The sequence below is a fragment of the Elephas maximus genome, chromosome 19, assembly GCF_024166365.1.
Source record: "Elephas maximus indicus isolate mEleMax1 chromosome 19, mEleMax1 primary haplotype, whole genome shotgun sequence".
Taxonomy (NCBI): domain Eukaryota; kingdom Metazoa; phylum Chordata; class Mammalia; order Proboscidea; family Elephantidae; genus Elephas; species Elephas maximus.
Genome location: NC_064837.1, coordinates 5,844,855 through 6,133,212, shown reverse-complemented (window position 1 = coordinate 6,133,212; position 288,358 = coordinate 5,844,855). Strand labels below are relative to the sequence as shown.

The 288,358-nt window shown below is 41.0% G+C and overlaps 1 pseudogene; it reads right to left on the bottom strand.

Moving 5' to 3' along the window:
• Positions 1-759: 759 nt before the first annotated feature.
• On the bottom strand, positions 760-14,825 carry LOC126062586 (zinc phosphodiesterase ELAC protein 2-like; annotated as a pseudogene).
• Positions 14,826-288,358: the final 273,533 nt, after the last annotated feature.

Below are 288,358 nucleotides of genomic sequence, written 5' to 3'. Positions count from 1 at the left end.
CACCCGCCTCTCTCCACCCACGGGACTGCTTGTCAGAAAGGCCCCCTGCAGGGCAGGGGTGCTGGGGCGACTGGCTGGTTAGCCGTGGGGGCTGCTGTCTTTCCTTCGACAGCTAATGGCTAGCCCTGCAGTATCAGCTTTATCTGACAGGGGGACTTCCGGACATCCTGGGGCACCTGGCTTTTCCTCCTGCTTGGCGGGGTGCGGGCACAGCCAGTGACAAAACCTTATGGCTGCCCTTGGTCAGATGGCTCAAAAGTAAATTGCTTAAAACCAAGTATGTGTCACTTCCTAACAGTCTTATTTATATGAGCGGAAGCTCCTTTCACCCCTATTGTTTTATATTTCTGGATTTAAATGATCCTGAGGCTGTCAGTAGGGCCCAGCCGCCCCTTCCCCACAAATGTTAGCTCTCTGGCAGGAGCTCTGGCCTCCAGAGCTTACTAGGTGTGTGGGCCCAGAGCCTGGCTCTTCTTTCTGGAGGTTACAAGTGAATAGCAATAATTCTGTTGCCCAGAGCATGTCGACGAGAGGCAGCCAGCCCAGGGAGCACCAGCATCTGCCACTCATCTCCTCATGAATCCCAGCCATTAGCAGGAGGGCCCAGAAGGGCACTGCGGAGCCTGTTCACACTTTGGGATTAAGGGAGTGAGAACCAGATTTGGGTCATGCATGCAAAACCAAGATTTACAATTTTGTCCTTTTAAAATAGATATAATATACCTATATATGATGTAATATTTGTACATATGAAATCTATATTTGTTTAATTTGAGCCATTCAATCTAAACCAGTGTACAGGTACACAATGAAAGTTTAAATGCTTCATTATTTTTCCCAACATGGTGTACAATCACCCTTCTTGGATGGGGGGTTTGCACAATTCTGATGTCACAGCTTTGCTCACTTCCTGGCAAGGGCGGTTCAGGACCCAATTTGTAATGGAGCCCAGGGGTCGAAAGTTACCTTTCAAAACATGTACAAATAGCTGTCAAAAGTAATGTTATTAAAATAGATTGATCATCCCTGAGCATGGCCTATCTTCTTGTTTCAGTAACACACGTGGGGGGCACAGAAATAGGTCTCAGGTGCTGCCCCATGAGGAACCCCAAGAGTCACCAGGGAAGGCAGAGTCCTTGGTCTCACGTCTCTCGCATCACCTGAGTTTTAAAGCTCTTTCTCCACAAACAAATACTAGGTAGATCTTTGAAAAATATCTCAGTTTTCAAGCACTTAGTGTTTTTAAACCCCAAAAGGAGCCAGCCAGCCTAATGCAGGATTTCTCAGTACTCTCAAGGGCAAACAGTGACTCTCACTGTGGGGTGGGGGAGAGCCAGTCCACCGCTCCATGTCTCACCCAAAACCAAAAGAAGACGAGTCTCAATGCACTGCTTCAGCCACCCAGCGCCCCCAAATGGTGTGGAGGACCTGCTTGGAGCGAGTCCTGTCAAAAACTAGGCTAGTGAGTGGGGAAGGCCTGTCTGCAGTCAGAGCTGGACATACAGGGCACACTGGGCCCTGACGGCAGTGGTGGCAGTGGCTGCAGTGAGGAGAGGACTCACCAGGACAACAAGCAGGACCAGGCGAGGGAACGCAGGGTTCCAAACTGAATCTTTATTGTGTTTGGGTGTCTTGGACATTCAGACTTCCTTTCTAGCTCCCCATGCAGGCGGCTGGTCTCGGTGCAGAGAGCACACCTTCACTGGAGCAGGGGAGGCGTGCCGCCCTGATTTCTGTAGGATGTTTCCAAGGCAGACTGGCATGGGGATTAGTTACACTTGCTGTGGACACTGAGCAGCCTCCGTGCCCGCAGCTCCCCAGGTCCCAGGGGGTCTCTGGCAGATGGGTCCTCGTCCCGGAGCCCAGCCAGGGCACAGCATCACTCGTCTACTCCTGAGTGCTGTCCTTGTCACGCTCTGCTCTTTGCCTTCGACTGGCAGGAGAACAGACACTGGTGCCCACACACGGGTCACTCTGATCCCTCACTGGGCTCTGACCTTCTTGCTCTGTGGGCTTAGAGGTTCATCCCTGGGCACCCTCTTCTTGCTCTGTGAGCTCAGAGGCTCATCCTTGGAGAGCAGGGCCACCCGCAGCTGCCGTAGCTCCCGCTTCTCCCTGTGTTCCTCCATCTCCTCAAGGTCACTGGCAAACAGGGCTTTGAGCGGAGGGATCAGCTTGGGCACCATGGAAAAGTCTCCAAAGCAGACCTAAGGCAAGGAGGAGGTGAGGAGGTGAGGAGCACCCCCGAGGGGATGGAGCTGTGAGTGACCTGTTCACACAGCAGCACCAACTCCCTCTCCTCACCAGTCAGCCCACCACAGAGTTGACAAAGCACCAGAAGAGGGGCTGGTGACGCACCCCGCCCTGGCAAAGGGGGCCATATTGGTCCCTGGGAAAGGCAATCCAGTCTTTCACAGTTGAGCTCCCCGAACAACAAACCCTGGCTTATTCTCTGACCCTTCATTCCAGAAGGCCTGGGGGAAGAACGCCTCCTGTCCACCAGGCTCGTAATGACTGAATGGACTGGGCCTAGCAGAGGCCTTTGTAATCCCCAGTGACCTGACTGAGGCTGGTTTCTGAATTGCCCCTGCAGCAGAAGGCCTCGCCCGTCAGTCTGGTGGTGAGTGTGACCCGGTGTGAATCACTGGGTGAGACACATCTTACACAGCTGGCCCTGGCACCTGAGGGGAGAATGTAGCACCCTGTGCCATGTCCGCCGTCCCAGCCCCCATCCCATAGCCCACAACATACAGACCTTCATGTGGTCAAAGGGGATTCCGACTCTCATTGAAGTCGAGGCTGAAGAGGGGGATCTTGGCGTAGTGCTGACTGTAGTGGTTAAGCATGATGAACTTGGCATTCATCTGTATCCCCACTCCAATAGCCTGGGAAGTCGTGCTGCGAAGAAAGAATGCAACTGAAGCTCACTCCAGAGTAGAGAGTTGGCACTGACCTGGCCCTCAAACTCGCTCAGCGCTCCTGGGAGGCTGCCAGGTCCCCTTACGTGTTCCTCGTTAGCTAGCACAAACTCCTGAGGGCCAGATGCCACACACTCCCCTAAGTCAGGCCCACACAGGGCTTCGTACTTGGCGTAGAGCATGCTTTCATTAAAATACCACACAAGATCCAGCTCCCCTCCCACCTTGGCCTTCTCCCCTACTTTGCCTGGCAATCCCTTGACCTGTCTTGCAGTTTATCCCGGCATATTTCCAATTCTTTCGAAAACTGCCCTTGACCCTAGAATCCAGAGAACGCTGCATAAATAAAGGCAGAGAATTTATAAGAGAACTGCCTCGGCCTCGGCAACCACATGCCCAAAGCGGCAATAGAAGGCTCCTCAAAGGTTCCACGTGGCAGAAGTTGGTGAGGGGTGGGGGGAAGAGTGGGTGATAAGGAACAAGAGGGCCTGTGTTACCTGTGTGTCTTTTCCACCGCTTCCTCTTCTAAACCATCTTCCAAAGTGGCTTCATGTACGAGGAGGGTGGCATCTTTCCCTATAGAACACACGGGCATCAGAACAGAGTCCCAGCATGAGAAGCACACAGCCCAGGGTTCAACAACAGTTTCCTACGTCCTGTGACTTGTCTGTGTGTGGCAGTGACACCCAGAAACTGCCAGGGTGGGGACCCAACTCTGCCGCCGCTGCTGACGTACAAACTAGCCCACACGCCCCAAAGTGACCTCTACTCACCCATCTGGACCAGGGCATCACAGGGCATGGTGTCCCCTGAATAGACCACATTCTAGCCATACGTGTGCACCAGCACACAGCCGAATGGATGCCTGCAGCGCTGAACCAGGCAGGTCTGGAACACAGGGGCAGGGTGAGGGCTCTGTGGCTCTGTCCAGGTTGCCCTCCCCAGTACCCACACGACACTCTTTACCTTTTCCAAATCACACGTTTCCAACAGAGAGCTAATCAGTGTTTCAACTATGGGACAGGTGTCCTCAACCCCTTTCTGAAGGCATTTGGCAGGAATCAAACTGTGAGAAGATTAAACATGAAAAAATAAAATATTTAACATCTGGAATCAAAAGCTCAATTCTCTTCAACACAACACTTTCGGCGAAGAACAGAATATCCAGAAAGAAGCTCAATAAAGACAAGATCTAAATGCCACAATCAACCAACTCGATCTTATACACATATACAGAATACTCCACCCAACAGCGGCCAAGTATAGTTCCTTTTCTAGTGCACATGGAACATTCTCTAGAATAGACCACATATTAGGTTATAAAGCAAGCCCTAGCAGAATCCAAAACATCGAAATATTACAAAGCATCTTCTCTGACCATAAGGCCATAAAAGTAGAAATCAATAACAGAAAAAGCAGGGAAAAGAAATCAAACACTTGGAAACTGAACAATACCCTGCTCAAAAAAGACTGGGTTATCGAAGACATTAACGATGGAATAAAGAAATTCATAGACTTCAAGGAGAATGAAAACATTTCCTATCAGAGCCTTTGGGACATGGCTAAAGCAGTAGTCAGAGGTCAATTTATATCAATAAATGCACACATCCAAAAAGAAGAAAGGGCCAAAATCAAAGAATTATCCCTACAATTTGAACAAATAGAAAGACAGCAACAAAAGAAACCCTCAGGCACCAGAAGAAAGCAAAAAATAAAAATTAGAGCAGAATTAAATGAAATAGAAAACAGAAAAACAACTGAAAGAGTTAAGAAGACCAAAAGGTGGTTCTGTGAAAAAATTAACCAAATTGATAAACCATCGGCCAGACTCACAAAAGAAAAATGGGAGAGGAAGCAAATAAACTGAATAAGAAATAAGATGGGTGATATCACAACAGATCCAACTGAAATTAAAAGAACCATTGCAGATTACTATGAAAAATTGTACTCTAACAAATTTGAAAACCTAAAAGAAATGGATGAATTTCGGGAAACACACTACCCACGTAAACTAACACAAACAGAGGTAGAACAACTAAATAAACACATAACAAAAGAAGAGACTGAAAAGGTAATCAAAAAACTCCCAATAATAAAAAAGCCCTGGCCTGGAGGGCTTCACTGCAGAGTTCTACCAAACCTTCAGAGAAGAGTTATCACCACTCCTACTAAAGGTATTTATTTCAGAGCATAGAAAAGGATGGAATACTCCCAAATTCATTCCATAACGCCAGCACATCCCTGATACCAAAACCAGGTAAAGACACCACAAAAAAGAAAATTACAGACCTATATCCCTCATGAACTTAGATGCAAAAATCCTCAACAAAATTCTAGCCAATAGAATTCAACAACATATCAAAAAAATAATTCGCCATGACCAAATGGGATTCATACCAGGTATACGGGGATGGTTCAACATTAAAAAAACAATTCATGTAATCCATCATATAAATGAAACAAAAGAAACACATGATCTTATCAATTGATGCATATAAGGCATTTGACAAAGTTCAACACCTATTCATGATAAAAACTCAGCAAAATAGGAATAGAAGGAAAATTCTTCAACATAATAAAGAGCATTTCTACAAAGCCAACAGCCAACATCACCCTAAATGGAGAGAGCCTGAAAGCATTCCCACTGAAATCGGGAACCAGATAAGGGTGCCCTTTATCACCACTCTTATTCAACATTGTACTGGAAGTCCTAGCCAGAGCAATTAGGCTAGATAAAGAAATAAAGGGCATCCAGATTGGCAAGGAAGAAGTAAAAGTATCTGTATTTCCAAATGACATGATCTTATACACAGAAAACCCTAAAGAATCCTCAGGAAAACTACTGAAACTGACAGAATTCAGCAGGGTATCAGGATACAAGACAAACATACAAAAATCAGTTGGATTCCTCCACACCAACAAAAAGAACATCGAAGAGGAAATCACCAAATCAATAGCACTTACAGTTGCCCCCAAGAAGATAAAATACTCAGGAATAAATCTTATCAGAGACCTAAAAGACTACAAGACACTACTACAAGAAACCAAAAGAAACCTATGTAAGTGGAAAACATACCTTGCTCACGGATAGGAAGACTTAACATTGTAAAACTGTCTTTTCTACCAGAAGCCATCTGTAGATACAATTCAATTCCGATCCAAATTCCAATGACATTTTGTAATGAGACGGAGAAACAAATCACCAACTTAATATGGAAGGGAAAGAGGCCCTGGATAAGTAAAGCATTACTGAAAAAGAAGAACAAACTTGCGAGGCCTCACTCTATCTGATTTTAGAACCTATTATACCACCACAGTAGTCAAAACAGCCTGGTACTGGTACAACAACAGGTACACAGACCAATGGAACAGAATTGAGAATCCAGAAATAAATCCACCCACATATGAGCAGCTGATATTTCACAAAGGACCCAAAGTCCATTAAATGGGGAAAAGACAGTCTGTTTAACAAATGGTGCTGGCTTAACTGGATATCTATCTGCAGAAAATGAAATAAGACCCATACCTCACACCATGCACAAAAATGAACTCAAAATGGATCAAAGACCTAAATATAAAATTTAAAACAATAAAGATTATGGAAGAAAAGATAGGGACAATGCTAGGAGCCCTAATACATGGCATAAACGGTATACAAAATATTAGTAACAATGCACAAACACAAGAGAAACAAGATAACTGGGAGCTCCTAAAAATCAAACACCTATGCTCAACCAAAGACTTCACCAAAAGTGGTAAAAACATTATGTACAGACTGGGAAAAAGTTTTTAGCTATAACATTTCCAATCAACGTCTGATCTCTAAAAGCTACATGATACTGCAAAAAGACAAATAACCCAGTTTAAAAATGTGCAAAGGACATGAACAGACACTTCACTGAAAAAGACATTCAGGTAGCTAAAAGATACATGAGGAAATGCTCACAATCATTAGCCATTAGAGAAAAACAAATCGAAACTACAATGAGACTCCATCTCACTCCAACAAGGGTAGCATGAATCCAAAAAACACAAAATAATGTTGGAGAAGTTGTGGAGAGACTGGAACACTTATACACTGCTGGTGGGAATGTCAAATGGTACAACCACTTTGGCAGTCGATTTTGCACTTCCTTAAAAAGCTAGAAATAGAACTACCATACGATCCAGCAATCCCACTCCTTCGACTATAGCCTAGAGAAGTAAGAGCCTTTACACGAACAGATATATGCACACCCATGTTCACTGCAGCACTGTTTACAATAGCAAAAAGATGGAAGCAACCAAGATGCCCATCAGTGGGTGAACGGATAAATAAATTATGGTATATTCACACAATGGAATACCACAAATTGATAAAGAACAATGGTGAATCTGTGAATCATTTCAGAACATGGATAAATCTGGAAGGCATTTTGCTGAGTGAAATTAGTCAGTTCGAAAAGGACAAATGTTGTCTGAGACCACTATTATAAGAACTCAAGAAATAGTTTAAACAGAGAAAAAAATATTCTTTGATGGTTATAAGACTGTGGAGGGAGGGAAGAAAGGAGGGAAGGGGTATTCACTAATTAAATAGTAGATAAGAGGTATTTTAGGTGAAGGAAAAGACGACATGCAATATAGGAGAGGCCAGCAAAACTGGACTAAGCCAAAATCAAGGAAGTTTCCTGAATAAACCAAATGCTTCAAAGGCCAGCACAGTAAGGGCAGGGTTTTGGGGACCATGGTTTCAGGGGACATCTAAGTCAACTGGGATAAAAAAATCTATTAAGGGAACATTCTGTGACGTCTGGGGTCTTAAAACGCTAGCACGTGGCTTTCTAAGATGCATCAATTGGTCTCAACCCACCTGAAGCAAACCAGAATGAAGAACACCAAAGACACAAGGTAATTATGAGCCCAAGTGAAAGAAAAGGCCACATAAACCAGAGACTACATTAGCCTGAGACGAGAAGAACTACAACCGATGACTGCCCTGACAGGGAACTCAACAGAGGAACCCTGAGGGAGCAGGAAAGGAGTGGGATGCGGACCCCAAATTCTTGTAAAAAGACCAGACTTAATGGTCTGAGACTAGAAGGACCTGGTGGTCATGGTCCCCAGACCTTCCATTAGCCCAGGATAGGAACCATTCCCAGAGCCAACTCTTCAGACAGGGATTGGAATGGACTATGGGATAGAAGACGATATTGGTGAAGAATGAGCTTCTTGGATAAAGTAGACACATGAGACTATGTGGGCAGCTCCTGTCTGGAGGGGAGATGAGAAGGTAGAGGGGGTCAGAAGCTGGCCGAACGGACATGAAAACAGAGCGGAAAGGAGGAGTGTGCTGTCTCATTAGGGGGAGAGCAACTAGGAGTATATAGCAAGGTGTATATAAATTTTTGTATGAAAGACTGACCTGATTTGTAAACTTTCACTTAAAGCACAATAAAAATGAAAAAAAAAAAAAAGTTCAAGTCTATCACCGGAGAGCTCCAGAATCATTCTTACGAAGAAATGCAATTTAAATGGCAGTCACTAATCAAGGAAAGAGTACTCGAATAACCAGATGCAAACCCTCGGGTCACTGCAAGCCACCTGACAGATGAGCGTGCTCTCAGCTGAGGCCACAGAGGGCCCTTTTCAAGCAGGCCATGGACAACTTCAGACAGGGGCTGCCTTTCTCTTGAACTTCCCCTTCATCCGCCTGGAACAGATGATCTCTGTGCTAGTCACTATCCACGTACCCAGCCCTGGAGTCATTTCATGGAGGAATGTTAGCAAAAAGTACAGAAACAAGCACAGGATGAAAATAAGGGTTGAAAAAAAATGCTTCGAAGAAAACAACCATTTAACTGAGAACCATCTAATGGCTTCTGGTTTTGAGTCAAAGCATTTACTCCATCTCTGCATTCTGGGATGAAGGCAAGCTTGCCCTAGTGACCGAAGACCAGAGGAGTTGTGGAATGACATCAAGGACATCATCCATGAAGAAAGCAAGAGGTCACTGAAAAGACAGGAAAGAAAGAAAAGACCAAGATGGATGTCAGAGGAGACTCTGAAACTTGCTCTTGAGCGTCGAGCAGCTAAAGCAAAAGGAAGAATTGATGAAGTAAAAGAACTGAACAGAAGATTTCAAAGGGCCTCTCGAGAAGACAAAGTAAAGTATTATAATAACATGTGCAAAGATCTAGGCCTAGACCCAGGACAAGATCCAGGACTAGACCCAGGACTGATCCAGGCCTAGAACCTGGATTAACTGGTCTGGGATGGGGGCAGGGGCTGGTATTTTTAAAGCTTCCCGCCTCCTTGCATCATTCTAACGTATAGTCAAAGCAGAGAAACACTGCATTAAAGAAATAAATCAGGGCAGAATGTGCTTTGGCAGGACTCTCCCATGTGGGAGGGCAGAGCCAGGGGAGAGGCCGTCAGTGGGCTCCTGCTCACCTGCTGGGGTGGGACCATCCTGCACACTCTTCCTGGACTCCTGCACGCTCTCCTGGAAGTTGGGGAGCTCCAGGGCCTCGGCTGTGAATTCATCAGGATTGCAAGTAAGAACAGCATCCCTGCGGGGAGAAAGCATCTCAGGTGACCAAGGTGGCACAGGGTCTCAAGCAAAAGCCAAACTGGATATCCTGAATAAATTAAATGGAAACAATCTGCAGAAAGCAATTCCGTTCTACTGCATTTTGGGGCCTTTCTAAGCTAAGCGGTGGCGTCAGAGCAAGTTCTGTACAGCTCAGCTCCTTAGAGCACCACTCAGCCTCAGAGCCTGACAGCTAGAGGACGCTCTGCACACTAGACAGGGCTTGTGAACTGCAGGCGAATGACGTCTGAGGGGGACACTTCTTTGTGGGGGCTGTCCTGTGCACTGTAGGATGTTCAGCAGCATCCCTGGCCTCTTCTCACTAAACGCCAGTAGCACCTGTGCCCCCACCAACTGTGGTAATGAAAAAGTCTTCAGAAATGCCCAGTGTCCCCGGGCGGAAATAGTCCAGGGCTGAGAAGCACAGCCTGAGAGCGGTGGCTCTTAATGCGCACTACTATTCAACTGGGAACCTTATTAAAGCGCAGAGCCTGATTCAGGGGCTGGGGCTGGGGGTGCTGAGATTCAGCGTTTCGAGCAGGACCCCAGATGATGATGCTGGTCCTGACCACACTGAGGAGCGAGGCCCTGGACCAGTGAATCTCAACCTGGCTGAGCATTAAAATCACCTGGGAGCTTGAACAAGTCCCTGGCCTAACCCTCAGGATTCTAATTCAGCCGGTGCTCCTTGGAAACCCTGTGGGGCAGTTCTACGCTGTCCTGTAGGGTCGCTATGAGTCAGAGTTGATTCAACTGCAATGGATTTGGATTTGATTTTGGGGGGGCCAAAAAAAAAGAAAAATGTTGCCACCAAGGATTCCAACTCATAGCAACCCTATAGGACCAGGTAAACCTGCCCCTTTCCAAGGAGCGCCTGGTGGATTCAAACCGCCGACCTTTCGGTTAGCAGCCATAGCTCTTAACCACTGCATCCCCAGGGTTTCTAGGCCTGGGGCAGGACCCAGGGATTGTATTTTTTAACAAGTACACAGTGAATCCACATGTTGCTAGGTTGTTAGTCAGTGCTCTGCAGACCAGTCTGTGCAGATGTTGACAAAGGGCCAAAAGGTTCTTCAACCCCAGGATGTCGTCGTGTGTTGTCCTGAATCACGCTACCACATAGTTCTTAAAGAGCCTGACAGCTCAGCCACAGGAGCACACACACATCCAGTAATACTGCAGAACACGGTCTATCCTAATGCAGACACTGTGGAGCAGACAGGGAACTTCAAATTATTCAAGATTCAGATTTTAAAAATTAAAATAAAGACCTGTGGCATTTTCTCACATTACTAGCTGGAATACAAACTGGTAGAGCTTTCCCGGACGACAATTTATATGGCTCAAACATCTTAAAAAACTTTCACTCTGATCCAGCAATCCCACGTCTAGGAATTACCCTAAGGGAACAGAGTTCCATTCATACCTTTATATTAAAGACATTTACTGTTTCAGAAAAACAGCTAAGACTCGGTAACATCCCAAATAAGTAAACCTCCCTTCCTGAAATACCAATAAAAAACCTCATTACTGGAGACTAATGATGCAGGAGAAGACGTTTTTCTACTACAGCCTCACAAAGACAAAGTCAAAAACATATCAACAATCGTTATCTCTGGGTGATGTGATTCTGGGTGCCTGATCTGCTTCCTCACCCGTCTCCTGTTTTCTGTGTAGTAAAACAAGAAGCGTGTATCGCTGTTACGAACCAGGGGAACAGCTGTAGAGAAGGACAGTCGCTGGCCCCAGTCCCCCCACCTCAACCTGGACTAGGGTCAGTCTGTTTTTGTAACTCAGTCTTGGAACACAGCCATATCCCTTTATTTATGTGCTTTCTGTGGCTCTTTGCAGCTACAATGGCAGATGAAGAGTTACGACAGAGACAGAATGGCCCACAAAGCCTAAAATATTTTCTATCCAGGCCTGTACAGGAAGTCTGCTGACCCAACCACGGCCATGACACTGGATCGCCCCGCACTGACCGCTGCCACTCCCTCCTGGGCCGGAGCTGATATTTGAGGAGACATTCACCCCGCACGGCGGGCACGCGGAAAGCAGTACCTTCTCCCTGAAGAGACAGAAACACAAACACACTCCATGGGGAGAAAGAAAGTGCAGGAGCCGAGCCAACCGGGCTACCCTGTGACGCCACCTGATGGTGGAGGTCGGCGAGCGGGGGGGAAGATGCTGGGGTGGATGAGGTTGAGCTGCGTCTGAATCTTGTGGCTGTGGAGGTTGTGAACTGACGTACAGTTCTCATTCAGGATCAGGTGCTGCGTGTCAGGCCCAAACCTAAGACAAAAGACCCGCCGTTGGCAGCATGCTTTAGGGGACATTTCATCTAGTGGGCAGCACTGGGGATTAGGAAGTGTTCACAGAGTGTCAGGGACAAAATGGCCAAATGTAATTCTGCTCCTTCTGTCTCTACACACCTGCTATCTTCAGGATGTGCTGAGAAGAGTGCTGGGAAAAACAAGAAAAACGAAGATGTTTGGGCCTATCGACAGTGATGCAAAAACAAAATGGAGAATGGGGTGGAAGCAGAAAAGGCACAGTGAGAGGAAGGCAGAGAGTGTATGTTAAGACTCAAGCCCTACAGGAACGGAGAGAGCTGAGCAGCAAGAGACTGCCGGGCTTATGGGGAGGGAGATGAAGGGAGATGTATGGGGAGAAACAGGAGGGGAGGCAGGAGTAGACCCACGCTTACTCTCTCCCCTAAGTTTAACTCAGAGAATCCTGCCCACCTGACGCCAGCCTTGGCCGACGAAGCCAAGAGGAAAAAAGTAAAACAAACACTCTTTCCTCTTACTAAATTTGGGTAGCATCTAAAGATTAAAGTAAACAAAATAGAACTATAAAGTATTTAACATGCTGCCTGACACACAGCAAGCACTCGATAAACAGAAGCTATCACTGTATGCTCTCCAGTCGATTCTTTAGGATTCACACGTAAAATCATCAACAAAAAGGCGGTATTCAGAGACTGAGTATAGAGTGTGTGTTGGTGTGAAACTGAACCCTTGCCATAGCCAAGCTGCACACAAACACATGCACACTCTGCCACCCTGGGGCAGGATTTCCTCACAGGAGGGGAACAGGGGGTGCTCCTGGACTTCCAAGAAGGCGGTCATCCCAGAGAGCTGGGGCCTGAGAACATGCAGCAGGAGCTGAAGGATGGGTAGGTAGCACGTGAGTAAACACAGCGAGAAGGAAGGAGCAATGGGAACTCCTGGACAACCAGCACAGCTGCCCTGTGAGCCGCTGGGCAGGGCTCCATACCTCTCCATCCACTGCTGGTATCTACTGTCCAAGAGCACAGATTCTGGGGCCAGGTGAACCACCAGGGCCACAGGGGCATCAGCCTTCCCTTGGTACCTGGAAGGAAAAGTGGGGCTTTTTGCTTTGTAAAGTGACACAAACTCAAGGAGAAGATGGAGAACTTGCACAGACAGACTGTGCCAGGCTGGGAGGCATGCCCCAGCTCTCCCTTCCCAAGAGACCCTGCCATGGGTGCAGCAGTAAGCTGATGGCCCTCCGGCCCACGCCACACTCTGCCCAGCTGCTCCGTGCAGAGCCCGAGCACAGCGGGGCACCAAGCTGGGCCACTGCTCCCTGGCGCAGCAGGACCCTTCTCAGGGCTGCTGCAGCTGGTGCTCTTCCTGCCCTCCCTCCTTTCACAGAGGCCAGACCTGCAAAGTGCACAAAGGCCCTCCCCTCTACTCCTGCTCTCTGCCCCTGTGACTTTCACAGGCATTTCCCCAGGGAATCTCTAGCACTTCTAATTCCACCTTGGTGTTGGCTTTCCAGAGGACCTGAGACACAGGTAGAAAAAAATCAAAACCCTCTCTAATTCCACCACCCATACAGACAACCATTTAACAAGCTGATTAAAACTTATTAACATGTTTCAGTTACTTTAAAAAAAAAAAGAAGTTAGCTATTTTCATACAGCCTTCCCCGGCTCCACTGAGAGCAATGCCCGGTACACAGGATGGTCACAGCTCACTTACAGGAGGGGCCTGACTGCACCGCTGCCCACGGCTCCGTTCAAACACAAAACCTGTACATCAGGGTGCCCGAATCCCCCCCATAGAAAAAGGGTCTGTTGTGCTAAGAAGAATCATATAAGTGAAAAAATACATATAAATAAAAACGAGGAGCAGGAAAAAAAAAATAGAATAAACCATTAAGAATGGGAGAAAAGCTAAGACACAGATGTGTGGGTCAGAGTCCACCTAGGGTTACTGCTGAACTGCAAAGCTGACCAGCCATTCTGGAGAACCAAACACGAGAGCGCTCAGGTCTGCTCCCACGCTGTGATTCCGTCCCTCCACAGACCCTTCACCAAGGCCGTCTCAAACACATCTGATCTACCTGACTTGTTCCATGTAGGTAAACGTAAGAAAATTCAGGTAGGTGAGAATAACACAAAGAACGGTATTTTGAGTATTAGTTAGAATCCAGTCCAGAGTTCTAGAATTTACTGTGGACTTTCCAGTGCACAGGGGTCTCCGGTTTTCCATTTTTTCTAATTTCACTTCAAGGCTGCATGCGCCCCGGCGCTCACTGACTCTCAGCAGGCAACGTAAACCCTGGCAGTATGACCGGCTCTCAGGCAGGAGCCTCCACCTCAGCACGATGGCTTCTTAAGGCAGCACCGCCCAGGCGAGAAGCCTGACTGCCACATCTTTCTCCCGCCGAGCCACTGGTGATTTCGAACCGCCGACTTCTCGGTTAGCTGTCAAGCGCTTTAACCACTGCGGCACCAGGGCTTCTTCACTGGCGCACACAGGTCAGGAATCTAGGACCGCCCCCCCCACCCCCGAAAAGGCCCAGAACCGCGCCAACAGTGGGATCCCACGCGGGTAAGGAAACAACACGGGCAGAGGAAACACAAGCCCAGAGAGGTGCTGCGATGGCCCCGGGCTGCACAGCACAGAGGGCCCGGCCGGCTGGGCTGGGGCGGAGCCGGGTCAGCGGGCGCCGCCAGGCCCGGCCGTGTGCCCAGCGCGGCGCACTGACCGGTTGTACTCGGAGAACACATAGAGCGCAGCGCCCGCGTCCCGGCTGCCGGCCGCCACCACCTGCAGGTACACGGTGTTCGGGCCCCCGGGCTCCCACGACAGACCACGCTTCTCCCGCGTGCGTAGGTGCCGCAGCGCGTCCTTGGCCGGCCGCTGGCGGCGGGCGGGCCCCTGCGACATGGTGCCCCCAGCCGCGGCCCGCAGCAGCGAGCGTAGAGCCCACATGCACCTGCGTCCCTCGGAGCTCGGAAAGGCCCGGCACCACCGTCGGCGGCCACGAGTACCGCCGCTCCGCTCGCATGGCGGGTCTGGCCAATCAGCAAGCCGCGAACGGCGAGGCCCGCCTATTCGAGGCAGCGCATCCAATAGCGAGGAGCCTTGCCGCTCGGGCCTTGTCACGGGCGGGGGCTATAGAGAGGAGGAAGGCTAGAGCGTCCTAAGCCGCCGCCCCTCTTCCCTTTCCTGCTTCCTCCGATTCGGCCTTTTCGCGACGTAAGCCCTCACCGGGGGCGGGACTTCCGGAAGCGCCTTGCCTGAAAAAGCTTGGAGTTTGGAGTGGCGCTGGGCGGTTCGAGTCCCGCCTCCACCAATTAGGAGCTGTACCTTTAGGCACGTCAGCCTCTTGGAGTTTTAATCTTCAATAACCACTTAATATCGCTGTTATGAGAAGTAAATGTAAGGAGATAAATTATTTAGCGCTAACGCTTAGGAGCTTTAGCTGATTTTTATTTCCGTTGTAAAACTTAAGGATACATGTTCCAAATGATAGTTCTTGCCCAGAAGCAGAGACTGAGGGACAACTCTGTCTCCGCGTGATTAAAACGCATTGCTGACGAGTCGACCCCGACTCACAGCGACCTTATAGGACAGAGAACTGCCCCCTTGGGTTTCTAAGGAACGGCTGTTGGACTCGAACTACCAGCCTTGTGGTTAGCGGCCGTACCTCTTAACCGCTGTGCCACCAGGGCCCCGTGCACGTGATTAGGATATCGTTTTTGAAGGAGAGCTAGACCCTTCCGCTTATCGGGTGGGCACGGAGTCGCTTTCTCTCACGTGACTGTAGGTTGGAGCAGTTAAGTCTCCTGGATTCCCTCATGCTCGATGAAATACTTTCTTGGTGGCTCCTAAAATCAGCCTCCTCTTGGGCCCTGCCCCCAGTTCTTCCAGGTCAGAGTAGGGAATGTGTTGCTGTTAGGCTGTTGGGTGCCTTCCAGTCAGCTCCCTGGGCATCACAGAAGGAAACACTTCCTGGTCCTGCGCCATCCTTACTATTGTTAGCTTGAGCTCCTTGTTCCAGCCGCTGTGTCAGTCCATCTGGTTGAGGGTCTTACTCTTTTCTGCTCACCCTGTATTTTACCGAGCCTGATATCCTTCTCCAGGGACTGATGCCTCCTGATAACATCTCCAAAGTACGTAAGATGCAGTCTCGCCATCCTTGCTTCTAAGGAGCATTCTGGTGGTTCTTCCAAGACAGGTTTTTATTCAGTATTTGCCAACACCACAATTCAAAGGTATCAATTCTTCGGTCTTACTTATTCATTGTCCAGGTTTCACATGCATATGATGCGATTGAAAATACCGTGGCTTGGGTCAGGCGCACCTTAGTTTTCAAGGTGACATCTTTGCTTTTCAACACTTTGAAGAGGTCCTTTGCTGCAGATTTGCCATAGGCAATGCGTCTTGATTTCTGGACTGCTGCTTCCGTGGCTGTTGATTGTGGACCCAAGTAAAATAAAATCCTTGACAACTTTAGTCTTTACTTTGTTTATGACGATGTTGCTTATTGGTCCAGTTGTGAGGATTTTTGTTTTCTTTATGTTGAGGTGCAGTCCATACTGAAGGCTGTGGTCTTTGATCTTCATTAGTAAGTACTTCAAGTCCTTTTCACTTCCAGCAAGCAAGGTTGTGTCATCTGCATAACGCAGGTTGTTAATGAGTTTTCCTCTGATCCTGATGCCTCGTACTTCTTCATATAGTCCAGCTTCTCGGGTTATTTATTCAGAATATAGATTGAATAGGTATGGTGAAAGGATACAACCCTGATACACACCTTTCCTGACTTTAAAACACTCAGTATCCCCTTGTTCTGTCCAAACTGCCTCTTAATCTATGTCCAGGTTCCTCATGAGCACAATTAAGTGTTCCGAAATTCCCATTCTTTGCAACATTATCCATAATTTATGATCCACACAGTTGAATGCCTTTGCATAGTCAATAAACACGGGTAAACATCCCTCTGGTGTTCTCTGCTTTCAGCCAGGATCCATCTGACATCAGCAATGATATCCCTGGTTCCACGGCCTCTTCTGAAACCAGCCTGAATTTCTGGCAGTTCCCTTTTGATATACTGTTGCAACCGCTTTTGAATGATCATCAGCAAAATTTTGCTTGCGTGTGACACTAATGATATTGTTCTATAATTTCTGCATTCTGTTGGATCACCTTTCTTGGGAATAGGCATAAATATGGATCTCTTCCAGTCAGTTGGCCACGCAGTTGTCTTCCAAATTTCTTGGCGTAGACGAGTGAGCATTTCCAGTGCTGCATCCATTTGTTGAAACATCTCAATTGATATTCCTTCAATTCCTGGAGCCTTGTTCTTTGCCAACGCCCTCAGTGCAGCTTGGACTTCCTCACTGAGCACCATTGGTTCCTGATCATATGCTACCTCTTGAAATGGTTGAACGTCGACTAATTATTTTTAGTATAATGACTGTGTATTCCTTCCGTCTTTTTTTGATGCTTCCTGCGTCGTTTAATATTTTCCCCATAGAATCCTTCAGTATTGCAACTCAAGGCTTGAATTTTTTCTTCAGGGAAGGTGTAGTCAGAGTTAAACAGGTCCTGGAAGAGTGCGTTACACACCACCTGCCACTAAAGAGGGCCACAATTATAGGAAATGCTGAGGCACTAAGACCCCCAGTGACCCTGCCAAGGCCCCAGGGGAGTCCAGGGCCTCTGAAACTCTTAAGTCTGAGTTTTCTGCCAACCCATTAGGATATTGGCTCAAAATGGAAATAAGTTATAAGAAATACACTCATAATTTTTACAGAACTGATTTTTTATATTTAGAATCATATCTAACACACAAGTAAACAACTGATTCAAGTATGGTAATAATGGTATAATCTGGAAACTAAAATGGTGTTAGGGAAGGCTTCACACAGAATGTATGGTGTGACTGGAATTTTGGGGAAAAAGACATTTCTAGGGTGGCAGATGAGGAAGATTATTCAAGCCCGAGGGAACAGCCTGCTTGGAGACATGACAAAGTATTGGGTGTTTCCAGGGAAGTACACAGAGTGAGACGTACCCAGTCTTCACCGAGTGCTAGCTCTGTGAGGGGCACTCTTCCAAGAATTTTTTATGTTTTAATAATCTCATCCTGAGCAGCATCCTGTGATGTATATCCTATTATTATCCCCATTTCACAGATGAGAAACTGAGGCATGCAGGGATTAATTTGCTCAAGATTACAAAACTAGTAAGTAATGGAGTAAGAATGCAAACCCCAACAGTCTAGTTCCAAATCTTACATTCTTCCCACCTCACTATTTTGTCCTTCAAGCAGCTTGCTATTATTGGAGAATAAAGTGAGGATAAAGCAGGATAAAGGAGGGCCAGCACTTGTAGCTGGGGAGTTAGCGAAAGTAAGATTATCACTTGGAATTTTAATTATATGTTGCAGGGCAGGATATTTCAGACTGAGATACTCAGATCTCTGGGGGGTTTGTTGATTTATTCTTGGGGATATGAGAATTCTATAGTAATTCTACAGTTTAGCACTTTCCATTTGAAGGTATTCTGACATAATGTAGTTACTAGAAGCCTCAGAGAGGGCACAAGGTTAAGAATGCCACCGACTTCAGTGCTGCGTTCGCATTGATAGTTCTGGTCCTGCTGGTGCCAAGTGATTTCCTAAGGGATCAGGATTTACTACTTAATTATTAACTCAAATGGAATTCACAGATATAATCTCTGAGATCTCAAATGTCTTGTTTTCATTTAGGCAGCTCCTTATGTTACTCACATTTGAGAAAGCCAAGCAGGACCCTAAGCAGGGAGAGGCTCCGGAGGCTGGATGCCATGATCCCTGGAGGTGAACCCCACTGTGTCCAGATGCCCTTGGGGCCCTGGTTACCCAGGGCCGTCTAGGGAGGAGGGATGCTCATGGGAACAGCTGGCAGTTGAGGGGAGCAGTGTCCTGTGGTGCAGTCAAGAGTTCACAGACTTTGGGGCCATTGTGCCCTGGGTTGGAATCTTGGGCCTGACCCAGACCAACCAGGTAACCTTGGGCAAGTTTCTTAGCCATTCCCAGCCTAGCATCCCAGGATTGTCGTAAGGTTTAAAGGAGATAGTAGAGGTAAAGTCCACCACCTGTCAGTTTGTCGTACTGTGGTGGCTTGTATGTTGCTGTGATGCTGCAAGCTATGTCACCGGTATTTCAAATACCATCAGGGTCACCCATGGTGGAGAGGTTTCAGCACAGCTCCCAGACTAAAACAGACTAGGAAGAAAGGCCCGGTGATCTGCTTCTGAGAATTAGCTAGTGAAAGCCCTACGGATCATACGAGCATATTGTTCAGTGTAGTGCTGGAAGATGAGCCGCTAGGTTGGAAGACAATCAAAATACACAGTGGCCAGAACAACGGACTCGAGCATGCCAACAGTCATGAAGATGGCCCAGGACCAGGCAGCGTTTCATTCAGTTACACATAAAGTCACCGTGAGTCAGAACTGATGGCAGCAACTAACAACAACAGAGGTAAAGGCCTTAAAACAGAGCAAGCACTAAATGAACGGTTCTCTCTGCCTTCCTCGACAGGCTGAGAATGTCATCCCCATTCTCTTTCTGGCAGCTTCCACGCTGAGTAATTGTCATCATTTACTTGTTTGTACATTCCTCTAGAAGGTGCCCTTCTAGAATGTACAGAGAGTCCTTGGGTGCTGTAGAAGGTTAGTGCTTGGCTGCTAAGCAAAAGGTTGGTGGTTCAAGTCCACCCAGAGGCACCTTGGAAGAAAGGCCTGGTGATCTACTTCAGAAAATTCAGCCTTTGAAACCCTATGAGGTACAGTTCTGTTTTGCGTATGAGGGGGTTGACGTGAGCTGGAGCCTATTGGACATCAACTGCTTCATTGTATGTGGGTAAATCAGGTAGTCAGAGATGTATATGTATGAGCTCGGCTGCTAACCAAAAGGTAGGCAGTTCGAATCTACCAGTCGCTCCTTAGAAACCCTATGGGACAGGTCCACTCTGTTCCTGTAGGGTCTTGATGAGTCAGAATCGACTTGGAGGCAACGGGTTTTAGGGTTGGAGATACAGAACTGGAATTCGTTGACATTCAGATGTTGTTTAAAGCCATAGGGCTAGATGGGATGTCCCAGGGTGAATAATCTCCTACAGTGAAGAAAACTCAGCCTAAGCCCAACCCTGGGGCACGGCAACATTTCCGTTACTGCATCTTGAGCAGAGGAGCCCGTGGCGCCGTGGTTAAGCACTCATCTGCTAAGTGAAAGGTCAGCAGTTTGAACCCATCAACTGCTGTGCAGGAGAAAGACGTAGCGGTCTGCTTCCGTGAAGATTACAGCCTTGGAAGCCCTATGGGGCAGTGCTGCTCTGTCCTGTAGGGTTGCTATGAATTGGAATCAACTTGACAGCAGAGAGTTAGGAAAGGAGGATGAGAAGGAGCAGCCAGTGAAGCAGAGGAACCCTAGTAAAGTACAGAATCTCAAAATTAAGAAAAGGAAATTTTTCAGCAAAGAAGGCAAATTTAATCTGGCGAATGCTGCTGAGAGGTCAGTTACAATAAAACACGAGTGGCCACAAGTGGCCCGATTGCCCCTACCCTGCGTGCGCTGCCGGCTGAGCAGAGCATTTGCTCCCCCTAACTGCAGACACTACCTCAGGATTCTTCTCAGCACAGTGTTTCTGAAGGCCACTATTCGTACACTGCCTGTTGCGTGGAATTTAAATACTTGCCGCTCTGGATAAGATGCAGTCTCCTGGTGTTATAGATGAAGAAATAGCCCTGGAGAGGTAGTTTCTCTCCCAGGATCTCCCCGGTAGATCCCAGCTCCCTGACTTCCCATCTGCCAGTGTGGCAGGGTGGTAAGGAAAGACCTATGTACCTGGATTCTGTAACGTTTATGTGGAATCATCAGCTGTGAGTTGTTACTTCGAAAACAGAGATAAAAGTGGTCTTCTCTAATGTCAGGAGGGCCGGCAGAAGGTGCAGGGCAGGGGGCTACCTGGCTTAGGGACCTTGCTGTGGACGTGTCCCTTCATCTACCACAGGGAACTTGGCCTTGGTGGTTATAAAGACACCGAAACTTGAGCACACTTATAAAAGCAGTTAACAGCTGCAGTTTATTGAGCACTTACGATGTACTCTGCTTAGTGCCTTTCACGGGTCGTCTTGTTTGGAATTACTCTGGCCCCTTCTGCCCCATCTGGGGTCAGTTGCGTTATGGCAGATTCCATATTTCACCCACTCATAGAGCACTCATAAAACACGTGTGGCGTTCTCTGGGTCACGTGTAGACACGTGCATGCACAGAGAGGCGAAAAAGCCCAAACCTGTTGCCTTTGAGTTGATTCCAACTCATAGTGACCCTACAGGACGGAGTAGAATTGTCCCCTAGGGTTTCCAACACTGTAAACCTTTACTGCAGCAGACTGCCACATCTTTGTCCTGCGGAGCAGCTGGTGGGTTAGAACTGTAGACCTTTCAGTTAGCAGTTGAGAGTTTTTAACCCACTGCACCACCAGGGCTCCTTCCCGAAAAGCCCACCTGTGGTTAAACAAGGCTGGCTAGGTATTTGCTAATTCAGTATTCACGGGGACTTTATAGGCCATAAACGCCGTGGGCAAGGATAATCTGCTATACCTACCCAGGACTCTGGCCCGGGAAGCCGGCACAGGGCTGTTTTTCCCAGAGCTGCTAATATTTCTGCCCCCTCTCCACAGACTGGGGACCTTTTCTGAAGTGGGATTGTGAGGAAACTCCTCTCCTTCTTGAGCTTTCTCCCCAAGGTGTGTCCTCTTCATTCCCCTGGGGACTTAGGCTTCTGGAAACCAAAGCCCTGAAGACATCTTTGTTCTCTGCCTTCTCTTCTGCTAATCCCTCCCTGATGGGTCCTAGCTGCCTGGAGGGGGAAGTGCAAAGTTGAGAACCACTGGGAGGGAAAGTCAGTTCATATTTTAAAGATATTATCCAACCTCGTTCATAACAGCCTATGTCAGCTCATCGCCTACTTTCGGCCACGTAGTTCACCTTCTCCCCTCCATTTCCACCTCCTGGCACCTTCGTGATGTCACAGAGGTGAGGAGAGTGAGTTCAGAGGACCACAAATACCTGACTTCAGTGATTTAAGACAGCACTAGAGGCTCCTGTTTTATGAGAAAAAAAGCTCATAAAAGACTTTCTGCATCTTTATGTTTATGCCTGTGCCCCACCCCGCCCTCCATTTCTTTCTCAGAACAAGACTGGAGGGAGCTGGTAGCAGCCGCTCAGCTTTGCAGCTCAGCTGGTAGAATGCCTGGAGAGCAGCCAGTGGCCTGGGCTCCATCTCCTGATAAGTCATCAATTTCTTTCTCACCCCAAACATCTGGTTTAGGGTCCTGAGTTATGAGCTAATATTAAATGTAAAAGTTTATGGCATCACATATATAATACTGTTGATTAGAAACATCAAGAAAAGTAATTGACTGGAGGGTACTTGGTGTGACCAGCTGGTTGGACATCTGGATGGGATCCAAGAGGCCTGAATGGAATTCCCAATTCATCCGTTCTTTCCTGGCCAGCAATACCTGATTTGGAATCTTTAAAGATTTTCCTTTACTACTTTCCCAAGTGTTTTATACACATTAACGTGGATGTGTGTTTTGATTAACCTGGAGAAGGCTAAAAGTAAAATAAATAAAGTTTGTATCCTTTTATTCATCCGTTCGTTAAACTTTTGTTGCTTTTCTCTATTTCCCTAGCCTCACTGTTTTACCAAGTGTGACCACTTGGTAGCAGTGTACGCTCATTTTCCCGCCATGGGCCAAGGTTTGTGAGGATTGCAGCTACCCACTCATCCAGATGGTTTGCAGCTGAGCGTCCCAGAAGGCAGACGCGTTCTTACCAGTCTGGCGCTTTGTTCTCAGGGGGCTTCATTTGATATACATTACTTAGCTCTCCACAAAATTCCTCAGTCAACTGCATCCCTGTGACCAGTAACCTGAAGTTAAACAAGCCTTTTGGTGACTCTCTGCTCCATTTGCTGAATAGCTCCCTTTTCTTTTCACTCTGGTTCCTCATGTTTGGTTCACATTAGACACCGTGGATTTTCCCATCTCCTCCGACACATCAACCAGTTAACCAGCTGTGACTGGGTCAGCCTCAACTCATGGTGACCCCATGTGTGTCAGAGCAGAACTGTGCCCCATAAGGTTTTCGGTGGCTGATTTTTAGAAGCAGATCACCAGGCTTTTCTTCCCAGGTGTCTCTGGGTGGATTTGAACTGCCAACCTTTTTGTTAGCAGCGAAGAGTGTTAGCCATCTATGCCACCCAGGGGCTCCCCCTGACACATTAGAGTCCAAGATTTAAGAAGGGCAGGGGTTTCTTAATTGCAAGGTCTTCTCAAGCAGCTTCCTTCCAGGATATCAGGCAGAAAGGACTTTGCACCCCCTGGACCACCTCACACTGGCTCAGAGTAGCTGCTTGGAGTGCTGTGTTGAGAAGGGTTCTCAGGACTCAGGGTCCCTGCTCAGAGACAAGAATGCTGCACTGGGTTAGTAGTGTCTGCTGGATCGGCCACTGTTTTACTTCACCGTTTGGTATGGGGAGGAGAGGAGGGAATGCCTGAGATACACTATCACCTGTTGTTAGGTGCCATCGAGTCAGTTCCAACTTGTAGCAACCGTACGTACAACAGAAAGAAACCCTGCCTGGTCCTGCGCCGTCCTCACAGTTGTTGCTACACTTGAGCCCCTTGTTGCAGCCACTGGGTCAGTCCAACTCATTGAGGGTCTTCCTCTTTTTCATTGACCCTTCACTTTAGCAGGCATGATGTCCTTCTCCAGGGACTGGTCCTTCCTGACATGTCCAAAGTATGTGAGAAAGCTCACCATCCTTGTCTCTAAGGAGCGTTCTGGCTGTACTTTTTCCAAGACAGATTTATTCACTCTTTCGGCAGTGCATGGTATATTCAATATTCTCCTCCAACAGCACAACTCAAAGGCCTGGTATGATCTATGTAATTGAAGAACCTTTTATATTCCATATTTCTTCTTCCCCCTCATTTTTTGTGCGTTTGGTGTCCAAAAACTGTTGCTCAGGAGAAAGTGTGGTTGGCCTTCCTGCGTTACGCACAGTGGGTCCTCCCCTCCAGCTGGGACTAAGCTTCATTGGGAAGCAAATCACCATGGCAGCCCCTTCCTCTGGAGAACAGAAGGCTGCTTGCAGAAGGGGTAGCAAAACCATTCATGAGGTGTCATTTGACCACTCTTTCCTGAGCGTCTTTTACATTCTAAAATAACTAGTTGAAAGAATGATTGAAACCCTGTAAATTATTACAGAAGCTAGAGCAGAGCATCTGTTGCCTGAGAATGTGTTAGAAAAGCAAACTTATAGGCCCCGCCCCAGACGTACAGAATCAGAAACTCTGGGCGTGAGGTCAGCTGTGTTGATTCTGATGTCTCCTCAGGCGGGAGAACCAGTGTGCTCAGTGAAGTCCCTCCTTCTCTCTCTCTCTCCCTCCCTCCCTTATTAACTTCCTTTCAAGAGCCAGGTTCTGGGCTAAGGGCTTTAGTAGTGAACTGGATCCTCTTAGTGCTTGCCCTCAGAATTTATGAGTTAACGGGGGAGAGAGTGAAGTATCTGGGCATTTATAATGAGCCCCGTGATGGGGAAATTATAGTGTGCTGTGCTGGCACAAGAAACAGGCACCTCGCCGCCTTTGGGGTGAAAGGGAAATAAGGATGCAGACAGTAAACTGGAGTCGAGGTCCTAGAAGAACAGGAAATAAGGATGCAGACAGTAACCTGGAGTTGAGGTCCTAGAAGAACAGGAAATGAGGATGCAGACAGTAACCTGGAGTCAAGGTCCTAGAAGAACAGGAAATGAGGATGCAGACAGTAAACTGGAGCCCAGGTCCTAGAAGAACAGGAAATGAGGATGCAGACAGTAAACTGGAGTTGAGGTCCTAGAACAGGAAAATGTACTTAGGCGGTTCTTGCCTTTCATCTTGCCCTTCTGAGTCAGTCATTGGCTAAAAGACACTTGTGTTCCTCACCTGTATTTCCCTTGGGTGGTGTGTTCGTTTCTTAGGTAACAAGCACCACAAACTGGGTGGCTTAAAACAACAACAATGTATTCTCTCAGAATTGTGGAGCATAGAAATTCAGAATGAAGGTGTTGGCAGGGCTATGTTCTCACTGAAGGCTCTAGGGGAGGGTCTGTTCCATGACTTCCTGCCAGTTTCTGGTGTGGCCAGCGGTCCTTGATGTTCCTTGGCATGTTGAAGCACCACCCCAGCCTCTGCCTCACCCTCGGTCTGTGTCTGTATCTCTCCTCTTGTAAGGACCCCAGCCTCTGCCTCACCCTCGGTCTGTGTCTGTCTCTCTCCTCTTGTAAGGACCCCAGTCTCTGCCTCACTCTCGGTCTCTGTCTATCTCTCTCCTCTTGTAAGGACCCTAGTCTCTGCGTCACCCTTCGTCTGTGTCTGTCTCTTTCCTCTTGTAAGGACACTAGTCTCTGCCTCATCCTCCGTCTGTGTCTGTCTCTCTCCTCTTGTAAGGACCCCAGCCTCTGCCTCACCCTCAGTCTGTGTCTGTGTCTCTCCTCATGTAAGGACGCCAGTCTCTGCCCTACCCTCAGTCTGTGTCTCTCCTCTTGTGAGGACCCCAGTCTCTGCCTCATCCTTGGCCTGTGTCTGTGTCTCTCCTCTTGTAAGGACCTCAGCCTCTGCCTCACCCTTGGTCTGTGTCTCTCCTCTTGTGAGGACCCCAGCCTCTGCCTCGCCCTCAGTCTGTGTCTGTGTCTCTCCTCATGTAAGGACCCCAGTCTCTGCCTCACCCTTGGTCTGTGTCTGTGCCTCTCCTCTTGTAGGAACGCTAGTCTCTGCCTCGCCCTTGGTCTGTGTCTGTGTCTCTACTCTTAGAAGGACCCCAGCGTCTGCCTCGCCCTTGGTCTGTGTTTGTGTCTCTCCTCTTGTGAGGACCCTAGCTTCTGCCTCGCCCTCGGTCTGTGTCTGTGTCTCTACTCTTATAAGGACCCCAGCGTCTGCCTCGCCCTTGGTCTGTGTTTGTGTCTCTCCTCTTGTGAGGACCCTAGCTTCTGCCTCACCCTCGGTCTGTGTCTATGTCTCTCCTCATGTAAGGACCCCAGCCTCTGCCTCGCCCTCGGTCTGTGTCTGTGTCTCTACTCTTAGAAGGACCCCAGTCTCTGCCTCACCCTTGGTCTGTGTCTGTGCCTCTCCTCTTGTAGGGACGCTAGTCTCTGCCTCGCCCTTGGTCTGTGTCTGTGTCTCTACTCTTAGAAGGACCCCAGCGTCTGCCTCGCCCTTGGTCTGTGTTTGTGTCTCTCCTCTTGTGAGGACCCTAGCTTCTGCCTCGCCCTTGGTCTGTGTCTGTGTCTCTACTCTTATAAGGACCCCAGCGTCTGCCTCGCCCTTGGTCTGTGTTTGTGTCTCTCCTCTTGTGAGGACCCTAGCTTCTGCCTCGCCCTCGGTCTGTGTCTATGTCTCTCCTCATGTAAGGACCACAGTCTCTGCCTCGCCCTCGGTCTGTGTCTGTGTCTCTCCCCTTGTAAGGACCCCAGCCTCTGCCTCACCCTTGGTCTGTGTCTGTGTCTCTCCCCTTGTAAGGACCCCAGCCTCTGCCTCACCCTTGGTCTGTGTCTGTGTCTCCTCATGTAAGGACCCCAGTTGTTGGATCAGGGCCCGCCCTATTCCAGGATGACCTCATCTTATGTTGATTATGTCTGCAAAGGCCCTATTTCCAAATAAGATCACATTTACAGGTAAGGGGGTTAGGACTTCAATGTATCTTTTTTAGGGACACGGTTTAACCCAAAACAGATGGTTTTTGGATGACTGGGATGGCAAAGCCTAGGGCCTACAGGGGCCAGGTAGGTAACATGGCTGAGTGAACAATGAGGCAAAGAGAGGATCAGGACAAACTAGAGCGCCCGTGCGCCACCTGACAGGTCAGTTCTACTCAGCACCAGGGATGTTGCCCTGAGATGCAGGCACAGGTAGTGCCAGATTGTTGTATTGTTTTTCTAGAGAGGCTGGAGGTCTAGATTTTTATGTGAAATTTCCCCAAAAATATTTATAAGCACTTTGTGGACCAAAAAGGACATGCTGTAGTTGCTAGTTGCCATCAGGTAGATTCCAACTCAGAGAAGCCAGATTTGACTCTGGGCCAGTTGAGACCTCTGGCTTAATTGAACGCTGGTGTCTCAGTGGTTAGATGCTCGGCTGCTAACCAAAAGGTCAGTAGTTCAAATCTGCCAGCCATTCCTTGGAAACCCTGTGGGGCAGTTCTGCTCTGTCCTACAGGGTTGCTATGAGTCAATCAACACTAAGGCAATGGGTTTGGTTTTTACCTTTTGTTTTGTATGACCACCATCTAGTGTTGAAAATGGGTTGGTGCACTCTCTGTGTTTTTTCTAGTTTTTAATTTGTTGTTTTGTTTTTATAGAGCAGAGGGAACTTTGTTCCTTGCTTCCTTCCTTCCTCCCTCCCTCCCTCCCTTCTTTCCTCCTTTGCTCCCTTGCTCCCTCCCTTCTTAAGTTTGGCTTTTGATTTTCAAAGCCAAGTTCACCCGTATTGTAGTGAAAGGCTTAGAGTGCCACTCTGGTGGCAGTTCTCAAAACTTTGTTAAATCTGAACCCTGGTACCTGTGAACATGACCTTGCTTGGAAATAGGGTCTTTGAAGATGCTATCAGTTAACATGAGGTCATAGCGGAGTAGGGTGGGTCCTAATCCAGCCTGAATGGTGTCCTTATAAAAGAGAAGAGACCAGAGAGACAGACAGAAGGAAGGTGATCATGGGAAGATGAATTGACAAGCCAAGGCACACTTGGGGTACCAGCAGCCAGAGAGACAAGGAAGGCTCTGCCCCAGAGCCTTTGGAGAGAGCGAGCCCGTGCATTTGGACTTCTGGTCTCCAGAGCTGCAGGACAATAAATTTTGTTGTTTAAAACCACCCACTCTATGGTATTCTGTTACAGCCATGCTAAATGCTAGCACACTAATAAACCCCCCTTTCCCTCCTGGGAATCAGTTAAGCTGAAAGGGCACAGTGTTGAGAGGGTACTTTCCAGGCCCTGCCTGGGGAGGGGTGAGGATACCACAGGCGAGTACTTGCCTTTCTGCTATGAACTCTGCAGTGTGATTTCAGCCTACCTAATGAAATGGAAACCCTGGTGGAGTAGTGGTTAAGTGCTACAGCTGCTAACCAAAGGGTCAGCAGTTTGAATCTGCCAGGTGCTCCTTGGAAACTCTATGGGGCAGTTCTACTCTGTCCTGTACGGTCGCTATGAGTCGGAATCGACCTGATGGCATTGGATTTGTTTTTTTTTTTTTTTTAATGAAATAGGATCCACACCTTGGCCTGCCTGGAACCCAGGGTCCAGGTCCAAAGATCCTGAATGTTCCCTGCAGCTTTCAGAATATACGATCCTATAGGCAGAGCAGGGCCTTCTCAGCCAGGTTCCCTGGATGCTCAGGGGTTTCCTTGACTGGACTTCCAGGTGGTCTTTGAGCCCCCCTGACATTGTACACATTTTTTTTTTTTTTGCATGTGCGTTTTTCTTGAGGAGAGCTGCTAGACTGAGTCAGACTCTCAAAGGGGCCTGTAACTCAGGCAGGGGGAGGACAGTGCTTAGTGGGCATCCAGGTCACCTAGAGGGCTTGTGAAGGGGCAGATTCGGGGCCCCTAAAGCCACAGCTGTGGTCTGGAGAGGCCCCAAGAAATTCCATTTCTAGTTTGGGGACCACACTTTGAGAACCACTGTTATAAAGTACAAGGCACTCAGGGAAGAGTTCTCAGACTTCAGCTGTGATGCTGGAACTCATGGCTGGGTGTCTTGCTTTCAAGTATAAATGGAAGAAAACAAAAAAGAACAATGTATTTCCTAATGACAACTTTTCCCGTCTCCATTCTTTGCTGTGTCAAAGACAGTGTAAAGATTCTGGGCAACAACTCATCATTTTGGATGCTTGACTTAATGATTTCCTGCTTAGAAGCCAAAAGATAATGACATGGCACCTGAAGGATGGGGGCTGGCCCCCGAGATAGTATCGTAACAAGGACAGGTGGTACCTGGGGGCACTCTTATGTGTTTACTACCTGCCCCCCCTCACTTCTGCCACTGTACCAGGATTTGCTTAGAAGAGTCTCCTAGGCGTGTCTGCGTGGACTAGTGCCAAGGGACATAGTCTGTTTACTATGCTCCTAAAGTCTGACTTCACCACACCTGTTCAGTCTGTGTGCTGAGCAAATAATACAAGAAGCTGGGCTACATAAAGAAGAACGGGGTGTCAGGATTGGTAGAAGACGCATTAACAACCTGCGTTATGCAGCTGACACAACCTTGCTTGCTGAAAGTGAAGAGGACTTGAAGCATTTACAGATGAAGATCAAAGACCACAGCCTTCAGTATGGATTACACCGTAACAAAAAGAACACAAAAAACCTCAAAACTGCACCAATAAGCAACACCATGATAAACGGAGAAAAGATTGACATCAAGGATTTCATTTTACTTGGATATACAAACAACACCATGGTAGCAGCAATCAAGAAATCAAAAAACACATTACGTTGGGCAAATCGGCTGCAAAAAATCTGTTTAAAGTGTTGAAAAGCAAAGATGTCACCTTGAAGGCTAAGGTGCACCTGACCCAAGCCATGGTGTTTTCAAATCACCTCATATGCATGTGAAAGCTGGGCAGTGAATAAGGAAGACAGAAGAATTGATGCCTTTGAATTATGGTGTTGTCGAAGAATATTGAATGTATCCCGGACTGCCAAAAGAGGGAATAAATCTGTCTTGGAAGAAGTACAACCAGAATGCTCCTTGGAAGTAAGGATGGCGAGACTGTGCCTTACATACTTCGGCCATGGTGTCAGGAAGGATCAGTCCCTGGAGAAGGACGTCATGCTTGCTAAAGTACGCGGTCAACAAAAATGAGGAAGACACTCAACTAGATGGATTGACACAGTGGCTGCAACAATGGGCTCAAGCATAACAACGACTGTGGCCACGGCGCAGGACCGGGCAGTGTTTTGTTCTGTTGTACGTAGGGTCGCTGTGAGCTGGAACTGACTCAACGGCACCTAACAACAACAACAACAACGAAGTTTGACTGGGGTGGAAGGCAGTAGTGGTTCAGTGGTAGAATTCTCACCTTCCATGTGGGAGACCTGGGTGTGATTCCTGGCCAGTGCACCTCCTGTGCAGCCACCACCGTTGGTCAGTGGAGGTTTGCCTGTTGCTATGATTTTATGATGTTGAACAGGTTTCAATGGAGCTTCCAGGCTAAGACAGCTGGGATGAAAGCCCTGGAGATCTCCTTCCAAAAATCAGCCAATGAAAACTCCGTGGATCTCAATGGTCTGATCCACAGCTGACCGTGGGGATGGCATAGGAGCATGCAACATTTTGTTCCATTGTGCATGAGGTCCCCAGAGTCAAGGGCCCGCTCCGCATTAGTAAACAATCACAGCAAAATTTGACTAAGGGATGGCTACGGCCCCTTCCAACTCTAGGAATTTTTGAAATCTGTGAAAAGGACACATTGGAGCCCCAAATTTTATGCCCAGCTAATCTTTGTCCACCTGCCATTTCTGTCCTTCTGGAGAAAGTCCACAGCTTTCTGCTGAGCTAGTGACCTGGACACAGAAAAACATCATCATCCGAAAACAATTAAACCCTCACTGCATGCTACTGGGAAACCCTGGTGGCAGAGTGGTTCAGAGCTACAGCTGCTAACCAAGAGGTCAGCAGTTCGAATCCACCAGGCGCTCCTTGGAAATCGTATGGGGTGGTTCTACTCTGTCCTATAGGGTCGCTGTGAGTCAGAATCGACTCAATGGCAGCAGATTTGGGTTTTTTGCATGCTAGCTGCTGGGAAACGTGAAGGGGTCCAGGCTGCCCTCCTCTCCGTGGAAGCCTGGAGGGCTCTAAGCTTCTAGCACCGCACTCTAGGGTTGCTGAGGATTTGAGTGCCCCTGAGTACCATAGTCACGTAGTTTTCAGAGGTTAAATAATAAAAAACCAAACCTGTTGCCGTTGAGTCTATTTTGATGCATAGCAACACTATAGGACAGAGTAGAACTGCCCCATAGGGTTTCCAAGGAGCAACTGGTGGATTTGAACTACCAACTTTTTGGTTGGCAGTCGTAGCTCTTAACCACTGCGCAACCTGGGAAAATCCTCAGGCTCCCTATCTCAGCCTTTTCTGTTTTGACCTTTCCCTGCCTACCTGCAAAATTAAAAGGTGTATCTTTACCACTCTCTGCCTCTTGAAGATGTGAGGAAGTGGAATAATAAACATAATAGGAGATGTTGGGCTGAATTTTCAAGGTGCCAGAGAATTGTCCCAAGGCTTGGGAAAGGCACTGCTTTTCTCTCCAAGAGACCAGGGCTTTCAGGCCAGGGCAGTGGCTAAATTCACATAAGAATGCTCACAGAGGGTGCAGCCGGATCCCATTGCACCTGGGCACCAGGTTGGGGAGATCCCCAGGGAGGGGGTCGGGTGGAGGGCAGGCGTCTTCCTGACTTGAGCAGAACAGAATTTCACAAGGGGAAATTAATTTGACCTTCCTGACTGCTCTGCCCTCAGCCGGGTGCTTTGTTCTCATGGGGCTCTGGAGTGGGGGAAGAAGGAAAAGGCTGCTTTGATGCACTTTCACCTTGGCAATTGGCAAGGGGATGTCTCAGCACTTTGGGAGAGAACACAGGAACGGTAAGGTTCTAGTCTGCAGTAAAGTGGGCATCACGTGTTGCTGGGACGCCACTGATCTGCCTGCCTGCCCTTCCTTCCTTGGGCATCCCAGCGGTGGACAGAGAGGCAGGGGGTGTGAGAAGGAGCCCTGGGAGTCACAGTCCTGCACCCTTGTCCCTGCTTGTAGCCTCAGATATGTGGCCTGAGGCAAGTCTCTTCACCTCTCCGAGCCTCCATTTCTACCTCTGCAAAGTGGGGATGTTGGACCTGATTCCCTAATACACACAGGAACCCAGAACTCTTGCCTTCTGCTGAATAGGGAGAGTTAGATGATTTGAGAAATTTCTGTCTTTCTTAAGTTTCTTGAGACGTAATTTCCACACATAATTGCATCCATTTGAAGTGTAGTTCAGTGAGTTTTGACAAACCTTTCCACTCACGTAAAACCAAGCCTATTGCTGTCGAGTCGATTCCCCACGTGTGAGAGTAGAACTGTGCTCCATAGAATTTTCAGTGGCAGAGTTTTTTGGACGTAGATGGCCAGGCCTTTCTTCTGAGGCTCCTCTGGGTGGAAGCACCAGCCTTTTCTTTAGCAGCAAAGTGCATTAGCTATTTGCACCACCCAGGGACTCCAGCCAGAATAGAGAACATTTCCGTCTTCCCTAAACTGTTCCTGTGCCCTCCCGAGCAGTCGCCTCATGTCTACTCGGGGCGCAGGCAGCCGCTAATACTTCTGTCTTAAACCTCTCTTCTCTGTTTGCTTACTGTGTGCATTTTCTTTTGCTGTGCTATTGAAGTGCCAAAAGCTTAGAGGCTAAAAACAACATAGATTTACTATCTTGCAGTTGTGGAGGTCAGAAATGTAAAATGGGTTGCAGGGCTGCATTCCTTCTGAGGCTCTAGGGGAAAATCCGTATCCTTGCCTTTTCCAGCTTCTGGATGCTGCCCACATTCCTGGACTCGTGCCCCACACCTCTCCCGCCTCTGCTTCCATCACCATGTCTCCTTCTCTGGCTCTCTCTTGCCTCCCTTTTATAAGGGCCCTTGTGATCACATTGGATAATTTCCCCATCCCAAGATCCTTAATGTGACTGTAATCACATCTGCAAAGTTCTTTTTTGCCATGGAAGAGAACATATTCACAGGTTCTGGGGATTAGGATGTGGAGATCTTTAGGGGGCTGTTAGTTAGCCTCCCACATTCATGCAGGATGGATTTCTAAGCCTAGAGCCAGGCTTTCCAGGTCACACCCTCCATCAGGGACCCACGCTAACCTTGTCAGCCATATTAGCTTCTCTGCTTCTACTTCGCTATGCAAGCCAAAGAGGTTTTCTCCCTGTTTGAAATAAAAATCATAACTGTTAATATTAATTCTGCCTTTAGTGAGTGCCAGGCACTTTTCTAAACACTTTACAAACTCTTAACTCACTTAACCCTCACAGGGATCATATGAGATACCCCCTAAAAAACCAAACCCATTGCCATGGCCTCGATTCTGATTCACAGTGACCCTACGGGACAGAGTAGAACTGCCCCATAGAGTTTCCAAGGAGCACCTGGTGGATTCAAACTGCTGACGTTTTAGTTAGCAACTGTAGCTCTTAGCTACTACACCCACCAGGATTTCCCATATGAGGTAAATGTCATTTTTATTCCTGTTTTATAGCTGAAAAACTGAAACACCAAAAAGTTGAAGGAACTGCCTGGGTCACACAGCTAATATGGAAAAGCCAAGATTAAATTCAAGGAGGCTGATGCTGTCATCCCTGCTGCTGACCACTGTGCGCACTGCCTCTCTGGAGCATGCCCCGTGTTTTCTCAGCCCTGCGTCCTGCTGCTGGGCGCACACTCCACTTCTATACCTCCTCTCTGCCTACCCTGGCGATTTTCAAAGGTCACATTCAAATCCCCACCCCTCCATCAGCTCTTCCCAAGTCACCGTTGGCTTCTCAAGGAAGCTTCATGCTCCTGCCTGACTCCGCCCCGGGAAGTAGGGAGATTGCTCATCTGAAAGGTGAAGAGCTTGGACAGATGAGGTGAGAGACGATGGAGGTTTGCTACCAATACCAGCTTCATGGAAATCAGTTATTAGGCTGTAAGTAACAAAAAGCAGCTTACGGGGCTTAAGCAAAACAGGAGTTACTAGCATAACGCAATGAAAAGTCCCAGAGTCTGTTGGGTAAAGGGTCTTCAGGTATGGCTATATCTTAGTGCTCAAGACGTAGCACCAGGAATGCATCCCACTGTCTGCCTCTTGACTCTGTGCTCTTTTAACCTCATTCTCAGACAGGCTGTATCCAGGAGGGAGCAGATGTGGCCATGCTCCAGGCAGATGGTCTGTCATTTTAGCAACCCCAGCAGAAAGAGGACAATCTTGTTCACAAAGGTTCCAATGGAAGTCCTAGGGATGACGCTCATCGGCTTTGACAGTCTCATCTGGGATCAGATGCCCAGCTCTGAATCAATCCCAGGAGTTAGGGACTGCTTCTCTCTCATTTGCCAGGACTGGTGTACTTGCCTGTCGATAGAGTATGGGCTGAAGGATCAGTCTATTCAACCCTCATGGAATGATGGTGGCAAAGGAGTGGTCCCCCAAAGGGAAATTGGGGTGATATTATCATAAGAAGAGAAAATGGTTCACTGAGCATCCCAAAATGGCAGATAGTCCCTCTTTGCATCTGGTCTTTTTGGAAGTCTGTTGTCCTCTTTCTGGATTGGCCTTTGGTGTATCTCTTTTGCCAGATGGCTAGATCTACCACTGCCTGGGTGGATATGTTTTTCCTCTTCGAACACTATAGAACTTCATGTAGTAGCAGCCAAGGAGTCACATGGGCTGAATTTAGTTTAGCCTAAAAAAAAATTTTTTTTTTTTTTTTGGCAAAAGGTGTCCTTGTAGCTCATAAGTGGTCCAGCCTAGTCCACCAGGAAACCACATTCAGGTTTGGGATCCAACCCCATTGGGAGCAGAGAGCTTGTGTTAACCTGAAGTAGTAGATTCTGGGGTCTTGCATCAAGATGCCTTTGTCAAGGCCTCTGCACCCATCTCCCAGCTCCTGGAAATAGTGGTTGCAGCTGTGAGGACACATGGCTATGTCCCTCATGAGAATCACCCACGGCCGCAGGGGACTGCTTCACCCAAGATTACACTCCCTCTTAAGGTTCAGCCCTCAGTCAATGACTTGGGTTGCCTAGCACAATATCCAGTACAGAGATGTCACTATTATAAAGTCATGGAATACATGAGTTGTCTGGATTTTGGTATGGTCCGTGCTGGCTCAGGATTCAATTTTATGAATCTATTCAGGGACGTTAAGGCTTAATTGGTATGAATTTGTTCCTCAAATTCAGGAAAACCTCATCTACTGGGATGTTGATTTATTAATTCTCCATGGGAACCATCTTGGACTGGGTGATTGGTATGTGTTAGCAGGAAAAATTTTGTTGGTGTTATGGATTGAATTGCGTCCTCCCTCCAAAATATGTGTTGGAATGCTAACACTGTGGATGTAATCCCATTTGACAGTAAGGTTTTCTTTATGTTAATGAGGCCTTATCAGTGTTGGGCGTGTCCTAAACCCAGGCACTTCCGAGTTAGAAAAAGAGCAGATTAGACACAAACAAGGACGTGAGGGAAGGTAGGCTCCATCAGATGATGATGGAGGCAGACGAATTTGCAGGACCAGAAACTCGAGGATGGCTGGCTTCTAGAAGCTGAAATAGACAAAGAAGAACCTCCCCTAGAGCTACACCTGAATTGGGTCTAGCTTCCTCAACTGTGAGAAAATAAGTTTTTGTTGTTATAAGTCACCCACTTGTGGTATTTCTGTTACAGCAGCACTAGGAGACTAAGACAGTTGGTGAGTATAGGATTCAATCAAAGGGTGTTGGTTGTTCCTAGGTGATATTGCCCTCCAGTTGGGGTGACTAGATTAATGAACCTTCTCACCTTAGGTATGTTTCCTTCAGGACACTGCCTGGAGGGGTCAGGGCTAGGGCAGCCTGCCCCTCACTCCCAAGAGCTTCACAGTAATAACTGCTTTACAGTCCTTAAAGCTTGATCTTCTTGACCTGCTATGGAGACATCATGGCTTCTAGGTGGAGATTTAGGGAACACCCCAATCTCACCTGCAACACATTACCAAAAGGCGCTTTACCCGTGCAGATGGCTAATTGCTCCAATTTCATGTGACTTCTTATTAGCTTCAGTTTTAGAAGGGGGCATTTTCTGACCTTATCCTAAAATTCTTGGGCTGAACCCTCTCTGAAGCCCATTGACCCCTCTGCACTGAATACACACAATAAATAGTGGCTGAGTGATCAAACTGATATTATCAACCAAAGTTTTGATTTGTGGCTGACCCAGTCTGACCCACAACTCCCTGATCCCGAAGGCTGTTAGAATGGTCAACAGGGTTAGCTTTCCCCAAGGCCGGGCGAAGACCTCTTTCTGCCCACGAGGTATGACCCTCCAGCCAATTCCAATTTCTTGTAATATCCAATACAGATTTCTCAAAATATGTGACTAATGTATGGAACACACCTCCTATTCATTTTCCATGTGGGGAATATAAAAATGCATTTTCTTCCCTCTTTCAAAGACTGTGTTGCCATCTGGTTTAAATTTGTGGGAATTGCTGCCTGCCGAGAAAAGGGTTAATGACAACCCGGGGGTGGGGGGAGGGTTCCCTTTGCGTGGCTGGCCTTTGCAGGAGTCCAGTTTCTCCCAGAAGGTGAGCCTGAAGCAATCCCAGGGCTGAGGAGCGGCGCTTCCTGTTAACCCCAGTAGGACCGTGCCTTAGCAGGACTGATGTGGCTCCGAGAGGGCAGCGGCAGCGGCAGCGGCAACTGTGCTGCTGGGAGGAACATCTGTGAGGAGTATGGCCCACGTAATGACAACTAGCACTTTAGTAGCATAATGAAAATCACATTTCTGTAATTGTAGAATATGCGGGCCCAGGATTGTAACATCACTTGTCTAAATGTGGTACAAATTGGATGCTCTTTGGCGAGCGGTTATGCAGGGATCATTATTTTCACATAGACATAATTTCTGACTGGACTGCATCTCTTTAGGCAGGGTTTCTTTTTCAGATGGCCAATTCCGAAAAGTAACCCCTTCAGCTTCTCCTTTCTGGCCTCCTTAAAGGTTCCCAGAATGTGACGTTCATCCCCAGACAAAGAGGGATACTTGGATGTGTTGTTGACTGGGACTCTTTTGGTAATTATTTCCTTAAGGGCTGACATTAGTGAAGAATTCACCCGGGACTAAAGTGGATCCTTTTTCAGGAGGGCCACTTTCTGGAGATGTTTCAGCTGGAGAGATGGGGAAGCTTGAAGACAGCAGACTGATAGAAATCTCACAGCTACGATATTCATATTCGGGAAACGAGCTGACCCATTTAATCATCTTAAGTGCTGAGTGACTGCTGGTACACTACAGGACTTCTTCCCTGGCTGTAAGAGTGAAAGGGTGATAACATGGGGTAGTACATTGAAATGAGCTGGGCAGCGGTGTTTCAGTGGTAGAATTTTCACCTGTGGTGCGGAAGCCCCCTTCAGTTCCTGGCAATGCATCTCACGCTCAGCCACCACTCAGTAAAGGCTTGCGTGTTGCTACAGTGCCAAACAGGTTTCAACAGAGCTCCTAGATGCAGATGTACTAGGAAGAAAGGCCTGGTAAGCTGCTTTTGAAATCAAGCAATGAAAACCCTGTGGATCTCCACAACCTGATACATGACTGATCATGGGGATGGCGCATGACTGGGTGGCATCTCGCTCATTTGTGCGTGGGGGTGGACTTGACAGCAGCTAACAACAGCATATTAAAATGCAACTTGGGACATTGGGTGCTATGTGGGACATCAAAATTGTTTGCAGCCTTTACTGGTCAAGAGCTATGACTGCTAACCAAAAGGTTAGCAGTTCAAATCCACCAGGTGCTCCTTGGAAACTCTGTGGGGCAGTTCTACTCTGTCCTGTAGGGCTGCTGTGAGTGGGAATTGACTCGACGGCAACAGTTTGTTTTCTTTTTGATTTTTTTGCTAATACTCCACAGAGGCCAGAGAAGGGTTATCAACACGTTATCATTTGACCTTGCATTGAAATTTCCCATATTTTACCTCCTTCTATTTTCACAGTAACCAGGTCAGGTTAAGTAGGTCAGTTATTATTTCTACCCATTTTTCAAATGGGGAGAACGGCAAGGTGGTAAGGGGCAGGTTCAAGCTCACACAGTTATTGCATCTCACACTCATGTTTTTTGATTCCAGCATCAATGTAAGTTTCTATCCCATCACACTGGATGTCACTGCTATCAGTATAGACAAGAAATGCCACAATGTGGCATCCATAACCGATAAGCTTAGCATGATAGTGGGCAACTGTTGCACAAATAAAACTCATTTGCATTATACCCATCACTAAGATGGGATCCACACATTTAACTTTTTTCTCCACGTCCCAGTAGATAAGCCAGAATAACAGGCGACTTCTGGTCTGGTTTTAATAAATTTCCTGTGATTCTCTACAACCATGCAATTCAAAATGTGGTCTGCAGACCAGCGGCAATCAGCTTTGCCTGGGAGCTTGCCCAAGATGCAGAAGCTCAGGCCCCACCCCACACCCACTGACCGAGAATCTGCATTTTCACAAGAGCCCCAAGTGATCCATGTGCACCTTAGAGTTTGAGCAATGCTGTATCTACAACCAGTTGCCAAGGAGTCAACTGACACACAGTGGCCCCATGTGTGTCAGAGTACAACTGTGCCCCATAGGGTTTTCGTTGGCTGGTCTTTTGGATGGAGATCAGGCAACTCTGGGTGGACTCTAACCTCCAACCTTCTGGTAAGCAGCTGAGCATATTAACTCTTGGCAACACCCAGGGTTCCTTGCTACACATATGTTGTTGTTAGATACCATCCAGTCACTTCATAGTGACCCTGTGTACAATGGAACCGAACACTGCCCGGTCCTGTGCCATCCTCATAATTCATGCTGTGTTTCAGCTAATTGTTGCAGCCAGTGTGTCAACCCATCTCGTTGGTGGTCTTCCTCTTTTTTGCTAAGCCTCTACTTTACCAAGCATGATGTCCCTTGCCAAGGACCAGCCCCTCCTGGTAAAGTGTCCAAAGTACATGAGATGAAGTCTTCCAATCCTTGCTTCTAGGGAGCAATCTAGCTATACTTCTTCCAAGATGGATTTGTTCATTTTTCTGGCAGCACATGGTATACTCGTTCTTTACCAACACCGTAATTCAAAGGCATCATCAGTTCTTCTTCAGTCTTCCTTATTTCTTGTCCGGCTTTTGTATGCATACGAAGTGATTGAAAATACCTTGGGTCAGGCGCACCTTAGTCCTCAAAGTGATATCTTTGCTTTTTAACACTTTAAGGAGGTCTTTTGTGACAGATTTGCCTAACGCAGTACGCCATTTGATTTCTTGACTGCTGCTGCCATGGGCATTGATTGTAAGCAGCAAAGGACCTACTGCATCAGGCTGCATATAGAGCATGCCTCTGCTCAGCCCTGCCACTTCCATGTAGTGGCTATTTGGTTTATTGCAAGAAGAGGAGAGGAGAGCAGGCAGAACATACCTAGGTGCTCACTTATACTGAAGACTGGAGAAGAAGGCAGATTGCAGACAGGTAACAGGTGTGGAAGGAAGAGTCTTGGGAAGAATTCGGAGCCGTAGAGGAACTTGCAAACAGCTGCTTGTAGATGTCTGGTTTGTGGTCCCAAGGAAACACATGGTGATACTGATTTTTGGAAATGAGAAGTGCTCCAAGTGGCTCTAACTCATGAGTAAAATATCGTTTGAGAAACCCTGGTATGCTCCTGAAGTGGGACAAAATGACACCAAGCATTCTTGTAGCAATAACCTACCAATGGGCTGTTGGGCTGGAAGAAAACTGAGATTGCTTTTTTCTTCCGTTTGTGTCTGGGTTCGTCCCCTGTGATCCTCTCTCCTCAGCTTCTGCAGTCCCAGCCCCCGTGTTAGACTTAGGACTTCCCTTGTCCAGTGTCCAGTGTCCAGTGTCTTGGCTGTGCTAACTTGGGCCCTACTTCAAGCTCACAATTTAGGCAACCAAAGGCCAGATTCCTTCTCTGGTGGACCTGAAGTCCCCACTCCTCTCCTACCCTGCGTCTTTGTCTTTGCTTCGCAGGCACTGCCAGATGTCAACCAGATGTCAAGCTATCTCACATTCTTTGGCTTTGGAAGCCAGGCAAATGTCCATGAAGGAAAAGGTGGAAACCACTGAAACGCGGCATTGATTCAGGGCTCTGGATTCTGTTGTGGGTAAATATGTTGAGCGATTTGAAATGACTCTCCTGGGAGCTGGTTGTCAAATTTTTGGTGAGTTCAGGAAATGTCTGCCGCATTTTACATCAGCATTTTCAGACTACAAATGAGCGAAGTGTTGAATTGTAACAATGAGTGAGTGAAATGTATGGATGGTAGTGCTAGTGGATAACTAGATTGGGTAATAGGAGGACCTAGTTTTTTTAATTAGGAGCCCTGGTGGTGCAGTGGTTAAGTGCTTGGCTGCTAACCAAAAGACTCGAACCCACCAGGAGCTCTGGGGTAGGTTGATATGTCAGTCTGCTTCTGAAAAGATTACAGCCTTGGAAACCCTATGGGACGGTTCTACTCTGTCCTATAGGGTCACTATGAGCTGCAATTGACTAAATGGCAATGAACAGCTTTTTAATTAGGAAAAAAAAGAACTCTTTGGTATGGTAAATTCCTGGTGCTTTTATGTATAGAATATAAATCTCGACCTGAGGTCTTGGAAAGCCATAGTATTTGGAAGTCATTATATGTGGATTATGGCTGGAAAGGATTGGGCACATTTTGGCTACCTGCCTTCACTCTTACTTCAAGGTACACAGGGTCAAAGTTAATCAAAATATGGTGAAATGTGCTTTTAATTCCTCCCTTGTTTAAGAGATTCAAAGCATTCATGTTACTATCAAGAGGGGCAGTGGTGGTTACGAGGCAGAATTCTCCCCTTCCACGCAGGAAGCTCAGGTTCAATTCCCGGCTAGGGCACTCTGTGCACAGCCACTGCCCATCTGTCAGTGGAGGTTTGCACGTTGCTATGATGCTGAACATATTTCAGTAGACCTTTCAGACTAACAGAGTAGGAAGAAAGGCCTGGTGATCTCCTTCCGAAAACCAGCCAGTGAAAACCCTGTGGATCACAACGATTGGATCCACAACCAATCATGGGGATGGCACAGGACTGGACATCATTTTCTTCTGTTGTTCATGGGGTGGCCAGGAGTCAGGGCTGACCTGACAACAGCTAACAACAACAACAAAAGCATGTTATGATCACTACGTCTCCCAGCTGCTTAGGACTCTATTCAAATTTAACTTCCTCCCAGGCCTTCCCTCCCAGCTGGGATTAATATGTCCTTCTGTGCGTCTGGCACATCTTGCCTGAGTACCAGCTAATGCGAGGATGGGCACGTGGTGAGGTCCCTCTTCCCTGTATGCTGACTGCTCAGTTGCATGTATTATCTCAGTTAACCCTTCGACCATCTACAAAGGAAGAAACAGGAGCTCAGCTAGATTAAACAACTTGCTCAAATCACACCATTAGGGAGGAGCGAAACCAGAATTCAAACTCAGGACTTTGTGCTCTCAAAGCACAAAGTATATTTGTATATTGGTATATTTTCTCTATACCAATGGTTCTTAAAGTGTGATTCCTAGACCAGCAGCAGCAGCATCGCCTGGGAACTTGTTAGAGGTAGAAAGGCGGGGCGGGGCGGGGCGGGGTGGGGGGGCGGGGGGCAGACAGCCATCTTTCTTTTCATGTGTGCTCCAGGGGGTGGTGGTGCACACTCAAGCCTGAGAACCACACTTCTATACCAAGCTTGTTGCCAGCCTAGTGTTCTGTGATATGTGTTATCTCAGCCACTAGACTGTAAGCTTCCTGAAGGCTCAGAGATTACCAAGACACTGGATTAGGTGCTATTGTGGAAATCCAACAGTAGTAACAGCTAATATTTATTGGGCTGTTACTATATGCCAGGCAGTATGCTAAACCTGCACAAGCTTTATCTCATTTAATCCTCAGGCTAACCGTGTGAGAGAAAAAACAAAACCAAACCTGTTACCATTGAGTCAGTTCTGACTCAAAGCAACCCTAGAGGATGGAGTAGAACTGCCGCATGCATAGGGTTTCCAAGGCTGTCATCTTTATGGAAGCAGACTTCCACATCTTTCTCCCATGGAGTGGCTAGTAGGTTCACACTACGGACCTTTTGGATAGCAGCTGAGTACTTAACCACCTCACCACTAAGGCTCCTTAACACTGTGGGATAGGTTCTGCTGAGGCTCAGAGAGGTGGAGTAGCTCGTTCAGAATCCCATGATCACTACATGGCCAAACCAGGATATGAGCCCAGGGAGTCTGACTCCAGAGGCCACGCTCTTACCAGCAGGTCACACCGCTCAGTACACACTTACGGAATTGAATATAGCCATCTGGGTCCTTCCACACATCACTGCAGGAGAAATATGAAGGAAAAAAAGAACGGGCAAGCGGAGCAGCTTAGGAGACTAGTGAGGGCTTGAGTTCCTTTCAGAAAAGAGAGGCATCATTTTGTTATTGATGCTGCTAGTTGCCGTCGAGTCATCTCTGACTTACGGTGATCTCATGTACAATAGAATGAAACCTTGCCTGGTCCTGCACCGTATCCACCATCATTGGTGGGCTTGAGTCCACTGTTTGAGTTCTTCTGACCTAGGAGGCTTATCATCCAGTACTGTATTGGGCAATATTCTGCTGTGATCCACAGGGTTTTCATTAGTTAATCTTCAGCAGTAGGTCACTGAAGCCTGTCCACCATGGGTGACCCTGCTGGTATTTGAAATACCAGGGGCAAATCTTCCAGCATTGGAGTATCATGCAAGCCACCACAGTATGAAAAACCAACAGATGGGCAGTGGGTCATTTTCTTAGGGAAGCAAAAAGATTTCTCCAGCACCCTTACCAAAACCAAACCAAACCCAGTGCTGTTGAGTCGATTCCGACTCATAGCGACTCTAGAGGACAGAGTAGAACTGCCCCACAGAGTTTCCAAGGAGTGCCTGGCAGATTTGAACTGCTGATCCTTTGGTTAGTAACTGTAGCACTTAACCACTACGCCACCAGGGGTTCCCCAGCACCTTAGTTAAGTTTATTCCATAGATCAGGTTGTCTTGACCTTTAGTAAAGGGATGGCATCAAATTTACTCACTACTCTTGGTTCCAAAGGGTGCCTGAATGTCTTGAATTCCCACATCAGAAACTGAAGCCTTCTGGAAGGCACAGGAAGGGACTAGTAGGGAAAGCAGAGAGGAGTGTCTGTAGGTTAGGATTCCAGGAGAGATGTTTGGGTTCAAAACACTTGGCCCAAGTCACTACTGTGCTGCGAGAATCAACGTAGTGTGGAAATAGACAAAGAACACCCATAAAGAACAAGGGCTATTTGTTCAGTGCTTGCTGTAGCAAGGGAGTTAGTTAGCCACATGTGCTTTTGTTTGGCAGAGACTCGGAGACAGGCAGGAGAGTGGTAAAGCTCTAGTGGAACAAAAATTAAGGTTTCATTGAATCCACCTGGTGCTTCTTGGAAACCCTATAGGGTAGTTCTACTCTGTCCTGTAGGGTGGTAATGAGTCGGAGTCTACTTGATGGAAACAGGTTTGGTTTGGTTTGGTCAGGCGTGCCTAGATTGGAGACTGTGGGCTTGGGGAAGCTGGAGGCAGACTAACTATAAACGGCCATCTTATGTGATTGGTTACCAAAAAATCCATTGTTATTGAGTCGATTCTGACTCATAGCGACCCTATAGGACAGGGTAGGACTTTCCCATAGGGTTTACAAGGCTATGATCTTCACAGAAGCAGACTGCCACATCTTTCTGCTGTGGCAGTAGACCTTTCGGTTAGCAGCCGAGCAGTTTAACCACTGTACCATCAGGGCTCTCATGTGATTTGTTAGAGGGGACATATTTGACTTTCTCTGGTTGGTTCTAAGCTGGGACAAAAATTAAGGAAGCTGTCAGTTATTAATCAATTCCTGGACATTTTGGGCCCATTGGTACCCAGATTGTTGTTTGGCTTCCTGGACTGGTAGCTGCATATACTGGTTTGACCTCCTGGGCAGGATGCTGTGGGTTGTGGGTCAGAGTTCTGTGTTTATAAGGTCTAGCTATTGTCCGTTTGTTCATTCAGTCTCTTATAAGACATAAGCCACTTAACTGTTTCTGGGCCTCAGTTGTTTCAAGTGTTAAACGGGTATAGTAATAGCCATTTTGTTTGCTTGAGGCTCAGATGAGATTATGATTATGAAAGCACTTTATACACAAAAAGTGACCTCTGAAAAGTTAAATGTTCTTTGCTGTGACCACTGATGAGTTGCACCATCGCAGGGGGGTGGGGGACTGAGGAGATGCCCCCTGGTCTTGATTTCCAACGCAGGATCCTTTCCTATCTGGACTTCCTTCCCTAGAACTTATGTACTTGATTCCTCAGTGGCAGGCAGGAGGGCCCCTCTGAGGCTGACAGAGAGTCCAGGTACTCTTGCAAAAGGAACTCTCTGAAGAGGAAGGGCTCTGAGGCCCTCTGGGACCAGTAGCAGAGACCCCTAAGGAAGCTACTCCTGATTGTGTCCCAATCCGCCAAACAATGGCACTTCTTAGCCTGGATTTATAGAATCACATTTGGATGTCTGTGTTTCCCTCACTAAAAAACCTTCCCCTCCTTCTGGCCAATCCCTCTTCAGCCACCAAAGCCCTTTCTGAAATGTCTTCACCTTTCACTTGACACCAGCACTCAAATCCCCTATTCCAAATAAATGAGCAAAAACTCCTTTCCGCCAGGTTTTGCTGGTGCCCCAAGCAACCCAAAGCTGGGATAAAATTTCCAGGCAAAGCGCATGTGTGTGTAATTGCTTCCTGAGAGGACGACCAGGAGAGATGGTTCCAAATGAGGTGTTAATGATGAGTGCCCCAGGATTTGTTACCGTGGCAAAGTCCCATCTGGGTCGACTATGTTAAGTTGCCTGTTACGTGGATGTGACACTTCATGGGGTCCCTTCCCTCTTTCTTTGGAAGCATCCCACAGTAGGAGAGAATCCCCAGCCCCTTGCTCTGCTGAACAACCGTCTTCCCACTGGCATCCCCTGTGTCCTCAGATCTCATGACCACTTCTCAGGAGGGACTTCCTTGTAGGGAAAGAACCTGGAGCCTTAGCTAGTTGATGCCTTTTTTTTTTTTACACATCAAATACTGAGCGCTTGATGAGGAATTAGAATATCTGGTGTTTAGTGTGAAGTCAGAGCCCTGGTGGTGCAGTGGGTAAGAGCTTGGCTGCTGACCAAAAGGTTGGCAGTTCACATCCACCAGTAGCTCCTTGGAAACCCTATGGGGCAGTTCAGTTCTGTCCTGTAGGGTCACTATGAGTTGAAATCGGCTTGATAGCAATGGGTTTGGTTTGCTTCTGGTTTAGTCTGAGCTCTGAAGTTTGGGGAAAACTAATAAGGAGCCCTGGAGGTACAACGGTTAAGTGCTTGGATGCTAACTGAATGGTAGGTGGTTCAAATCCACTCAACAACTCCACAGAGGAAAGACCTGGCCAACTGCTTCTGTAAAGATTACAGCTTAGAAATCCCTGTGGGGCAGTTCTGCTCTCTCACATGGGGTCACTATGAGCCAGAATTGACTCAACGGCATCTAACAACAAGAAGTAACTTCACCACCCCTATCTACCAGTCGTCTTACTGTGGTAGTTTGTGTGTTGCTGTGATGCTGGAAACTATGCCACCAGTACTTCAAGCACCAGCAAGTCACCCATGGTGGACAGATTTCAGTGGACCTTCCAGACTAGGACAGGCTAGGAAGAAAGGCCTAGAAATCTGCTTCCAAAAATCAGGCAGTGAAAACCCTATGAATCACAAGAGAATATCGTCCAAGTCACTAACTTTGGACACATCATGTTACGAGGGGTTGGTTGCTGAAGGAGGACATCGTGTTTGGTGGAGGAGAGGGCCAGGAATGGCAAAGGACACTCTAGGTGAGATGAATTTCCACAGTAGCTGCAACGAGGGGTTTGACCATGCCAGTGATAGTGACGATAGTGTAGGACCGGCAACGTTTTGTTCTGTTGTACATAAGGCTGTCATGAATCGGGGCCCCCTCAGCTGCAGCTACCTACCTGCTTATCTGTGTAAGTTTAACGAAGTAGTAGGTTCTTCATCAGTAAAATGGCTTAATAATGCCTGTCCTATTTCATTTTGTCCTTACAAAAACTCAGTGAGACAGAATCGTAGATACATAGCATTAAAAGGAACTGTAGTTAGAGTTTAGGTCTAACCACCTCATTTTATTAACAAGGAGACAGAAGCTCAAGGAGGCAAAGCATCCTGCCAAGGGTACAAAATTGCTTAGTGGTAGGATGAGGGTGAGAACCCAGGTCTTCCAACCTGAAGGAGAAATAGTTGTTGGTTCTAATTTTGGCTAAGATAGAACTTTGCTAATTTCCATTCCCTCCCCTTGGAAATGATTCCAGTCTCAATAAAGCACTCTGCCTGATGCAGAGAGTGCGACTGGGGCCTTGGCATCCTACTGGTTTAGAAATTTGTCCCACCTCTGTTCCAGTTGTCCCATATGCCAGCAAGCAAGTGATGTTCATCTCCTTCTGTAAGGAACTCCGAGCCCCTGGGTGGTACAAACAGTGAATGTGTCTGACTGCTACCCAAAAGGTTGGAGGTTCGAGTCCACCTAGGGGTACCTGGCCATCTACTTCTGGAAAACCAGCCATTGAAAACCCTGTGGAGCACAGCTCTACTCTGACACACAAGGGGTCGCCATGAGTCAGAGTCGACTCCATGGCAACTGATTTTTTTTTTTATTAACTTTTATTGAGCTTCAAGTGAACGTTTACAAATCAAGTCAGTCTGTCACATATAAGTTAATATACATCTTACTCCTTACTCCCACTTGCTCTCCCCCTAATGAGTCAGCCCTTCCAGTCTCTCCTTTCGTGAAAACTTTGGCAGCCTCCAACTCTCTCTATCCTCCCATCCCCCCTCCAGACAGGAGATGCCGACACAGTCTCAAGTGTCCACCTGATATAATTAGCTCACTCTTCATCAGCATCTCTCTCCCACCCACTGTCCAGTCCCTTTCATGTCTGATGAATTGTCTTCGGGGATGGTTCCCGTCCTGGGCCAACAGAAGGTTTGGGGACCATGACTGCCGGGATTCCTCTAGTCACATCCAGACCATTAAGTATGGTCTTTTTATGTTTTTTTTTTTTTTTATGAGAATTTGGGGTCTGCATCCCACTGATCTCCTGCTCCCTCAGGGGTTCTCTGTTGTGCTCCCTGTCAGGGCAGTCATCGATTGTGGCTGGGCACCAACTAGCTCTTCTGGTCTCAGGATGATGTAGGTCTCCGGTTCATGTGGCCCTTTCTGTCTCTTGGGCTCTTAGTTGTCGTGTGACCTTGGTGTTCTTCATTCTCCTTTGCTCCAGGTGGGTTGAGACCAATTGGTGCATCTTAGATGGCCGCTTGTTAGCTTTTAAGACCCAGATGCCACATTTCAAAGTGGGGTGCAGAATGTTTTCATAATAGAATTATTTTGCCAATTGACTTAGAAGTCCCCTTAAACCATGGTTCCCAAACCCCCGCCCTTGCTCCGCTGACCTTTGAAGTATTCAGTTTATCCCAGAAACTTCTTTGCTTTTGGTCCAGTCCAGTTGAGCTGACTTTCCATGTATTGAGTGTTGTCCTTCCCTTCACCTAAAGCAGTTCTCATCAGCTAATTAATCAGTAAAAAACCCTCTCCCTCTCTCCCTCCCTCCCCCCCTCGTAACCACAAAAGTATGTGTTCTTCTCAGTTTTTACTATTTCTCAAGATCTTATAATAGTGGTCTTATACAATATTTGTCCTTTTGCCTCTGACTGATTTCGCTCAGCATAATGCCTTCCAGGTTCCTCCATGTTATGAAATGTTTCACAGATTCGTCACTGTTCTTTATCGATGGGTAGTATTCCATTGTGTGAATATACCACAATTTATTTACCCATTCATCCGTTGATGGACACCTTGGTTGCTTCCAGCTTTTTGCTATTGTAAACAGAGCTGCAATAAACATGGGCGTGCATATATCTGTTTGTGTGAAGGCTCTTGTTTCTCTAGGGTATATTCCGAGGAGTGGGATTTCTGGGTTGTATGGTAGTTCTATTTCTAACTGTTTAAGATAACGCCAGATAGATTTCCAAAGTGGTTGTACCATTTTACATTCCCACCAGCAGTGTATAAGAGTTCCAATCTCTCCGCAGCCTCTCCAACATTTATTATTTTGTGTTTTTTGGAGTGAGATGGAATCTCATCGTAGTTTTAATCTGCATTTCTCTAATGGCTAATGATCGAGAGCATTTTCTCATGTATCTGTTAGCTGCCTGAATATCTTCTTTAGTGAAGTGTGTGTTCATATCCTTTGCCCACTTCTTGATTGGGTTGTTTGTCTTTTTGTGGTTGAGTTTTGACAGAATCATGCAGATTTTAGAGATCAGGCGCTGGTTGGAGATGTCATAGCTGAAAATTCTTTCCCAGTCTGTAGGTGGTCTTTTTACTCTTTTGGTGAAGTCTTTAGATGAGCATAGATGTTTGATTTTTAGGAGCTCCCAGTTATCTGGTTTCTCTTCGTCATTTTTGGTAATGCTTTGTATTCTGTTTATGCCTTGTATTAGGGCTCCTAGGGTTGTCCCTATTTTTTCTTCCATGATCTTTATAGTTTTAGTCTTTATGTTCAGGTCTTTGATCCACTTGGAGTTAGTTTTTGTGCATGGTGTGAGGTATGGGTCCTGTTTCATTCTTTTGCAGATGGATATCCAGTTATGCCAGCACCATTTGTTAAAAAGACTATCTTTTCCCCAATTAACTGACACTGGGCCTTTGTCAAAAATCAGCTGCTCATACGTGGAAGGATTTATATCTGGGTTCTCAATTCTATTCCATTGGTCTATGTGCCTGTTGTACCAGTACCAGGCTGTTTTGACTACTGTGGCTGTATAAAAGCTTCTGAAATCAGGTAGAGTGAGGCCTCCGACTTTCTTCTTCTTTTTCAGTAATGCTTTGCTTATCCGCGGCTTCTTTCCCTTGCATATGAAGTTGGTGATTTGTTTCTCTATCACCTTAAAAAATGACATTGGAATTTGGATCGGAAGTACATTGTATGTATAGATGGCTTTTGGTAGAATAGACATTTTTACTGTTAAGTCTTCCTATCCATGAGCAAGGTATGTTTTTCCACTTAAGTATGTCCTTTTGAATTTCTTGTAGTAGAGCTTTGTAGTTTTCTTTGTATAGGTCTTTTACATCCTTGGTAAGATTTATTCCTAAGTATTTTATCTTCTTGGGGGCTACTGTGAATGGTATTGCTTTGGTTATTTCCTCTTCGATGTTCTTTTTGTTGATGTAGAGGAATCCAAGTGATTTTTGTATGTTTATCTTATAACCTGAGACTCTGCCAAACTCTTCTATTAGTTTCAGTAGTTTTCTGGAGGATTCCTTAGGGTTTTCTGTGTATAAGATCATGTCATCTGCAAATAGAGATAATTTTACTTCCTCCTTGCCAATCCGGATGCCTTTTATTTCTTTGTCTAGGCTAATTGCCCTGGCTAGAACTTCTAGCACGATGTTGAATAAGAGCGCTGATAAAGGGCATCCTTGTCTGGTTCCCGTTCTCAAGGGAAATGCTTTCAGGCTCTCTCCATTTAGAGTGATGTTGGCTGTTGGCTTTGCATATTTATTATGTTGAGGAATTTTCCTTCAATTCCTATTTTGGTGAGAGTTTTTATCATAAATGGGTGTTGGACTTTGTCAAATGCCTTTTCTGCATCAATTGATAAGATCATGTGGTTTTTGTCTTTTGTTTTATTTATATGGTGGATTACATTAATGTTTTTTCTGATATTAAACCAGCCTTGCATAAATCCCACTTGATCGTGGTGAATTATTTTTTTTTGATATGTTGTTGAATTCTATTGGGTAGAATTTTGTTGAGGATTTTTGCATCTATGCTCATGAGGGATATAGGTCTGTAATTTTCTTTTTTTGTAATGTCTTTACCTGGTTTTGGTATCAGGGAGATGGTGGCTTCATAGAATGAGTTGGGTAGTATTCCGTCATTTTCTATGCTTTGAAATACCTTTAGTAGTAATGGTGTTAAGTCTTCTCTGAAGGTTTGGTAGAACTCTGCAGTGAAGCCGTATGGGCCAGGGCTTTTTTTTGTTGGGAGTTTTTTGATTACCGTTTCAATCTCTTTTTTTGTTATGGGTCTATTTAGTTGTTCTACTTCTGAATGTGTTAGTTTAGGTAGGTAGTGTTTTTCCAGGAATTCATCCATTTCTTGTAGGTTTGCAAATTTGTTAGAGTACAATTTTTCGTAATAATCTGATATGATTCTTTTAATTTCAGTTGGGTCTGTTGTGATGTGGCCCTTCTCGTTTCTTATTCGGGTTATTTGTTTCCTTTCCTGTATTTCTTTAGTCAGTCTAGCCAATGGTTTATCAATTTTGTTAATTATTTCAAAGAACCAGCTTTTGGCTTTGTTAATTCTTTCAATTGTTTTTCTGTTCTCTAATTCATTTTAATTCATTTAGTTCAGCTCTCATTTTTATTGTTTTCTTCTGGTGCCTGATGGATTCTTTTGTTGCTCGCTTTCTATTTGTTCAAGTTGTAGGGACAGTTCTCTGATTTTGGCTCTTTCTTCTTTTTGTATGTGTGCATTTATCGATATAAATTGGCCTCTGAGCACTGCTTTTGCTGTGTCCCAGAGGTTTTGATAGGAAGTATTTTCATTCTCGTTGCTTTCTATGAATTTCCTTATTCCCTCCTTGATGTCTTCTATAACCCAGTCTTTTTTCAGGAGGGTATTGTTCGGTTTCTAAGTATTTGATTTCTTTTCCCTAGTTTTTGTGTTATTGATTTCTAGTTTTATTGCCTTGTGGTCTGAGAAGATGCTTTGTAATATTTCGATGTTTTGGATTCTGCAAAGGTTTGTTTTATGACCTAATATGTGGTCTATTCTAGAGAATGTTCCATGTGCGCTAGAAAAAAAAGTGTACTTTGCAGCGGTTGGGTGGAGAGTTCTGTATAAGTCAATGAGGTCAAGTTGGTTGATTGTTGTAATTAGGTCTTCCGTGTCTCTGTTGAGCTTCTTACTGGATGTCCTGTCCTTCTCCGAAAGTGGTGTGTTGAAGTCTCCTACTATAATTGTGGAGGTGTCTATCTCACTTTTCAGTTCTGTTAAAATTTGATTCATGTATCTTGCAGCCCTGTCATTGGGTGCATAAATATTTAATATGGTTATGTCTTCCTGATCAATTGTCCCTTTTATCATTATGTAGTGTCCTTCTTTATCCTTGTGGTGGATTTAAGTCTAAAGTCTATTTTGTCAGAAATTAATATTGCTACTCCTCTTCTTTTTTGCTTATTGTTTGCTTGATATATTTTTTTCCATCCTTTGAATTTTAGTTTGTTTGTGTCTCTAAGTCTAAGGTGTGTCTCTTGTAGGCAGCATATAGACGGATCGTGTTTCTTTATCCAGTCCGTGACTCTCTGTCTCTTTATTGGTGCATTTAGTCCATTTACATTCAGCGTAATTATAGATAAATAAGTGTTTAGTGTTGTCATTTTGATTCCTTTTTATGTGTGTTGTTGACAATTTCATTTTTCCACATGCTTTTTTGTGCTGAGACGTTTTTCTTAGTAAATTGTGAGATCCTCATTTTCGTAGTGTTTGACTTTATGTTTGTTGAGTCGTTACGTTTTTCTTGGCTTTTATCTTGAGTTATGGAGTTGTTATACCTCTCTGTGGTTACCTTAATATTTACCCCTATTTTTCTAAGTAAAAACCTAACTGGTATTGTTCTATATCGCCTTGTATCACTCTCCATATGGCAGTTCTATGCCTCCTGTATTTAGTCCCTCTTTTTGATCATTGTGATCCTTTACATTTTGACTTCAGTGATTCCCTGTTATGAGCATTTTTTTTTAATTAATCTTAGTTTGTTTTTGTGATTTCCCTATTTGAGTTGATATCAGGATGTTCTGTTTTGTGACCTCGTGTTGTGCTGGTATCTGATATTATTGGTTTTCTCACCAAACAATATCCTTTAGTATTTCTTGTAGCTTTGGTTTGGTTTTTGCAAATTCTCTAAACTTGGGTTTATCTGTAAATATCTTAATTTCGCCTTCATATTTCAGAGAGAGTTTTGCTGGATATATGATCCTTGGCTGGCAGTTTTTCTCGTTCAGTGCTCTGTATATGTCGTCCCATTCCCTTCTTGCCTGCATGGTTTCTGCTGAGTAGTCTGAACTTATTGATTCTCCCTTGAAGGAAACCTTTCTTTTCTCCCTGGCTTCTTTCAAAATTTTCTCTGTATCTTTGGTTTTGGCGAGTTTGATGATAATATGTCTTGGTGTTTTTCTTTTTGGATCAATCTTAAATGGGGTTCGATGAGCATCTTGGATAGATATCCTTTCGTCTTTCATGATGTCAGGGAAGTTTTCTGTCAGGAGTTCTTCAACTATTTTCTCTGTGTTTTCTGTCCTCCCTCCCTGTTCTGGGACTCCAATCACACGCAAGTTATCCTTCTTTATAGAGTCCCACATGATTCTTAGGGTTTCTTCATTTTTTTAAATTCTTTTATCTGATTTTTTTTCAGCTATGTTGGTGTTAATTCCCTGGTCCTCCAGATGTCCCAGTCTGCATTCTAATTGCTCGAGTCTGCTCCTCTGACTTCCTATTGCGTTGTCTAATTCTGTAATTTTATTGTTAATCTTTTGGATTTCTACATTGCTGTCTCTCTATGGATTCTTGCAACTTGTTAATTTTTCCACTATGTTCTTGAATAATCTTTTTGAGTTCTTCAACAGTTTTATCACTGTGTTCTTTGGCTTTTTCTGCAGTTTGCCTTATTTCATTTCTGATGTCTTGAGAAAGCATTCTGTAAATTAGTTTTTTATATTCTGTATCTGATAATTCCAGGATTGTATCTTCATTTGGGAAAGATTTTGATTCTTTTGTTTGGGGGGTTGGAGAAGCTGTCATGGTCTGCTTCTTTATGTGGTTTGATATGGACTGCTGTCTCCGAGCCATCACTGGGAAACTAGTTTTTCCAGAAAATCCGCTAAAAAAAAATGCAGTCAGATCCCTATCAGAACTGCCTTTGGATTATAACTGCCACCTTGTTCCCTGTAAGGATGAAAGTCTGAGATTTGGATCATATATGCTTGGCTGTAGCTGGTTCTGTGTTTTTAGTCCAATTAGGGGTGGATTTTTGGTCCCTGGGTTTTTTGTGGTTCCTTCTCTCAGGCCAGAAGAGTGGGTTAGGAAAAGACCAAAAGAAAAAAAAAAGGAGGGGGAAAGCAAAGCCGCTGTGTAGCCAGAGCCGTTCTCCCTCTGGCTCAGGCAATTCCAATGTTAATGAAGGCACCTGGGGAGGGTGGGGGAGGGATCAGAGAGATAGGAGAGTAGCACCTCAGAATATAGCCAGAGTTGCTTGTCTTGCTTGGAATGACTATTTTATCTGAGATTCCCGAGGGGCGGCGTGTCGCCTATGTGTGCTGGCTGTGTGGAGATTGCCCCCGGAGATCTGGCCCACTGAAGCCGCGGTCAGATCCTCCACTGCCAGTCCCACACCCAGCGTCAAGGTTCCCCTGCTGAGACGGTGCACTTCCGACTCCAAAATCAGTCACTGCCTCCTGGGGACTTCTCGTCCCATCAGCTGCGTCGCTGCGCCTCCCTCGAGGACCGGCTGGGCCCCCTCCCGGGGTTAGTTCAGGGGAGTGGAGCTGCTCCCCATGCTTGTGCCGTGACAGCGCCCAGTCAAAAGCCCGGTGGCAAGATTCCCCAGCTGGGACGCTGCACTCCCAGCTCCAAGACCAGTCACTGCCTCCCGGGGACTTCTCCCACCGGCTGCGTCGCCACGCCGCCCGCGCGTACCGGCTGGGCCCCCTCCCGGGGTGAGTTCAGGGGGGTAGGGCTGTGCCCCTTGTTTGCGCCGTCAGCTCCCCTGGGCCCTGCCCTAAATCAGGCGCCAAGGTTACCTGACTGGGACGCTGGCTCCAGGCTCCGAAAACAATCGCTGCTTCCCCGTATTTGTTCGTTTTCCATCTCTAAATCTGTGTTTGTTGTTCAGGGTTCGTAGATTGTTATGTATGAGATCGATTCACTTGTTTTTCTGAGTCTTTGTTGCAAGAGGGATCCAAGGTAGCGTCCCCACCTCCGCAACTGATTTTTATAAGGAACCCAGTGCCTGGATTATGTAAGTTTAAGCAGTTGAATCAAAGTAAAGTTCTACATTTTCTCAAGCATGACATGTTGTTTAATCTTTCCTTTATGAAAATGGGGCAATTAGTGAAATAAAAATGAGACCAGTTAGTTTTCTTGGGGCCGGTGGAGCTGGGACCTTTTTGAGTGTCTAGGGTACTCTCAGAGAATGACTGTTGTGAGGATGTAATCGCCCAAAAAGTAATATTACTGGTCTACCTGTGGAATTTATTTCAGTCAACTGACTTTGCACAAGTTAATGAAAACGTTTGCTTTATCTCACTGAAAGGCAAAGAGAGGTTTCTAGAATGTTTGCTGGGTAGAGCAAATGGAAGATGTTAATATTTTCTGAGTCCTTCTAAGAAAGGCCTGCTGTTTGCTGGTGTTCATCTATGTTCTGAGTCGGGATTTGGCTGTGGAGAATTGAGGGGAACACAACTGGATATGTTTCATTAAGCCTGCACCTCAGTCTTTTAATTAACTTCTTGTTCCTGTCTTTGGCGAAATATTAATTATTTTTTAATCATCACTAGGATGCACTTTAAGGAGAAGCAGCTGGAATCATCCAGCCTCAGTTTCGTTTTACAGATAGGTGTTATAATAATTAACTTAATTAGCTTGTCACTGCTTGCATAAAATATAACCATATTTGGAGAACAGACATTGCTTTGCGGATCCAAGGTTAATTAAAAAAATAGAGTGCACAAGAGGTCAGGTTAAATGGAGTTGGTAGCATCCTGATACCTGGCCTGGGTGGCAGAGAACGTTTCTGCAGTAGGCTGGGACAGAAACAGGCCATGGCCAAGTTCTGAGGCCATCCTCATCGGATGGCTGTGTCTGAGGGAGATGGAGAGTCACTGGAGAGGCTGCAGCACGTCTGTCTCCATCAGAGGTTCTTATTCTTGGGTCCAGGGAACCTCCACAGGATAGGGGAGAAACCAACAAGACACCTGCTTTAAAAAGAAATCTCCTTTGAGATCACTGTGGCCTGGATATCCAAAGTGCAGGAAAGAATGCTCTTGGAAGTCTGCCCCTGTGCCAGGTACCTTGCCAGGTGATTTACATGTAATACCTTAATCCTTACAACAACCCTATGAGGCAATTAGTATTATTTTATCCTATTTTAGAGTACTGTATCTTTTTTAGAGTTGAGGAAACTGAGACACAGACAGATTAAATACCTTATTCGAGGCCACACATACAGTTAGTGGTAGAACCAGAATTTGAACTCGAGAAGTTTGACTCCAGGGAGACGTTGGTTATTCAGTGGTAGAATTCTTGCCTTCCGCGTGGGAGGCCTGGGTTTAATTTCTGGCCAGTGCACCTCATGCCAGCACACTTTAAGCTACCACTCCTCATCTATCAGCGGAGTCTTGTGTGTTGCTATGACACTGAACAGGTTTCAGCAGTGCTTCCAGACTAAAACTAGGAAGAAAGGCCTGGCAATCTACTGCCAAAAATTAGCCAATGAAAACCTTATGGATCACAGAGGTCTGATCTGCAGTTAATCGTGGGAATGGTGCAGGACCAGGCAGTGTTTGTTCCGTTGGGGGCCGCCGTGAGTCAGAGGCTGACTCAACGGCAGTTAACAACAAGATTTGACTCCAGAGGTCAGCTTTTAACTCATATGCCCTAGTAATTGCTTTTGACTGAAATACTACTATACTTTGATGCCTAGTTATGATAATAATGAGAATAAACACTGTTACTCCTGGGGAAAGGAGTCTCTTTATAAAACGCAGACTCACTCTTCCAGAAGAAGGATGCCTGGCAATAAGAAAGTGGATATTCAGCCAGGATGTTTAACCCTAGTAAAAATGCCGAGGTCTGACGTGGCTGGAAGAGTAGCTGAGACCATTCCCTGTCAGCACGTAGATGCGCTGAATGTTTATAACTGGTTTTGTTGTGTAATTATGCATTGGGCCGTTAACGGTTGGTTTGGCTCCACAGTCAGTCAAGCCTTCTAAGGTCTCATTTGGAGGAATAACTGTGCTGCAGGGAGAGATGTACGGCTTTGGAGACATGGAGATAAGAGCACACCACAGCCCTTAAGAATGACTCATCTGATAAGGGTTGGGGCTTTTGGGAAAATAATTGAAACATACAACTGAGGTGGTTACGAAATTGTGTGAGCTGTTGTTAGCATCAGCACTGAGAGTGAACTCTGGCTGCTGACTGCGCACTGGTGATCAGAAAAGAAATTGATATTCAGCAGAAGCTACCTGCATCCTAGACTGGGATGGACCGCGATTAACCGGGAAGATTTGTCCACGTTTCTGAGAAAACGCCCACAAAGTCGTTTTCTCTGATTCCTCATGGACTCCCGGGTTTGATTTTACAGGATGGTTTACTGACTCTCTCCACTGGAATGACTTAAATTTATTTTAAACTTAGCTATTTGCTCAATGCTGCTATTATTTTACTGTAGGCTATTATTAATTTGCCTGCAAGTGATGTGTGGTTTGGATTGGGTCATGCCGATGTGGTTTGTTAGATATGATGCTAAATGCAGGACAGAAGCTTGGAAAGGAGGAAAATGAGAACGTGAGAAAAAAAAAGTCAGTGGATATTACTGTGGTTGTGAACCATGTTTCATATTCTGCTACTATTTAGATCAATATTATCTGTCTTTTTGAATTACGTGATCAAAAAAGTGGGAAGTGACACAGAAATCTACCACCTGTCTGTCCGTTTGTAGTAGTGAGGTGGTTTGCAAATACTAGCAGGGTCACCCATGGTGGACAGGGTTCAGCAGAGCTTGCAGATTAAGACAGACTAGGAAGAAAGGCCTGGTGACCTACTTCTAAGAATCAGCCACGTGAAAACCCTATGGATCACAACATAATACTGTCCAACATGGTACTGGGAGATGAGTCCCCTGGGGGCCACAATGGAGCACACCTATGATCTATCTGATCGTGAAGATGACACAGGACTGAGCAATGTTTCCTTCTATTGTGCATGAGGTCACCACGAGTTGGACCCAACTTAACTAACGGCAACCACAACATAGAAATAGGGGAAGCCATTATTTTAAAGGAGCCCTGGTAGCACAGTGGTTAAGAGATAGGCTGCTATCCAAAAGGTCAGTGTTTCGAATCTACCAGCCTCTCCTTGGAAACCCTATGGGGCAGTTCTACTCTGTTCTGTAGGGTTGCTATGAGTTGGAATTGACTCGATGGCAATGGGTTTGTTTTGTTTTTTATTATTTTAAAACAGAGGTTTTACTTGAGAGAGCTTTGTAGACATGGGAACAAATATAAAATTAAAAAAGGGGATAAAGTGCAATAGCAGTATATTTTGTTGTGGTCCATAGGGTTTTCATTGGCCAGGCCTTTCTTCCTCATCTGTCTTAGGCTGTAAGCTCCACTGAACTGTCCACCACAGGTAACCCTGCTGGTATTTGAAATACCAGGGGCACAGCTTGAATTCCTGGTGACACAGATTCCAGCATCATAGCAACATGTAAGCCACCTGTCTGACAAACTGACAGGTATTTTATGAGGCAGGTACTTTCTTATATGCATTTTATAGTGGGGGTAACTGATACTTAGAGAGGCCAGACAGCTAATTAGTGGGGAATCCAAATTTTGTACCTAGTGCTCGAGGCTGACTCAGGAACCCAAGCTCTTTACCACTCCCCATAAAAAAAAAAAAAAAAAACAGCTTGTTGTTATCAAGTCAATCCCAACTCATAACAACTCCTCATATATATATACATATGTATTTTTTTTAAACTAGACTGCCTTAGGTATCCTATGGCTTTTCTGTATATATATATATGTATATATATATATATATATTTTTTAACTGGACTACCTTAGGTGTCTTGGGGGTTTTCTGCTGCCAGCTAAGTGGAGCACTTATTACTTGTGTGACCTTGGAAACCCTGGTGGCGCAGTGGTTAAGAGCTACGACTGCTAACCAAAAGGTCGGCAGTTTGAATCCCCCAGCCTCTCCTTGGAAGCTTTATGGGGCAGTTCTACTCTGTCCTATAGGGTCACTATGAGTCATAATCGACTTGATGACAGTGGGTTTTTTTGATTTATTACCTAGTGAACAAGTCCTGGACCCAGAATGCAGGTCAGGAAGGTAACAGCAGCTCTTTCTGCTTCGCAGAGTTATTGAGATATTCAAATGTACCCAAACATGCTTTGCAAAGTATAAAACAGTCCACAGGTATAAGGGATTATTATTATTTGCTCTCGACAGTCCAAAAAACAGACTCCGATCTCTGACCAATCAGACAAGCAGCTCTTATGTCTGGGGCCGAATGACTCTCTTCTGGTGTGCCATTTCAGGTTGATTAATGATGACTGTCTTGTGTTGAGAAGGATTCTGAGGCCCCATTGGACTCAGCAGATAAGAGCTCTGTGACCAATGAATGCTACGATTAGGCAAGCAGGAGGGGTGAAATAAATGTCTGATTTATTCAGTGCTGGTCTTAGCGTGATGCAAAGACAAATGAAGGCAGAAAGAACATGGCATAATGGCCCTAAAGGACTGTGGTGGAGCCCCAAACACGGTGCCTGACAGGGCTTCTCTTTGGTGACTCCTTCAGTATCAGAGAAGTTCTTAAGAGCCTTGGACAGCCTGGAGGTGGGAGGATTAGTTCTCCCACTGTTGCAGCAGCTTGGATAATTTTTCATCATTGAGGCATGCCTGGCCTTGGCTCCCAGGTTGGCAACTGGGTTGGGAGCCATTCTGGGGAGCCAGCCTCCCTGTTCGGGGCACACAGTGTGATGAAGAGCCCCAACAGTGGGTGAGATAAGCAGGGCTGAAGGGAACTGTGCCCACTGATGCCCCAGTTTACAGCATGGCTTCTATTAAGGCCAGACCTCCTGCCATGTCAATTACATGAGTTTTACTTATTCTCTGCCCATCAGTTAAGGGAACTATTAGGAAAGTAACATTGACCAAAGCCCAGGGCCCTGGCTCTGGGGATGTGGTCCTTGGTGTGCCGAGATGTGGGGCAGTGACACCTGGGATGGTCCTTGGGAAACAGCTTTGGAGTCCAGTTAAATACGACCCTGGGTGTTCAGGCAAACCCCTCAGGGACCTATGTGAGAGGCCTGGTGTTTTTACCACTCTCCACGCAGAAAAGTATTTCCCAAGCAGTTCATAGCACTCTGTACTCTTGTTTTTAAAATAATTCCTCTCCCTATATTTAAACAAATTTTTTTTTAAGTAAAATAAAACACCCATAGACCCTCTGGTAAAGGATAATCAGTTTATATTTTGGCATACGTATTTCCAAAGATATTACTGCACATACATATGGAGACAAAAATAGGATTGTACTATACATCAACATGGTCCAATATGGTAGCCACTAGCAACATGTGGCCACTTAAATCAGAATTAGTTAAAATAAGTGAAAATAAAAAATCAGATCCTCAGGCACGCTGGCCATATTCCAAGTGCTTAAAAGCTGCGTGTGGCAAGTGGCTACCAGTATGGGTGGTGTAGATACAGAACATTTCCGTCAGCACAGAAAGTTCTATTGAAAGCACCACCCTATATACAGTCCTCCAACCTTTTTTCCACCACCTGTCAGTTTGTCGTACTGTAGTGCCTCGTGTGTTGCTGTGATTCTGGAAGCTATACCACTGGTGTTTCAAATTCTAGCAGGGTCACCCATGGTGTACAGGTTTCAGTGGAGCTTCTAGACTAAGACAGACTAGGAAGAAAGGCCTGGCTATCTACGTTCAAATTAGCCAATGAAAAGCCTATGGATCACAAGGGAACACTGTCCGACTTGCTTGCTTCGGCGTGTCATCAGAAGGGATCTGTCACTGGAGGAGGACATCGTGTTTGGTGAAACAGGGCAGTGAGGGTGATGGAGACCCTTGGTGAGATGGATAGACACAATAGCCACCAAGATGGACTCAAACATGCCCGTGATCAGGAGAATGATGTAGGATCAGGCAACATTTTGTTCCATTGTACATAAGCTCACCAGAAGTCAGAGGTGACTCAATGGCAGCTATATGTCGTCATTTTTCATCATTGTGAACATCTTTGCATGTTGTAAAATATGATGAAACACTGTCGTTTCTAATGACCGCATAATATCCCATTGTGAGTACATGTAAAATAATTTTTAAACCGTTTCCCTAAGTTGGAAATTTAAATTATTTCCAGTTTTCACTACTATAAACAGTGATTCAATGAACTTTTTAAAAGCTAAATATTTATTTACATTTGTTAATATTGGTTCTAGAGCAGGTACGTTGTTGTTAGGTGCTGTCAAGTCAGTTCCAAATCATAGCAACGGCATGTAGAACAGAGTGAAACACTGCCTGGTCCTGCACCATCCTCACAATCGTTTGAGCCTGTTATTATAGCCGCTCTGCCAATCCATCTGGTCGAGGGACTTCTTCAGTGACACTCTACTTTTACCGAGCATGATGTCGTTCTCCAGGGACTGGTCCCTCCTGATAACATGTCCAAAGTACGTGAGGTGAAATCTCATCATCCTTGCTTCTGAGGAGCATCCAGGCTGTACTTCCTCCAAGACAGATTTGTTCATTCTTCTGGCACTCCATGGTATATTCAATATTCTTCGCCACCACCATAATTCAAAGGCACCAGTTCTTTGGTCTTCCTTTTTCATTGTCCAGCTTTTGCATGCATATGAGACAATTGAAAATACCATGCCTTAGGTCAGATGCACGTTAATTCTCAAAGTGACATCTTTGCTTTTCAACACTTTAAAGAGATCTTTTTCAGCAGATTTACCCAATGTAGTACATCATTTGATTTCTTCACTGTTGTTTCCATGGGCATTGATTGTCGATCCAAGGAAAATGAAATCCTTGACAGCTTCAATATTTTCACCGTCTATCGTGATGTTGCTTGTTGGTTCAATTGTGAGAATTTTTGTTTTCTTTATATTGAGTTGTAGTCCTTACAGAAGGTCTTCGTCTTTGATCTTCATCAGTGCTTCAAGTCTTCTTCACTTTCAGCAAGCAAGGTCGTGCAATCTGTATATTGCAGTTATGTTAAGGAGGCAGGATTCAATCTACAAGATTAGATTTTTGTCTTGAGTCTGTCCCTTTTGAGATGTAAAAGAGAGAAGTGAGCAGAGAAACATGTGGACCTCATTACTACCAAGCAAGAAGAGCCACAAGTACACATCCTTTGGGCCCAGGGTCCATGCACTGAAAAGCTCCTAGACCAGGGGAAGATTGATGACACGGACCTTCCTCAGAGCTGACCGAGAAAGAAAGCCTTTCCCTGGAGCTGGCACCCTGAATTCGGACTTCTAGCCTCCTAGACTGTGAGAGAATAAATTTCTCTTTGTTAAAGTCATCCACTTGTGGTATTTCTGTTATAGCAGCACTAGATAACCAGGACAACATCTTTCTGGAATTCTCTGCCTTCAGCCAAGATCCATCTGACATCAGCAGTGATATCCCTTGTTCCACGTTCTCTTCTGAATTTGGCTTGAATTTCTGGCAGTTCCCTGTTGATGTACTACTACAACCATCTTTTAATTATCTTTAGCAGAATTTTATTTGTGTGTGATATTAATGATATTGTTTGATAATTTCCACATAATGCTGGAATGGGCACATGTATGAATCTCTTTCAGTCGGTTGGCAGGGTAGCTATGTGCCAAATTTGTTGGCATTGATGAATAAGCGTTTCTAGTGTTGAATCCATTTGTTGAAACATCGCAACTGGTATTCTGTGAATGCCTGCAGCCTGGTTTTTCCACAATGCCTTCAGTGCAGCTTGGACTTCTTTCAATACCCTTTCAGATGCTACTCACCAAAGTAGGACGTAGAACATTTTCTTTATGAACTGTGTGATGCCCGTTAACCTAGATATCCCCTGAGACCATGGTCCCCAGCCCATAGCCCCAGTAACTTGGTCCCTCTAGGTGTTTGGATGTGCCTAGGAAGCTTCTGTGACTTTGCCTTGGTCAAGTTGTGCTGACTGCCCATACCGTGTGTTGTCTTGCCCTTTACCAAAGTTAACAGTTATCTACTATCTAGTTAGTGATTCCTTCTCCCTACCCTTCCCCTCCCTCATAACCATCAAAGATTGTTTTTTCTGTGTGTAAACCTTTTCTTGGGTTTTTATAATAGTGGTCTCATGCAACATTTGTCCTTTTGCGATTGACCTATCTCACTCAGCATAATGCCCTCCAGATTCATCCATGTTGTGAAATGTTTTGCAGACTCATCATTGTTCTTTATCATTGCGTAGTACCATAATTAGTTTACCCATTCATCTGTTCATGGCACTTAGATTGTTTCCATCTTTTTTGCTGTTGTGAATAATGCTGCAATGAACCATCCCCCCGCCCCCACCCCAAAAATTGCTGTCTAGTCAATTCTGACTCACAGCAACCCTATAGGACAGAGTAGAACTGCCCCATAGGGTTTCTAAGAACAGACTGGTAGATTCGAACTGCTGACCTTTTGGTTTGCAGCCATGGCTCTTAACCACTATGCAACCAGGGCTCAGTGAATGTGGGTGTGCATATGTCTGTTTGTGTGACGGCTCTTATTTCAATAGGATATATTCCTAGGAGTGGGATTGCTGGGTCGTATGGTATTTCTATTTCTAGCTTTTTAAGGAGGTGACATATTGTTTTGCATAGTGGTTGTAACCATTTTATATTCCCACCAGCAGTGCATAAGCATTCCAATCTCCCAGCAACCTTTCCAACTTCAGTTATTTTCTGTTTTTTTTTTTTTTTTTTTATTAGTGCCAGTAATGTCAGGGTGAGATGGTATCTCATTGTAGTTTTGATTTGCATTTCTCTAATGGCTAATGATCGCACGCAATGCCTCACATGCCTTTTAGCCACCTGAATGCCTTCATTGGTGATGTGTCTGTTCATGTTCTTTGCTCATTTTTTAGATTATTTGTCTTTTTGTTATTGAGGTGTTGAAGTATTGTATAGATTTTAGAGGTTAAACTCTTGTTGGATGTGTTGTAGCCAATTTTTTTTTTTTTTTTTTCCCAGTCTGTAGGTTATCTTTTCACTGTTTTGGTGAAGTCTTTTGATGAACATAGGTGTTTAATTTTTAGGAGCTCCCAGTTATCTAGTTGATCTTCTGGTGTTTGTGCATTGTTCGTTATGGTGTGTAATCTTTTTCTGCCATGTATTAGGGCCTTTAGTGTTGTCCCTATTTTTTTCTTCCATGATCTTTATCCTTTTAGGCTTTATATTTAGAGCTTTCATCCATTTTGAGATAGTTTTTGTGTGTGGTGTGAGGTATGGGTCCTATTTCATTTTATTGCAGATGGACATCCAGTTTTGCCAGCGCCATTTGTTAAAAAAAGACTGTCTTTTCTCCATTTAGTGGACTTTGGTTGTTTGTCAAAGATCAGCTGACCATAAGTGGATGTATTTACACCTGGGTTCTCAATTCTGGTCCATTGATCTATGTTGTACCAGTACCAGCCTATTTTCACTGCCATGGCTGTATAGTAGGTTCTGAGATCAGGTAGTGTGAGGGCTCCTGCTTTGTGCTTTTCTTCAGTAGCACTTTGCCTATCCGGGGCCCTCTTTCCTTTCCATATGAGGTTGGTGATTAGTTTCTTCATCTCATTAAAGAATGTTGTTGGTATTTGTATCAAGATTGCATAGTATCTGTAGATTGCTTTGTGTAGCGTTGACATTTTCACAATGTTGAGTCTTTCTATCCATGAGCGTGGTATATTTTTCCATTTATGTAGACCTCTTTTGGTTTCTTGCTATAGAGTTTTGTAGTTTTCTTTGTATAGGTCTTTTACTTTCCTGGTTAGATTTATTTCTAAGTATTTTATCTTTTTAAAGCCATCGCTGTTGAGTTGATTGTGACCCGTAGAGACCCTATAGGATAGAGTAGATCCGCCCCATAGTTTCCAAGGAGCACCTGGTGGATTCAAGCTGCTGACCTTTTTTTTTTTCTGGTCAGCAGCCATAGCACTTAACCACTATGCCACCAGGGTTTCCTTTATCTTTATAGGGGCTATTATAAATGGTATTATTTTCCCGATTTCCTTTTCAAAGTTCTCTTTGTTGGTATATAAAATCCAATAGATTTTTGTATGTTGGTCTTGTAATCTACTCCTCTGCTGATCTATTAGTTCCAGTAGTTTTCTTATGGAATCTTTGGGCTTCTGTATGTATAGGATCATATCATCTGTAATAGGGATAGTTTTACTTCTTCCTTTCAAATTTGGGTGCCCTTTACTTATTTATTTCTTGCCTTGTTGTTCAAGCTAGGACTTCCCGCACAATGTTAAATAGGAGTGGTGATGAAGGACACCTTGTCTTATTCCTGTTCTTGGGGGGAATGCTTTCAGTGGTCTCCATTGAGAATGTTCTTTTCTGTTGGTTTTGTACAGATGCCCTTTATCATGCTACGGGATTTCCCTTCTATCCCTATGTTAGAGTTTTTGTCAGGAATGGGTGTTGGCCTTTATCAAATGCCTTTTCTGTGTCGATTGAGATGATCACGTGATTCTTTTGTCCTATTTCTGTGGTGGGTTACATTGATGGGTTTTCTAATGTTGAACCATCCTTGAATCCCTGGTATGAATCCCATTTGGTCGTGGTGTATTATTTTTTTGATATGTTGCTGAATTCTACCGACTAAAATTTTGTTGAGAACTATTGAGTTTATATTCATGAGAGATGTTGTTCTGCAACTTTTTTTTTTTTTTTTGTGGTGTCATTGCCTGGCTTTGGTATCAGGGCTATGCTGGCTTCATAGAATGAATTCAGGAATATTCCCTCCTTTTTTATGCTCTGAAACAGGTTGAGTAGTACTGATATGAACTCTTCTCTAAATGTTTGGTAGAATTCTTCAGCGAAGCTGTCTGGAGCAGGGTGTTTTTGCTGGGAGTTTTTTTTTTTTTTTACCTCTTCAATCTTTTCTCTTGTTATTGGTCTGTTTAGATTTTCTATCTCATCTAATGTTAGTCTAGGTAGATAATGTGTTTCTAGAAATTTTTCCATTTCTTCTAGGTTCTCAAATTTGTTGGAGTACAGTTTTTTATAGTATTCTGTTATGATCTTTTTTCAGTTGTATCTGTTATAATGTCCCCTATCTCTTTTTTCAGTTTCCATGTATTTGATTATTTTTCCTTGCTTTTCCTCTCATGGATTTCTACTTTTATGGCATTGTGATCAGAGACAATACTTTGTATTATTTTGATGCTTTGGGTATTATGGAGGGTTGCTTTGTGGCCTAAAATGTGGTCTGTTCTGGAAAGTGTTCCACATGCGTTGGAAAAGAATATATACTTGCTCTGTATATGTTTGTGAGGTCAAGTTTGTTGATTTTGGCCTTTAGATATTCTGTATCTTTACTGAGTTTCTTTCTAGATGTTCTGTCCTTTACCAAGTAGGAAGTCTTCTGCTATTATTGCGGGATTGTCTTTTCTCTTTTCAGTGCTGTTAGAGTATGTTTTATGTATTTTGGAGCCCTGTCATTGGATGCGTAGATATTAATTAAGGTTATTTCTTCTTGGTGATTGTCTCTTTAATCATTATATAATATCCTTCCTTGTTTTTTATGAGATTATTATAGCCACTCCTGCTCTTTTTTGTTTACTGTTTGCTTGGTATATTTTCTTCTATCCTTTGATTTTTAATATATTCATTTGTTTGTGTCTAAGGTGTGTCTCTTGTAGACAGTATATTGATGGCTCATGCTTTTTTATCCATTCTGCCACTCTTTTTGTTTTTACAGTTACTTTAAAGCCGTTTACATTTAGTGTGATTATTGATAAGTATGAGTTTATTCCTGCCATATTGTTGTGCTTTTTTTGCGGTGCTGGTGTTTTCTTTGTTCCTCTTACTTTCCTATGCTGAGTTCCTTTTGTTTGTGGATTTCCTTTTCTTTTCTTTCATTATTATAGATTTTGTGCTTACTGAGACCATATGTTTTTCTTCTGATGAGTAGGTTTGTTAACTTTCTTTGTGGCTACCTTGAAATTACCACTATCTTCCTAAGTTTGAACCAGTCTTTTATTAATTGATATTGCCTTGGCTTTCTCTCCATTCGAAAGTTCTATACCTACACCATTTATTCCCCCTTTTTTTGTTTTGACATTGTCTTTATTTACAGATTGATGTCTCTATTTCTCTGTTTTAAATCTTTTAGCATCATTTAATTATTCATAGTTCTTTAGCTGGGTTAGCATCTGGCTGATTCTGTCCTGTGTCTTAGACTCCAGTTGTTGTTTGATGTTATTGGATCGCTAACCGATGGACTCCATTTAATGTTTTTTGTAAATGTGGTTCGGTTTTTACGAATTCCCTTAACTTCTGTTTTTCTGGAAATGTTCTAATTTCACCATCGTATTTGAGAGTTTTACAGGATATATTATTCTAGGTTGGCAGGTTTTTTTCCTCCCTAGATTTTATGTTTGTCATCTCATTGCCTTCTTGCCTGCAGAGTTTCTGCTGAGTAATCAGAATCTAGTCTTATTTTTTCCTCTTTGTAAGTGACTTTTCGTTTTTCTTGAGCTGCTCTCAGGATTCTTTCTTTGTCTTTGGTTTTGGCAAGTGTGGTTATAATATGTCTTGGTGACTTTCTTTTTGTTTATCCTATATGGAATTGAGCTTCTTGGATGGTCAGCTTTTTTGTCTTTCATGATATTTGGGAAGTTTTCTGCCTGCAAACCTCCAAAAATCTTCTCTGTGTTTTCCATTTTCTCCTCCTGTTCTGGAATCCAATCATGAGCAAACTTTTTATCTTGATTTTATCCCACATAATTCTTAGGTTTTCTTCATTCTTTTCTCTGATTTTTCCTCAAACAAAGTGGTGTCCATGGATTTGTCTTCAATCTCACTGATTCTGTCTTCCATCTTTTCAAATATGCTTCTAAAACCTTCTATTGAGTTCTCCATTTCTGGATTTTTATTGTTAATCTGTTGAATTTCTAGTTGTTCTTTTTGTATGATTTCTAATTGTTTACATATTTTGAAATTTTATTCTTTTATTATTTTCCTGAATTCTTCTATTACTTTGTCTATGTTTTCTATGATTTTGTCTATTTTTCCCTTGGTTCTGTCTATGTTTCCTAATCTCTTGAAGAGCCCTAAATATTAGTCTTTTGAATTCCATATCAGGTAGTTCCACTTCCTTCTACTGGAAGGTCATCTGATTCTTTATTTTATTTACTTGCTGCAGCTATCTTGTCCTACTTTTTTATATGTTTTGATATTGTCTGCTCTCTTTAAGACATTAAGGTATTATTTTCTTTATTTATTGATTGTATGTTCATTTGTTTTGCCTTGCTCCTATGCTTTATTTTGATATGTCAGGATAGGTAGTCCAGGCGTACTTTGCTGCTTGCTCATCTGTGGGCATGATAGCTCTCAACACCTTGCTCGTCTGTGTGCGTGGTAGCTCTCAACACCTCGTCCAGGTTGGCAAGTCAGGAACAGGCAGAGCGAGCTTGCTTTGCTGTACACTGGTTTGGTGTGGTGGCTGAGGGCAGACTGGGCAGGCACTGTCTGCCTCCTGATGTTGGTCCAGCAGTATGGGAGCATTCAAAGCCTCTTGCCAGATAGATGGGGGTGTAGGCAGGGAGTGAGACAGACTCACTTCCCACCATTCAGCAGCTGGTCAAATGATGGGAGGGGAGATATAATGCAGACCTGGTGAAGTGGAAGATCTGAGCCAGGGATGCTCTAGCTTTGGTGGCATGGCAAGGGCCAGCAGGAAGGTAGGTGGGGCGAATGGGGCTATGTTGTTGTTGTTAGGTGCCATTGAGTCAGTTCTGACTCATAGCGACCCTATGCACAACAGAATGAAGCACTGACTGGTCCTGTGCCATCCTTATAATCGTTGTTATGCTTGAGCTCATTGTTGTAGCCACTGTGTCAATCCACCTCGTTGAGGGTCTTCCTCTTTTCCACTGACCCTTTACTTTGCCATGCATGATGTCCTTCTCCAGGAACTGATTCCTCCTGACAACATGTCCAAAGTATATAAGGCACAGTCTTGCCATCCTTGCTTCTCAGGAGCATTCTGGTTGCACTTCTTCCAAGACAGATTTGTTTGTTCTTTTGGCAGTCTATGGTATATTCAATATTCTTCGCCCCTACCACAATTCAAAGGCATCAATTCTTCGGTCTTCCTTATTCAATGTCCAGTTTTCATATGCATATGATGTGATTGAAAATACCATGGCTTGTATTAGGTGCACCTTCATCTTCAAGGTGACATCTTTGCTTTTCAACACTTTAAAGAGGCCCTTTGCAGCAGATTTACCCAATGCAATGTGTTGTTTGATTTCTTGACTGCTGCTTCCATGGCTGTTGATTGTGGATCCAAGTAAAATGAAATCCTTGACAACTTCAATCTTTTCTCCGTTTATCATGGTGTTGTGAGGATTTTTGTTTTCTTTATGCTGAGGTGCAATCCATACTGAAGGCTGTGGTCTCTGATCTTTATTAGTAAGTGCTTCAAGTCCTCTTCACTTTCAGTAAGCAAGGTTGTGTCATCTGCATAATGCAGGTTGTTAATGAGTCTTCTTCCAATCCTGATGCCCCATTCTTCTTCATATAGTCCAGCTTCTGGGATTATTTGCTCAGCATACAGATTGAAGAGGTGTGGTGAAAGGCTACAACCCTGATGCACACCTTTCCTGACTTTAAACTGCTCAGTATCCCCTTGTTCTGTCTGAACAACTGCCTCTTGATCTATGTAAAGGTTTCTCGTGAGCACAATTAAGTGTTCTGGAATTCCAATTCTTCACAATGTTACCGATAATTATGGAGCTGTGTAGGGGGAAGAAAGAAAAGACAGAGAAAGAAAAAAAAAGTGTAGCTAGTGGGTGAGGGCAGTGTATGGAGCTATGTGGAAGGAAAACAGAAATGTAAGAAAAAAGAGGGGGGGGGGAACATTGAGAGAGAAACATAAATGACAGTGCAGTGGCCTGGTGAAGGGTCATGGGGTGGTCCTGGGAACTCGTGGGAAGGAAGGGGAGGTGATATCCTGGGCTAAGTGGGAGGGAGAAAGAAAAGGAAGAAAAAAGGAACAAAAAATGGTGGTGTGTTGTGGGCCATGGTGGAGGTGTGGTTGACCCGGGGCAGCAGCTGGCTGGTGCACCAGTGGCTGTCTAGCCACAGTGGCATGGTGGTACTTAGTGCAAAAGGGGGTGGTGGCATACATGTTTAGGTGGGAGGGAGAAATAAAAGGAAAAAAGAGGAAAACAAAATAATAATAAAGAAGATGAAAATAAATTTAAAAAACTGGCTGTGTGATGGAGGCTGGTTAGCAGGGGTGGGGTGGGCCTTAGGGCCAATGGGAAGAGAAGGGAGGTGATGTATGGGGCTAAGTGAAAGCGAGAAAGACAAGAAAGAACAGAAAGAAAAAAAAATGGTCACACAGCAGAAGCCAGCAGGCAGGGGCAGGGTAGACCTAGGGCAGCAGCAGGCAGGTGGCTTTTGAGCCACAGGAGTGCAGCAGAGACCAGCAAGAAAGGGTGGAGGTGGAGTATAGGGCTAGGTGGGAGGGAGAAATAAAAAGAAGAAAGGGAAAAAAAAATTAAAAAGTGGCATGGTGGGTTGGGGTGGACCTGGGGTGGCAGCAGGCCAGTGGCTATCTAGCTGTGGCAGTGTATTTTGATTTGGCGGGAAGGGGTAGAGGTGGTATACGGGGCTAGGTGAGAAGGAGAAAGAAAAGGAAGAAGGGGGAAAAATGGCATGATGGGAGCTGGTGAGTAGGGTCAGAGGGGACCCAGGGTCGGGGCAGGTCAGTGCTGTCTGTCCATGACGGTGTAGCATGGCCTGGTGGGAAGGGGTAGAGGTGGTATATGGGTTTAGGTGGGAGGAAAAAGAAAAGGGAGAAAAAAAGAAGATAAAAATTGTGCAGTAGGAGCTGGTGGGAGGGGATGACGTGGACCCAGTGCAGTGCAGGCTGGTAGCTCTCTAGCAGAGGTAGTGCATCATGGCCCAGTGGGAAGTGGAGGAGGTAGCATACAGGGCTAGGAGGGAGGGAGAAAGAAAAACAGGAAAAAAATGGTGCAATGGGAATCATTAGGTGGGGGCAGAGGGGACTCAGATTGGCTGCAGAATGGTAGCTCTCTAGCCAAGGTGGGTGTAGTGTAGCCTGGTGGGAAGGGGTGGAGGTGGTATACGGGTCAAAAGGGTGAAGGTGGGAAAGCACGTTTCTCTGGTTACCAGATGCTTTGTCTCCTGTTGGGAGCTCCATGGAATTGCCTTCCTATACTCCCTGTCCATGGTCATTGCTGGCTGTGCTCCAAGATGGAGATGCTATACCGTGTTAGTTGGCAGGGAACCTCCACTCCATATCTCTCCTCGTTCTCTGCTTTCCTTCGGTTTCTTCTTCCATTTAGTATTTGATCTAGTTCTTTATCCCTTCATTTGATGCTTTGGCTCCAGGATTGACATTTGTGTCTGTTTTACTTAGTTTTTCAGGTCTTTGCCGCAGAGGGACGGTATGATGGACCTGTCTAGGGTGCCGTGTTGACTCCACCTCTTCCATCTGCTTTTGATGCTCCCTGAAGGTATGCATAGTGGTAAAGTATTTTCCATACCCTGTACAAAATTACCTTCCAGAAAGATTCCAAAAATTTACACTCCTTACAAGTAGGGTATGAAACTGCTTCTTATCCTAATCTAGCCAGCCATTTAGAAAATTGTAACCAATTTGATAGTTGAAGTAGCGTTACCTCAAAGATGTCTTGCTTTGCAATTCTTTGATCTTTAGTAAGGTTTATTTGTAGCATAGACATTTGTACTTTTTCTTTTGTAACTTGCCTTTGCTGAGTTTTCAGTTGAAATGTTTATCTCTTTCTAATGGATTCATACAAGAGTTTTATATGTGGAGAAATTAAGCTTTTACTGTATAACTTGAGAATACTTTTTTAGGTTTGTCATATGTTTTTCAATTTTCTTTTGGTTTACACACATTATAAAATTTTACTTATTCAAATATCTCAATCTTATTCTTTTACGTATCTGTCTTTGATAAGATACTTTAGCTCTACCCTGCTAAAAAGTGTATATAAATGTTTACTGTTTTCCTTAGAGTGTACTGTGAGTTTGGATTTTACATTTGCTTTCTAAATGATTAGCCAATTTTCCCCAAACTATTTTTATATATACTGATACACGTACATACATACATACATATGCGGGGCTGCTTTTATACTTCCGATTATATTTTATTAAGAAGTCCTGGTGGCACAGTGATTAAAGCACTCGGCTACCAACCAAAAGGTCAGTGGTTTGAACCCACCAGCCGCTCTGTGGGAGAAAGATTTGGCAGTTGGCTTCTGTAAAGATTACAGCGTTAGGACCCCTGTGGGGCAGTTCTACTCTGCCCTATAGGGTTTCTATGAGTCGAAATTGACTCAACAGGATTGGGGTTTGGTTTGGGATTATGTTTTATTACTCTGTCTTTCTATTTGGTATGAGTAACATATTGCTTTAATTACAGTGAAACCTGTGAGAGCTAGAACTCGATGGGACTGCCTTGTCTTTCTAGTCTCACAAGTTTTCCACCTTTCACAGGATTCAGTCTTACCACTTTTCTATTTCTCCCTTTAGTGGAAAATATTTGAGTTTTCCTTCTCTGACAGGTTTCTGCCTTACACACATTCTGGCTTTCACAAGTTTTACTGTATTATTTTAAATACTGCGTGTTAATATTTGTGTGGTGAGACCGTCTCATAACTTTTCTTTTCCAACATATGTTTGACATTTCTAGTGTGTATATTCTTCCATGTGAAAGTTAAAATAATTATTTCAAAATTAAGAAAATAATCCTATTGGAGTTTTTATTGGCATTGTGTTAAATATAACCTATATTTGTGAAAATTTGTCATTTTGTCAATATTAAATATTCCGATCCGGCAACATGGTATATCTTTTTGTTTACTCTCATTCTTGTGTCTCTCTCAGTAAAGTTTTTCAGTTGTTTTCATGTAAACCAAACAAACCGAACTGTTGCCATTGAGTCAGTTCCAACTCATGGCGACCCCGCGCGTTACAGAGGAGAACTCTGCTCTGTAGGGTTTTCTTGGCTGCAAATGGCCAGATTTTCCTTCCTCTGTGCTGCTGGGTGGGCTTGAACCACCAGCCTTTAGGTTAGCAGTGGAGCCCTGAATATTATTTATGAATTTTACTCCCACAAATTGAGTAAGTTTTTTACCACCTACACATACCTAACCCCGTTCGTGGGAGGGGAGCGTTGGATTGACAGAAGCCATAATAGAAAGCAGATCCCCTGGATTGAGGCACATGATGTGATGTTTAAAACAAACAAAAAATTATGGTTATTGTAATGGAATCTTTAAATGGCATTATGGTTTTGAATACCTTGCTGTTGTGACTGTTGTTGTCGGCGTTGTTGTTAGGTGCCATCAAGTCAGCTCCGACTCATGGCAAGCTCACGGATAACAGAACGATGTGTTGCCTGATCCTTTGCCACTCTCAATATTGTTGGTATGTTCGTGTTCCTTGTTTTGACTATTGTGTTGATCCATCTCAGTGAGGGTTTCTCTCATTTTTGCTGATCCTCTATTTTACCAATCAATATGAATGCATTATTGGGGATATATTGACAAAGCATATATTTTGAATATTTATTCTGTAACTAGCTTTAATGGTTTTGCTTTTTTATATTAGCTTTAATAGTTTTTAAGATGAATATCTTAGGCTTTGCAGAGAGAGACTATTTGTAAAAAATATTTGTCAATGTTTATTATTTTTACTTCCTTTTCTTGTAGTTGAATATGGTACAGTGTTAAAAAAAAAAGCATGGATGTTTGAGACAGACAGACCTGGGGTAAATTCCAACTGCACGGCCTACTAACTTTAACCTTCTGCATTTTCCCCAATTCTCTGAAGCTTAGTTTCCTCATTTGTAAAAGAGAAATAATGATACCTACTTTATAGGGCTTTTATGAGGATTAAATAAAATATTGCCTGTAAAGCACATAGCAAAGTACCTGGCACATACAACTGCTATTATTGCTTGACTGATTGCATTGGCTAGAATTCCCAGATATTAAATAATAATGGTAATGGTGGACATCCAGGCTTCAATAGTAATAGATGCATCTTTAAATTGAAATACTAAGCACTGATGATGCTGATGATGGTGGTGATGGTGATGACGATAATGAAGATGACCAAAAAACCAAGCCAAACCCACTGCCGTTGAGTTAATTCCAACTCATAGTGACCCTATAGGACAGAGTAGAACTGCCCCATAGAGTTTCCAAGGAACTCCTGGCAGATTTGAACTGCCAACACTTGGTTAGCAGCCGTAGCACTTAACCACTACACCACCAGGGTTTCCAATGAAGATGACCAGTAACATTTATTAAGCATTTGTGCCCCATACAGTACATATACCATAAAGGCTATTATAGGAAGTTACCCCAGCATCCTGCAAACTTGCTCCTATTTGTGTTGCTTTTTATTGTGTTACTTTTAATGAATAAAAGCATCATTCAAATAATTCATTCAACAATCATTTGTTGAGGATGCATGGAATCTCTCACATAATGTACCTCAATTCTTACTACTGCCATGTTGGGTATGGTGTGACTTACGTGATGAAGAGTGAAGACTCAGATCAATGAACTGACGATGGAAGATGATTGCATTCATGCTGTCTATATAATACCACCTACAGAACTACATACTTGCATGTATTATGGTGTTTTCCATTCACCATGATCCTGCCTACACATTGTGCATGGACAACCATATATGGTGGCAATGAAAGCAAAAAGTGAGGTTGAGGATTTGGGGCGGGTTGAAGATCATTCATTCATTCAGCCAGGATTTACTTGTGCTAATAATAAAAGATGAATAAGGCATGAATCTTGCCCTTGAGTCACTCAGAGTTGAGAAAACAGAAGTGTAAGGAGCATTATACCAGAAGAATATACAAACATTATGCTGTAAAGACTTCTTTAAAGTGTTAAAAAGCAAAGGTTTCACTTTGATGATTAAGATTGGCCTGACCCAAGCCATGGTCTTTTCAGTTGCCTCATATGCATTTGAAAGCTGGACAGTGAAAAAGGAAGACAAAAGAAGAATTCATGCCTTCTCAACTGTGGTGCTGGTAAAGAATATCAATATACCGTGGACTGGCAGAAGAACAAATAAATCAGTCTTAGAAGAAATATGACAAGAGTGCTCCTTAGCAATGAGGATGGCAAGACTGACTTGCTTCTTTGAACATATCACCCGGAAAGACCAATAGCTAGAAAAAAACATTATGTTTGGGAAGTTAGAGTGTCAGTGAAAATGAGGAAAGCCCACAATGAGATGGATTGACACAACAGTCAAAACAATAGGTTCAAGCATAACAACAATCATGAAGATGGTAAAGAACTGGGAGACATTTGGTTCTGTTACATGTGCGCTCACCACGAGCCAGCACTGACTAGATGGCAGCTAACATCAATGAGAACATGAGATTACAAAGAGAGATGAGCTTATGCTAGGAGGCAGAGGGCTTGTTGTGGGGCAGGAGGTGGGGCTGTAGAGGTGGTGCGAGTTAGGATAGGCCTCAGAGGGGCAGATGTGTGTGGTGAGTCATGAGAGATTTGGAAAGTGAAAATAGGCGTGCTAGCGGTGGGAACAGCTTACACCAAGGCACAGTGAAGTTGTATTGAAGATATGTGGACTTTATGCCTAAATTCAATTTGAAGTAACCTGAATAGGAACCAGAGCTTATGTTTGATGGTTTGATAAGAATAGCAGAGTAGGGAAGGGAAACAACTGTGCCTTGTTAATATTCATAGCCATGGTATTTACTGGGGCAAAACAAAAAGTAGAGAAAGTGAATATAGCTTTTGCTGGAAAAATATTGAGGACAAGAGCAGGAACTGAAAAAATCTTTTGTCTTTAGGCAAAAACAAAAGAGGAATCAACTTTCTTCTCCTTAGATGAGACTCCCCACATCTGGGATGCCTCTTTCTGTCCCTACCCTCCTCTTCTCCCAAACCCTTATTCAGCAGTAGATGTCTAGGTGTATTGGGGAATATTAACTAGGGACATGGAAGAAAACGATTTAACTCTTTCCCTAAAATCATACACGGGTAGTATGCACAGGAAGGATGTTCCCCCTTTGACACCAGCATTTGCTGATGAATCTAAAATTTGGGGATCAAATCCTATCCCCCAGAGTTAGCTTCTCTTTCCTCTGGCACCCTGTTGCCTTCTCAGGTATTTGGATTTGGCAGACTATTAATGGGAGGAACCCACAGACACAAGGAAGTGATTTTATGGGCTTTCTTCTGGGCTCAAGTAGAATTTTTAAAAATTCCTTTTGATCCTCTAAGATCCCAGCAGCCAACTCTGGTTAACATCACCAAGAAGCTGGCCATACCCAGCACTGCCCTAGGAGCAAGGCATCTCACATGACAAGCTGCAGGCAGTTCTGTCTCCTCTTCTGGAACTTAGGGGCACCTTGAGAAGATTTAAGCAAAGGGAAGTGGAGAATGGGAAAATTAGCACGTGAGTTTGATCAATGTTTACATCTGTGCAGATCGTTTTGTACGAAATGAATACCAAATACGTCTCTTAAAAATTCCATTGCTATTTTTCCCCCTCTAAATTGAGTAGTTTAATCCTCAGTTCTTATATACAGAAACTCCTGATTCCGGGCCTAGTAAAAGCTTAAAGATTTATCCTGTCTGGTACTTTAAAACTTTAGCCTGTTTTCCTGGAATTCCTAAAGGTCTTTGGAAAAGAACGACTACTAGGGCACACTGAGCACTTGTGAGAAATGGGGTGGAAAGTAGAAGCCTGGAAAGAGGCAGCTTCCTGGGTTTTCAAAAGGGAATGCTTTAGATAGTAACCAAACCTGTGAGCCAGGTAGCATTGCCTAAACGTGCATGGGAACAGGCTGTTAACATGAGAGCCTACCCTCTGGCCCTTGATCAGACCTGCTGAGCAGGGTGTTTAATGGCTTTGTGAGCACATGTAGATAAAAATGACTGTATAATTTTATTATTAGTTATGACTGTGATTCCAGACCCGCCCCATTTTCTTTTTCGATGGGATAGAACTAGAATAGTTTTGTCAAGGAAGTACTGGAAACATAGTGTGTCTTAACTGGTATCTTGCTTAGATAATTCATCAAATTTGAGGGAGATATTGAGCTATGTATGCAAAGTCTCCCCATGTAGGTAAGAGAGAAAACTGTGGGTTGGATGACAATGCATTTAGGAAGAGTTGTAACTTACTGAGCACCCGAGTCCACAGATAAGGGACAATAGGTTGGCGTTAATCTGGACATCTTCTCTAGTGTTGAGGCACAGTGAAAATGTCCTATAGGATATTTTTGCTTCTGCCACATTTTAGGCTCATTACATTTGTGGTTAACACAGTGGAAACACTACAAAATGGATTCAGATTAAATGGCTCAAACAAGCGTCCAGGTAGCTATGGCCATGAACATTGGAAGCTGTTCTCCTGTTTTCTTCTTTCTCCTTTTACTCTTCCTTATTTTTTTCCTTCTTTCTTTCATCTCTATGGTATGTAAAAGTTTATAAACTCCACACAGTGCCATTAGATTAAGTGAGATGAAGAGAAGGGGGTGAGGTAGTATCACGCATACATTCTTCAGTCCAGGCCCAGAATTTCAGGGAGGTTAAGTGCTTGCCCCACCACCCGACTGTCAGTTTGTTCCACTGTGGTAGCTTGCATGTTGCTGTGATGCTGAAGGCTGTGCCACTGGTATTTCGAATACCAGCAGGGTCACCCATGGTGGGCAGATTTCAGCGGAGAATGCAGACAAAGTCAGACTAGGAAGAAAGGCCTGGTGATCTTTAAAAAATTAGCCAAAGAAAATCATATGGATTACAAGAGAATATTGGCTGATCTAGTGCTGGAAGATGAGCCCCTTAGGCTAGAAGACACTCAGAATACACAGTGGTCACAACAATAGATGTGAGCACACCAACAATCGTGAAGATGGTGCAGGCCCAGTGATGGTTTTTTCCATTGTACATAGGGTTGCCATGAATTGATGCTGACTCCATGGCACCTAACAACAACAAGTACTTGCCAAAGTACTCCTAAGTAGTACTGGGGGGAGAACTCAAATCGCAGTTCTCATTCTTTGCTTTTTATGCTGAAGGTCTCTAGGCATATTCTTTGGGAATGACCGTATCTCTGCCATAGAATGGTGGCTGCAGAGTTCTGCACGTGCTCCATATGTTCTTTAATCAGGCAACAGGCCAGGAGTGGAGCAGTGCTGCTAACGTGTGCTGCTGCTGAGGCATACACATCAAAACGACCACCAGAGCTAAAATAGGGGCGGCTACAATGTATTCAGGCCACAAGACTGAGAACCAGCACTTTAGATGGGCTACCACATGTGCTAAAAATAATGATTCAATGCTGAATATTAAAATTTTAGAGCTAAAAAGAACTACGAGAAATCATGACATTTAACCCCCCATTTCGATATGGAGGAAATTGGACAGAGAGAGGTCAGCTGGTTGGCCCAAGGTCACCCAGTTAATTATGGGCAGGGGTGGTTTCTTGATGCCTGGTTTAGGGTTCTTTCTACTCCACCTCATTGTCCTGATTACAGTAAATAACAACAACAATGATCTGCATCTATATAGCTCTTTAGAGTTAAAAAATCACTTTTACATTAAAAAGATGTAAGGCAAGTAAACCAAAAAACCAAACCCATTGTCGTCGAGTTGATATCAACTCACAGCAACTCTATAGGACAGAGTAGAACTGCCTCGTAGGCAGTGGTGTCACTAGGTTGGTGACACCCAGTGCGCTAACTCATGGTATCACTCCCCCCCATGGACCTCCTCCTATGCCTGACAAAACCATGTGATTCAAAGCATCATTGTAATTGGGTAATAATGACAGCTCTGACCTAAGCGCATTATCCATTGCTGTCAAGTTGATTCCAACTCATAGCTACCCTATAGGACAGGGTAGAACTGTCCCATAGGGTTTCCAAGGAGTGGCTGGTGGATTCAAACTGCCAACCTTTTGGTTAGCGGTGGAGCTCTTAAACTAAGCTCTTAACCACAGCACCACCAGGGACTCCCTAAGCGTATGGGTCAAAAAGTAAATTAGCATAGATTTTTAGCTTTGTAGGCATACTGGTACATGTAAGCTGGGCTTATGAAATATTTTCTTTATTGTTATAACTACAGGGATATTTTTATAAAAAATAATAAATTTCTGTTGCAACACTGCAGAAAAATTTTATAGACAGTCATTTTGGTGTCAGCCGCTCTGACAATGTCACCCAGTACGGCCCTCACCTCCTGTACTCCTGTAGTGATACCACTGCTCATAGGGTTTCCAAGGTTGTAGTCTTTACGGAAGGAGATTGCCATATCTTTCTCCCATGGAGCAGCTGGTGGGTTCAAACCTCTGGCCTTTCAGTTAGTGGCTGAGTTCTTAAACACTGCACCCCCAAGGCTCCTTCAAGCAAGTATTATCACCATATTACAGATGAGGCAGCTGAGACACTGAGTGTCTAGTGAGTGGTAGCTAGGACACTCAAGCCTGTTTCCTGTCTTCCTAACGAGCACTCTGTCCAATACAGAGCTTCTGCCTCTTGGGTGTAATTAAATGAGTACCAGACAGGGCAGGTCTCTGTGAGCGTATTTTCTAAACCTTTTTTTTTCTTTGAAAAATGTTCCACAGGCAGAGATTGCACTGTTAAAAGGACACTATTTAGGGCCTTCAATATACCAAAGATATTTTGTTCTGGAAAATAAATCCTTGAGCTGTAAGAAATTAAAAGATTCTATCTAAGGTGGCCTTCTGCTTTGAAAAAACCCAGAAAACCCACTGCTGTTGAGTTGATTCCAACTCATAGTGACCCTGTAAGACAGAGTAGATCTGCCCCATAGAGTTTCTAAGGGCCACCTGGTAGATTTGAACTGCCAACTTTTGGTTAGCAGACATAGCTCTTAACCACTATGCCACTTTGAAAAAGTGATGTGTAAATGTCCTAGGTCCTCATCTCCAGGGAGTAAATATAACCAAGATCTTATAAACAAAGGTGACAGGCAAAGAAGTAGTACCTTGACTTTCCGTCTTCTTATGAAGTCACTTTGCTACATACCCCACTTGAGGCTTGGAGCTCCAGGCATAAGCAACACTGTCCATTACTCTCCAGCAGTATGTTGCTGTTGTTGGTTGTTTTCAAGTCAGCTCTGACTCATGTAACCTTATGTATAACAGAATTAAATATTGCCCATTCCTGCGCCATCTTCATGATGGTTGGTATGTTTGCCCACTCATTGCTGTGGTTATTGTGTCAATCTACCTCAGTGAGGTTTTCCCTCTTTTTCACTGACTCTCTTTTTTTTTTTTAGCTGTCGGACTTTCCTGAAGACATGTCCAAAGTATGTGAGTCAAAGCCTCACCATCCTCCCTTTGGTTGTATTTCTTCTAAGACTGATTTGTTTGTTCTTCTGGCAGTCCACAATGTATTTAACATTCCTCACCAACACCGTAATTTGAATGCATCATGGTAGAGTAGAAAAAAGCATAAATCTTGCAGCCAGAGGGCTTGGTTTGAATCCCCAAACTGTCACTTAGTAACTGAGTAACCTTAAGCAATATACTTAACGTCACTAACATGCCCATTCATTGGAAGAATTAGAATATTAAAACATCTCGCTCACCTAGCTGCTTGCTCATGGAGCTGCTGAGGCCATGTATGTTTACCTGCCCAACAATGCACTTGTACAGATGGGCATTTTTAGATACTCAGTGTACAGGCCTTTGGACTTGGTTGATCATGATGCCCCTGAGACCAACAGCACTGGCTTGATGCAGATACGACCCGACAGTCTTCCAAGCAAAACCCTGTGCTAACTCCTGCCATCCTCTCACAGCACACTTTTGGTAACAGGAAGCACAGACAAGGAGTGACCTATTATTACCAGAAAATAATAACATCAGCAACAACCCAACTCCATTATGCTGTCTATAGATCATGAGGGAGGAAACCCTGGTGGCATAGTGATTAAGTGCTAAGACTGCTAACCAAAAGGTTGGCACGTCAAATCCACCAGGCACTCCTTGGAAACTCTATGGGCAGTTCTACTCTGTCCTATAGGGTCACTGTGAGTCGGAATTGACTCTATGGCAACGGGTTTCTTTGTTTTTTGGGTAGATCATGATTTCTTGTTATTGTTGACCCAGACTCTCCCAATCCCAATTTCACGTTGTTTTTGTATAGATTAACCTCAGAGCTGGAGGAAATGACTGGCGAGTATTGGTATGTAACTTTAGATTATTATGGTAGGCAGAATAATCCTACCATCCTAAAAATGTCTGTATCCTAATCTCCAGAACCTGTCAATGTGTTATGTTACATGGCAAAATGGATTTTTTCAAAAGGAATTGATTAAAGGCATGACCTTGAAATGAAATTATTCTGGATTATTTGGATGGACCTAGTCTAATTACATGAATCCTCAAAAGTGGAAAACCTTTTCTGGCCAGAGAAAGAGATGTAACTATGGAAGCGGGGTCAAAGAGATGCAGTGTTACTGGCTTTGAAGATAGAGAAAGAGGCCATGGGCCCAGGAATGTAGGCAGCCTCTAGAAGTAAGAAAAGGTAAGGAAATGGATTCTTCCTCAGAGCTCACAGAAGCAAACACAGCCCTGTTGAGAGCCTTGATTTTAGCTCAGTGAGACCTGTGTTGGACTTCTTAACTACAGAACTGTAAGGTAATAAATTTGCATTGTTTTAGGTCATTCAATTTGTGGTAATTTGTTACACCATATCGTAGCCACCTGTCAGAGACAATATGGACCTCCGCCCAAAATTTGGATCAGATGTCAAGACTGATGTTGTCACACACGTGCAGATGGGGTATGAGGAGGCTTATTACTCACGTAATAAGCTTTTCAAGGGAGAGCAGGGTGGCTTCCAATCAGGTTCAAACATGACTTGAGAAAATAAGGAAAGGAATGGAGACGATAACAGGGTTTTTATGTTGGCTAAAAGGTGGGGATGAGGCAAGAGCTTCCATGTAAGGTTTAAACTTCCTACTGGCACCAACAGAGAGGTCACCTGGACTTTCTTGCCAGTTTGGTTAGATGTGGGACAGAAGGGGAATAGCATAGGGTAGTGCTTAAACACTGTCAGGAATCAAACATCAAAAAATGGAGTCAGACTCTTTATTACACATCAGCAATAGAAAACCAATATATTTACCTTCCTATACTACAGAGTCACTGTACCAAAGAAAATTGGTCGACATTCAGCCATTTCAGGGGATAGCATATGATCAAAAACCAATAATACTGAAGGAAGTAGTCCAAGCTGCACTGAAGGCATTGGCATAAAACAAGGCTCCAGGAATTGACAGAATACCAATTGAAATGTTTCAACAAACGAATGCAATGCTGGAAGCACTCGATCATATATGCCAAGAAATTTGGAAGACATCTACTTGACCAACCAATTGGAATAGATCCATACTCATCCCATTCCAAAGAAAGGTGATGCAATGGAATGTGGAAATTATCGAATAATATCATTAATATCACATGCCAGTAAAATTTTGTTGTAGATCATTCAAAAGTGGCTGCAGCACTACATTGACAGGGAACTGCTAGAAATTCAAGTTAGATTCAGAATAGGACATGGAGCCAGGAATATCATTGCTGATGTTACATGGATCTTGGCTGAAAGCAGAGAATACAAGAAAGTTGTTTACCTGTGTTTTATTGACTATGGAAAGGCATTCAACTGTGTGGATCATAACAAATTGTAGATAACATTGTGACGAATGGGAATTCCAGAACACTTACTTGCGCTCATGAAGAGCCTATACATAGACCAAGAGGCAGCTGTTCAAACAGAATGAGGTAATTTGGTAATTTGGAAGGAAAAATAAGGAAAGGTGTGCATCAGGGTCGTATCCTTTCACCATACTTATTCAGTTTATATGCTGAGCAAATAATCTGAGAAGTTGGACTATATAAAGAATTGAAGGAGGATTCATCAACAACCTGCAATATGCAGATGACACAACCTTCCTTGCTGAAAGTGAAGAGGACTTGAAGCACTTGCTGATGAAGATCAAAGACCACAGCCTTCAGTATGGATTACATTTCAACATCAAGAAAACAAAAATCCTCACACCTGAACCAATAAGCAACATCATGACAAATGGAGAAAAGATTGAGGTTGTCAAGGATTTCATTTTACTTAGACCCACAATCAACACTCATGGAAGCAGCAGTCAAGAAATCAAAGGATGAGACTAGAAGGACCCCAGTGATCATGGCCTCCAGGCCTTCTGTTGGCCCAAGACAGCAACCATTCCCAAAGCCAACTCTTCAGACAGGGATTGGACTGGACAATGGGTTGGAGAGGGATGCTGGTGAGGAATGAGGTTCTTGGATCAGGTGGACATTTAAGACTATGTTGGCATCTCCTGCCTGGAGGGGAGATGAGAGGGTAGAGGGGGTTAGAAGCTGGTGAAATGCACATGAAAAGAGAGAGTAGAGGGAGGGAGCGGGCTGTCTCATTAGGGGGAGAGTAACTGGGAGTATGTAACAAGGTGTATGTAAGTTTTTGTGTGAGAGACTGACTTGATTTGTAAACTTTCACTTAAAGCACAATGTTGTTGTTGTTGTTAGGTGCCGTCGAGTCGGTTCGACTCATAGCGACCCTATGCACAGCAGAATGAAACACTGCCCAGTCTTGCGCCATCCTTACAATCATTGTTATGCTTGAGCTCATTGTTGCAGCCACTGTGTCAATCCACCTCGTTGAAGGTCTTCCTCTTTTCTGCTGACCGTGTACTCCGCCAAGCATCATGTCTTTCTCCAGGGACTGATCCCTCCTGACAACATGTCCAAAGCATGTAAGACACAGTCTCACTATCCTTGCCTCTAAGGAGCATTCTGGCCGCACTTCTTCCAAGACAGATTTGTTCGTTCTTTTGGCGGTCCATGGTATATTCAATATTCTTCGCCAACACCACAATTCGAAGGCGTCAACTCTTCTTCAGTCTTCCTTATTCATTGTGCAGCTTTCACATGCATATGATGTGACTGAAAATACCATGGCTTGGGTCAGGTGCACCTTAGTCTTCAGGGTGACATCTTTGCTCTTCAACACTTTGAAGAGGTCCTTTGCAGCAGATTTGCCCAGTGCAATGCGTCTTTTGATTTCTTGACTGCTGCTTCCATGAATCTTGATTGTGGGTCTAAGTAAAACGAAATCCTTGACAACTTCAATCTTTTCTCCATTTGTCATGATGTTGCTCATCGGTCCAGTTGTGAGGATTTTTGTTTTCTTTCTGTTGAAGTGTAATCCATAGTGAAGGCTGTGGTCTTTGATCTTCATCAGTAAGTGCTTCAAGTCCTCTTCACTTTCAGCAAGGAAGGTTGTGTCATCTGCAAAATGCAGGTTGTTAATGAGTCTTCCTCCAATCCTGATGCCCCGTTCTCCATCTAGTCCAGCTTCTCGGATTATTTGTTCAGTGTACAGATTAAATAGGTATGGTGAAAGAACACAACCCTGACGCACACCTTTCCTGACTTTAAACCAGTCAGTATCCCCTTATTCTGTCCAAACAACTGCCTCTTGATCTATGTAAAGGTTCCTCATGAGCACAATTAAGTATTCTGGAATTCCCATTCTTTGCAGTGTTATCCATAGTTTGTTATGATCCACACAGTAGAATGCCTTTGCATAGTCAATAAAACACAGGTAAACATGATTCTGGTATTCTCTGCTTACAGCCAGGATCCTTCTGACATCAGGAATGATATCCCTGGTTCCATGTCCTCTTCTGAAACCAGCCTGAATTTCTGGCAGTTCCCTGTCGATATACTGCTGTAGCCATTTTTGAATGATCTTCAGCACAATTTTGCTTGCATGTGATATTAATGATATTGTTCTATAATTTCCACATTCGGCTGGATCACCTTTCTTGGGAATAGGCATAAATATGGACCTCTTCCAGTCAGTTGGCCAGGAAGCTGTCTTCCATATTTCTTGGCATAGACAGGTGAGCACCTCCAGCGCTGCATCTGTTTGTTGAAACATCTCAATTGATATTCTATCAATTCCTGGAGCCTTGTTTTTCGCCAATGCCTTCAGAGCAGCTTGGACTTCTTCCTTCAGTACCATCGGTTCCTGATCATATGCCACCTCTTGAAACGGTTGAATGTTGGGTAATTCTTTTTGCTATAATGACTCTGTATATTCCTTCCATCTTCTTTTGATGCTTCCTGCGTAATTCTTTTTGCTATAATGACTCTGTGTGTTCCTTCCATCTTCTTTTGATGCTTCTTGCGTCATTTAATATTTTCCCCCATGGAATCCTTCACTATTGCAACTCGAGGCTTGAATTTTTTCTTCAGTTCTTTCAGCTTGAGAAACGCCGAGCATGTTCTTCCCTTTTGGTTTTCCATCTCTAGCTCTTTGCACATGTCATTATAATACTTTACTTTGTCTTCTCGAGAGGTCCTTTGAAATCTTCTGTTCAGTTCTTTTACTTCATGAATTCTTCCTTTTGCTTTAGCTGCTCGATGCTCAAGAGCAAGTTTCAGAGTCTCCTCTGACATCCATCTTGGTCTTTTTTTCCTTTCTTTTCAGTGACCTCTTGCACAGTAGAAGTTAAAAAAAAAAAAAAAATCAAAGGGTGTATTATTGCATTGGGCCGATCTGCTGCAGAAGACCTCTTTAAAGAGTTTAAAAAGCAAAGATGTCACCTTGAGGACTAAGGTGCTCCTGACCCAAGACATGGTATTTTCAATGGCCTCAGATGCTTGCAAAAGCTGGATAATGTATAAGGAAGACTGAAAAAGAATTGATGCCTTTCAGTTACCGTGTTGGCGAAGAATATTGAATATACCATGGACTGCCAGAAGAATGGACAAATCTGTCTTGAAAGAAGTACAGCCAGAATACTCCTTAGAAGCGAGGATAGTGACACTTTGTTTCATTTACTCTGGACACATTGTCAGGAGGGACTAGTTCCTGGAGAAGGACACCATGCTTGGCAAAATAGAGGGTCAGCAAAAAAGAGGAAAACCCTCAATGAGGTGGACTGATACAGTGGCTGCAACAGTGGACTCAAACATAGCAACGATTCTGAGAATGGCGCTGTGTTTTGTTCTGTGGTAGATAGGGTCACTATGGGTTGGAACCCACTCGACAGCACCTAATAACAAAAACAGCAATAACATCTCCTTCTAACCAACAATCTATACATCTGTTTATCCATCCATCCGTCCCTCCCTCTATCCCTCCCTCCCTCTATCCCTCCTTCCCTCCATCCCTCCCTTCCTCCATCCCTCCATCCCTCCCTTCCTCTCTCCCTCCCTGAGAAGGTAACAGTTGAAATGGATCTTGAATAGCGACTAGAGTTCAACAAGCAAAAAAGAGAGGTAAAAACATCCTAGGTAAAGGCAACAGCATGAACAGAGGTATAAAGGCATGAAGTTATATCTATGTGTCAGTATATAGGATTAGTAAATGAAAGTTTTTCATCTTCTTATTCCCTATGCGTATAAGAATGGGATTTAATAAAGTAGTTTGGAAGAGAAAGCTGGAGTAATAGGAGAGAGAAGGATTAAAGATGACCAGCTGCTGGTTACTTGTGTTGATCTAATATAAAGATGACCATTTATTTTTAACCTGAAGGCATTGACTCATACCCAGTTTAATACACTATGAAGGTAAATAAATACAAGGTATAAGGTGGACAAAATTGGGAAGAATCGTTTCAAGAAAAGGATGTTAACCAATAACTGAACATTTTTGGCATAGACTACAGTTTCTTCTCCAATAATGGTCCAAGGAACTGATGCATATAGTATATGGGTCACAGAATGGCTTACTGAAGGAAGAGTGAGATCCAGGGGAGGGGGCATTGGGAGGACTGGCAGAGGAATAAAGATGCTCATCATGATTCAGAATGTGTCAGACAGGACATCCCAGGACATTAGCAGTCTTCAAGTGCTGCTCTGCACCCCATCCCAGAGGTCTGGCAGCCTCAGTAGCAGCCTCCACCTTCATGTAGGTATCTGCTGGGGCAGCCTGGATTTTTATAAGAATTTCAAAGTTATTGCCCAGGCTCTGTTGAAAAGAGATGTGAGTCTTCTCTCTAACTCCCACCCCCTACCTCATGCTGCATCCCTCACTTCTCTCTCCCTCTGTTTTGTATTTTAGACTCAGGAGGATCTTTCACGTATATAACAAGTTCTTGCTTTGAACTTAAAAATACACATTTTGAAAGAAAAAAAATGCATGGTCCAATCTTACTTGAAATGCCCAAATGTGATTAGTGTTAGACTGTGAAATACCTCTGCCTTATTTTTTTTTATCTCTAGGAGCCAGCTGCTCGGAGCATTTGGAGGGATCAGGCTGGCCGTGCTATGATTTTTTTTTTTCCTTAAACAAATCATAAGCCCCCAATGATCTGTGCATAGACTCTCCGTGAAGACTTCTTTGTCAAAAGCTTGACCTTTCTAATTTTTATTCCCTCGTCACTTGACTTTATCCTGATTCCTGGAAGCTAGTGTGGGAGCAGGGTAGGATCCAGTCTTGATCTGGTCAGTTCCCTCTTACTTCTCTCCATATTTCTGCTTTTCTGTGTTTTCAACTTGCCTGGCTACATCTAAGGATTTCCCAATTGAGGAAACAAATTATTTGGGTCATACAGGCCACTGTTGGTATTTATGAGCCAAGAAATGCTGCCTGGCATTTTGAAAACTGATTTATTAATACAGGGTCTCACATGTCAACAACTGCAAATTATGGATAACGGATTTGCAGCTTCTTTAATTTCATGGCCTCATTCAGTGGGACTTTATGAGCTAAAAAAGTCTAAATGGTAATTAAAGTGTTGTTCCCCCAATCTCCTTTTGAACTAGCTGCCTCCACTCCAATCAAAAATAAAGAAGGAAAAAAATGTTTCTCTTAATTCACTGTAAAGTTTAGCTTTAAAGCATTAAAAGATTTTAAATCCATGAATTATCATGTGTATGATGTATGAGCCAATTATAGAAAGAATAGGAAATGGCTAACCAGTTCACATCAATCTCCATCTCGGGGAAATGAATTTAGGATTCAGTAAAACAAGGGGCTAGCATTAAGTTCCTTCCAAACACACTACCCTTGAAGAACATTTGAGAAATGCTAAAAGTGAAAGATAACGTACATTAGTCTTCAGTGAATTTGCAGTTTATTGGAGGATTAAAATAAACAATACAGATAACACAGAACAACAGGTGCCATTAGCTGAGGGTGGGACATTATTGCAGAATTGAAGCGGTCTGGAAAGATTTCAATTAAGAGATGGATTTTTTTTTTTTTCTGGATTTCAAACATAAATTGAGATCCTGGTAGCTGGACAAAGCAAGGAGGACATCTCATGAGAAGGGGATTGAGATGAGGATTTAGAGAAGGATGTCTAAGGGGCCAATGAGTAGAGCAGTTTTGTTATTTTGGTAAATTCATGGAAAGGTGTGTTTTAAAAGAGTACCAGGAACATCAAATGCCTAGGAAATGACCGATGAAAGATATTCAAGACTTCTACACAGAAAACTCTACATTTCTGACAGTAAAGAAAATACCATATTCATGGATTGGAAGACTGGATATTGTTACAATATATTGTCTGCTTGAAATTGATCTATGAATTGATCAATAAACAGTGAAGTCACAATCAAAATCCGAACAGATTTCATTTTTGTGGAAATTAGCAGGCTGATTCTATAATTTATATCAGTATGGAAAGGGCTAAGAATAGCCAGATGAGGGCATGGTGATTCAGTGGTAAAATCCTGGCCTCCAAGGTAGGAGATCCAGGTTTGATTTCCGGCCAGTGCACCTCGTGTTCAGCTACCACCCATCTGTCAGTTGGTGGATTGTGTGTTGCTGTGAGACTGAACAGGTTTTGGTGGAGCTTCCAGACTGAGATAGACTAGGAAGAATGGCCTAGAGATACACTTCTGAAGATCAACCAGTGAAAACTCCATGGATCACAAGGTTCTGGGTAATGGGGATGGCACATGGTTGGGCAGAGTTTTATTCCATTGCGCATGGGGTAACCATGAGTTGGGAGCTGTCATGGATTGAATTGTGTATCCCAAAAGTATATGCTAACTTGGTTAGACTGTGATTCCCAGTACTGTGTGATTGTCCACCATTTTGTCATCTGATGTGATTTTCCTATGTGTTGTAAATGCTACCTCTGTGATACTAATGGGGCAGGATTAGAGAAATTTATGTTAATGAGGCAGAGCTCAGTCTACAAGATTAGGTTGTGTCTTAAGTCAACCTCTTTTGAGATGCAAAAGAGAGAAGTGAGCAGAGAGGTGGGAATCTCATACCACCAAGAAACAAGAGCCAGGAGAATAGCGTGTCCTTTGGACGTGGGGTCCTTCTGCTGAGAATCTCCTAGACCAGGAGAAGAATGGTGACAAGGACCTTCCCCTGGATCCAACAGAGAAAGCCTTTCCCTGGAGCTGGCACCCTGAATTTGGACTTCTAGCCTCCCAGACTATGAGAGAATAAATTTCTTTGTGTTAAATCCATCCACTTGTGGTATTTCTGTTATAGCAGCACTAGATAACTAAGACAGGGGCCAACTGAACAGAAGCTAACAGCAGCAGCAAGAAGAATAGCCAAGGTTGAAGAACAATAAAGACATGTTATACTTTCAGATGTGTTACAAAGCTATAGTAATGTGGATTTTTGTTATTAGTAAAAGGAAGACAAATTGACCATTGGAATAGAATAGAGAGTCCAGAAATGGACTCACCCATATTCAGTCACCTGATTTATGACAAAGTTGCCACATATATTACTGGTAAGATTATAAATCGGTGTACCCATTTTGCAGAACTGGTTGTATCTAATAAAATGAAACATTTAAATAGTAATTGACCCAGAAATTCCATATTTAGGTATATATCAAACAGAAACATGTCCATGTATACACCAAAAGACATTTACAAGAATGTTCATAACATCACTGCTATATCCCCTAATTGGAAACAACCCAAATGTCCATCAACTGTTGAATGGATAATAAATTCTAGTTTACTTATACAATGGAACGCTATAAAGCAGGGGTCAGTTAACTTTTCTGTAAAGGGTCAGATAGTAAATATTTTAGGCTTTGCAGGCTATATAGTCTCTATCACAACCATTCAATTTTGCTTTGTTACAAGAAAACATCCATAGACAATGCATAAGTGGATGAGCATAACTGTGTTCCTAAAACTTTATTCGTGGGCACAGAAATTTGAATTTTGTATAATTTTTACATGTCACAAAATATTCTTCTTCTTTTTTTTTTTTTTTTAACTGTTTACAAATATAAAACAGTTCTTAGATCATGGGCTGTCCAAAAACAGTTCGTGGGCCAGAAATGAAGAAAAATTAACCACTCCTACACATTTATTCGTGTCTGTCAGTTTGTCATGCTGGGGGGCTTGTGTGTTGCTGTGATGCTGGAAGCTATGCCACCGGTATTCAGATACCAGCAGGGTCACTCACGGAGGACAGGTTTCAGCCGAGCTTCCAGACTAAGACAGACTAGGAAGAAGGACCTGGCAGTCTACTTCTGAAAAGCATTAGCCAGTGAAAACCTTATAAATAGCAGCGGAACATTGTCTGAGACAGTGCTGGAAGATGAGCCCCCCAGGTTGGAAGGCACTCAAAAGATGACTGGGGAAGAGCTGCCTCCTCAAAGTAGAGTCGACCTTAATGATGTGGCTGGAGTAAAGCTTTTGGGACCTTCATTTGCTGATGTGGCATGACTCAAAATGAGAAGAAACAGCTGCAAACATCCATTAAAAATCAGAACCTAGAATGTAGGAAGTATGAATCTAGGAAAATTGGAAATGGTCAAAAATGAAATGGAATGCATAAACATTGATATCCTAGGCGTTAGTGAACTGAAATGGACTGGTATTGGCCTTTTTGAATATGGCAATCATATAGTCTACTATGCTGGGAATGACAACTTGAAGAGGAATGGTGTTGCATCCATCATCAAAAAGAACGTTTCAAGATCTATCCTGAAGTACAATGCTGTCAGTGATAGGATAATATCCATACGCCTACAAGAAAGACCAGTTAATACGACTATTATTCACATTTACGCACCAACCACTAGGGCCAAAGATGAAGAAATAGAAGATTTATATCAGCTGCTGCAGGCTGAAATTGATGGAACATGCAATCAAGATGCATTGATAATTACTGGTGATTGGAATGTGAAAGTTGGAAACAAAGGAGAAGGATCAGTAGTTGGAAAATACGGCCTTGGTGATAGAAACAATGCCGGAGATTGAATGATAGAATTTTGCAAGACCAACGACTTCATTGCAAATACCTTCTTTCAACAACATAAGCGGTGACTGTACACATGGACCTTGCCAGATGGAACACACAGAAATCAAATTGACTACATCTGTGGAAAGAGACGATGGAAAAGCTCAATATCATCAGTCAGAACAAGGCCAGGGGCTGACTGTGGAACAGACCATCAATTGCTCATATGCAAGTTCAAGCTGAAACTGAAGAAAATCAGAGCAAGTCCATGAAAGCCAAAATATGACCTTGAGTATATCCCGCCTGAATTTAGAGACCATCTCAAGAATAGATTTGATGCATTGAACACTAGTGACCGAAGACCAGATGAGTTGTGGAATGACATAAAGGACATCATCCATGAAGAAAGCAAGAGGTCACTGAAAAGACAGGAAAGAAAGAAAAGACCAAGATGCATGTCAGAGGAGACTGAAACTTGCTGTTGAGCATCGAGCAGCTAAAGCAAAGGAGAATTGATGAGCTAAAAGAACTGAACAGAAGATTTCAAAGGGCCTCTCGAAAAGACAAAGTAAAGTATTATAATGACATGTGCAAAGAGCTAGAGATGGAAAACCAAAAGGGAAGAACATACTCGGTGTTTCTCAAGCTGAAAGAACTGAAGAAAAAATTCAAGCCTCGAGTTGCAATAGTGAAGGAGTCTATGGGGAAAATATTAAAGGATACAGGAAGCATCAAAAGAAGATGGAAGGAATACACAGAGTCATTATACCAAAAAGAATTAGTTGATATTCAACCATTTCAAGAGGTGGCATATGATCAGGAACCGATGGTACTGAAGGAAGAATTCCAAGCTGCTCGGAAGACATTGGCAAAAAACAGGGCTCCAGGAATTGATGGCATATCAATTGAGATGTTTCAACAAACAGATGCAGCGCTGGAGGTGCTCACCTGTCTATGCCAAGAAATATGGAAGACAGCTTCCTGGCCAACTGACTGGAAGAGGTCCATATTTATGCCTATTCCCAAGAAAGGTGATCCAGCCGAATGTGGCAATTATAGAACAATATCATTAATATCACATGCAAGCAAAATTTTGCTGAAGATCATTCAAAAATGGCTACAGCAGTGTATCGACAGGGAACTGCCAGAAATTCAGGCTGGTTTCAGAAGAGGCCGTGGAACTAGGGATATCATCGCTAATGTTAGCTGGATCCTGGCTGAAAGCAGAGAATACCAGAAAGATGTTTACCTGTGTTTTATTGACTATGCAAAGGCATTCTACTGTGTGGATCATAACAAACTATGGATACACTGCAAAGAATGGGAATTCCAGAACACTTAATTGTGCTCATGAGGAACCTTTACATAGATCAAGAGGCAGTTGTTTGGACAGAACAAGGGGATACTGACTGGTTTAAAGTCAGGAAAGGTGTGCGTCAGGGTTGTGTTCTTTCACCATACCTATTTAATCTGTACACTGAACAAATAATCCGAGAAGCTGGACTAGATGGAGAACGGGGCATCAGGATTGGAGGAAGACTCATTAACAACCTGCATTTTGCCGATGACACAACCTTCCTTGCTGAAAGTGAAGAGGACTTGAAGCACTTACTGATGAAGATCAAAGACCACAGCCTTCAGTATGGATTACACTTCAACAGAAAGAAAACAAAAATCCTCACAACTGGACCGATGAGCAACATCATGACAAATGGAGAAAAGATTGAAGTTGTCAAGGATTTCGTTTTACTTAGACCCACAATCAAGATTCATGGAAGCAGCAGTCAAGAAATCAAAAGACGCATTGCACTGGGCAAATCTGCTGCAAAGGACCTCTTCAAAGTGTTGAAGAGCAAAGATGTCACCCTAAAGACTAAGGTGCGCCTGACCCAAGCCATGGTATTTTCAATCACATCATATACATGTGAAAGCTGGACAATGAATAAGGAAGATGGAAGAAGAGTTGACGCCTTTGAATTGTGGCGTTGGTGAAGAATATTGAATATACTATGAACTGCCAAAAGAACGAACAAATCTGTCTCAGAAGAAGTACAACCAGAGTGCTCCTTAGAAGCAAGGATGGCGAGACTGCGTCTTACATACTTTGGACATGTTGTCAGGAGGGATCAGTCCCTGGAGAAGGACATCACGCTTGGCAGAGTACAGGGTCAATGGAAAAGAGGAAGACCCTGAACGAGGTGGATTGACACAGTGGCTGCAACAATGAGCTCAAGCAGAATAACGATTGTAAGGATGGTGCTGGAACGGGCAGTGTTTCGTTCTGTTGTGCATAGCATCACTATGAGTCGGAACCGACTCGATGGCACCTAACAACAACAACAACACACATTCATTAGCGTGGTTGAGCCTCACAGATGAACAGTGAATGGAAATAAAACCAGCCAAAAGAAGCGCATATACTTTGTGATTACACTTACATAAAGTTCAAAAATAGGCCAAACTATTTTTGGTGATATAGGTCAAAACAGTGATTACCTTTGGAGAGGTAACAATCAGGCAGGCTTTTGGGTGTGGGTAGTGTTGTATTTTGTGATCTGGGTGTTTGCTAATCAGATATGTTCACATTATAAAAGTTCATCAAGCTGGATAGTTAAAATCCAGTGTGTTGTACTTCAGTAGGTCTCTGGGTGGTACGTAGTGGTTAAAAGTTTGGCTGCTAACCAAAGTGCTGGCAGTTCAGATCCATCAGGCGCTCCTTGGAGACTCTATGCGGCAGTTCTACTCTGTGGTATAGGGTCACAATGAGTCAGATTTGACTCAACAGCAATGGCTTCGGGTTTTGTTTCTGGGTGGTACAAATGGTTTTCTTTCAGCTACTAACCAAAACATTAATCGTTTGAACACACCCAGCCATACTGCAGAAGAAAGTCCTGGCCATCTGCTTCCATAAAGGTTACAGTCAAGAAAACTCTATGGAACAGTTCTACTCTATAACACATGGTATTGCCAAGAGTCAGAATTGACTCAACAGCAATGGGTTTGGTTATATTTCAACAGAACAATGTTAAAAAAAAAAAAAAAGAAAGAAAGAAATCTAGGGTCAGTTTAAGAGGATGTATGGTGGTTAAGGGCATGGGGGCCAACGCGTCCCGCCAGCCTCGGACCCTCGGGCCCCACGCCGCGGAACCGGGTCGACCGGGCACGGCAACGGGGCGGCGGTGGATTTTTTTGTTTTTTTCTCCCCCCCATCCCTTCTTTTTCTTTTTCTTTCTTTCTTCCCCCCACCTCTCGGCTGCCGCCACCGCCGCCGCCCCGTCATCCTCCCTCCTCTTCGCGGACTCCAGGTCGACCAGGCCTTCTCTCTCTGGGCCTTAAGGGCATGGATTCGCTAGTCAGACTGCTGGGTCTGAATTCTAGTTCTGTCACTTAACTGTGTGACCTTGGGCAAATTGCTTCATCTCTCTGATCTTTAATTTTCCTCAGTTATGAACTAGAGGATAACAGTGGCATTCACCTCATAATATTTCTGTAAGAGTTCTGAGTTAATACCTATAAGGCCATTTGGAGCAATGCTGGCATACACTAAGCACTCAGTAAATGTTAGCCATTATTATTGTGGCCAATAAAGTTTTGGCTTTGGATCTCATGCACCAACCTATCAAGATGTGTGTAAATTCTTGATTCTGCCATATATTATGTTTAATTCTAGATTAAGTCTTAGACCAGGGGCACAGAGAAGTCTTTTGTACTCACATGCAGTCCTCCCAAGCTCAGCAGGGAGAGGATTCTACAGAAGAATCAGAGTAAAGGCTCATAATCATAAATAGCATACATACACCCTGGTCTTATTTAAGATGTACATATTGCCTGTGAGAAGTTGCTCTGTCAATAGGTGTTAGCTGAGGACTCTGAGATCTGGGATTCCAAATAAATATGTGTTTCCATCTCTGAACTTATTATTTTCATGGAAAACAAAAGGGGATTGTTGGATAGGTACATGAACAATATATTCCACTACTCCCCTGTTCTCTAGGCCCAGGTCCTACATCTAAAGGGCCTGAAGGCAGGATTGCTTGACCTCCAGGAGCTCTATAAGTATAACCTTGTCTTCCTGGATCAAGGCAGAAAATGAAGATGGAAATAACATTTACTTTCCCTTTTTAGGTGAATGAACACTATACCATACTATGCCATACTATACCATACTATCCCATACTATGCCATACTATACCCTACTATGCCCTACTATGCCATAGTATACCCTACTATGCCATACAATGCCATACTATGCCCTATTATGCTATTCAATGCCATCCTATGCCAGCTGTGCCATCCTATGCCATGCTATGCCATCACATGACATGCTATGCCATGTTATGCCATACTATGGAACGCTATGCCATCCTGTGCCATGCTATGCCATACTATGGCATACTGTACCATACTGTGACATCCTGTGTCATACAATGCTATATGGTGCCATGCAATGCCTTACTGGACCATACTACAACATATGGTGCCGTATGATGCCAAACTGTACCATACTACACCATATGATGCCATACTGGACCCTACTACACCATACGGTGCCATACGATGCCATACTGGACCATACTACACCATACGGTGCTATACGATGCCATACTGGACCATACTACACCATACGGTGCCATACGATGTCACACTGGACCATACTACACCACACGGTGCCATACGATGCCATACTGGACCACACTACACCATACGGTGCCATATGATGCCATACTATACTGTATATTATGAAGCTCTGGTGGTACGGTGGTTAAACATTTGACTGCTAACCAAAAGGTCGGCAGTATGGAATCGCCAGCCACTCCATGGAAACCCTACGGGGCAGCTCTACTCTAGCCTGTAGGGTCGCTATGAATCATAAATGACTTGATGCAATGGGTGTGGTTTTTTGGTTTATATATACTATGAAGCCCAGGTGGTGCAGTCTGAATCCACCAGCCGATCCTTGGAAATCCTGTGGGGCAGTTCTACTCTGTCCTATAGGGTCACCATGAGTCAGAATCAGCTCGACGGCAATGACAATGACTTTTTTTTTTTTAACATTATACTATACTGGGAGGCACAATGTTCCATGACTAAAAAGAAAAAAAGAAAACAAAAACTTTAGTAGGTATCTTTTTTTCTCTTTGTAAATATAAATATTCATTAATCCATCATTCAACAAATTTTACTGAGCCTAAATATATGCTGCATAAAAGGTAATGAAGTTCCACAGTAAATAAATATTTTTAACTTTGTTCTTTGTTTAAGCTGAAGTTTCTTTAAAAATTTTGACCATGGAATGTCACAACCCCATTCTTCTTCTTTTTTTTTTTTTTTTTTTGCAGCCATACCCATTTATATCACAGAACACACTTCGGGAAATGCTGAGTTAACCAGTCCCATATTCCTGAATATTGAGGTTTCCCGATTCTTTGCTGTCATAAATAACACGGCGGAGAACATGCTTGTACCTACAGCTTTGCCCACATGTTGAATTATCTCTTTAGGATAAATTCCTGGGAACGGAATTGATGAGTTAAAGGCTCTGTTTCTTTTTATGTGCATTAAAGACCTTATGTCGGTTTTACAAATCTTAGGTAATCAGAGACTCATAAACTATCAGTATTGGAAGGCATCTTAGAGAACGTCAGCTGAAGCCCGTGTTTCACAGCGGACAGACAGGGCTGGAAGCCAGGTCAGTCTTAATGCGCTTCTCACAGCTCCATACTGGCTCCTGGGATGGCTGTCCAACAGAAGAAAGACTTACTGGAGGGAAGTCACCAAGGCATCACTAGTATTAGCGTTTGCATCTTCTGGCAGACTGCACCCTCCTCTCCTTCCATATGGGCTTCTTGTTTTAAGCCGGTGTGTCATATTTATGAGCCATAGGGTATTTACAAAGAATAACATGTCAGGGAAACCAAGATCCAATTTAGCACCCATTCTTCCTGTTGAAAGACAGCCAAAAAGTTCAGCCAGGCACAGGTGTGTGACATGCGTGTGTGTGCACGTAAGTGTGCATGTGTGCGCCTGCATGCAGTAATTACTTCGGGGAAGCTTGGGCTGAGATACACATACACCACAATGTGATACTGATTTCCCTGCGGCACAGCTCTGACCCTGCGGTTTATATTGTCTTAAGAAAGGGCCAGGATGGCGGTTGTGTGAATTATTTTCTTGTCTCACCCACTGTTTCCAGTAGAATTGACTGCCATGTGGTGAGCGCATGTTTTTCAAAGATTTCTGGTAGAAGGCAGCAAGCAACTCAGGACGCCAATTCCAGCAGCCTTTCAGCCAGCAGAGCAGACCAGAGAAAATTACCCAAATCCAGACCAGGGAAGGGGTGTGTTCCCTGGTGTCTCTCTGGGGGTCCCTCTTGGTTGTATAGCTTATTTGAATAAAATCCAGTTTTCCTGTAAATGAAAAAAGAAATGGAACTCCCAAGATGCCTCCCACTTTAATTTGGGGAGAAATAACATCTCCTCCCGGTAGTACAGACACACCTCACCACATCAGAGCACCAGCCCCCAAAGCTCAGTTCTTATTTCTGGCTTGGAAAAGTTCTTGTTGTTTCATAGGAAATCTTTCCACATCCTACCACACCACCCTGGCATCTTTCACCTGATTACTGAAGTATTATTAATGGGACAGGAAATGGTCTGGCAAAGAAATCCACCCGGAGCTGCCCAGTGGGACCCAGCTTCAAGCCATTCAGGGCTGTATGACTCCAGGGAATCCTTTGAGACTTCAGACTGGAATTCATGCCAGAATATGGGAGCTCTGTTTGTTCTGCCCTAGGGTAAACCTGGAGCCAACCTTGAGATGATATCTAGGGCCAGGGAGCTTGTAAACATCACTTTCTTTCCATGATGCCTATCACAGAGCTTGGCCCACATCAATGATTCAATAAATAATTGTTGAGTAAATAAGTCAATGACTCAGGGCGTGGTTTGATTGAAGTCACGTACTCCCTTTTGGTCCATTGGTTGTAGGTACGTGTGTGTGTGTGTGTTTACCTTGACTTCCTGCCATACTAAACATCGGAGGATTTCACGATGAAGTAGGAAAGGGAACGGGAAGCCCCTCTAAACTCAGAAGCATCCCCCTCCCTGTTCACTGGTTTTCCCACTCATCTCATGCAGTGAGGGTCTTCACTGTTGTTGTTAGCTGCCATTGAATTGACTTCAAATTCATGGTGACCCCACGCACCATGGGATGAAACACTGTCCAGTCCTGCACTATCCCCATGATCATTTGGGGATCAGACCATTGTCATCCGTAGGGTTTTCAATGGTTTATTTTCAGAAGTAGATGGCCAGGCCTTTCTTCCTAGTCCATCTTAGTTTGAAGCTCCCCTGAAACCTGTTCAGCATCATAGCAACATGCAAACTTCCACTGACGGATGGGCAGTGACTGGGAATCAAACCCAGGTCTCCCACATGAAATGTGAGAATTCTACCCCTGAACCACCAAAGGCCTAGCAATGAGGGCCTAGAGAACACTAAAAATGACAGAGGAGTGCCCAGTTTTTCTTCAGGCAGAGATGTATTTGAGTCTGGTTACAGCTAAGCCCTTTGGGGAGTACAGACAGATAGAAAGAAGAACAAATGAAAATAGTAAGGCAAGGTACCTGGGCAGAGTTGGGGCCTGTCCTGAGACTCACTGGGCTGTCAGGTGTGGATGTGCACTTGGACATTGCATATGGTGCCAGCTGAGGGGGTCCGCAGGGGTAAAATTCAGCCCTCACTGTTCCTGACACAGCATTCACTCTACCACAGGCTCTGTCTACCTGAAGGGAGAGGCTCCTTTTCCTAATACAAGGACAGTAAGCCATGTACTTGCACAGAGAGGCCATGTGTCTTTTTCTAGTTTGCACTGAGTGTTCATACAGATCAATGTGGCCCATAAACTCAGTTCCATATTACTCTTTTATGTTTTTACATTTCCCTTATTTTTATCTTTGGTGAAGATATACATGGCAAAAAATTAATCATCAATTCATCAGTTTCTACATGTACAATTCACTGACTTTGGTTACATGCTTCAAGTTGTTCCACCATTCTCGATGCCCTTTTCCGAATTGTTTCACCATCGTCAACACAAACTCACTGCCCCCTAAGTTTCTCATCTAACCTTTTGAGCTGTCGTTGTCAATTTGGTCTCATGTAGACAATTCCTTAAAAGAACAGAATGCTCAAGGCAAACATTCTTTTCTAATTAGGCTAAACTATTGTTTGGTTTAAAGATGACTTCAGGGGATAGTTTCAGGTTTAAAGATTTCCTCAGGGCAACAGTTTCAGGGAGTCATCCAGCCTCGATGGCTGCAGAAAATCTGGATTTGATGAGAATTTGAATTTCTGTTCCACTTTTTCCCCTTTAGATCAGAATTCTTCTATAGACTCTTTAATCAAATTGCTCATTAATGGTAGCTGAGCACCATCTAGTTCTGGTCTCACGGCAAAGGAAGCAGTTGTTCATGGAGGCAATTGGACACATATTTCAGTTCCTCCTTCAATTCGTGAGGATCCTTCTCTGCTGCTCCAGGCAAATAGTGACTAATTATTGCACTTTGGATGGTTTTTTGAAAGCTTTTAAGACCCCAGGCACTACATAGTGAACTAGAAGGTAGAACAGAAGCACTAAAATCAATATTAGGCTAATTGATTGGAATGTCCAATGAAACCAAGAGCCTAAGCCTTTGAACCAAGAAAGCAAACAAACTGATGAGGTGTTTGGTTGTACATAGGCAGTATTAATATCTTTTTTTAATAGAAATATATGTAATACAGCATTTGCCTATTCAACCTTTTTCAGGTGTATCCAAAAAACCAAACCAAATCCATTGGAATTGAGTCAATTCTGACTCATAGCAACCCTATAGGACAGAGTAGAACTGCCCCGTAGGGTTTCCAGGGAGTGCCTGGTGGATTTGAACTGCCGACCTTTTGGTTAGCAGCTGTAGCTCTTAACCACTACACCACCAGGTTTTCCTTTCAGGTGTATGGCTCAGTGATATCAACTATATTAATCATATTGTGCAACCATTTCCCTAATTGATGCTAAATTTCCCTTCACCATAAACAGAAACTCATTGTTTCCCAATGTTTCCCCATTTCCCCCTAGACCCCCAACCCCTGGTAGCCACTAAAAATTGTTGGTCTCTGTATATTTGCCTATTTTTGTAATTTCCTATAAGTGAAATCATATAATATTTGTCCTTTTGTGATTGACTTATATGAATTGGAATTGACTCAATGGCAATGGGTTTGTTTTTCGGGTTTAATGTCTTTGAGGTTAATCCATATTATAGCATGTATCAAGACTTCATTACTCATTATGGCTGAGTATTATTTCATTGTACCACATTTTGTTTATCCATTCATCCATTGATGGAATTCTGGGTTGTTTCCACCTTTGGCTATTGTGAATAGTGCTGGAATGAACATATGTGTACGTATGTTTGTTTTCATTGTTGTTTTTGAGTTTCTTGGGTAGATATCTAGAAGTGGAATTGTTGAGTCATATGGTAGTTTTAATTTTTTGAGGAACTGTCACACTGTTTTCTATAATAGCTGTATCATTTTAAATTCCCACCAGCAATGAATATAGGTTCCCATTTCCCCACACCTCGCCAATATTTGTTATCTCTTTATGTATTTATTTTTAATCTTAACCATCCTAGTGGGAGTGAGGTTGTACCCCACTGTGGTTTTGATTTGCATCTCTCTAATGGCTAAAGATGCTGAGCATCTTTCCATGTGTGTGTTAGGCATTTAGATATTCTTCTTTGTGAAATGTTTGCCCAAGTCCTTCGCCCATTTTTTTGATTGGGTTGTCTTTTTGTTGTTAAGTCGTAGAAATCATATGTATATTTTGGATATTAGAGCCTTATCAGATATATGGTTCCCAGAATTTTTTTCCCAATCTGTAGGTTGTGTTTTTACTCTTTTGATACAATCTTTTTATGAACAGACATATTTAATACAACATTTGCCTATTCGACCTTTTTATGAGGTCCCAATATCTATTTTGACTTCTGCTGCTCATGCATTTATTGTTGTATTTGATAATCTGTCATTTAAAAGAATTAGGTCTCATAGCTTTGCCCCTATATTTTCTTCCAAGAACTTTATGGTTTTAGATTTCACATTTAGGTCCTTGAACTAATTTTTGTATATGGAGCGAGGTATGGACCTTCTTCATTTTTCTGCATGTGGAAATCCAGTTTTGCCAGCACCACTGACAATGTTTGCGGCTGTTTACATGGTGGCTGTGCAGGAGGGACTCTCCTATGGAATGGAGAGAAAGATCTTCTTACCTTGTAGTCTTGCTTTTTTGCCAGATGCTTTATTTCTTGGGCTAGTTGCTAGAGCTCCGGGTCCATCAGCTCCACTGCGTTGTTTGCTCTAGTTTGTTTCTTAATTGTTTTTGGGTAATGTAGACCCTCAACTACCTATGTTGCCATCTTGGGTGAGAACACAAGAGTCTTTCCATGTCTGTGTTTTAAATGCCCTAGATGTGTGAACAGTGAGAGAGACAGAGAGAGAGAGTGTATGCATGCATGCTTTCAATATGGCTTTTAGGGCCACATTGAGTAGATGGGGACAGGTATTAAAACTAGTGTAATTGCATCTAAGCAAAAATGTTCCTTCCCTTCACCTTGATAGATGAGAGACAAGCTCCAGGCGTGTATCCCTCTGCTTTTTTTTCTGGTCTAGTGTAGTAGACATGTAATTGCTGCTTGTTTAGTAAAGTTCCTCTCTCTTCAGAACCCCTGCACCCCAACTTTACTTGGGAAGGACAGAGGTGTAATAATGTGAACTGCACCATCTTTCCCATGTTGGGGTTTGAGGGGATATCAGGTAAGTTCCTCCAGGTAAATTCAACTCCCCATTCAAATTGGCTGCGTCACCTCCCACTACTTCCTGACCTTCATCTCCCAGCTTCTAGAAAGTCTTTATATTGCTCCTTATAAATGAACTGGAGTCCCTGGGTGGTGCAAATGGTTAATTCACTCTGCTGCTAACCAAAAGATTGGAGGTTTGAGTCCACCCAGAGGCTCCTCAGAAGAAAGGCTGGGTGATCTATCTCTAAAAAATCAGCACAGTTCTACTTTGACACACATGGGGTTGCCATGAGTTGGAGTCAATTTGAGGGCAATTGTGTTTTTATTTTTGTTTTTAAATTAACTACTAAGTCAACACTGATACCCTGAGTGGCACAAACTGTTAAGCACTTAGCTACTAACCAAAAGGTTGGCAGTTTGAATCCACCCATAGCCACCTCAAAAGAAAGGCCTGTCTGGAAGGCATTATGCTGAGTGAAATAAGTCAGTCAAAAAAGGACAAATATAAAAACCCAAGAAAAGACGTCCACACAGAAAAAAGAAAACAATTCTTTGGTTGTTATGAGGGAGGGAAAAGGTGTGGAGGGAGAATCACTAACTAGATAGTAGACAAATGTTAGCTTTGGTGAAGGGAAAGACAATGCATGATATAGAGGAAGTCAGCACAACTTGACCAAGGCAAAGCCAAAGAAGCTTCCTAGACACATCCAAACACTTAAGGAGCTGGATTACTAGGGCTGAGGGCTGGGGACCATGGTCTTGGGGGACATCTCGGTCAACTGGAATAACAAAGTTCATAAAGAAAATGTTCTATATCCTGCTTTGGTGAGTAGTGACTGGGATCTTAAAAGCTAGCAAGCAGCCATTGAGATACATCTCTTGGTTCCATCCTGTCTGGAGCAAAAGAGAATGAATAAAACCAAAGATACAAAGAAAATATTAGTCCAAAGGACTAATGGACCATATGAACCACAGCCTCCACCAGCTACTCTGACAGGGATCACAATAGAGGGTTCCAGACAGAGCCGGAGAAAAATGTAGAACAAAATTCACAAAAAAAGACCAGACTTACTGGTTTGATGGAGACTGTAGGAACCCTGAGACTATGGCCCCTGGACACCATGCTAACTCAGAACTGAAGCCGCTCCCCAAGTCCACCTTTCAGTCAAAGATTAGACAGGCCTATAAAACAAACAATAACCTATGTGAGCAATGTGCTTCTCAGTTCAATCAAGTATATAACACCCAGTGGGCAATATCTGCCCAAAAGCAAAGATAAGAAGGCAAGAAGGGACAAGAAAACTTGGATGAATGGACACGAGGAACTGGGGGTATTAAAAGGAAAGGGGGAGAGTGCTGACTCATTGTGGGAATTACAACCAATATCACAAAATAATTTATGTATAACTTTTTGAATGAGAAACTAATTTGTGCTGTAAACTTTCCCCTAAAAAAAAAAAATTTGTAACAAGGTTTGACTTTGGCTCCTGATTCCACTTTCAGGTCTGTCTTAGTTATCTAGTGCTGCTATAACAGAAATACCACAAGTAGATGGCTTTAACAAAGAGAAATTTATTCTCTCACGGTATAGGAGGCTAGAAGTCTGAATTCAAGCTGTCTGCTCCAGGGAAAGGCTTTCTCTCTCAGCTCTGGGGAAAGTCCTTGCCATCAATTTTCCCCAGTTAAGGAGGTTCTCAGAGCAGGGACCCAGAGTCCAAAGACACACTCCCCTCCTGGTTCTTCATTCTTGCTGGCATGAGACCCCTCTCCTCTCTGCTCCTGTCTCTTTTTTATATCGCCAAAGAGATGGACTCAAGATACAACCTAATCTTGTAGATTGAATCCTGCCTCATTAACATAACTGCGTCTAATCCTGCCTCATTAACATCAATAGAGATAAGATTTATAACACATAGAAAAATCACACCAGATAACGAAATAATCACACAATACTGGGAATCATGGCCTAGCCAAGTTGACACACATTTTTGGGGGACGCAATTCAATCCATAACAAGGTCATAAAAATTTCACTTAGTGGGGCATAAAATTCAATCCATAGGAGATAGATGGACACAAAAATATATGTAGAAAAAGAGCTACTGTCAGATCATTCCAAGACAGATCCTGTAATAACCAGTTAAAATCCTGCCTTTGTCCAGACTTACTGGACTGGTAGAGACTAGACGAACCCCCGAGACTATTGTTCTGAGATATACTTTAAACTCGAGACTCAAACCACTTTGAGAGGTCACCTTTCAGCCAAATGACAGATTGGCCCATAAAATAAATAATATCACCCATGAGTACTGTGCACCTCAAAATAATCATCTAAATGAAACAAAACGGTAAACCTTTACCCTAGATCAAAGATGAGAAGGCAAGGGAGACAGGGAAGCTAGATTAATGGAAACAGAACAACCAGAATGGAAATAATAAGAATGCTAATATATTGTAAAAAATGTAACCAATGAACTGAACAGTATGTATGTTGTTGTTGTTAGGTGCTGTTGAGTCAGTTCCGACTCATAGCGACCCTATGCACAACAGAACGAAACACTGCCCGGTCCTGAGCCATCCTTACAATCGTTGTCATGCTTGAGCTCATTGTTGCAGCCACTGTGTCAATCCACCTCATTGAGGGTCTTCCTCTTTTCCGCTGGCCCTGTATTCTGCCAAGCATGATGTCCTTTTCCAGGGATTGATCCCTCCTGACAACAGTGTGTATAAACAGTATGTATAGAAATTGTTAAATGAGAACCTAATTTCCTGTGTAAACTTTCACCAAAAACACCATGATATATTAAAAAAATAGAAAGGCCTGGCAATCTACTTCAGAAAGGTCACAGCCATTGAGAACTGCACGGAGCACAGTTGTACTCAAACACACATGGAGTGGTCTAAGTTGGACTCGACTCCACGGCAACTGGTTTGGTTTTTGGTTTTAAAGCCCTGATGATTCTGTGTACTGTGTTTAGGTAGTAAATTTAAAGTTAAGGGGACGTCCTACTGGCAGTTTACACGATCCTTCTGATTCTCAGTTTTCCCATCTCTAAAATGGATATATCTGTTGATGTCATCCTCCCCGGCTGACCGGCCTGGGAGAACATGTGTGGACTCAAGAGTTCCTGGGCCTCTGAGCACCTGACATCAAAGTATAGCACCAACAGGGCCTTTTGAAGTTCTCCCAGCTTCGCTCTTTTCTTTTTTTATAAGCTGTAAATCATCCAAGACTCAGCACTTGTTCCTTTTAGGCGTCATGGCTCACCCCTTGTGCTCCCACCCAGATCTCCCTTTTCCTCCTTAACACTTCCTTAATTTATAGACTTCTGTGTAAAGAGGGCTATAAACTAGCTGACGTTTCTGAATAATGGTGCATTCCTTAAATCAGGCTAGCAGTGGTATCACATGGATAAAGGATAATTCTCCCCTCGCAGGATAGGTTTTAGAGGAGATTAAGCTTGTAATGTGGAATAAAGTTTGATCCTCACTTTTCCTCTTCTGCTTCCCCATGTAATTTAAAATCAACATCAGTTTGTTCTGTGTCTGAAAAAAAGTCCTTTAGGTCTGAGCTTTTAATCATCTTCAGTTAAGTATGGAACTGGATGGTGAATATCAATAAAAAGATAAGATGGTGAGATCAAGAGTTCATGTTTCTTGACCTAAAGTGCAGGTTGGCACTGCCCCAGGACAATGTGTGTGTTTGTGTGTGTGTGTGTGTGTGTATTCAACAATAAGATATTCAGAAAAGTTTTCTTCCCTACTAGTGTCCAGTGACTGGGGAAAAATAAATCGAAAGCTCTGTTATGTTAAAAGGAAACACTTTAAAGCTAAGATGTCAAAGAAAACTACTTTGAAAGAGAGACAGTAATACAAATGTCTTATGTCTTATGTTGTTGTTAGGTGCTGTTGAGTTGGTTCTGACTCATAGCGACCCTATGCACAACAGAACGAAACACTGCCCGGTCCTGAGCCATCCTTACAATGGTTGTTATGCTTGAGCTCATTGTTGCAGCCACTGTATCAATCCACCTCATTGAGGGTCTTCCTCTTTTCCACTGACCCTGAACTCTGCCAAGCATGATGTCCTTCTCCAGGGACTGATCCCTCCTGACAACATGTCCAAAGTATGTAAGATGCAGTCTCGCCATCCTTGCTTCTAAGGAGCATTCTGGCCGCACTTCTTCCAAGACAGATTTGTTCATTCTTTTGGCAATCCATGGTGTATTCAATATTCTTCGCCAACACAATTCAAAGGTGTAAACTCTTCTTCTGTCTTCCTTATTCATTGTCCAGCTTTCACATGCATATGATGTGATTGAAAATACCATGGCTTGGGTCAGGCGCACCTTAGTCTTCAGGGTGACATCTTTGCTCTTCAACACTTTGAAGAGGTCCTTTGCAGCAGATTTGCCCAATGCAATGCGTCTTTTGATTTCTTGACTACTGCTTCCATGGCTGTTGATTGTGGATCCAAGTAATATGAAATCCTTGACAACTTCAATCTTTTCTCCATTTATCATGATGTTGCTCATTGGTCCAGTTGTGAGGATTTTTGTTTTCTTTATGTGAAGGTGTAAATGTCTTATATGATTTGCAAAATAAAATTACATTTAATAAGAATAACAAATAAACATATGATTTAGTTCTGTATTTGAGCCATATAAAGAGGGAGGATGAGGCGTGGGATGAGAGGAGTGAGGAAACAGGAGGATTATACAGAAGGTGGGAGAGGATGGGGGGAGGTGAAGAGAGAAGGAAGAAGAGAGAATGAGGTAGAAAACAGAGGTAATGACAAGGACACACAGGACCCCTCATTTATTCCTCAGCCATCTGTTGAAGCCAGTGCTTCCTCTTGTTCTAGGCCCTTCCCCGGGGCTCTTCCCACAAAGCCATTGTGGGTGAACAAAGGAACTAGACTGCAGGTAGGGCAAAGTAGGAATCTGAAGTCTTCAAAGGTTGAAAGGGGAGCAATATTGGGATGTGCCAATTTAGACTGTGAAGGAAGATCTCCTGACATCATAACCCCTCGGGCAGAAGGTGCTTTGGTCATCCAGGACAACGTGGCCATCTTCAGCCAGCGTCCTTGTTAGAATTAAGTCCCAGAGGCCATGGCCCCTGGGCAAACAGCGTCTTCCAATACTGTGACAAAATTTAAGTGATTACTGAGTTGTTGGAGTTTTAGGGAAAGCTGGGGTTGTGGATTTTCCATAAGCTTTTACCAGAGTCACTAGGGGTCTTTTTTATAAATGTACATGCCATAGTAGCCCCCTCTCTCCAGATCGTAATTTCATAAATCTGGGAAGGGCCCAGGAATATGCATTTTTAGTAGGCACCCTTCAGGTAATTCTGATGTAGGAGGCCACAGGCTGAAAGTAAAGATATACTTTTTTCAAGTATAAAGCCCAGGTTTCAGTTCCGGGTTATATGCTCCACAGAATCGATAGGCCATAGGGGAAGTCACAAGTGGGATTGGGCATTGTTATGAGATTATCAAATTCATTTATAATTTAATTTTAAGACTATTTTTTGTCCAGATTTATTTTCTTTGTGTGGTACATTCTGTCCATGTCCCTCCAAATACGCTGGCCTGCCCTAAAAGCGTGCCTTCACTTGCGTCTTCAGTGGATAGTTCCTGTGTACTCTAAATGCTTCCCTGGTCAGATCCTGCCTCTCTCTGCCTGAGGGCTCTCTCTGGCTGCTGGAGTATTCTCAGCTCGTGCTGGACTTGACCAGAAACAACAGGGAGTTAACCCTTTAGAGGATGCCTCATCTTAGTTACCTGGTACAAAAAGACCACAAGTTGGTGACTTTAAAGAACAGAAATGTATTTTCTCACAGTCCTGGAGACTTAAAGTCTAAATCAGGGCCTCAGACATGTTATTTCTTCCTTGTCAATAGCCCTGGGCATTCCTTGGTTCCTTGGCCATCCTCACATGGCATCTGTCTTCCCCCACCAGGGAGTCTCTGTGTCTAATCTGTTCTTTTTATAACTCAGAAGTGGTGAGATTTAGAACCCACCCTACTTGGGTCTGATCTAGTTAACGTAACAAAGACAATCCAATTCCCAAATAGGATTATATCCACAGGTATAGGGGTTAGGATTCTAACACATATTTTGAGGGGACACAATGCAATCTATAACATGCCCTCAAGTGCTTTCTACTCAGTGTATAAAGGGTCCCCAGAAGGAGTTAGCTCCAGCTTCGACCAGCAGTAACACACAGCATAATGGACACATGATTGGCTTTTTTCCCTCCCCAGTCATACTTCTCCCACATTCTCATTGTGCCTCTCAGAATCACCTCGCAGATAGACTGCATATACGCTAATCCTTGTCTCAGGGTTTACTTTGGGGGGAACCCAAACTAAGAAACTTTATTTCAAATGTTTCATGCAGCCTTATAATACAATCAAGATCTCTGCCAAAAGAAATAAAAAAAAAAGAGTACGGTGGAAAGTATATTAAATTTGCTTTATTGCACCGGGTTTTTTGGGTTATTGAGAGTCAGAAAAGAACAAGGTAAAAAACAAAGGAAACAACCCTACAAGCTTCACCACTGACTTTGCATGTTTCTTTTTCTTCTTATAATTCAGACACCCACTCAACAAAAATTATAGATGCTAAATCCAGTAGAATTTCTTTATTAAAACCTACTTATTTACAATTTATTAAAGCTTGATCAAGGGTCTGCTATTATTTGAACTTAACATTGCTTTTTGTTTGTTTATGGCCTGTGTGGTGACCATTATTTCCTTAGTTTTCCATACCCTTAGCCCTCCATTTCTGTAAGCAGCTACCACAGAACTTCACACAGCCGTGAGATCACATCATTATCTGTGTCACAATCTCTTCTGTTTGAACTTCACTTTATAAGTTAAAAATGTGCTTCTATGCATGTGATTTTGTTTGAACTGAACAACAACTCTGTGAACTAGTCACAGCATGTTGCTCAATTCTACAGTTTAGGAAACCAAGGTTTAAAGAAGGTAAATAATTTGACCAAAGTCACAAAACAAGAAAGTATCTCATTGGCAATCCTAGAACTCATACATTGGAACTCCCAGTTTGATATGCTTTCCAAAACATTTCAGGTCCCTGTGTGATGCAAATAATTAACATGCTTGGCTGTTAACCAAAAGGTTGAAGTTTTGATTCCACCCAAAGGCACGTTGAAGAAAGTTCAGATGGTCTATTTCAAAAATACCAACCACTGAAAACACTATCGGACAGTTTTACTCTGACACATATGGGGTTACCATCACTATGAGCAATGGCAATTGGTTTTCAGTTTTCTGCAAAGAGCAACTTGCCTAAATTAATTCATTTATTCATGCATTCACTTATTCATTCATCAGACATTTGACAGGTATTTAAACTCAAGTAAGTCTTCCCACTAAAATAAATTTTTCTCAGGCTGTAGAAGTCTCTGTTCTAAACTGCTTTCAAAGCCTGCTTTTTCCTTCAGTTAAATGGTTGACACGTTTTATTAAATAAATTCTCCCCAGGAAGGCATAGGTCTTCACATCCGTATCTACAAATTGGGGAGGTATAAATCACCTCTGCTCCTTGCCCCTTATTGTTAGCAGCAGAATTCCAGAAAAGAGTGAATTTGGAGAATGTTGGGCTCTTCCAACAGGCAAAACCCAATCCTCGGACCTCCTCTTCCCCTAGCAGGCAGCCTGCTTGTGCCCTCATTTTTGAAAGCCCCTGGTCTAGGGGGAGCCATGTTCTCTGGCCCACTGTGAAGACACACTCGTTCCTGGAAATCCAGTCCTAGTGCTCCACTAGCTTCTAGCAAGGAGTGTTTACAGCCGCAGTTCTGCAGCTGGGAACCATAAGGCATGAATCAACATGTGTCCATATTTTGGAGCAGATTTTTGTCAGGAATGTACTAAACACTTCATAAATTAAGTCCTTGGCTGTCAAGGTACGTCTGATATGAGGTTAGTCATCGATAGCCATTCCCTGCTCAAAACCCAGGGGGCTGATACACCGAATTATCTCAGCATTTTTCTTTTCTTTTTTCCCCGCTTCTTAATTTTTTTAACGGGAAACATGGAAGGGAAACTAAGTCACCCCATCCCACCCTACACAATTATAGATGTGTATAATGGGCATTCTATCTAGTTTTTCCAGTTCTCCAGCCTTAATGTTCTTCTCTTCAAATATTCTGAGACAGAAATAGGAAAGTAGGGCACTGCTTTTGGTGGAGTGTGAAAAGCTTGCAAATGTTCTGAATGACTTGGCTTTATCTCGGGTTCAGTGTGCGCCAGGCACTGTTGTAAGTGCTTTATGTGTTTAATGGAATTTAGTTCTTACAGCAATCTTCTCAGGCTTCCCAGTTACCAGTCGCTGAGGCGTCTACTCCAGTTCATGGCGATCCCATGTGTGTTTTCAATGGAAGTGGATTACCAGAACGGGGCGTCAGGGTTGGAGGAAGACGCATTAACAAGTCTACTCCAGTTCATGGCGATCCCATGTGTGTTTTCAGTGGAAGTGGATTACCAGAACGGGGCGTCAGGGTTGGAGGAAGACGCATTAACAAGTCTACTCCAGTTCATGGCGATCCCATGTGTGTTTTCAATGGAAGTGGATTACCAGAACGGGGCGTCAGGGTTGGAGGAAGACGCATTAACACCCTGCCATATGCAGATGACACAACCTTGCTTGCTAAAAGGGAAGAGGACTTGAAGCACTTACTGATGAAGATCAAAGATTAGAGCCTTCGGCACGGATTATACCTCAACGCAAAGAAAACAAAAATCCTCAGAACTGGACCAATAAGCAACATCATGATAAATGGAGAAAAGACTGAAGTGGTCAAGGATTTCATTTTACTTAGATCCACAATCAACGCCCGTGGAAGCAGCAGTCCAGAAATCAAAGGATGCATTGCATTGGGCAAACCTGCTAGAAAAGATCTCTTTAAAGTGTTAAAAAGCAAAGATGTCATCTTGAGGACTAAGGTGCTCCTGACCCAAGGATGTGGTATTTTCAATGACCTCATATGCATGTGAAAGCTGGATAACGAATAAGGAAGACCAAAAAAGAATTGATGCCTTTGAGTTATGGTGTTGGTGAAGAATATTGAATATACCATGGACTCCTAGAAAAAACTCCTAGACCCGGGGAAGTTTGAAGACAAAGACCTTCCCCCAGAGCTGACAGGGGGAGAAAGGCTTCCCCTGGAGCTGGCACCCTGAATTCAGACTTCTAACCTCCTAGACTGTGAGAGAATAAATGTTTGTTAAGCCACCCACTTATGGTATTCCTGTTACAACAGCACTAGATAACCAAGACAGTCAATGTCTAGTTCATGGCAGAATTGGGATTCTTAAAGAGCACCAGTGCTGCTAAACATCATGACAGTACCTCTGCTCTTGGTGTGGCTGACTCTTGATTCAACCAAAAAACCAAACCTATTGTCATCAAGTTGATTCCAATTCATAACAATCCTATAGGGCAGAGTAGAACTGCCCCATAGGGTTTCCAAGGCTGTCATCTTTACAGAAGCAGATGGCCACAACCTTGTCTCACAGAGTGGCTGGTGGGTTTGAACCACCAACCTTTTGGTTAGCAGAACCAAAAAACTAAATCCACTGCCATCAAATCGATTCTGACTCATAGCAACGATATAGGACAGAGTAGAACTGCACCATAGAGCTCCCAAGGAGCGCCTGGTGGATTCAAAATGCTGACCTCTTGGTTAGCAGCTGTAGCACTTAACCACTACACCACCAGGGTTTCCCTTTTGGTTAGCAGACAAGTTATTAAGTCAACAGAGCATAGAATGTTTAAGGTAGGGTGTTAACTTCAGCCCCTGAATACCTACTCATTCATTTATTAACTCAATGAACATTAACCCACAGTCTACTGGGTTTTTTCAAACAAAAAAAAATTTTTTTTTTAATGTTCTTTAGATGAAGTTTTATAGAGAAAACTAGTTTCTCATTAAACATTTAATACACATATTGTTTTGTGACATTGGTTGCCACCATGTGACATGTCAACACTCCCCCGTCCTTGACCTTGGGTTCCCCATTACCAGCTTTCCTGTCCCCTACTGCCTTCTCTTCCTTGCCCCTGGGCTGGTGTGCCCGTTTAGTCTTATTTTGTTTTATGGGCCTGTCTAATCCTCAGGAGTGACTTCATTACTGAGATGTAAGGGTGTCCAGGGGCCATACTCTCTGGGTTTCTCCGGTCTCTGTCAGACCAGTAAATCTGTTTTTTTTTTGTGTGTGTGTGTTAGGTTAGAATTTTGGTCTACATTTTTCTCCAGCTCTGTTGGGACCCTCTATTGTGATCCCTGTCAGAGCAGATAGTGGTGGTAGCTGGGCACCATCTAGTTGTGCTGGACTCAGTCTGGGAGGCCATGGTAGATGTGGCCCATTAGCCCTTTGGACTAATTTTCCTTTGTGTCTTTGGGTTTCTTCATTTTTCCTTGCTCCAGACAGGATGAGACCAGTGGAGTATCTTAGATGGCTGCTTACAAGCTTTGAAGACCCCGGACACAACTCACCAAAGTAGAATGTAGAACATCTCCTGTATAAACTCTGTTATGCCAGTTGAGCTAGATGTTTCCTGAAACCACGGTCCCCACAGCCTTCAGCCCAGTAACTTGGTCCCTCGGGGAGTTTGGATGTGTCTAAGGAGCATCTGTGACCTTGCCTTGTACAAGTTGTGCTGACTTCCCCAGTATCTTGTACCTGTCTTACCCTTCACCAAAGTTACCACTTATCTATTCTCTATTTGGTGTTTTTCAATCCCAGCCCTTCCCTCCCTTGTAACCATCAAAGATGGTTTCTTTTTGTGTGTAAGCCTTTTCATGAGTTTTTATAGTAGTGGTCTCATACAATATTTGTCCTTTTGTGATTGGCATGTTTCACTCAGCATAATGCCTTCCAGATTGATCCATGTTGTGAGATGCTTCGCAGATTCATCATTGTTCTTTATCATTCCATAGTACTCCATTATGTGTATATACCACAGTTTGTTTACTCATTCATCTGTTGAAGGGCATCTAGGTTGTTTCTATCTTTTTGCTATTGTGAATAATGCTGCAGTGAACATGGGTGTACATATGTCTATTCATGTGATGGCTCTTATTTCTCTAGGATACATTCCTAGGAGTGGGACTGCTGGATCACATGTTATTTCTATTTCTAGCATTTTAAGGAAATGCCACATCGTTTTCCAAAATGGTTTTACCATTTTGCACTTCTGCTGCAGTGCATAAGAGTTCCAATTTCCCTGCAGCCTCTTCAACATTTGTTATTTTCTGTTTTTTTAATCGTGACAGTAATGTCGGGGTGAGATGGTATCTCTTTGCCTTTCTCTAATGGCTAATGATGACAAGCATTTCCTTATGTATCTGTTAGCCACTTGAATGTCTTCTTTGGTGAAGTGTCTGTTCATATCCTTTGCCCATTTTTTAATTGGATTATTTGTCTTTTTGTTGTAGAGGTGTTGGATTTTTCTCCAGATTTTAGAGATTTGACCTTTGTTGGATTTGTCAGAGCCAAAATATTTTTCCCAGTCTGTAGGTTCTTTTTACTCTTTTGATGAACTCTTTTGATGAGCATAAGTGTTTAACTATCACGGTTACCTAGTCTACCTTCTGGTGTTTGCTTATTGTTAGTCAAGGTTTGTATCCTGTTAAGGCCGTATATTAGGGCCTCTAAAGGTGATTGTATTTTTTCTTCTATGATATTTATAGTTTTTGGTTTTATATTTAGGTCTTTGATACATTTTGAATTAGTTTTTGTGTATGATGTGTATGAGTCCTGTTTCATTTTTTTGCAGATGGACAACCAGTTCTGCCAGCACCATTTGTTAAAAAGACTGTCTTTTCCCCATTTGATGGACTTTGGGCCTTTGTCAAAGATCAGGTGACCAAAGGTGGGTGGATTTACAACTGGGTTCTTGATTCTGTTCCAATGGTCAGTGTGTTTGTCATTGAACCAGTACCAGACTGTTTTGACTACCATAGCTATATAGGAGGCTCTGAGATGCAGTAGTGTGGGTCCCTCTACTTTATTCTTCCTCGGTAGTGCTTTACTTATCTGGGGCCTCTTCCCTTTCCATATAGAGTTAATGGTTAGTTTTTCCATCTCATTAAGGAATGCTGTTGATATTTGGATCGGGATTACATTGTATTTGTAGATTGCTTTGGGTGAAACTGACATTCTCATAATGCTGAGTCTACCTATCCATGAGGATGGTATGTTTTTTCATTTATGTAGACCTCTTGGTTTTTTGCAGTAGTGTTTTGTAGTTTTCTTTGTATAGGTCTTTTACATCCCTGGTTGAATTTATTCCTAAGTATTTTATTTTTTTTAGGGGCTATTATAAATGGTATTGTTTTCCTGATTTCCATTTCATTGTTCTCTTTATTGGTATATAGGAATCCAACCGATTTTTTGTATGTTTCTCTTGTATCCTGCCACTCTGCTGAATCTTTCTATCCCAGTAGTTTTCTCATGAAGTCTTTTGAGTTTCCTACATACATTATTATGTAATCTGCAAATGGGCACAGTTTTAATTTTTTCTTACCAGTTTGGATGCCCTTTATTTCTTTTTCTTGCCTTAGTGCTCTAGCTAGGACTTCCAGCCCAGTGTTAAATAGGAGTGGTGATAGATGGCATCCTTGGCTTGTTCCTGTTCTCAAGGGGAATGTTTCCAGCCTCTCACCATTAAGAATGATGCTGGCTCTTGGTTCTGTATATAAAAAAAAAAAAAAAAAAAATTAGATGCCCTTTATTATGTTGAGGAATTTCCTTTCTATACCTATTTTATTGAGAGTTTTTTTTTTTTTTTTAATCAGGAATGGGTGTTGAATTTTGTTAAATGCCTTTTCTGCGTCGATTTAGATGATCATGTGACTCTCTTCTTTCATTTATGTGATTACATTGACTGATTTTTCTAATGTTGAACCATCCTTGTATACCTGATATGAATCCTACTTGGTTGTGTTGTGTGATTTTTTTGATATGGTGCTGAATTCTGTTGGCTAGAATTTTGTTGAAAATTTTTGTATCTATATCATGAGAAACATGGTCTGTAATTTTCTTTTTCTGTGGTGTCTTTACCTGGTTTTGGTATCAGCATTATGCCGTCTTCATAGACTGAATTCAGAAGCATCCCTTCCTTTTCTACGTTCTGAAACAGTTTGAGTAGTACTGGTGTAAGCTCTTCTCTGAATGTTTGGTGGAAGGGCTTTTTGTTTTTGTTGTTGTTGGGAGCTTTTTTAAATTGCATTTTCAATCTCTTCTCTTGTTATGGGTCTGTTTGGATTTTCAACATCATATTATGTTAGTTTGGGTAGGTAGTATGTTTCTAGAAATTTGTCCATTTCCTCTAGGTTTACAAATTTGTTGGAGTATAGTTTTTCATCATACTCTGTTATGATCCTTTTTATTTCAGTTGGATCTGTTGTAATGTCCCCCATTTCATTTCTTATTTGAGTTATTTGCATCCTCTCTTGGTTTTCTTCTGTCTGTTGGGCCAGAGGCTTGTCAATTTTGTTGATCCTTTCAGAGAACCAGACTTTGGTTTTGTTGATTCTTTCTATTTTTCTATTCTCTATTTCATTTATTTCTGCTTTCATCTTTATTATTTCCTTTCTTCTGGTGGCTGTGGCCTTCTTTTGCTGTTCTTTATTTCTTCAAGTTGTGTAGCTAGTATTTTAATTTTGTCCCTTTCTTCTTTTTGATGTGTGCATCTATTGCTATAAATTGACATCTGACACTGCCTTTCCTGTGTTCCAAAGGTATTGGTATGATGTGTTTTCATTCTCTTTTGATTCTAGGAATTTTTTTTATTCCAACTTTGATTTCTTCAATTATCTGGTGGTTTTTAAGTAGGGTGTTATTCAGTTTCCATGCAATTGATTTTTTTCCCTTTCTCTTCCTTTTAATTTCTGCTTCGATGGCATTGTGATCAGAGAAGATACTTTGTATTATCTCAATGTTTTGGATTTTGTTGAGGCTTGCTTTGTGGCCTAAGATGTGGTCTATTGTGGAGAACGTTCCATGTGCATTGGAAAAGAATGTGTACTTTGCAGGTGTTGGGTGCAGTGTTCTGTATATGTCTGTAAGATCAGGCTGGCTGATTGTGGCCTTTAACTCTTCTGTATCTTTGTTGAATTTCTTTCTAGATGTCCTTGTCTTAGTCATCTAGTGCTGCTATTACAGAAATACCACAAGTGGATGGCTTTAACAAAGAGAAATTTATTTCTTAGCAGTAAAGTATGCTAAAAGTCAAAATTCAGGGCATCAGCTCCAGGGGAAGGCTTTCTGTCTGTGTCAGCTCTGGAGGAAGGTCCTTGTTCTCAATTTTTCTCTAGTCTAGGAGCTTCTCAGATGCAGGGATCCCAGGTCCAAAGGATGTGCTCTGCTCCTGGTGCTGCTTTCTTGGTGATATGAGACTCTCTCCTTGCTTCCCTTTTCTTTTATCTCTTGTAAGATAAAAGGTTTTGTAGACCACACCCCAGGAAAACTCCCTTTACATTGAATCAGGGATGTGACCTTAGTAAGGGTGTTACAATCCCTCCCTAATTCTCTTTAACATAAATGACAATCAAAAAATGGAGCACAACCACACAATACTGGGAATCATGGCCCAGCCAAATTTATACTCACATTTTTTTGGGGGACATAATTGAATCCATGATAGTCCTTTACCAAGAGTGGTATGTTGAAATCTCCAACTATTATTGTGGAACTGTCAATGTCTGTTTCAGTGCTGTTAGAGTGTGTTTTATGTGTTTTGGAGGTCTGTCATTGGGTGTGTAGGTGTGTTTTATGGTTATGTCTTCTTGATAGATTGTCCCTTTAATTAATATATAATCCCTTCTTTGTCATCTGTGGTGGATTTTGTTTTAAAGTCCATTTTATCTGAGATTAGTATTGCCACTCTTGCTCTTTTTTGGTAGTGCTTTGTTTGATATATTTTTTTCCATCCTTTGATTTTTAATAAATTTATGTCTTTGTTTCTAAGTTGTGTCTCTTGTAGACAGCATATTGATAGGTCCTTTTTAAATCCATTCTGTCACTCTTTGTCTCTCTTTGGGTGAATTTAAGCCATTTATATTCAGTGTGATTATTGATAGTTGTAAATTTATTGCTGTCATTTTGTAGTGCTTTTTTTTTCTTTTTGTAGTGCTGATGTTTTCTTTGTTCCTTTTACCCTCCTGTGCTGAATTCCTTTTGTTTGTGGATTTTTTTTTCATTTCTTTTGTTTTTGTAGATTTTGTTTTTATCGAGACTTTATGTTTTTCTTCTTTATATTGGTGAGTGTTTTGTTAACTTTCTTTGTTGTTGCCTTGAAATTTACCCTTATCTTCCTAGGTTTGAACCAGTTTTTTATTACTTGGTATTGTCTTGCTTTCCTATCCATTAGAAGGTTCTATACCTACACTGTTTATTCCCTCTATTATTGTTCTGATTTTGTTGTCATTTACAGGTTGATGTTTCTCGTTCCCTGTTGTAAATCTTTTAGTTTTGAATAGTCCTTGAACGTTTATTTCCTAGGTTGTTATCTGGCTAGTGAGATCTTGCATCCTAGATTCAGGCTGCCATCTGATGTTGTTTGTTCTCAAACCGAAGGACTCCCTTTAATAATTCTTGTAAGTTTGGTTTGTTTTTTTGCATATTACCTTAATTTCTGTTTATCTGGAAATGTCCTAATTTCACCTTCATTTTTAAATGAAAGTTTGGCAGGATACATTATTCTTGGTTGGCTTTTTCTTTTTTTTTTTTCAAGATTTTACATATGTCATCCCATTGCCTTCCTGCCTGGATGGTTTGTGCTGAGTGATCAGAGCTTAGTCTTATTGTTTCCTCTCTGTATGTGACTCTTTGTTTTTCCTGAGCGGTTCTCAGGATTCTTTCTTTGTCTTTGGTTTTAGTGAGTTTGATTATGATATACCTTGGTGATATTCTTATGAGGTCTATCCTATATGGGGTTCGTTGATCTTCTTGGATGGTCAGCTTTTCATCTTTTATGGTATTAGGGAAGTTTTCTGTCAGCAATTCTTCAATGATCCTCTCTGTGTTTTCTGTTTTCGCCCCCTATTCTGGAACACTGATCACTCACAAATTTTGCTTTTGCCTGTATCACACATTATTCTCAGAGTTTCTTCATTTTTCTTTGTTCTTTTTTCTGATTGTTCCTCAAAGTGATATCCAAGTATTTGTCTTCAGTTTGGCTAATCCTATCTTCCATCATTTCAAACCTGTCCCTCAGACCTTCTATGACGCTGTCCATTTCTGAAATCTTGTTTATCTTTTGGATTTCTAATTGTTGTTTTTGTATGATTTCTAGTTATGAATTTATTTTGACATTTTGTTCTTTTATTATTTTCCGAAATTCTTCTTCTTTTTTTGATCTGTATTTTCCATGAATTTGTCTATTTTTTTTTCCTCATTTTTGTCTGCTTGTTGCTTCAACTCTTAGATAGCTCGAAATATTAGAGATTTGAATTCCCTATCAGGTAGTTCCAGTGCCTTCTACTGGAAAGTCATCTGGTATTTTATTTTGGATACCTACTGGAACCATCCTGTTGTTTTGTTTTATATGTTTTGATATTGTCTGCTGTCTTTAGGACATTCAGTAGTTATATTCTTCACTCACTGATTGTAGATTTATTTGTTTCATCCTGTTTTTTGCTTTATTTGGTTATGTCTGAGCAGGTGGGCTGTGTGTTCTTTGTTATTTGCTCGTCTGTGGGCATGATAGTTTTCACCTCCTTGTCCAGTGGGCAGGGCCAGTCACTCAGCTATGGTGCAGTAGGGCAGATCCAGCTGAAGGGGAGATGAAGTAGAGAAAATACATTTTTCTGTAGTGTTTTAGTATTAAAATAAGAAAGAATATATTTTCTAGTTCAGCTGTATAAGCTGGGATTAAATCTTTGGTCTTTGAAAACATTGATTACTTGCTCTGGAATCTGTCTCACTATTGTCCCTTTGTAGAAAAACAAATTCCGTTGTAGAAAAACAAAGTAATCAAGATTTTTTTGTTGTTGATTAAACCATGTTTCTCTCCGAGGTGAGAAAAACAATGAGTGATACCATCAGGACCCGAGATAATTGAGCAAAAACCCGGATCCATCTTGTGACCAAAACCAGGATGTCATAAAGAGGCCTGCAAGTGTCAACAATAGGTCACTTCATCATTATGTCCCCCTCAAAGAAGAATCAAAATTCCTGGAAATCTCTAAACCCTGGCCTCCCTATAAAACTCTATTGTAGTCCTCTTGGGGCAGACAGAATCTGGGAGAAATTTAGCCCCCTCTGTCTCTTGAACACAGTGTTCAATAAAGCGCTCTTGCTGCTTACTTCCTCCTGTATCAGTATTGGCTTTGCGGCAGGTGGCTCGAATCTGCGATTTGTGGTAACAGAGACATGGGATGGGTTCTTTGTGGCATGACTGAGGCCAACAGGGCATGCCTGGGGTCAGTGCAGTGCAGGTTGTATGCAGATGGAAATTGACACAAACATTCATGGTGTGCTTGCTTTTTAAAAATGTCTAATTTACTTATTTGATTGAAAAAACAATGTGTAATATGTTTTGTTTTACTTTTAGAGGTGATGAAACAAAAGCTTAGGACTCTTCAGTGATTTCCATAAGGCCACATGGTGGGAGAGTCAGTGGCAAGGTCATGGAATTCCCCACGTGGCCTCAGAGAGTAAGGCCTTCACTTTCCTGATATTAATTAAAACTCAACAAACATTTTTTAAGTGCCTATATGGCACAAATTTTGAACAATTAGAGCTGAGTGTGATCAGAAATTATTTATCCTCATAAAAAAGACGCACTTGAAAATTCAGGATATTGGTGAACTCCTTTAACTCAATACTGAAGTCACTCCTGAGGTTCACCCTTCAGCCAAAGATTAGAAGAAAAATAAAGATTAGACAGGCCCATAAAACAAAATGAGACTAAATGGGCACACCGTCTCAGGGGCAAGGACGAGAAAGTAGGAGGGGACAGAAAAGCTGGTAACAGAGAACCCAAGGTCTAGAAGGGGAGAGTGTTGCATGTTGTGGGGTTGGCAACCAATCACAAAACAATATGTGTATTAATTGTTTCATGAGAAACTAATTTGCTCTGAAAACCGTCATCTAAAGTACAATAAATAAATAAATACAGTGACAATTGGTCACCTTTGGTGGGGGGAAAAGAATATTGGTGAAATTGGCTAAGGAAGAATAGGGTTCTTTATTTCCAACAACTAAGTTCACCAACAGTGACCATGATGATTCCTTTCTTCCCTCCCCAACCTCCCACTGTCCAAACCAGAAAACCAAAAAACTACAAAAAAAAAAAAAAAAACAAACCCCAAACCCATTGCCGCTGAGTCGATTTCAACTCATAGTGACCCTATAGGACAGAGTAGAACTGCCCCATAGAGTTTCCAAGAAGCACCTGGTGGGTTTGAACTGCTGACTGGTTAGCTCTTAACTACTACACCACCAGGGGTTTATCAGTCGGGCTTGGGGGGGGGGGGTCTCTTTTGGCTTCTTAAATGCTGACTTTGCCTCACTCTTTTCTTTGGCTCCATTTGTAGGTTTCACACCTTCCTCTGGGCCATTCCCTTCTTCCAGGGTGTCCTTTATAATTGAAGATGGGAGGCAGTTGTGAGGATGCAGATTTCGAGATTGTGGGGATGGAAGTTTCATGTAAAGGGGGGGCTTTGTCAGAAATCCCTCAACTGCACAGGTTTCTGCAGAGCTGCTTAGGACAGCACATCACTTATGGATGAATGAGGGAGCTTCCCTTGAAGTCCTTGGGAACAAGTTTTCCATGTTTGTGACCCCAAACTCCCCGGCATGTTTTCTCCTTTTTCAGAATGGTCGACTGAGAGCTTGACATAAATAACGCTGTGATGAACCTGTGAGTTCTTCTCCTCCCTCTGCTTGCCTCCTCCTTCATATACCTTTGTTAATGACTTTGTTTTGACCTAACGCTAATGACTTTGTTCTTTGTTTGATCTGATGTAAATAATTTTGTTTTGTTCTGTCTGACTACCTGTGACTTTCAACCCTGGACATTGAGATTAGAACCCAGGTGTTGGATATATATATCTTTAGCTTGATAAAGAGATGTCTGGCATGCATCTCTTTAGTCTGATAAAGAGTTTTTTGTCACTGTCTGGTAATGAAAAACTCCTCCAGCCATGTGCAGACTACAGAGACACTTCTAACCCTTGTAAAAATTCTGTATAAAGTGTAATGTAAAATTGCTCTTTGGGACTCCATAGAGACAGCCTGTGTTGCTGTCAGGTCCCGGGTGATATATGCTGTTGTTGTTGTTGTTAGGTGCCGTCCACTCGGTTCTGACTCATAGTGACCCTATGCACAACAGAACGAAACACCGATGGGTCCTGAGCCATCATTACCATCATTGTTATGCTTGAGCTCACTGTTGCAGCCACTGTGTCAATCCACCTCGCTGAGGGTCTTCCTCTTTTCCGCTGACCCTGTACTCTGCCAAGCATGATGTCCTTCTCCAGGGACTGATCCCTCCTGACAACAAGTCCAAAGTATGTAAGACGTAATCTCACCATCTTGCCTCTAGGGAGCATTCTGGCTGTACTTCTTCTAAGACAGATTTGTTCATTCTTTTGGCAGTCCGTGGTATATTCAGTATTCTTCACCAACACCACAATTCAAAGGTGTCAATTCTTCGGTCTTCCTTATTCATTGTTCAGCTTTCACATGCATATGATGTGATTGAAAATACCATGGCTTGGGTCAGGCACACCTTAGTCTTCAGGGTGACATCTTTGCTCTTCAACACTTTGAAGAGGTCCTTTGCAGCAGATTTACCCAGTGCAATGCATCTTTTGATTTCATGACTGCTGCTTCCATGGCTGTTGATTGTGGATCCAAGTAAAATGAACTCCTTGACAAGTTCAATCTTTTCTCCGTTTATCATGATGTTACACATTGTTCCAGTTGTGAGGATTTTTGTTTTCTTTATGTTGGGGTGAAATCCATACTGAAGGCTGTGGTCTTTGATCTTCATTAGTAAGTGCTTCAAGTCCTCTTCACTTTCAGCAAACAACGTTGTGTCATCTGTATAACCCAGGCTGTTAATGAGTCTCCCTCCAATCCTGATGCCCATATAGTCCAGCTTCTTGGATTATTTGCTCAGCATACGGATTGAATAGGTATGGGGAAAGAATACAACCCTGACACACACCTTTCCTGACTTTAAACCAATCAGTATCCTCTTGTTCTGTCTGAGCAACTGCCTCTTGATCTATGTAAAGGTTCCTCATGAGCACAATTAAGTGTTCTGGAATTCCCATTCTTCTTGATGTTATCTATCATTTGTTATGATTTACACAGTCGAATGCCTTTATATAGTCAATAAAACACAGGTAAACATCTTTCTGGTACTCTCTGCTTTCGCCCAGGATCCATCTGACATCAGCAATGATATCCCTGGTTCCACGTCCTCTTCTGAAACCAGCCTGAATTTCTGGCAGTTCCCTGTCGACATACTGCTGCAGCTGTTTTTGAATGATCTTCAGGCAAATTATGCTTGCATGTGATATTAATGATATTGTTCTATAATTTCCACATTCAGTTGGATCACCTTTCTTGGGAATAGACATAAATATGGATCTCTTCCAGTCAGTTGGCCAGGAAGCTGTCTTCCATATTTTTTGGCATAGATGAGTGAGCAACCCCAGTACTGCATCTGTTTGTTGAAACATCTCAATGGATATTCCATCAATTCCTGGAGCCTTGTTTTTCGCCAGTGCCTTCAGAGCAGGTTGGACTTCTTCCTTCAGTACCATCGGTTCCTGATCATATGCCACCTCTTGAAATGGCTGAACATCGACTAATTCTTTTTGCTATAATGACTCTGTATATTCCTTCCATCTTCTTTTGATGCTTCCTGCATCGTTTAATATTTTCCCCATAGAATCCTTCAGTATTGCAACTCGAGGCTTGAATTTTTTCTTCAGTTCTTTCAGCTTGAGAAACACTGAGAGTGTTCTTCCCTTTTGGTTTTCCATCTCCAGCTCTTTGCATATGTCATTATAATACTTTGTCTTCTGAGATGCCCTTTGAAATCTTTTGTTCAGTTCTTTTAGGTCATTAATTCTTCTTTGCTTTAGCTGCTCGACGTTTGAGAGCAAGTTTCAGAGTCTCCTCTGACATCCATCTTGGTCTTATCTTTCTTTCCTGTCTTTTCAATGACCTCTTGCTTTCTTCATGGATGATGTCCTTGATGTCATTCCACAACTCGTCTGGTCTTCGGTCACTAGTGTTCAATGCGTCAAATCTATTCGTCATATGGGATGTACTCAAGGTCATATTTTGGCTCTTGTGGACTTGCTCTGATTTTCTTCAGTTTCAGCTTGAACTTGCATAAGAGCAATTAATGATCTGTTCCACAGTTGGCCCCTGGCCTTGTTTTGACTGATGATATTGAGCTTTTGCATCGTCTCTTTCCACAGATGTAGTCAATTTGATTTCTGTGTGTTCCATCTGGCGAGGTCCATGTGTATAGTCACCATCTATGTTGATGAAAGGAGGTATTTGCAATGAAGTTGTTGGTCTTGCAAAATTCTATCATTTGATCTCCAGCATTGTTTCTATCACCAAGGCCGTATTTTCCAACCACCAGTCCTTCTTCTTTGTTTCCAGCTTTCGCATTCCAATCACCAGTAATTATCAAAGCATCTTGATTGCATGTTCTATCAATTTCAGACTGTAGCAGCTGATAAAAATCTTCTATTTCTTTATCTTTGGCCCTAGTGGTTGGTGGGTAAATTTGAATAATAGTTGCATTAACTGGTCTTCCTTGTAGGGATATTGGTATTATCCTATGACTGACAGCGTTTTACTTCAGGATAGATCTTGAAGCATTCTTTTTGACAATGAATGCAACACAATTCCTCTTCAAGTTGTCATTCCCAGCATAGTAGATTATATGATTGTCCAATTCAAAATGGCCAGTACCAGTCCATTTCAGCTCACTAATGCCTAGGATTTCAATGTTTATGTGTTCCATTTCATTTTTGACGATTTCCAAATTTCCTAGATTCATACAGCATACATTTCAGGTTCCAATTATTAATGGATGTTTGCAGCTATTTCTTCTGATTTTGAGTCGTGCCACATCAGCAAATGAAGATCCCAAAAGCTTTACTCCATCTGCATCATTAGGGTCGACTCTACTTTGAGGAGGCAGCTCTTCCCCAGTCACGTCTTTTGAGTGCCTTCCAACCTGGGGGGCTCATCTTCCAGGACTATATCAGACAGTGTTCTGCTGGTATTCATAAGGTTTTCACTGGCTAATGCTTTTCAGAAGGAGTCTGCCAGGTCCTTCTTCCTAGTCTGTCTTAGTCTGGAAGCTCAGCTGAAACCTGTCCTCCATGGGTGACCCTGCTGGTATCTGAATACCGGTGGCATAGCTTCCAGCATCACAGCAACACGCAAGCCCCCACAGTACGACAAAGAGACAGACACGTGGTGGTGGGGGGGGGGTGATATATACATCGCCTTAATAAACTTTGTCACTTTTTCTGACTTAGGGTACGTTTCATTGGCCTGACTACTCCAGGGCACAGACCCTAATCAAGTAACAATGTTCTCTTCATTTTCCAGAAAGTTTTGTTTGCTTGTTTCCACATGATGTAATTGGGAGGCCTCTAGTTTCAAACTTCTCTAAGAGTTCTCAGGAATATGTCTCCTATCTGCCACCTTAATTGTCACGTCTTCCTTCTCTAGCTTTATAATTTCTGTGGGTAAATTGTCAGGAAGTGTCAGCTGGCCTGATACTTTTTCTCTCCTGTTGAACTATTTTATTTAGTGTATATGTTTTAAAATTGTGGTAAATATTTATGTAACAAATCATTAGCCATTTCAGCATTTTTTACATGTACAATCCAGTGACGTTAATTACATTATCCTGTTGTTCAACCAGCAGCACTATCCATTTCCAAATTTTTTCATCATTCTTAACAGAAGCTCGGTGACCCCTAAGCATTGAGTCCTCCTTTGCCCCTCCTCCTGCCTGCTTCTCATCAAAACCAAAACCAAACCCAGTGCCATCAAGTTGATTCCAACTCATAGCAACCCTATAGGACAGAGTAGAACTGCCGCATAGAGTTTCCACACCTGGCAGATTTGAACTGCTGACCATTTGGTTAGCAGCTGTAGCACTTAACCACTATGCCACCACTAATAAACTGGTCTATACACTTGACTGTACTAGATATTCCATATAAGTAAGACTGTGGAAAGCAGGCTAGCTGAAAGCAGATGTAGAAACAAACAACCTGTGAAGAAAGGAGATAAAGAAGATGATGCAACCTAGAGGAGAAAAACAACCTTATCAACAGAAGACACCAGGACCAACTAAGTCACAAACAAGGACTTATCAATACCAACCAAACGGGCTCAAAGAGCTCCAACTAAGTCATAAACAAGGACTTATCAATACCATCCAAATGGGCTCAGAGAGCTCCAACTAAGTTGTAAACAAGGACTAATCAACACCAACCAGCTGAGCTCAAAGAGCTCCAACGTGTATAAAAGAAGGGACACTAAGACTCAGCTTTGCTCAGAGTCATAACCAGAGCTACCTAGGTCATACGTTATGGACTGGGAAGCAGTGGGCTACAGCAGCTCTCCAGGGCTTACTCCCAAGTCCTGGAGATATTGCTAACTCGGTCATATGTTGCGGACTGGGAAGCAGTGGGCTGCGGCAGCTCACCTGGGCTTACTCCCAAGTCTTAGAGACATTGTTAACTCGCTCGCATGTTGTGGACTGGGAAGCAGTGGGCTGTGGCAGCTCACCTGGACTTACTCCCAGGTCCTAGAGACGTTGTCTATGTCAGTCATAAGTTGAGGACTAGGACCCAGGAAGTTGGGAAGCAGTGGGCTGCGGTGGCTCGCCTGGGCTTACTCTCGACCCTCCTCCTAGTCTAACACATGTTTCTTGTTGCTCTGCTATCTAGGTCATACGCTGAGAGTCGAGACTCAGTGAGCTAGGAAGCAGTGGGCTGTGGCATCTTGTCTGGGCTTACTTTTAGTTCACTCTTGACCTGATACACGTTGGTCATACGTTGAGAGCTAAGGGATAATGAGCCCTTGTGCTCAAGAGACGTGGCAGAGATCGAGGACGGCGTGGTCAAGAGTTGGAATGGACCAGAGAACGACGCCCAAACGCCTTCCTCATTTGCTGTAAGCTTGGTTGCTTTCCCTCTCCTTTCCCCTAGTGAATTGAGATCTCTGGCCTCCGGGGTAGCCAAGAACTTGTGTGCCTAATAACTAATAAAGACATTGTGGAAAGACACAAATCGTTTGGAGTAGTCATTGCGACCCCCTCCTCGTGACAAGGACCATACAATATTTGTCCTTTTGTGACTGATTTATTTCACTCAGCATGTTTTCAAGGTTCTCTCATGTTGTAGCATGTCTCGGGACTTCATTTCTCCTTATGGCTGAGTAATATTTCATTGTATGGGTATACTTCATTTTGTTTATCCATTCATCTGTTAATGGGCATTTAGGTTGTTTCCACTTTTTGCCTTTTGTGAATAGTGCTGCAATGAACGCTGGTGCACAAATATCTATTTGAGTCATTCAAGGAGAAATACAAATTGAAAATAAGAAGTTTTTAGTTCTGTCTTTTGAAAATAAGGGAAGGGCCTCCCCTCCTCCCTGTTCTTTCAGAATTCACTTTAGATAACTTGTCATTGTAAATTCTTTCTTTGTCTCTTTGAAAAGTATGTTAATCTGGCAGCTGTCCCTTTGAAATGTATCTTCAGGTGGCCTCTCCTACCTTCCTGTTTTCTGGAAGGAGATTAACATAAGCTCAGGTGGCCCAGCCCTATCTCCAGGCCAGAAAGAAAATTAGCAGTTATCTTGAAAACATGAATGTAAAGGATTGTATCCTTTTAGCTATGTAATGGGTAAGAGTCCTTTCTGTCTTTGAAATGTCTTTAGCACATCGCCTGTGATGCATCACATTCTGGTTTAATGCTCATGCAGTAATAAATCTTTTCTTTCTTTCTATCTTTGTGGAGAGGTTTTCTGGATTGGGAGTGTTACCAGGTGGAAACCACAGGTTCTCGCTCAGCATGACTCACATTGGCCAAGAAACCAGAGACCAAGGTGGGAGGACAGTAGAGGCACCTTTATTTCTTTGTACAAGGAAATAGAGTCAGTCGGAGCTGCTGCTGCCAAGACTGCTCACCAAGGGTGGGCAGACAAGTTACTTTTAAAGGGGTTTACAAGTAGGAAGTTCATACATGTTACATCAGCAACATTCTAAATCATACTACGCAGGCACAATGGGGTTTACATGTAACCTCCAAGCAAAAGCAGGATTCAAATGCAAAGCTTGGGGTTTGGGGGGAGCCCAGCAAAGGAAATGATTTTGCAGTAGAACCCTGTAGGGGAAGAAGCCATGTACAGAATACAGCACTGTGGGGGTTCTGTCTCAGGAGCACATTTTGCTTTTAGTAACTTTTCCCCAACAGTCCCTACTTTCAATTCTTTTGGTTATATATCTAGGGCTGGAATTGCTGGGTCTTATGGTAGTGAGGGGGGCCCTGGTGGCACAGTGATGAAGAGCTGGGCTGCTAACCAAAAGGTTGGCAGTTTGAATCCACCAGCCACTCCTTGAAAACTCTATGGGGCGGTTCTATGCTGTCCTATAGAGTCACTGTGAGTTGGAATTGACTTGACAGCAATGGGGTTGGGTATGGTAATGAGGTAAGAGAAAGACCCTCAATGAGATGGATTGACACAGTGATTGCAACAATGGGCTCAAGCATAGCAACGACTGTGAGGATGGCACAGGATTGGGCAGAGTTTCATTCTGTTGTACAGATGGTCACTATGAGTTTGAACCAACTAGATGGCAATGACGACAGCACTGGGTCCAGGTGTACTACTTACCAGTTCTATGACCTTGGCTCTGCGACTTAGCCTCTGAGACCTAGTTTCCTCAAAAGTGGAGGCATTATTATGGCTCCACCCACTTTACAAGTTAAAAAAAGAAGAATATAAATTATCAAAAACCTTCGTCGGGCACCTTACAAATATTAACTGCAATCCTGATTGCAACACTAAAGGCATTGTCTAGAAGGAAAAGCATTTCATTTCCTCATGTGAGATAACACTTCCCTTTAAAAGTTCAGAATTCAGATCTAGACACCTCTGAGTTGAGGTGTATTGATTTTCATGAGAGCGAGAGTGATCTATCCAGGGAAAATGAACCCAAACTAAACTTCCAAGATCATTGGCATTGCTTATCAGTTTTAACCCAGTTGAGGCATTTTTTTTTCTTCTGCCACATATGCAACTGATGATTGTCAAATGGGTAATACACTTCTGTGTTCAAATCTTGGTCTTCCAGCTGTTACCCCTCTCCTTTCTTTCTTGCTGGAAAAGGCACATCAAAATCTTGATGAGTGAAAGCAGTGTTTCTACTGGAGTAACTTTGGGTCTGCTCTAATTTTTTAAAAGAGTAAATTATAAACTTCGGTATTTTATAATAAATTATAAGTATTGTGTTAGCTTCTGGTTGAGACATGTGGAGTTGGTAGGTACTTCGGTGTTTTAAGCAGGATCTGCAGGAAATAGCACAGTTTGTAAGAGATCTTTCTCTGGCTCTCTGAAAACCAGGAGGAATTACTTTGGGAGGCAGGCAGGCTATTTGATATGACCCAGAGTGGACTCTGTTATACGTAGATCCAGCCTTGTGATGGTCTGCAATGCTCAGAAACAATATAAATCACCTGATCCTCTGGGTCCTAAGACTGCTCCCCAAGGCACCATAGATCTGGAAAAGAGATTTGTATGCATCCTATTTCCCAGGAGAATAATGTTTTAAACCACATTGTCAAGGAATTCTTTTAAGACCATCTTTAAAGTACTCAAAGAATAAACAACTCTTGCTTTTTGTTTTACAGGTGTACTTTGTGTCAAAGAGATTCTCAGTTAAGCAGAAAGTGTATTTGATTTGAAGACCAGACTCTGGCTTCATATGTTTCTTTGCAGTTCAGATTCCTCAGCAGGTAGATGAAGGGACTCTGCTGCCACTGGAGTACTTATCAGTTCTGACTTTCTATGATGCTAATAATACTGATAACATTCTTTGACTGCTCGCTGTGCACCAGGCATTGGTTTTTGTTTTTGTTTTTTAAATGCAGGTAGTCACTGACTTACAACATATTAGTTACAACAAGCCAGACCTACTACTGCCCTCACCAACTTTTTTTTATTTTTATTTTTTGTCCATCTTATCATTAGTTCATCTCCCTGGGAGGAAGTTATGGGAAAGTGTGTGCAGGGGATATGGAAAAAATTGCTGAGTTATGTGAACATGCTCCAAGGATTTGATCGAGATAATACGGTGGAGGAGATCAGTGGAAAAATTGTCCATATGGCAAGAACGCGGAATTTAGAACTTGTTATCGCCAGTGTTGAACAGCTCATAGGCACAATGCGTTTACATGTCACCTCCAAGCAAAAGCGAAGGGAAATTGACAGATCACGACTTCGTGAATTTCGAAGGGGAAAGAAATGCTGAAGAAGAAAGAAGTACTTAAGGAAGGAGAGAAATCATCAAAAAATTTTATAGTCAGAGATCAGCTGGAGTTTTTTCTAAACTAAACCAGGGGCTTCAGTTGTTTCAAAACGTGGACCCAAATGCTGATTGCTTTGCTGAAGTCCATAGGCAGATTCAGGGAGCAGTGACATATTACCATGAAATATATGAAAAAAAGAAAAAGGACCATACCTTTCACTAATTTTCTGACTAGAAATGCCATCCCCATTCCCAGAAATAATCCAGATGATCCAGAACCTTCCACAAGTGGAGTTATTACCACAGGTCACAGAATGCCAATGTTGTCCAACTCTTCTTCATTCTTATTGTAAAATTTCATGATTTGTGTATTTTTTATGTGTATATGTTAAAATATATCTGTAAGTTTATATAAAAATGAGGTATTGGACTTGGGTCAGAACCGACTTATGACAGAGTCACTGGAATGGGACACTGTTGTAAGTCAGGGAATACCTGTAATATTTTATTGTGTTTTCAGTGAAGGTTTACACAGCAGTTTTCTACACAAATTTTTCAGTGACATTGGTTATATTCTTCATTATTTCTGTTCTGCTAGTTTCTGTTAAGCTAGTTTCCCTGCCTCCCTTACATTCTCATCTTTGTTTTAAAGTAGTTGTTGACAGTTTGGTATCGTACAGATGATTTTTTATGGGAGCACAGTACTCACAGATGATATGCTTTATTTTGTGAGCCAATCTGTTATTTAGCTAAAAGGTGACCCCAGGGGCTAGTTTCGGTTCAAGATTCAAAGAGTATCTCAGGACAATAGTCTTGGGGAGTCCTCCAGTCTCAACTGGTCTAATAAGTCTGGACTTTTTAAAAATTTGAATTAATTTCCACATTTTCCTCCTTTTCTGTCAGAATTCATCTATTGTGGCCCCACTAGCTCATAATGGTTAGTAGTAGTAGCCGGGCACCATCTAGTTCTTATGGTCTCATGGTAGATGAGCCCATGGTTCACGTAGACTGTTAGTCCTGTAGACTAGTTTCTTCTTTGAGTCCTTGGTGTCCCTCTTTCTTTCTTGCTCTGGATGAATAGAGATGAATAGTTGTGTCTTAAATGGCTGCTCACACACTTTTAAGATCCCAGACATTAGTCATCAAACTAAGGTATAGAACAAAAACCTTATGAACTGCATTATGCCATTTGACCGAGATGTCCCACAAGACTATAGTCCCAGTCCTTCAAACCCAGGAAACCAATCCCATAAAGTGATTAAGTCTAAGAAGTATTCATAACTATGCCCTCATGTGCTTTATTATATATATGAATATATGTGCGTATATATACACCTGTATATACACATGGAAACCTTGGTGGCATAGTGATTAAGAGCAACAGCTGATAACCAAAAGGTCGGCAGTTCGAAATCACCAGGTGCTCCTTGGGAACCCTATGGGGCAGTTCTACTCTGTTCTTTAGGGTCACTGTAAGTCGGAATTGACTCTGTGACAATTTCTTTTTATGTATATACATGTATACATACCTGTACACACATATGTCTGTATACATATACATATATATGCCTCACATGTATTTTTGGTTTTCGTTGCTGTTATTTCAAAATTATACATGCCATAGCAATTACCAAAAGTTCCATTTTTCTTGTGTGTATTTAGCAACATCATTTCCTTCATCAAGCTGCGTGGACTTCATCCTCATTCGGAGTTGTCTTTCACATTACCAAAAATAACAAGTGGCTACTATCTAGAGGGAGCCCTGGTGGAACAGTGATTAAGAGCTCAGCTGCTAATCAAAAGGTGAGCAGCTTGAATCTACCAGCTGCTCCTTGGAAACCCTATGGAGCAGTTCTACTCTACACTGCAGGGTCACTAGGAGTTGGAATAAACTGAAGGGCAATGAGTTATTATCTAGAGAGTGAGGCCCCCCTGCCGCCAAGCTATCGTTGGTAGCCACTAAGGAACATTAACTTCTGTATTTTTGCCTATTCGTGTAGTTAAATGAAAATGAGAACATACAATATTTGTTTTGTTTTGTGATTGACTTATTTCACTCAATATAATGTCCTCCAGGTTCATCTATGTTCCAAGATGTTTCAGGAACTCATTTTTCTTTATTGCTGAGTAGCATTCCATTGTATTTGTTGTTGTGGTTAGTTGCTGTTGAGTTGGTTCTGACTCCTAGCAACCCTATGCACAACAGAATAAAACACTGCCTGGTCCTGCACCATCCTTATAATTGTTGTTATATTTGAGTTCGTTGCTGCAACCACTGTGTCAGCCTATCTCGTTGAGGGTTTTCCTTTTTTTTTGCTGACCCTATACTTTACCAAACATGTCGTCCTTCTCCAAGGACTGATCCTTCCTGACAACATGTCCAAAGTACGTAAGACGAAGCCTCACCATCCTTCCTTCTAAGGAGCACTCCGGCTGTATTTCTTCCAAGGTAGATTTGTTCATTCTTCTGGCAGTCCGTGGTATATTCAATATTCTTCAACAACATCATAGTTCAAATGTATCAGTTCTTCTTTGGCCTTCTTCATTCATTGTCCAGCTTCCACATACATATGAGGTAATTGAAAATATCATGGCTTGGGTCAGGAGCACCTTAGTCCTCAAAGTGGCATCTTTGCTTTTTAACACTTTAAAGAGGTCTTTTGCAACAGGTTTGCCCAATGGAATATATCATTTGATTTCTTAACTGCTGCTTCCATGGGCGTTGATTGTGGATCAAGTAAAATGAAATCCTTGACAATATTCTCTGCATTTATCATAATGTTGCTTATTGGTTCAGTTGTGAGGATTTTTGTTTCCTTTATGTTGAGTTCTAATTCCTACTGAAGGCTGTAGTCTTTGATCTTCATCAGTAAGTGCTTCAAGTCTTCTTCACTCCCAGCAAACAGGGTTGTGTCATCTGCATATTGCAGGTTGTTAATGAGTCTTTCTCCAATCCTGGTGCCACGTTCTTCTTCATATAGTCCAGCTTCTCAGATTATGTACCACATTTTACTTATCCCTTCATCCACTGATGGGCACGTAGATTGTTTCCATGTTTTTGCTATTAAGAATAGTGTTGCAATGGACATAGGTGTGCATATGTCTGTTCTTGTCATTTCTATTAGATCCCTAGGAGTGGAACTGCTGGCTAATATGGCAGCTCTACCTCTAGGTTTTTGAGGAGTGCCAGACTATTTTCCACAAAATAACTATTATTTTGCATTCTCACCAGCAACGGATGAGTCTTATAATTTCTCCACATCCCCTCCAACACGTGTTTTCCATTTTTGTTTTGTTTTTATCTTAGCCATCCTAGTGGGAGTGAAATAGTATCTCATTGAAATTTTGATTTTCATTTCTCTGATGGCTAATGGGAGCCCTGGTGGTACAGTGGTTAAGAGCTTGGCTGCTAACCAAAAGGTCGGCAGTTCAAGTCCACCAGCCACTCTTTGGAGAACCTATGAGGCAGGAGGGGCTGATGGACTTGAACTGCGAACCTTTTGATTAGCAGCCAAGCTCTTAACTGCTGCACCACTAGAGCTCCCATTAGCCATCAGAGAAATGAAAATCAAAATTTCAATGAGATACTATTTCGCTCCCACTAGGATGGCTAAGATCAAAACAAAACAAAACAAAGTGATGCTGAACATTTTTTCATGAGGCTGTTGGCTGTATGATTATCCTCTTTGCTGAAGTCTGTTCGTATTCTTTGCCCAGTTTTTAATTGGGTTATTTGTCTTTTTGATGTTAAGGTGTAGGTGTTTTCTATGTATTTTAGATAGGAGACCCTTATCAGTTATGTCATTCCCAAAGATTTTTTTTTTTTTCCCCAGCTTGTAGGTTGTTTATTCACTGTTCTGGTAAAGTCTTTTGATGAACGTAAGTATTTAACTTTTCTGAGGTCCCAGGTATTTTTTTTTTTCCTGTTGCTCATGCATGTGTCGTTATGTTTGAAAATCTATCACTGAAGAAAATTAGGTCCCAAAGCTTTGCTCCTATATTTTCTTCCAAGAACTTGATGGTTTTAGATTTAACATTTAGGCTCATGATCCCTTGTGAATTAGTTTATGTGTATGGTGTGAGGTATGGCTCTTTTTTCATTTTTCTGTGTGTGGAAATCTAGTTTTGCCAATACCACTGGTTGAAGAGATTGTTCCTTCCCCATTGAATGCATTTGGCCCCCTTGTTGAAAATCTTTTGGCCATAGATGTTTGGATTTATTTCTGAATTTTCAGTTATGTTCCATTGGTCTTCGTATCTATCATTAATCCAGTACCAGGTTGTTTTGTATTGTAGCTATATAATATGTTTTGAAGTCAAAAAGTTTGAGGCTCCCTAATTTGATCTTTTTCTTAAAAATTGCTTTAGCTATTTGGGGTATTTTTTATTTCAATATAAAATTATGGATTAGTTTTTCCCATATCTGTGAAGAATGCTGTTGTAATTATGATCAGGATTGTATTGTATCTGTAGATTGCCTTATGTACTGTTGACATCTTGACTATATTGTCTTCCAGTCCATGAGACTGGAACATCTTTCCATCTATTTAGGTCTTTTTTAGTGTCTTTCAGCAGTATTTTATAATTTTCTTTTTATAAGTATTTCACATCCCTAGGTAAATTTATTCCTAGATATTTTATTCTCTTAGATGCTGTTGTAAATGGAACTGGTCTCTGTTGGAGAAATTTCTGCTTCTTCGTGGTTGTCTTTTGATTGGGCCTTCTTTTCCTGTCATCTTGTATGTTTTGTACATTTTTTTGTTGAATATGGGGCATTTTAATATCTTACTGTGATAGCCTGGAACTCAGAATTTTCCGTGTTTCCAGAAAGTATTTTTTTATACTTTAATGCCATCTTCTTCCCCTATGTTCCACTAGGGGGCACTCTGACCTTTTAGTTCTTCCAGTGCTGACTCAGTCTTTCTGTGGTGTGGTTGGGTGTGTCCTTCCTGAGATGACTGCAACAGGGGGGCAGGATTCCCTCACATCTATCTGTGAGACGGGGCGTGGTTTCCCTCTATGGCTGTGCAGGCAGGGGATTTTCCACTGGTTGTGGGTGGAAGGTGTGGGACATGGCCTTCCTGAGGCAGGGTGGGCAAGAGCTTTGGGACAATCCTGAGCTGGCTCTTCTGTGGGGCCTGGTTGTCAGGTAGGAGCTAGTTGGTGCCTGCTGGATTGCCTGTTTGATGCTCTTTTCTCATCCTGTCTATGGAGGGACCCCACAGCTCTTCTGTGGGTTAGGTCCGAGTACCCTTCCACCTCTGGTCTCAGTAGACTCAATAGCAATCACCTGCAGCATTTCAGCTTCACTGTGCATCTCCCCAAGTACGCTCTTGGGCTTCCCTGCTCCCTGCTCGTGAGTTCCCACAGCCAATCTGCACCACTTTAATCGGACTGCACTCTCCTTAGTTTCCCAGATTTCAAATCCGCATCATGCCAATATGCCACTGTCCCTCAGTTCTGAAAGTCACCTGACTGAAAGGCACCCCGCCCGTTTTGTCGGACTTTTCTAAGGCTGTTTAAAGGCCGCAGTGAGCTGAGCCAGCAGGTAAGGTGCCAGCAGTTGGCAAATCTTCAGACTCTCCACTGTCCCTGCTCTCTCTCTCTCCTGATTCAGGTCTCACCCCGGTTCTCCAACACTTCAGCTGCTGTCCAGAGCCCCGGAATCTCTGCCTGCGCTAATTTTTGTTGTTCACTGTCTTAGTTGTAGGAGGATACAGGGGAGCAACTACCCAGGCCGCCACCTTCCCCCCCACCCCCCCCTCCCCGCCACCAGGCATTGTTTTAAGGGCTGTGCTGTATTCACTCGTTTTCTCCTCTCTGCAACTCTGACGAAGGTAGTACTTTAATCTCCATTTTACATGTGAGGAATCAAAGAGAATAAGAAACCTGTAAATTCACTTTGCAGAAATGGGATTCTCACCCTTGCAATGACGTGGTTCTGGAGCCTTGCTCTTTATCAGGACGCCTTGTTACCACTTCATGAGGACATACAGAAACACGAAGTAAAGCAATGATCACTTGTCATTCACAAACTGGTGGTAAATATTTATTTTGGAAAAGTACACAGTTCTGTTTTTTCCACCTGGAACACTTTAGTTTCTGGCTTGAATTCTGCATAATTATTTGCTTAGCAGAGGAGTTAATTTCTTAAAAAATAACGAAATTCTATGGGGCTATTAAAATTCTTTTGTTGCATAAGAATTTTTTAATATATTTTATTTTTGTTTTTGTTGAGAATATGCGCAGAAGAACATATACCAATTCAAGGGTTTCTATGTGTACAATTCAGTGACATTGATTATATTTTTCAAGTTGTGCAAACATTCTCACCCTTCTGTTCCTAGTTTTTCCTCCCCTGTTAACATAAACTCACTGCCACCTAAGTTTCCTGTGTAATCTTTTGAGTTGGTGTTGTCAATTTGTCCTTTATAGATAGATCTTAAGAGAGCACAATGCTCAAGGCAGGTATTCTTGACTAAAAAAAAAAAAAAAAAAAATTCTTGACTAGTTGAGCTAAACTATTGTTTGGTTTTAAAAGAAAACTTCAGGTAATAATTTTAGTTTCAGGTTTAATGATTATCTCAAGACAATAATTTCAGGAGTTTACCCAGCCTCCCTGGCTCCAGAAAATCTGGATTTCATGAGAATTTTAAATTCTGTTCTGCACTTCCCCCCTTTCGATCAGGATTCTGCTCTAGAATCCTTGATCAGAACGTTCAACAATGGTAGCCGGGCACCATCCAGTTCTTCTGGTCTCATGGCAAAGGAGGCAGTTGTTCATGGACCCAATTAGCTACACGTTCATTGCCTCCTCTTCTTCCTGACTCTTCTTCCTCTGTTGCTCTAGGTGAATAGAGACTAGCTGTTGTGTCTTGGATGGTGGCTTATAAGCGTTTAAGACTCTAGGCACTATGTAATAAACTAAGTGGTAGAACAGAAGCACCAAACATATTAGGCCAATTAACTGGCGTGTTCCATGAAAACATAACCTTAAACCTCCAAACCAAGGAACCAAATCCTGTGAGGTGTTTGGTTGTGTTGCGTAAGCATTTGATTATAGATGATTTTGCTTGAAGTAAGTGGACCATGAGGTTTGGCTTAGAATTTTCCCCCTGTTCTTTACATATTGATTGTTTTTAGTTTATTCATAACCTCTGTGAGCTGGATCTTCTCTTCCCCTGCAACACTTAATGGCCCTGCAAAGTGCCCCACTCTTTTTCCTGGAGGGGGGTCTCCATGCCATGCTTGTGAGCAAGGCTAGCTCAGGCACTGGAGCGGTGTCTGTAGGCATGGGGTATCTACTATACTTTTTCTTTTCCCCCTTCTGCTTTACCACATCTTCCAGGCACTACCAGGCATTTCCTCTGTAGACCACAGCTACTGCCTCGCCAGGGCTCTGGAGGGGCCAAGCAGCTTGGATCCCTGCAGTGAAGTGGGGGAATGTTCCTGTCCCTCAGAAACCAAAACCAAACTGTGATGCACTCACAGGTTGTCCCAGATCCCTAAATAGCCAGAGGCCATTAGAAAAAGAACACCAACAGCTAATAGTTATTCCTCCATGAATATCACAACCTTCTGATCAGAGGCTCAACACACAAAGCACTCCCAGAGCATTGGCACATGGAAAGTAGGTTTTTTTACTTACAAAAAGGAAGCAGATAGCACACCATACCAAATTCAGATCCGTATTTTAGCGTTTCCTTGACTCGAGAGGGCTATCCAGGCAGAAATGGCGACAAATCTTCTATATGTGCTTCCACATAGCACAGTAGCTGAGGGACCCAAAGGGAACTGTTTCAAGTAGCTGGTGCTCCTCGTATTCTGGAAACTCTCCCGCTGGAGATGGGCAACACCTCTATGTGTACCTCCACCTAGCTCCACAGCCAAAATCTCTCTCTCAGCTGTTTTTATACCCAAAGCCTATGTTACATGCTACACAGAGCACAATGTAGGCTTTTCCCACCTGACTGCTCTGGGGTAGGAGGTGGGTCTGACACCTTGATGCCAACCCAGAATGATGTCTTTTTAACCTTGCTAATAAACATTTGGTCTCAGAGGGTAGGGGGCAGTGATTTGTTCTGAGGCTTTATCACATCCCCCCCATTATATCCTGAGGCCTGTTGCCAAGGTGGATTTGGGGGGCTCCTAACTCATTTCCACCTATTTAAGTGTTGCCTGGCTGTTTTAGAAAAACAAACACACCTTGGCTGGTGGGGAATTCCAAGGGCTATTTTTAGGAACCAGAGACAAAAGGCCAAACTGAGTTCTTTGTCCCACACACACCAAACCAGTTGCTGTTGAGTTGACTCCAACTCATGGCAACCCCATGTGTTTCACAGGGCTTTCAATGGCTGATTTTTTTTGGAATTAGATCACTGGGCCTATCTTCCGAAGAACCGCTGGGTGGACTTGAACCACCAACCTTTTGGTTAGAAGCCAAGTGCTTAGCTATTGTACCACCTAAAAGAGTCCTCCCTCTGTGACAGCTCTCCTTTATTGGGGGAAGGTGGGACAACAAAATACTTACTACACCACAGTATGGAGAGCTTCCAGTGAAAACAGAGCTTTGAGATTTTTAGTTTCTCTCTGAAACATGAATCTTGAGGGCTGGGCTAGAAACAGCAGCTTGCTGTGCTCACAGCAACTTCTCTCCGACAGAGAAACACCTTGTCATGGGCTTACACTGTGTCCCTGACACTCTCTTCCCTTCAGTTAAGTTTTCCACCGGAGACTCCTTAGACTTTATGAAAATAGACTTCTGGTCAGCAGCCCCAAAATTCTGTTAGGTGTGCCTAACATGACTGAACCCCAAAGCAGAAACAGCCAAGGCCCAGGTTGAGGATAACAGACCAACGCGTATACAGCTAATATCCTAATATGCAGATTGGTTTGTTTAAAATTCAACCACCATTTGAGCTGTTAAAACACAAATCATATTAAGCCAATAACAGAAATTGATTGAAGTTTACCGAATATGCAATTTGCAAACTGGAGTAACATTTTGACTAGAGATTCAAAAATGTTCCAAAGATGAGGGAGCCTTGAAACACTCTTATACCAAATCTTAACAGCATCGCCATGGAAAAAGGGTCGGAAGAGAACTTATAAACAAATTTGTGATCAGGAAGGTTTTCATACAGCATTGTCTTAAAAAAAATTAAAAAAAAACCCAAACCTGTTGCTGTTGAGACAATTGTGACTTATAGTGACCCTATAGGACAGAGTAGAACTGCCACTATAGGGTTTCCAAGGAGCATCTCGTGGATTTGAACTGCCGACCTTTTGATTAGCAGCCATAGCTCTTAACCACCATACCACCAGGGTTTCTAGTGTCTGAAGAACAATTAAAATAATTACCGATTTACCCTAAACATAGCTCCCAGTCTAAACCTTGGAGCCTGTTTTCTGAAACTGTCTGAATTCTTCAAAAGAGCACAATGCCCAAGGCAAAACAGTCTTACTAGTTTACCTAGATCATTGTTTAACTCAAAAGTGGCTTTTAGGACCCAATTTTTTCAAGGCTGAAGTTTCAAAAGGACAGCAATGGCCTGTGTGGGCTGCCCCAAATTTCATGAAAGTGAGAAATATGGATTCCAGAAGTTTTAAAATGGTTCCTCAGAGGTAATTTTGCAATTTTAATATCCACTGCCTTTCTCCTCTGCTGGTCAGCAGTGAGGCAAACTTTGAGTGCTTCAAGAAATTAAAAAAAAAAAAAAGTTTGTCTTGAGGATGGTCCAAGATGGCAGCATAGTCAGATGCCTCATAACATCCCCCTTACAACAAAGACTCAAGAAAACAAATGAACCAAATATAGATGACAGCTTTGGGACCCTGAGCATCAAAGGGAAGGTTGAAGAATCAGACCAAGTGCCAAGAGGAAGGAGAGACTACAAAAACACCAGACACAGAAAATTACAGATTGTCAGTGTTTTGCTAGCCAGGCCTGCCCAGTGTGGCCATTTTGAGACAAAGCAAGCAATGTTCCCAACTGAATATCCCGTCATCTGGTGCTGCCAAGCAGGAGCACCCCCACACCCACATCCAGAGCCGGGCAGAAGCACTCCCCACCCAGAGAAAGTTAAGTGCACTTACCGCACTCAGTGTCCCCCACCCCCCTGTGCAGAAGGCCTGCAAACCTGTGGTGCACCCCCATCCCCTTATCAATCCTCCATACACATGCTCACGGGCCACCAGCGCCCTCCACCACCCTGTCCCCTGTGCTGGGGCCCATGGACTGGTGGCACCTGCTCCTCTGCCCAGCCATCTGCAGCAGGGTCCACAGACTGGCAGCACCCCCTCCTTCACCCAGCCACCACTCTGAGGGCCCACGGACTGGTGACACTCCCTTCTTCTCCCAGCCACCCAAGCTGGGAGCCCATGGACTGGCAGCACACCCTCCACCACGCTATGCTCTGGTGGACTGGGGGTGCACCCTCTGAGTGTGTGCCCACAGATTGGTAGCACCCCCCCACCTCATCCCCACACCACCACACTCTGCAACTGGACGCTCATGTCTACTCTGACCACCCTGCCTGGTAATGGCAGTGTGAGTTCCTATGTCACCCACCTGGTGACCAGTGATCCATGCAACCTTGCCCCAACCACCTGGCAGCTGGAGGTGTGCAGACACAACACCCAACTCAGCAACCAGTGAGGACACTCCCTGTACCCACACCAAGGTGACTGGCCAGACAGGCACATCACCTCACCAGCAACACCAGTCACATCCTGACAGACATCAACTATGCCCCTGCCAAATGATGAGAAGGAAAACCTAGTGCCCTTATCTAACATCTAACAGGTAGCAACAGCACCCATTCCACTCCCAAACTCTTCCTTCAGCCCATCTGCATGTGCACTGAAACCCCCTGATGCCTCACCACCTACTGAGACTCCAGTCTGTCCGTGCACAGTGGCCACACTCCATCCATTTGGGTAGCACTCCCTCACAGAGGATAGGGAAAAGCCCTACCTTTACCTCCAGAGAACGCACTAACTGCTAGCATCAAACTTAATGCCTTGGAGAAAGCAGACAATAACAAATCATGTGAACAAACAGGAGAAGATGACTTAAACAACTGAGCAAAATAAAGGTGTAGGAAACCTTCCTGAGGAAGAAATGCTAATGGAACTACCTGACAAGAAATTCAAAAAGCTTGTGTATAGGATCCTCAAAGAGATCAAGGAAAACACAGACAAAACCCTAGAAGAATCCAGGAAAACAACATAAGAACAAAATAACAAAATAAGCAAAGTTAGAAACCATACAAAAACAAGTAGAAATCCAGAAGATTAACAATAAAACATCAGAAATAGATAATAGAGGGACCTAGAAGTAGAATTGAATCAATGGAAGAAAGAATCAGCAAAATAGAGGGCAAATCCCTTGATATAATTTGAAGAACAAACAGAAAAAAAAATGAAGAAAAATGAAGAAAGTCTAAAAGTTATTGAGACAATATCGAGAGAAATAATTTACACATAATTGGAGTTCCAGAACAGGAGAAAAAAATAAAAGCACAGAGAGATTTGTGGAAGATTTACTGGCAGAAAACTTCCCTAGTATGAAAGAAGAGGCTTCAGAAGCTCAACAAATGCCATACAAGATAGACGCCAAAAGAAACTCACCAAGACATATCATAATCAAACTTTCCAAAACCAAAGACAAAGAAAAAATTTTGAGAGCAACTCATGAAAAATGAAATATCACCTACGGAGGGCACCAATAAGACTAAGCTCTGATTTAACAGCAGAAACCATGCAGGCAAGAAGACAATGAGATGATATATATAAAACCCTGAAAGAAAAGAATTGCCAACCAAGAATCATATATCCAGCAAAATTGTCTTTAAAATATGGTGGTGATACTAAGACTTTCCAAGATGAACAGAAATTAAGGGAATTTGTAAAAACCAGATCAACCTTACAAGAAATATTAAGGAAGCCCTCAGTACAGAGAGCCAATGACATCAGACAACAACCTGAGATGAAGACACATGAGAGCATCACCCAGATACCAATTCAGAAAAAGAATTCTCAAAAGCAAAATAAATCTGCAAAACTGGAAACAGGGAACCAGAAATGTCAGTCTCTATACAATAACAACTTTAAAATAAAAAGAGGGAATATATGATGTGGTTCTAGAACTTCCATATGGAGAGGGAGTCAAGGCAATATCAAGATATAACAGACTATTTTAAATGTAGGAAGATAAAGGTAAATTTCAGAATAACCACAAAGAAAATTAATAAATCTACTCCTGAAAATAAAGAAGAAGAAAATCAAGAAGACTCAGCAAACACAAAATCAACAACAATGAAGGAAACAAAAAGAAAATCCATAAACAAAAAGAACTCAGCACAAAATTTAGCACAACAAAGAAATGCTTAACACCACAAAAAAAGCACAACACAACCACAGCAGTAAATTCATACCTATCGATAATCACACTTAATGTCAATGGTTTAAATGCACTAGTCAAGAGACAGAGAGTAGCAGAAAGGATACAAACAAAACAAGGCAAAAAAACACAGCCCATCAATATATTGCCCACAAGAGGCACATGTTAGACACAAAAACACAAATAAAACTAAAAATCAAAGGATGGAAAAAAAAAATGTATCAAGCAAAGAGTAGCCGAAAGACAGCAGGAGTGGCAATAATAATCTCTGATAAAATATACCTTAAATCAAAACCCATTATAAAAGACAAGGAAGGGCACTATATAATGATTAAAGGGTCAATCCACTAAGAGGACTTAACTATAATAAATATTTATGCACTCAATGACAGAGCTCCAAATATGTAAAACAAACGCTAACAGAATTGAAAAGAGAAATAGATAGTTCTACAATAACAGGAGGCTTTAACATACCACTTTCGATGATGAACAAGAACAACTTGAGAAAAGCTCAAAAGGATACAGAATATCTAAACACAATCAACCAACTTGATCACATGGACATATGTAGAACACACCACCCAATAGCAACATAATATGCATTCTTCTCCAACACTCATGAGACATTCTCCAGAACAGATCATATTCTAGGCCACAAATCAAGCCACAAAAAAATTCAAAAACATCGAAATAGTACAAAGCATCTTCTCTGATCATAATGCTATAAAATTGGAAATGAATAACAGAAGGAACAAGGAAAAATAAATACATGGAAACTGAATAACACCTTACTTAAAAACTGAGTAATAGAAAAAAAAAAAAAACTCCTAGAATCAAATAAGAATGAAAACACAACATACCAAAGCCTTTGGGACACAGCAAAAGTAGTGCTTAGGGGAGAATTTATAGCAATAAAAGCACACATCAAAAAAGAAGAGAGGGCCAGAATTAATAGTGTAAACCTACAACTCAAACAAATAGGAAAGGACCATCAAAAGAAGCCCACAGTCACCGGGAGAAAGAAAATGATAAAGACCAGGGTGGAAATAAATGAAATAGAAAACAGAAAAACAATAGAAAGAATCAACAAGACTAGAAGTTGGTTCTTTGAGAGGATCAATAAAATTGAAAACCAGTAGCTAAACTGACAAAGGAAAAAAAACGAGGATACAAATTACCAAAATAATGAATGAGATGGACGACATTGCAATAGAACCAACTGAGATTAAAAGGATCGTAACAGAATATTATTAAAAATTGTACTCCAACAAATTAGAAAACCTAGAAGAAATGGAAAAATTTCTAGAAACACACTACCTACCTAAACTAACACACACACACACACACAAAACACAAATAGAGGTAGAAAAATTTGAACAGACTCATAACAATAGAAAAAATTGAAATATTATTAAAAAAAAAAAAAAAAAAAAAACAAACCCTGGTCCATATGGTGTCACTGGAGAATTCTACAAAACATTGAGAGGAGAGTTGACACCAATCGTACTCAAATTATTCCAGAACATAGAAAAGGAAGGAATATTCTCTAATTTCGTCTATGAATCCAGCATAACCCTGATACCAAAGCAAAGCAAAGACACCACTAAAAAAGAAAATCATGAATATAGATGTAAAAATTCTCAACCAAATTCTAGCCAATAGAATTCAACATCATTAAAAAAAAAAAAAGACATCATGACCAAGTGGTATTCATACCAGGGATGCAAGGATGGTTCAACATTAGAATATCAATCAATATATTCACCACATAAATAAAGCAAAGGAAAAGAATCATATTTGATCATATCAATTGATACAGAAAAGGCATTTGATAAAATTCAATACCCTTAAAAAAAGCACCCGATAAAAACTCTCAGCAAAATAGGAATAGAAGGGAAATTACTCAACTCAATGGCATATCTGCAAAACCAACATTATTCTCAAAGGAGAAAGATTGAGAGTATGCCCCCTTGAGAACAAGAATGAGACAAAGATGCCCTTTATCACTACTCTTATTCAATATTGTACTAGAAGTTCTAGCTCTTAAAGAAATGAGGCAAGAAGGGGAAATAAACCAAAACCAAAACCAAAAAAACCCATTGCCGTCAAGTTGATTCTGGCTCATAGTGACCATACAGGACAGAGCAGAACTGCCCCATAGAGCTTCCAAGGAGTGCCTGGTGGATCTGAACTGCCAGTGTTTTGGTTAGCAGCCATAGCACTTAACCACTACACCACCAGGGTTTCCAATTCTTATTTGCAGATGACATGATCCTTTACATAGAAAATCCCGGAGACTCCACAAGAAAGTTACTGAAACTAATAGATGGATTCAGCAAAGTGCCAGTGTACGAGATCAACATGCAAAAATCAGTTGGGTTCCTCTACACTAACAAGAAGGACTCTGAAAAGGAAATCAAGAAATCAATACCGTTCACAGTAGGATAAAAAACCTAGGAATAAACCTATACCAGTTATACAAGGAAAGCTATTCAACACTACTGCAAGAAACTAAGAGAGATCTACATAAATGGAAAAATATTCCATGCTCATGGATTGGAAAACTCAACATTGTGAAAATGTCAGTACTAGCAAAAGCAATCTATATATATAATGCAATCCCTATCTAAATCCCAACATCATTCTTTAATAAAATGGACACTTCACCAAAGAGGACATTCAGGTGGCCAACAAATACATGAAAAGATGCTCATGATTATTAACCATTAAAAAAAAAAATTAACCATTAGAGAGATGCAAATCAAAACTACAATGAGACACCACCTCACCCCTGCAAAAATGGCAATGATTAAAAGAAAGGAAAAAAAAAAAAACCCAAAACAGAGTACAACAAATGCTGGTGAGTCTGTGGGGGGATAAGAATTCTTACACACTCTGGCGAGATTGTAAAATGGTACAACACTGTGGAAAATGGTATGGTGCTTCCTCAAAAAGCTAGAAATAGAAATACCTTGTGATCCAGCAAGCTTACTCCTAGGTGTATATCCTAGAGAAATAAGAGCCATCACACGAATAGACATATGCACACCTATGTTTGCTGCAGCACTATTCACGATAGCAAAAAGACGGAAACAACCTAAATGCCCCTCAGCAGATGAATGGATAAACCAATTGTGGTAAATACATGTAAAGGAATACTATGCAACTATAAAGAATAATGAGGAGTCCATCAAACCTCTTATAACATGGATGAATCTGGAGAACATTATGCTGAGTGAGGTAAGTCAATCACAAAAGGACAAATATTGTATTGTCTCACTTTTATAAAAAGCCAAGACTAGGTATACACAAAGAATGCAACATTTTTTTGATGGTTACCAGAAATGGTAAAGGGAAGAAGAGGGAATCATTTTCTAGATGGTAAAAAAAAAAAAAAAATGCTTGTTTTTTCTAGTGATGGGAAAGGCAGTACCCAAATGGGTGAAATATGCAAGATCCAAGATAAATGAAGACACTAAGAAGTATGCAGGAGTAAGGGACAATTTCTGTCAATGGTATAATGTTCAATTTTGCAACAACAATAATAACAACTGAAAAAATCTGTGTGGTTACATAGGTAGAAATGTACGCATATATATGTATAGGAAGACACGTGTGAATATGTGGGTGCGCACGTGCAGGCATATCTGTAGGCATATGTATATGCTTATATGTACTGCATGTCATCACGTATATGATAAACTGCGTAGGGGGAACAGTTACGGATACTTGCTAGACATAACCAAATACCTCTCAGGATTCATTTACTGGGTTTGAAGCTTTGAAACCATAGTTTTATGGAATAATTCAGTCAACTGGCATGACATAGTTCGTAGAGATAATGTTGTACATCCTAGTTTGGTGTGTAGAGTCTGGGGTCTTAAAATATTGCCAGCAGTCATCTAAGATACAACTATTGGTCTCTACTTGATTTCAACAAAAGAGAATGAAGGAAACCAAAGACTCAAAGAAGAAACTAGTCCACAGGACTAATAGCCCACATGAACCACACCCTCATCTCGCCTGAGACCAGAAGAACTAGATGGTGCTCAGCTACCATTACTGATCGTTCTGACCAGCGATGCAATAGAAGGTCCTGGATAGGAGGGGAGAAAAATGTAGAGCGAAACTCAAATTCCTAAAAAAGGCCAGACTTACTGGACCAATAGAGACTAGAGGAACCCCTGAGATTATCGACCTTTGAACTTGGAACTGAAGCCACCCCCGATGGTCACCTTTCATCCAAATAATAGATTGACTTATAAAATAAACATCACCTGTGAATACTATGCTCCCTTAAATAATCAATTATATGAGATCGAGCGGTCAACATTTACCCTAAAACAAAGACGTGAAGCTAAGGAGAGGCAGGGAAGCTAGACTAATGGAAACGGAATTAAAAAAAGGAAATCATGAGAATGTTGACACATTGTGAAAAATGTAACCAATTGTCATGGGACAAGCGGTATAAAAATTGTTAAATGGGAGCCTAATTTGCTATGTAAATTTTCACCAGAACACAATAAAATATTTGAAAAAAATTTGTCTTAAGACACAGCCCCTGGGTGGTATAAAATGTTAATGTGCTTGGCTGTTAATCGAAAGGTTAGGGTTTGAGTCCAGCCAGAGGTGCCTTGAAAGAAAGGCCTGGCTATCTACTTTTGAAAAATTAGCCATTGCAAACCCTATGGAGCAAGTTCTGTACTGACAACACAAGTGTCACCATGAGTCAGAATTGACTTGATGGCAACTGGCACTGTCTTTAGATACTTTTGACTACATTTAGTATTTTTAACAAGTTCTCTTGAAAAGAGATTTTTTTTTTTGGCCTGAGGATAATTATCAGCTGTTTGTACTGTTTGTAGGATGGGGATGTTAGTGCCAACAGATCTGCCGAATGGAAACCTTCATTGACCCTTCTGCTCTTGGCATCACATGTTACAACCACCGCTTTCTCTTTCCCAAAGCCTGTTGTGGGTTCCACTGTAGAGACGGTCTCATCTTTTCTCTGAGCTCCTCCATGCTTTCCGGCTGCAGCTTTCGTCTGCCTGTTTCACCTGTCAGCTCTCATCTCTTAGTACCTTCTAGAAATTTGCAGACATGGTAACTTTCCCTTCCGGTTCTTTTAATTGCTCAAGGCTTAATACTTTTCTAACTTCTCCATTTTTCTTTCAGAGAAATCTCAGGAAGACACCCTAGGTCTTACACTGAAAGCCTGCCTTCTAGGTTTTGAAGAAAGGCTAGGTATAGGTAGGGAAAACGTGTTTTGAGTAAAGATTGCTCACAGAATCTAAGAGAAGGAGAATGCAAAGCAGCCTCTGACGAGGATGCTAATGGCCTTCAGACATCTCAGGCCAGTATCATGTCTAAGTGAAGATGACAACTCAAACTGATTTGGAAACTTGATTCATTTTGTGGCTGTTAACCAGAAAGTTGGAGGTTTGGGTTCACCAACTCAGAAGAAAAGCCTGGAGATCTACTTCTGAAAAACCAGCCATTGAAAGCCCTATGGAGCACAGTTTTATTCTGAGACACATGGAGTTGCTGTAAGTCACATTCGACTTAAACACAACTGGGTGTGTCCTCAAGGGTAATAGCTATCTTTTTCTTTTTTTTGTAATGCTGGCGTTTAACACGCATTATCCCATCAAATCATCACCTCAGCTCCTCACCCAGTCATATTTATCTCATTTTATAGATCAGGAAAACGAGGCAAAGAAAGTGTGAGTAACTTGCCAAAGATTAAACACCTTTGGAGAGGCAAAGCTCTGATTTGAGCCTAAGTCTTATTCTTTTGAAGCTCACACCTCCTTCCACCTGTACCACATAACTAGTCGAGTAAAGATTGGTTGTTGCTGCAAATATGCTGGTCCAGCCACCAGCAGAACAGGGAGTCCGAGTCCCCTTCACTTGTGGTTCTGTAGTCAGCATGCTCCAGAGGGCTTCCAGCTCGTCCACGCTTAGTGCTAGTTCTCCCACTTCTGCTTTGGTTTCTCAGAGAGCTCACTGTGCAGTCACCCCCTTGTTCCTATGTTATTAGATGCTATTGAGTTGATTCTGACTCATAGCGACCCTATGTACAACAGAACGAAATACTGCCCTGTCCCCCAGCCTCACAATTGTTGTCATGCTTAAGCCAATTGTTGCAGCCACTGTGTCAATCCATCTCGTTGAGGGTTTTCCTCTTTTTTACTGACCCTCTGCTTTACCGAGCATGATGTCCTTCTCCAGGGACTGGTCCCACCAAATAACATGTCCAAAGTATATGAGACGAAGCCTCGCCATCCTGACTCCTAAGGAGCACTCTGGCTGTACTTCTTCCAAGTAGATTTGTTCATTCTTCTGGCAGTCCACCATACATTCGATATTCTTTGCCAACACCAAAATCCAAAGGTATCAATTCTTCTCTGGTCTTCCTTATTCATTGTTCAACTTTCACATGCATGTGAGGCAATTGAAAATACCATGGCTTGGGTCAGGCGTATCTTAGTCTTCAAGGTGACATCTTTGTTTTTCAACACTTTAAAGAGGCCTTTTGCAGCATATTTGCCTAATTCAATGCATCTTTTGATTTCTTGACTGTTGCTTCCATGGGTGTTGACTGTGGATCCAGGTAAAATGAAATCCTTGACAACTTCAATCTTTTCTCCATTATCATGTTGCTTATTGGTTCAGTTGTGAGGATGTTTGTTTTCTTTATGTTAGGTGTAATCCATACTGAAGGCTGTGGTCTTTGATCTTCATCAGTAAGTGCTTCAAGTCCTCTTCACTTTCAGCAAGCAAGGCTGCGTCATCTGCATAGTACAGGTTGTTAACAAGTGTTCCTCCAGTCCTGATGCTAAGTTCTTCTTCATATAGTCCAACTTCTCAGATTATTTCCTCAGCATACAGATTCAATAGGTATGGTGAAAGGATGCAACCCTGATGCACACCTTTCCTGACTTTAAACCACGCAGTATCCCCTTGTTCTGTTCCAACAACTGCCTCTTGATCTATGTACAGTTTCCTCATGAGCACAATTTAGTGTTCTAGAACTCCCATTGTATGCAATGTTATCTATAAATTGTTATGATCCACATAGTTGAATGCCTTAGCATAGTCAATAAAACACAGGTAAACATCTTTCTGGTATTCTCTGCTTTCAGCCAAGATCCATCTGACAGCAGCAATGATATCCCTGGTTCCACGTCCTTTTCTGACTCCAGCTTGAATTTCTGGCAGTTCTTTGTCGATGTACTGCTGCAACTGCTTTTGAATGATCTTCAGCGAAATTTTACTTGCTTGCAATATTAATGATATTGTTCGATAATTTCTGCATTCTTTTGAATCATTTTTCTTGGGAATAGGCATAAATATGAATCTCTTCCAGTTGGTTGGCAGGGTAGCTGTCTTCCAAATTCTTGGCATAAACAAGTGAGCATTTCTATCTCTGTATCCATTTGTTGAAACATCTCAAGTGGTATTCCGTCAATTCCTGGAACCTTGTTTTTCACCAATGCCTTCAATGCAGCTTAAACTTCTCCTTCAGTACCATCGGTTCTTGATCATATGCTACCTTGATCAAATGGTTGAATGTTAACTAATTCGCTTTAGTTACAATGACTGTATATTTCTTCCATCCTCTTTTGATGCGTCCTGTGTTGTTTAATATTTAATGTCTCTTCTGACATCCATTTTAGTCTTTTCTTTCTTTACTGTCTTTTTAATGATCTCTTATTTTCTTCATGTATGATGTCCTTGATGTCATTCCACAACTAGTCATTAGTTTTCAATGCCTCGAATCTATTCTTGAGATGGTCTCTAAATTCAGGTGGGATATACTCCAGGTCATACTTTGGCTCTCGTGAAATTGTTCTAATTTTCTTCAGTTTCAACTTGAACTTGCATATGAGCAATTGATTCTGATTCTGACTGAAGAAACTGAGCTTTTCCATTGTATCTTTCCACAGATGTAGCCTATTTGATTGCCGTGTATCCCATCTGTCGAGGTCCATGTGTATAGTTGCTGTTTATGTTGTTGAAAAAAGGTTTTTGTGATGAAGAAGTCACTGGTCTTGCAAAATTCTGTCGTGTGATGTCCAGTGTCATTTCTATCACCAAGACCATATTCTCCAACTACTAATCCTTCTTCTTTGTTTCCAACTTTTGCATTCCAATCACCAGTAATTATCAATGCATCCTGATTGCATGTTCGATCAATTTCAGACTGTAGAAGTCAGTGAAAATCATCAATTTCTTCATCTTTGGCCTTAGTGATTGGTGCATAAATTTGAATAATAGTCATATTAACTTGTCTTCCTTGTAGGGGTATGGATATTATCCTATTGCTGAAAGCATTGTACTTCAGGTAGATCTTGAAGTGTTCTTTGTACTTCAGGTAGATCTTGAAATGTTCTTTGTACTTCAGGTAGATCTTGAAATGTTCTTTTTGACGATGAATGCAAGGCCATCCCTCTTCAAGTTGTCATTTCTAGGATCGTAGACCATATGACTGTTTGATTCAAAATGGCCAATATCAGTCCATTTCAGCTCACTAATGCCTAGGATATTGATGTTTATGCATTCCATTTCGTTTTTGACGATTTCCAGTTTTCCTACATTCATAATTCATACATTCCATGTTCTGATTATTAATGGATTTATAGCTGTTTTCTCTCATTTTGAGTCATGACACATCAGCAAATGAAGGTCCTGATAGCTTGACTCCATCCATGTCATTGAGTTCGACTCTACTCTGAGGAGGCAGCTCTTCCCCAGTCATATTCTGAGTGCCTTCCAACCTGAGGGGCTAATCTTCTGGCACAAAATGTTTCGCTGCTATTCATAAAGGTTTCACTGGCTAATTCTTTTCAGAAGTAGACTGCCGGGTCCTTCTTCCTAGTCTTAGTCTTTAAGCTCAGCTGAACCTGTCTGCCATGGGTGACTCTGCTGGTATTTGAATACCGGTGGCATAGCTTCCAGCATCACAGCAACACGCAAGCTCCCACAGTATGACAAAGTGACAGACACGTGGGGGTTGTCCTATACTGACTCAGAACTCCAACATAGTTCAGCCCATCTCCTGGATTTAGCAGGGCAGGCTGTGAGGAGCTGCAGGAGAGCTGTAGAAAAGGCATCTGTGAATGATCTCCTTGAAGGTGACTTCCTAGTGACCAAAAATAGTACTCCCTCTTAAATGACTCGAGGACCGACACTTCTTTAGACCTCTATGCTTGCATATGAGATGTTTTCTTAGACTGAATACCCTACCCTTTTCTTATGTATAGTTTAAAGGTCACTTCTTTGACTTACGTTCTAGGCATGGTTCTTTTGGTTATAAGCTATTGAAAGAAAAGGTGGAAATTCACAGATACTTAAGGACAGGAGCTGTTGCAATAGCCAGGATTCAAGGTAATTGTAGGCACAGAGCTGAATGCTGCCAGGACCCAGGCTGCCATTTTCTCTACCTTCCTTCCTCTCTCACCTTCTTCTTGTCCTTTCTCTTTCTACCCTCCCCCATTGGCTTCCTCAGCTCTGTTTGCGTCTGGCCCATTAGGACCATGGCTAGCCTCTGTTTGGTCCTTCTCTATATTGCAATCCTTCGGTTTTAGTTTTACTGCTTTCTGATGACATCTCTTTCTGTCCCTTGTTCAAAGACACCACATATATTTCTAGCTTCACTGTGGATGGGTCCTTTCAGGTGATGTGTACACCCTCTTGGTCTGGGACCTCAGAGTCCATGATCACCAGACCCCCAGCCCACTGTGGGGAGGGGCAGATCCAGACATATCTATTTAAATACCCTGGCACATGTAATTTCTCTTACTTGTGTGTTACATTGTTAGCTGCTGTCGAGTTGGCCCCCAACTAACGGCGTTTCTATGCACAAATGGAACAAAATGCTGTCTGGTCCTGTGCCACTCCTGTAGTTGGTTATACATTGGACTGTTGTAATCCATAGAGTTTTGATTAGCTGATTTACGGAAGTAGATTGCCAGGCCTTTCTTCCTAATCTGTTTTAGTCTAGAAGCTCCACTGAAACTTGCTCAGTATTATGTTGTTGTTGTTTCGACTTGTAGTGACCCTGTGTACAACAGAACGAAACACTGCCCAGTCCTACACCACTCTCACAATTCTTATGCTTGAGACCATTGGTGCAGTGACTGTGTCAGTCCACCTCATTGAGGGTCTTCATCTTTTTCGCTGACCCTCTACTTTTCAGTATCATAGCAACATGCACCCCTCCGCTGTCAGATGAGCAGTGGCAGTGCCTGAAGTATGTTAGCAGGGAGCAAAACCTGGGTCTCCCACACGTTCTTGTAGCACTTTGTAATTTAGACACATAACGGGTAAATAACATTGAAATTTCATATTTCCTCTGGGATGATGAACTGCTGCAGGGACTGTAGTCCAAAACTGAGCAGGGACTGTTTTGATCTTGGCTGATATTTCTCCATGTGTCCTGACCACATCGTGACCCTGGCCTCAGAACTGAAGCCTGGGCCTCGGGAACAAGGGAGGCCTAGGCCTATGCTAGCATGGGCAATCCAGGCAGGCCTTCTGGACACACAGGACAAGGAGTCACACATGTGACTGAGTCAAGGACTGCTGCTTTTCAGTTTTTTTTTTTTTTTGCAAATTATTGAGGTTTCTAATTTCTAGTATTATTCTAGTGGTTTTTTTTTATATTTAATTTTTTTTAATTTAAAGAGTGTTATTTTGTTTTTATTACATTTACTGTCTTGGGCTACTTCTTTATTTTTGACCAAATGATCCTACTTTTCAAATTACAGTAGTGATATAGTATTCCCTTTTAAAATGCATTTAAGTTTTTTTTTTTTTTTTTTTTAAGGTGATATGAATAAAGAAAAATATTGAGAAAATAATGGTAGAGTATCCAGGCAGGAATTCTCTAGTGTTGCTATAATAGAAATACTACAGGTAGATAGATGGCTTTAACAAAGAGAAATTTATTCTCTCACAGTTTAGGAGGTCAGAAGTTCAAATTCAGGGCATCAGATCCAGGGAAAGGCTTTCTCTGTCTGTTGGCTCTGGAGAAAGGTCCTTGTCATCAATCTTCCCTGGCTAAGAAGCTTCTCATTGCAGGGACCTAGGTCCAAAGGATGAGCTACTCTTCTGGCTTTTGTTCATTGGTGGTATGAGGTGTCCCTGTCTCTCTGCTCACTTCTCTCTTTCATATCTCAAAAGAGATTGACTCAAGACACAACCTAGTCTTGTACATTGAGTCCTGCCTTGTTAACATAACTGCCTCTAATCCTGTCTCATTAACATCATGGAGGTAGGATTTACAACACATAAGAAAATCACGTCAGGTGACAAAATGGTGGACAATCACACAATACTGGGAATCATGGCCTAGCCAAGTTGAAACATATTTTTTGGGACACAATTCAATCCATGACAGTAGATACAGCAAAAATTCCAAGCATGGCCCAGGGAAGGAAGCTAGGCAAACTTTGGCTTATGTAATTCACTTTATCCAGGCATTCGCCTCTGTTTTTGGGAACTCTGTGTATGCTTAAAGGTCGAGATTGAACCCACCTCTTTCTTAAGCCCCCAAGTAGATGTCCTGCTCTCCAGACTTCCCGGTTCTCTTGTAGGATTCCGCACCCTTAGTTTTCATTGGGTTTTTATAGTTTGTGGTCCTCTGTGGTTAGTTCTGTCTTTCTCTGTGCTCGAGTCCTGTCTTCCAAACAAGACTATCTTAGTTCTCTAGTGTTGTAACAGAAATACCACAAGTGGGTGGCTTTAAAAAACAGAGTTTTATTTTCTCACAGTTTAGGAGGCAAGAAGTTCAAATTCAGGGCACCAGCTATAGGGAAATTCTCTGTCAGCTCTGCGGGAAGATCTCTGTTTTGGCTTCTGTAGCCCTGGTGTTCCTTGGTTCTTTGGTGATCTTCACGTGGCACCTATCTTTCCCTGTTTGTGCTTGCTCATTCCTTCCTTTATGCTGCTCTTTACCACATTCAGAAGTGATTAGGTTTAGGACACATCGTATGCTAATATGGCCTCATTAACCTAACGAAGTAAACTGTATTTCCAAAAAAAGGTTATATCCACAGGTATAGGATTCAGAACTCCAACACCAAGTTTGGGGAACACAATTCAATCCATAACAAAAACCTAAAACTCCTTGAGGAGAAGGACTGGGTTTTTTGTCTGGTGCAGCTTAACAACCCCGGTGAATTCCTTACCCTCTCTAAGCTTCAGTTTCCCATCTGCAAATGGGGATAATGCTCTCACCTCATAAGATTGTTGCCAGGATTAAATGAGACAGTACTACCAAGTGTTTATCCAAGGGCCTGCAGAACCTGACACATGGAAGCAGCAAATACGTGGCATCTGACACCATTAACACTTCATTGCAGAACCTTACCCTCCGACATTCTTCTAGATCACTCAATTCCTATCTGGAGTGAAAGAGCTGGGGAAGGAAAAGCTTTTAAGGGTCCAGTTTGAAGAAGAGACAGTAACAGCTTGTTTCTCCAAGGGCACAGGCTCCCCGGGGTTGGAGCAGGAATTTGCCAGGTAACACGCACACACAAACACAAGGCACATTTAGAACAACCTAGTTGCATATTAAAACTTAGAGGTTGTCTGAGTTACTCAGAGCACTGAGTGAGCTATTGTGGGCATAGAAACAGTAACAGGAGTCCCTGTGACAAAATGTGTCTTTTCTCTGGGTTAAAATTCCCAAACTCCGGTTTTAAAAGGGATCTGACTTTATTGTTATTTTCTTTAGCAGAAGACTTGGAGGTGTGAACTGAACGTTGTTATTCCTCCCCTGGGCCTGACTGCTGGGTTCCCCGGCAAGGCCAATACCTCCAAATGAATGGGCATATTATGCCTTCCATTAAAAGTTGAGGCTCTTAATTAAAAACGTGATCGTGGGTCTTTATGGAGACATTATTTAGGTTTTCTTTAGCTGTTAACACATCATAAATCATTGTAAAAGGGCTTTTCCCCCTATCGCTTAATGGTTAGTGCATTAAAAAAAGCAATTTGAAAATAAAACTGGGATTAAGTTTAGTGTTTGACAAGGTGCTAAGGGGCTCGCCACCTCAGCTGGGATAAGACAAGAGGGCTTTACTTGATCTGCTACTGTCCTTGTTGCACTAATTCCTGACCTCATTGATTCAAATAGCAGGGTGACACTGATGTCAAAAGTCTAACTTACGGGTACCAGGGAAAATCGCAGACAGCCTACCCTATCCAAGCTTTCCTTTATTATGTTCTAATTGCAAAACATGCAACTCTGCTGAGAACAGTCTGCTTCTTTTATGAACTCTCCAGTAATGTTATAAAGCAAGGGATGGCTTGGGTCGTGTGCTGAAAAACCAGACCACGCTCGTTGCCATCGAGTCGATTCCAACTCATAACGACCCTACAGGACAGAGTAGAACTGCCCCATAGGGTTTCCAAGGAGTGGCTGGTGGACTCCAACTGCCGACCTCTTGGTTAGCAGCTGAACACTTAACCACAGCCCCACCAGGGCTCCTGGGTCATAAGCAGGCTCATTCAAATAATCCATAAAAGCCGAAGACTCTGCTCTCATTCCGTCTTCCTTTCCTGGGTGGTGTAAACAGTTAACATGCTTGGCTGCTAAGCTAAAGGCTGGAGGTTTGCGTCCACCCAGAGGTGTCTTGGAAGAAAGGCCTGGCAATCTACTTCTGAACAATCAGCAACCGAAAACCCTATAAAGTGCAGTTCTATTCTAACACACGTGGGATCACCACGAGTCCAGGTGATGCAGTGGCAACTGGTTCACCACAGATTCCTTGATAGTGCAGTGAATGGCTTGATACCTTGGCTGACAATGCGCTGGGGGTTGTGTGGTTACAGAACCTTGAACCTGACTGAGTGTCATGAACATTTCTCTATTTGGAGAGCTGTTCCTGGGGCCTTTGGGTTTTATGATTCAGTGGAGACAGGGCAGAAGGACAAGCAGGAGGAGATGTGGGATCCTAGCTCTGCAACAGAACCTTCTGGAACGCCTGTGGTCTGCATTCCTCTAGAAAGCAGGAAAACGGTACTTCACAGAGGTACGTGAGAAATGAGTTGGTGAATGTGAAAGTGTTTTGTAAACTACTGGTTCCCAAGCAAGTGAAAAAGATGATGATGATGATGATACCCAAAACCCAGAAACGGTTGTCACTGAGTCAGTTCGGACTCGTGGCAACCTCGTGTGTTTCAGAGTAGAACTGCTCCCCAGAGTTTTCAATGGCTGTAATCTGTGGGAAGTGGACTGCCAGGTCTTTCTTTTGAAGTGCCCCTGGGTGGGTTCAAACTACCAACTTTTCTGCTGGTAGCCAAGGGCTTACCTGTGGTACCACCTAGGGACTCTTTCTGATGATGATACTGTCCCAGTTTCACAGTCATCTTTAATACTCGTTCCTCCGCAAAATTTCTAGTTGGTCTTGAAGATGGTTTCAGCCCTTGGAATTCCTAGGTAGGGGAAGGCCTTATCTTGTTAGCTGTTAACCAAGATACCTGCTGTCCTAAACGTTTTCCTTGCTTGTGAGGTGCTGTCTCCAAGCTGGGGTTCAGCCTCCCAGCCTCCTTGTTGCAGTCCTCCAAGACACCAGGAGCGGGTGCCGGGCCCTCTGCTCAGCAACGCCCATGACACTGTGGCTCCTGAATTTCCCTTCTCTGGCCTGGCTTGACCTCCGCTGTTGTGTGCAAGCAGTGGTTTCTCATCATGTTTACTGAAGGGAAAGGGAGTTTAAGGGGAATTCTCTAGAGATTACAAAATGCCAGACTTCCCCTTTCTGCTAACAGTTCATTTCAGAGTCTGTCCCTGACTCAACCTATGGTCAGTCCCACTCAGATTACCATCACCTGAGGGAATTTTGGCCTGACTTTGTGCAGCGTCCTGGGTATTTGCAACCCTTATTCTCATTTTCAATTCTTGCCCTGTCTTTTCCTCTTTCAGAAATCTCTTTTTAAGGCAAGCTCCCCATTCTCATATTAAAACTCAGAGGAGAGAGGTGTGCTGGTCTTACTTCCCTCACAAACTTTGTCGAAGTGACAATCTCTTACCCAGTGTGTGGACGATTCCAGCCAGACTCGTGATTTCAGCACGTACCTTGGAATGTAAGTGCCAACATGTCGTTTGCTACCCTGAGAAAGGACGAGAAACAGCCCCTCATTTATACGCCTCAGCACACATGTATGAGCTCTAATTTCTCTTAGTCAGCTCTGCTGCCTTTGACTTTGAAAAACAGTGTCATTTTAGGAAGTCTTAAAGACCACCTTTGACTAATGGTTTTCTGGGCTGGGCCTGAACCACAGTGTGTAGCAGTGAGCTCACCACACCGTGAGGCAGCTTATTTCATCCTGGGAAAAACTTTGTGTCTCTCAATAGGTTGAGTCCAGGGGCCATTGGTGGTTCAGGGATAGAGTTGTCATGTGCCGTGAGGCAGACGCGGGTTCTATTCCCAGCTAAAGCCCCTGATGTACAGCCATCACCCCTCTGTCAGTGGAAGCCTGTGTGCTGCTGTGATGCTGGAAGCAGCGTTTCACTCCACTCACTGTGCGTGGCTTTGCCGTGAGTCGGGGCCAGCTCCATGACAGCTAACAACTTAGCTACCATTCAGTGGTCTAGGCCTTCTTGGAAATATGCAAAATGAATGATGTTATTTTTCTGAATGATGGACCTTCAATTATTTGGAGACAGTTATTCTGTCTCCAAAGATAGGATAAGAGAAAGCAAGGGTCTTCTCTTTTCCAGGTTAAAGAATTTCCTTTTCCTTCAGCTGCCCATGTTTTGGCATGGTTTCAGCATACTGGCTGCTTGCCTATGAATAGTAATAATGATAATAATAACTAAATTTTATTGAGTGTTTACTATGTGACAATGGTAAGTACTCAATTAATATTACTTATTATTACATTGTTATATTCCTTATATTATGTACTCTAATACTATTATTTGGTAAGTTCTCAGTCTAAAGAAGTAGAAAACATGCAATGTAGAATGGAAGATAAACACTACTTTTCCCAGTCCTCCAATCCCATTCCTAAGAGAGAACCGAGACAGATTCTGTATATGTCTTTTCAGATACGGTCTAATAATATGGAGCATATATTTGTTAAATGTAGTTTCTCTCTCCGCCCCCACAAATGGGATTATACTAATGGGTACAGCTATGGCTTGGTTTTTTTCAAATAATAATAAAATGGGGACATCATTCCAAGCTTTCTACCTCAGAAAGTAGAGGTATGCCTAATTTTTAGAATTGTATTTTTATTACATGTGCACATATATACAATTTTTGATAAGGCATGAATGGAATTGTTATTAGGTGCCATTGAGTTGGTTCTGACCCATAGTGAACTTACGGATAACAGAACAAAATGTTGCCTAGTCCTGCGCCATCCACGCAATCATTGCTGTTTGAGCCCATTGTTGCAGCCACTGTGTCAGTCCTTCTCATTGAGGGTGTTTCTCTATTTTACTGCTCTTCTACTTTACCAAGCATGATGCCCTTCTCCAGGGATTTGCCCTTCTTTCTAACATGTCCAAAGTACGTGAGATGAAGCCTCACCATCCTTGCTTCTAAGGAGTTTTCTGGCTGTACTTCGTCCAAGACAAATTTGTTCATTCTTTTGGCAGTCCATGGCATATTCGATATTCTTCGCCAGCACCATTATTCAAATGCCTCAGTTCTTCTTTGGTTTTTCTTATTCATTGTCCAGCTTTCACATGCATATGAGGTGATTGAAAATACCATGGCTTGGGTCAGGCGCACCTTAGTCCTCAAGGTGACATCTTTGCTTTTTAACACCTTAAAGAGCTCTTGACATGAGTATGATTATCTGTAAGATAAAGAATACTTGCGACTCGACCACTCAAGGAATAGAGCACGGGCAATAGTGTTGCCACTTCATTTGTGCTGCCTCCGTTCTCTTTCCAATTCCCCGCAGGATGTCCCCACTTTTTCTCATCCCCTAGCTTTTCTTAATAGTTTTATTATGTATGTAGTTGTCTCCAAGTAACATATTGTTTTGTTTTGCTTATTTTTATTAACTTAAAAATGATATGTTGATATGATCTTCTGACATTTGTTTTGTATCCTGTATTGTTTCTGGTATCTGTGTCAGTGTGTTTAGCGCTATTTCATTTCCACTGCTGGATAGTAGTCCATTGCATCGCTATACAACAATTTATGTACCAATTTTGGGTTGTTCTCAGTTTTCTGCTGTGGGAAAAAATGCCATAAATATTGTATATCTGTTGTATCCATTTAAAAAATTGCTACACTGTATGGTTGGCCATAATTTACTCCTTTATTTTTATATTTTTGTTGTTGTTGTTGTTAGGTGCCATTGAGTTGGTTCCAACTCATTGTGACCCTATGCACAACAGAACGGAACACTGCCCCGTCCCACGCCATCCTAACGATTGTTGCTGTGCTTGAGCCCATTGTTGCAGCCACTGTGTCAATCCATCTCATTAAGGGTCTTTCTCTTTTTCACTGACCCTTAAGTTTACCAAGCATGATGTCCTTCTCCAGGGACTAATCCCTCCTGATGACATGTCCAAAGTATGTGAGACAAAGTCTCACCATCCTTGTGTCTAAGGAGCATTCTGGCTGTACTTCTTCCAAGACAGATTTGTTCATTCTTTTGGCAGTCCATGGTATATTCAACATTCCTCGCCAACACCATAATTCAAAAACATCAATTCTTCTTCAGTCCTCCTTATTCATTGCCCAGCTTTCACGTGAGTATGAAGCGATTGAAAAGACCATGGCTTGGGTCAGGTGCACCTTAGTCTTCAGGGTGACATCTTTGCTTTTTAACACTTTAAAAAGGTCTTTTGCAGTAGATTTGCCCAATACAACGCCTGATTTGATTTCTTGACTACTATGGCTGTTGATTGTGGATCCAGTAAAAGGAAACCCTGGACAACTTTAATCTTTTCTCCATTTATCATGATGTTGCTCATTGGTCCAGTTGTGAGGATTTTTGTTTTCTTTATGTGGAGGTGTAATCCATACTGAAGGCTGTGGTCTTTGATCGTCATCAGTAAGTGTTTCAAGTCCTCTTCACTTTCAGCGAGCAAGGTTGTATCATCTGCATAACGCAGGTTGTTAATGGGTCTCCCTCCAATCCTGATGCCCTATTCTTCATATAGTCCAGCTTCTTGGATTATTTGTTCAGCATACAGATTAAATAAGAATGCTGAAAAGATACAACCCTGACGCACACCTTTCCTGACTTTAAACCATGCAGTATCCCCTTGTTCTGTTTGAATGACTTACTCTTGATCTATGTACAGGTTTGTTATAAGCACAATTAAGTATTCTGGAATTCCCATTATTCACAATGTTATCCATAATTTGTTATGATCCACACAGTAGAATGCCTTTGTATAGTCAATAAAACACAGGTAAACATCTTTCTTTTATTCTCTGCTTTCAGCCAGGATCCATCTGACATCAGCAGTGACATTCCTTGTTCCATATTCTCTTCTGAATCTGGCTTGAACTTTTGGCAGTTCCTTGTCAGTGTACTGCTGCAGTCACTCTTGAATGACCTTCAGCAAAATTATACTTGCGTGTGATATTAATGATATTGTTCGATAATTTCCACATTCTGTTGGATTACCTTTGTTTGGAATAGGAATAATTACGGATCTCTTCACGTTGGCTAGCCAGGTAGCTGTCTTTCAAATTTCTTGGCATTGACAAATGATCACTTCCAGTGCTGCATCCATTTGTTGAAACATCTCAATTGATATTCCGTCATCTCCTGGAGCCTTGTTCTTCGCCAATGCCTTCAATGCAGCTTGGACTTCTTCTTTTAGTACCATTGTTTCTTGATCATATGCTACCTCCCAAGATGGTTGGACGTTGACCAATTCTTTTTGGTACAGTGACTGTGTATTCCTTCCATCTTCTTTTGATGATTCCTCTATCACTCAGTATTTTGCCCATAGACTCCTTCACTATTGCAGCTCATTGCTTGAAATTTTTCTTCAGTTCTTTCAGCTTGAGAAATGCAGAGTGTGTTCTCCCCTTTTGGTTTTCTGTCTCCAGCTCTTTGCACATGTCATTGTAATACTGTCTTCTCAAGCTCCTCTTTGAAATCTGCTATTCAGCTCTTTTACCTCATCATTTCTTGAGTTCGCTGTATGCACTCTATGTTCAAGAGCAAGAATCGGAGTCTCTTCTGATACCTGTTTTGGTCTTTTCTTTCTTTCCTGCCTTTTTATGACCTCTTGTTTTCTTCATGTATGATGTCTTTGATGTTATTCCACAACTCCTCTGGTCTTCTGTCATTAGTGTTCAATGCCTCAAATCTGTTCTTGAGATGGTCTCTAAATTCAGGTGGGATATTCACAAGGTCATCCTTTGGCTCTCGTGAACTTGTTCTGATTTTCTTCAGTTTCAACTTGAACTTGCATAGGAGCAATTGATGGTCCTTTCAACAGTTGCCCTCTGGCCTTGTTCTGATTGATGATATTGAGCTTTTCCATGGTCCCTTTCCACAGGTGTAGTTGATTTGATTCCTGTGTTTTCCATCCAGTGAGGTCCAGGGGTATAAGAAAAAGAGTATAGTCACCATTTATGTTGTTAAAAAAAGGGTTTTTGCAACGAAGAAGTCGTTGGTCTTGCAAAAATCTGTCATGCTATCTCTGGCATCATTTCTGTCACCAAGACCGCATTTTCCAACTACTGATCCTTTTTCTTTGTTTCCAGCTTTCACATTCCAATCACCAGTAATTATCAATGCATCCTGATTGCATGTTTGATCAATAAGAGACTGCAGAAGTTGGTAAAAATCTTCAATTGCTTCATCTTTGGCCTTAGTGGTTGGTGTGTAAGTTTAAATAATAGCCATATTACCTCGTCTTCCTTGTAGACATATGGATATTATCTTGTCATTAACAGCATCGTACTTCGTGATAGATCTTGAAATGTTCCTTTTGACAATGAATGCAAGGCCATTCCTCTTTAATTTGTCATTCCTGGCACAGTAGATCGTATAATTGTTTGATTCAAAATGACCAATACCAGTCCATTTCAGCTCACTAATGCCTAGGATATCGATGTTTATGCATTCCATTTCATTTTTGTCAATTTCCAATTTTCCAAGATTCATACTTTGTACATTCCACATTCATATTATTAAAGGATGTTTGCAGCTGTTCTCATTTTGAGTCGTGCCACATCAGCAAATGAAGATACTTAAAGCTTGACTCCATCCATATCATTAAGGTCAAATTTATTCTGAGGAGGTGGCTCTTCCCCAGCCCCTACAATATGACAAACTGACAGATGCATGGGGGTTATTTATGTATATTTTATATATATACAGGCCTACCTTGGAGATATTACAGGTTCAGTTTCAGACCAATGCAATAAAGCAAATATTGCAATAAAGTGAGTCGCACACATTTTTTGGTTTCCCAGTGCATATAAAACTTATGTTTACACTATAATGTAGTATGTTAAGTGTGCAATAGTATTATGTCTAAAGAAACAATGCACATTTAATTAAAAAACAGTTTATTGCTAAAAAATATGCTACTCATGTTTTGAGCCTTCAGCGAATAGAGGATCCTGCCTTGATGTTGATGGTTGCTGATTAATTAGGGTGTAGTTGCTGAAGGTTGGGGTGGCTGTGGCATTTTCTTAAAATAAGACAACCACGAAGTTTGCCACATAGATTCCTTTCACGGAAGATTTCTCTGTAGCATGTGATGCTGTGTGGCAGCATTTTACCCACAGTAGAACTTATTTAAAAATCAGAGTCAATCCTCTCAAACCCTGCTTTATCCACTAAGTTTATGTAATATTCTAAATTCCTTGTTATAATTTCAACAGTGTTCACAGCATCTTCACCAGGAGTAAACCACTTTCTTTGCTCATCCATAAGAAGCAACTCCCTGCCGCTTAAAGTTTTATTATGAGATTGTAGCAGTTCAGTCACATTTTCAGGCTCCACTTTTAATTCTAGCTTTCTTGCTATTTCTACAACATCTGCAGTTACTTCCTCCACTAACCTCTTGAACCCCTCAAAGTCATCAATGAGGGTTGGAATCAACTTCTTCCAAACTTCTAGTAATGCCGATATTTTGACCTCCTCCCGTGAATCAGGTATGTTCTTAATCACATCTAGAATGGTGAATCCTTTCCAGAAGGTTTTCAATTTACTTTGCTCAGATCCGTCAAAGGAATCACTAGCTAAGGCAGCTATAGCCTTACGGAATGTATTTCTTAAATAATAAGACTTGAAAGTTGAAATTACTCCTTGATCCATGGCCTACAGAATGGATGTTGTGTTAGCAAGCGTGAAAACAACATTAATCTCCTTATACATCAGAGCTCTTAGTTTACCAGGTGCATTATCAATGAGCACTAATATTTTGAAAGGAATTTTTTTTTTTCTCCAAGCAGTAGATCTCAAGAGATGTGCTGTCATCCAAGCTTTGCTGTTCCGTTTATAGAGCACAAGCAGAGTTGATTTAGCATAATTCTTAAGGGCCCTAGGATTTTCCTAATGGTAAAGGAGCATTGGCTTCAACTTAAAGTCACCAGCTGCATTAGCCCCTAACAAGAGAGTCAGCCTGTCCTTTGAAGGTTTGAAGCCAGGTATTGATTCCTCCTCCCTATCTATGAAAGTCCTAGATGGCATCTTCTTCCAATATAAGGCTGTTTAAGTCTACATTGAAAATCTGTTGTTCAGTGCAGCAGCCTTCATTGACTGTTTTAGCTACATCTTCCACATAACTTACTGCTTCACCTTGCCCTTTTGTATTATGGAGATGGCTTCTTTCTTCAGTCTTCATGAACCAACCTCTGCTAGCTTCAAACTTTTCTTCTGTAGCTTCCTCACCTCTCTCAGCCTTCCTAGAATTGAAGAGAGTTAGGGCCTTGCTTTGGATTAGGCTTTGGATTAAGAGAATGTTGCAGCTGGTTTGATCTATCCAGACCACTAAAACTTTGTCCATTTCTGCAATAAGGCTATTTTGTGTTCACTGGAGTAGCACATCTAATTTCCTTCAAGAACTTTTTTTTTTAATTGTGCTTTAAGTGAAAATTTTCAAATCAAGTCAGTGTCTCATACAAAAAGTTATACGTACCTTGCTATGTACTTCTAGCTGTTCTCCCCCTAATGAGAAAGCGCATTCCTCCTCTCCACCCTGTACTCCCCGTGTCCATTCAACCAGCCCCTGTCCACCTCTGCCTTCTTATCTCGTCTCCAGACAGGAGTGGCCCACATAGTCTCATATGTCTATTTGAGCCAAGAAGCTCACTCCTCCCCAGTATCATTTTCTATCTTATAGTCCAGTCCACTCCCTGTCTGAAGAGTTTGGCTTTGGGAATGGTTCTAGTCTTGGGCTAACAAAGGGTCCGGGGACCATGACATCCAGGGTTCCTCTAGTCTCAGTAAAACCATTGAGTCTGGTCTTTTTACGAGAATTTGAGATCCGCACCCCACTGTTCTCCTGCTCCTTGAGTGATTCTCTGTTGTGTTCCCTTTCAGGGCAGTCCGTGGTACCATCTAGTTCTTCTGGTCTCAGGCTGATGTAGTCTCTGGTTTATGTGGCCCTTTCTATCTCTTGGGCTCATCTTTACTATATGTCTTTGGTGTTCTTCATTCTCCTTTGCTCCATCCAGGTGGGTTGAGACCAATTGATGCACCTTAGATGGCCACTTGCTAGTGTTTAAGACCCCAGATGGCACTCAAATAAGTGGGATGCAGAACACTTTCTTAATACATTTTGTTATGCCAATTGACCTAGATGTCCCCTGAAGCCATGATCCCCAAACCCCCACCCCTATTACTCTGGCCTTGGAAGTATTCAGTTGTATTAAGGAAACTTCTTTCCTTTTGGTTTAGTCCAGCTGTGCTGAACTCTCCTGTATTGTGTGTTGTCTTTTTTCTTCATCTAAAATAGCTCTTATCTACCATCTAATTGGAAACCCTGGTGGCATAGTGATTAAGTGCTACGGCTGCTAACCAAGAGGTTGGCAGTTCAAATCCACCAGGTGCTCCTTGGAAACACTATGGGACAGTTCTACTCTGTCCTACAGGGTCGCTATGAGTTGGAATTGACTCGACGGCAGTGGGTTTGGTCTGGTTTGGTTACCATCTAATTAGTAAATACCCTTCTTCCTCCCTCCCTTCCCACCCTCGTAACCATCAAAGAATATTTTCTTCTGTGTTTAAACTTTTTCTTTAGTTCTTATAATAGTGGTCTCATACAACATTTGTCCTTTTGCAACTGACTAATTTCACTCAGCATAATGCCTCCCAGATTCCCCCATGTTACGAGATGTTTCACGGACTTCTTAATCATTGTATAGTATTCCATTGTGTGAATATACCATTATTTACTTATCCATTCATCCACTGATGGGCACCGTGATTGCTTCCATCTTTTCACTATTGTAAATAGTGCTGCAATGAACACAGGTGTACATATATCTGTTCATACGAAGGCTCTTATTTCTCTAGGATATATTCCAAGGTGTGAAATTGCTGAATCGTATGGTAGTTCTATTTCTAGCTTTTTAAGGAAGCACCAAATCTATTTCCAAAGTGGCTGTACCGTTTTACATTCCCACCAGCCTTGTTGGGGTGAGATGATACCTCATTGTAGTTTTGATTTTCATTTCTCTAATGGGTAATGATCATGAGCATTTCTCATGTATCTGTAAGGTACCTGAATGTCTTCTTTGGTGAAGTTCCTGTTCATATCCTTTGCCCATTTTTTAAATGGGTTCTTTGTCTTTCTGTTGTTGAGTTTTTACAGTATCATTTAGATTTTAGAGATCAGACACTGATTGGAATTGTCGTAGCCAAAAACTTCTTCCTGTCTGTAGGTAACCCTGGTGGCATAGTGGTTAAGTGCTAACCAAGAGATCGGCAGTTCGAATCCGCCAGGCGCTCCTTGGAAACTCTATCGGGCATTTCTACTCTGTCCTATAGGGTCGCTATGAATTGGAATCGACTTGACGGCAGTGGGTTTTTTTGTTTCTTGGGGTAGGTAATCTTTTTACTCTTTGGATGAAGTCTTTGGATGAGCATAGGTGTTTGATTTTTAGGAGCTCCCAGTTATCCAGTTTCTCTTCTGGTGTTTGCGCATTGTTAGTAATGTTTTATATACGGTTTATGCCATGTATTAGGGCTCCTAGCATTGTCCCTATTTTTTCTTCCATGATCTTTATCGTTTTAGATTTTCTATTTCGGTCTTTGATCCATTTTGAGTTTGTTTTTGTGCATGGTGTGAGGTATGGGTCTTGTTTCATTTTTTTGCAGATGGATATCCAGTTATGCTAGCACCGTTTGTTAAAGAGACTGTGTTTTCCCCATGTAATGGACTTTGGGCCTTTGTCAAACATCAGCTGCTCATTGGTGGATGGATTTATGTCTGCATTCTCAATTCTGTTCCATTGGTCTATGTGTCTGTTGTTGTACTAGTACCAGGCTGTTTTGACTACTGTGGTGGTATAATAGGTTCTAAAATTAGGTAGAGTGAGGCCTCCCACTTTGTTCTTTTTCAGTAATGCTTTACTTCTCCGGGGCCTCTTTCCCTTCCATATGAAGTTGGTGATTTCTTTTTCCATCTCATTAAAAAATGCCATTGGAATTTTGATCGGGATTGCATTGTATCTATAGATCACTTTGGGGTAAAATAGACATTTTTACAATGTTGAGTCTTCCTATCCAAGAGCAGGGTATGTTTTACCACTTATGTAGGTCTCTTTTGGTTTCTTGCAGTAGTGTCTCGTAGTTTTCTTTGTATAGGTCTCTTACGTCTCTGGTTAGATTTATTCCTAAGTATTTTATCATCTTGCGGGCTATTGTAAATGATATTGATTTATTGATTTCCTCTTTGTCGTTCTTTTTATTGGTGTAGAGGAATCCAACTGATTTATGTATGTTAGTCTTTTATCCTGATACTCTACTAAACTCTTTTATTAGTTTCAGTAGTTTTCTTGAGGATTATTTAGGGTTTTCTGTGTCTAAGATCATGTCATCTGCAAATAGAGATACTTCGACTTCTCCTTTGCCAATTTGGATGCCCTTTATTTCTTTATCTAACCTAACAGCTCTGGCTAGGACTCTCAGCACAATATTGAATAAGAGTGGTGATAAAGGGCATCTTTTTCTGGTTCCTGTTCTCTAGCGGAGTGCTTTCAGACTCTGTCCATTTAGGGTAATGTTGGCTTTGTATAAATGCCCTTTATTATGCTGAGGAATTTTCCTTCTATTCCTGTTTTGCTGAGAGTTTTTTTTTTTTTTTATCATGAATGGGTGTTGGACTTTGTCAAATGCCTTTTCTGTATCAATTGATAAGATCATGTGGTTCTTGTCTTTTGCTTTATTTATGTGATGGATTACATTGATTGTTTTTCTAATGTTGAACCATCCCTGCATACCTGGTATGAACCCCACTTGGTGATGGTGAATTTCCTTTTTTTATATGCTGTTAAATTCTATTGGCTAGAATTTTATTGAGGATTTTTGCATCTAAGTTCATGAGGGATATAGGTCTATAATTTTCTGTTTTTGTGGTGTCTTTACCTGGTTTTGGTATCGGGTAAATGCTGGCTTCGTAGAATGAGTTTGGGAGTATTCAATCCTTTACTATGCTCTGAAATACCTTTAGTAGTAGTGGTATTAACTCTTCTCTGATAGTCTGGTAGAATTCTCCACTGAAGCCATCAGGGCTAGGCCTTTTTTTTTTTTGTTGGAAGCTTCTTAGTTACCTTTTCAATCTCTTCATTTTTTCTGGGCTTATTTAGTTGTTCTACCTCTGTTTGTGTTAGTTTAGATAGGTAGTGTGTTTCTAGAAATTTGTTCATTTCACCTAAGTTTTCAAATTTGTTAGAGTACAAATTTTCGTACTAATCTGATATGATTCTTTTAATTTCATTTGGGTCTGTTGTGATATCACCCATCTCATTTCTTATTCAGGTTATTTACTTCGTCTCCTGTTTTTCTTTTGTCAGTCTGGCCTGTGGTTTGTTGATTTTGTTAGTCTTTTCAAAGAACTAGCTTTTGGTCTTGTTAACTCCATCAATTGTTTTTCTGTTCTCTATTTCATTTAATTCTGCTAATTTTTGTTACTTGCTCTCTAGTGCCTTAGGGTTTCTTTTCTTGCTCTCTATTTGTTCAAGTTTTAGGGGTCTTTCTTTGATTTTCACCCCTTCTTTTTGGTTGTGTGCATTTATTGCTATACATTGACCTCTGAGCACTGCTTTTGCTGTGTCCCAAAGGTTATGATAGGAAGTGTGTTCAATCTCATTTGATTGTATGAATTTCTTTATTCCGTCCTTAATTTCTTCTGTAATACAGTTGTTTTTGAGCAAGGTGTTGTTCAGTTTCTGTGTGTTTGATTTCTTTTCCCTGCTTTTTCTGTTATTCATTTCTAGTGTTGTCACTTTATGGTCAGAGAAGACGCTTTGTAGTATTTCGATGTTTGGATTCTGTTAAGGCTTGCTTTATGACCTAATATGTGGTGTATTCCAGAGAATGTTCCATGTGCGTTGGAAAAGAAAGTATACTTGTCTGCTTTTGGGTGGAGTGTTCTGTATATGTCCATGAGGTCAAGTTGGTTGATTGTGGCATTTAGATCTTCCATGTCTTTATTGAGCTTCTTTCTGGATGTTCTGTCCTTCACCAAAAGTGGTGTATTAAAATCTCCTACTGTTGTGGAGCTGTCTATCTTGCTTTTCAATGCTGTTAGCATTTGTTTTATGTATCTTGAAGCCCTGTCATTGCATGCATAAGTATTTAATTTGGTAATATCTTCCTGGTATATTGTCCCTTTAATCATTATATAGTGTTCTTCCTTATCCTTTATGATAGATTTAACTTTAAAGTCCATTTTGTCAGAAATTAGTATTGCTCTTTTTTTATTGTTGTTTGTTAATATATTTTTTTCTATCCTTTGAGGTTCAGTTTGTTTGTGTCCTTAAGTCTAAGGTGTGTTTCTTGTCGGCAACACATAGATGGATCATGTTTTTTTAATCCATTCTCTCTGTCTCTTTATTGGTGCATCTAGTTTATTTACATTCAGTGTAATTATGGATAGGTATGAGTTTAGTGCTGTTATTTTAATATCTTTTTTGTGTGTTGTTGACAGTTTCTTTTTTCCACCTAATTTTTTGTGCTGAGTAATTTTTTTTTTTTTTTATAAATTGTATTTTTCTTTTTTTCATTGTTGTTGATTTTGTTTTTGCTGAGTCTTTATGTTTTTCTTGTATTTTATTGTGATGTGTACGATTGTTAGTCTCCTTTGTGGTTACCTTTTTATTTACCTCTATTTTTGTAAGTTTAAACCAAACTTTTATCTCTCTATATTGCCTTGACTTCCTCTCCATATGAAAGATCTATGGCTACATTTTTTAGTCCCTCTTCATTGATTTAATGTTGTCATCTTTTACATAATGATGTCTATGTTTCCCTGTTTTGAGCTTTTTTATATCTTGATTTATTTTTCTGATTTCCGTATCTGTGTTGATATTTGGTTTCTCTGTCCTGTGTTCTAGTTTTGGGTTGTTATCTGATGTTATTGATTTTCTAACCAGAGGACTCCCTTCAGTATTTCTTGTAGTTTTTGTTTGGTTTTTGCAAATTCCCTAAACTTTTTATCTGGAAATGTCCTAATTTCTCCTTCGTATTTGAGAAACAGTTTTGACGTATATATGATTCTTGGCTAGCATTTTTCTTTTTCCTTCAGTGCTTTATATATGTCATCCTATTGCCTTCTTGCCTGTGTGGTTTCTGCTGAGTAGCCCGAGCTTATTCTTATTGACTCTCCTTTGTAGGTGACTTTTCATTTATCCCTAGCTGCTCTTAAAATTCTCTCTTTATCTTTGATTTTGGCAAGTTTGATTATAATATGCCTTGGTGACATTCTTTGGGATCTATCTTGCATGGGGTTTAATGAACCTCTTGGATAGATATTTTCTCATCTTTCATGATATCAGGGAAGTTTTCTGCCAACAGATCTTCTACAATTCTCTCTGTATTTTCTGTTTCCCCTCCTTGTTCTGGTACTCCAATTACTCGTAGGTTATTTCTCTTGATAGAGTTCCACATGATTCTTAGGGTTTCTTCATTCTTTAAAAATTTCTTTTATCTGATTTTTTTCTTTGAATATAATTGGTGCTGACTTCCATTTCCTCAATTCTGCTCCTCTGACTTTCTATTGAGTTGTCTAATTCTGAAATTTTATTGTTAATCTTCTGAATTTCTGATTGCTGTCTCTCTGTGGATTCTTGCATCCTGTCAAATTTTTCATTATGCTCTTGAATAACCTTTGTAATTTCCCAGCTGCTTTATCTGTGTGTTTATTGGCTTGTTCTGCATTTTGCCTGCTCTCCTTCCTGATCTTTTGAAGAGGTCTATATTAGTCTTTTGTATTCTACCTCTGGAATCATCCAGATGATTCCTTGTTTCTTTGTTTTGGGAGCTTGTTGAAGTGATCATGGCCTGCTTCTTTATGTGATTTGATATTGACTGTTGTCTCCCAGCCATCTATAAGTTATTGTATTAATTCATTTTATGTTTGTTTACTGTGTCCTAGCTTCTTGCTTTGTTTTGTTTTGATATACCCAAATAGGCTGCTCATGTGAGCTAACTTCATTATTGGAGCCTTTGAACCTCTAATGTCCTGTCACTAGATGGCTAGAGTTGTTACCAGGTATGAGTCTGGGAGTCCATTCACTTTTCTTGTATGGATTCAGCTTAGGTGTCCAGGTAATTGGTCACCAAGTGTGTGGTGCAGGCTCTCACCTATGGTCTTAGAGAATCAGTGGTGATTGGTGTATGCATAGGTATTTGGTTGCAGCAGGGGGGTCACACTCTGAGCAAGGCAGGGGGCTGACAACTTTCCCCTGAGTGTCTGTGAGGAAGGTGGGTCCCTGTTCTCTAGAGCACACAGATGAATGGGCTCTGCAGCCGTACCATAGGCACCCAATGCTTTTAACTGTAAGGACTGGGAGGCGCCAGTTATCCTTGGACGCCTGTTGCAGGTGGCTAGGTTGCATGGATGGAGCCACCAGTCCTCAGACCCCTGATGTGGATAGGTGAAGACCCTGCTTAATAGGCAGAGTGATGCCAAATGTCAAAAATTCACCTCTCTACTGCACAGCTGAAATGGTTAAAGTCAGGCCTTAGGCACATATACCCTTGCAATGTGACAACAGTGCTGTAGCTGCTGAAATGGGGCCACGTGGGTCCACGCAGGGGTAAAAGGCAGTCAAAGCCTGTGGACTGCTTGTGCATGGGCAGGAGCTGCTTCTGCCCTAAGTTCCCTGTTCAGGGAAGCTGGTGGCTTATTTTCCTCCCATTCGTTATTGTGTTCCTTCTCCAAAGCCAGGAGAATGGCTCAGAGTGCACAGCAGGACCTATGTCAGGCCCAGGAAAATCGTCTGTCACTGAAGCTGGCTTGGGGCTTGGGGCAGGCAGAGTAGGGATCAGATAAATGGGAGGGAGATTTTTGGAAGGGGAGCTATTAGAGCCGTGGGGTAAATTAGACGTAATCACTTATCTTATTCCAGAAGCATGAGTAGACACTGTGACGCTGACTCTCTGTGGATAAGGAAACAGCGTCACAAACACTACTACCAGCCCCACCACTGTTGTGCCAGGGGATCAGGGCTTAGGGGCACTGGTTCCTGCTGAGTCAGGTCCGGCAACTCCTCGCTGCTTCTGAACTGTCTCTCCCCCTCCCCACCAGTCAGTCTGATTCCTTAACTTTGCCTTTGATGTTCAGGGCTCCTAGCTTGTCATATGTTTAATCGATTCACTTGTTTTTTCAGGTCTTTGTTGTAAGAGGGACCACTGGAAGCATCTGACTACTCTGCCATCTTGGCCCCGCCTCATCCTTTGAGAACTTTTCTTTTAAATTCACAACTTCGCTATCTGTTTGGTATATGAGGCATGTCTCACCTTTCGATATGCCTTCCTCACTAAGTTTAATCATTTCTAGCTTTTGATTTAAAGCAAGAGGCATATTACTCTTCTTTTCACTTGAACACTTAGAGGCCATTGTAGTGTTATTAATTGGCCTAATTTCAATATTGTCGTGTCTCAGGGAATAGGAAGGCCTGAGGAGAGGAAGAGATGGGGGAATAGCTGGTTGGTGGAGCAGTCAGAACATAAAACATTTGTTGATTAGGTTTGCCATCTTATATGAGCTTGGTTCTTGATGCCCCAGAACCATTAGAATAGTAATATCAAAGATCACTGGTCACAGATCACCATAACAGATATAACAATTGAAAAGTTTGAAATATTGTAGGAATTACCAAAATGTGACACAGAGACACAAAGTGAGCATATACTGTTGGGAAAATGGTGTCAATAGACTTACTTGATGCAGAGTTGTTACAAACCTTCAATTCATAAAAAACGCAGTATCTGTGAAGTGCAATAAAGTGAAGGCCAAGAAAATGAGGTATGCCTGTTTATTGATGCTGTAGTGTCCTGTCGAGCTGATTCCAACTCATAGCGACCCTATAGGACAGAGTAGAACTATCCCATAGGGTTTCCAAGGCTGTAATCTTTACAGATACAGACTGCTACATCATTCTCCTGTTGAGCAAATGATGGGTTTGAGTTGCCGACCTTTTGGTTAGTAGCTAAGCACTTTAACCACTTCATCACCAGCACTCCTTTCTATGTATACATAAAAACATTATACATATGTATATATATGTGTGTGTATATGTGTGTGTGTATATGTGCATTAAAAAAACAAAACAAAACCATTACTGTTGAGTTGATTCCAACTCCTAGTGACCCTCTAAGATGGAGTAGAACTGCCTCATAGAGTTTCCAAGGAGTGCCTGGTGGATTCAAACTCCCGACCTTTTGGTTAGCAGCCATAGCACTTAACAATTACACTATATATGTATTTCAAGTTTTTACTATTGCAAGCAATGCTGCATTGAGCATCTTTTGGACAAATTATTGCACAACTGTGTGAATATATCTGCCGAATAATTTCCTAGAAACCACACTTCTGGGTCAAGTGGAATAATCATTTTTAACTTTTGGCATACACTGCTAAATTATCGTGCAATGGTTAAGCCACTGTTTCTTCTAATAGGGAGAATAAGGGCTCCTGTTTCCCTCTCAACAATAATGGTTTTTGCAGTCCTTTTTACTTTTGCCAGTGTAATAGGCAAAACACGTATTTGGTTGGTAGACGCTGTCTTTAAATTTTCTAAAAATTCTAATATGATCAAAACATTACATGGAAAAAATACATTACATGATTAAAAAATCAAATAATAGAGAAAGGTTTTAAATGAAAAAAAATTGTCCATTCCCTCATCCCTCCTCACTCCTAGTTCTTCTACCCAGAAGCAACAGCATTTAATCATTTCTGTTTCGGGTTCCTCTGAGGCTTATCTCTATAGATATGCCGCTAATTCTGGATGAATCTCTTTTAATTAGTGCCAATTGCCTTCTTGCTTGATAGATAATTGTTTAATCACTTTTATCACCACCGTCCTATCCCCTAACTATGACATATTTTTATCATTACCCATCTCTTCCTTTGGTAACATCTGCAGATTCAAACACTAGGCTTCAATTCCTGCTTCTTATTCTAGCAAACATATACCTCCATTCTGCAGAATCAGGACATTGCCACTTCCACCCTTTTCTCTACTAGTTTTCTTCCCCTTATCTGCCAAACTTTTTTCACAGGATCTTTGTTTCCATGATCAAGGTTCTAATAATTACATTTGCTGTGCAGGCACCATTGTCTCCATGATTTGGCTAGAGTCAATTCTAAGAGTAGGGAACTAATACGTAGCATTTAATTTATGTAATTATTGTTTTCTACAGAACCAAGTAACATGCTATGATTAAAACTTCTTTATTAAGTATAGAATGTAATGATCTTTGTGTCATTTAGAGCTCCCAGATGGTGCAAACAGTGAACACACTCACCTGCTAACTGAAAGGTTGGAGGTTCAAGTCCATCAGAAGGAACTTTGGGATGATCCACTCCCAGAAAATCAGCCATTGAAAACCTGTGGAGCACAGTCTACTCAGACAGACATGGCGTCACCGTGAGTCAGAATCTACTCCACAGCAATTGTTTTGTGTGTGTATCTGTCACTCAAAAGAAAATTTTTTGCTAGGTTCAAGTTCAAATGGGAGTCTCTGTTTTTCTGTTAATTGCCTTTATCATAGTCTCAAAATTTCCCCAGTTCTCAATGGTATGAGACATTCCATCAATTTCTTCTATTTTTTCTCCCTCTAACTCACTCTCAATCTAAATTGGTTCTGATGCAGGCCTGTTGCTGTCGTCCTGGGAATTCTCTTTACTCTTCTCCTGGGTTGGATTCATTGTCTCTGGATTCCACATCTTGCTCTATCTAGACTTATTTTCTGGTTTTGCAAGCAGCTTCCAAAGAATAAGTTCATTGGGGGTAAACTTTCTGAGCTCTTTAGAATGCTATAAGATTTTCCTTTTATTCTTACGTTTGATTGATGCATGAATCAATTAGAACACAAAACAACCTTAGTCAATTTTTTCATAAGGTCTCTTATTCAACAAACATTTAATGTTATGCACTAGAAATGAAAGAATGAATAAATTTTTTTTCCTGGAATTATTTATAATGTAATGGGAAGAAGCAATGTACACATACCTAATTACAATACAGTGAGACAAATGCCCTCAGAGCAATGAAATATTGAAATACATGCTATAGAGTGGCGTAGCGGTTAAGTGCTACAGCTGCTAACCAAAAGGTCGGCAGTTCAAATCAGCCAGGCACTCCTTGGAAACTCTGTGGGGCAGTTCTACTCTGTCCTATAGGGTCGCTATGAGTCGGAATTGACTTGACGGCACTGGGTTTTTGGGTTTATGCTATAGAGAATAAGTGCAATAATGGCCAATAATTAGTGAAAAAGCATAATCGCTAACATTTTTTGAGAAATTGCTGTGTTCTGATCCTTGACATATCTCTCTTAATTCTCACACAGCCCTATGAGGTAGGCTCTGTTATTCACCCTGTCTGTAAAGATGAGGAAACTAGGCCCAGAGAGGTTTCGTAAATAGCCCATTATTACAGAGCCGATACATAGAAAACAAAAAATTTTAATGCAGATCTAAGTAACTCCAAAGTCCTCCTCTTCATCATTCCTTTATTCTACATCCAAATGAACATACAGTAAAAGAAGAAAGAACTGTGTCTGGTATCCTTAGTGATGGCTCTCTGGAAAAGGTGAGAAAGAAACAGGACCTTGAAGGATATTCAACGTTTAAATAAATAGAGGAGAAGATTCCTAGCTAAACCCTCTTGCAGGTGGCAAATGTCAGGGTTTTTCCTTTTTTTTTTTTTCCTTCTTTTTTTGCCTTTAAAACAATCTTCCAAACTCCAGGAGATTTATTATTGAGAATTTCTTCTCTTCTCTTCCAGGGTTGTGTAATGATCCTGAAGGGTCTTGAACTGCCAAGATAATCAGGGAGGTCCCTCTTGTGTCACCCTGGCTATGGCTGAGATATTCATCTTCTGCGTCCACATGACCTCTGAAGTTGGGTAAGTCTGCTGCTATTGTGCTTTCTTGAGGCTGGAGACCTTATTGGGCAGCCTCCCTAGGTTCATCACTCAGCCATCCATCCCTCTGTGGTCTGGCCACATCCTGTCCCAGAGGAGTGAATGAGTCCCCACTGCATAAGGGACCAACCTACGGCAGTCTGGGCAAAACCTCTCCCCTTCTTCTCGGTGGCCTTCAAAGTCTGTGAGTCCTCATCTCACACTACACTGAACCCCAAACACAATCTTTCCAATGAGTTCAGGCTCCTAAAAAAATGAGGGTCTGTGGACTTCAAGCATCTTCTGTTTTTAGCTTTGCAGAAGTCTCTAAGGCAAGGAAATATGAAGGGAGAATGTATGGAAACAGGTCCGCCAGTGGAAGGGTAAATGAGCACAGTGCTTTGGGGAGCAGCTTGGCCGTGTCTGAGATGGTAATGATACACACGCTCTAGGAAGGCAGCTGGCAGGTATTTTGGAACACAACCATGCTCATTCGTTTTTGTATTGACCATGGTTGATTCCATGTTACAACAGCGGAGTTGAGTAGTTTCAATGGAGACTGGCTCTTAAAGCCTAAAATATTCATTATCTGGTTTGTGAGTTGGAATTGACTCCATGGCAGTGGGTTTGGTCTTGGCTTTGGAGTTTTGCTGACCTCTGCTCTGCATGAACGGTTCCACTTGTAGGTATATAAACATAACTCCCACAGACATGTCCTAGAAGACAGGTTCCCTACAGTACAGTTCATAGTAGCAAAAAACTGGACGCAACCCAAATATCTATCAATAAGGGAATGGATAAATACATAATGATATACTCATGCTGTGAGCTAGTACAAAGGAAAAATGAGTATACTAGAGCTAAAGTTATCAATGTATCAAATATAACTACAAATCTCCCAAACATAATATTGAGTGGTAAAAAGAAGATGTACAGTGAAATATCCTGCAGTATGCATTTGTTTACATTTTTTAAAAACCCACAAAGCATTATACATATATTGCTCATCCATGTGTGTGTGTGTATGTGTGTACTTGTTACCATTGAGTCAAGCCTGACTCATGACAACCTTACGTACAACAGAATGAACTGTTGCCTGGTCCTGTGCCATCTTTATGATCATTGGTATGTTTGAGTCCATTGTTGTGGCTATTGTCAGTTCACCTCATTGAGGGTTTCCCTCACTTTCATTGGCTCTCTACTTTACAAAATACATATATACATATTTGTATATATATATTTGGTATATGAATACATATATGAATATATATAAATACATGTTTGTATATATCCATATATATATTTAGAAAGAGAAGGAGAGAACAACAGAAACAGAGATATGACAGAGAGAGAGACACAGGGAGACACAGAGACAGGGATATATGCTGTATGATACTTTGTGTGCATTAAAATAACCATGAAAATCACATCATATGAATATGAATATATGTTTCCGGTGGGAAGGGTGAGGAATAGCAGCACTGGAGAGGGAAACAAAAAGTAAGTAATGTTTTAAAAATTGTGAATAAAATATATCCTAGAGCATATATCACTCTATATCTTCTTTTCTAAATAAGAATATACATAAAAATGTCTATTATTTTTTAAATCTGAAGCAAAAGTGGCAAAAAGTTAACATTTGCTAATACAAATATCACAGACATCACAGATATTTGTGTTATCATGCTATCACAGATACACAGATATCCATCACTTTATCTTTTTTTTTTTTTTGGCACTTTTAAATGCTCAAAAAAACCCAAAAAAACAACAAACAAAAAAACCCAAAGCAAATTAACAACCCACGAAGGGCTGGTGGCGTAGTGGTTAAGTGCTACGGCTGCTAACGAAAAGATCAGCAGTTCAAATCCACCAGACGCTCCTTGGAAACCTTATGGGGGCAGTTCTACCCTGTCCTATAGGATCTCTATGAGTCAGAATTGACTCGACAGCAATAGGTTTGTTTCTTTTTTAAGGGCTTTTTTTTCACCTTGTTTGGAATGAGGACAGTGAGAAGGAAGGAAGTGAGAGAAAAATACAAACACAAATTAATGTCCTGCACATGCTCTTGTCGTAGTCTTCCGGGTTAAACTTCAGTTCAGTGGTGTCTCCCTGTAAATGCTGGCGGTGTTTGCCACCCTGCACCTGGGCAGCACTGCTGTTTTACCGTAGCTGCTCTTCAGCAAGGCTGCAAGCAGCTGCACAACAAAGGCCTTGGCCCCCATTGGAGGTCTTCGGCTCCAAGTGCTTGGATCTCAGAGACTGACTCTGCCGTTGGCTTGGGTTCGGTCAATTGTCTCCGTGTTTAAGAATTGTCAGTGGAAGTACTCTTGATCCTCAGATAACTCTGCTGCTTGTGGAGCCCAGTGGGGAAAGCTGTGCATGTTTGTATCTCTTATATCATCAGAAGTGCCTATAGGGTACTCTAAAACTGGTAGAGTGAAAACAGAGGCATTCGAGCTTAATTAGTTTTGTAGGAGATGTTCCTGAGGGCTAGTCGAGCTCACTGAATTTTAGAGTTGTTTAACCCTATTAGTAGAGTCCCTGGGTGGTGCAAATGGTTAGCACACATGGCTGCTAACTGAAAGGTTGGCAGTTAAATTCCTCCCAGAGGACCCTCAGAAGAAAGGCCTGGTAATATATTTCTTAAAAACCAGCTGTTGACAATCCTATGGAGCACAGTTTTACTCTGACACACCTGGGGTCACACTAAGTTGGTGTTGACCCAATGGCATCCAGTTAACCCTGTTACACTAGTGTGAGAGAAATGGATGCCACGTCAGGTCTGCTTTGTATGTGAAAAATGTGAAGTATGAATGCCTTTTTTTAAAAGAATTGATATTTGGGAAATCTTGCTTCTTTAAAAGTTTAAAAATCAAGTATAGTGAAACTGCTTTTTTTATTAGCTTGGACAAAATTGTTGGTTAAATAGAATTGAAAGGAGCTTTAGAAGAAAGAAAGAAATTCTGCCATCTCACAAGCACCAAGGAAGGGAATCCTAGACAGAGTTAGATGTGGTTCCTTGCTTCTAGGCCTTCAAGTTTCCAAAGCTTTACAGAAGAAGATCTATTATTCTGAACCTGAAATCATTATAAGGGACTGGAGCCCACAAAAGATGAAATGCTCTCAAAAATTAAATTCTGACAATATAATTACAAATGATTTTTGATGAAGAAGAAAAGGGGGAGACGTCTATAGAAATCAATGTGGCTAGACTTTCTGATTAACTCACATTGTACAAAACATGCAGAAAAGTTGTAGGGAGAAGCATAATACAGAGGAGAAATGGAAACAAGTGGCTGGCATGAATGTATAAAAACAACAGAGTGCTGAGGTATGGGAAAATCGCAGGGGCTTTCTAAGATGCAACCGGAACAAGGATGATAAGGGACGGTGTGGGGCAAATTGTTAGCGATAACACAGAAAAAAACAAAATGACTCAAATATTTTTAAACGTATTTTTTTTAGACTAGATGTCCATCAAAAATATTTTGTTTATATTTTTGCTGAACTTACAATTTTTTATTAATAAAATATTACCTTTAGAAGATGCAAATCAAAACTACCATGAGATACCATCTCATTTCTACTAGAATGGCTATAATTAAAAAAAAAATAGAAAGCAACAAATATTGGTAACGATGTGGAGAAATTAGAACCCTCACTCATTGATAGTGGGAATGCAAAATGATACAGCCACTGTGGAAAACAGTTTGGCAGTTTCTAAAAAAGTTGAAGATGGAACATAGAACTACCATATAGCCCAGCAATCCCAATCCTTGATAAATACCTAAAAGAATTGAAAGCAGGAATGCAAACAGAAACTTAGATACTAATGTACATTGCAGCACTATTCACAATAGGCAAAAGGTGGAAACAACCCAAACATCCATCAACAGATAAATGAATAAACAAATATTGTATATACATACAATGGAATACTGTTGTTGTTGTTAGGTGCCATTGAGTTGATTCCCATTCATAGAGACCCTTTGTACAGAACAAAACACTGTCCGGTCGTGTGCCATCCTCACAATCATTATGCTTGAGCCCATGGTTGCAGCCACTGTGTCAATCCATCTCGTCGCGGGTCTTCCTCTTTTTCACTGACGGTCTACTTTGCCAAGCATGATGTCCCTCTTCAGGGACTGGTCCCTCCTGATAACATGTCCGAAGTATATGAGATGAAGTCTCTCTATCCTTGCTTCTAATGAGCATTCTGGCTATACTTCTTCCAAGACAGATTTGTTCATTCTTCTGGCAGTCCATGGTATATGCTAACACTATAATTCAAAGGAATCAATTCTTCCTCATTCATTGTCCAGCTTTCACATGCATATGAGGTTATTGAAAACACCATGGCTTGGGTCAGGCACACATTAGTCCTTAAAGTGAAATCTTTGGTTTTTTAAAAAATTTAAAGCACAATAAAATTTTTTTTTTAAAAATTTTTATTGTGCTTTAAGTCAAAGTTTACAAATCAGGTCAGTCTCTCACACAAAAACTTATATACACCTTGCTACATACTCCCGATTGCTCTCCCTGTAATGAGACAGCCTGCTCCCTCCCTCCACTCTCTCTTTTCGTGTCTATTTCGCTAGCTTCTAACCCCCTCCACTCTCTCATCTCCCCTCCAGGCAGGAGATGCCAACATAGTTTCAAGTGTCCACCTGATCCAAGTAGCTCACTCCTCACCAGCATCCCTCTCCAACCCATTGTTCAGTCCAATCCCTGTCTGAAGAGTTGGCTTTGGGAATGGTTCCTGTCCTGGGCCAAAAGAAGGTCTGGGGACCATGACCACTGGGGTCCTTCTAAGTCAGACCATTAAGTCTGGTCTTTTTAAATGTATTTTTTATTCTGTTTTCTCCAATTCTCAATCTCCAAATTTGACAGATACTAAACAAAATTCTAAAAGTCAAAATTGAAATTCCATTAGAGTAATTATGCATATATATGAACTTTTAAATTTATTATTCTTTATCAGGTTTTTGCCCTAAGACTCCTCATTTTGGAGAATGCATTGACAAGTTTTCTATCTTTTTCTTTTAATTAGCATAACAGTTAACTATTTCTTGCAGGTTTGAAAAAACTCACTTATAAAACTAAGATTGGGACTTTTTTGTGTGTAGACCTTTAACATTTAAAAATTTTCTTCCATCCTTATTACGCTTTTTTAATTTTTTAAATGTATTTTCCATCATTTCATAGAATATTCTCTACTTACTAAAATAGAAAAATAATACATAGCATTTTTTTTAAGGTTTTAAAGTTTTTATATCTATCCATGTGACAGATGGAAATAAATGGCAATATCCTTTTCTTATCCTCTAAATTGCATACTTGTGTTTTCTGTTTTGAATTCATGTAGCACTACTTCTGTTTTTCTTTCTTCCAGTTTATTGATACTTGCTCTTATCCTTGTTATTCCCTTCTCCTTTTATTGGATGTATACATTTATGTGTATGTTTTTAAACGTCCTGAATGAAAAGGTTTTAGTTTTTTTATTTCCATTCTTTCTTTTAATAATAAAAGACATTTAAGAGTTGGAATTCCTTTCAAGTTTAGCTTTGGCTGCATTTCATAACTTTAAATATTGTTATTTTTCTAAAGAGTCTATAATCACGATTTTTTTAACTTTTTATTTTGAAATATTTTTGGATTTACAGAAAAATTGCAAAAATAGTGTAGTGCCTGTATGTCCTTCATTCTGCTTCCTCTAATGTAATGTAACATCTTACATAAACATGGTACAGTTCTGAAAGCTAAGAAATTAGCATTTGGTATAATACTTGACTCAGTTTCACAGGGCTCCTGTAATAGAAACACACAAATGGATGCCTTTAATGAAAAGAAATTTATTCTCTCACAGTTCTGGAGGCTAAATGTCCAATCAGGGTCTCTTCCATGTCAATACCTTCATTGTACATGTCTCTGAATGTTCCTTGGTTCCTTGGTCATCCACACATAGCATCTGTCTTCCCCCTTTGTGTGTCTCTGTGTGTAATCTGCTCTTTTTTGCAACTCAGAAGTGATTAGGTTTAGAACCCACCCTACTTGAGTATGATCTAATTAACATAGCAAGGAAACCCTATTTCCAAACAAGATCACACCCACAGATATAGGGGTTAGAATTGCAACACATATTTGGGGGGGCACAATTCCTCCCCAGAGTACCCTCTTGTTGCCCATTTGTAGTCATCCCCTTTCTGCCACCTTACCCCAGTTAACTGCTGATCTGTTTCTTGCTTTTGTTATTATTATTGTGGTACATACAAATGAAACAAAACATTTGCCATCTCAACAGTCTTCACATGTCCAGTTTAGTGACTTTAATTGTGTTCATCATATAGTTCAACCATTGCCTTTACCATTTTTAAATTTTCCCTTCTGATCTTATTTCTTTTTCCACAATGTTGTATAAATGTAACCACACACCATTTAGCCTTTTGGTTCTGGTTTCTCTCGCTTAGAAAAATTCATTTAAGGCTCATTCATATTGTTGGGTGACTCAGTAGTTTGTCCTTTTTATTGTTGAATAGTAGTATATAGGGTCGCTAAGAGTCGGAATCGACTTGACGGCACTGGGTTTGGTTTGGTTTGGTTTTGGGTTCGTATTCCATTGCCTGATGGTACAACAGTTTATCCACTTACCAGTTCAAGGACTTTTGGGTTATTCACACTTTTTTTCTATTATGATTAAACAATCATTTAGAGGTCTTTGTGTGGACTTTTTTTTTTTTTAATTGAGTAAATACTTAGAAGTGGAATTACTGGTTATACCGTAAGTATACCTTTACACTGAAAGAAATTGCCAACAAGTTTTCCAAAGAGGCTCTGTGGTTTGTCATTCCTACCAGCAACATATGAGAGTTCTAGTTCCTCTGTGCCTTTGTCAGCACTTAATATTGTTAATCCTTTTAATTTTAGCCATTCTAGGAGATGGTTTGAAACCACCAGTGGCTCCATGGGGGGAAGATGTGGCAGTCTGCTTCTGTAGAAACCCTGTGGGGTCGCTATGAGTTGGAATCAACTCAGTGGCAGTGGGTTTGTTTGTTTGTTTGGCTTTAGTAGTTGTGTAGTGGTATCTCATTATGGTTTTAATTTATGTTTCACTAGAGACTAATGCTTGAGAGCATACTTGTTATCCATAGTTCTTTTTTTTTGGTGAAGGGTCTGTTCAAATCTCTTCAGCCTCATTACTTCTTATAAGTGTTTTGTTATAATAATTATTCTGAATATTTTCTTTGACCTATAAATTATTTTTGTATATCTGGGGACTTTTTATTCTTCACTCTTGGAAGAGGTAGAGGTAGCAGCAGCAGCAGTTGTGGTGTTGATGGCTGTGGCAGTGGTGATGTTGGTGTCTTGTCTCTGCACCAAGTAGTCAAGATTGTTGCATTTAAGCCTAAGTTGTCTACTATTTTTTTTTTTTTTTTTGTCTAACGCATGTTGTTGCTTATCCTGTTCTTGCGCCTAACTTTGGTATTAGTGCTTGCTTACCCTCTCTTTGTCTATGTAAATTCCAAGGAGTCCCTGTGTGGCACAAATGGTTAAGCTCTTGGCTACCAACCAAAGGTTTGGAGGTTTGAGTCCACCAAGAGGTGCCCTTGAAACAAAGGCCTGATGATCTACTTCTGAAAAATCAGCTACTGAAAATCCTATGGTGCACAGTTCTACTTTGACATGCGTGGGATTGCTGTGAAAGCAACTGGTTTGTTTTTTTTGTTTTATTTAAATTCCCACTCTGATAGGGTTTTGTAGCCATGGGACTTCTTTTTTTCAAAGGAAAGTTTCATGATCTTTCATTCTCTACTCCTCCCAACTCCATCCAGCCTGCAACCACTTCCCGTCATTTACCACCAATAAAAGTCTAGTCTCATGGTGTGGCCAAATGGTCTGTTTCCACTTTCAGCACACTGGCTGTCACCTAAAGGGGAAAGGTTTGTGAAACCATGAGTCAGTGAGATATCCTGACAGCCTCTTTCAAGGGAGTGTTTCATACTATTGCCCAATCTGCTGGAGACTGGTACAAGATGGGCAACACTGGGAACCTCTAAGTATCTCTGTGCTTTTTCTCAGGATAAATAACTCCATGAAATCTGAAAGGGAAGGTCAATTTCTGCACATCCCTGCTTCTAAGTTTCTCTGCAAGTCATTTTCACAGGGAGTCAAAACATGTGCATTGCCGTGGTTTGGTCATTTTCTTAAAAATTCACTCTTTTCATTAATCAAACATATCTTATATTCTTCTATTTGGCAGGACTACAGCAGTTTGGAAAATTGGAATCACAGGCTTTTGGAGTTAGACAGAACTTAGGAGGCATCCACTCCTATCTTTCCTTATGGCAGGATTTTTTTTCCCAAGAGCATTCCAAATGGTTCTGAATTTTTTAGGGCCCAGTGCTTTCTAAAGCAGACCATTTTATTGTAAGACTATTTTTATTGTTTGAAATATCTTCCTTCTTTGCTGTAGCAGAGAGTCACCAATGACCTCCTAGTTATTCCGCTTAAACATCTATGATAGGCAGAATTTTGGTCCCCATGATCTTTGCCCTCCAGTGTGACTTCTGTGAATATATGATATTACAAGACAGAAGAGACTCTAGTTGTAATTAAGGTGACTAATCAGATGACCTTAAGATAAGGAGATTATCCTGAATTATTGGGTGGGCCTAATGTAATCACACATGGCTAAGTGGCACAATTAAGCATTGGACTAGTAACCAAAAGGTCGCTGGTTCAGACCCACTCAGAGAGCCACCTTGGAAGAAAAGCCTGGCGATCTGCTTCTCAAAGGTCACAGTCTTGAAAACCCTGTGGAGCAGTTCTACTCTGCACACATGGGGTTGGCCATGAGTTGGAATCAACTTGATGGCAACTAACAACAGCAATCTAATCACATGAGCCCTTAAAAGCAAAAGAGATTATTATTATTTTTTTTTTTTCATCAGCTGGTATCATAAGGGAAAGTCAGAGATTCAAAGCAAGAGATGGATGAGATGTGCTATTGTTGGCTTGAAGATGAAGGGGGCTTGGTGCCAGGAAACTAGAACTTTAGTTATACATTCACAAGGAACTGAGTTCTGCCAACAACCTGAATGAGCTTGGAAGTGGACTCTTCCCCAAACCTCCAGAAGAGCCCAGACCAGCCAAGTCAACTCCTTGATTTTGGCCTTGTGAGACCCAGAGCAGGAGACCCAGCTGAGTCATGTTGTGCCTGGACTCCTGACCCATAGAACTCTGGGATCAGAAATAGGTATTCTCACAAATTAAGCCAGGACCTCCAGAGTCATCAATAACTTGATTTCCTTGAGCTTTCATATCCCAATGCTGGCTAAGACTGGTTGATTCTATTTCAGGGTAGCTCATGCAACAGCTCCTTCACTCTACCCTGAATGTCATTTGTTCCACTTCAGCTCTGTCCTGAGGCTATGGACATATTCCTATGACCTGTTCCGCTCTACCACCACCCTACATGTGACCAGTGTAAAAGATGAGGGTCAAACCATCCTGGTTTGAGCAGGATGGAGGGGTTTTCCAGGATCTGTGACTTTCAGTTTTAAAACTGAGAAAGCCCTAGGAAAACTGGAGTAAGTGATCGATTTACTGTCAGTCCTGCACATGATGGAGGCTGTCCCCTATCATAAAGGCTGGTATACTAGGTAATTGTACATATAGCCTTTTTTTTCAGCCTGGTCTTGGGCAGATAACCTAATGTAAGTCAGTAGGATGAAAGGGAAATATGAGAAGTTTCTGGGAAGCTAATTAATAGAGATGTACAAGGAGAAACAGCTCTTTTTTCTGCCTCTGAATACTTCTGTGTGAAAATATAATGCCTAGAGCTGCAGCAGGCATCTTGTGATCATGAGCAGCTAAGCCTAAGAACCAAACAAATATGCTGACGGAGGAAAAAGATGGGTCAAGCCTGGGTCCTTGAAGAAATGTTTGGCCCCACCGCACTGACCCTCCAACCACCTACTTCTGAGCATCTTATTATGGGACAGAACATTATTGGACCACTTTTAGTCAAGTATTTTTTCTCTTGCAGTTGAAAACATCCTCATGGATAAGATGCCATGGCTATTGATGACTCTGTGCCTCTTGAACACATTGTTCATACCTCTGTGGACACTGTAGAATAGAGTCTCCAATGGCACTTTTATCACATTGCACTGCCATTCTGAGTCCCAATTTCTGCTTATTTGACATTCTAGCTTATAAATGTTAGTTTTCCCTCAAACACAAGTGCAGGAGGTAAAGTAGATAGCAGAGGTGACATGAAGACTTTGGCAATGAAGCTTAGGAGACATAAAGGCAGTTGAGGTTAGAGGTTAAAAGCAAGCCAGGACTTAAGAAATATTTTCTTCTTTGAGGAATTAAAGATGCTGAGAGGTGTACAACAAGTTGACAGTGCATGTTATGGCATAAATTTTCCAGGGCAAAGTCGAGTGACAGAACCATGCAAATTGGGGGAAGAAGGGTGGAAAATACCACCTGGCATTGGCTATCATGTTTGCATATTTGGCATATCTAATTTTCCTATAGAGACTGGTAGAGCCAAGGGAACCAGGAACTAACAACCCTGGCCATAAATTTGAAGTTATTGAGCCTTTAGATGCAGGGATAGTCCTGAGGGAAAGATGCATGTGATGATTAATTTTATGTGTCAACTTGGCTAGGCTACTGTTCCCAGTGGTTTGGCCAAACGCTAGGCTAGTTGCTGTTATGGAGTAGTTATATGTGATTAAATCAGTTGGCCTTGGGTAGAGCAGATTACCTGCCATAATGAAATTTAATGTAAAGTAATATAATTACCTAACATCTAATGTAATGTAGGAGCCCTGGTGGCGCAGTAGTTAAGCGCTTGGCTGCTAACCAAAAGGTCAACAGCAGCTCCTTGGATACTCTACAGGGCAGTTCTACTCCGTCCTATAAGGTCGATATGAGTCAGAATCAACTGGACGGCAATGGGTTTGGTTTTTGATTTAGTGTAATGTAATATAATCTTCTTCCACAATGCAATCTAGTATAATACAATCAGTCAATCATTGAGGTCACACCAGTGTAGGATAAATGCTAAATCTAAATCACTGCTGAGTTAGAAGAAGATCAGAATAGACATATATACACACACCTAATACACACACACACACACAGAGGAAATTTGAGGATCATCTACAAAGACCACCAATAATTGTCAGCTGACACCAGAAACTAGAACGGGTCACAGAAGGAATCAGCATGCCTGAGACCCTGATCTGGACTTTTAGCCTTCGAAACTGTGAGAAAATATATTTCTGTTCCTTAAAGCCAACCAGTTGTATTTGTGTTATGACAGCACTAGGTAACTAAGCCAGTGCATCTCAGTGCTGTCAATCAGCAGCAGACAAAAGAGATTTACAAGCATCTCAACAACTGTGTTAAAAACCCACCCAGTGCGGTCGAGTTGATTCCGACTCATAGTGACCCTATAGGACAGAGTAGTACTGCCCCATAGAGTTTCTGAGGAGCGCCTGGCAGATTCGAACTGCTGTGTTAACTTTCATAATCCCCTAGCTCTATTTTTCAAGTCCTAAGTTCTGATATATTGAATTTGCCTATCCTGAGGTTTCCAGGGAGACAGCCCTCACAGTTAAGAAGTGAGTTAAGAAGTGACCTCTAGCAGAAAATTTGTCAGTCTCTACCTCTGTGGACACAGTGTCTTCATTCTACTCACATCCTGATGTTTCATCAGGGCCAGGTGATCAGGAATAGATATTTTCTAAAATACAGATATGATCTTGTGGCTCTATTGTCTAAAAAGTTCCAGTAGCTTCCACTGCCTATAGAATTAAGCTCATACTTTTTAGTATGACTTATGAGGCCTTTCACAGCTTGATCTCAACTTATCCAGCCAGCCTCATCTCCAAATCCTTCTGCAGCTGCCCCATATATCCTCTGATGTTATATGGTGAGTGGTCACTGTTCTCCAAACACACCTCCCACCTTCTCACATTTGTTGAAAGTGTTTCCCTTCACATAGCATACTTTTTACCGCATGCATTCCTGGTAAACTCCTATACGTTGTTTATTTATATCTGACTCAAAGTCAGCTCCTCTCCATGTTTTCTCTTTGTACATACTCCTTGAAAGCAGGTGGGCACCTGGTAGGACATAGGACACATACAGTATGCTCCATTTAATTAAGATGAGCTGAGTTCAAATCCATCCCTTTGTAATTTGAATTTTGTTACTAGTTCTTACCTGAACCTATGTAAGCCAAATCTGTTGCCTCTTCACATAATCCATTAAGCTTTTGAAGGTAACCATCAGGTTATCTCTTTAACCTTTGCTTTTCTAGACTCTTCCAGCGATTACGATGACTATATACATGAGTTGGAGCCCTGATGGTGCAGTGGTTAAGAGCTTGGCTGCTAATCAAAAGGTCAGCAGTTTAAATCCACCAGGCTTTCCTTGGAAAGGCTATAGGGCAGTTCTACTCTGTCCTATAGGGTCTCTATGAATGGGAATTGACTTGACAGCAGGTGTTCTTGTTTTTTTTTAATACATGAGTTCTTAATAATCAACCTTTATTAATGTGACCCACAAACACTTGACCCACAAACAATCCCATGAGGAAGGCAAAGCAGATATAAATCTGTTACCCCGTTTTACAGATGAGAAAACAGTTTTAGGGAGACTAAGTCCCTTGTGCCAGACCATCAAACTCTTAACTTAGATAAGGGAGATTTGGGCTCATTTGACTCAAATTCCCATGTTCTTTTATATGCCATGTGGAGTCCTGGCTGTCCTGGCACCTCAACTCTGAATCACCTCTAGTCTGAATAACAAATTTTATTTTTGGTTCTCAGTCTAGGGGGGAGTTTTGCTTTCTTTGCTGTGGCTCTCTTATTTTGTCATTGAATGGAGATTGAAGGCAGCTAGAAAGCCTTGTTTGGATTGTTGTTGTTGTTGTTGTCAGCTGCCATGAATTGGCCACAGTTTCCAGAGTTGGCCTCTGACTCATGGTGATCTCATGCACAACAGAAGAAACACTGCTTAGCCCTGCTCCATCCCCGTGGTTGGTTGTGAATTAGACTCTTGTGTCCATAGGATTTCCATTGGCTGATTTTCAGAAGTAGAGCTCCAGGCTTTTCTTCCTAGATTGTCTTAGTCCGAAAGCTCACCTGAAACCTGTTTAGCATCATAGATGTGTGGTGGATGCTTATGAGGTGCGTTGACCGGGAATCGAATCTGGGTCTCCTGCATGGGAGACTAGAATTCCACCATTAAACCACCAATGCCTTATTTGTGTGGAGTGAGTACTACATATTCCAATGAAAATGTTTACTGAAAGATCCATGAATATCAGGAAGTTTGCTAAGTATTACTGATGAGGCGCTATTAATATAAAAAATTGCATTTCTTTTACTCTAAGCACTTGGGGTCTCCGTCCAAAAGCTGCCATGCTGTGGTTTAAGTTGGCCTCTGACAGGGTATATAGATGTAAGAACCAAAATTGTTCGCAAGTCCTGCCCCAAAAGGGCACAGTTGTGGCTGGTGATCCCGATGGCCTCCTAAAGTTTGAAAATTCCTCTCCTGGATCCATGGAAACACCACCTTTTGATGTGACAACCAGCGGACTTGAATTCTTTGTTCTTCTAAATCGTGTATGTGCATGTGTTTGTTTTTGCGTGTGTTCTGTTGTGTGTGTTGTGTGTATGTGCATGAGTATTGTATCTCTGTGTTTTGCTATGTATGTTTTGTGCGCTGCGTGTGTGCATTATGATGGGTGTGTTGTGTGTGTGTTTTTTGAGTGTGTTGTGTTACGTGTGCTTTGTTGCATGTTGAGCAGTGCGTTGTGTGAGTGCTGTTGTGTGTATGTGTTGTGTGTAGTGGGTGTTTGTCTGTGGGGTGTGTGTGTGTGTGTGTGTTGCTGATGGAGGGAGAAAATGTCCAGGAGGAAGGAATCTATCTTCTCACTAAGAATGGAAGGGATGGTGAAAAACCTTCTCTAAATCCCTAATCTCTTCACCCAAGATAAAGCAAATAAAATTGTTGGCTTGAAGAAGTCAAAAACTTGATGACTCCAAAGAGACAGCAGCAGAGTGAGTCAAGAAGCTTAGCTTCATATCAGCAAAGAGATAAATCGGCTTCAGCTCTGAATGACAGTTTGAGCAATATGCCCTAATCCGATTACCAGGGACTCAGTGTCACTCTATATTAATGGTTGATTTTTTTAAATGGGTGCTCAGGAGTTGGTGTTCATCATCCAAAGACTTTGTTTTTTTTCTTGGGTTGAAATAACCCTGGCCTCAAGGTCTGGACTAAGGGGCAGGAGGCTGGGGTTAGGCTGGGATGAGGGGCAGTGGAGGTTCATTTCTTGTAAGGGCTCTTTGTTCACCAGGGCTTTGTTTAAGCTGTCAGTTTCTCATCTTCCAAAAGAAAGAAGGGGGAGTGAGACCAAGGGCCTGTGGCAAAGGAAAAGAGTGGAATCCAATACCAAGTAAATTCTGCTTTTAGTTTTCTAGGTGGAGGACTGAGTGCATTTGCTTCCTCCTTTAACTTCTAGACTGAAACAATCCCAGATTTAAAAATGATCTTACGGGATTTAGCGTCTTTTAATGCTGTATTTCTGACCATTTGAATCTACCAGGCACTCCCTGGAAACTCTGTGGGGCAGTTCTACTCTGCCCTATAGGGTCGCTATGAGTTGGAATCGACCTGATGGTAACGGGTTTGGTTTTTTGTTTGGTTTTAATACTGCAGTTTGGCACAGTGGTTATGTGCTCAGCTGCTAACCAAAAGGTCGGCAATTTGAATTCACCAGCCACTTGTTGGAGGCAGTTCTGCCTTATCCTATACAGTTGCTATGAGTTGAAATCAGCTCGACAGCAATGGGCTTTGCTGTTGGAATGTGTATTTATTTGGATGAAAAGGGAGGCAATGTGGTGTGAAAGAATAGAAAGATATATTTCTATTAAAGGATTAATTAACCTCTGGGGACTTTGGTGGAAATCCTGGTGTGAGACTGGGCACAAGAATGCAATTTATAAATATCAGGTACACTCTTGGGCCCTGAATTCCAATCTTTTGGCTCCCGAGCTTCAAATACAAACCAGGTCCTTTAAGACAGAGGCTCATTACTTATGTGGAACTTTGATATTTAATGCATTTCCTCAATGAAATGCTTGTTCCTAGAGCAGACCTTGTATGGATACGATTATGCTTGGAATATAGATTCACTTAGAAAGTGGTTGGCAAATAATTTAACTTTATCCAGTCTTACCTTAAGAGGGTATTGGTGGTTAAGTGGTAGAATTCCCACCTTTCATGCTGGAGACCCAGGTTCAATTTCCAGCCAATGCACTTGTTTTGAAGCTACCACCCATCTGTCAGTGGAGGCTTGTATGTTGCTATGATGCTGAACAGGCTTCAGAGGAGTTTCCAGACTAAGGCAGACTGGGAAGAAAGGCCTGATGATCTTCTGAAGATCAGCCAGTGAAAACCCTGTGGACCCCAATGGTCTAATATACAACTGATCATGGGGATGGACTGGGAGTATTTCGTTCTGTTGTGCATGGGGTCGCCATGAGTTGAGGGCTGACTCCATGGCAGCAAACAATAACCCTTAGCTTGGAGTAGGGGATGGCTTGTGAATTACTGGGCAGCAAGCCTGAATGTGGTCTTTAAGGAAGGGACACCCATTGTTCATCTAAGAATTCAGAATGATACCTGAGTGACAATGTTTCTCTCTGAGCTCTAGTGAGATATCAAACCTACAAGGATAAGGAAGGAGCACTATACAGTTTCATGGCACTCCTTGGTCTCAGAGAACCCATAAATGGAATCTGTTTTTTTTTTTTTTTTTCAAACACACACATACACACGAAGTGAGACAGTTTCATATAGAGGGTTCTCTTGTTCTACAAGTTTGGGAGTGTGACGGTTAAGATTGCATGTCAACTTGGCTGGGCCATGATTCTCAGTATTTGTATGTGATCACTCCCATGATCGAATCTGCTGTGAGTAGCTAGTCAGTTTAAAGGGTGTTTGCTTGCGGGTATGGCCTGCATCTGAATATAAGCAGACATTCTGGCTTTTTTCTCACTCTGGATCCTGCGGCTGTCTCCTATTTGTCTGACCTCTGGTTCTTGGGACTTGAGCTATCAGCTTATCTGCTGAATTTGGAACTCATTGACCTTCACAACCTGTGAGCAAGAGCCCTGCTCTCTGACCTGCCCATCTTGGGTTTGCCAGCCCTACGTGAATCAAGAGAAGCCTCTATCATGATCCACAGACTTGGGACGTTCCAGCCTCTATAAACGTGTGAGCCGTTTCCTTGATATAAATCTCTCTCTGTATATTTATACACTTTATTGGTTTTGCTTCTCCGGAGAACCCAGCCTAAGACAGGGGATAAGGGAAAGGTCTTGGCTAAAGGCATTATACTCCTTGATCTGAAAGGAATTCCCAGATTCTTCTATATGGAGGACAGTGATTCCCAAACCTAGCTGATTGTCAGCACTACCTTGGGGTACTCATTGAAAATACAGATTACTAACCCAATTTTAGACCTAATGAATGAGAAAATCAAGGGTAAGGCCCAAGGACACATAATTGTAACAGCTTTCCCCATTTAATGCTGTTGATAAACTAGGCTTGGGAACTAATGATGTAGGTTATCTTGGGGCAAAGGAGGACAAAGGAAGGAATGTAGCAAAAGACCATAAGAGGGTTTGGCCCATTCTTTCTAATTATTGGCCTTCTTTTCTTTTATCAAAACTTTTTTTTTTGTATATATGATGGCTAATTTTGCAGTAGACTTATAAAGGATATAACTATGTCAGAAATGTAAATATTTGCCCTTTATATTTTACAGCTGATGAACGTAAGGCTCAGAGAAAGTAAATAGCTTGCTCAGGTTCAGCCTTATAGTTAGTGGCAGAACCAGGTCTCATATTCAGCTGTTTTGGGCTTTGATGTATCATGGCTACAAGCAAAGAGTAATTCATTGGTGAAGTATTTCATGGTTCCTCTAGTTTAGGTAGTTTAGGTGATACGCTTTGGTGGCACAGTGGTTAAGCACTTGGCTGCTAACTGGATGGTTGGTGGTTCTAATTGACCCAGCAGCTCTGTAGGTGAAAGACCTGGAGATCTGCTTCCATAAAGATTACAGCCAAGAAAACCCTATGGGGCTGCTCTACTCTGTCACATGGCGTTGCTATGAGTTGGAATTGACTAGATGGGACCCAACAACAACTAGTCTAGGTGCATTTTTAACCAAGAGTCTGTCTTCTTATAGTCTTCCAGTTATTGTTATGGCTGTTGTTTAGCATTCTTGATGGACACCTAGCCCACTGGAACACAGCAATGCTCATATTGATGTATGTAATTTGTGAATTTTCTCGTCATGGTAAATGCAAGATTTCTGCTTGCACCCAGTTGCACCGTTCAAAGAAGTTAGGCTGTTTGATTCAGAAAGAAAGTCCTCACCATAACTGTGTTGCTAATGGTTGACATATGGCAAAGCGCTTTAAAGAATGGGTGGAGTGCTCATTAAAAGGAAATGTGGGGTCTCAAGTCAAAGAAGGGTGTGTCTGGACATTGCAGATGTGCATCTACGATAAGGCTGGTGTGATCTTAAAGGCTGGAAAGGAAATGGATGTTGCGAGAGAGAGTGTGTTTCAAAGTGGAAAATCCAGTGGAAAAGTAGGCTTCATCAAAGTTTGGAAAGGCTTTCCAGATTTATTTCAAGAACTGTGCCATGGATAGCTTACCAAAAAAGAACTTCTTCATCCTTACAATTATGTTGATCACACAGTGTTAGCTGGGGGATAATAATAGCTGAAGTTGGATAATAAATAGGTGAAGTATAATATACTGATGTGAATATATTCCTAAACTACATGCCCTCTGTATGCCAATAACACTTTGTAGAGAAAAGCCCTCTCTCTATAACTGTCTGAGTCAAAGTGGGGTGAAAAACGAGATATACCCAGAAAAGCTAATATGGAAATAACTTAAACTCGGGTTGTGGCTTTTGGTATGAGAATTCTTTCTCCTCATCTGTCTCTGGGAGATACAAAGGCAAGCAGTCCCTGGAGCACCTTATTTGGCCGTACAGTAGGTTTAGCCCATTGTCTTTAGAAACTATATATAAAATCTTAAAAAAAAAAAAAAAAAATGAGACTTGGGACAATGAATCTGTAAAGAAAATAAAAGCGCACAGCAAAGTCACAGCCCATAGATGTCAGTAGAATCAAAAGGACTTGGCTACAGGAAGCTGACTCCAAGCTGCTTCCACCAACAAGAATAGGACTTCATTGATTCTGCTTCTATTCTTTGTCTGTGCCAGAGGCTGCATAAGCCCATTCAACAAGAATCTCGCCCTTTGGATTTCCATATCAAAGACAGACGGGGTTCTCTCTTGGCTTGGTGGCAGCTTGACAGCCAATATCCTACCTCAGATCAATGCACTCTGCCAGTCATGACCACAATGGAGACTTCCTAAGTTATCTGCCCTGAGAAATTTATTCTTTTCAAATTATTTGCGAGGGAAATCTCAGGGGGGAAAAACAGAAGTCTTGGCTCTGGAGGTGAGATGAGACTCAGTTATGAGCCCAGCTTGCCTCCCTGCATGTTCTCTCCCAACATCAGAACTAAGTGAGATCTAGCGTGAAATACTGACAAGATATGTAGATATTTTCAGCTATAACTGTCATTTCCTCCAATGATAGTGAGGATCGTGCAGGACTGGGCAGTGGTTAGTTTTGTTGTACGTAGGGTTGTCATGAGTCAGAACTGATTCTATGGCACCTGACAACAACAACCATTGTTTTCAGTCCTTCAGCTGATATTATGAAAACCACAAAGGCTCAAATGGGGATAAGTTATTCTCTGGATGCAGGATCCTCAGAATAAAATCTAGTCTTCCTTCCTTTCTCCTCCTCTCCCTGCTTCTTTCCTTCCTTATTCCTTTCTTCCTCCATTTCTCCCTTCTTTCCTGCCTTTATTCATTCTTCTTACCTACATAAGAAAAGTGTTTGGGAAAAATAAAACATATGAACATTAGTAGAATATTTCAGCAGTTGCTAAATGTCTTTGTCACAGTGGTCTCTAGCTAGGAAACAAAATGAAAGAAACTTATTTATTATGTTACGATCAGCATTACTCAAAATATACCCTCAAGCAATATTTGTAAGGCTCAAGTTCTCACTGTAGACTTAACTTTTAGACATTAGACTACTAGAAGGCCTTAATCTTTCAAAGAACTCTCTGGCCATGTTTGGATGCTGAAGACATTTCTGCTCCATAGAGCCATTAAACCATATATTTCTGTGTATGATTCTATGATAACCATTCAACTCTCTTAAAATTATTTCCTCCTTTTGTTGCCATTCTTTCACACCAGTGTTTCCCAGACTCTGTATCTTGGAACACCAGTGCTCATTCTATGAGAAGTCAATAGGTGTCACTTTAAATAAGTGCTCTCTGGTCAGTAAGTTGGAGAAATGCCATAACATACTCTAGAGTTGCAGAAGGCAAATCTGTTCACCAGAGGCTCTATAAAGTCTTGCAGTAAATAAATCTTCCTAACTGGGTCTAGCCCAGGGTCTCCCTCAAGTATTTGATCAAAGCGCTGTATTTTGCATATCATCCCTTAACAACTGTGTGTCTAGGGCATGTGTAAAGCGGTGTGAAAAGAACTGCTTAGTCGATTCCATTTTCTTTCTTTTCTCTGACCAAGCCTCCTCTTGCCTCTCTTAAATGTTCTTTTTCCTTTTGCTATCCAGATGTGGGCTTTCCTCAGTGTTCAATTTTTTTCCCCCCCGGGTCTTTTTTTCCTATGCATTGTTTTGAGGCTTTCCTACACATTTATGGATTTACACAAGAAAGTAAACTCTATTTTATGGTAGGTCTTCGTCTTTCTCCTTTGTTCCCGTTTTTTATTCCCACTTGCCTTTCTGATAAACCCATTTGAAGTCCACCACCATCACTCTCCTCAACTAACATGAATTCATGTTTCTCCAAGCCAATTTTTACTTCCTGTTTGTGTGTGTGTTAATGACACTACCATTCTTCCCTGAGAGGAGGCAGTCTTGAAGTCATGTTTAACTCTTTATTTTTTCTCTTGGAAAAATGATTATTGACATTTAATAGATATGTTGAACACTCTTGGCTGTATAGTCCCTGGGTGGTGAAAATGGTTAACGCATTTGGCTGCTAACCGAAAGATTGGCGGTTCAAGTCCACCCAGAGACACCTTGGAAGAAAGCCCTAGGGACGTACTTCCAAAAAATTAGCCACTGAAAACTCTGTGGAGCACAGTTCTACTCTGACACACATGGGGTCACCGTGAGTTGAAATTGACTCGATGGCAACTACTTGCCTCTTTCGGGAAACATTTAACAATAAAACGATGATAAAAATCTTTATGCAAGTATGAAGAATTCACTCTGTGAAATTAAGTGACGAGAACAAGTGGTTGGAGTCATAAAATGAAAGTTCAATTGGAATAACATTTCTTAGAGAATTCTGCTCGGCCCCCCAACACACCCCAATTTAGAGCCCAAATAAACAAATGAAAAATAAAAATAAACAAGAGAATGAGATTAAAGAGCAAGAAATACTTTTTCCCAAGCTAAAAAGAAAAATAAAAAAAATAAAAAATAAATTTTTTTTTTTTTTTATTTTTCTTTTTTAAAGGTGGATGGAAGATTGGTGAGGGGAACAGGCTGAGCCGACCTGGGAACACGTGGAGAGGAGCATGTTTCCAGGGAGCCAGTCAGGAGCTTATGCATGAAATACCCTGCCACCCAGGAGGGAGTGCTGGTGTTTGGTTGTATGTTGTATTGCGGCAGCAATGTTTATTAATTGGGATTCATAATATTTGAATTCTCCTTGTGGCCTGGAGGATGGGGTCCCAGTATCCCCCACAGCTTGTACCTGGACTACTTTAGTTAAGTCTCTCATAGAAAAGATTTCTTTGAATTCCTTTTTTTAGCCTTTCTAATTTTTTTTCTTTGCCTGATTACAAAAGTAGTGTAGGCTCATCAAAGAAAAATAACAAATAGGCCAAGAGAATAAATAAACAGTATCTATAATTCCATGCAGCCAGGCGGCTTGGTTTATGCCCTGCCCCACAGGATTCCGCTTATGCACGTATATGTACGTTTTTATAAAGATCATTCTGTTATAGTGTTTCATAATCTGCATTTTAAAATTTCTAACATATTTTAGCAATATTTTCACACAGTGAATATACTTTAACAGCACCATTGTGAAGGCAGCATAGTATTTCATTGCCCAGAGTCCTGTAATTTAGCAAACTTTTGGGGCATTTGGGTTCATAGCATTTCTTGGATCATAAGCAGTGATGTTAGGGACTCTTACAGCTAACGCTTTGTGCACAGTCTTAACTATTCTCTTTAGATAAAATATGTAAGGTGAATTTTACAGGTTAAAGGATATGCACACTTGGAAATTATAAAGTGTATTCTGACAAATTACTATTTTCTCTTTCTGTCATCAGTTTTTAATGTGTATCAAAATAACAATTTCATTTCATTGTTAGTTTTATTTACATTTGTTTTATTATTAATACTGCATTTTATGCAAATAACGTGTACCTTCTACAAATTTTTGCCAACCACGCTTTCCCCCATGAGGTATTTTCATAAGCACGCTATGCTGATTTATTTTAGCAAGCTTATGAAAATATCTCGAAGGAGGGCAAGGTTGGCAAACAAACATAGAAGGCACACATTATTTGCGTAAAATGAGGTGTTATCAGATGCTTATAGCCCCATGGAAACCCTGGTGGCGTAGTGGTTAAGTGCTACAGCTGCTAACCAAAGGGATGGCAGTTCGAATCCACCTGGCGCTCCTTGGAAACTCTATGGGGCAGTTCTACTCTGTCCTATAGGGTCACTATGAGTCGTAATTGACTCAACGGCACTGGGTTTGGTTTTTTTTTGGTTTATAGCCCCATAGTGGTTAAGTGCTACAGCTGCTAACTAAAAGGTCAGTAGTTTTAATCCACCAGGTGCTACTTGGAAACTCTATGGGGCAGTTCTACTCTGTCCTATAGGGTCCCTGTGAGTTGGAATTGACTTGATGGCAACAGGTTTGTTTTTTTTGGTTTTATAGCCCCATTGATTATTTAATATTACTTTACTTGTGAGTTACTAGTTCAGATCTTTGTCTATATTTCTTTTAGGGTGTTTCACTTCCTGTTACTAAGTTCTAAGGTTCCTTTACGTATTTTAAAAAAAAAGTTGCCATTGAGTCAGTTCTAACTTATGGTGACCCCATGTGTGTCAGTGTAGAGCAGTACACCAAAGGGTTTTCAGTGGGTGGTTTTTCAGAAGTAGCTTACAAGACTTTTCTTCCAAGGTGTCTCTGGGTGGACTCAAACTTCCAACCTTTTGATTGGCAGCCAAGTACTTTACATTAATGTTGTTACGTAAATGTTCTGACTCATAGGAATCCTACGTAAAACAGAACGAAACACTGCCTGGTTTTGTGCCAACCTCATAATTATGGCTATGTTTGAGTCCATTGTTTCACCCACTGTGTCAGTTCATCTCATTGAGGGCCTTCCTCTTTTTCACTGACCCTCTCCTTTACCAAGCATGATGTCCTTCTCCAGGGACTGGTCCCTCCTGACAGCATGTTCAAATTAAAGTCTTGCCATCCCCACTTCTAAGGAGCATTCTGGCTGTACTTCTAAGGCGGATTTATCTGTTCTTCTGGCGGTCCATGGTATTTCAGTATTCTTCGCCAACACCGTAATTCAAATGCATCAATTCTTCTTCCGTCTTCCTTACTCATTTTCCAGCTTTTGCATGCATAAGAGGCAAGTGAAAATACCATAGTTTGGGTCAAGCTCACACCTTAGTCCTCAAAGTGGCATCTTTGCTTTTCAATACTTGAAAGAGGTTTTTTGCAGCAGATTTTCCCAGTGCAATATGTCATTTGATTTTTTAACTCCTATTTTTTTTTTTTTCATTATTTTCATGGGCATTGATTGTGGATCCAAGTAAAATGAAATCCTTGATTTAAGCCTTACAATCCCTCTAAAAAGTAGGTACAATTATCATATTATATCCTTTATTTTTGTTGGAGAAACTGAGGAAGAGTGAATTCAAGAAAAGTGGCTGAAGATTACATGTACATGTTTAGTACATTTTGGAACTAAGATTTTACCCGAGCAATTTGGCTCTTAAATTCATGATAGGCAACCTTTAGAAGAGTATTGTTATAAAAGGTATTAACCACTTGAGAGCATTATAAGTTACTCTCCCCCATTTTTTTTTTTAAAGAAACACACTTTATTAGGCTAAATCACGGTTTCTCAACCTTAGCATTATAGACATTTTACACTGAATAATGCTTTGTTGTGGGACGCTGTCCTATACATTGTAGAATGTTTAGCTGCAACCCTGGCCTTTACCCGCTAGATGCCAGTAGCATCCTCCCCACCCCTAGTTATAACAACTGATAACGTCACCTAGTATCTCCTGAGGAGCAAAATCGCCCCTGACTGAGAATAAATTACCTTTTGATTCTGTTTGTTGGCCAAGAAAATTTTTTATTTTATGCAGCCAAATATATTAGTCTTTTCTTTATGTTTTCTGCCTTCAGTGTCATAACCCGTTGGCATTGGGTCGATTCAGATTTATTTTCCCTAAGTGGGTTTTCCCTAAACCATTAAAGCCTACAATTTGCAATATCACCTCTTTCATAGATAAATATTCATATATACTTTTTCTTGCATTATCTTTCTAATTAGAACTTCCAGGACAATGGCAAATAGCAGCAATGAAGGTGGTATCGTTGTCTGGTTACTGATCTTAAAAAACAAAACCGAACCCATTGCTGTCGAGTAGATTCCAACTCATAGCAACCCTATAGGTCAGAGTAGAACTGCCCCATAGAGTTTCCAAGGAGTGCCAGGTAGATCTGAACTGCCAGTGTTTTGGTTAGCAGCCATAGCAGTTAACCACTACGCCACCAAGGTTTCCTTACTGATCTTAGGGGAAAATTTTCAGTCTTTCACCATTGAGTCATTGAGTATGGTATTAGCTGTGGGTTTTTCATAAATGCTCTTATCATTTTGAGGAATTTTCCTTTTATTCCAGTTTTGCTAAGTACTTTTATTATGAAAAGATGTTGAATTATTTTCAAATGCCTTTTCTGCATTGAGATTATCATGTGGGTTTTTTGTTTGGTTGGTTGTTTTCGTCTTCTACTAATGTGGTATATTACATTGATGATTTTCTTAGATGGCACCATGCTTTCATTCCTGAAATACTTCCCACTTGGTCATGGTGTACAACAATTTTAATATGCTGTTAGATTCAGTTTGCTAGTATTTTGTTGAGGATTTTTGCCCTGTATTTCTAAGGGATATTGGTCTTTAGTTTTATTTTCTTGTAGTCCTTTATCTTACTTGACATCAAGGTAATTCTGGCCTCATAGAATGAGTTAGGAAGTGTTCCCTTTTCCACTGTGTTTTGGAAGTGTTTGAGAAGAATCGAGCTAACTATTCTTTAAATGTTTGGTAGAATTCACCAGTGAAGCGATCTGGCCTTTAATTTCTTTGTTAATATGTTTTTTTTTTTTTTTTCCTGTTTTAATCTTTTCCTCTCTTGCAGGTTTGTTGAGATTTTTTATTTTTTCTTGCTCCAATTTAGGTAGTTTGTATGTTTGTAGGAATTTATCTACTTCATCTAGCTTATCTAGTTTGTTGGCATAAATTTGTTCATAAATATTCTCTTATAATCCTTTTAATTTCTGTAAGGTCTGTAATGTCACCACTTTTATTTCTGATTTTAGTTTCTAGCATCGTATCTCTTTTTTCTCTGTCATTCTAGTTAGTGGTTTGTCAATTTAAAACAAAAAGAAAAAAAAAAAAGCATCGTATCTCTTTTTTCTCTGTCATTCTAGTTAGTGGTTTGTCAATTTTGTTGATATTTTCAGAGAACCAGCTGTTTATTTCACTGATTCTTTCTATTCTTTTTCTATTCCGTATTTCGGTTATCTCTGCTCTAATCTTTATTTTATGCCTTTTGGTTGATTTAGGCTTCATTTACCCTTCTTTTTCCAGTGTCTCAAAGTGGAAATTTAGAGCATTGATTTGGGTCCCTTATTTTTCTCCAACCTAGACATTTACAGCATAAATTTCTCTCCGAGTTCTGCCTTTACGGCATCCCATAAGTTTTGGTATGTTGTGCTTTCATTCTTATTTATCTCTAAATATTATCTGATTTCCGTTGTGATTTCTTCTTTGAGCCTTGGTTATTTAATAGTGTGTTGTTTAATTTCAACATTTTTGTGAAATTTCTGATTTTAACTCCTATTATTGGTTTCCAGTTTTATTTCACTACCGTTAGAGAAGATACTTCATATGATTTCAATTTTTTTAAAATTTGTTGAGGCTTATTTTGTGAAGTCACATATATCTGTCCTGGATGCTGATGGTCCGGTGCACTGGAGAAGAATGTATCTCCTACCGTAGTTGGGTGAAGTGTCATGTAAATGTCTGTCAGGTCTAGTTGATTTATAGTGGACTTAAAGCCCTCTATTTTCTTATTGATCTTCTGTCTAGGTGGCCTATCTGTTACTGAAAGTGGTGTGTCGAAGTCTCCCACTATTATTGTAGAATTGTCTATTTTTCCCTCTAGCTTGGTCAGTGCTTGCTTCACATATTTTAGGTCTCTGCTGTTAGGTATATATATCTTTATAATTAATATCTCTTCTTGATGAATAGATCCTTTTACTATTATGTAATGCCCTTCTTTGTCTCTTATAATCTTTTTTTTTTTTTTTACTGGAAGTCCTTTTGTCTGATATCAATATAGCCACCCAACTCTCTTTTGGTTTCTATTTGCATGGAATATTTTTTCGTCCTTTCGCTTTCAACCTATTTGTATCTTTTGATGTAAAATGGATCTCTTTTAGAGATATAGTTGGGTCAGGTTTTCTTATTCATTCTTCCAATCCATGCCTTTTGATTGGAGAGTTCAGTAAATTCACATTTAAAGTAATTGCCAGTAAAGAAGGTCTTACTCCTGCCACGTTGTATTTGGCAGGAGTATTTCTATGTGTCTTACACATATTATGTTTTTCATTTCCTCAAATGGGAAAAAAATCTTTTTTGTGTGTTTAGTTGATTTTGTGTATGTGTGCATGCGAATCATTTTCTTTTGCCTCACATTGCTGTGTGTGTATATATATTTGGAAAAGTTCTGTGTAGTAACTATGGTGATTACATTTATGATTCTAAATTTATAGCAACCTAGTTTAAATTGATACTAACTTGACTTCAATAACACACAAAAACTCTGTTCCTGTACTGCCGCTCCGTCTCCCTTTACATTGTTGATGTCTGAAGTTATATCTTTATATGTTATGTGCCCATATCATATATTTATAATTATTATTTATACTTTGGCCCTTTATATCATTTATAGCATAGAATATAACAAATGCAGGTACTATCAAAAATAGAGCAAAACTGGCCTTTATATTTGCCCATGGAATTACCTTTACTGAAGGTTTTAATTTCTTTATACAGTTTCAAATGCCCTCACTGTTCAAACTCTGTTCACCTTGCAGTGCCTCAGGTGATTCCTGCCACTGCACTGTTCTGAGGAACCTCCTAGATGGATAAAACAAAGACAAGAGCTTTGCTTTAGTCCTTTTGGTAGTCACTCAACTGATTCAAACAGGTAGACACCATACTTTGCTGTTAAAGTGCACTCTGCTCTCTCCAGAACCACGGACCAAGATCTAGTGTTGGAGACATGGCCGCTACTTCCAGCCAGTTGCTGACCAGGGGTGGGGTGGTGCTCAAGCCAGTATCGTAAAAAGTCTCAGAGTCTTGATACTGTTTGACAAGCCTTTACCCAGCTGTCATGATCTTTCAGTTGTTCTTTAGAGTTTAGCCAAAGCTAGTACTGCATTTTATGCTTGCTTTTTAAACTTTTCTGGGAGCGGACAGGAGCATGGTACTTCTTACTCCACTCTCTTGGTTATACCAGGTACGTAAGTTTTTAGGATTGTTATGTACTGATAAATTGGCCTTTTTATCATTACGAAATGATCTTTTTTCCTGGTGATACTCTTTGTTCTGAAATATATTTTTCTGATATTAATATAGCCAATCTAGCTTTCTTTAATTAAGGTGGGTTATCTTGTTCTAGCTTTTTATTTTTAACCTATTTTTTTCTTTTTATTTTAAGTGGGATTGTCATAGGCAAGAGATAGTTGGGTCTTGCTTTTTTATTTTTTGAAATCTATTCCTTTAAAATTGGTTTTTTTTGATCATTTACATTTAATGTGATTGTTGATATGGTTGACATGGTTGCATTTAAATCTATCATCGTCCTATTTGTTTTCAATTTATTCCATTTGTTTTTCCTCTTTTGGATTATATATAAAATGACTCCATTTTATCTAGCAGACTTTTTTTTTTTTAAAAAAAAGAAAAGCCAATTCTCAAATTTATATGGAAATGGACCTAGTATAATCAAAACAATTTTGAAATGGGAGAATATGATAGAGAACTTTCTATAATGCTATAGTCATCAAGTCAGTATTGTAATAGAGTAATGAGAGTAAGAACAGTGCTACAGATAATAGCCTAAAGAGTGCAGATGTAGACCCCTCCCACTCATATGGTCAATTCATTTTTATAGAAGTGTCAAGGTAATTCAACTGAGGAAAAGATAATCTTTTAAACAAATGGTTCTGTATATATATATTTATATATATACAATCTTTGACTATTAACTCACACCATAAAATTAATTCAAAATGTATAATTCAGAACAAAATGCATCATAAATCTCAAAGTAAGACCTAAGACCAAAGTAAAATTGCTAGAAGAAAGCATTGGGAAAAATTTTCACATTGGATAAGAAAAAGCTTTCTTAAGTAGAGTACAAAAAGCAAAAATCACACACACAAAAAAAGATAATGTGAACTTCATCAAAATGTAAAACTTGCTTTTTGAAAAACAAAGTTGAGAATCAAAAAAGCAGGCCACAGAATGGAAAAAAATATTTGCAAAATATATATCTGACATAGGGTTTCTATCCAAAATATATAAAGGTCTCTTACAGCTCAACAATAAGCAGAAAAAAAACATTAGGAATGGTCAAAATAGCTGAAGTAATTTTCTCTCTTCCCTAACTCCAGTCAGAAGCGCCTCCTTGGACATACAAATTTAGGGGAAAGGAAGAAAAAAAGCTAGGTTGGATCAGCAACAGTAGTTGGTACTTAGAGGTGCACAATGGAATTAAAACCTGTGGATGAAAAATCAGGGCATCATTTCTCTCTTTCAAGCCCTGAATTATTTAAGTGAGGAAACATTATAATTATCCTGGTCTTAAATTTTTGGATTCTTACCACATATTGTATGATTCCACTGATGTGAAATTTTGAGAGTAGGCAAATCTACAGAGACATAAGTAGATTAGTGGTTGGCTAGGATTAGGGATATTAGAGGGAAATGGAAAGTGACTGCTAATGCGTATGGGTTTTTTTGGAATGATGAAAATGTTCTACGGTTGTTTGTGGTGATGGTTGTACAACTCTGTGAAAACACTAAGAACCACTGAATTATACACTTTAAGTGGGTGAATTGTATAGAAAGTGAACTATAACTCAAGGTGTTTTTAAAAACAGGCAAATGTGTGAATGCACTTTTCATAGAAGGTATATAAATGGCTCATAAGCACATGAAACATTACAGTGATCAAGTTATTGCAAACTAAAATCACACCACACAACCACTGGAATAGCTAAAATTAAAAAGATTGACAGAAGCAAGCATTGGTGAGGAGTTGGAGCAACTGAAACTCTTATACATTGTTGGTGGGAATGGAAAATGATACTTTAGAAAACGGTGTGGCAGTGTCTTATAAAGTTAAATATACTCTTACCATGTGGTTGTTGTTGTGTGCCATCAAGTCAATTTCAACTCAGAGTTGAACTGCCCCATAGGTTGTTCTAGGCTATAATCTTTACAGCCACCATGCATCTGTAGTTGTACTGTGGTGACTTGCATGTTGCTGTGATGCTGGAAGATTTGCCACCAGCATTTCAAATACCAGCAAGGTTACCCTTGGTGGACAGGTTTCAGCAGAGCTTTCAGACTAAGACAGACTAGGAAGAAGGGCTTGGCAGTCTACTTCTGAAAAAACTGTCCAGTGAAAACCTTATGAATAGCAGAGGAACACTGTCTGTTACAGTGCCAGAAGTTGAGCCCTCCAGGTTGGGAGGCACTCAAAAGATGACTGGGGAAGAGCTGCCTCCTAAAAGTAGAGTCGACCTTAATGACATGGATGGAGACAGGCTTTCAGGACCTACATTTGCTGATGTGGCATGACTCAAAATGAGAAGAAACAGCTGCAAACATCCATTAATAATCAGAATGGGGAAGGTACAAAGTATGAATCTAGAAAAACTGGAGTCAGAAATAAAATGGAATGCATAAAGGTCAATATCCTAGACATTAGTGAGCTTAAATGGACTGATATAGGTGATTCTGAATCAGACAATCATATGGTCTACAATGCTGGGAATGACAAATTGAAGAGAAACGTCATTGCATTCATTGTCAAAAAGAACACTTCAAGATCTATCCTGAAGTAGAAAGCTGTCAGTGATGGGATAATATCCATACGACTACAAGGAAAACCAGTTAATATGACTATTATTCAAATTTAAGCACCAACTGCTAATGCCAAAGATGAGGAAATTCAAGATTTTTACCAACTTCTGCAGTCTGAAATTGATTGAACGTGCAATCAGGATGCATTGACAATTACTGGTGATTGGAATCTGAAAGTTGGAAGTAAAAAAGGATTGGCAGTTGGAAAATATGGCCTTGGTAATAGAAATGACTCCGGAGATCGCATGATAGAATTTTGCAAGATCAACAACTTTTTCATTGCAAATACCTTTTTTCAACAATGTAAATGGCGACTATACACGTGGACCTTTCTGGATGGAAAATACAGGAATCAAATCCTCTACAGTCATGGAAAGAGATGATGGAAAAGTTCAATATCATCAGTCAGAACAAAGCCAGGGACTAATTGCAGGACAGACTATCAATTGCTCATATGCAAGTTCGAGCTGAAGCTGAAGAAATTAAAATAAGCCCTCAAGAGACAAAATACAACCTTGAGTATATCACACCTGAATTTGGAGATCATCTCAAGAGTAGAATTGATACATTGAACACTAAGGACCTAAGAGCAGATGAGTTGTGGGAGGACATCATACATAAAGAAAGCACAATATAAAGTATTATAATGACATATGCAAAGATCTGGAGTTAGAAAACCAAAAGGGAAGAACACACTCAGCATTTCTCAAGCTGAAAGAACTGAAGAAAAAATATTCAAGCCTCAAGTTGCAATTTTGAAGGATTCTATAGGCAAAATATTGAATGACACAGGAAGCATCAAAAGTAGACGGAAGGAATACAAAGAGTTACTGTACCAAAGAATTGGTCGACATTCAACCATTTCAGGAGGTAGCAAATGATTAAGAACCAATGATATTGAAGGAAGAAGTCTGAGCTGCACTGAGGGCATTGGCGAATAACAAGGTTCCAGGAATCGATGGGCTACCAGTTGAGATGTTTCGACAAAGGAATGCAGCCCCGGGGGTGCTCATTTGTCTACACCAAGAAATTTGGAAGACACCTACCTGGCCAACCAACTGGAAGACATCCATATTTGTGCTCATTCCAAAGGAAGGTGATGCAGGGATTATCCAACAATATCATTAGTATCACATGCAAGTAAAATTTTGATCTAAATCATTCAAAAGTTGTTGTAGCATTATATTGATAGGGAACTGCCATAAATTCAAGATGTATTCAGAAGAGGACGTGGAATGAAGGATATCATTGGTAATGTCAGATGAATCTTGGCTGAAAGCAGAGAACACCAGAAAGATGTTTACCTGTGTTTTATTGACTAGGCATTCGACTGTGTAGATCATAACAAATTTGGATAACATTGGGAAGAATGGAAATTCCAGAGCACTTAATTGTGCTCATGAGGAGCCTGTACATAGACCAAGAGGCAGACATTTGAACAGAACACGGGAATGGTACATGGTTTAAAATCAAGAAAGATGTGGGTTAGGGTTGTATTTTTCGCCATACTTATTCAATCTGTATGCTCAGCAAATAATCTGAGAAGCTGGACTATATGAAGAATGTGGCATCGAAACTGGTAGAAGACTCATTAACAACCTGCGATATGCAGATGACACAGCCTTCCTTGCTGAAAATGAAGAGGACTTGAAACACTTACTGATGAAGATCAAAGACTACAGCCTTCAGTATGGATTACACCTCAACATAAAGAAAACAAAAATCCTCACAGCTGAACCGATAAGCAGCATAATGATAAATGGAGAAAAGCTTGACATTGTCAAGAATTTCATTTTACTTGGAACCACAATCAGTGCCTATGGAAGCAGCAGTCAGGAAATCAGATGATGTGTTGCATTGGGCAAATCTGCTGCAAAAGTCCTCTTTAAAGTGTTAAAAAGAAAAGATGTCACTTTGAGGACTAAGGTGTGCCTAACCCAAGCCATCGTATTTTCAGTCACCTCATAGGCATGCAGAAGCTGGATAATGAACCAAGAAGACTGAAGCAGAATCGATACCTTTGAATTATGGTATCAGTTTGAATATACCGCAAACTTCCAGAAGAATGAACAAGAATGAGTAAGTCTGTTTTGGAAGAAATAGAGCCAGAGTGCTTCTTGGAAATGAGGATGTGGAGACGTCATCTCACGTACTTTGGACATGCTGTCAGGAGGGACCAGTCCCTAGAGAAGGACACCATGCTTGGTAAAGTAGAGGGTCAGTGAAAACGAGAAACACCCTCAGTTAAGATGGATTGACACAGTGGCTACAACAATGGGCTCAAACATAACAAACAGGCGGTGTTTCCTTCTGCTGTGCGAGTCAGAACTGCCTCAACTGCACCTAACAACAACAAGAACAATCTTTAAGCGAGGAGGTCACCGGGTCTTTCTTCTGTGGAGCTGCCGGATGAGTTTGAGCTGCCATATAACCTAGCAATCCCATTCGTTGGTATGACCCAAAGAGAAAAGATAGCATGTGTCTACACAAAGACGTGTATGCAAATATACATAATAGCATTATCTTAGAGTGCAAATCTGAAAACAACCCAGATGTGAGTAATAAGTAAATGAATAAACAATTGTAGTATATCTGTACTATGGTATATCATTTTCCAATAGAAAGGAACAAAATATGCTAATTGAAAGAAATAAAACACAAAATACTACATAATGTATGAACTTGTTTATATAAAATTCTAGAAAAGACAAAACTAGAGTGACAGAAAGCAGGTCAGTTTTTGCCAGGAACTGGGGGTTGGGGAAGGGTATTGAATGCAAACTTTAGAGGATGCTAGAAATATCATGAGTGTGATGGTGTCTACTTCCTGTATACAATCACCAGAATTCATCAAACTGTGTACCTAAAATGGGTGAATATTATTAAAGGTAAGTTATACTTCAATTAAGCTGGGGGGAAAAACATGAACAAGATGCAACAGTTAAATATTTTCCATTATGTCCTTTATTTTTCCTGGAATTAATATTTCCTTTATGCTTTCTTACGGAGTTTTGTCATATATATAATATATATGTACATAATATTCATCCATTAATTTCTGCGAAAATACGCATAAAATATACACCCAATTAACTATTTCTACATGTACAGTTCAGTAATACTGGTTACATACTTCTCATTGTGTCCCCATTCTCATTTTTTAATTTGATTATTTGCGATTTTGTTGTTAAGCTGTAGAAGTTATATCTATCTGGGATATTAGACCCTTATCAGATATATGGTTGCCAGAGGTTTTTTCCCCAGAATGTAGGTTGTCTTCCCTCTTTTGATGAACGTAAGCACCTAATGTGCATGAGGGCCCTATTATCTATTTTGCCTTCTGTTACTTCTGCGTATGTTGTGGCCTAACCCCATAATACTTCTTTGCCATAAAAAGTATATAAATTGAAACTCATTGCTTTCCTTCTTTTGACTGCAAGCCTTTAAGTGTTAAAAATTTATTCTGGGTGCAGAGGGTCTGAGATGATGGTGGTAAAATGCTGTGGGCAGGGGTGGAGAAAATGGTGAGGTGTGTGGCCATTGTCAGTGAACAGTAGATGTAAAAACTGTTGAATGGGTGTTTGCTTTACTGTGTATATTTTCATCAGGGGCGGGTTATCCAATAGGCAATTTCACCTTTTTTCACCACATCAAAGATTCTGCTTCTAGGTATGGCTGGCATCTGTCTCTCTCCCAACCCCATAGCACCCCAAAGCCTCTTTTCAAACTTATAACTCTGACGGGGCAGAGGGCCCAGTAGGCAAGGTGAGCACAGGCTTCCTGTGTTGAGTTATCGTCATGGTCATTATTAGAAAACAGTTGCCCAAGCAAGATAAATATGTTTCAAATTTTCATATATAATTGTTACCCATAAAAGTAAAAGTTTTTTGGAAATATGCCTTCCAGTGGGATAATTAAGGGTGCTTTTTAAAAAATTAGGCTTATATATTTATGTGTGAATAGTATTTACTGTATGAAAATCATCACTTCGGTTTTGTTTTTATAGATTTAAATGCTGAGAACCTTTGTTCGTGTGAACAGATGTAAACGGAAGTAGGTTTGTTTCTATAGAGCAGTCCTTCATTTACATGAACTCTGAATAAAATGCCAAAAATCACACATGCTCTCTCATCAAAAATTATCTTTAATTACCTATTGCCAACAGCTCAGGTAGGTCCTTCTTAAATTTGTTGAAAGCATAGAATTGAAAGCCATCTGACTTAAAAAACAGACTGTTAACCCAGTCATTTGTCATTCACTTTCTTAATTTTGGAGAGGCAGCAAAGGCTTTACCAAAACTTCCCAGGTAGACACTGATTTTACTTACTATTCCTCCACTTACAGGCACCTTTTCATAGAAGTAGAATTCAATGAAGCTGCCCTAAAATATGCCCCATAAGACTGGAAATTGCACATCTTACTGTCTTCGTATAACAGGCTGTGAAAGTTTACTTTCCTAGAGAATCTTAGATTGCCTTTACATATGACAGTCAGACACTTGAATATTAATATGTCTGGATTAGTAATTTACTTTTATTATTGAAAACAATTTCTATAATTTGAGAAAATTAGGATAATATATAAAAATATGAGGAAGAGCTGATTCAAATTAAATGAAGGTATTTTATAAATTTAGGACATCGTGTGTTAGATTGGATGTTGGCATACTTTGTCCTAAGTCCACACACTAATATTCTCTTTTTGAAAGAAGAGTTGAAGATATGTTGTGGAAATTAAATACAAAAAGAAAGAGAAGATTTAGGGCGGTTTGTAAGCAAGAAGCTTATAGCAGGCATACTAATGATAGTTGAAGAGGCTATGTTTATATTCTAATTATGCTAATCTGATCTGCTAAGTATGTGATCAAAGTGAATAAATAAACACGGGGTGAGAAACACAGCAGGAGACTTGTTGCCAACTGAAAAATAAATGTTGGTGTTAAGTGCCATCGAGTCAGTTCCGACTCATAGCGACCCTATGCACAACAGAACGAAACACTGCCCGGTCCTGCGTCATCCTTACAATCGTTGCTATGGTTGAGCTCATTGTTGCAGCCACTGTGTCAATCCACCTTGTTGAGGGTCTTCCTCTTTTCCACTGACCCTGTGCTTTGCCAAGCATGATGTCCTTCTCCAGGGACTGATCCCTCCTGACAACATGTTCAAAGTATGTAAGATGCAGTCTCGCCATCCTTGCTTCTAAGGAGCATTCTGGTTGTACTTCTTCTAGGACAGATTTGTTCATTCTTTTGGCAGTCCATGCTATATTCAATATTCTTCGCCAACACCACAATCCAAAGGCATCAAGCCTTCTTCGGTCTTCCTTATTCATTGTCCAGCTTTCACATGCATATGATGCGATTGAAAATACCATGGCTTGGGTCAGGAGCACCTTAGTCTTCAAGGTGACATCTTTGCTCTTCAATACTTTAAAAAGGTCCTTTGCAGCACATTTACCCAATGCGATGCGTCTTTTGATTTCTTGACTACTGCTTCCATGGCTGTTGATTGTGGATCCAAGTAAAATGAAATACTTGACAAGTTCAGTCTTTTCTCCGTTTATCATGATGTTGCTCATTGGTCCAGTTGTGAGGATTTTTGTTTTCTTTATGTAGAGGTGCAATCCATACTGAAGGCTGTGGTCTTTGATCTTCATTAGTAAGTGCTTCAAGTCCTCTTCACTTTCAGCAAGCAAGATTGTGTCATCTGCATAACACAGGTTGTTAATGAGTCTTCCTCCAATCCTGATGCCCCATTCTTCTTCATATAGTCCAGCTTCTCAGATTATTGGCTCAGCATACAGATTGAATAGGTATGGTGAAAGAATACAACCCTGACGCACATGTCCTGACTTTAAACCAATCAGTATCCCCTTGTTCTGTCCGAACAACTGCCTCTTGATCTATGTACAGTTTTCTCATGAGCATAATTAAGTGTTCTGGAATTCCCATTCTTCGCAATGTTATCCACAATTTGTTATGATCCACACAGTCGAATGCCTTTGCATAGTCAATAAAAATAAATATAGATTTATAATACCCAATGATCTTTTGGCAAAAGTTTAATGAAAGAGTTTCTCTCAGAGCCTAAGCAAATAATCAGGAAGGTATGAAACTCTCTTACTTTTTTACATTTATTTTTTATTGTGGTAAATATATATTTCTAACAAAACCTTTGCCATTTCAACAATCTTCATATGTACAGTTTAGTGACAGAAATTAATATTTATTGTGTTCTACCATCACCCTTATCTGTTCCCAGATTTGTCCATCACCCTTAATAGGAGCACAGTGTCTCTTGAGCACAGTGGGCTCCTTTCCTGCTCCCTCTTGCTCACTTCTGATAACCACTAATAAACTTTGATCTCGATGCACTTGCCTATTCTAGACATTTCATGTAAGCGGGATCATACGATAGTTACCATTTTCGTAACTGGATTTATGTGCTGTTTTTACTCAAAGCTGTAACATTGATTTATTGAAAGAAACCGTGGAAGTACTTACTTCTTCCTTGAAATGAAATGGAATATGCAAGCTCTTTGTTTTTCTGGAGAATGGTGAAAATGCAGGGAGATGTGGTTGTAGCAGTCTGGAAGACTGGTGTTTCCTCTGTGTGTGTGTGTGTGTGTGTGTGTCAATCCTGACTATTCCAATCATATGGTAAATACATAAAGAGACAAGGCATGGATCCTTGCCCTGAGTTTGTGCCCTCGTTAAAGTAAGACTCTGCTTCCTTTGATATTTCATATTGACGGCTCCTTTGCTTTGCTCTCACCAGTGTCTCCCTCAGGAGTGCTGTATGCACTGATAACAGTCAGAGGATAGAAAGGGCTGTCATGAAACAATGGCCGCCCCTTCTCCTGCCCAGATCTACAGTATATCTGAATTGAGAATATCTCAACATAGGACAGAGTATCATGCTTTGACTTTAATAGAAACATTCTAGTAGGGGAAACAACTGAAAACTCCATGCTCATGAGTTTCTGGTGCCTTGATTCAAAGAAGTGCCTCAGACACTAATGTTTTGAATTGTCTGTCCCCTGGGACTTTTTCACCCCTGACGGCACTATAGTACGTAAGATTCAGAATGGATGAGAGGTAGGCCTTTCTTGTGTTGGGAGAAGGTTACTGTGAAAGGGGAAGTGAGAAAGGAGAACCACTTGACACCTCTACCACAGGTACATTTTCAGGCACATCAGTTTTAGGAAAGAGTATATACGGACACTGATGACCTGGAAATTGATTTGCTTAAAATTCTCCCTGGCCTTTTGGAAAGTGTGTGTACCTCCAGAGAATGCATACCTTAGTTTAAAACAACTTTCTGTTAGATATAAATGTTCTTTTTTAATATATCTTTTTTTAATTGTGCTTTAACTGGAGGTTTACAGAGCATATTAGTTTCTCATTAAACAATACACATATTGTTCTGTGATATAGGTTGCCAACCCCACGATAATATATCTTTATTAGTTTCCTATAACTGCCTGTAACAAATTACCAGAAACTTTGTGAGTTAGAACAACAGACATTTCTTCTCTCCCGTTCTGAAAGCCAGAAGTTCTAAGTCAGTATCACTGGCCCAAAATCAAGGTGTTGGCAGGACTAAGTTCTAGGGGAGAACCTGTTCTTTGTCTCTTCCAGTTTATGGTGGCTGCAGCATTCCTTGGCCTGTGGCTGCATCGTTTCAATCTCTGCCTCCATAGTCACATTATCGTGTGTGTGTGTGTGTGCGCGCGTGTGTAATCTCTCTCTCTCTCATAAGGACATTCATTATTGCATTTAGGGCCCTTTTGGGTAATCCAGGATAATCTCCCTGTCTTAAAATCATTAATTTAGCCACATCTGTAAAAACCCATTTTCCATAAGGTAATATTTCAAGTTCCAGTGACTAGGACCTGATGTCTTTGGAATCTATTATCCAGCCTGCTACAGTACCTAACAGATATTTTCTATCCACCTTAATTTAAGGAATTTTCTGCTGTATTTTTAGCACAGAAATAGTATGTACCAATGGCTTCATTAGTGTCTTAAGTTCTAACAGTGGTAAATCATCTTGGGTTCTGGAAAAATGTTGCTTGTTGGTTTTATTTTTCCAATAGTTACAAATATTAGTCTTTTTTTGGTGTATGTGTGTGTGTGTGTGTGTGTGTGTGTGTCCTGATGGATATTTAAATGGTGCATTGACCATTAAATGCACCATTAAAATATCTAGTACTTTTTTCAAATTTTGAAGAGCAAATGTTGATGAGCTGCTCCAACAAGTGGGGTAATGTTCATCAAGTTGATGCAACAGTCTCCACAAACAGTTGGGTACTAGATACATTTCCTGGTGCTCAGACCCCATTTATGTACTCCCTGATTTAACCTCTCCCTAATTCAGTAAGCCCCAATAAATATCAATGACCTCGGATACCATGGAGCCAACTTCTAGTTTTCCTTTGAGATATTGCAGCCATGGACACTTGACACCATTTGGGATATAGAGCCATTCACTACATAAAGATCACACATTCCAAAGGAAATCAAACTCCAAGAAATGGAAGTGATAAAAACAAAATAAAGGCATTATTTGGGCGGGAAAGACTTCTTACCAGCTATGTAGGCCCATTGCATACCAGTCAAAGCTCAGTAGTGGTATCTTTAGCACATGGGCACATGACAAACTATAAATGATACATTCAAGTCAGTTGTAGTGTATGTGGTAAAGGACTTCCAGATGTCCTCAAAGGCAGGCCCTCTATTCCCTAATCTGGGTCTCATCCACCATATGGTGCTGATTTGGTTGTTGTGATAGAGCAATGCAGGATAAAACATAAGCTGCTTTGCAACCTACAAAAGAGTTGGAAAATTGTTTAAGGCCTCATCATTCATCAATTTGGAGGTCCCTACGGCAAACACTTCCTGATTTCAATAAGATAAGGAGATGCATATGCGCACTCCAAGGACAAACTATTTATGCAGAATATAAATTACTATTCAAGTGCCCCGGAATGACCCCAGATATTTCAGGGTATTATCAAAATTCATGGTCCATGGCCAGAAGTTTGGGACTAAATCCGTGTTGTTAAATGCAAAGTAATTATCAGAACCTTCTTGATCTGTAGGTCCTTAGGGTCTTACTTCATCATAAAAGGTGCTTATTCTTTTTTCTTACAGTTGTCACCAGTGGCTGCTCCCTGTGCAGTGTCAGGGAATGACACATAGAGATTGTATGGAATTAGAATTAGAGGGCTTTTAGAGAATATCTATTTCAACTCTCCTATTTTTCAAATAAGAAAATGTGCACAGAGAGGTTAAATAATTCATGCATAATTCACAATGTATAGTCTATACCTTTAGATTCCTATTTTGGTACCTTTCTACTACTCTGGTGTGGGTGTCTTCATAAACAAGGCTATCTTGACTTGGAAGCCAAAAGAAAGCCCACTGCATTTAAATGCTCTGATCCTGAGCAGCAGGCTGGTTGGGTTAGACCTAAACATTGGGAGGAAAATCCATGGCAACCTGTGACTGGTTTTTCTCTGCTGTCTACTTTGCTAATGTTTCTGTTATAGTTATTCTCATTAGATCTCACTGTCAGTTTTCCTAAGGATGTAAGTCAGAACAAAATTTCAAAAACGATTAGAGAATGATTTTATTGAATTCTCTTATATATAAGAATTCAAACTGGGATTAAGTTTATGTCCCAAGTTCATATCTGTGCATATATGTATGTATATATACTTAAACATACTCAGAAATAAGATACACAAAAACAGTTACCTTGGTATCATTTGACAGAGATGCTTTGGAAAATGTAAGCAATGTACTGTGGCTTAATATTTACTTTATTTCCCTTTCTTCCCTGTTCCTGGCCATCAAAGTCATGTAATAATGGTCTGACCTGTCTGCCTACCTCCAGTCTTTTACTCCTCCAGCCTATTTTTCACATTTCTACCAGACTTAACGTTCTCCATACATCAGTCTTTCCCCTTAAAAGCCATCAGTGGCTTTCTGCTGCCAGTTGAGTAATGACCAAACTTTGTCTTATGGCATTCAAAGCCAAGCACCAAAATTGGCTAGTAGGTTTCAATTAGTGCACTGCCTCTGATGGATGTTGGCCTCTCTGTCTGGACCGTTGTGTTGAAAGAGGATCTAAAGGTACATCTGAATCCAATGAGAAGCAGTGTTGTGATTGATTGGGGAGGTCTGCCATGACTTTGATATCTGGGAATGGAAGCCCAAGGCCACATATTTCCTATCCCTGCCCTCCGTGATCCAGCCACGTCATTCCATCTCTATCTCTCATTGAATTATCCCAGCTCTTTGCTTCAGCAATTCCAAATTATCTTCTGTTCAGTCAAAGGAGGGTAAAAATATGCAGCAATGTCATCTTCATTAGATTGTTAGGTATTCAACATTAGGAAGAATGAGAATTTCAGAACACTTGTGCTCATGCACATAAATCAAGAGGCAGTCGTTTGAACAGAACAGGGGGATGCTATGTGGTTTAAAATCAGGAAAGGTGTGCATCAGGGTTGTACCCTTTCACCATATATATTCAATCTGTACACTGAGCAAATAATCTGAGAAGCTGGACTATATGAAGAACGGGGCATCAGGATTGGAGGAAGACTTATCAACAACCTGTGTTATGCAGATGACACAACCTTGCTTGCTGAAAGTGAAGAGGACCTGAAGCACTTACTGATGAGGATCAAAGACCACAGCCTTCAGTATGGATTACACCTCAACATAAAGAAAACAGAAATCCTCACAACTGGACCAATGAGCAACGTCATGATAAATGGAGAAAAATTTGAAGTTGTCAAAGATTTCATGTGGCATCAGTCATGTTTATGTGACCTACCCCCAACAAAAACTCTGGATCCACAGTCAGCTCCCATGGAAGCAGCAGTCATGAATCAAATAATGCATTGCATTGGCAAATCTGCCGTAAAATACCTCTTTAAAGTGTGAAAAAGCAAAGACGTCACTTTAGGGAATAAGGTGCACCTGATCCAAACCAGGGTATTTCCCTTCGCCTCATATGCACGTGAAAGCTGGGCAATGAATAAGGAAGATGAAAGAACAATTGATTCATTTGAATTGTGGTGTTGGAGAAGAATATTGAGTGAACTATGGACAGTTAGAAGAATGAACAAATCTATCTTGGAAGAAGTACAGCCAGAATGCTCCTTAGAGGTGAGAATGGGGAGACTTCGTCTCACGTACTTTGGACATGTTATCAAGAGGGACCAGTCCCTGGAGAAGGACATCATGCTTGGTAAAGTAGAGGGTCAGTGAAAAAGAGGAAGACCCTCAACAAGAAGGATTGACACAGTGGCTTCAACAATGGGCTCAAGCAAAACAATGATTGTGAGGATTGCACAGGACTGGGCTGTGTTTCCTTCTGTAGTGCATGGGGTTGTTATGAGTCAGAACAGACTCTACAACACCTGACAGCAACAACAATCTATTCTACCTCTTACATTTTTTTTTGTATCCATCCCTCTGCATCATCCTCAATGCCTCTGCCTCAATTCAGACCATTATCAACTCTCACCTGGCTTATCTCATCATAGTATCATCAAGTATAAAGCCTTTCAGTGTCTCTCCAGTTCAATTTTCTTAGCTTCACTTACAAGGACCCCCATGCTTCAGTCAACACTTACCTTTCCAATATTATCTTGCCACACCTTCAGATACAGTCTGTGATTGAGATGAACTTTAACTGTAAGTTCCTTGAGGGCAGGGCCTATGTATTGTTCATTTTTGTATTCCACACCACCTATTTTGGTACTTGTTGTACTGTGGACATTAAATAAATGTTTGTTTTCATGAATGAATGAAGACCTGAATGTTTGGATTTTAATCATTTTTTTCTGAGTGTAAAAAATACTGAAAATATGCTAAACCCTCAGTGTGCAATAAAGGATTAATTCAGTACTTCTGAGTGGTCCATATTCTGCATATTAAAGGTTTGACCCTTGATTAGCTCCTGGGAGGTAATCTCTAAACCTTGGAATGTCCTGACTAATAAGAGTGTCTTTGTTTACCTGGGGGGCCCCAGGCCACTATGGATAGTCTATACTAACTACATGATTTATAGTGGGAAATTTGAACCATGCAATATCAGCTTGACCTCTGGTGGGCCTGGAGACTAATATCAGCCATGTGGATATCATTCATGTTTGTGTGACCTATCGCCAATAAAAACTCTGGATGCCAAAGCTCAGGTGAGCTTCACTGGTTAGCAATACTCCATGCATATTATCACACATCATTGCTGTAAGAAATGAGCAGTCTGCACTTCATTGGGAAAGGACAACTGTCATTGTTGTTGTTGTTGTTGTTATGTGCCATCAAGTGGGTTCCGACTTATAGAGACTCTATGCACAACAGAATGAAACACTGCCCGGTCCTGCGCCATCCTTAGAATCGTTGTTATGCTTGAGATCATTGTTGCAGCCACTGTGTCAATCCACCTCACTGGGTGTCTTCGTCTTTTCCGCTGACCCTCTACTTTACCAAGCATGATGTCCTTCTCCAGGAACTGATCCTTCCTGACCACATGTCCGAAGTATGTAAGACACAGTCTCACCATCCTTGCTTCTAAGGAGCATTCTGGTTGTACTTCTTCTAGGACAGATTTGTTCATTCTTTTGGCAGCCCATGCTATATTCAATATTCTTCGTCAACACCACAATTCAAAGGCATCAATTCTTCTTCAGTTTTCCTTATTCATTGTCCAGCTTTCACAAACATATGATGTAGTTGAAAATACCATGGCTTGGGTCAGGCGCACCTTAGTCTTCAGGGTGACATCTTTTCTCTTCAACACTTTAAAGAGGTCCTTTGCAGCAGATTTACCCAATGCAACGTGTCTTTTGATTTCTTGACTGCTGCTTCCATGGCTGTTGATTGTGGATCCAAGTAAAATAAAATCCTTGACAACTTCAATCTTTTCTCCGTTTATCATGATGTTGCTCATTGGTCCAGTTGTGAGGATTTTTGTTTTCTTTATGCTGAGGTGCAATCCATACTGAAGGCTGTGGTCTTTGATCTTCATTAGTAAGTGCTTTAAGTCTTTTTCACTTTCAGCAAGCAAGGTTGTGTCATCTGCATAACGCAGGTTGTTAATTAGCCTTCCTCCAATCCTGATGCCCCGTTCTTCACATAGTCCAGCTTCTCGTATTATTTGCTCAGCATACAGATTGAATCCCCAGGTATGGTGAAAGAATATAACCCTGACGCACACCTTTCCTGACTTTAAACCAGTCAATATCCCCTTGTTCTGTCCGAACTACTGCCTCTTGATCTATGTAAAGGTTCCTCATGAGCACAATTAAGTGTTCTGGAACTCCCGTTCTTTGCAATGTTATCCATAATTTGTTATGATCCACACAGTCAAATGCCTTTGCATAGTCAATAAAATACAGGTAAACATCTTTCTGGTATTCTCTGCTTTCAGCCAGGATCCATCTGAAAACTGGAAATTCCAAACCTGGTCTCTCCTGGACCCTTTCCTACTTGTATCTTCTCTTTGCTGATTTTTTAAAATAATGTTTTATTGTGTGTTTTGTGAAGATTTACACAGCAGTTTAGTTCCCGCTCAACAATCTCTACACAAATTGTTCAGTGACATTGGTTACATTCTTCATTATTTCCATTCTGGTCGTTCCATTTCCATTAATCTACTTTCCACTCCCCATTACATTTTCATCTTTGTTTTAAAATAATTGCTGCCTGTTTGGTTTCATATAGGTGAATCTTTTAAAAAGAGCACAGTACTTACAGGTGATATTAATTATTTTTGAGCCAATTTATTTTTTAGCTACAAGGTGACCTCAGGGGTTAGTTTCTGTTAAAGGTTTGAAGAGTGTCTCAGGGCAGTAGTCTTGGGGAGTCGTCCAGTCTTAACCTGCCCAATAAGTCTCATTTTTTTTTTTTTAATAATTGGAGGTTCTGGTCCACATTTTTCTCCTATTCTATCAGCGTACATCTATTCTGACTCTGATTGGAATTGTCGGTAGTAGTTCCTGAGCACCATGTAGTTCTTCTGGTCTCAGGGTAGGTGAGGTGTGGTTCATGTAGACTGTTATTCTTGTAGACTAATTTCGTCTTTGAGTCTTTGGTTTACTTCTTTCTCTTTTGCTCCAGGTAAATTAAAAAAAAAAAAATTTTTTTTTTTTTTTTATAGACCAACAATTGGATATTAGGTGGCTGCTAACAAGCTCTTAAGACTCCAGACACTACTCACCAAATAAGGATATAGAACATAACTTTATGAACTATGTTACATCAAAGGACTGAGATGTTTCTGGAGAATATGATCCTAATCCTTCAAACCCAGAAAATCAATCGCATGAGGTATTTGGCTATATCTAAGAAGTATCAGTAAATGTGCCTCCTATGTGTTTTATTATATGTATGAATATATATGCATATAATAATAGGTGCCTATTTTTTTTTTTTATACATATACATTCTGACTTTCGGACTCATAGCGACCCTGTTGAACTGCCCCATAGGGTTTCCAAGGAGTGCCTGGTGGATTTGAACTGTCAACCATACAGCTATATATACACACATACATACCTATGCACATATATGCCTACATGCATACGTATACTTGAACATCTATTTTTTATTGTTTTTGCTATAGTTTCAAAATCATACATGCCATAGCAATTACTAAAAAGTCCTTTTTTGTGTGTACATTTTAGTGACATCTTTGCTGTTATCAAGCTGTGTACACGTCACCTTCTTTTGCTGTTACCTTCCCTATCACCAAAAATAACAAGTGCCTACTATCGAGAGAGTGAATCCCTCACACCACCCCCGACCCCACCATCCTTGGTAACCACTATTAAACATTAGTTTCCATATGTTTGCCTGTTCATGTCATTTCATAAAAGTGAGTACATACAATAGTTGCTTTTTTTGTGATTGACTTATTTCACTCAACATAACATCTTCCAGGTTCATCCATGTTCCAAGATGTTTTGGGAACTCATTTTCCTTTATGGCTGAGTAGTGTTCCATTGTAGGCATTTACCACATTTTACTTATCCATTCATCCATTGATGGACAGTTAGGTTGTCTCCATCTTTTTATTATTGTGAGTAGTACTGTGATGAACACAGGTGTGCATATGTTTGTTTGTGTGCCTTCTATTAGATCTGGAGGGTCTATACCTAGGAGTAGAATTTCTGGGTCGATGGCACTAGTTTTTATGGGAACTCTGCTTCTGTGTTTTTGAGGAGCCACAAGACTGTTTTCCACAACAGCTATACCATTTTGCATTCCCGTCAGCAATGGATGATGTTTCCAATTTCTCCACATCCCCTCCAATACCTGTTATTTTCTTTTTGTTTTTTATTTTAGCCATCTTAGTGGGGTTAAAAGGAGCCCTGGTAATGCAGTGGTTATGTGCTTGGGTGCTAACCAAAAGCTCGGCAGTTCAAACCCACCAGCTACTCCACAGGGGAAAAATGTGGAGTCTTCCATAAAGACTGCAGCTTTGGAAACTCTAGGGGGCAATTCTCTGTCCTATAGGGTTGCTGTGAGTTGGAATTGACTCAATGGCAATGGGTAGTGGGAGTGAAATGGCATTTCCTTGTGGTTTTGATTTGCATTTCTCTGATGGCTAATGATGTTGAACATCATTCGTGTGGCTGTTGGCCATTTGAATATCCTCCTTGGTGAAGTCTCTGTTCATGTCCTTTGCCCAGCTTTTTTTTTCTTTTGGCTATTTTAGTCTGGGCCATTCCATTATTCCATAGATGATGATTCATTTGCTTTTTTTGTACTTATTTCTGAGGTTTTTTTTTTCCTGCATTTAAAAACATTATTTTGTTATTATTGAGAATACACACAGCAAAACATACATCAATTCAATCATTTCTACGTGTACAATTCAGTGAAACTGACTACCTTCTTTGAGTTGTGCAAGCATTCCCACCCTTCTGTCCGGAGTTGTTCCTCCCCCGTTAACAAACTCACCACCCCTGAGGTTTCTAACTAATCTTTTGAGTTGCTCTTGTCATTGTGATCCCGTGTAGATAGTTCTTAATACAGCACATTATTCAACGCAGACATTTTTTACTAATTAAGCTAAACTATTGCTTGGTTTTAAGAAGACTTGAGGGGATATTTTCGGGGTTTTTTTCCCCAGTATTTATTTATTTATTGTACTTTAGATGAAGGTTTACAGAACAAACTAGCTTCTCATTAAACAGTTATTACATATATCGTTTTATGACATTGGTTACAACCCAAACCATGTCAATACTCTCCCTTCTTCACCTTGCTTTGCCCAGTTTTTGATTGGGTCATTGCAGTGTGGTGAATTACTTAATATGGCCCTTTTAGCCATACTTGGTCTTGTGACACAGTGACTGGCAGGGACTATACAAATAAGGTGCTAGTAGGCCACCAAGGGGATTGGACAACTTGCTAACAATGCAAATAATGTACATGATACCCTTGTGAGGGTAGGACCATGCAAATAAGTTCTATGGAAACCTAACGAGGGCTTTGGTCAGTTTTGCTATCCTGCTAGGCTTAAAAAGAGAGACAATCCCAGAGCAGAGAGGGGACCTCACTGCTATCAGGAAAGAAGAATCGGGAGTGGAGTGTGTCCTTTGGACCCAGGGTCCCTGCACTGAGAACCTCCTAGACCCAGGAGGTGGAGAAAGCTGTAACACCAGAGATGGAACAAAGTGGCAGCAAAGGTATGGCGGCAGCATAATGAGGAGATCAGCATGAGGTGGTGCTGTGGGCTTCCTGGCTGGTGGAGTGAGGTGGCTACCATGGGCATGCTGATCCACAGAGTGAGAGAGCTGAGCGCCTCTGGGCACTTGCTGGATGAGCTAAAGAGCTTTGTAACACTTGCCCAAGCAGGGCCAAGGAGCCAAAAGGCCAAGAGCTGAGAGAGAGGCCTGCCTGCAGACATGGCCAAGAAGCTGTCCTGACCAAAGAACTATACCCTGAGCCATTCCTGATCCTGAATTGTAACCTGTTACTTCCCTAAAAAACCCATAAATGTGAGTATAGTCAGTGAGTTCTGTTTGGCCATTGCAACAAATTATCAAACCCATTAGAGAAGTAGAGAGCATAGTGGGAGGGATGGCTGGTGTCAGAATTAGCAATAAGGTTGGAGAGTGGAGGTATGTCTGACTCCACCTCACAGGAATCAGCTTTGGGCTGCTGCTCATGATGGTGATTCTGTGTCCCTCTCCTGGTGTCAAAAAGGTCTGACACCACGACACCATTTTTATAGTTTTTGGCTTTTAAAATTAAGTCATAGAAGTTTTCTATGTATGTTAGACATTAGACCCTTATCAGTTTTATTGTTCCCAAATATTTTTTCTCAGTCTGTAGGTTGCCCCTTTACTTTTTTGGTAAAGTCTTTTGATTAACGTAAGTATTTAACTTTTTTGAGGTCACAGTTATCTCTTTTGTTTTCTGTTGCTCGTGCATTTGTTGTTGTGTTTAATAATCTATCACTGAAGAAAATTAAGTCCAAAAGCTTTACTCCTATATTTTCTTCCAGACCTTTATGGTTTTAGATTTAATATTTAGGTCCTTGATCCATTTTGAATCAGTTTTTCTGTATGCTGTAAAGTATGGGCCTTGTTTCATTCTCCTTTGCTGATTTTTATTTGTATCCTTTTACTATAAAAAAACCATAATAGTGAGTGACTATATTGGCTTTTCTGAGTTATGTGGGTCCTTCTAGTAAATTATTGAACCTGAGGGTGATTTGGAGACCTCCCAAAACAACACTTAGGAACTTGGGATTGGAAGGGGATATTGAACCTGTGGTCACATGGAGACCCAACCTTCAGGGGCAAACTGAAGTTATGGAAAAGTTACCTGGCTAAGTAAACCAGACCCAGACCTGGAAGTCAGAGAAGGCCTAGCCTGTGTTTGGCAGGCTTGAGCTTCAGACTTTCGTAAGGCCAGCTTCTTCCCTTCATTCAAGTCTCGATCTAACTACCATCTCCCCCAACCAGTGGCATTACCCTATTTATTTTCTCCACTACCCATCTGTCAGTTTTTCATACTGTGGTGGCTTGCATGTTGCTGTGATACTGGAAGCTATGCCTTTGATATTTCAAACACCAGCAATGTTACCTGTGGTGGACAGGTTTCAGCAGAGCTTCCAGACTAAGACAGACTAGGAAGAAGGCATAATACTGAAGTCTGAACAATATTAATCCTTCCAAATCATAAATATGCAATGTCCTTTACTATTTATTTAGGTTTCTTAATTTCTTTCAGCAGTGCTTCATAGTTTTCAGTTTACAAACACTTCATATCCTTGGTTAAATTTATTCTTAGGTATTTTATTCTTTGAGATGTGATTTTAAATGTAATTGTTTTCTTAATTTTTCTTTCAGATTGTTCATTGCTAGTGTGTAGAAACACAGACTTATTTTTTGTGTTGATTTTGTATCCTGCAACTTTGCTGGATTTGTTTAGTAGGTCTAGTAGCTTTATTGTGAATTCTTTCAGAACTTCTGTATATAGAATCATGTCATCTGTGAATAGAGATAGTTTTCCTTCTTCCTTTCCAGTTTAGATGCCTTTTATTTCTGTTTCTTGCCTAATTGCTTTGGCTAGAATATCCAGTACAAAGTTGAATGGAAGTGGTGGGAATGGGCATCCTTATCTTTTTCCTAATATTAGGGGGAAAGCTTTTAGTCTTCCAACATTGATAATGATGTTACCTGTGGGTTTTTAATAAATGATCTTAATCAAGTTGAAGAATTTTCCTTCTATTCCTAGTTTACTGATTTTTTTATGATGAAAGTATGCTAGATTTTGTCAAATGCTTTTTCAGGGTCCAAAGATGATCATGTAGTGTTTTCCTTTGTTCTATTAATGTGGCGTATTTAATTGTTTGTGCCAGAAGATGAACCCCTCAGTTTGGAAGGGACTCAAAATATGACTGGGAAAGAGTTGCCTCCTCAAAAAAGTACAGTTGGCCTTAATTGCATGGGTGGAGTAAAACTTTCAGGACCTTCATTTGGTGATGTGGCACAACTCAAAATAAGAAGCAGCTACAAACATCCATTAATAACCAGATTTTAGAATGTACAAAGTATGAATCAAGGAAAATTGGAAGTTGCCAAAAATGAAATGGAACACTTGAAGATAGATACCCTAAGCATTAGTGAACTGAAATGGACTGGTATTGGCCATTTTAAATTGGGCAATCATAGCCTACTATGCAGGGAATGACAAATTGAAGAGAAATGGCATCACATACATCTTAAAAAAAAAAAAAAATTCAAGGTCTATCCTGAAATACAGTGATTTCAAAATCTAGTCTGAAATAACATTGTTGGTGATAAGATAATATCCGTACACCTCCAAGGAAAGCCAGTTAATATGACTGTTATTCGAATTTACACACCAACCACTAATGGCAAAGATGAAGAAACTGAAGATTTTTGTCAGCTTCTGCAGTCTGAAATTGTTCAAGCATACAATCAAGAAGCATCAATAATTACTGGTGATTGGAATGTGAACATTGGAAATGAAGAAGGATCAGTAGTTGGAAAATATAGCCTTGGCGATAGAAATGACATGGGAGATCACATGATATAATTTTGCAAGACCAACGACTTATTCATTGGAAATACCTTTTTTCCAGTGGCATTAATGATGACTATACACGTTTTTCTACACGTGGACCTCACCAAATACAGGAATCAAATCTATCACATCCGTAAAAAGAGACAACAGAGAAGCTCAATATCATCAATCAGAACAAGGCCAAGAGCTGACTGTGGTATAGATCATCAATTGCTCATATGCAAGTTCAAGTTGAAGCTGAAGAAAATTAAAACAAGTTCACAAGAGCCAAAGTACAACCTTGAGTATATACCACCTGAATTTAGAGACCATCTTAAGAACAGATTTGACATATTGAACACTAATGACCAGACCAGACCACTTGTGGGATGACATCAAGGACATCATATATGAAGAAAGCAAAAGGTCATTAAAAAGCCAGAAAAGAAAAAAAGAAAAAGAAAAATGGATGTCAGAAGAGATTCCGAAACTTGCTTTTGAACATAGGTAGCTAAAGCAAATAGAAGAAATGATGAAGTAAAAGAGCTGAACAGAAGATTTCAAGGGGTGGCTTGAGAAGACTAAGGAAAGTATTGTAACGAAATGAGCAAAGACATGGATTAGAAGACCAAAAGGGTAGAACACCCTCAGCATTTTTCAAGCTGAAGGAACTAAAGAAAAAATCCAAGCCTCAAGCTTCAATATTTAAGGATTCTATAGGCAAAAATTTGAATGATGCAGAAAGCATCAAAAGATGACAGAAGGAATACACAGAGTCACTATATCAAAAAGAATTGATTGACATTCAATCAATTCAGGAGGTAGCGTATGATCAAGAACTGATCAAGATGTCCAAGTTGCACTGAAAGCATTGGAGAAATATAAGGCTCCAGGAATCGACGGAATACCAATTGAGATGTTTCAACAAACAGATGCAATGCTGGAAGTGCTCACTTGTTCTTTGCCAAGAGATTGGGAAGCTAGCTGCCTGGCCAACCAACTGGAAGAGATCAATATCCATGCCCATTCCAAAGAAAGATGAGTCAACAGAATGCAGAAATTATTGAACAGTATCATTAATATCATATGCAAGTAAAATTTTGCTAAAGATAATTCAAAACCAGTTCCAGCAGCACATCGACAGGGAACTGCCAGAAATTCAAGCTATATTCAAAAGAGGACGTGGAATGAGGTATATTATTGCTGATGCCAGATGGATCTTGGCTGAAGGCAGAGAATACCAGAAAGAAGTTTACCTGTGTTTTGCTGACTATGCAAAGGCATTTGACTGTGTGGATCATAACAAATTATGGATAATATTGCAAAAAATGGAAATTCCAGAATGCTTAATTGTGCTCATGTGGAACCTATGCATAGATCAAGAGGTAGTAGATCAAACAGAACAAGAGGAAACTGCATGGTTTAAAATTAGGAAAGGTGTGCACCAGGCTTGTATCCTTTCATCATACTTATTCAGTCTGTATGCACAGCAAATAATCCCAGAAGCTGGACTGTATGAAGGAGAATGGGCGTCAGTGTTGGAGGAAGACTCATTAACAACCTGCGTTACGCAGATGACACAACCTCGCTTGCTGAAAATGAACTGAAGCGCTTACGGATGAAAATCAAAGACCACAGCCTTCAGTATGGATTACAACTCAACATAAAGAAAACAAAAATCCTCACAACTGGACCAACAAGCAGCATCATGATAAATGGAGAAAAGACTGAGGTTGTCAAAAGTTTCATTTTACTTGGATCCACAGTCAACACTCGTGAGAGCAGTGGTCAGGAAATCAAATGACATGTTGCATTGGGAAAACTGCTGCAAAAGACCTCCTTAAAGTGTTAAAAAGCAAAAACGTCACTTTGAGGACTAAGGTACGCCTGACCCAAGCCTGGGTATTTTCAATCACCTCATATGCATGTGAAAGCTGGACATTGAATAAGGAATACCAAAAAAGAATTGATGCTTTTGAATGATGATGATGGTGAAGAATATTGAATATACAACGGACTGCCAGAAGAATGAACAAATCTGTCTCGAAGAAGTAGAGCCAGAATGTCCCTTAGAAGTAAGGATGGGAGACTTCATCTCAAGTACTTTGGATGTGTTATCAGGAGGGCTCAGTCCCTGGAGAAGGACATCATGCTTGGTAAAGTAGAGGGTTAGTGAAAAAGAGAAAGACCCTCAATGAGAGGAACTGACACAGTGACTGCATCAATGGGCTCAAGAATAGTGCAAGACCAGGGAGCTTTTCGATCACCATGAATTGAAATCGACTTGACTGCGCCTAACAACAACAATTCATAAGAGTTATTGGTTTGTAATTTTCTTTTTTTGTGGTGTCTTTATCTAACTATCAAAATAATACTGGCCTCATGGAATGGCTTAGGAAATGCCTCCTCTCCTTATTATTTGGAAGAGTTTAGAAAGTTTTGTTGTTGTTTACATGTTCGGAAGAATTCATCTGTGAAGATATTTGGTCCTGGCTTTTCTTTGCTGGGTGGTTTTTGATTACTGACTCAATCTACTTAGCTGCTATATGTCTGTTGAGATTTTTTTTTCCTTTTTGAATCAATTAGGTAATTTGTATGTTTCTAGGCGTTTGTCCATTTTGTCTAGATTACCTAATTTGTTAGTGTACAGTTGTTCATAGTATTCTATTATACATTTATCTTTGTGTGACCTTTAGTAATATCTTCACATTCATTTTTATTTTAGTTTGGTGACTTCTTTTTTTCTCAGTCTAAAGATTTGTCAATTTTATTGATCTCTTTGAAGAACCACCTTCTGTTGTCATTGGTTCTATTGTTTTTGTCTTCTTTATTTATCTCTACTCTAAACTTCATTATTTTCTTCCTTTTGCTAGCTTTGGACTTAGTTTGCTTTTCTTTCTCTATACTCAAGGTGTAAAGTTAGGTTATTGATTTGAGACCTTTTCTCTTTTTTAATGTAGTAATTTACAGCTATATATTTCCATCTGAGAACTGCCTTCTTTACATTCCATAAATTTGGGTACATTATGTTTTCATTTTCCTTTATCTTTAAGTATTTTGTAATTTTCTTTGTGATTTTTTCTTTGATCCACTGCTTGTTTAAGAATGTGTTTAAGAATGTGTTTAAGAAAAGGCTTAAACACAGAAGAAGACATTCTTTGATGGTTATGAGGGTGGGGTGGGAGGGAAAGGGGAATTCACCAACTAGATGGTAGACAAGATTTATCTTAGGTGAAGGGAAGGACAACACACAATACAGGGGGAGTTAGCACAACTGGACTTAACCAAAAGCTAAGAAGTTTCCTGAATACAACCAAACACTTCCAGGGACAGAGAAAGAGGGGTGGGGGTCTGGGGACCCTGGTTTTGTGGGACATCTAGGTCAATTGGCATAACAAAGGTTATTAAGAAAATGTTCTGCATATCACTTTGGTGAGTGACATCTGGGGTCTTAAAAGCTAGCAAGTGTCCATCTAAGATGCATCAATTGGTCTCAACCCACCTGGAGCAAAGGAGAACGAAGGCCACTAAAGACACAAGGAAAATATGAGCCCAGGAAACAAAAGGGCCAAATAAACCGGAGACTCCATTACCCTGAGACCAGAAGAATTAGATGGTGCCACCAATGACTGCCTTGACAGAGAACACAACAGAAAAGTCCCTGACTTTTCTCCAACAGGAGAAAAATGGGATGCAGAACTCAAATTCGCTTAAAAAGACCAGACTTAACAGTCTGACTGAGGCTAGGGGAACCCCAAAAGACATGGCCCGCAGACTCCCTGTTAACCTAGAACTAAAACCATTCCAAAGCCAACTCTTCAGACAAGGATTAGACTGGACTCAAAACATAAAATAATACTCGTGAAGAGTGTGCTTCTTAGTGCAAGTAGATACAAGAGACTAAATGGGCAGCTCCTGTTTGGAGGTGGAATGAGAAGGCAGAAAGGGACAGGAATTAGTTGAATGGACATGGGAAACCAGGGTGGAAAGGGGAGTGTGCTGTCACATTGTAGGGATTGCAACTAGGGTTGCATAACTATACGTGTAGAAATTTTTTATGAGAAACTAACTTAAGCTGTAAGCTTTCACCTAAGGTACAATTTTTAAAAAATTATATGTATCCCTAGTTTCATGTCCTCACCTGAATCCGGTCTGAATTTCTGGGAGTTCCCTGCCAATACACTGCTGCAGCTGCTTTTGAATGATCTTCAGCAAAATTTTGCTTGCGTGTGATATTAATGGTTTTGTTCAATAATTTCCACATTCTGTTGGATCACCTTTCTTGGAAAAGGGATAAATATGGACCTCTTCCAGTTGATTGCCCAGGTAGCTGTCTTCCAAATTTCTTGGCATAGACAAATAAGCACTTGCAGCGCTGCATCCATTTGTTGAAAGATGTCAATTGGTATTCTGTCAATTCCTGGAGGCTTGTTTTTCACTAATGCCTTCAGTGCAGTTTGGACTTCTTCCTTCAGTACTGTTGGTTCCTGATCATGTGCTACCTCTTGAAATGGTTGGACATCGACTAATTCTTTTTGTTACAATGATTCTGTGTATTCCTTCCATCTTCTTTTGATGCCTGTTGCGTCATTTAATATTTTCACCCTAGAATCCTCCACTATTGCAACTCAAGACTTGAATTCCTTGAGTATAGTTAATGTTGTTGTTCGAAAGTTCTCTATTTTTCCCATCAATAGGACTGATTTCAGTTTCCTCATATTGTTCTTTTGATTGGACCTCCTTTTCTTGTCTTGTTGTATACTCTACAATTTTTTGTTGAACCTGGGACATTTGAGTGTTGAGCTTGTTAATTCTGGTGTTCAGAGTTTTCTCTTTCTTCTGGGTGGTTGTTGTGTGAATGGTTCATTGGCCTCTTTTTTTTTGGCCCTTTCCTCCTCCTATATTCCACTAGAGGGTCCTCTGATCTTTTAAATTCTGACTTGGAGCTAGGAACAATTTTCCCCAGGGGTGCTCCTTCTCAGCACAAGTTTCAAGTTTCCAGGGGCACTCTTATCTCAGAGACCTGCCTTTGGTAACCTTTTGTTTACTGTGATTAACTGCCATTAACTACTCATTTTTGTTATGTAATATGATGGCAGAACTAGTATATTTGCTTTCTTCCTTTCCCCTTTTCTCTTTTCTCTCCCTTCCCTTTCTCCTTCCTCTCAGTCCTGCCTGTGTCTTCCCACTCCCTCTTGGTGCTCCCCAAAGGTATGAAGAATCTAACCCATCATACTCCCAGCTAAAGCCAGGTTTTTCACCTCTCTCTTGGACTAAGGTAGCATGGTTTGCTGTTCGTGGCTCATGATTTACAGCTGGCCTCATTGCTATAGAGGTTATGCAGCAGGGTTCCTGTGTAGTAGAGAGAAAAAAGAAGAAAAAGGGAAAAGAAAGAAAGAAAGAAAAAAAAATTATCTTTTGGGCTGGTTTCTAGAGTCCTGAATCCATTGGTTTCAACACTTTATTTTGTCTGTTTTTTATCTTTTTTCTTTAATTATTGTGGAGGAGTGAAGGTGCACACTTGTATGGGCCATAGTCTTGGGGAGAAGCCCAAACAGCTTGTTTCTAGGTTGGTGTGTGGAGGTTTTACTGCCTGCAGCGTCTTCACTGGTGCCTGTTTGTTGGGTCCAGTTCTCACTGTATGACACATGTCACTCCCTCCAGGGATTCATACAGCCCTAGATTTGTGGTGCACCAAGATGGCCCCTTTGAGATCTGTGTTCTCAGGCTTCTCTGCCCACTGTGCCCTCACCAGGGCCTGGCTGCCTGCTCGTGTGGGTCCCACTGCATGCTGGATGCCATTCACTCCCAGAATTCACATGGCCCCAGATTTGCCGTGTGCCTAGATGCCTTTTCCAGGTCTGAATGCAGAGACTTTTCTGCCCACAGTGCCCTCACCAGTGCCAGACTGTTTGGAAACTCCAGGCCTCACTGCCCTCTGCACCAGTTGCCACCATTCCTAGATGTGCCCACGTTGTGTTTGGGAGGAGAATGAGGCAATGATGCCCTGAGAACCTCTGCTCTGTCATAGTGTGTTACATTTTACTTGATTGAGTGTTCCCTTTGGACCTCCGTTCCTTTATTGGATATCTGAAATTATGAAGCTCTTGATTTTTTCAAAAGAATTTGTGTGCATGTGTGTGTTTCTGTGAAGGGACAGTAACATGGAACTGCTTATACCTCCCTCTTGCTCCAGCCTCTCTCTCTCTATATATATATATATTTAATAATAACCTTATTGAAACATAATTTACATACCATAAAATTCATTATTATAAAAACTGCAACTAAGTGATTTTTAGTGTTTTCATAGAGTTTTGCAAGAATCACCACTAATTTTAAAACATTTTCATCAACCCAAAAAGTAACCTCATGCTAACTAAAAGCCACTTCCCATTCCTCCCCCTTTCCAACCATTAATCTACTTTCTGTCTCTATGGATATACCCATTCTGCACATTTCATATAAATGGAATCATACAACATGTGGCTTTTTAATGTCTGGCTTTTTTACTTAGTATGTTTTCAAGGTTCATCCATGTTGCATGTGTCAGTACTTCATCGCTTTTTATCTGTATATTATTTTTTACCCAGGTTTTTTACTGCTTGTGGTGGATTTTCCGTAGATTTTTTTTTGCTGGGGGAGGGCATTCAAGTACATGATCATTTCATCAGTAAAGCTCATGGTCTACCCAAGGTTATCTGGATTTTCTCCTATGGTTTCTCCCAGAAGTTGTACAGCTTTGCATTTAACATTTAGGTCTGTGATCTATTTTGTGTTAATTTTTGTGTTTAGATTCATTTTTTTTTTTCTTGTGTGGACATCCAGTTGTTTCAGCACCATTTGTTGAAAAGACTATCCTCAATTGAATTACCTCTGCTTCTTTGTCAAAGATCAGTTGACTGTATTTCTGTGGGTCTATTTCTGGGATTCCATTATGTGATCTCTGGCATCATTTCTATCATCAAGGCCATATTTTCCAACTACTAATTCTTCTTCTTTGTTTCCGACTTTCACATTCCAATCATCAGTAATTATCAATGCAGCTTAATTGCATGTTTGTTTAATTTTGGACTGCAGAAGTCAGTAAAAAAAAAAAAAGTCTTCAATTTCTTCATCTTTGGCCTTAGTGGTTGGTGCATAAATTTGATTAATAGTCATATTAACTGATCATCCTCGAAGACCTATGGATATTATCCTACACTGACAGCATTGTACTTTAGGATAGATCTTGAAATGTTCTTCTTGACAATGAATGAAATGCCATTCCTTTTAAGTTGTCATTCCCAGCACAGTAGACTGTATGATTGTCCGATTCAGGATGGTCAATACCAGTTCATTTCAGGTCACTAATGCCTAGGATATCTATCTTTATGTGTTCCATTTCATTTTTGATGATTTCGAATTTTCCTAGATTCATACCTTGTACATTCCATGTTCCAGTTATTAATGGATGTTTGCAGCTGTTTCTTCTCATTTTTACTAGTACCACATCATCAAATGAAGGTCCCAAAATCTTACCTTCATACGCTATTAAGGTTGACTGTACTTCAAAAGGCAGCTCTTCCCTGTCATATTTTTGATGAGGGGCTCATCTTCTGGCACTATACCAGACAATGTTCCGCTGCTATTCATAAGGTTTTCACTGCCTAATTCTTTTCAGAAGTAGACTGCCGGATCCTTCTTCCTAGTCTGTCTTAGTCTGGAAGCTCAGCTGAAACCTGTCCATCATGGGTGATCCTGCTGATATTTGAATACTGGTGGCATAGCTTCCAGCATCACAGCAACATGCAAACCACCACAAATACATTTTTTCAACAAAAAAAAAATGGCTACTATACACATGGACCTCACCAGATGGAATACACAGAAATCAAATCAACTACATTTATGGAAAGAGATGATGGAAAAGCTCAATATCATCATTCAGAACAAGGCCAGGGGCTGACCATAGAAAAGAACATCAATTACCCATAGCAAGTTCAAGCTGAAGCTGAAGAAAATTAGAACAAGTTCACAAGAGCCAAAGAACAACCTTCGGTATACCCCACCTGAATTTAGAGACCATCTCAAGAATAGATTTAACACATTGAACACTAATGACTGAAGACCAGACGAGCTGTGGAATGACATCAAGGACATCATACATGAAGAAAGCCAGAGGACATTAAAAATACAGAAAAGAAAGAAGAGACAAAAATGGATGTCAGAAGAGACTCTGAAGCTTGCTCTTGAATGTCAAGTAACTAAAGCAAACAGAAGAAATGAAGTAAAAGAGTTGAACAGAAGAGATTTCAAAGGGCAGTTCGAGAAGACAAAGTAAAGTATTATAATGACATGTGCAAAAACCTGGAGTTAGAAAACAAAAAACGAACATCACGTTGGGCATTTCTCAAGCTGAAAGAACTGAAGAAAAAGTTCAAGCCTCCAGCTGCAGTATTGAAGGATTCTATAGGGAAAATACTGAATGACACAGGAAGCATCAAAAGAAGATAGGAGGAATACACAAAGTCACTATACCAAAAAGAATTGGTTGGCGTTCAACCATTCCAGGAGGTAGTAAATGATCTAGAACTGATAGTACTGAAGGAAGAAGTCCAACCTGCAATGAAGGGAATGGCTAAAAAGAAGGCTCCAGGAATTGACAGAATACCAATTGAGATATTTCAAAGAAATGATGCAGTGTTGGGAGTGCTCACTCATCTATGCCAAGAAATTTGGAAGACAGCTACGTGTCCAGCCGACTGGAAGATATCCATGTTTATGTGTATTCCCAAGAAGGGTGATCCAGCCAAATGTGGAAATTATATATAAAAAAAAATCAATTTCACAAGCAAGTAAAATTTTGCTGAAGATCAGTCAAAAGCAGTTGCAGCAGTATATCAACAGGGAACTGCCAGAAATTGAAGCCAGATTCAGAAGAGGATGTGGAATGAGGGATATCATTGCTGATGTCAGATGGATCCTGGGTGAAAGCAGAGAATACCAGAAAGATATTTACCTGTGTTTTATTGACTATACAAAGACATTTGCCTGTGTGGATCATAACGAATTATGGATAACATTGTGAATAATGGGAATTTCAGAACACTTAATTGTGCTCATGTGGAACCTGTACATGGATCAAGAAGCAGTCACTCTAACAGAACAAGGGGATACAGTGTAGTTTAAAGTCAGGAAAGGTGTGCATCATGATTGCATCCTTTCATCATACTTAATCCATGTGTATACTGAGCAAATAATCCAAGAAGCTGGACTATACGAAGAAGAACAGGGCATCAGGATTGAAGGAAGATTCATTAACAACCTGCATTATGCAGATGACATAACCTTGTTTGCTGAAAGTGAAGAGGACTTGGAACACTTAACTAATGTGATCAAAGACTACAGCCTTCAGAATGGATTACACCTCAATTTAAAGAACACAAACATCCTCACAATGGACCAATAAGCAACATTATGATAAACGGAGAAAAGATTGAAGCTCTCAAGGATTTCCTTTTACTTGGGTTCACAGTCAACACCCAGAAAGCAGAAGTCAAGCAATCAAAAAATGCATTGCATTTATCTAATGTTTAAAGACCATGAACATTTCCTTATGTACCTGTTACCTACCTGAATGTCTTCTTTGGTGAAGTTCCTGTTCATATCCTTTGCCCATTTTTTAATTGGGTTCTTTGTCTTTCTGTTGTTGAGTTATTGCAGTATCTTGTAGATTTTAGAGATTAGATGCTGATCAGATTTGTTGTAGCCAATTTTTTTTTCCCAGTCTGTAGGTTATCTTTTTACTCTTTTGGTGAAGTCTTTGGATGAGCATAAGTGTTTGTTTTTTAGGTGTTGCCAGTTCTCTTCTGGTGTTTGTGCATTGACAGTCATGCTTTGTATACTGTTTATGCTATGTATTAGGACTCCTAGCATTGTTCCTGTTTTTTCTTCTATGATCTTTATTGTTTCAGATTTTATATTCAGGTCTTTGAACCATTTTGAGTTAGTTTTTGTGCATGGTGTGAGGTATGGGTTTTGTTTCATTGTTTTTTACAGATGGATATCTAGTTATGCCAGCACCATTTGTTAAAGAGACTATCTTTTCCTCATTTAATGGACTTTGGGCCTTTGCCAAGTATCAGCTGCTCATAGGTGGAAGAATTTATATCTGGATTCTCAATTCTGTTCCATTGGTCTATATATCTGTTGTCGTACCAGTACCAGGCTGTTTTGACTCCTGTGGCAGTGTAATAGGTTCTAAAATCAGGTAGTATGAGGTCTCCCACTTTGTTCTTCTTTTTTAGGAATGCTTTACTTATCCGGGTCCTCCTCGTTTTCCATATGAAGTTGGTTATTTGTTTCTCCATCACTTTAAAAAATACCATTGAAATTTGGATCCCAATTGCATGGTATCTGTGCATCACTTTGTGTAGAATAGACATTTTCACAATGTCGAGTCTTGCCATGAGCAAGGTCTGTTTTTCCACTTACATAAGTCTCTTTTGGTTTCTTGCAATAGTGTTTTGTAGTTTTCTTTGTATAGGTCTTTTACATCTCTGATTAGATTTATTCCTAACTATTTTATCTTCTCTGGTGGCTATTGTAAAGGGTATTGATTTTGGTGATTTACTCTTCAATGTTCTCTTTGTTGGTGTAGAGGAATCCAGCTGATTTTTGTATGTTTATCTTGTATCCTGATACTTCGCTGAATTGTTGTACAAGTCCCAGTAGTTTTCTTGTGGATTCTTTAGGGTTTTCTGTGTATAAGATCATGTCGTCTGCAAATGGAGACACTTTTACTTCTTCCTTACCAATTTGGATGCCTTTTATTTCTTTTTCTAGCCTAATTGCTCTGGCTAGGACCTCCAACAAAATGCTGAATAAAAGTGGTGATAAAAGTCATCCTTGTCTGGTTCCTGATCTCAAGGGGAATGCTTTCATACTCTCTCCATTTAGGATGATGGCTGTTGGCCTTGTATAAATGCCTTTTATTTTGTTGAGGAATTTCCCTTCTATTCCTATCTTGCTGAGAGTTTTTTTTTTTTTTGATGAATGGGTGTTGGACTTTGTCAAATGCCTTTTCTGCATCAATTGATGAAATCATGCAGTTCTTGTCTTTTGTTCTATTTATGTGGTGGATTACATTGGTTGTTTTTCTAATGTTGAACCATCCCTATATACCTGGTATGAAGCCCTCTTAGTCATGGTGAATTATTTTTTTGATACATTTTTAAATTTTATTGGCTAGAATTTTGTTGGGGATTTTTGCATCTAAGTTCATGAGGGATATTGGTCTGTTCTTTTCTTTTGTTGTGGTGTCATTACCTGGCTTTGGTATCAGGGTTATGCTGGCAGTATTCCATCCTTTTCTGTGCTCTGAAATACCTTTAATAGAAGTGGTGTTAACTCTTCTCTGAAAGTTTGGTAGAATTCTTCAGTGAATCTGTCAGGGTCAGGGCTTTTTTTTGTTGGAAGTTTTTTTTTTTTTTTTTTAATAATTTTTGTGCTTTAAGTGAAAGCTTATAAATCAAGTCAGTCTGTCACATATAAGCTTATATATACCTTACTCCATACTCCCACTTACTCTCCCCCTAATGAGTCAGCCCACTCCCTCCTTCCAGTCTCTCCTTTCGTGACAATTTTACCAGTTTCTAACCCTCTCTACCCTCCTATCTCCCCTCCAGACAGGAGATGCCAACACAGTCTCAAGTGTCCACCTGATACAAGTAGCTCACTCTTTGTCAGCATCTCTCTCCAACCCATTGTCCAGTCCCTTCCATGTCTGATGAGTTGTCTTTGGGAATGGTTCCTGTCCTGGGCCAATAGAAGGTTTGGGGACCATGACTGCCGGGATTCCCCTAGTCTCAGTCAGACCATTAAGTCTGGTCTTTTTATGAGAATTTGGGGTCTGCATCCCCCTGTTCTCCTGCTCCTTCAGGGGTTCTCTGTTGTGCTCCCTGTCAGGGCAGTCATCGGTTGTAGCCAGGCACCATCTAGTTCTTCTGGTCTCAGGATGATGTAAGTCTCTAGTTCCTGTGGCCCTTTCTATCTCTTTGGCTCATAATTACCCTGTGACCTTGGTGTTCTTCATTCTCCTTTGATCCAGGTGGGTTGAGACCAATTGATGCATCTTAGATGGCCGCTTGTTAGTATTTAAGACCCCAGATGCCACATTTCAAAGTGGGATGCAGAATGTTTTCATAATAGAATTATTTTGCCAATTGACTTAGAAGTCCCCTTAAGCCATAGTCCCCAAACCCCTGCCCTTGCTCCGCTGACCTTCGAAGCATTCAGTTTGGTCCAGTCCAGTTGAGCTGACCTTGTTGGAAGTTTTTAAATTACTTTTTCCATCTCTTCTTTTGTTATAGGTTTGTTTTGTTGTCGTACCTTCATTTTTGTTAGTTTAGGTAGGTAGTGTGTTTCTAGAAATGTGCCCATTTCCTCTAGGCTTTCAAATTTGTTAGAGTACAATTTTTCATAGTATTCTGTTATGGTTCTTTTAATTTCAGTTGGGACTGTTGTGATGTCGCTTATCTCATTTCTTATTTGGGTTATTTGCTTCCTCTCCTGTTTTTCTTTTGTCAATTTAGCCAGTGGTTTATCTATTTTATTTATCTTTTCGTAGAACCAGCTTTTGGTCTTGTTAACTCTTTCAATTGCTTTCTCTGTTTTCCATTTCATTTAATTCTGCTGTAATTTTCATTATTTGCTTTCTTCTGGTGCCCGAGGGTTTCTTTTGGTGTTCTCTTTCTATTTGTTTGAGTTCTTGGGTTAATATTTTTGTTTTGGCCCTTTCTTCTTTTTGGGTGTGTGCACTTATTGCTAGAAATTTACCTCTGAGCACTGCTTTTGCTGTGTCCCAAAGGTTCTAGTAGAATGTGTTTTCATTCTCATTTGATTCTATGAATTTCTTTTTTCAGCCTAATTTCTTCTGTAACCCAGTAGTTTTTGAGCAAGGTGTTGTTCAGTTTCTATGTATTTAATTTTTTTCCTTACTTTTTCTGTTATTGAGTTCTACTTTTATGGCTTTATGGTAAGAAAAGATGCTTTGTAATATTTTGATGTTTTGGATTCTGTTAAGGGTTGCTTTATGGCCTAATATGTGGTCTATTCTGGAGAATGTCCCATGTGCTTTGGAAGAGTAAGTGTACTTGGCTGTTGTTGTGTTGAGTGTTCTGTATATGTATATGAGGTCTATTTGGTTGTTTGTAGATTTAGATCTTCTGTGTCTTTATTGAGCTTCTTTCTGGATGTTCTCTGCTTTACTGAAAGTGGTGTGTTGAAGTCTCCTACTGTTATTGTGGAGCTGTCTATTTCTCTTTTCAATGCTGTTAGAGTTTGTTTTATATATTTTTGAGCCCTGTCGTTGGGTACGTAAATATTTATTATGGTTATGTCCTCCTGGTATATTGACCCTTGAATCATTATAGCATCCTTCCTTATCCTTTGTGCTTACCACAGTAAATCTCGAAGTCAGGTAGTATGAATCCTCCCATTTTTTTCTTCATACTGAAATTGTCATAATAACATTGATTTTTCCTGTGAACATAGACTATCTCTTCAATATTTACATAATTTTTATTTCTTTAATTAGAGATTTTTAATTTATGCCAAATAGATCGTGTACATATTTTATTACATTTATACCTAAGTATTTCATTCTTTGTTGCTAATATAAATAAACAAAAAAAAAAAAAAACACAAACCCACTGCTGTCGAGTTGATTCTGACTCCTAGTGACTCTATAGTGTTGTGTTTTTAATTTCATATTCTAATTTTTTATTGCCAGTACACATTTAAGCAATTGATTTTTATGTATTAGCCATGTATCCTACAAACTTGCTATAATTACTTATTAGCCCACGAGTTTTTTGGTCGATTCTATGGAATTTTCTAGAAAGACAATCATATCATCTGTGAAAAAAGTCAGTTTTATTTCTCCTTACCAATATGTATACTTATTTACTTTTATTATATTCTTGAGTAGGAGTGGTGAAAGGGAACAAACTTGTCTTGTTCCAGTCTTAGGGGGAAACCATCTAGTTTCTCATCAGTAGGTCTCCTGTTAGTTGTAGGTTATCTGTATATGTTCTTTATCAAGTTGGAGTTTCCCTCCATTTTTAGTTTGCTGGGAATTTTTATCATAAATGGGTATTGGATTTTATCAAATGCTTTTTCTTCACTTGTTAATACTATCCCCCCTTGTCTCTGTCAGTTTGTCATACTGTGGGGGCTTGTGTGTTGCTGTGATGCTGGAAGCTATGCCATCAGTATTCAAATACCAGCAAAGTCGACCATGGTGGAGAGGTTTCAGTTGAGCTTCTAGACTAAGACAGACAAGGAAGAAGGACCCAGCAGTCTACTTCTGAAAACAACTGGCCAGTGAAAACCTTATGAATAGCAGTGGAACATTGTATTATATAGTACATGAAGATGAGCCCCTCATGTTGGAAGGTATTCAAAAGACGACTGGGGAAGAGCTGCCTCCTCAAAGCAAAGTTGACTTTAACGATGTGGATGGAGTCAAGCTTTGGGGACCAGCATTTGCTGATGTGGCACAAGTAAAAATGAGAAGAAACAGCTCCATTAATATTCGGAACATGGAATGTGCAAAGTACGAATCTAAGAAAATTGGAAATTGTGAAAAATGAAATGGAATGCATAAACATCCATATTCTAGGCATTAGTGAACTGAAATGGACTGGTATTGGTCATTTTGAATTGGACATCATATAGTCTACTATGCTGGGAATGACAACTTGAAGAGGAATGGTGTTGCATTCATCATGAAAAAAAAATTTCAAGATCCATCCTCAAATACAACACTGTCAGTGATAGGATAATATCCATATGCCTACAAGGAAGACCAGTTAATATGACTATTATTCAAATTTACGCACCAACCACTAAAGCCAAATATGAAGAAATTGAAGATTTTTACCAGCTTCTGCAGTCTGAATTGAATGCACATGCAATCAGGGTGTATTGATAATTACTGGTGATTGGAATGCAAAAGTTGGAAACAAAGAAGAGGGATTGGTAGTTGGAAAATATGGCCTTGGTGATAAAAATAATGCTGGAGATTGAATGGTAAAATTTTGTAAGACCAACAACCTCTTCATTTGAAAAACCTTTTTTCACCAACAAAAACAGTGACTATACACATGGACCTCACCAGATGGAATACACAGAAATCAAATGGACTACATCTGTGGAAAGCGACGATGGAAAAGCTCAATATCATCAGTCAGAACAAGGCCAGGGGTTGAGTCCAGAACAGACCATCAACTGCTCATGTGCAAGTTCAAGCTGTAACTGAAGAAAATCAGAGCAAGTCCACAAAAGCCAAAATATGACCTTGAGTATATCCCACCTGAATTTGGAGACCATCTCAAGAATAGATTTGATGCATTGAACACTAATGGCTGAAGACCGGACGAGTTGTGGAATGACATCAAGGATATCATACATGAAGAAAACAAGAAGTCATTGAAAAGACAGGAAAGAAGGAAAACACCAAGGCAGAAGTCAGATAAGACTCTGAAATTTTCTCTTGAACATCAAGCAGCTAAAGCAAATGAAGAAATGATGAAATAAAAGAACTGAACAGAAGATTTCAAAGGGCCTCTCGAGAAGACAAAGTAAAGTATTATAATGACATGTGCAAAGATCTGGAGATAGAAAGCCAAAAGGGAAGAACATGCTTGGCATTTCTCAAGCTGAACAAACTGAAGAAAAAATTGAAGCCTCAAGTTGCAATAGTGAAGGATTCTATGGGGAAAATATTAAACGATGCCGGAAGCATCAAAAGAAGATGGAAGGAATACACAGAGTCATTATACCAAAAAGAATTAGTTGATATTCAACCATTTCAAGCGGTAGCATATGATCAGGAACCGATGGTACTGAAGGAAGAAGTCCAAGCTGTACTGAGGGCATTGGTGAAAAACAAGGCTCCAGGAATTGGCGGAGTATCAATTGAGATGTTTCAACAAACAGATGCAGTGCTAGACGTGCTCACTCGTCTATGCCAAGAAATATGGAAGACAGCTTCATGGCCAACTGACTGGAGGAGATCCATATTTATGCCTATTCCCAAGATAGATGATCCGACTAAGTGCAGAAATTATAGAACAATATCATTGATATCATGAGCAAGCAACATTTTGCTGAAGATCATTCAAAAGTGGCTACGGCAGTATATCGACAGGCAGCTGCCAGAAATTTAGGCTGGACTTAGGAGAGGATGCAGAAGCAGGGATATCATTGTTGATGTCAGATGGATCCTGGCTGAAACCGGAGAATACCAGAAAGATGTTTACCTGTGTTTTATTGACTATGCTAAGGCATTTGACTGCATGGATCATAATAAATTATGGACAAAATTGTGAGAATGGGAATTCCAGAATGCTTAATTGTGCTCATGAGGAACCTTTACATAGATCAAGAGGCAATTTTTCGGACAGAACAAGGGGATACTGAGTGGTTTCAAGTCAGGAAAGCTGTGCATCAGGGTTGTATCCTTTCACCATACACATTCAATCTGCATGCTGAGCAAATAATCTGAGAAGCTGGACTATATGAAGAAGAACAGGGCATCAGGATTGGAGGAAGACTCATTAACAACCTGCAGTATGCAGATGACACAACCCTACTTGCTGAAAGTGAAGAGGACTTGAAGCACTTACTGATGATCAAAGACCACAGCCTTCAGCCTGGATTACACCTCAGCATAAAGAAAACAAAAATCCTCACAACTGGACCAGTAAGCAACATCATGATAAACAGAGAAAAGACTGAAGTTGTCAAGGATTTCATTTTACTTAGATCCACAATCAACACCCATGGAAGCAGCAGTTAAGAAATCAAAAGATGCATTGCATTGGGCAAATCTGCTTCAAAGACCTCTTTAAAGTGTTGAAAAGCAAAGATGTCACCTTGAAGACTAAGGAGCAGCTGACCCAAGCCATGGTATTTTCAATTCCATCATTTGCATGTGAAAGCTGGATGATGAATAAGTAAGACCAAAGAAGAATTGATGCCTTCGAATTGTGTTGTTGGCAAAGAATATTGAATATACCATGGACTGTATAAAAGAACAAACAAATCTGTTTTGAAAGAAGTACAAGCAGAGTGCTCCTTTGAAGCAAGGATGGCGAGACTGCACCTTACATACTTTGGACGTCGTCAGGAGGGATCTGTCTCAGGAGAGGGACATCATGCTTGGCAAAGTAGAGGGTCAGCGGAAAAGAGGAAGACCCTCAACGAGGTGGATTGACACAGTGACTGCAACATTGGGCTCAAGCATAACAATGATTGTAAGGATGGCACAGGACTGGGCAGTGTTTCATTCTGTTGTGCGTAAGGTCGCTATGAGTCGGAAGCAACTCAACAGCACCTAACAATAACAACAGTGAGCTGAAATGGAGTGGCAATGAATCAGACAATCATATGGTCTACAATGCTGGGAATGACAACTTGAAAAGGAATGGTGTTGCATTCATCGTGAAAATGAACATTTCAAGATCTGTCCTGAAGTGCAACACCGTAAGTTAATAGGATGTTATCCACACACCCATAAGGAAGGCCAGTGAATACGACTGTTATTCAAATTCACCCACCAACCACTAAAGCCAAAGTTGAAGAAATTGGAGATTTTTACCAACATCTGCTGTTTGAATTTGATCAAACATGCAATCAAGATGCACTGATAATTACTGGTGATTGGAAAGTGAAAGTTGGAAACAAAGAAGAGGGATTGGTAGCAGGAGAATATGGTCTTGGTGATAGAACCTATGCTGGAGATCGCAGGATAGAATTTTGCACGACCAACGAGTTCTTCATTGCAAATACTTTTTCTCAACAACATAAATGGTGGCTGTACATATGGACCTTGCCAGATGGAATACACAGGAATCAAATTAACTATGTCTGTGGAAAGAGACAATGGAAAAGCTCAACATCATCAGTCAGAAAAAGGCCAGGGGCCAACTGGGGAAAAGACCGTCAATTGCTCATATGCAAGTTCAAGTTGAAGCTGAAGAAAATTAGAACAAGCTCACAAGAGCCAAAGAACAAGCTTGATTATATCCCACCTGAATTTAGAGATCATCTCAAGAATAAACTTGATGCATTGAACACTAATGACTGAAGACCAGACGAGTTATGGAACGACATCAAGAACATCATACGTGAAGGGAACAAAAGATCATTAAAAAATCAGGAAAGAAAGAGGAGACCAGAACGGATGTGAGAAGATACTCTAAAACTTGCTCTTCAGTGTTGAGTAGCTAAAGCAAAAGATGAAGTCAAAGAGCTGAACAGAAGATTTCAAAGGGCAGCTCAAGAAGACAAAATAATTATTATAATGACATGCACAAAGACCTGGAGATAGAAAACCAAAAGGAAAGAACACGCTCAGGTTTCTTGAGCTGAAAGAGGTGAAGAAAAAATTCAAGTCTCGAGTTGCAATGGTGAAGGATTCTATGAGGAAAATATTAAATGACGCAGGAAGCACCAAAAGAAGATGGAAGGAATACACAGAGTCAGTATACCAAAAGAATGGTCAACGTCCAGCCATTTCAGGAGGTAGTATATGATTAAGAATAGATGGTGCTGAAGGATGAGGTCCAAAATGCACTGAAGTGAATGGCTAAAAACAAGGCTCCAGGAATTGATGGAATACCATTTGAGATGTTTCAACAAATGGATGCAGCTTTGGAAGTGCTTACTGGTCTATGCCAAAAAATTTAGAAGACAGCTACCTAGCCAACCGAATGGAAGAGATACGTATTTATGTCTATTCTCAAGAAAAGTGATCCAACAGAATGCAGAAATTATTGAACAATATTATTAATATCACAAGCAAGTAAAATTTTCCTGAAGATCATGCAAAAGTGGTTGCAGCAGTATATTGACGGGGAACTTCCAGAAATTCAAGCTGGATTCAGAAGAGGATGTGGGACAAGGGATATCATTGCTGATGTCATATGGATCCTGGCTGGAAGCAGAGAATACCAGAAAGATGTTTACCTGTGTTTTATTGACTATGCAAAGACATTTGACTGTGTGGATCATAATAAATTGTGGGTAACGTTGCGGAGAACGGGAATTTCAGAACACTTATTTGTGCTCATGAGGAACCTGTACATAGATCAAAAGGCAGTCATTCGAACAGAACAAGGGGATACTGCGTGGTTTAAAATCAGGAAATGTGTGTGCCAGGATTGTATCTTTTCACCATACCTATTCAATCTGTATGCTGAGCAAATAATCCAAGAAGCTGGACTATATGAAGAATAGGGTATTGGGATTGGAGGAAGACTCATTAACAACCTGTGCTATGCAGATGACACAACCTTGTTTGCTTAAAGTGAAGAGGACTTGAAGCACTTACTGATGAAGATCAAAGACCATAGCCTTCAGTTTGAATTACATCTCAGCATAAAGAAAAAAAAAAAATCCACACAACTGGACCAATAAGCAATATCGTCAAAAATGGAGAAAAGATTGAAGTTGTCAAGGATTTCATTTTGCTTGGATTCACAATCAACACCCACGGAAGCAGCAGTCAAGAAATCAGAAGACGCGTTGCATTGGGCAAATCTGCTTCAAAAGACCTCTTTAAAGTGTTGAAAGCCAAAGATGTCACCTTGAAGACTAAGTTGTGCCTGACCTAAGGCATGGTGTTTTCAGTTGCCTCATATGCATGCAAAAGCTGGACAATGAATAAGGAATCCTGAAGAAAAACTGATGCCTTTGAATTGTGGTGTTGGCAAAGAGTATTGAATATACCACGGACTGCCAAAAGAATGAACAAATCTGTCTTGGAAGAAGTATCACCTGAGTGCTCTTTAGAAGCAAGGATGGCAAGACTATGTTTCACATACTTTGGACATGTTATCAGAAAGGATCAGTCCATGGAGAAGGGCATCATGCTCAGTAAAATAGAGGGTCATCAAAAATAGGAAGACCCTCAAGGAGATGGGTTGACACTGTAGCTGCAACAGTGGGCTCAAGTATAACAATGGTTTTGAGAGTGGCACAGGACTGGGCAGTGTTTCGTTCTGTTGTACATGGGGTCGCTGTTAGTCAGAACTGACTCAACGGCACCTAACAACAACAACAACAAATTGATATTATCACATAATTTGTCTTCTTTAGCCTGTTGATGTGATGGATTACCTTAATTGATTTTCAGATGTTGAACCGGTCTCACATACCCTTATTAAATCTCACTTGGTCATGGTTTATAATTCTTTTTTGCACACTGTTGTATTTGATCACCTAGTATTTTGTGGACAATTTTTCGTCTATTTTTATGAAAGACGTTGGTCTGTAATTTTCCATTCTCATCTTTGTCTACTTTTACTATTAGGGTAAAGCTGGTCTTATATAATCATTTAGGAAGTGTATCCTCTGCTCCTTGTAGAGGATTGGCATTGTTTATTCTTTACATGTTTTGTAGAATTTACCATTGAAACCATCTGGGCCTGGTGTTTTTATCTGGAAGTTTATTAATTATTCCTTCAATTTCTTTTAATAGTTACAGGCCTTTTCAGATTGTTTATTTCTCCTGTGTGAGTTTTGGTAGATTGTGTCTTTCAATAAATTGGCCCATTTCCAAGGTACCAAATTTGTGGGCATAGAGCTGTTCATAATATTCCTTTATTTTCCTTTTAATGTCCGTTGGATCAGTTGTGATGGCCACTCTTATTTTGAAATGAGTAATTTTTTCTTGGTTAGCCTGGCTAGATGTTTTTCATTTTTATTGATCTTTTCAAAGAACAAGCTTTTGGTTTTATTGATTTCTCTTTATTAATTTCCTGTTCTTAATTTAATTGATTTCTTCTCTAATTATTTCTGCCTGATTTGGGTTTAATTTCCTCTTCTTTCTCAGACTTCCTAATGTATAACAGATTATTGATTTTAGATCTTGCTTCTTTTCTAACATATCCATTCAATGCTATAAATTTCTCTGTAAGCACTGTTTTTGATATATCCCATAAGTTTTCATAAGAAGTATTTTCGGTTAAAAATATTTTTAATTTATTTTGAGACTCCTTCTTTGACCTATGTGTTACCTTGAAGTGTGTTGTTTAACTTCCAAATATTTTAAAATTTCTAGATATCTCTCTGTTAATGATATCTAGTTTGATTCCTTTCTGATCTGAGAGCATACTTTGTATGATTTCTATTCTTTTAAATATATTACGATGTGTTTCATGACCCAGGATGTGATATATCTTGGTAAATGTTCAAAGTGAGCTTGAAAAGAATGTATATTCTGCTGTTGGATGAAGTACTGTATAAATAAATGTCAGTTAGATCCGATTGATTGATGGTTCTGTTCAGTTCAACTATATCCTTACTGATTTTTTGCCCGCTGGATATGTTAATTACTGAGAGAGGGGTGTTGAAGTCTTCAAATAAAATTATGGATTTGTCTATTTCTCCTTGCTGTTGAGTCAATTTTTGCCGCACATATTTTGATGCTCTGTTGTTAGGTGCAAATACATTCAGGGTTGTTATATCTTCTTGGAGAATTGAGCTCTTTATCACTATGTAAAGGATCCCTGGTGGTGCAATGGTTAAGTGCTTGGCTGCTAACTGAAGGTCAGTGGTTGAAACCCACCAGCTGCTCCATGGGAGAAAGATGTAACAATCTGCTTTCATAAAGATTACAGCATTGGAAACCCTATAGGGCAGTTCTACTGTCCTATAGGGTCACTATGAGACAGAATTGACTGGACATTAATAGGTTTGGTATCATTATATAGTACCCTTCTTTACCCCTGATAATTTTCCTTTGTCTTAAATCTGATTAGTATGAAACTAATATAGCCACTTCACTTTTCTTCTGATTAGTGTTAGTTTGATATATTTTTAATCTATTCCTTTACTTTTAATCTGTATCTTTATATTTAAATGGATTTCTTGTAACAACATACAGCTGGGTCTTTCTTTTTTCTATCCATTCTGACAGTCTTTTTTTCTTTTAGTTGGTATATGTAAACCCTTAACATTTAAAGAAATTATTTATATGTTTTGATTAATATCTACCGTATTTTTCTATTTCTTATTCATTACCCTCGTTCTTTGTTTTTATTTCTTTCCTTTTTTTTTTTGCCCTCAAATCTTTTTTGTCTTTTGTGATTTTAGTTGAAACTTTTATATGATTTTATTTTTTTCTCCCCTCTTAGCATATCAATTACACTTATTTTTTTTTTTAGTGGCTGCTGTAGAATTTTTGATATACATTTACAACAAATCTAAGTCCATTTTCAAGTAGTAATATACTGATTCAAGGTAGTGTATCTATCTTATAACAGAGTGTGTCAGATTTCTCCCTCCCATCCCTTATAACATTGTTGCCATACATTTCACTCATCCATAAGTTACAATCATACATTACATTTATTTTGAACGAACTCTTACCTGTTAGATCAGTTATGAATAAGAAAAATAAGATATTTTATTTTACCTTTATTTCTTCTCTAACACTCTTTATCTAGATGCAAGTTTCTGACTTATATTATTTTCCTTTTCTCTAAAGAACTTTTATTAAATTTTTTCCAGGCAGGTCTACTCGTGACAGATTTCCTCAATTTTTGTCTGTCTGGTAAGTCTTTATTTCTCTTTCAGTTTTGAAGGATAATTTTGCTGGGTATATTGTACTAGGCTGCTGTTTTGTTTTTTTCTCATAGGACTTTACATAATTCATTTCATTCTTTACTTGCGTGGTTTCTGAAGGGAAATCCAATGTAATTCTTATCCTTCTTCCTCTATACTGAAGATGTTTTCTTCCTCTGTACTCTTTCAAGACTTTAGTTTTGTCTTTGATTTCCTGAAGTTTCAGTATGATATGCTTAGGTGTATAGTTTTTGGTATTTATTCTGCTTGATGTTTGAGATTCCTGGATCCTTTGTTTGGTGTCTGTCAACAGTTTTGCAAAATTCTCAGCCATTATTATTTCAAATATTTCTTCTGTTCCTCCTCTCCTTCTTTTCCTCCTGGCATTCTACTTATGAATATGTTATACCTTTTGTCAGTGTTCCACAGTTCTTGGATATTCTGTTCCATTTTTCTCATTATTTTTTTCCCTTTGCTTCTTAGTTTGGAAAGTTTCTGTTTGCATATCTTCAGGCTAGTAATCTTTTTTCTTCATCATGTTCAGTCTACTGAGAGGCCCAACAAAATCTTTATTTTTTGTTAACAGTGTTTTTGATTTCTAGCATTTCCTATGATCCTGTGATTAGGTCTCAGTGCTTTAGTAAGCCTGTGTCCCTGAGCTGTGACATTCATAAGTTCTTCTCAGATTTATTTTTCTCCACCTCTTAGGTGAATCAGAAGAGCTGGATTTGGGTATTTACTGTCTCCATATTGTTTTTTTTTTTTTTTCGGTTGGGCTCTGATAAAACCCATGTTCATCAGCTCTGATAATATACTTTCTCTTGAGGGCCAGCTATTGTTAAGGAGAACAGAGTATTTTGGCAAAATGAGATTTTTCCTCCAGTCTTCACAGCGAAACCCTGATAGGGCTCCTGGAGGTAAAATGAAAGTATGAGGGTCTCTTGAAAGCTGGGCCTCCAGGTTTTACATCTCTCGAGCTAGTTCATATTTATTCTACAGCAATTAGTCAATTACCCTTTAAGTATTCCTACCAGATACTTGGTCCAGCAGTAGTGTTTGCTCTGATAAATAGAGATTTTCTGTATTTGCCTTTACCTCCAGTTTTCAGGGAGGTGGATTTCCCTGTGACCTCAATTCTCTGATAGATCTAAGAAGAGTTGTTAATTTTCAGTATTTTAGCTTTTTTCTTGTTGTGAAGATGGGGGTAATGACTTTCAAACTCTTTATGTGTCAGTCCAGACACCAGAAGTCCTTTGATTTCAACATCGATATCCCTGCTTTCTTTTTATTGATGTTTGTTTCTCTGTTACAATCAATCTTTCCAAGTCATGTTTTACTTGTATATCATTTGTGGCATGTTTTCTTTGTAGGCCAGTCCAAAAGATTTTTTTTCTTTCTTTTGATGGATGGATTTAGTCCATTTTCGATTAATGATATTACACAGGTTTGGTCTCAGTTATGGAGTGTTACTTTATGTTATGATTTCTGATTTTGCAGCTGAAGAACTCTACCGTTGTGTGGTCTGTTTCTTTTGTTTGTGGGTGCATTTTATCAGGTATTAGAAAGGTCTGAATTATTTGTTTTAGTGGTTAGTTTTAAAAGTATAATTTCTGTAATCCTTTTATGCCTCTGTTTTTAAAGACAATTTCTCTTACCCATTAGCAACATCAGTGCCAATAGTGACTTGCTGAAATTGCATCCTTTTCCCTCCCACTTAAGGAAGTGTAAAAAACAACTTGTTATATTGAAGATGCTAACAACTATAGTAGTATTCACAACACCAATAAAGTTTATTAAATGCTTAATAAGTTGTCCTGATTTTTTAACATATTTGTTTTTTTGTGAAAAATCATTTCCAATATATTTTATATCTAATCTAAGTTTTCCATCTAAGAGCAGGATATTGGGACTCAGTGTCCAATAACTGATGCCTCGCAAGGTGTCTGTGTTCAAGGGCGTGGATATGGGAGTGACATCAAGCACGATACATTAACTTATTTAGCCTTCATAGACAGTTTTACCCCCATATTACAAATGAGAAAACAATTAAAATATTACAGTGATACACATATCTAACAAAAGACTCCTTTTCAGAATACATAAATACATCTTATAAATCAATAATAAAAGGAAACTACCGAATTAAAAATTTAAAAAAACTACTGAATTAAAAATGGGCAAAATACTTGATAAGGATCTGCACAAAAAGAGATACTCAAATCACCAAAAGGCACATGAATAGTTGGTACTTTGTATCATTATGCATCAAGAAAATGCATATTAAAATCAAATATGGTATCACTAGACCCCCATCTGAATGGCTAAAATTAAAAAGTCTAACAATACCAAATATTGGCAAGGACGTGGATCAACTGAAATGCTCGTACATTGCTAATGGGAGTATAAAATGTTTCAGTCACTATATAAAATGGGTTGGCCATTAAAAAAAAAAAAAAAAACAGACATATTCCTACCCCTCCTGACCCAGAAATCCCACCTCTAGGAATATAAAAAAAAAAAAAAGAGAGAGAGAAATCAGTACATATACCATGTTTTTACACAAAAAATGCATGTCTTCTGTGTTTGCTGACCACCCCCGGGAGGTATTTTCGTAGGAATGCTATCCTAATTTTTTTTACAGAAACACGTGGAAGAAGATCGGCATAGCAGCACTTGTGAGGGTGCCTTGTCAGGGAAGGGTGCAGCCAACAAACAAATGCAGAAGGAGCACGTTATTTGCATAAAAATATGGTACCTCCAAAAACACTTGTACAAAAAAATAGTTCAAAGCAACTCTATTGTGATAGCCCAACTGTCAACAACCCAAATGTTAATCAACAGGAAAACGGATAAATAAACTGTGATGTATTCATACAGTGAATACCACTCAATAGTTAATAAATAAATAAACTATTGATACACATAACAGCATGAATAAATCTCAGTCATTACACTGAATGAAAGAAATCAAGCACAAAAGAGTGCATGCTGTGTGATTCCAGGAGAGGCAAAACTAATCCATGGTGACCAAAATAGTGCATATTCTTCAGAAAGATTGACTGAAAAGGACACAAGAAACCTTTTGGGGAGGTGGAAATGCTTTATATGTTTCCGTGGGTGGTAGTAGCATGTGCCTTTGTTGTCGTTGTTCTTGCTAGTTGCTATGGAGTTGGCTGTGACTCACGGCGACCCCATGTATAACAGAATAAATCTTGCTGGATCCTGCACCATCTTAATGATCATTGGTGTGTCCTTCTCCAGGGACTGATCCTTCCTGGTGACGTGTCCAAAGTAAATGAGTTGAAGTCTCAGGCAGTATTCTGTGATCCACAGAGTTTTCATTGGCTAATTTTTGAAAGGAGATCACCAGTCCTTTCTTCCTAGCCTGTCTTAGTCTGGAAGCTCCCTTGAAACCTGTCCACCATGGGTCACCCTGCTGGTAGTTGAAATACTGGTGGCATAGCTTCCAGCCTCAGAGCAACACGCAAGCCGTCACGGTATGACAAACTGACAGATGCGTGATGGACGTGCATTTTACTATTTGTAAATTACCTCAGTTAAAATAAAAGACCGAGAAGAAAAGAGAGGATTAGGTATATGTCCCAAGCTTATAGATCTACTGCCAGAGCTTGAGTTCATTCCCAGTTCTACTTGGTTCCCACTTTCTCCGTTACCATTCCTGCTCATAGCTTCCCAGGGATCACCTTGGACTGTGGGGTCCCCTCTCCCCCGCACTGCCTATAGGCATCATATCATAATCCGTCCCATCTAGCCAGACACCCCTGCTTCCTGGTCCTCAGGAGGCTAAAACCAGTGACACATGCCATCCAATCATGCCACTGCCTAAGGGACAGACCTGCCTCACAGCAAGGGGACAGGGTGGTGCATCAAAAAGCCACTGTAATGCACTTTACTTAAAATGAAATGCAAAGGAGTAATAATGGGGCTTTTATGCTACATGCATGTTTTCCTTGCCATTAAATCTCAGATTCTCTGCTTTAGTGTCCTTAGTTCAGGCTGCTTTGAAATCCACAGGGGGAAAGAAACCCTTCATTAAGTTCAGCAGCACAGTGCAGCAATGCAGCAGAGCTCCTGTTTGGTTTTCCTTCTGTAAATATTTGTGCTCTCTCAGGCTAAGGAGTGGCCTGTGCTGGAGACTAAAATATCCCCATTTATATCCTCCAGGTGCAGTGGGGAAAGCCTGACCCTTCACCCTGCCCCTGCAATGACCTCAACCTCACTCCTGTGGACCACCCTCTGGGCTGCCCCTCCTGCAAACCCATGATCACCTCTCCAGGTTGATTGCTGAATAGCGGAGAAGATGAACCTGAAATTGAATGGCTATTGCAATGCAGTTTTTTCAGTCGAAAGGTGAAGGTTACTTCACTTTCACTGCTGCCTTCAAGCTTGTTAAAATGAAAAGATAGAAAAACAATATTGACAACAGTGAAGTCCAGTTTGTCTAGAAATGGAGGCTGATTTATTACAGAAATGAAACAGAAGACAAATGAAGAAGTAAAATATGTAATAAGGCCAATAATAGAAAATTGTATAAGCCTTAAAGAAATATTATTTCTTTTTCTACTGGATCCATTCATCTGGGCTTTCAAATTTCTGCTTTTCACAAGAGAATTCACAATATGAATGTTAATTCAAAACAAGAGGGCAGACTGGGGCTGCTGGGGCTGCTGGGGCTGTTTGCTTAATTATCTCTCGCTGCCAACCACAACTTACCAAGGGGATTTTGTTCATTTGTTCAATAAAGACTTATTGACCGGCATGATATTTCAGAGCTTTTGTTTATTCATTTATCTTTTTTAATAGGCTTTATTTTTTAGAGCACGTTTAGAAAATTTGTGCAGAAAGCACAGAGAGCTCACATACACCTCTCTCTGTGCACAATTTCCACTATTATTAATCTCTTGCATTGGTGTGGTACATTTTTACAACCAATGAATGAATTTTGATACATTGCTAGTAACTAAAGTCCATAGTTTACATTAGGATTCACTTTTTGTGTTGTAAGGTTCTACAAGTTTTGATAAATAACATAATGTCATGTATCCAACATTACAATATCATGGAAAATACTTTCACTGCCCTGAAAAGGCCCTGTGCTCCACCTATTCATCTCAACCCCCTTGCCCTGAGCCCCTAGCAATCATTGATTTTTTTCTCTGTGTCTATAGTTTTCTTTCCCAGAAGGTCATATAGCTGGAATCATGCAGTATGTAGCTTTTTCAGGTGGAATTGTTTCACTTACCAATAAACATTTATGGCTCCTCCATGCTTTTTCATAGCATGATAGCTCTTTTCTTTTTATTGTTGAACAGTACTCTGTTGTATGAAACTGCCAAAGGCTGTTTATCCATTGACCTATTGAAAGACGTCTTGGTTGCTTCCAGTTTTTGGCAATTATAAATAAATTTGCTATGCACATTTGTGTCCAGGTTATGTGGACATAAGTTTTTAACTCTTTTGGGTAAATACCTAGAAGCGCAGTTGCTAGATTGTATGTTTAGCTTTGTATTCATTTCCCTTTTAAACTTTCAGTTTTACATCTCTAGAATTCACTTCCTTTTTCATTTTCCTAAATTCTTGCCATCCTAATTCATGTCATAGCTATGAAGTTCCATCCTATTCTAAGTTTTCTCTTACATAAATTACCGTATCTAGCTTAGAAGATTATGATGAGGCGCAAATGAGGTAATCTTGATAAGAGCATATGAAAATATTTCTCATTTTGAAAACATCCTGAAATGTAATTTAAGTAACTCTCAGACCTTTCATGGAAAAGAAAAACAACTGAGAAGCTAATTTGTCTTTATAACTTTGACAACAAGCTTTTAAAACTTGAAACATAAGTAAAAACTATGGAAACGGAACATATGAGATCAAAATTCTGCTACTAAACAAGAATATGGTTGTTGAGGTTAAGAATGCAAAAAGGCCATAAACATCAAATAAAATATTTTTTAAATAATTTTGATTGTGCTTTAAGTGAAAGTTTATAAATCAAGTCAGTCTGTCACATATACGCTTACTCCTACTCCATATTCCCACTTACTCTCCCCCTAATTACTCTTACTCCTTACTCCATTCTCCCACTTACTCTCCCCCTAATGAGTCAGCCCACTCCCTCCTTCCAGTCTCTCCTTTCGTGACGGTTTTGCCAGTTTCTAACCCTCTCTACCCTCCTATCTCCCCTCCAGACAGGAGATGCCAACACCATCTCAAGTGTCCACCTGATACAAGTAGCTCACTTTTCATCAGCATCTCTCTCCAACCCATTGTCCAGTCCCTTCCATGTCTGATGAGTTGTCTTCGGGAATGGTTCCTGTCCTGGGCCAACAGAAGCTTTGGGGACCATGACCGCCGGGATTCCTCTAGTCTCAGTGAGACCGTTAGTCTGGTCTTTTTATGAGAATTTGGGGCCTGCATCCCACTGTTCTGCTCTTTCAGGGATTCTCTGTTGTGCTCCCTGTCAGGGCAGTCATTGGTTGTGGCCGGGCACCATCTAGGTCTTCTGGTCTCAGGATGATGTAAGTCTCTGGTTCATGTGGCCCGTTCTGTCTCTTGGGCTCATAGTTATCGTGTGACCTTGGTGTTCTTCATTCTCCTTTGCTCCAGGTGGGTTGAGACCAATTGATGCATCTTGGATGGCTGCTTGTTAGCATTTAAGACCCCAGACGCCACATTTCAAAGTGGGGTGCAGAATGTTTTCATAATAGAATTATTTTGCCAATTGACTTAGAAGTCCCCTTAAGCCATAGTCCCCAAACCCCCACCCTTGCTCCGCTGACCTTTGAAGCATTCAGTTTATCCCGGAAACTTCTTTGCTTTTGGTCCAGTCCAGTTGAGCTGACCTTCCGTGTATTGAGTATTGTCCTTCCCTTCACCTAAAGTAGTTCTTATCTACTATCTAATCAGCAAATAACCCTGTCCCACCCTCCCTCCCTCCCCACCTCGTAACCACAAAAGTATGTGTTCTTCTCAGTTTATACTATTTCTCAAGATCTTATAATAGTGGTCTTATACATTATTTGTCCTTTTGCCTCTGACTAATTTCACTCAGCATAATGCCTTCCAGGTTCCTCCATGTTATGAAATGTTTCACAGATTCGTCACTGTTCTTTATCGATGCATAGTATTCCTTTGTGTGAATATACCACAATTTATTTACCCATTCCTCCGTCAATGGACACCTTGGTTGCTTCCAGCTTTTTGCTATTGTAAACAGAACTGCAATAAACATGGGTGTGCATATATCTGTTCGTGTGAAGTCTCTTATTTCTCTAGGGTATATTCCAAGGAGTGGGATTTCTGGGTTGTATGGTAGTTCTATTTCTAACTTTTTAAGAAAACACCAGGTAGATTTCCAAAGTGGTTGTACCATTTTACATTCCCACCAGCAGTGTATAAGAGTTCCAATCTCTCTGCAGCCTCTCCAACATTTATTATTTTGTGTTTTTTTGGATTAATGCCAGCCTTGTTCAGTGAGATGGAATCTCATTGTAGTTTTAATTTGCATTTCTCTAATGGCTAATGATCGAGAGCATTTTCTTATGTATCTGTTAGCTGCCTGAATATCTTCTTTAGTGAAGTGTGTGTTCATATCCTTTGCCCACTTTTTGATTGGGTTGTTTGTCTTTTTGTGGTTGAGTTTTAACAGAATCATACAGATTTTAGACATCAGGCGCTGGTTGGAGATGTCATAGCTGAAAATTCTTTCCCAGTCTGTAGGTGGTCTTTTTACTCTTTTGGTGAAGTCTTTAGATGAGCATAGGTGTTTGATTTTTAGGAGCTCCCAGTTATCTGGTTTCTCTTAGTCATTTTTGATAATGTTTTGTATTCTGTTTATGCCTTGTATTAGGGCTCCTAGGGTTGTCCCTATTTTTTCTTCCATGATCTTTATCGTTTTAGTCTTTATGTTTAGGTCTTTGATCCACTTGGAGTTAGTTTTTGAACATGGTGTGAGGTATGGGTCCTGTTTCGTTTTTTTGCAGATGGATATCCAGTTATGCCAGCACCATTTGTTAAAAAGACTATCTTTTCCTCAATTAACTGACACTGGGCCTTTGTCAAATATTAGCTGCTCATATGTGGATGGATTTATATCTGGATTCTCAATTCTGTTCCATTGGTCTATGTGCCTGTTGTTGTACTAGTACCAGGCTGTTTTGACTACTGTGGCTGTATAATATGTTCTAAAATCAGGTAGAGTGAGGCCTCCCACTTTCTTCTTCTTTTTCAGTAATGCTTTACTCATCTGGGGCTTCTTTCCCTTCCATATGAAGTTGGTGATTTGTTTCTCCATCACATTAAAAAATGTCATTGGAATTTGGATCGGAAGTGCATTGTATGTATAGATGGCTTTTGGTAGAATAGACATTTTTACTATGTTAAGTCTTCCTATCCATGAGCAAGGTATGTTTTTCCACTTATGTAGGTCCTTTTTAGTTTCTTGCACTTAGTTTTCTTTGTATAGGTCTTTTACATCTTTGGTAAGATTTATTCCTAAGTATTTTATCTTCTTGGGGGCTACTGTGAATGGTATTGATATGGTTATTTCCTCTTCGATGTTCTTTTTGTTGATGTAGAGGAATCCAAGTGATTTTTGTATGTTTATCTTATAACCTAAGACTCTGCCAAACTCTTGTATCAGTTTCAGTAGTTTTTTGGAGGATTCCTTAGGGTTTTCTGTGTATAAAATCATGTCATCTGCAAATTTACTTCCTCCTTGCCAATCCGGATGCCCTTTATTTCTTTGTCTAGCCTAATTGCTCTGGCTAGGACCTCTAGCACAATGTTGAATAAAAGTGGTGATAAAGGGCATCCTTGTCTGGTTCCCGTTCTCAAGGGAAATGCTTTCAGGCTCTCTCCATTTAGAATGATGCTGGCTGTTGGCTTTGCATAGATGCCCTTTATTATGTTGAGGAATTTTTCTTCAATTCCTATTTTGCTGAGAGTTTTTATCAAGAATGGGTTTTGGACTTTGTCAAATGCCTTTTCTGCATCAATTGATAAGATCATGTGGTTTTTGTCTTTTGTTTTATTTATATGGTGGATTACATTAATGGTTTTTCCAATATTAAACCAGCCTTGCATACCTGGTATAAATCCCACTTGGTCGTGGTGGATTATTTTTTTGATATGTTGTTGAATTCTATTGGCTAGAATTTTGTTGAGGATTTTTGCATTTATGTTCATGAGGGATATAGGTCCATAATTTTCTTTTTTTGTGATGTCTTTACCTGGTTTTGGTATCAGGGATATGGTGGCTTCATAGAATGAGTTAGGTAGTATTCCATCATTTTCTATGCTTTGAAATACCTGTAGTAGTAGTAGTGTTAACTCTTCTCTGAATGTTTGATAGAACTCTGCAGTGAAGCCGTACGGGCCAGGGCTTTTTTTGTTGGGAGTTTTTTGATTACTGTTTCAATCTCTTTTTTTGTTATGGGTCTATTTAGTTGTTCTACTTCTGATTGTGTTAGTTTAAGTAGGTAGTGTTTTTCTAGGAATTCATCCATTTCTTCTAGGTTTGCAAATTTGTTAGAGTACAATTTTTCATAATAATCTGATATGATTCTTTTAATTTCAGTTGGGTCTGTTGTGATGTGGCCTATCTCGTTTCTTATTTGGGTTATTTGTTTCCTTTCCTGTATTTCTTTAGTCAGTCTAGCCAATGGTTTATCAATTTCGTTAATCTTTTCAAAGAACCAGCTTTTGGCTTTGTTAATTCTTTCAATTGTTTTTCTGTTCTCTAATTCATTTAGTTCAGCTCTAATTTTTAGTATTTGTTTTCTTCTGGTGCCTGATGGGTTCTTTTGTTGATCGCTTTCTATTTATTCAAGTTGTAGTGACAGTTCTCTGATTTTGGCACTTTCTTCTTTTTGTATGTGTGCATTTATCGATGTTAATTGACCTCTGAGCACTGTTTTTGCTGTGTCCCAAAGGTTCTGATAGGAAATATTTTCATTCTCGTTGCATTCTATGAATTTCTTTATTCCCTCCTTAATGTGTTCTATAACCCAGTGTTTTTTCAGCAGGGTATTGTTCAGTTTCCAAGTATTTGATTTCTTTTCCCTGATTTTTTTGTTATTGATTTCCACTTTTATGGCCTTGTGGTCTGAGAAGATGCTTTGTAATATTTCGATGTTTTGGATTCTGCAAAGGTTTGTTTTATGACCTAATGTGTGGTCTATTCTAGAGAATGTTCCATGTGTGCTAGAAAAAAAAGTATACTTTGCAGCAGTTGGGTGGAGAGTTCTGTATAAGTCAATGAGGTCAAGTTGGTTGATTGTAGCAATTAGGTCTTCCATGTCTCTATTGAGCTTCTTACTGGAAGTCCTGTCCTTCTCCAAAAGTGGTGTATTGAAGTCTCCTACTATAATTGAGGAGGTGCCTATCTCACTCTTCAGTTCTGTTAAAGTTCGTTTTATGTATCTTGCAGCCCTGTCATTGGGTGCAGAAATATTTAATCTGGTTATATCTTCCTGGTCAATTGTCCCTGTAATCATTATGTAGTGTCCTTCTTTATCCTTTGTGGTGGATTTAACTTTAAAGTCTATTTTGTCAGAAATTAATATTGCTACTCCTGCTCTTTTTTGATTGTTGTTTGCTTGATATATTTTTTTCCATCCTTTGAGTTTTAGTTTGTTTGTGTCTCTAAGTCTAAGGTGTGTCTCTTGTAGGCAGCATATAGATGGATCGTGTTTCTTTATCCAGTCTGAGACTCTCTGTCTCTTTATTGGTGCATGTAGTCCATTTACATTCAGTGTAATTATAGATAAGTATGTGTTTAGTGCTGTCATTTTGATGCCTTTTTATGTGTGTTGTTGACAATTTTGTTTTTCCACTTACTTTTTTGTGCTGAGACGTTTTTCTTTGTAAATTGTGTGTTCCTCATTTTCATAGTAGTTGACTTTATGTTTGCTGAGTCGTTATGTTTTTCTTGGTTTTTATTTTGAGTTATGGAGTTGTTATACCTCTTTGTGGTTACCTTAATATTTACCCCTATTTTTCTAAGTAAAGACCTAACTTGTATTGTCCTATATTGCCTTGTTTCCCTCTCCATATGGCAGTTCTCTGCCACCTGTATTTAGTCCCTCTTTTTGATTATTGTGATCTTTTACATAATGACTTCAATGATTCCCTGTTTTGAACTTTTTTTTCTTTTTAAATTTATCTTAATTTGTTTTTGTGATTTCCCTATTTGAGTTGATATCAGGATGTTCTGTTCTGTGACCTTGTGTTGTGCTGGTATCTGATATTATTGGTTTTCTGACCAAACAATTTCCTTTAGTATTTCTTGTAGCTTTGGTTTGGTTTTTGCAAATTCTCTAAGCTTGTGTTTATCTGTAAATATTTTAATTTTGCCTTCGTATTTGAGAGAGAGTTTTGCTGGATATATGATCCTTGGCTGGCAGTTTTTCTCCTTCAGTGCTCTATATATGTCATCCCATTGCCTTCTTGACTGCATGGTTTCTGCTGAGTAGTCTGAACTTATTCTTATTGATTCTCCATTGTAGGAGACCTTTCTTTTATCCCTGGATGCTTTTAAAATTTTCTCTTTGTCTTTGGTTTTGGCAAGTTTGATGATAATATGTCTTGGTGATTTTCTTTTTGGATCAGTCTTCAATGGGGTTTGATGAACATCTTGGATAGATGTCATTTCATCTTTCCTGATGTCAGGGAAGTTTTTTGCCAACAGATCTTCAACTATTCTCTCTGTATTTTCTGTTATCCCTCCCTGTTCTGGGACTCTAATCACGCACAAGTTATTCTTCTTGATAGAGTCCCACATGATTCTTAGGGTTTCTTCATTTTTTTAATTCTTTTATCTGATTTTTTTTCAGGTATCTTGGTGTCAATTCCCTTATCCTCCAGATCCCCAATCCTGCATTCCAATTGCTTGAGTCTGCTCCTCTGACTTCCTATTGAGTTTTCTTATTCTGTAATTTTACTGTTAATCTTTTGGATTTCTACATGCTGTCTCTCTATGGATTCTTGCAACTTATTAATTTTTCCAGTATGTTCTTGAATAATCTTTTTGAGTTCTTCAACTGCTTTATCAGTGTGTTCCTTAGCTTTTTCTGTAGATTGCCTTATTTCATTTCTGAGGTCATCCCTGATGTCTTGAAGCATTCTGTAAATTATTTTTTTTGTGTTCTGCATCTGGCAATTCCAGGATTGTATCTTCATTTGGGAAAGATTTTGATTCTTTAGTTTGGGGGAATTGTACAAGCAATCATGGTCTGCTTCTTTATGTGGTTTGATATCAACTGCTGTCTTTGAGCCATCTCTAAGATATTGTAGTGATTTATTCTATATTTGCTCACTGAGTCTTATCTTGTTTTGTTTTCTTTCAATATACATAGATGGGCTACTAGATTGTGCTGTCTTGATTGTTGTAGCCCTTGAATCACTTATGTCCTATTACCAGCTGGTTTGGGCTGTTACCAGATAGATAAGCCTAAGAGTCCATTCACTATTCTTGAGTAGAATCTGATTTTGGGTCACCAAGTGTGTGGTGCAGACTGTCACCTATCCACCTAGAGGAGTAGTGGTGATAGTTGTGTGCACCAGATTCTAGTAGCAGCAGGGTTTCACACTCCAGGGGGGGCAGGATGCCGACAGGCTTCCTCCAAGTGCCAGTGAGGTAGGTGTGTCTCTATTCCTAAAGCATTTAGGTGGGTGGGCTCTGCAGCTGTACCTTAGGCCCCCAATGCAAGTACCTCTATAGATTGGTAGGTGTCACCCTCCTTAGATCCCTAAGGCAGGAGGCTAAGTGGTCTGGGGGGAGCTTTAGCCCTCAGTTCCCTGTTGTGGGTCAGTGAGTGCTCTGTTGAATATGCAGAGATTTCAGACCTGGGAAACTTGTCTTTCCAAAAATCCACTAAAACAATTACAGTCAGATCCCTATCAGGATTGCCTTTGCATTATAATAGCCACCTTGTTCCCTTTAGGGATGAAAGCCCAAGACTGTGGATCACATATGTTTGGCTGGAGCTGGTTCTGTGTTTTTAGTCCAATTAGGGAAGGATTTTTGGTCCCTGGGTTTTTTGTAGCTGCTTCTCTCAGGCCAGGAGAATGGGTTAGGAAAAGACCAAAAAAAGAAAAAAAAGAAAAACCGCAGCGCGCTTCACTCTCTGGCTCAGGAAATTCCAATGTTAATGAAGCCGCCTGGGAAGGAAAGGGGAGGGTTCAGATAAATATCAGAGAGTAGCACCCCGGAAGATAGACAAAGTTACTTATCTTGTTTGGTGATGACTGTTTTATCTGAGTTTCCTGAGGGGTGTGTAGCCTGTGTGCGTTGGCTGGGTTGATATTGTCCCCCAGGGTCAGGCCCGCGTCCCGTGGTTGTGCTGTCTCAGAAGCTGTGGTCAGTTCCTTCGCTCCCAGTCCAAAGCCCAGCGCCAAGGTTCCCCTGCTGGGACACCGCACTCCAGGGTCGAAAACCAGTCACTGCCTCCCAGTGATTTCTCCTCCTGTCAGCCGCGTCGCTGCGCTGCCTACGTGCACTGGCTGGGCTTCCCCCAAGTTCACTTCTGGGGGCTAGGGCTTCGTCCTGTGTTTGCACCATCTCAGGATGCCGTGCTCATCTCCCCTGTGCCCAGTCCAAAGCTTGGCGCCAAGGTTTCCTGACTGGGACGCTGGCTCCAGGCTCTGAAAACAGTCTCTGCTTCCCCGTGGTTGTTCGTTCTCAGTCTCTGTCACTCAAGTCAACTCTTTATATCTGTGTTTGATGGTCAGAGTTCATAGATTGTCATGTATGTGATCGATTCACTTGTTTGTCCAAGTCTTTGTTGCAAGAGGGATCCGAGGTAGCTTCTACCTAGTCAGCCATCTTGGCCCTGCCTCCAAAATATTTTTTTAAAAAATCTTATCGTCTACACCTCAAAGAAATTTAAAAAAAGGGGGCCATAATAACACAAGGGTAAAAAAGCAAAGAACAGAAGTCAAAACACTTAGAAAGTTACAATTTTTTAAAATAACTTTTAGAGAATGAGAAAATCAAAGCTGCAGTTATAGGGTATTTATAAAATAATGAAAGTAAATATAGTATACACCAAAATTTATAGGATATAGCCAAAGATGTAAAAGAGAAAAATTTATACTACGTATGTAAGTTTTTTATGGTGTGGCCATAAATTTAATTCACATTAAAGTTTAAATGTGACATGAAATGTAAATTTTTTCTTGTGCCTATAACTCACCTAGTCTTCTTCCCAAGCTCCCACCTATTGGTTAGTAGAAAACAGTTAACCGATAGTCCCATCTGGCTTAGAGATTCATCTAAACCCATCCATTCATTCATTTGGTCGACATTTACTAAGCACTGTGTGCCAGCCCCACCACTTGTCTGTCAGTTGTACTGTGGAGACTTCCATGCTGCTGTAATGCCAGGAGCTGTGCCACCATTATTTCAAATACTAGCAGGGTCAACCATGGTGGACAGGTTGCAGTGGAACGTCTAGACTAAGACAGACAAGGAAGAAAGGCCTGGTAATCTACTTCCAAAAATTAGCCAGTGAAAAATCCTGTGGATCACAAAAGACTATTGTCCAATATAGTCCTGGAAGATAAACTCCCTAGTCTGGAAGGGACTCAGACTACACAGTAGCCACCACAATGACATCGAGCACGCCAACAATCTTGAAGATGGTGCAGATTCTCTTGTACATGAGGTTGCCATGTGTTGGAGCCAACTCTACAGCAGCTAACTAACAACAACAGCGTGTGCCAGGCACTTTGTTAGGCACTGAAGACGAGCCCTTAACAAAGCAGATAAGAATCCCTACCTCACAAGGTTTACATTCGAGCAATGAGGAGGCCAGTGTGTGCCTAGAGGAGAGGGGAGCAAGGGGAGACAGACAAGGGGAAGGAGAGCAGTGAACTCCAACTTTGGTTTGACTGAGTGAAATGGAACGTTTTGAGCAGAGGAATGACGCTGTTGTATTTATATTTAAAATGATTACTCTGGCTGCTCTGTTGAGAATAGTTTTTCGACACTGGAGGTGGAGTGAGGAGGGCAACACTGGAGGTAGAGAGATGAGTTAGGATTTCAATAATCATGGTAAGTAATGACGTTGGCCTGGACCAGGGAGGTGGTGGAAATGGGGTAGGAAGTAGTCAGATGTGGAGTATATTTTGAAAACCGAGAACACGGGACTTGCTGGGGAACCGGATATAGGTGTGAGTAGAAACATCATCTCACAGAGGACCCCGTGTGTTTTAGCCTGAGCACCTGCAAATATGGAGCTGGCAATACTTCAACCAGCCCCTGTAGCTAGTGATTGGTTTCGTTAAACAAAAATGCTCAGCTACTAAGATACCCTCCTTTCCCATCTGCTTTTTTTTTTTTTTTTTTCTCTTCTTAAGGTGTCTTCTGGACATACAGAGGCCAAGGAGTCCCTGGGTGGTGCAAACCATTGACCTTAGCTGCTAACCGAAAGGTTAGTAGCTCAGTTCCCCCCAGAGGTGCCTTGGAAGAAAGGCCTGACAATCTACTTCTGAAAAATCAGTCATTGAAAACACTATGGACCACAGTTCTACTCTGACACACACATGGGGTCGTCATGAGTCTAAGTCAACTCAACAGCAGCTGGTTTGGTTGTTGCCACTGGGTGGAGGGGATGGATCCTGGTTGGTCCTGGAGTGCATGAGACTGGCGTCCTCTGGGCTCAGTGAGAGGTCTCCTTGTTTGCCTGTTTGCTGGGAAGCCATCTTCGCCCCCATGCTGCAAACTTCACTATCCACTCTTAACTTGGGTAATGCGCTTTACTTACTGTGCAGGCTCAGTCTCCACTTTGGTCTCACCGGCTTCAGGCCTCAGAGCCTCTGCTCTGTGCTCTATCCATACTCTGAGACCAGAACATCTTTGCAGTATTGTGAGGATATTCTGTTGCACCTTGGCTCTCCACAGCAGACCTCCTGGCTCTCAGCTTGGAACCATGCCCAGAGGAACCTTCAGCAGCCCAGAAAGGCTAAACTCGAGGATCCCCTTTGCTAGACCATGTGAAGTTGTGCCCTGGTTTGGAATGAGGCAGCTTAAAATCCCATATAAGGTGTAGGGCAAGAACCCCCTTACCCTCTGTTCTGCCAATAATTTATCTAACTGTCTGTTTTTCTCTGGGTGAGTTTGGGGAAAAGGAAGTGGGTGACATGTCTGACTGTCTTTTCTACTTCATAGTTCTCTCAGTGGCCAGACAGACATGATTTATCCCATCTTCTTTGGCAAGTAAGGACCCCCTAAAGCCCCAGCATTTAACCCTGGAAACCCAGCACTTGATATGCTAACAGAAGGGAGGGAGAATTAAGTGCTGGGCCGCTAACCTAAAGGTCAGTGGCAGTTCAAATCCACCAGCAGCTTGACAGGAGAAAGGTGTGGCAGTCTGCTTCCCTAAAGGTTTACCGCCTTGGAAACCCTATGGGGCAATTCCACTCTGCCCTATAGTGTCGCTATGAGTCAGAATTGTACTCAGTGGCAATGGGTTTGGTTTGGCTTGTTTTTTTTTTTTCTCAAGCCAAAGGTGTGTCTTGCAAGTATCTGCAGAATCCTACTTCTCAATGCCCAAAGCAGAACACGTATTGTTTCAGTCTTTCCACTTGAATTCATCTTGCAGTGATTCCTAGGCAAGTAGGATGTCAGGAGGGAACCTGGGGGAATGGTATGCTTTGGAAAGGCAAAATAGGAAATCTCATCAGCAAATTTACAAATATTAATACAGTCAAACTTTATTACTAATCAAGGAGAGTTAAAGTAAACCTTCAGCAAAGGAAAACAGAAAAATAACAAAAGAACTGAATAAACCAAGGCAACTAGAAGAGTAATAAAACTAAAAACAAATTAATAAAATTAAAAAAAAGCCATTGATGAATTAATCAACTAGTTCTTTAAAAGAGATAACAAAACAGGTCATATTTAGGTGGTATTAATGAAAAAATTGTAAAAATATGCAGTGATAGGAAAGAGAAAAGGCAAATATACAAAGAGTAAGAAGAATTTAAAGTATACCAAAAATACAATGACAACAATAAATTTAACGTTGATGAAATGTTCAAATTTCCAGGGAATTAAAAAATTTTGAAATTAATTAATATAAGAAAAGCTGAGTATCCATAGAAAAAAAGAAAAAAATATTTATTGAAAAAATATACCCCCTTTAAAAAGAAGCTAAATTCAGTTTTACGGATGAGTTCTTGATTTTTATGGAACAATTATGTTAGAATACATGCTGAATTTTTAGGAAACAATGAAAACTTTCATATCTGTGATCCCAAAGTCTAGCAAATATAGGATAAAAATGTAACATAGAGAGTTATCTCTATAAAAGAGCCAATATTCTGGATAAAATACTAACAAATTAAACATAGCAGTATATTAAAAGCAGAATTATACACAACTAAATAGAATTTATCATGAGACAATAAAGACAGCTAAACATCAGGAAAGCTATTAAGATAATTAATCACTATATAAACTTAAAGGATTTTATGATCCTTTAAAATGAATAAGGATAACTGATTGCATAGTGGTAAAGTGCTCACCTAGTAACTGAAACGTCAGGGGTTGGAACCCACCAGCCCCTCCATGGGAGAAAGATGTGGCAGCCTGCTTCCATAAAGATTACAGCCTTGGAAACTCTACTGGACAGTTCTACTGTGTCCTAAAAAGTTTGCTATGAGTCAAAATTGACTCAACGTAAATAAGTGTCTTTTTTTGGATACGAATACCAAAATATCCTAGATAAAATTCAACATCTACCATTTTAAAAAATAATTTTTATTGTGCTTTAAGTGAAAGTTTACAAATCAAGTCGGTCCCTCACATAAAAACTTATATACACCTTGCTACATACTCCCAATTGCTCTCCCCTTAATGAGACAGCCCGCTCCCTCCCTCCGCTCTCTCTTTTCCTATCCATTTCACCAGCTTCTGACCCCCTCTACCTTCTCATCTCCCCTCCAGGCAGGAGATACCAACATAGTCTCAAGTGTCCACCTGATCCAAGAAGTTCGCTCCTCACCAGCATCCCTCTCCAACCTATTGTCCAGTCCAATCCCTGTCTGAAGAGTTGGCTTTGGGAATGGTTCCTGTCCTGGGCCAACAGAAGGTCTGGGGACCATGACCACCGGGTTCCTTCTAGTCTCGGTCAGACCACTAAGTCTGGTCTTTTTATAAGAATTTGGGGTCTGCATCCCACTGCTCTTCTGCTCCCTCAGGAGTTCTCTGCTGTGTTCCCTGTCAGGGCAGTCATCGGTTGTAGCCGGACACCATCTAGTTCTTCTGGTCTCAGGATGACGTAGTCTCTGATTCATGTGGCCCTTGCTGTCTCTTGGGCTTGTAATTACCTTGTGTCCTTAGTGTTCTTCATTTTCCTTTGATCCGAGTGGGTTGAGACTCATTGATGCATCTTAGATGGCCACTTGCGAGCGTTTAAGACCCCAGACACCACTTTTCAATGTGGGGTGCAGAATGTTTTCTTAATAGATTTTATTATGCCAGCTGACTTAAATATCCCCTGAAACCATGGTACCCAAACCCCAGACCCTGCTATGCTGGCCTTCGAAGCATTCAGTTTATTCAGGAAACTTCTTAGCTTTTGGTTTAGTCCAGTTGTGCTGACCTCCCCTGAATTGTGTGTTGTCTTTCCCTTCACCTAAAGTAGTTCTTATCTACTATCTAATTAGTGAATACACCTCTCCCACCCTCCCTCTCTCCTAACCACAAAAGAATGTTTTCTTCTCAGTTTAAACTATTTCTCAAGTTCTTATAATAGTGGTCTCACACAATATTTGTCTCTTTGCAACTGACTAATTTCACTCAGCATAATGCCTTCCAGGTTCCTCCACGTTATGAAATTTTTCACAGATTCCTCACTATTCTTTATTGATGCATAGTATTCCATTGTGTGAATATACCATGATTTATTTATCCATTCATCCATTGATGGACACCTTGGTTGCTTCCATCTTTTTGCTATTGTAAACAGTGCTTTTTTAAACAGTGCTGTAATAAACATGGGTGTGCATATATCTGTTCGTGTAAAGACTCTTATTTCTCTAGCATATATTCCAAAGAGTGGGATTGCTGGATCGTATGGTAGTTCTATTTCTAGCTTTTTAAGGAAGTGCCAAATCCATTTCCAAAGTGGTTGTACCGTTTCACATTCCCACCAGCAGTGTGTAAGTGTTCCAATCTCTCCACAGCCTCTCCAACATTTATTCTTTTGTGTTTTTGGATTAATGCCAGCCTTGTTGGAGTGAGATGGAATCTCACTGTAGTTTTGATTTGCATTTCTCTAATGGCTAATGATCGTGAGCATTTCCTCATGTGTCTGTTAGCTGCCTGAATGTCTTCTTTAGTGAAGTGTCTATTCGTATCTTTTGTCCATTTTTTCATTGGGTCATATGTCTTTTTGTATTTGAGTTTTTGTAGTATCATGTAGATTTTAGAGATCAGGCGCCGATCAGAAATGTCATGGCTGAAAACTTTTTCCCTGTCTGTAGGTAGTCTTTTTACTCTTTTGGTGAAGTCTTTGGATGAGCATAGGTGTTTGATTTTTAGGAGCTCTCAGTTATCTAGTTTTTCTTCTGCATTCTTAATAATGTTTTGTATATTTTTTATGCCAGGTATTAGGGCTCCTAATGTTGTCTGTATTTTTTCTTTCATGATCTTTATCGTTTTAGATTTTATATTTAGGTCTTTCATCCATTTTGAGCTCGTTTTTGTGCATGGAGTGAGGTATGGGTCTTATTTCATTTTTTTGCAGATGGATATCCAGTTATGCCAGCACCATTTGTTAAAAAGACTGTCTTTTCCCCATTTAACTGTTTTGGGGCCTTTGTCAAATATCAACTGCTCATATGTGGATGGATTTATGTCCGGGTTCTCAATTCTATTCCATTGGTCTATGTATCTGTTCTTGTACTAGCAGCAGGCTGTTTTGACTACTGTGATGGTATAATGGGTTCTAAAATCAGGTGAAGTAAGGCCTCACACTTTGTTCTTCTTTTTCAGTAACCCCTTACTTATCCAGGGCCTCTTTCCCTTCCATATGAAGTTGGTGATTTGTTTCCCCATCTCATTAAAGAATGTCATTGGGATTTAGATCAGAATTGCATTAAATGTATAGATCGCTTTTGGTAGAGTAGACCTTTTTATAATGTTAAGTCTTCCTATCCATGAGCAAAGTATGTTTTTCCACTTAGGTAAGTCTCTTTAGGTTTCTTGCAGAAGTGCACTGTAGTTTTCTTTGTATAAGTCTTTTACAACTCTGGCAAGGTTTATTCCTAAGCATTTTATCTTATTGGGGGCTACTGTAAATGGTATTGATCTGGTGATTTCCTCTTCGATGTTCTTTTTGTTGGTGTAAAGGAATCCAACTGATTTTTGTATGTTTATCTTGTATCCTGATACTCTGCTGAACTCTATTAGTTTCAGTAGTTTTCTTGAGGATTTTTTAGGGTTTTCTGTGTATAAGATCATGTCATCTGCAACTAGAGATACATTTACTTCTTCCTTGCCAATCTGGATGCCCTGTTTTTCTTTATCTAGCCTAATTGCTCTGGCTAGGACCTCCAACACAATGTTGAATAAGAGCGGTGATAAGGGGCATCCTTGGCTGGTTCCCGATCTCAATGGGAATGCTTTCAGGCTCTCTCCATTTAGGGTGATGTTGGCTGTTGGCTTTGTATAAATTTCCTTTATTGTGTTGAAGAATTTTCCTTCTATTCCTATTTTGCTGAGAGTTTTTATCATGAGTGGGTGTTGAACTTTGTCAAATGCCTTTTCTGCATCAACTGATGAAATCATATGATTCTTGTCTTTTGTTTTATTTATGTGGTGGATTACATTAATTGTTTTTCTAATGTTGAACCATGCCTGCATATCTGGTATGAATCTCACTTGGGCATGGTAAATTACTTTTTTGATATATTGTTGAATCCTATTGGCTAGGATTTTGTTGAGGATTTTTGCATTTACATTCATGAGGGATATAGGTCTATAATTTTCTTTTCTTGTGGTGCCTTTACCTGGTTTTGGTATCAGGGATATGTTGGCTTCATAGAATGAGTTTGGTAGTATTCCATCCTTTTCTATGCTCTGAAATATCTTTAGTAGTAATGGTGTTAACTCATCTCTGAAAGTTTGATAGAACTCTGCAGTGAAGCCGTATGGACCAGGGCTTTTTTTTTTGTTGGGAGTTTTTTGATTACCTTTTCAATCTCTTCTTTTGTTATGGGTCTAGTTGTTCTACCTCTGTTTGTGTTAGTTTAGGTAGGTAGTGTGTTTCTAGGAACTCATTCATTTCTTCTAGCTTTTCAAATTTGTTAGAGTACAATTTTTCATAGTAATCTGATATCATTCACTTAATTTCAGTTGGTTCTGTTGTAATATCACCCATCTCATTTCTTATTCGGGTTAGTTGTTTCCTCTCCTGTTTTTCTTTTGTCAGTTTGGCCAGTGGTTTATCAATTTTGCTGATTTTTTTCAAAGAACCAGGTTTTGGTCTTGTTAATTCTTTCAGTTTTTTTTTTTCCTGTTTTCTCTTTCATTTGGTGCTGCTCTAATTTTTATTATTTGTTTTCCTTTGGTGCCTGTGGGTTTCTTTTGTGGTTCTCTATTTATTCAAGTTGTAGGGATAATTCTTTGATTTTGGCCCTTTCTTCTTTTTGGATGTGTGCATTTATTGATATAAATTGGCCTCTGCGCACCGCTTTTGCTGTGTCCCAAAGGCTCTGATAGGAAGTGTTTTCATTCTCATTGGATTCTCTGAATTTCTTTATTCCATCCTTAATGTGTTCTATAATCCAGTCTTTTTTGAGCAGGGTGTTGTTCAGTTTCCAAGTGTTTGATTTCTTTTCCCTGCTTTTCCTGTTATTGATTTCTACTTTTATGGCCTTATGGTCAGAGAAGATGCTTAGTAATATTTCAATGTTTTGGATTCTGCTAGGGCTTGCTTGTTGTTAGGAGGGATCAGTCCCTGGAGAAGGACATCTTGCTTGGCAGAGTGCAGGGTCAGCGGAAGAGAGGAAGACCCTCAATGAGGTGGATTGACACGGTGGCTGCAACAATGAGCTCGGGCATAGGAACAATTGTAGGGATGGCACAGGACCAGGCAGTGTTTCGTTCTGTTGTGCATAGGATCGCTATAAGTCAGAACTGACTCGACGGCACCTTACAACAACAACAAGGCTTGCTTTATGAACCAACATGTGGTCTATTCTAGAGAATGTTCCATGTGCACTAGAAAAGAAAGTGTACTTGGCTGCCATTGGGTGGAGTGTTATGTATATGTCTATGAGGTCAAGTTGGTTGATTGTGGCATTTAGATCTTCTGTGTCTTTACTGAGATTTTTTCTGGATGTCCTGTTCTTCACTGAAAGTGGTGTGTTGAAGTCTCCTACTATTATTGTGGAGCTGTCCCTTTAATCATTATATAGTGTCCTTCCTTATCCTTTATAGTGGATTTAACTTTAAAGTCTATTTTGCCAGAAAGTAATATTGCCACTCCTTTTCTGTTTTGATTGTTGTTTGCTTGATATATTTTTGCCCATCCTTTGAGTTTTAGTTTGGTTGTGTCTCTAAGTCTAAGGTGTGTCTCTTGTAGGCTGCATATAGACCGATCTTGTTTTTTAATCCATTATGCCACTCTCTATCTCTTTATTGGTGCATTTAGTTCATTTACTTTATGGATTATGGATAGGTATGAATAAGTGCTATCATTTTGATGTCTTTTTTTGTGTGTTGTTGACAGTTTCTTTTACCCACTTAGTTTTGTGTGCTGAGTAGATTATCTTTATATATTGTCCTTTCCTCATATTTGTTGTTGTTGATTTTGTTTCTGCTGAGTCTCTATTTTTTTCTTGTATTTTATTTTGATCAGTAGGATAGTTTGTCTCCTTTGTGGTTACCTTATTGTGTACCCCTATTTTTCTAAATTTAAAAGTAACTTTTATTTCTTTGTATCACCGTACCTTCCTCTCCACACGGAAGGTCTATGATTACATTTTTTACTCCCTCTTTATTATTTTAATGTTGTCTTCTTTTATGTAATAACGTCACTGTTACCCTGTTTTGAGTTTTTTTTTTTTAATAGTCTCGCTTTGTTTTTTTGGATTTCCCTTTCTGGGTTGACTTCTGGTTGTTCTGCCCAGTGTTCTAGCCTTGGGTTGATACCTGATATTATTGATTTTCTAACCAAAGAACTCCCTTTAGTATTTCTTGCAGTTTTGGTTTGGTTTTTACAAATTCCCGAAACTTGTGTTTATCGGAAATGTCTTAATTTCACCTTCATATTTAAGAGAGAGTTTTGATGGATATATGATTCTTGGCAGGCAATATATTTCCTTCAAGTTTTTAAATATGTCATCCCATTGCCTTCTTGCCTGCATGGTTTCTGCCGAGTAGTCCGAGTTTATTCTTATTGGCTCTCCTTTGTAGGTGACTTTTCGTTTATCCCTCGCTGCTCTTATAATTCTCTCTTTATCTTTGGTTTTGGCAAGTTTGATTATAATATGTCTTGGTGACTTTCTTTTCAGATCTACCTTATGTGGAGTTCGATGAGCATATTGGATAGATATCTTCTCTTCTTTCACAATATCAGGGAAGTTTTCTGCCAACAGGTCTTCAACAATTTTCTCTGTATTTTCTGTTATCCCTCCCTGTTCTGGTACTCCAATCACTCGAAGGTTATTTCTCTTGATAGAGCCCCACATGATTCTTAAGGTTTCTTCATTTTTTTTTAATTCTTTTATCTGATTTTTCTTCAAATATATTAGTGCCAAGTGATTTATCTTCAAGTTCAGAAATTCTACCTTCTACTTGCTCAATTCTGCTCCTCTGACTTTCTATTGAGTTATCTAATTCTGTAATTTTATTGTTAATCTTCTGAATTTCTGATTGCTGTCTGTCTATGGGTTTTTCCAGCTTATTAAACTTTTCATTATGTTCCTGGATAATCTTTCTAATTTCTTCAGTTGTTTTATCTGTGTGTTCCTTGCCTTGTTCTGCATATTGCCTCATTTCCTTCCTCATGTCTTGAAGGGTTCTGTATATTAAACTTTTGTATTCTGCATCTGGTAATTCCAGGAATGCACTTTCATTTAGAAGACCCCTGGATTCTTTGTTCTGAGTGCCTGTTGAGGCAATCATGGCCTGTTTCTTTATGTGACTTGATATTGACTGTTGTCTCCGAGCCATCTGTAAGTTATTGTATTAGTTTATGCTTGCTTACTGTGTCGTAGCTGCTTGCTTTGTTTTGTTTTGATATACCCAAATGGGTTGCTTGAGTGAGATAGCTTGTTTACTTTCGCCTTTGGAGCTCTGACATCCTGTCCCCAGCTGGCTAGAGCTGTTTTCAGGTATATCAGTCTAGGAGACTATTCAGTTTTCTTGTATGAATTCAGCTCAGGTTTCCAGGTAGCTGAGCATCAAGTTTGTGGTACAGGCTCTGTCCTACAGTCTTAGAGGGTCAGGGGTGATTGGCGTATATACTGGTATGTGAGTGCAGCAGAGGGCCATGCTATGAACAAGGCAGAGGGCTGAGAACCGACCCCTAAGTGTCTCTGAGGAAAGCGCGTTCCTGTTCCCTAGAGCATGCAGGTGGGTGGGCTCTGCAGACGGATCATGGGCACCCTAAGTTTTTGGCTGTAAGGACTGGGAAGTACAAGTTATCCTTGGACCCATGTTGCATATGGCTGGGTGACCTGAGTGGAGCTACCAGTCCTTAGGTCCCTGATGTGGGTAGGTGAGGACCTTGTTTAATAAGCAAAGCAATGTCAAACATCAAACACCCACCTCTCCATTGTACAGCTGAAACGGTTGTAGTCTGCCAGCAAGGGTCTATTCTCCTGAAATAGGCCCACACAGCTCCATGCAGAAGGGAAAGGTGCTCAAAGTCCATGGACCGTTTATGCCTGGACAGGAGCTGCTTCTTTCTTGAGCTCCCCTGGTTAGTGGCGCTAGCAAATTATCTTCCCCCCCCCCAGTTGCAAATTTTTTCCTTCTCCAAGGCCAAAAGTATGGCTCTAGGTGCTCCTCAGTGCCTATCTCAGGCCCAGGGAATTCAGCCACTGAAGTTGGCTTGGGGGTGGGAGGCCACAGTAAAATGTAGGCAAGTACTTAGCTTCTGTCAAGAGCTCCATTCTTCTCAGGTTCCAGAGGTGTGAGTAGGCTGTGTGGCTGGCTGCTTCTCCCTGAGGAAACTGTGGCCAAACACTAGTACCAGCCTGCCGCTGCCGCTGCTCCGGGAATGGTGCCTGAGGGCTCCCCGTGATTCAGGTCCGGTAACTCCTCTCCACTTCTGAATGGTCTCTTCTTTCCCCTGCCCCTCAGTTCATTTTCTAAGCTTGCCTTTGAAGCTTAGGGGTACCAGCTTGTCATAAATATACTTGTTTCACTTGTTTTTTTGGGTCTTTGTTGTAAAGAGGGCTCACTGGAAGCACCTGTCTATTCCATCATCTTGGCTTCGCCTCCTACTTCTGATCTCAGCATCTACTATTGATTTAAAAAAAAAAAAAAAACAAAAAACTCTGTAAACTAAGAACACTTTCTTAACATCATAAAGAACATCTATCCCAAATAATATTATGTATAATTAATGTGGAAACACTGGTGGTGCAGTGAATAAGTGCTACGGCTGCTAACCAAAGGGTTAGCAGTTCTAATCCACCAGGCGCTCCTTGGAAACTCTATGGGGCAGTTCTACTCTGTCTTACAGGGTCGCTAGGAGTCGGAATCCACTCGACAGCAGTGTTTTTTTTTTTTTTGAAATAATTAATGTTGGAGTGCTAGAGACATTATCTTTAAAGTCAGAAACCCACTAACGATACTTGCAGGGCCAATTTTATTAATGATTTTCTGGATATTTTTATGAATTCAATGAAATAAGGAAACAATAATAGGAAAAGGTAAAATTATTGAAATTAAAGGAGAAAACTTTTTATCTTTTGATAAAAGGATTGCATATCTGAAAATCGAAACTTAAAATCACCTGGAGCTACCATGGGCACATCCAAAGTCCCTGAGGAACCAAATTACTGGGCTGAGGGTTGTGGGGACCATGGTCTTGGGGAACTTCTAGCTCAATTGACATAACGTTGTCTATAGAGAAAATGTTCTACATTCTACTTTGGTGAGTAGCATCTGGGGGTCTTAAAAGCTTGTGCGTGGCCATCTAAGATCCTCCACTGGTCTCACCCCATTGGGAGCAAGTGAGAATGAAGAAAACCAAAGACACAGGGGAAAGATTAGTCCAAAGGATTAATGGACCACAACTACGACAGCTTCCACCAGACTGAGTCCAGCACAACTAGATGGTGCCCAACTACCACTACTGACTACTCTGACAGGGATCACAATAGAGAGTCCTGGACAGAACTGGAGAAAAATGTAGGACAAAATTCTAACTCACAAAAAAGACCAGACTTGCTGGCCTGATGGAGACTGGAGAAACTCTAAGATTATGGCTCCTGGACACCACTTTCGCTCAGTAATGAAGTCACTACCGAGATTCACCCTTTAGCCAAAGATTAGACAGGCCCATAAAAAAATGAGGCTAAAGGGATACACCAGCCCTGGGGCAAGGATGAGAACGCAGGAGAGGACAAGAAAGCTGGCAATAGGGGATCCAAGATCAAGAGGTGAGAGTGTTGACATGCTGTGGGGTTGGTAACCAATGTCATAAAACAATATGTGTAATAATTTTTTAATGAGAAGCTAGTTTGTTCTGTAAACCTTTATCTAAAGTACAATTAAAAAAAAAATCACCTGGAGCTAGAAACTGAGTTCAGAAGGTAGCTGGTTACAAATTAGGAATAAAAAAAAATCAATAATTAAAGGCAAGCAAAGAAGTTTGGCTACAGCTGGCAAGGGGTGTAGGGTCAAGCAAGATGGGAGAAATAACAGCATTTGTGAATGCTGACACCATGATTCTGTAGAGGCTGAAAAGTTAGTGATGTAACAGCAGAGGAGATTGATGCGGAGATGTTGAAAGATTGAAGAGAATGGGAAGGAAGAGAGGAGAAAACCAGAACCTCATGGCTTATCTGGAGTCACTGGGTGGTGCAAACAGTTAATGTGCTCGGCTGGTAACCAAAGGGTCGGTGGTTCTAGTCCACACAGAGACATCTTGGAAGAAAGGCCTGAAGATCTACTTCTGAAAAATCAGCCACTGAAAAACCCTATGGAGCACAGCATAGTGACACATGAGGTCACTATGAGTCAGAATTGACTCGATGGGAATTGGTTTCATGGCTTATCCAGACGAATAACCATCAGGAACAGGGGATCACCAAAAAAGGATCCAGTGAGGTCAGAGGAAAATCAACAAACTGTGGGGTCACAGAGGCCAAGAGAGTAGGATTTCAAGGAGGCCAGAGAAGGTTCTGCAATTTGCAGCAAGGAGATTTTTCATGTCCTTAAGGGAAGAGTTTTGTTGGAGCATGAGGAGAAGAAATCATGTCTAAGTAGGTTGGATAGTGATTGGGAGGTAAGTGTTATCATTGATTGGATAGTGATTGGGAGGTAAATGTAGTCATTGGTTGGATAGTGATTGGGAGGTAAATGTAATCATTGATTGGATAGTGATTGGGAGGTAAATGTAATCATTGATTGGATAGTGATTGGGAGGTAAATGTAGTCATTGGTTAGATAGTGATTGGGAGGTAAGTGTAATCATTGATTGGATAGTGATTGGGAGGTAAATGTAGTCATTGACAGGAGACGGATCTTTCCAAAGGCTTTGATATGAAAGGAAAGAGAGATATGGGGCAATAGGAGCATGTGGGGCTTGGGCATTTTTTTTTCCAAAGAAAATAAACACTGGACCATATTTATTTATTAATGAAAATAATCCAGGGTTGAGTCAGAATTAATATGTATGAGAGAGGGGATTATTGCTGGGAAAAAATTCTTGAGAAGGGGAAAGAAAAGGAGGTCCTTCATAAATGGCTAGAAAAATTATTAGAAAATGAGACCAGTAAATATACTTATTTATCTCCAAATGGACCTCTGTGATTAAAAAGTAGATTTAAATTAAAATCTTAATGTTTAAAATATTTAACTTGATAAAATTAAATGCCTGAGAACAGCTAGGACAATTTTGGAAATTTAGAGACTTGCTCTCTCACGTATTAATGCAGATTATAAAACCCAAACCAAACCCGTTGCTGCTGAGTTGATTCTGACTCAAAATGCCCCTATAGGTCAGAGTAGAACTGCCCCGTGGAGTTTCTGCGGAGCGCCTGGTGGGTTTGAACTGCCAACCTTTTGGTTAGCAGCTGTAGCACCTAACCACTACACCATCAGGGTTATAACGTTTCAATTATTTTTTTTATGATGTGGGAATAAACTAGTGAATGAAATGGAACAGGATGTCCAGAAGTAAGCCTAAAATAATAAATAAGAAGTTACTATGTGTCGAATCAGCAGAGAGAACGTTATTCATTCAGTGTTGACTCCCAGCTAGTAAGTTATTTGGGAAAAAAACGATTAGATCTTACTGTCAAATTATGTACTGAAATAAATTCCAGGTAGATTAAAGCTTTAACAGAAACCATGAAAATACTAAAAGAAAGTGTAATGGACTTTTAAGTATATTTCCAAAAGCAAATAGATATATAAATGGGATGATGAGTGGATCATATAAAATTTTAAATCCTCAGTATAGGATCCAAAGCGAGCCCTGCTGGAGCAATAGTTAAGTGCTTGGGTACCCAAAGGTCAATGGTTTGAAGCCACCAGCAGTTCCATGGGAGAAAAGACCTGGCGATCTGCTTCCATAAAGATCACTGCCTAAGAAACCCTATGGGGCAGCTCTACTCTGTCGTATAGGGTCACTATGAGTTGGAATTGACTTGATGGCACACAACAATAACAATGTGAGATCCAAACATGATAAACCGTATGCAGCTATGAGAAACATGTTGTAAAGGAGTATTTAATGACAAGGGAAAATAATCACAACATGCTTTGAAGCCAAAAACTAACAGATTACGAGTTTGTGTAAAACAATTTCTGTTTCACAATTAAAATATTTATGTACACACAGAGTAAAGACTAGAAGAAAATATTCCAAAAAATTAATTAACAGTGTTTATCTCATGGCAAAAGAAATGTCCATAATGTTACTTTTCTTTATAGAGCTTTTCTGTAGTTATCAAAATATGCATTGCTTTTGTAAAAAGATATTATAGTGAGTTTTTAATAATGTTTGAGCCAGTGGTTGCTATTTATATTTAATAAAATATAAATGGTTAATTTATGTGGTTAATTTATATTTAAACCAAAAATCTTGAATACTGAGAAATCTTATAAAATTTTTTTGCTGTATATTTTTTAAAATTTGGGAAAAACTATATAATGTAAATTATAAATATTTCTTTCAAACATAATTTAAAAAGTTCTTAATTTCTAATAACCAGGAAAAGATGCTAGGGAAATACCAACATGCTAACAATTACATTGTTCCTTGCCGTAGAGTTGATTCCAACTTCTAGTGACCCTATAGGACAGAGTAGCACTGCCCCACAGGGTTTCCTAGGCTGTAATCTTTACAGGAGAAGGTCTTCAGGTCTTTTCCAACCACAGACCCTTTGGTTAGCAGTTGAGTGTTTAATCACTGCATCACGAGGGCTTCTTTATTATGTTGTTAGAGTAGTGAATTTATTAATTTATTTATTTTAAGTATTTAGTATTAATGAAAGCCCTGTAGATCACAAACAACAATCCAATCCCATTGTGCATGGGGTCACCATGAGTCAAGGGCTCACTTGAGGACAGCTAACAATAACAAATTATGTATTTTATATAAAAACTAAAAAATATATATTATATATATACACACACATATATATAGCAATGTATGTATATATTATTTATTTATTTTTCCTTGCATGACTAAGAGTGAATAACCTTAGGCTTGGGAAATATACAAGTATTGGATAATTTTGTATTTGTCCTGTTGACAGCATAACAAGACTCACTTCAGGGGAAATCCCCTTTCCTACCACACGCATCCAGCAGGGGCTGGAAATAGAGAGGTAAACAAAACAGACAAGATTTTAATTTCCTGAAGCTTTGCTCTAGTAAGAGAGGCAGACAATAAGCAAGAAAACAAACAAATACACAGAGTAAGTCAAGATAGTGATGCCTGATATGAAGAAAATAAAATAGGGCGCTATGAGAATGACTGGAGTCCCTGAATGGTTCAAACAGCTAATGGGCTTGGCTGCTAACAGAAAGGTTGGAGGTTAAGTCCACCCAGAGTACCTCGTATGAAAAGCCTGGTGATCTACTTCCAAAAAATAAGCCATTGAAAACCCTGTGGAGCACAGTTCTACTCTGACATACATGAGGTTGCCATGAATTGAAATCAACTTGATGGCAACTGATTTTTTATGAGAGTGATTGGAAGTAGCCAATCAAATTGGATGGTCAGGGAAGACCTCTCAATGGAGGTTATTTTTGAGTTAGGATATAAATGACAAGAAGGTACCAGTCGTGCAAAGATCTCAGAAAAGATTGCTCCAAAGAGAGAGAAAGAGAGAATAGTATGTAGATGCCCAAAGATGGGAAGGAGCTTGTTGTGTTTAAAAAAAAAAAAAAAACCCAGATAAAAAGCTAATGTGGCTGGAAAGCAGGGGAGAGAACCATGTGAAATGAAGTTAGAAGTCAGAAGGAGTTAGATCATGTAGGTTCTTGGAACTGATGGTGGTGAGAAATTTGTATATCGTTTTAAATGAGTTGGGAAGCTAACTCATTGAAGGATTTTAAGTAGAGGTGTAACATAATGTTTGCTTTAAAGAGATCAGTCGGGTTACTTACTATATGGAGAATGCATTGTGGAGGGGGAGAAGAAGACTGCTGTGTGGAATATCAGAGAACCCACATAGGAGATGATGATGGCTCGGACTGGGACTGTGGCAGTGGAATTGGAATGTTGTGATTGGATTTAGCATATAATTTGGGTGTGGGGGTACTTTTACTGTAGACATGCTGGTTGAAAGAAGAAGGATTAGGGATGACTTAATGTCTTGGAGCAACTGGGTCACTCATGGTGCCATAGTGAGATAAGAGAGAAAGAAAAAGTTCTCTCTGGACACCTTGAGTTGCCCATTTGGCATCTCAGTGGAAATTTCAAGTAGCCTGTAGGTTATATGAGTCTGGAGCTCCAGATAGGGGTCAAGTCTAGAGATATAAATTAGCACATTATCAACTTATTAAAGACATGAGACTGGGTAAGATTTCCTAGCAAGAAATTGGAGAGAGAGAGAGAAGGAGACACAGACAGAAGATAGAAGAGTTCATAATCACATTATTCTTCCAAAAATACTATTTTATTAGAGCATGTTCCTGCTCCCTTTACTCCAGGATCTCTAAAACTTTCTCATTTTCATTAGAATTCAATTCACTTTGTGTGTGTGTGCTTTAAGTGAAAGTTTATCGTTCAAGTTAGTTTCTCATACAAAAATTTATGCACACATTGTTATGTGATCATAGTTGCTCTCCCTATAATGTGACAGCACACTCCTCTTTCCACCTCGGATTTCCTGTGTCCATTCAACCAGCTCCTGACCCTTTTTGCCTTCTCATCTTGCCTCCGGGAAGGAGCTGCTCATTTAGTCTCATGTATCTAAACTGAGCTAAGAAGCACTCTCTTCATGAATATCATTTTATGTCTTATAGTCCACTCTAATCTTTGTCTGAAGAGTTGGCTTCAGGAATGGTTTCAGTTCTGACCTAACAGAGAGTCCAGGGGTCATGTCTTCCAGGGCCCCAGTCTCAGTCAGACCATTGAGTCTGGTCTTTTTACTAGAATTTGAGTTCTGCACCCCAATTTTCTCCTGCTCTCTCAGGGACTCTCTGTTTTGCTCTCTGTCAGGGCAGTCATTGGTGGTAGCTGGGAATCAGCTAATTCTTCTGGTCTCAGGCTGATGGGGAGTCTCTGGTTTATGAGGCCCTTTCTGTCTCTCGGGAGAATTCAATTCACTTTAATGTCTTGAATGAAAATCACACATCCAAATTCCAATTACTCTAGTCCACTCTGATCTTTCTATAGTCACACAGTTGTTGTACTCTACATTTTGGTGATTGGTCACATTCTTTTTTGTTGTTTAGCTATTTTATGTATTTGCATGTCTTTTTCCCAAGGAGTGGACCTCCTAGAGTGCCTTTATTTGTTTGTTTGTTGTGTGTGTGTCTGTGTCCTTTTTAAGTACCTAGCACCTTTTGGAGTGTTCTAGTGGATCCTCTATAATATGTATTGAATTTAATTGTCATGCTAAGTCATCATCTTTCTTTTAAAAATATTAATTGCCTTACTCAAGAAATACTTTAGTGAAAATTTGATCTTTGTGTGATTTGTTCTTTGTATTTATTAAAGCACGTGTGTTATGTATGGGTGTTTGTGGGGGTGCTAGAAGGAAGATATGTTGTTGCTAGGTGCCGTTGAGTCAGTTCCGACTCACAGCGACCATTTGCACAACAGAACGAAACACTGCTTGGTCCTGCACCATCCTCGCAATCATTGTTATGCTTGATCGCATTGTTGCAGCCACTGTGTCAGTCCATCTCATTGAAGGTCTTCCTCTTTTTCTCTGACGCTCTACTTTACCAAGCATGATGTCCTTCTCCAGGATCTGATTCCTCTTGATAACATGTCCAAAGTGTGTGAGACATAGTCTCGTCATCCTTGCTTCTAAGGAGCATTCTGATTATACTTCTTCCAAGACAGATTGGTTCGTTCTTTTGTCAGTCCATGGTATATTCAATATTCATCGCCAACGCCACAATTCAAAGGCATCAACTCTTCTTCAGTCTTCCTTATTCATTGTCCGGCTTTTGCATGCATATGAGGTGATTGAAAACACCATGGCTTGGGTAGGAACACCTTAGTCTTCAAGGTCACATCTTTGCTTTTTAATACTTTAAGGCACTCTTTTGAAGCAGATTTGTCCAATGCAATGCATCTTTTGATTTCTTGAACTGCTGCTTCCATGGGTAGTGATTGTGAATCCAAGTAAGATGAAATTCTTGACAACTTCAATCTTTTCTCTGTTTCTCATAATGTTGCTTATCGGTCCAGTTGTGAGGATTTTTGTTTTCTTTATGTTGAGGCGTAACCCATACTGAAGGCTGTGGTCTTTGATCTTCATCAATAAGTGCTTCAAGTCGTCTTTACTTTCAGCAATCAAGGTTGTGTCATCTGCATATCACGGGTTGTTAATGAATCTTCCTCCAATCCTGATGCCCCGTTCTTCTTCATATAGTCCAGCTTCTCTAATTATTTGCTCAGCATACAGATTAAATATGTATGGTACACCTGACGCACACCTTTCCTGACTTCAAACCTTGCAGTATCTCCTTGTTCTGTTCAAACAAGTACCTCTTGATCTATGTACAGGTTCCTCGTGAGTACAATTAAGTGTTCTGGAATTCTCATTCTTCTCAATGTTATCCATAATTTGTTATGGTCCACACAGTCGGATGCCTTTCCATAGTCAATAGACAAGTAAACATCTTTCTGGTATTCTCTGCTTTCAGCCAGGATTCATATGACATCATCTATAATATCCTTGGTTCTGAGACCTCTTCTGATTCCAGCTTGAATTTCTGGCACTTCCCTGTGGATATACTGCTGCAATCGCTTTTAAATGATCACCAGCAAAAATTTACTTGCCTGTTTTAGTAATGATATTGTTGGATAATTTCCACATTTGGTTGGATCATCTTTCTTGGGAAAAGGCATAAATATGGATCTCTTCCAGTTGGTTGGCGAGGTAGCTGTCTTCCAAATTTCGTGGCGTAGACAAGTGAGCACCTCCTGCAGGGCATCTGTTCGTTGAAACATCTCAGTTGATGCTCTGCCAATTCCTGAAGCCTTGTTTAATATTTTCCTCATAGAATCCTTCACTATTGCAACTTGAGGCTTGAATTTTTTCTTCAGTTCTTCAAGTTTGATAAACACCCAGAGTGTTCTTCCCTTTTGGTTTTCTATCTTCAGATCTTTGCATATGTCGTTATAATACTTTACTTTGTCTTCTCAAGCTGCCCTTTGAAATTTTCTGTTCAGCTCTTTGACTCTATCATTTCTTCCTTTCACTCTAGCTACTGGATGTTCAAGAGCAAGTTTCGGAGTCTCTTCTGACATCCATTTTGGTCTTTTCTTTCTTCCTTGTTTTTTTTAATGACCTCCTGCTTTCTTCATATATGATATTCTTGAGTCATTCTGCAACTCTTCTGGTCTTTGGTTATTAGTATTCAACACATATAATCTATTCTTAAGATAGTCTCTAAATTCAGGTGGGATATACTCAAAATCATACTTTGGCTCTCGTGGAAGGACGATATAGGAGGAAGCAATTTTTCTGAGTGTAACTTTCTGCTGTTTTCCTTCAGTCAATAAGCGATGTAGCTGAAGCTTCCTGGTTTATAGGCCATAGACCTGGGGGGCTCCTACAACACTGGGAAGAGTCCCAGCAGTTCAGAAATGTGTATTGCGATTTTCGAGAAAGAAGCTGCTTCAGTGAAAAGCCCTGTGGCCCCTGGTTATCTTTTTAGTGTATTTGCACTTCTCCAAACCTCCACTGTCCAGTAAAATAGCCACTGGCCACATGTGGCTACTGAGCCCTTGAAATGTGGCTAGTTCAAAATGAGATGGGCTCTAAGGATAAAATACTCAGTGGGGTTCTGATTTAGTACACAAAACCCCACTGCCTGTCAGTTAGCATACTGTCGTGGCTTACGTGTTGCCACGATGCTGGAAGTTGTGCCATCGGTATTTCAAATACCAGCAGAGTCACCCACAGTGGATAGGTTTCAGTGGATCTTCCAGACTAAGACAGACCAGGATGAAGGGCTTGGCTACCTGCTTTCAAAAATCAGCCAATGAAAACCTTACGGATCACAAGAGAACATTGTCTGACTTGCTTGCTTTGAACACATCATCAGGAAGGATTGATTACTAGAGGAGGACATTATGTTTGGTGAAGTAGAGGGCGAACCAAGGTGAAGGAGACCCTCAGTGAGATGAACTGGCACAGTAGCGGCAAGGATGGGCTTGAACATGTTGGCAGTCGTGAGGACGACGCAGTACTGGGCAATCTTTTGTTCATTAAGATCGTCATACCTTGGAGTTGATTCAATGGCAACTATCTCTACCTGGTACAAAGATATATATATATATATCACATTGATGATTTTATAAGCGGATCACATGTTGAAATGATAACACTTTGGATATATCGTAGTAAATAGAATATATTATTACAATTAATCTCACCAGTTTCTTTCTACTTTTTTGGTGGCTGCTGGAAAATTTAAAATTACACATGTGGCTCACATTTGGGTATCGCATTGTGTTTCTATTGGACAACGCTACTCTAACCTCCTATAACTACACTACCATCTCGAGGGGAGAGGCATCCTTAGCTTCCTGGTGACAGCAACGCAAGGAAGAACACACAGATTGTCCCCCCTTTTTTCTGATGGTCATTTTCTTTAATCTTTAAGAGGTGGGAAGGATGAAGACAAAGAGTAATGTGCTTGCTTTCAGCTGTCATCCTTCCAGATGTTCTTGAATCACCATCATCAGGGACAAGTGTGAGCAGCATAGCAATAGCTTAAAAAAACACCAGTCAAGAAATCATCTTAAACATGTCATCCCATCTAATATTTACTTAAGATTGAAAACTTCGAAAGTGTTGAAATTTTCCCCTTTTAAATTTTCCTAAAAATGCGCTAAACAGAAATTGTGTGTGCCAAGATACGGTGAAAAGGATTTTTTATTGCAAAGTCACTAGCTCTGAGAATTTGGTTTTAATAAAGAGTCCGTATAGCAATGGGTATATATAACGGGTATAGCCTTCCATGAAACACCAGGAATGTGCTATTTCAGTAATGACCCTACCTGCTTTCCAGGGCACAGCAAATGACACTCTCTGTAACAAGAGGAAGAAAACAATTGAGAATTTACAGGCCAAGTCTCCTCGTAATTGTATTAACGACTTCTTCAAAGCAGAAGCAGGCTTCTAACTTTATCAGAAACTCATTAAATGGTTGTGTTTCATGAAGAGAAGTATCTATTTTATTTCTCTGAAAACATTAGAAGTCTATAGACATAAGGGATCTTTTTTTTTTTTTTTCCATAGCTGCAATGGCTAAACCCGGAAAACAAGTCCAATGTCCATCATGGGATAACAAGAAGATTGCCCGCTAGACACAGCTTAAATTCTTTACACAAATCCCTCCCAGCCTGCAAATCATTGCTCATTTTCTGGTGGTTATCGAGTGTGAGTGGCTCTGATCTTCACAGTTTAATTACATCCCCTTTTAAAAGCAGTTTAATCATTCAAAATACATCTTTAAAGGTTTCTAGTGAAAAATATAAGAAGAAAAACAAATCTGATAACCGTAATTTAGTAATTCTCCAACCTTGATTTTTGGCTTTCCTGGCTGCTTAAGTGGTCATATATTTTATAAGCCTTACTAATTTGCTGTTAAATTTGCTATTTATGTGATCCTAGATGATTTGTTGGACTTCGCTGAACAGAAAAGATTTTTATTAGTAGCTAGCGCTTTAAAAGAGGTGATTTTTTTCACACCATCAAGGCCACTTGCTTAACTTATTGACAGCTTTATGAGTGTAGCTGGATAAAGAACAGTTTCCTGTATCCAAAAGCGTTTTGCGTTCCATGGGGCAAAAACTTGGACTTTTAATTAGGATCTAAGAGCCTTCCTTTCTCTCCCAACATTCCCTCGGGGCACAGAATGGTAACACTCGCATTTAGATAGGTAATCACTTTTCCAGACTTCAGCTCACTAAAATTAGGGAGGCTTTTAGGTCAAACGTTTACCTGGCTCCAGGCCAGCCCAAGACTGTATTTATTTCTACACATCTGCATTTTGTATACAGCCACACATGGTTTTGTCTTTTCAATTAATGGAGGGTATTTTGCCTACTGCAAAAGCTTGCAGATGAATCCTGTTTAAAACCTTCCTTGAACCTACATATGATATTTTTCAAAGGAGAATCAGATCTCCCCAAGTTTTTTTCTCAGAGGATATTGCTTTCTGGACTGAGCACAAGGCACATTCTTCTCATTCTTTTCACTCCTACCCTGACCTCACCATCAAGCTTGTTTATAGGAGTTTTAAAGTTTTATATTTCTGTTAAAATTTTCTTTATCGTTATGACCCAGTAAAGTCTTTCTCTTTTCAGCATGGTGTCAGGGCTCTGATTATGAAAACAATGAGAAGCCAAATAGTAAATGAACTTTTGGGGGCTCACAGTGGAAGCCTGGTAATACATTTTGTTGGTATTTACGCTGTCTTTTCTCATTTGGGGGAAACACATACCTCCAGAAAATGCCAATTGGCTGCCTCTGGTCCCTTGCGCGGTCTGTGCAGAAACTCGCCGTTAGCAGTCGGACTAAATGGGCTTCTCTGCCAAGGTCGTGGAGGAGCATAGTCTTAGAGTCATGCCTGGCAGCATTAAGCTAATAATAAAGGCTCTAGGAGCACCTGACAATCTCTTCACTTATTTAAGTAACCTGCAGGCTTTTGATAAGGAGATGCTTCTTATTTGTCTGGGTTGCCCCTTATTTCTTTACTCAAAAATGTACAAAAGTGAGGGGGTGGGGGGACTCAAAAAACATGGACTTTTATCCTGGCTCAAAAATCTGGTAGTTTATCAATGCTCTTGGTAAACTTCAGCCAAATCTCCTATGTATGGGACCATAAAAGAGGACCGCAGGGCTGATCTCAAGTTCAAGAGCTGCATGCATCTGAGTGTCCGGCAATAGCCTCCCCACTCTTTTGATCTCTATCTTGCCCTCAGTGAACACACATACACACGCACACACACCTCCAAAACCCAAACCAAGCCCGTTGCCCTCGAGTCAATTCCAACTCATAGCGACCCTATAAGACAGAGTAAAACTGCCCGTAGGGTTTCCAAGGAGCACCTGCTGGATTCTAACTGCTGACCTGTTGGTTAGCAGTCGTAGTTCTTAACCACTATGTCACCAGGGTTTCCACACACACCTCACGCACACGCATTTGAAAACATTTAGGTAATTTACAAATAACAACCAAACTCTGATTCTGGATGGATTCCTCTATGCGCCATTTGCTTAGAATGGGCTGGCCGCTTCCTTGAAGTCATGAGCGAAGAGCGATAAACCCCTGTGCGCATTTCTGAATTGGGGCTTTGCTGTATATTGATATTTGGATATAGCTTCCAGAATGCCAATATGTGTAGTGAATGCTGACTTTTCGTGTATTTGTTTGTGGAACAGATTGCAGCAAAAATCATCTATCTTCTAACCTGTGTGAAATAAATCTTTTCTTTGTGGGCTAGTCTATGCTGGTAACCACATGGCCTGAGCTTCGGCATGTCTGGGAAGACCCACCCTGCTGCTGTGTTCTTGCTTGAAATTGAGTTTTAATATCTTCCATTTCTAACCTCGTGATTCTGGCAATTACATTTTTTTTTTCCCCCTTCTTTTAGCATAGGCAATACTCTGGTTGCCCTATTTTAAGCAGCTGATCTCTTGATATTTCCTTTGCTGCTCAAACTTCCTTTTCCCACATGCCAGGGATCCCGATCCAGGGAACCTTTGAAAAGTGCATCAGCCTGGGAGCTAGGAGCCACTATGCGCTCTGCCCCTTATTAGCCGTGAGGGGCACATTCCTTCTCTCTGCACTTCCATTTCTGTACTCAGGCAGCGAATGAGTCAGGCCAACCCTTCGCTAAGGCACTTCCCATTGTTGAATTTAGTGTTTTCCAAAAGGTTGCTTTATACACTGCTAGTCTTTGTGCAGAACTATGCTCCAAGCAGCAATGCGTCTAGGCTAGTTTCTGTGCTTCACTGTCTTCCTTTTTGCTGACAGTGCCCTAGAAGACTGTTATAGCCAATTCCTTAGTGTATTTGATGTATGGGATATTTTGAAAAACGGTTTAAAAAATTCCTCAGCTCTTAGGTATTGTGGCATTCGTATTCAAGGCATTTCCTCCTTCCTTTCATTTTTTTTTCATTCCTTGCACCCTTTCTCTCCTTTCTCCCCCTTCTTTCTACTTTGCCCCCTCCCTCTTTGTTTCCTTTGCTTTCTCTCTCCTCCTTCCTCCCTCCCTTCCTCTAATGACCAGAAAAGCTAGACTCTCTTTTCATTTCTTCCCCAGCAAGGTGCTCCCTGCCTCAGAGATCCTTACTCTGCTCATATGTCCACTCAGGCTCCTCATTGCTTTTTGTTGTTGTTGTTCTTTAGGTGAAAGTTTACAGAGCAAATTAGTTTCTCGTTAAACAGTTAATACACAAATTGTTTTGTGACGTTGGTTGCCAACCCCACGATGTATCAACACTCTCCCCTTCACCACACCTTTTCCTGTCCCTTCCTACATTCTCACCTTTGCTTTTGGGCTGGTGTGCCCATTACTCTCGTATACATGATTGACCTACAAAGTACATTCCTTACATGTGTTATTGCTGACCGTATAGAACCGTCTGATCTTTGGCTGAAGGGTGAATCTCAGGAGTGATTTTAGTACTGAGTTAAAGGGGTGTCTGGGGGCCATAATCTGGGAATTTCTTCAGTCTGTCGGGCCAGCAAGCCTGGTCTTTTGTTGTTGTTGTTAATTTTTCTCCCACTAAGTCTGGGACCCTCTATCGTGATCCCTGCCAGAGCAGTCAATGGTGGTAACTGGACACCATTGTTCTGGGCTCAGTCTGGTGAATGTTGTGGTCCATTAGTCCCTTGGGCTAATCTTTCCCTTGTGTCTTTGTTTTTCTTCATTCTCCTTTGCCCCAGCCGGGATGGGACTAGTAGATTTATCTTAGATGGCCGCTCTCAGGCTCTTAAGACCCCAGACGCTACTCACCACAGTCAGATGTAGAACATTTTCTTTATAGACAATGTTATGGAAATTGAGCTAGATGTCCCCCTAGACCATGGTCCCCATCCTCAGCTCAATAGCTCTGTCCCTCAGGGCGTTTGGATGTGTCTGCTAGCTCAAGTCCTAAGAACCAGCGGTCAGACGAACAGGAGGCAGCTGAAGGAGCCAGAGCAGGCAAAAATCCAAATGTCCACTTATATTAAGATGAAGGCCATATGCCCAAGGAAACCCCCTTTCAACTGATTGGCTACTCACAGCAGATCTCATAATGGGGGTGATCACATATAAATATGGAGAATCATGACCCAGACAAGCTGACACAATCTTAACCATCACACCTGGTATGAATCTCACTTGGTTGTGGTATTTTTTTACATGGCGCTGAATTCTGTCAGCTAGAGTTTGTTGAGAGTTTTTGCATCCATATTCATGAGAGGTGTTGGTCTGTAATTTTCTTCTTTTGTGGTATCTTTGCCTAGTTTTGGTATCAGGGTTATGCTGCTTCATAGAATGAATTTAGATTTATCCGTTCCTTTTGTATGTTCTGGTACAAGCTCTTTGAATGTTCGGTGGAATTCACCAGTGAAGCCACGTGGGCCAGGACTTTTTTTTCTTGGGAATTATTATTATTGCTTTTTCAATCTCCTCTTTTGTTATGAGTCTATTCAGATTTGCTACCTCAGTTTGTGTTAGTTTAGATGTAGGTAATGTGTTTCTAGAAATTTATCCATTTCCTCTAGGTTTTCAAATTTTAAAGTACAATTTTTCATAGTACTGTTATGATCCTTTTTATCTCAGTTGGGTCTGTTGTAATGTCCCCCATTTCATTTCTTACTTGGGTTATTTGTTTTCTCTCCTGTTTTTCTTTTGTCAACTAGGCCAGTGTTTGGTCGATTTTGTTGATCCTTTCAAAGAACTAACTTCTGTTTTTGTTGATTCTTTCTAATGTTTTTCTTGTCTCTATTCCATTTGTTTCCACTCTGATCTTTATTATTTTCTTTCTTACGGTGGCAGTAGGCTTCTTTTGCTGTTCTCTATTTGTTTGAATTAGGGCTAATGTTTTAATTTTGGCCCCTTCTTTTTTGATGTGTGTGTTTATTGCTGTAAATTGATCTCTGACCACTGCCTTTCCTTCATCCCAAAGGTTTTGGTATGATGTATTTTCATTCTGATTTGATCCAAGAATTTTTTTTTTTTTGAACCAAATCTTTGATTTCCTCTGTTACCCAGTGGTTTTAAGCAAGGTGTTACTCAGTTTCCATATATTTGGGTTTTTTTTCTTGGTCTTCCTGTTATTAATTTCTTCTCTTATGGCATTGTGATCAGAGAAGATGCTTTGTATTCTGTCAATGATTTGGATTTTGTTGAACATTGCTTTGTGGCCTAAGATGTGGTCTCTTCTGGTGAATGTTCCATGTTTGTTGGAAAAGAATTTATACTTTGCTGCTATTGGATGGAATGTTCTATATATGACCGTAATGTCAAGCTGGAAGGAAACGCTGGTGGCATAGTGGTTAAGTGCTACGGCTGCTAACCAAAGGGTTGGCAGTTTGAATCCGCCAGGTGCTCCTTGGAAACTCTATGAGGCAGTTCTACTCAGTCCTGTAGGGTCGCTATGAGTCAGAATTGACTCGATGGCACTGCGTTTTTTTTTTTTTTTTTTTTGGCAAGCTGGATAATTGTGGCATTTATATCTTCTGTATGTTTTTTGAGTTTCTTTCTAGATGTTCTGTCCTTTACCAAGAGTAGTGTGTTGAAGTTTCCTACTATTATTGCAGAACTGTCTATTTCTCTTTTTCAGTACTCTTAGAGTTTGTTTTATGTATTCTGGAGCCTTGTTGTTGGGTGCATAGATATTTATTATGGTTATGTCATCATGGTGGATTGTCCTTTTAATCATTATATACTGTCCTTCTTTGGCTTTTATGGCAAATTTTGTTTTAAAGTCAGTTTTATCTAAGATTAGTATCGCCACTCCTGGTCTTTTTTGTTGCTGTTTGCTTGATATATTTTTTCTATTATTTGATTTTTAATTTATTTATGTCTTTGTGTCTAAGGTGTTTCTCTTGTAGACAGCATATTGATAGTTCTTTTTTTTTAATCCATTTTGTCATTCTCTGTGTCTTTGCGGGTGCATTTAAGCCATTTACATTCACTGTGGCTATCGATAGGTGTGAGTTTATTGCTGTCATTTTGTAG